General features: G+C 43.3%; 4 protein-coding genes, 1 long non-coding RNA gene and 1 pseudogene across 9 annotated transcripts; 2 read left to right on the forward strand and 4 right to left on the reverse strand.

Moving 5' to 3' along the window:
• Positions 1-31,083: 31,083 nt before the first annotated feature.
• Positions 31,084-39,406, reverse strand: LOC123747277 (folate receptor alpha-like; annotated as a pseudogene).
• Positions 39,407-48,357: 8,951 nt separating this feature from the next.
• On the forward strand, positions 48,358-59,271 carry LOC123747278 (RNA polymerase III subunit I). The gene is made up of 4 exons (XM_045729352.2): positions 48,358-48,805; positions 51,963-52,095; positions 58,499-58,651; positions 59,071-59,271. Exons 1-4 carry the CDS (start codon positions 48,798-48,800, stop codon positions 59,191-59,193), a joined length of 417 nt encoding a protein of 138 aa, XP_045585308.1. The 5' UTR covers positions 48,358-48,797; the 3' UTR covers positions 59,194-59,271.
• A 7,246-nt stretch (positions 59,272-66,517) lies between these two features.
• Positions 66,518-80,254, reverse strand: CSN6 (COP9 signalosome subunit 6). 2 transcript variants are annotated; one of them, XM_045729353.2, is made up of 8 exons: positions 80,118-80,254; positions 77,928-78,111; positions 76,478-76,645; positions 74,180-74,311; positions 72,285-72,436; positions 70,037-70,199; positions 67,683-67,876; positions 66,518-67,268 (listed from the first exon to the last, which is right to left on the reverse strand). In XM_045729353.2, exons 2-8 carry the CDS (start codon positions 78,103-78,105, stop codon positions 67,128-67,130), a joined length of 1,128 nt encoding a protein of 375 aa, XP_045585309.1. In that variant the 5' UTR covers positions 78,106-78,111; positions 80,118-80,254; the 3' UTR covers positions 66,518-67,127. The 2 variants fall into 2 exon arrangements, with proteins under 2 accessions (XP_045585309.1, XP_069176025.1); XM_069319924.1 differs by lacking the exon at positions 80,118-80,254 and adding an exon at positions 79,598-79,663.
• Positions 80,255-87,107: 6,853 nt separating this feature from the next.
• LOC123747280 (TAF5-like RNA polymerase II p300/CBP-associated factor-associated factor 65 kDa subunit 5L) lies at positions 87,108-108,484 on the reverse strand. The gene is made up of 9 exons (XM_045729354.2): positions 108,275-108,484; positions 107,240-107,373; positions 106,890-107,037; positions 104,876-104,985; positions 103,464-103,554; positions 99,502-100,505; positions 95,692-95,922; positions 88,171-94,243; positions 87,108-87,701 (listed from the first exon to the last, which is right to left on the reverse strand). Exons 1-8 carry the CDS (start codon positions 108,341-108,343, stop codon positions 94,081-94,083), a joined length of 1,950 nt encoding a protein of 649 aa, XP_045585310.2. The 5' UTR covers positions 108,344-108,484; the 3' UTR covers positions 87,108-87,701; positions 88,171-94,080.
• Positions 108,485-109,607: 1,123 nt separating this feature from the next.
• On the forward strand, positions 109,608-235,259 carry brun (trafficking protein particle complex subunit brun). 4 transcript variants are annotated; one of them, XM_045729356.2, is made up of 19 exons: positions 109,608-109,783; positions 199,171-199,329; positions 203,320-203,511; positions 203,767-204,521; positions 205,347-205,521; positions 206,827-207,098; positions 208,099-208,239; positions 208,486-208,699; positions 209,919-210,029; positions 210,586-210,748; positions 211,020-211,165; positions 214,283-214,368; positions 221,551-221,790; positions 224,400-224,597; positions 226,161-226,530; positions 227,537-227,850; positions 228,452-228,626; positions 230,014-230,237; positions 233,320-235,259. In XM_045729356.2, exons 2-19 carry the CDS (start codon positions 199,209-199,211, stop codon positions 233,509-233,511), a joined length of 4,089 nt encoding a protein of 1,362 aa, XP_045585312.1. In that variant the 5' UTR covers positions 109,608-109,783; positions 199,171-199,208; the 3' UTR covers positions 233,512-235,259. The 4 variants fall into 4 exon arrangements, with proteins under 4 accessions (XP_045585312.1, XP_045585316.1, XP_045585313.1 ...); XM_045729360.2 differs by having other exon boundaries at positions 208,501-208,699; XM_045729357.2 differs by lacking the exon at positions 109,608-109,783 and adding an exon at positions 124,016-124,436.
• Positions 235,260-249,856: 14,597 nt separating this feature from the next.
• LOC138359897 (uncharacterized) lies at positions 249,857-253,493 on the reverse strand. Its single transcript, XR_011226124.1, has 2 exons — positions 253,233-253,493; positions 249,857-250,090 (listed from the first exon to the last, which is right to left on the reverse strand). It is a non-coding gene; the product is annotated as an uncharacterized lncRNA (long non-coding RNA).
• Positions 253,494-278,761: the final 25,268 nt, after the last annotated feature.

The raw sequence follows: 278,761 nt of genomic DNA on the forward strand, positions 1-278,761 counted from the left end.
TGCGATTTTTGCAGCTGGCGGGCAAAAATAGCGCGATTTTCGCCGCTACCGGCCAAAAATCGCGTGATTTTCGCCGCTAGCGGCCAAAAACCATGCGATTTTCGCAGCTGGCGGGCAAAAATCGCGATTTTCGCCGCTACCGGCCAAAAATAGCGCGATTTTCGCCGATAGCGGCCAAAAACCGTGCGATTTTCGCCGCTAGGGGCCAAAAATCGGGAGATTTTTGCCGCTAGCGGCCAAAAACCATGCGATTTTCGCAACTGGCGGGAAAAAAACGCGATTTTTGCCGCTAGCGGCCAAAAATCGTGCGAATTTCGCCGCTAGCGGCCAAAAATCGTGCGATTTTCGCCGCTAGCGGCCAGAAATTATGCGAATTTTGCAGCTGGTAGGCAAAAATAGCGCGATTTTCGCCGCTACCGGCCAAAATTAGCGCGATTTTCGCCGCTAGCGGCCAAAAACCGTGCTATTTTCGCCGCTAGCGGCCAAAAATTATGCAAATTTCGCCGTTAGCGGCCAAAAACCGCGCGAATTTCGCCGCTACCTGCCAAAAATCGCCCGATTTTCGCCGCTACCGGCCAAAAACCGCGCGATTTTCGCCGCTAGCAGCCAAAAACCATGCGATTTTCGCCGCTGGCGGGCAAAAATCGCGATTTTCACCGCTACCGGCCAAAAATAGCGCGATTTTCGCCGCTAGCGGCCAAAAACCGTGCGATTTTCGCCGCTAGCGGCCAAAAATCGTGCAAATTTTGCCGCTAGCGGCCAAAAATCGTGCGAATTTCGACGCTAGCGGTCAAAAACCGTGCGATTTTCGCCGCTAGCGGCCAAAAATCGTGCAAATTTTGCCGCTAGCGGCCAAAAATCGTGCAAATTTCGCCGCTAGCGGCCAAAAATCGTGCGATTTTCGACGCTAGCGGCCAGAAACTATGCGATTTTTGCCGCTAGGGGGCAAAAATAGCGAGATTTTCGCCGCTACCGGCCAAAAACCGTGCGATTTTTGCCGCTAACGGCCGAAAACCGCGCTATTTTCGACGCTAGCGGCCAGAAACCATGCGATTTTTGCAGCTGGCGGCCAAAAACCGCGCGAATTTCGCCGCTACCTGCCAAAAATCGACCGATTTTCGCCGCTAACGGCCAAAAACCGTGCGATTTTCGCCGCTAGCGGCCAAAAACCCTGCGATTTTCGTAGCTGGCGGGCAAAAATCGCGATTTTCGCCGCTACCGGCCAAAAATAGCGCGATTTTCGCCGCTAGCGGCCAAAAATCGTGCAAATTTCGCCGCTAGCGGCCAAAAATCGTGCGAATTTCGTCGCTAGCGGCCAAAAATAGTGCGATTTTCGCCGCTAGCGGCCAGAAACTATGCGATTTTTTGTAGCTGGCGGGCAAAAATAGCGCGATTTTCGCCGCTACCGGCCAAAAACCGCGCGATTTTCGCCGCTAGCGGCCAAAAACCATGCGATTTTCGCAGCTGGCGGGCAAAAATTGCGATTTTTGCCGCTACCGGCCAAAAATAGCGGGATTTTCGCCGCTACCGACCAAAAACCGTGCGATTTTCGCCGCTAGCGGCCAAAAATCAGGCGATTTTTACCGTTAACTGCCGAAAAACACGCTATTTTCGACGCAAGCGGCCAGAAACCATGCGATTTTTGCAGCTGGCGGCCAAAAACCGCGCGAATTTCGCCGCTACCTGCCAAAAATCGACCGATTTTTGCCGCTACCGGCCAAAAACCGCGCGATTTTCGCCGCTAGCGGCCAAAAACCATGCGATTTTCGCCGCTAGCGGCCAAAAACCATGCGATTTTCGCAGCTGGCGGGCAAAAATCGCGATTTTCGCCGCTACCGGCCAAAAATAGCGCGATTTTCGCCGCTAGCGGCCAAAAACCGTGTGATTTTCGCCGCTAGCGGCCAAAAATCGGGCGATTTTTGCCGCTAACGGCCGAAAACCGCGCTATCTTCGACGCTAGCAGCCAGAAACCATGCGATTTTTTCAGCTGGCGGCCAAAAACCGCGCGAATTTCGCCGCTACCTGCCAAAAATCGACCGATTTTCGCCGCTACCGGCCAAAAACCGCGCGATTTTCGCTGCTAGCGGCCAGAAACTATGCGATTTTCGCAGCTGGCGGGCAAAAATCGCGATTTTCGCCGCTAGCGGCTAAAAATAGTGCGATTTTCGCCGCTAGCGGCCAGAAACTATGCGATTTTTGCAGCTGGCGGGCAAAAATAGCGCGATTTTCGCCGCTACCGGCCAAAAATCGCGTGATTTTCGCCGCTAGCGGCCAAAAAACATGCGATTTTCGCAGCTGGCGGGCAAAAATCGCGATTTTCGCCGCTACCGGCCAAAAATAGCGCGATTTTCGCCGATAGCGGCCAAAAACCATGCGATTTTCGCCGCTAGGGGCCAAAAATCGGGAGATTTTTGCCGCTAGCGGCCAAAAACCATGCGATTTTCGCAACTGGCGGGAAAAAAACGCGATTTTTGCCGCTAGCGGCCAAAAATCGTGCGAATTTCGCCGCTAGCGGCCAAAAATCGTGCGATTTTCGCCGCTAGCGGCCAGAAATTATGCGAATTTTGCAGCTGGTAGGCAAAAATAGCGCGATTTTCGCCGCTACCGGCCAAAATTAGCGCGATTTTCGCCGCTAGCGGCCAAAAACCGTGCTATTTTCGCCGCTAGCGGCCAAAAATTATGCAAATTTCGCCGTTAGCGGCCAAAAACCGCGCGAATTTCGCCGCTACCTGCCAAAAATCGACCGATTTTCGCCGCTACCGGCCAAAAACCGCGCGATTTTCGCCGCTAGCAGCCAAAAACCATGCGATTTTCGCCGCTGGCGGGCAAAAATCGCGATTTTCGCCGCTACCGGCCAAAAATAGCGCGATTTTCGCCGCTAGCGGCCAAAAACCGTGCGATTTTCGCCGCTAGCGGCCAAAAATCGTGCAAATTTTGCCGCTAGCGGCCAAAAATCGTGCGAATTTCGCCGCTAGCGGCCAAAAACCGTGCGATTTTCGCCGCTAGCGGCCAAAAATCGTGCAAATTTTGCCGCTAGCGGCCAAAAATCGTGCAAATTTCGCCGCTAGCGGCCAAAAATCGTGCGATTTTCGACGCTAGCGGCCAGAAACTATGCGATTTTTGCCGCTAGGGGGCAAAAATAGCGAGATTTTCGCCGCTACCGGCCAAAAACCGTGCGATTTTTGCCGCTAACGGCCGAAAACCGCGCTATTTTCGACGCTAGCGGCCAGAAACCATGCGATTTTTGCAGCTGGCGGGCAAAAATCGCGCGAATTTCGCCGCTACCTGCCAAAAATCACGATTTTCACCGCTACCGGCCAAAAACCGCGCGATTTTCGCCGCTAGCGGCCAAAAACCATGCGATTTTCGCAGCTGGCGGGCAAAAATCGCGATTTTCGCTGCTACCGGCCAAAAAATGCGCGATTTTCGCCGCTAGCGGCCAAAAACCGTGCGATTTTCGCCGCTAGCGGCCAAAAATCGGGCGATTTTTGCCGCTAACGGCCGAAAACCGCGCTATTTTCGACGCTAGCGGCCAGAAACCATGCGATTTTTGCAGCTGGCGGCCAAAAACCGCGCGAATTTCGCCGCTACCTGCCAAAAATCGACCGATTTTCGCCGCTACCGGCCAAAAACCGTGCGATTTTCGCCGCTAGCGGCTAAAAATCGTGCAAATTTCGCCGATAGCGGCCAAAAATCATGCGCATTTCGCCGCTAGCGGCCAAAAATAGTGCGATTTTCGCCGCTAGCGGCCAGAAACTATGCGATTTTTGCAGCTGGCGGCCAAAAACCGCGCGAATTTCGCCGCTACCTGCCAAAAATCGACCGATTTTCGCCGCTACCGGCCAAAAACCGTGCGATTTTCGCCGCTAGCGGCCAAAAATCGTGCAAATTTCGCCGATAGCGGCCAAAAATCGTGCGCATTTCGCCGCTAGCGGCCAAAAATAGTGCGATTTTCGCCGCTAGCGGCCAGAAACTATGCGATTTTTGCAGCTGGCGGCCAAAAATAGCGCGATTTTTGCCGTTAACTGCCGAAAACCGCGCTATTTTCGACGCTAGCGGCCAGAAACCATGCGATTTTTGCAGCTGGCGGCCAAAAACCGCGCGAATTTCGCCGCTACCTGCCAAAAATCGACCGATTTTCGCCGCTACCGGCCAAAAACCGCGCGATTTTCGCCGCAAGCGGCCAAAAACCATGCGATTTTCGCAGCTGGCGGGCAAAAATCGCGATTTTCGCCGCTACCGGCCAAAAATAGCGCGATTTTCGCCGCTAGCGGCCAAAAACCGTGCGATTTTCGCCGCTAGCGGCCAAAAATCGTGCAAATTTTGCCGCTAGCGGCCAAAAATCGTGCGAATTTCGCCGCTAGCGGCCAAAAACCGTGCGATTTTCGCCGCTAGCGGCCAAAAATCGTGCAAATTTTGCCGCTAGCGGCCAAAAATCGTGCAAATTTCGCCGCTAGCGGCCAAAAATCGTGCGATTTTCGACGCTAGCGGCCAGAAACTATGCGATTTTTGCCGCTAGGGGGCAAAAATAGCGAGATTTTCGCCGCTACCGGCCAAAAACCGTGCGATTTTTGCCGCTAACGGCCGAAAACCGCGCTATTTTCGACGCTAGCGGCCAGAAACCATGCGATTTTTGCAGCTGGCGGCCAAAAACCGCGCGAATTTCGCCGCTACCTGCCAAAAATCGACCGATTTTCGCCGCTAACGGCCAAAAACCGTGCGATTTTCGCCGCTAGCGGCCAAAAACCCTGCGATTTTCGTAGCTGGCGGGCAAAAATCGCGATTTTCGCCGCTACCGGCCAAAAATAGCGCGATTTTCGCCGCTAGCGGCCAAAAATCGTGCAAATTTCGCCGCTAGCGGCCAAAAATCGTGCGAATTTCGTCGCTAGCGGCCAAAAATAGTGCGATTTTCGCCGCTAGCGGCCAGAAACTATGCGATTTTTTGTAGCTGGCGGGCAAAAATAGCGCGATTTTCGCCGCTACCGGCCAAAAACCGCGCGATTTTCGCCGCTAGCGGCCAAAAACCGTGCGATTTTCGCAGCTGGCGGGCAAAAATTGCGATTTTTGCCGCTACCGGCCAAAAATAGCGGGATTTTCGCCGCTACCGACCAAAAACCGTGCGATTTTCGCCGCTAGCGGCCAAAAATCAGGCGATTTTTACCGTTAACTGCCGAAAAACACGCTATTTTCGACGCAAGCGGCCAGAAACCATGCGATTTTTGCAGCTGGCGGCCAAAAACCGCGCGAATTTCGCCGCTACCTGCCAAAAATCGACCGATTTTTGCCGCTACCGGCCAAAAACCGCGCGATTTTCGCCGCTAGCGGCCAAAAACCATGCGATTTTCGCCGCTAGCGGCCAAAAACCATGCGATTTTCGCAGCTGGCGGGCAAAAATCGCGATTTTCGCCGCTACCGGCCAAAAATAGCGCGATTTTCGCCGCTAGCGGCCAAAAACCGTGTGATTTTCGCCGCTAGCGGCCAAAAATCGGGCGATTTTTGCCGCTAACGGCCGAAAACCGCGCTATCTTCGACGCTAGCAGCCAGAAACCATGCGATTTTTTCAGCTGGCGGCCAAAAACCGCGCGAATTTCGCCGCTACCTGCCAAAAATCGACCGATTTTCGCCGCTACCGGCCAAAAACCGCGCGATTTTCGCCGCTAGCGGCCAAAAACCGTGCGATTTTCGCCGCTAGCGGCCAAAAATCGTGAGAATTTCGCCGCTAGCGAAATTTTGGGCTAAAAGTAGCGAAAGTAGCCCAATTTTTTCTAAAAAGTACGAAAGTAGCGAAATTTTGGGCTAAAAAGTAGCGAAAGTAGCGAAATTTTGGGCTAAAAAGTAGCGAAAGTAGCGAAATTTTGGGCTAAAAAGTAGCGAAAGTAGCGAAATTTTGGGCTAAAAAGTGGCGAAAAAAGCCCAATTTTGGGCTACAAAGTAGCGAAAGTAGCCCAATTTTGGGCTAAAAGTAGCGAAAGTAGCGAAATTTTGGGCTAAAAAGTAGCGAAAGTAGCGAAATTTTGGGCTGAAAGTAGCCCAATTTTGGGCTACAAAGTAGCGAAATATTGGGCTAAAAAGTAGGGAAAGTAGCGAAATTTTGGGCTAAAAGTAGCGAAAGTAGCCCAATTTTGGGCTAAAAAGTAGCGAAATTTAGGGCTAAAAAGTAGCGAAATTTTGGGCTAAAAGTAGCGAAAGTAGCCCAATTTTGGGCTCAAAAGTAGCGAAATTTTGGGCTAAAAAGTAGCGAAATTTTGGGCTAAAAAGTAGCGAAAGTAGCGAAATTTTGGGCTAAAAGTAGCGATAGTAGCCCAATTTTGACCTAAAAAGTAGCGAAAGTAGCGAAATTTTGGGCAAAAAAGTAGCGAAAGTAGCGAAATTTTGGGCTAAAAGTAGCGAAATTTTGGGCAAAAAGAAGCCCAATTTTTGGCTAAAAAGTAGCAAAAGTAGCGAAATTTTGGGCTAAAAGTAGTGAAAGTAGCAAAATTTTGGGCTAAAAATTAGAAAAAGTAGCGAAATTTTGGGCTAAAAGTAGCGAAAGTAGCTCAATTTTGGGCTAAAAAGTAGCGAAATTTTAGGAAAAAAAGTAGTGAAAGTAGCCCAATTTTGGGCTAAAAAGTAGCGAAAGTAGCCCAATTTTGGGCTAAAAGTAGCGAAAGTAGCCCAATTTTGGGCTAAAAAGTAGCGAAATTTTGGGCAAAAAAGTAGCGGAAGTAGCGAAATTTTGGGCTAAAAGTAGCGAAATTTTGGGCTAAAAAGTAGCGAAATTTTGGGCAAAAAGTAGCCCAATTTTGGGCTAAAAAGTAGCGAAAGTAGCAAAACTTTGGGCTAAAAAGTAGCGAAATTTTGGGCTAAAAGTAGCGAAAGTAGCGAGATTTTGGGCTAAAAGTAGCTAAAGTAGCGAAATTTTGGGCTAAAAAGTAGCGAAATTTTGGGCAAAAAGTAGCCCAATTTTGGGCTAAAAAGTAGCGAAAGTAGCGAAATTTTGGGATAAAAGTAGCGAAAGTAGCCCAATTTTGGGCTAAAAAGTAGCGAAAGTAGCAAAATTTTGGGCTAAAAAATAGCGAAAGTAGCGAAATTTTGGGCTAAAAAGTAGCGAAAGTAGCGAAATTTTGGGCTAAAAGTAGCGAAAGTAGCCCAATTTTGACCTAAAAAGTAGCGAAAGTAGCGAAATTTTGGGCAAAAAAGTAGCGAAAATAGCGAAATTTTGGGCTAAAAGTAGCGAAATTTTGGGCAAAAAGTAGCCCAATTTTTGGCTAAAAAGTAGCAAAAGTAGCGAAATTTTGGGCTAAAAGTAGCGAAAGTAGCCCAATTTTGGGCTAAAAAGTAGTGAAAGTAGCAAAATTTTGGGCTAAAAAGTAGCGAAAGTAGCGAAATTTTGGGCTAAAAGTAGCGAAAGTAGCCCAATTTTGGGCTAAAAAGTAGCGAAAGTAGCGAAATTTTGGGCTAAAAAGTAGCGAAAGTAGCGAAATTTTGGGCTAAAAGTAGCGAAAGTAGCCCAATTTTGGCCTAAAAAGTAGCGAAAGTAGCGAAATTTTGGGCAAAAAAGTAGCGAAAGTAGCGAAATTTTGGGCTAAAAGTATCGAAATTTTGGGCTAAAAGTATCGAAATTTTGGGCTAAAAGTATCGAAATTTTGGGCTAAAAGTAGCGAAAGTAGCCCAATTTTGGGCTAAAAAGTAGCGAAAGTAGCAAAATTTTGGGCTAAAAAGTAGCGAAAGTAGCGAAATTTTGGGCTAAAAGTAGCGAAAGTAGCGAAATTTTGGGCTAAAAAGTAGCGAAAATAGCGAAATTTTGGGCTAAAAAGTAGCGAAAGTAGCGAAATTTTGGGCTAAAAGTAGCGAAAGTAGCCCAATTTTGGGCTTAAAAAGTAGCTAAAGTAACCCAATTTTGGGCAAAAAGTAGCGAAAGTAGCCCAATTTTGGGCTAAAAAGTAGCGAAATTTTGGGCTAAAAAGTAGCGAAATTTTGGGCAAAAAGTAGCGAAAGTAGCCCAATTTTGGGCTAAAAAGTAGCGAAATTTTGGAAAAAAGTAGCGAAGGTAGCCCAATTTTGGCCTAAAAAGTAGCGAATTTTTGGGCTAAAAAGTAGCGAAATTTGTGCTAAAAAGTAGCGAAATTTTGGGGAAAAGTAGCGAAAGTAGCCCATTTTTGGGCCAAAAAGTAGCGAAAGTAGCGAAATTTTTGGGAAAAGTAGCGAAAGTAGCCCAATTTTGGACTAAAAAGTAGCGAAAGTAGCGAAATTTTGGTCTAAAAGTAGCGAAAGTAGCGAAATTTTGGGCTAAAAAGTAGCAAAAGTAGCGAAATTTTGGGCAAAAAGTAGCCCCATTTTGGTCTAAGTAGCGAAAGTAGCGAAATTTTGGGCTAAAAAGTAGCGAAATTTTGGGCTAAAAGTAGCGAAAGTAGCCCAATTTTGGGCTAAAAAGTAGCGAAATTTTGGGCAAAAAAGTAGCGAGATTTTGGGCTAAAAGTAGCTAAAGTAGCGAAATTTTGGGCTAAAAAGTAGCGAAATTTTGGGCAAAAAGTAGCCCAATTTTGGGCTAAAAAGTAGCGAAAGTAGCGAAATTTTGGGATAAAAGTAGCGAAAGTAGCCCAATTTTGGGCTAAAAAGTAGCGAAAGTAGCAAAATTTTGGGCTAAAAAATAGCGAAAGTAGCGAAATTTTGGGCTAAAAAGTAGCGAAAGTAGCGAAATTTTGGGCTAAAAGTAGCGAAAGTAGCCCAATTTTGACCTAAAAAGTAGCGAAAGTAGCGAAATTTTGGGCAAAAAAGTAGCGAAAGTAGCGAAATTATGGGCTAAAAGTAGCGAAATTTTGGGCAAAAAATAGCCCAATTTTTGGCTAAAAAGTAGCAAAAGTAGCGAAATTTTGGGCTAAAAGTAGCGAAAGTAGCCCAATTTTGGGCTAAAAAGTAGTGAAAGTAGCAAAATTTTGGGCTAAAAAGTAGCGAAAGTAGCGAAATTTTGGGCTAAAAGTAGCGAAAGTAGCCTAATTTTGGGCTAAAAAGTAGCGAAAGTAGCGAAATTTTGGGCTAAAAAGTAGCGAAAGTAGCGAAATTTTGGGCTAAAAGTAGCGAAAGTAGCCCAATTTTGGGCTAAAAAGTAGCGAAAGTAGCGAAATTTTGGGCTAAAAAGTAGCGAAAGTAGCGAAATTTTGGGCTAAAAGTAGCGAAAGTAGCCCAATTTTGGCCTAAAAAGTAGCGAAAGTAGCGAAATTTTGGGCAAAAAAGTAGCGAAAGTAGCGAAATTTTGGGCTAAAAGTATCGAAATTTTGGGCTAAAAGTAGCGAAAGTAGCCCAATTTTGGGCTAAAAAGTAGCGAAAGTAGCAAAATTTTGGGCTAAAAAGTAGTGAAAGTAGCGAAATTTTGGGCTAAAAGTAGCGAAAGTAGCGAAATTTTGGGCTAAAAAGTAGCGAAAGTAGCGAAATTTTCGGCTAAAAAGTAGCGAAAGTAGCGAAATTTTGGGCTAAAAGTAGCGAAAGTAGCCCAGTTTTGGGCTAAAAAGTAGCTAAAGTAACCCAATTTTGGGCAAAAAGTAGCGAAAGTAGCCCAATTTTGGGCTAAAAAGTAGCGAAATTTTGGGCTAAAAAGTAGCGAAATTTTGGGCAAAAAGTAGCGAAAGTAGCCCAATTTTGGGCTAAAAAGTAGCGAAATTTTGGGCAAAAGTAGCGAAAGTAGCCCAATTTTGGGCTAAAAAGTAGCGAAAGTAGCGAAATTTTTGGCAAAAAGTAGCGAAAGTAGCCCAATTTTGGGCTAAAAAGTAGCAAAAGTAGCGAAATTTTGGGCAAAAAGTAGCGAAAAAAGCCCAATTTTGGGCTAAAAAGTAGCTAAATTTTGGGCTAAAAAGTAGCGAAAGTAGCGAAATTTTGGGCAAAAAGTAGCAGAAGTAGCCCAATTTTGGGCTAAAAAGTAGCGAAATTTTGGAAAAAAGTAGCGAAGGTAGCCCAATTTTGGCCTAAAAAGTAGCGAAAGTAGCGAATTTTTGGGCTAAAAAGTAGCGAAATTTTGGGCTAAAAAGTAGCGAAAGTAGCGAAATTTTGGGCTAAAAGTAGCGAAAGTAGCCCAATTTTGGGCTAAAAAGTAGCTAAAGTAACCCAATTTTGGGCAAAAAGTAGCGAAAGTAGCCCAATTTTGGGCTAAAAAGTAGCGAAAGTAGCGAAATTTTGGGCTAAAAGTAGCGAAAGTAGCCCAATTTTGGCCTAAAAAGTAGCGAAAGTAGCGAAATTTTGGGCAAAAAAGTAGCGAAAGTAGCGAAATTTTGGGCTAAAAGTATCGAAATTTTGGGCTAAAAGTAGCGAAAGTAGCCCAATTTTGGGCTAAAAAGTAGCGAAAGTAGCAAAATTTTGGGCTAAAAAGTAGTGAAAGTAGCGAAATTTTGGGCTAAAAGTAGCGAAAGTAGCGAAATTTTGGGCTAAAAAGTAGCGAAAGTAGCGAAATTTTCGGCTAAAAAGTAGCGAAAGTAGCGAAATTTTGGGCTAAAAGTAGCGAAAGTAGCCCAGTTTTGGGCTAAAAAGTAGCTAAAGTAACCCAATTTTGGGCAAAAAGTAGCGAAAGTAGCCCAATTTTGGGCTAAAAAGTAGCGAAATTTTGGGCTAAAAAGTAGCGAAATTTTGGGCAAAAAGTAGCGAAAGTAGCCCAATTTTGGGCTAAAAAGTAGCGAAATTTTGGGCAAAAGTAGCGAAAGTAGCCCAATTTTGGGCTAAAAAGTAGCGAAAGTAGCGAAATTTTTGGCAAAAAGTAGCGAAAGTAGCCCAATTTTGGGCTAAAAAGTAGCAAAAGTAGCGAAATTTTGGGCAAAAAGTAGCGAAAAAAGCCCAATTTTGGGCTAAAAAGTAGCTAAATTTTGGGCTAAAAAGTAGCGAAAGTAGCGAAATTTTGGGCAAAAAGTAGCAGAAGTAGCCCAATTTTGGGCTAAAAAGTAGCAAAAGTAGCGAAATTTTGGGCTAAAAAGTAGCGAAATTTTGGGCAAAAAGTAGCCCAATTTTGGGCTAAAAAGTAGCGAAAGTAGCAAAATTTTGGGATAAAAGTAGCGAAAGTAGCCCAATTTTGGGCTAAAAAGTAGCGAAAGTAGCAAAATTTTGGGCTAAAAAATAGCGAAAGTAGCGAAATTTTGGGCTAAAAAGTAGCGAAAGTAGCGAAATTTTGGGCTAAAAGTAGCGAAAGTAGCCCAATTTTGACCTAAAAAGTAGCGAAAGTAGCGAAATTTTGGGCTAAAAAGTAGCGAAAGTAGCGAAATTATGGGCTAAAAGTAGCGAAATTTTGGGCAAAAAATAGCCCAATTTTTGGCTAAAAAGTAGCAAAAGTAGCGAAATTTTGGGCTAAAAGTAGCGAAAGTAGCCCAATTTTGGGCTAAAAAGTAGTGAAAGTAGCAAAATTTTGGGCTAAAAAGTAGCGAAAGTAGCGAAATTTTGGGCTAAAAGTAGCGAAAGTAGCCTAATTTTGGGCTAAAAATTAGCGAAAGTAGCGAAATTTTGGGCTAAAAAGTAGCGAAAGTAGCGAAATTTTGGGCTAAAAGTAGCGAAAGTAGCCCAATTTTGGGCTAAAAAGTAGCGAAAGTAGCGAAATTTTGGGCTAAAAAGTAGCGAAAGTAGCGAAATTTTGGGCTAAAAGTAGCGAAAGTAGCCCAATTTTGGCCTAAAAAGTAGCGAAAGTAGCGAAATTTTGGGCAAAAAAGTAGCGAAAGTAGCGAAATTTTGGGCTAAAAGTATCGAAATTTTGGGCTAAAAGTAGCGAAAGTAGCCCAATTTTGGGCTAAAAAGTAGCGAAAGTAGCAAAATTTTGGGCTAAAAAGTAGTGAAAGTAGCGAAATTTTGGGCTAAAAGTAGCGAAAGTAGCGAAATTTTGGGCTAAAAAGTAGCGAAAGTAGCGAAATTTTCGGCTAAAAAGTAGCGAAAGTAGCGAAATTTTGGGCTAAAAGTAGCGAAAGTAGCCCAGTTTTGGGCTAAAAAGTAGCTAAAGTAACCCAATTTTGGGCAAAAAGTAGCGAAAGTAGCCCAATTTTGGGCTAAAAAGTAGCGAAATTTTGGGCTAAAAAGTAGCGAAATTTTGGGCAAAAAGTAGCGAAAGTAGCCCAATTTTGGGCTAAAAAGTAGCGAAATTTTGGGCAAAAGTAGCGAAAGTAGCCCAATTTTGGGCTAAAAAGTAGCGAAAGTAGCGAAATTTTTGGCAAAAAGTAGCGAAAGTAGCCCAATTTTGGGCTAAAAAGTAGCAAAAGTAGCGAAATTTTGGGCAAAAAGTAGCGAAAAAAGCCCAATTTTGGGCTAAAAAGTAGCTAAATTTTGGGCTAAAAAGTAGCGAAAGTAGCGAAATTTTGGGCAAAAAGTAGCAGAAGTAGCCCAATTTTGGGCTAAAAAGTAGCAAAAGTAGCGAAATTTTGGGCTAAAAAGTAGCGAAATTTTGGGCAAAAAGTAGCCCAATTTTGGGCTAAAAAGTAGCGAAAGTAGCAAAATTTTGGGATAAAAGTAGCGAAAGTAGCCCAATTTTGGGCTAAAAAGTAGCGAAAGTAGCAAAATTTTGGGCTAAAAAATAGCGAAAGTAGCGAAATTTTGGGCTAAAAAGTAGCGAAAGTAGCGAAATTTTGGGCTAAAAGTAGCGAAAGTAGCCCAATTTTGACCTAAAAAGTAGCGAAAGTAGCGAAATTTTGGGCAAAAAAGTAGCGAAAGTAGCGAAATTATGGGCTAAAAGTAGCGAAATTTTGGGCAAAAAATAGCCCAATTTTTGGCTAAAAAGTAGCAAAAGTAGCGAAATTTTGGGCTAAAAGTAGCGAAAGTAGCCCAATTTTGGGCTAAAAAGTAGTGAAAGTAGCAAAATTTTGGGCTAAAAAGTAGCGAAAGTAGCGAAATTTTGGGCTAAAAGTAGCGAAAGTAGCCTAATTTTGGGCTAAAAAGTAGCGAAAGTAGCGAAATTTTGGGCTAAAAAGTAGCGAAAGTAGCGAAATTTTGGGCTAAAAGTAGCGAAAGTAGCCCAATTTTGGGCTAAAAAGTAGCGAAAGTAGCGAAATTTTGGGCTAAAAAGTAGCGAAAGTAGCGAAATTTTGGGCTAAAAGTAGCGAAAGTAGCCCAATTTTGGCCTAAAAAGTAGCGAAAGTAGCGAAATTTTGGGCAAAAAAGTAGCGAAAGTAGCGAAATTTTGGGCTAAAAGTATCGAAATTTTGGGCTAAAAGTAGCGAAAGTAGCCCAATTTTGGGCTAAAAAGTAGCGAAAGTAGCAAAATTTTGGGCTAAAAAGTAGTGAAAGTAGCGAAATTTTGGGCTAAAAGTAGCGAAAGTAGCGAAATTTTGGGCTAAAAAGTAGCGAAAGTAGCGAAATTTTCGGCTAAAAAGTAGCGAAAGTAGCGAAATTTTGGGCTAAAAGTAGCGAAAGTAGCCCAGTTTTGGGCTAAAAAGTAGCTAAAGTAACCCAATTTTGGGCAAAAAGTAGCGAAAGTAGCCCAATTTTGGGCTAAAAAGTAGCGAAATTTTGGGCTAAAAAGTAGCGAAATTTTGGGCAAAAAGTAGCGAAAGTAGCCCAATTTTGGGCTAAAAAGTAGCGAAATTTTGGGCAAAAGTAGCGAAAGTAGCCCAATTTTGGGCTAAAAAGTAGCGAAAGTAGCGAAATTTTTGGCAAAAAGTAGCGAAAGTAGCCCAATTTTGGGCTAAAAAGTAGCAAAAGTAGCGAAATTTTGGGCAAAAAGTAGCGAAAAAAGCCCAATTTTGGGCTAAAAAGTAGCTAAATTTTGGGCTAAAAAGTAGCGAAAGTAGCGAAATTTTGGGCAAAAAGTAGCAGAAGTAGCCCAATTTTGGGCTAAAAAGTAGCAAAATTTTGGGCTAAAAAGTAGCGAAATTTTGGGCAAAAAGTAGCCCAATTTTGGGCTAAAAAGTAGCGAAAGTAGCAAAATTTTGGGATAAAAGTAGCGAAAGTAGCCCAATTTTGGGCTAAAAAGTAGCGAAAGTAGCAAAATTTTGGGCTAAAAAATAGCGAAAGTAGCGAAATTTTGGGCTAAAAAGTAGCGAAAGTAGCGAAATTTTGGGCTAAAAGTAGCGAAAGTAGCCCAATTTTGACCTAAAAAGTAGCGAAAGTAGCGAAATTTTGGGCAAAAAAGTAGCGAAAGTAGCGAAATTATGGGCTAAAAGTAGCGAAATTTTGGGCAAAAAATAGCCCAATTTTTGGCTAAAAAGTAGCAAAAGTAGCGAAATTTTGGGCTAAAAGTAGCGAAAGTAGCCCAATTTTGGGCTAAAAAGTAGTGAAAGTAGCAAAATTTTGGGCTAAAAAGTAGCGAAAGTAGCGAAATTTTGGGCTAAAAGTAGCGAAAGTAGCCTAATTTTGGGCTAAAAATTAGCGAAAGTAGCGAAATTTTGGGCTAAAAAGTAGCGAAAGTAGCGAAATTTTGGGCTAAAAGTAGCGAAAGTAGCCCAATTTTGGGCTAAAAAGTAGCGAAAGTAGCGAAATTTTGGGCTAAAAAGTAGCGAAAGTAGCGAAATTTTGGGCTAAAAGTAGCGAAAGTAGCCCAATTTTGGCCTAAAAAGTAGCGAAAGTAGCGAAATTTTGGGCAAAAAAGTAGCGAAAGTAGCGAAATTTTGGGCTAAAAGTATCGAAATTTTGGGCTAAAAGTAGCGAAAGTAGCCCAATTTTGGGCTAAAAAGTAGCGAAAGTAGCAAAATTTTGGGCTAAAAAGTAGTGAAAGTAGCGAAATTTTGGGCTAAAAGTAGCGAAAGTAGCGAAATTTTGGGCTAAAAAGTAGCGAAAGTAGCGAAATTTTCGGCTAAAAAGTAGCGAAAGTAGCGAAATTTTGGGCTAAAAGTAGCGAAAGTAGCCCAGTTTTGGGCTAAAAAGTAGCTAAAGTAACCCAATTTTGGGCAAAAAGTAGCGAAAGTAGCCCAATTTTGGGCTAAAAAGTAGCGAAATTTTGGGCTAAAAAGTAGCGAAATTTTGGGCAAAAAGTAGCGAAAGTAGCCCAATTTTGGGCTAAAAAGTAGCGAAATTTTGGGCAAAAGTAGCGAAAGTAGCCCAATTTTGGGCTAAAAAGTAGCGAAAGTAGCGAAATTTTTGGCAAAAAGTAGCGAAAGTAGCCCAATTTTGGGCTAAAAAGTAGCAAAAGTAGCGAAATTTTGGGCAAAAAGTAGCGAAAAAAGCCCAATTTTGGGCTAAAAAGTAGCTAAATTTTGGGCTAAAAAGTAGCGAAAGTAGCGAAATTTTGGGCAAAAAGTAGCAGAAGTAGCCCAATTTTGGGCTAAAAAGTAGCGAAATTTTGGAAAAAAGTAGCGAAGGTAGCCCAATTTTGGCCTAAAAAGTAGCGAAAGTAGCGAATTTTTGGGCTAAAAAGTAGCGAAATTTTGGGCTAAAAAGTAGCGAAAGTAGCGAAATTTTGGGCTAAAAGTAGCGAAAGTAGCCCAATTTTGGGCTAAAAAGTAGCTAAAGTAACCCAATTTTGGGCAAAAAGTAGCGAAAGTAGCCCAATTTTGGGCTAAAAAGTAGCGAAAGTAGCGAAATTTTGGGCTAAAAAGTAGCGAAAGTAGCGAAATTTTGGGCTAAAAGTATCGAAATTTTGGGCTAAAAGTAGCGAAAGTAGCCCAATTTTGGGCTAAAAAGTAGCGAAAGTAGCGAAATTTTGGGCTAAAAAGTAGCGAAAGTAGCGAAATTTTGGGCTAAAAGTAGCGAAAGTAGCGAAATTTTGGGCTAAAAAGTAGCGAAAGTAGCGAAATTTTGGGCTAAAAGTAGCAAAAGTAGCCCAATTTTGGGCTAAAAAGTAGCTAAAGTAACCCAATTTTGGGCAAAAAGTAGCGAAAGTAGCCCAATTTTGGGCTAAAAAGTAGCGAAATTTTGGGCTAAAAAGTAGCGAAATTTTGGGCAAAAAGTAGCGAAAGTAGCCCAATTTTGGGCTAAAAAGTAGCGAAATTTTGGGCAAAAGTAGCGAAAGTAGCCCAATTTTGGGCTAAAAAGTAGCGAAAGTAGCGAAATTTTGGGCAAAAAGTAGCGAAAGTAGCCCAATTTTGGGCTAAAAAGTAGCAAAAGTAGCGAAATTTTGGGCAAAAAGTAGCGAAAAAAAAACAATTTTGGGCTAAAAAGTAGCTAAATTTTGGGCTAAAAAGGAGCGAAAGTAGCGAAATTTTGGGCAAAAAGTAGCAGAAGTAGCCCAATTTTGGGCTAAAAAGTAGCGAAATTTTGGAAAAAAGTAGCGAAGGTAGCCCAATTTTGGCCTAAAAAGTAGCGAAAGTAGCGAATTTTTGGGCTAAAAAGTAGCGAAATTTTGGGCTAAAAAGTAGCGAAAGTAGCGAAATTTTGGGCTAAAAGTAGCGAAAGTAGCCCAATTTTGGGCTAAAAAGTAGCTAAAGTAACCCAATTTTGGGCAAAAAGTAGCGAAAGTAGCCCAATTTTGGGCTAAAAAGTAGCGAAAGTAGCGAAATTTTGGGCTAAAAAGTAGCGAAATTTTGGGCAAAAAGTAGCGAAAGTAGCCCAATTTTGGGCTAAAAAGTAGCAAAAGTAGCGAAATTTTGGGCAAAAGTAGCGAAAGTAGCGAAATTTTGGGCTAAAAAGTAGCGAAAGTAGCGAAATTTTGGGCAAAAAGTAGCGAAAGTAGCCCAATTTTGGGCTAAAAAGTAGCAAAAGTAGCGAAATTTTGGGCAAAAGGTAGCGAAAAAAGCCCAATTTTGGGCTAAAAAGTAGCGAAATTTTGGGCTAAAAAGTAGCGAAATTTTGGGCAAAAAGTAGCAGAAGTAGCCCAAATTTGGGCTAAAAAGTAGCGAAATTTTGGAAAAAAGTAGCGAAGGTAGCCCAATTTTGGCCTAAAAAGTAGCGAAAGTAGCGAATTTTTGGGCTAAAAAGTAGCGAAATTTTGGGCTAAAAAGTAGCGAAAGTAGCGAAATTTTGGGAAAAAGTAGCGAAAGTAGCCCATTTTTGGGCCAAAAAGTAGCGAAAGTAGCGAAATTTTTGGGAAAAGTAGCGAAAGTAGCCCAATTTTGGGCTAAAAAGTAGCGAAAGTAGCGAAATTTTGGGCAAAAAGTAGCGAAAGTAGCCCAATTTTGGGCTAAAAACTAGGGAAAGTTAGGTTAGGTTAGGTTAGGTTTTGCCGCTGGAGGGCAAAAATCGCGATTTTCGCTGCTAGCGGTCAAAAATCGGGCGATTTTTGCAGATGGCGGGCAAAAATCGCGCGAATTTCGCCGCTACCTGCAAAAAATCGACCGCATTTCGCCGCTAGCGGCCAAAAATGGGGCGATTTTCGCCGCTAGCGGCCAAAAATCGTGCAAATTTCGCCGCTAGCGGGCAAAAATTTTGCGAATTTCGCCGCTAGCGGCCAAAAATAGCGCGATTATCGCCGCTAGCGGCCAAAAACCATGCGATTTTCGCAGCTGGCGGGCAAAAATCACGCGAATTTCGCCGCTACCTGCCAAAAACCGCGCGATTTTCGCCGCTAGCGGCCAAAAACCATGCGATTTTCGCAGCTGGCGGGCAAAAATCGCGATTTTCGCCGCTACCGGCCAAAAATAGCGCGATTTTCGCCGCTAGCGGCCAAAAACCGTGCGATTTTTGCCGCTACCGCCCAAAAACCGCGTGATTTTCGCCGCTAGCGGCCAAAAACCGTGCGATTTTCAAAGCTGGCGGGCAAAAATCGCGCGCTTTAGGCCGCTACCGGCCAAAAATCTCGCGATTTTCGCCGCTAGCGGCCAAAAAAGGGGCTATTTTCGCCGCTAGCGGCCAAAAATGGGGCGATTTTCAAAGCTGGCAGGCAAAAATCGCGCGCTTTAGGCCGCTACCAGCCAAAAATCGCGCGATTTTCGCCGCTAGCGGCCAAAAAAGGGGCTATTTTCGCCGCTAGCGGCCAAAAACCGTGCGATTTTCAAAGCTGGCGGGCAAAAATCGCGCGCTTTAGGCCGCTACCGGTCAAAAATCGCGCAATTTTCGCCGCTAGCGGCCAAAAATGGGGCGATTTTCGCCGCTAGCGGCCAAAAATCGTGCGAATTTCGCCGCTAGCGGCCAAAAATCGCGCGATTTTCGTCGCTACCGGCCAGTAACTATGCGATTTTTGCAGCTGGCGGGCAAAAATAGCGCGATTTTCGCCGCTACCGGCCAAAACCATGCGATTTTCACCGCTAGCGGCCAGAAACTATGCGATTTTTGCAGCTGGCGGGCAAAAATAGCGCGATTTTCGCCGCTACCGGCCAAAAACCGCGCGATTTTCGCCGCTAGCGGCCAAAAACCACGCGATTTTCGCAGCTGGCGGGCAAAAATCGCGATTTCGCCGCTACCGGCCAAAAATAGCGCGATTTTCGCCGCTAGCGGCCAAAAACCGTGCAATTTTCGCCGCTAGCGGCCAGAAAATATGCGATTTTTGAAGCTGGCGGGCAAAAATCTCGCGAACTTCTCCGCTACCTGCAAAAAATCGACCGATTTTCGCCGCTACCGGCCAAAAACCGCGCGATTTTCGCCGCTAGCGGCCAAAAACCATGCGATTTTCGCAGCTGGCGGGCAAAAATCGCGATTTTCGCCACTACCGGCCAAAAATAACGCGATTTTCGCCGCTAGCGGCCAAAAACCGTGCGATTTTCGCCGCTAGCGGCCAAAAATCGGGCGATTTTTGCCGCTAACTGCCGAAAACCGCGCTACTTTCGACGCTAGCGGCCAGAAACTATGCGATTTTTGCAGCTGGTGGGCAAAAATCGCGCGAATTTCGCCGCTACCTGCCAAAAACCGCGCGATTTTCGTCGCTAGCGGCCAAAAACCATGCGATTTTCGCAGCTGGCGGGCAAAAATAGCGCGATTTTTGCCGCTACCGGCCAAAAACCGCGCGACTTTTGCCGCTAGCGGCCAGAAACTATGCGATTTTTGCAGCTGGCGGGCAAAAATTGCGCGAATTTCGCCGCTACCTGCCAAAAACCGCGCGATTTTCGCCGCTAGCGGCCAAAAACCATGCGATTTTCGCAGCTGGCGGGCAAAAATAGCGCGATTTTTGCCGCTACCGGCCAAAAACCGCGCGACTTTTGCCGCTAGCGGCCAAAAACCATGCGATTTTCGCAGCTGGCGGGTAAAAATCGCGATTTTCGCCACTATCGGCCAAAAATAGCGCGATTTTCGCCGCTAGTGGCCAAAAACCGTGCGATTTTCGCCGCTAGCGGCCAAAAATCGGGCGATTTTTGCAGCTAACTGCCGAAAACCGCGCTATTTTCGACGCTAGCGGCCAGAAACTATGCGATTTTTGCAGCTGGCGGGCAAAGATCGCGCGAATTTCGCCCCTACCTGCCAAAAACCGCGCGATTTTCGCCGCTAGCGGCCAAAAACCATGCGATTTTCGCAGCTGGCGGGCAAAAATAGCGCTATTTTCGCCGCTATTGGCCAAAAACCGCGCGATTTTCGCCGCAAGCGGCCAAAAACCATGCGATTTTCGCAGCTGGCGGGCAAAAATCGCGATTTTCGCCGCTACCGGCCAAAAATAGCGTTATTTTCGCTGCTAGCGGTCAAAAACCGTGCGATTTTCGCCGCTAGCGGCGAAATTCACAAGATTTTTGACCGCTAGCGGCGAAATTTGCACGATTTTTGCAGCTAGCGGGCAAAAATAGCGGGATTTTTGCCGCTACGGGCCAGAAACCGCGCGATTTGTGCCGCTAGCGGCCAAAAACCATGCGATTTTCGCAGCTGGCGGGCAAAAATCGCGATTTTCGCCACTCCCGGCCAAAAATAACGCGATTTTCGCCGCTAGCGGCCAAAAACCGTGCGATTTTCGCCGCTAGCGGCCAAAAATCGGGCGATTTTTGCCGCTAACTGCCGAAAACCGCGCTACTTTCGACTCTAGCGGCCAGAAACTATGCGATTTTTGCAGCTGGTGGGCAAAAATCGCGCGAATTTCGCCGCTACCTGCTAAAAACCGCGCGATTTTCGCCGCTAGCGGCCAAAAACCATGCGATTTTCGCAGCTGGCGGGCAAAAATCGCGATTTTCGCCACTACCGGCCAAAAATAGCGCGATTTTCGCCACTAGCGGCCAAAAACCGTGCGATTTTCGCCGCTAGCGGCCAAAAATCGGGCGATTTTTGCCGTTAACTGCCGAAAACCGCGCTATTTTCGACGCTAGCGGCCAGAAACTATGCGATTTTTGCAGCTGGCGGGCAAAAATAGCGCGATTTTCGCCGCTACCGGCCAAAACCGTGCGATTTTCACCGCTAGCGGCCAGAAACTATGCGATTTTTGCAGCTGGCGGGCAAAAATAGCGCGATTTTCGCCGCTACCGGCCATAAACCGCGCGATTTTCGCCGCTAGCGGCCAAAAACCACGCGATTTTCGCAGCTGGCGGGCAAAAATCGCGATTTCGCCGCTACCGGCCAAAAATAGCGCGATTTTCGCCGCTAGCGGCCAAAAACCGTGCAATTTTCGCCGCTAGCGGCCAGAAAATATGCGATTTTTGAAGCTGGCGGGCAAAAATCTCGCGAATTTCTCCGCTACCTGCAAAAAATCGACCGATTTTCGCCGCTACCGGCCAAAAACCGCGCGATTTTCGCCGCTAGCGGCCAAAAACCATGCGATTTTCGCAGCTGGCGGGCAAAAATCGCGATTTTCGCCACTACCGGCCAAAAATAACGCGATTTTCGCCGCTAGCGGCCAAAAACCGTGCGATTTTCGCCGCTAGCGGCCAAAAATCGGGCGATTTTTGCCGCTAACTGCCGAAAACCGCGCTACTTTCGACGCTAGCGGCCAGAAACTATGCGATTTTTGCAGCTGGTGGGCAAAAATCGCGCGAATTTCGCCGCTACCTGCCAAAAACCGCGCGATTTTCGTCGCTAGCGGCCAAAAACCATGCGATTTTCGCAGCTGGCGGGCAAAAATAGCGCGATTTTTGCCGCTACCGGCCAAAAACCGCGCGACTTTTGCCGCTAGCGGCCAAAAACCATGCGATTTTTGCAGCTGGCGGGCAAAAATAGCGCTATTTTCGCCGCTACCTGCTAAAAACCGCGCGATTTTCGCCGCTAGCGGCCAAAAACCATGCGATTTTCGCAGCTGGCGGGCAAAAATCGCGATTTTCGCCGCTACCGGCCAAAAATAGCGCAATTTTCGCCGGTAGCGGCCAAAAACCGTACGATTTTCGCCGTTAGCGGCTAAAAATCGGGCGATTTTTGCCAATAACGGCCGAAAACCGCGCTATTTTCGACGCTAGCGGCCAGAAACCACGCGATTTTTGCAGCTGGCGGGCAAAAATCGCGCGAATTTTGCCGCTACCTGCCAAAAACCGCGCGATTTTCGCCGCTAGCGGCCAAAAACCATGCGATTTTCGCAGCTGGCGGGCAAAAATAGCGCGATTTTTGCCGCTACCGGCCAAAAACCGCGCGACTTTTGCCGCTAGCGGCCCAAAACCATGCGATTTTTGCAGCTGGCGGGCAAAAATGGCGCTATTTTCGCCGCTATTGGCCAAAAACCGCGCGATTTTCGCCGCTAGCGGCCAAAAACCATGCAATTTTCGCAGCTGGCGGGCAAAAATAGCGCTATTTTCGCCGCTATTGGCCAAAAACCGCGCGATTTTCGCCGCTAGCGGCCAAAAACCATGCGATTTTCGCAGCTGGCGGGTAAAAATCGCGATTTTCGCCACTACCGGCCAAAAATAGCGCGATTTTCGCCGCTAGCGGCCAAAAACCGTACGATTTTCCCCGTTAGCGGCTAAAAATCGGGCGATTTTTGCCAATAACGGCCGAAAACCGCGCTATTTTCGACGCTAGCGGCCAGAAACCACGCGATTTTTGCAGCTGGCGGGCAAAAATCGCGCGAATTTTGCCGCTACCTGCCAAAAATCGACCGATTTTCGCCGTTAGCGGCTAAAAAGGGGCTATTTTCGCCGCTAGCGGCCAAAAATGGGGCAATTTTCGCCGCTAGCGGCCAAAAATCGTGCAAATTTCGCCGCTAGCGGCCAAAAATCGCGCGATTTTTGCCGCTAGCGGCCAGAAACTAAACGATTTTTACAGCTGGCGGGCAAAAATAGCGCTATTCTCGCCGCTACCGGCCAAAAACAACGCGATTTTTGCCGCTACCGGCCAAAAATCGTGCGATTTTCGCCGCTAGCGGCTAAAAATCGGGCGATCTTTGCCGCAAACGGCCGAAAACCGCGCTATTTTCGACGCTAGCGGCCAGAAACCATGCGATTTTTGAAGCTGGCGGGCAAAAATCGCGCGAATTTCGCCGCTACCTGCTAAAAATCGACCGATTTTCGCCGCTAGCGGCCAAAAATTGGCCGATTTTCGCCGCTAGCGGCCAAAAACCGTGCAATTTTCGCCGCTAGGGGCCAAAAATCGGGCGATTTTCGCCGCTAGCGGCCAGAAACTATGCGATTTTTGCAGCTGGCGGGCAAAAATAGCGCTATTTTTGCCGCTACTGGCCAAAAACCGCGCGATTTTAGCCGCTAGCGGCCAAAAACCATGCGATTTTCGCAGCTGGCGGCCAAAAATCGCGATTTTCGCCGCTACCGGCCAAAAATAGCGCGATTTTCGCCGTTACCGGCCAAAAACCGCGCGATTTTCGCCGCTAGCGGCCAAAAACAACGCAATTTTCAAAGCTGGCGGGCAAAAATCGCGATTTTCGCCGCTACCGGCCAAAAATAGCGCGATTTTCGCCGCTAGCGGCCAAAAACCGTGCGATTTTCGCCGCTAACGGCCGAAAACCGCGCTATTTTCGACGCTAGCGGCCAGAAACCATGCGATTTTTGCAGCTGGCGGGCAAAAATCGCGCGAATTTCGCCGCTACCTGCCAAAAATCGACCGATTTTCGCCGCTAGCGGCTAAAAAAAGAGGCTATTTTCGCCGCTAGCGGACAAAAATGGGGCGATTTTCGCCGCTAGCGGCCAAAAATCGTGCAAATTTCGCCGCTAGCGGCCAAAAATCGTGCAAATTTCGCCGCAAGCGGCCAAAAATCGCGCGATTTTCGCAGCTAGCGGCCAGAAACTATGCGATTTTTGCAGCTGGCGGGCAAAAATAGCGCTATTTTCGCCGCTACCGGCCAAAAACCGCGCGATTTTTGCCGCTAGCGGCCAAAAACCATGCGATTTTGCAGCTGGCGGGCAAAAATCGCGATTTTCGCCGCTACCGGCCAAAAATAGTGCGATTTTCGCCGCTAGCGGCCAAAAACCGTGCGATTTTCGCCGTTAGCGGCTAAAGATCGGGCGATGTTTGCCGCTAACGGCCAAAAACCGCGCTATTTTCGACGATTGCGGCCAGAAACCATGCGATTTTTGCAGCTGGCGGGCAAAAATCGCGCGAATTTCGCCGCTACCTGCCAAAAATCAACCGATTTTCGCCGCTAGCGGCTAAAAAAGTGGCTATTTTCGCCGCTAGCGGCCAAAAATAGGGCGATTTTCGCCGCTAGCGGCCAAAAATCGTGCAAATTTCGCCGATAGCGGCCAAAAATCGTGCAAATTTCGCCGCTAGCGGCCAAAAATCGTGCGAATTTCGCCGCTAGCGGCCAAAAATCGTGCGATTTTCGCCGCTAGCGGCCAAAAAACCATGCGATTTTCGCAGCTGGCGGGCAAAAATCGCGATTTTCGCCGCTACCGGCCAAAAATAGTGCGATTTTCGCCGCTAGCGGCCAAAAACCGTGCGATTTTCGCCGTTAGCGGCTAAAAATCGGGCGATTTTTGCCGCTAACGGCCGAAAACCGCGCTATTTTCGACGCTAGTGGCCAGAAACCATGCGATTTTTGCAGCTGGCGGGCAAAAATCGCGCGAATTTCGCCGCTACCTGCCAAAAATCGACCAATTTTCGCCGCTACCGGCCAAAAATTGGGCGATTTTCGCCGCTAGCGGCCAAAAATCGTGCAAATTTCGCCGCTAGCGGTCAAAAATCGTGCGAATTTCGCCCCTAGCGGCCAAAAACCGTGCAATTTTCGCCGCTAGCGGCCAAAAATAGCGCGATTTTTGCCGCTAGCAGCCAGAAACTATGCGATTTTTGCAGCTGGCGGGCAAAAATAGCGCTATTTTCGCCGCTACTGGCCAAAAACCGCGCGATTTTCGCCGCTAGCGGCCAAAAACCATACGATTTTCGCAGCTGGCGGGCAAAAATCGCGATTTTCGCCGCTACCGGCCAAAAATATCGCGATTTTCGCCGCTAGCGGCCAAAAACCGTGCGATTTTCGCCGCTAGCAGCCAAAAATTGGGCGATTTTTGCCGCTAACGGCAGAAAACCGCGCTATTTTCAACGCTAGCGGCCAGAAACCATGCGATTTTTGCAGCTGGCGGGCAAAAATTGCGCGAATTTTGCCGCTACCTGCCAAAAATCGACCGATTTTCGCCGCTAGCGGCCAATAAAGGGGCTATTTTCGCCGCTAGCGTCCAAAAATGGGGCGATTTTCGCCGCTAGCGGCCAAAAATCGTGCAAATTTCGCCGCTAGCGGCCAAAAAGCGTGCAAATTTCGCCGCTAGCGGCCAAAAATTGCGCTATTTTCGACGCTAGCGGCCAGAAACCATGCGAATTTTGCAGCTAGCGGGCAAAAATCGCGCAAATTTCGCCGCTACCGGCCAAAATCCGCGATTTTCGCCGCTAGCGGCCAAAAACCATGCGATTTTCGCAGCTGGCGGGCAAAAATCGCGATTTTCGCCGCTAGCGGCCAAAAACCGTGCAATTTTCGCCGCTAGCGGCCAAAAACCGCGCGATTTTCGCCGCTGGCGGCCAGAAACCGTGCGATTTTCGCCGCTAGCGGCCAAAAATCGGGCGATTTTTGCCGCTAACGGCCGAAAACCGCGCTATTTTAGACGCTAGCGGCCAGAAACCATGCGATTTTTGCTGCTGGCGGGCAAAAATCGCGCGAATTTTGCCGTTACCTGCCAAAAATCGACCGATTTTCGCCGCTAGCGGCCAAAAATTGGGCGATTTTCGCCGCTAGCGGCCAAAAACCGTGCAATTTTCGCCGCTAGCGGCCAAAAATCGCGCGATTTTCGCCGCTGGCGGCCAGAAACTATGCGATTTTTGCAGCTGGCGGGCAAAAATAGCGCTATTTTCGCCGCTACCGGCCAAAAACCGCGCGATTTTTGCCGCTAGCGGCCAAAAACCATGCGATTTTGCAGCTGGCGGGCAAAAATCGCGATTTTCGCCGCTACCGGCCAAAAATAGTGCGATTTTCGCCGCTAGCGGCCAAAAACCGTGCGATTTTCGCCGTTAGCGGCTAAAAATCGGGCGATGTTTGCCGCTAACGGCCAAAAACCGCGCTATTTTCGACGATTGCGGCCAGAAACCATGCGATTTTTGCAGCTGGCGGGCAAAAATCGCGCGAATTTCGCCGCTACCTGCCAAAAATCAACCGATTTTCGCCGCTAGCGGCTAAAAAAGTGGCTATTTTCGCCGCTAGCGGCCAAAAATAGGGCGATTTTCGCCGCTAGCGGCCAAAAATCGTGCAAATTTCGCCGATAGCGGCCAAAAATCGTGCAAATTTCGCCGCTAGCGGCCAAAAATCGTGCGAATTTCGCCGCTAGCGGCCAAAAATCGTGCGATTTTCGCCGCTAGCGGCCAAAAACCATGCGATTTTCGCAGCTGGCGGGCAAAAATCGCGATTTTCGCCGCTACCGGCCAAAAATAGTGCGATTTTCGCCGCTAGCGGCCAAAAACCGTGCGATTTTCGCCGTTAGCGGCTAAAAATCGGGCGATTTTTGCCGCTAACGGCCGAAAACCGCGCTATTTTCGACGCTAGTGGCCAGAAACCATGCGATTTTTGCAGCTGGCGGGCAAAAATCGCGCGAATTTCGCCGCTACCTGCCAAAAATCGACCAATTTTCGCCGCTACCGGCCAAAAATTGGGCGATTTTCGCCGCTAGCGGCCAAAAATCGTGCAAATTTCGCCGCTAGCGGTCAAAAATCGTGCGAATTTCGCCCCTAGCGGCCAAAAACCGTGCAATTTTCGCCGCTAGCGGCCAAAAATAGCGCGATTTTTGCCGCTAGCAGCCAGAAACTATGCGATTTTTGCAGCTGGCGGGCAAAAATAGCGCTATTTTCGCCGCTACTGGCCAAAAACCGCGCGATTTTCGCCGCTAGCGGCCAAAAACCATACGATTTTCGCAGCTGGCGGGCAAAAATCGCGATTTTCGCCGCTACCGGCCAAAAATATCGCGATTTTCGCCGCTAGCGGCCAAAAACCGTGCGATTTTCGCCGCTAGCAGCCAAAAATTGGGCGATTTTTGCCGCTAACGGCAGAAAACCGCGCTATTTTCAACGCTAGCGGCCAGAAACCATGCGATTTTTGCAGCTGGCGGGCAAAAATTGCGCGAATTTTGCCGCTACCTGCCAAAAATCGACCGATTTTCGCCGCTAGCGGCCAATAAAGGGGCTATTTTCGCCGCTAGCGTCCAAAAATGGGGCGATTTTCGCCGCTAGCGGCCAAAAATCGTGCAAATTTCGCCGCTAGCGGCCAAAAAGCGTGCAAATTTCGCCGCTAGCGGCCAAAAATTGCGCTATTTTCGACGCTAGCGGCCAGAAACCATGCGAATTTTGCAGCTAGCGGGCAAAAATCGCGCAAATTTCGCCGCTACCGGCCAAAAACCGCGATTTTCGCCGCTAGCGGCCAAAAACCATGCGATTTTCGCAGCTGGCGGGCAAAAATCGCGATTTTCGCCGCTAGCGGCCAAAAACCGTGCAATTTTCGCCGCTAGCGGCCAAAAACCGCGCGATTTTCGCCGCTGGCGGCCAGAAACCGTGCGATTTTCGCCGCTAGCGGCCAAAAATCGGGCGATTTTTGCCGCTAACGGCCGAAAACCGCGCTATTTTAGACGCTAGCGGCCAGAAACCATGCGATTTTTGCTGCTGGCGGGCAAAAATCGCGCGAATTTTGCCGTTACCTGCCAAAAATCGACCGATTTTCGCCGCTAGCGGCCAAAAATTGGGCGATTTTCGCCGCTAGCGGCCAAAAACCGTGCAATTTTCGCCGCTAGCGGCCAAAAATCGCGCGATTTTCGCCGCTGGCGGCCAGAAACTATGCGATTTTTGCAGCTGGCGGGCAAAAATAGCGCTATTTTCGCCGCTACCGGCCAAAAACCGCGCGATTTTTGCCGCTAGCGGCCAAAAAACCATGCGATTTTGCAGCTGGCGGGCAAAAATCGCGATTTTCGCCGCTACCGGCCAAAAATAGTGCGATTTTCGCCGCTAGCGGCCAAAAACCGTGCGATTTTCGCCGTTAGCGGCTAAAAATCGGGCGATGTTTGCCGCTAACGGCCAAAAACCGCGCTATTTTCGACGATTGCGGCCAGAAACCATGCGATTTTTGCAGCTGGCGGGCAAAAATCGCGCGAATTTCGCCGCTACCTGCCAAAAATCAACCGATTTTCGCCGCTAGCGGCTAAAAAAGTGGCTATTTTCGCCGCTAGCGGCCAAAAATAGGGCGATTTTCGCCGCTAGCGGCCAAAAATCGTGCAAATTTCGCCGATAGCGGCCAAAAATCGTGCAAATTTCGCCGCTAGCGGCCAAAAATCGTGCGAATTTCGCCGCTAGCGGCCAAAAATCGTGCGATTTTCGCCGCTAGCGGCCAAAAACCATGCGATTTTCGCAGCTGGCGGGCAAAAATCGCGATTTTCGCCGCTACCGGCCAAAAATAGTGCGATTTTCGCCGCTAGCGGCCAAAAACCGTGCGATTTTCGCCGTTAGCGGCTAAAAATCGGGCGATTTTTGCCGCTAACGGCCGAAAACCGCGCTATTTTCGACGCTAGTGGCCAGAAACCATGCGATTTTTGCAGCTGGCGGGCAAAAATCGCGCGAATTTCGCCGCTACCTGCCAAAAATCGACCAATTTTCGCCGCTACCGGCCAAAAATTGGGCGATTTTCGCCGCTAGCGGCCAAAAATCGTGCAAATTTCGCCGCTAGCGGTCAAAAATCGTGCGAATTTCGCCCCTAGCGGCCAAAAACCGTGCAATTTTCGCCGCTAGCGGCCAAAAATAGCGCGATTTTTGCCGCTAGCAGCCAGAAACTATGCGATTTTTGCAGCTGGCGGGCAAAAATAGCGCTATTTTCGCCGCTACTGGCCAAAAACCGCGCGATTTTCGCCGCTAGCGGCCAAAAACCATACGATTTTCGCAGCTGGCGGGCAAAAATCGCGATTTTCGCCGCTACCGGCCAAAAATATCGCGATTTTCGCCGCTAGCGGCCAAAAACCGTGCGATTTTCGCCGCTAGCAGCCAAAAATTGGGCGATTTTTGCCGCTAACGGCAGAAAACCGCGCTATTTTCAACGCTAGCGGCCAGAAACCATGCGATTTTTGCAGCTGGCGGGCAAAAATTGCGCGAATTTTGCCGCTACCTGCCAAAAATCGACCGATTTTCGCCGCTAGCGGCCAATAAAGGGGCTATTTTCGCCGCTAGCGTCCAAAAATGGGGCGATTTTCGCCGCTAGCGGCCAAAAATCGTGCAAATTTCGCCGCTAGCGGCCAAAAAGCGTGCAAATTTCGCCGCTAGCGGCCAAAAATTGCGCTATTTTCGACGCTAGCGGCCAGAAACCATGCGAATTTTGCAGCTAGCGGGCAAAAATCGCGCAAATTTCGCCGCTACCGGCCAAAAACCGCGATTTTCGCCGCTAGCGGCCAAAAACCATGCGATTTTCGCAGCTGGCGGGCAAAAATCGCGATTTTCGCCGCTAGCGGCCAAAAACCGTGCAATTTTCGCCGCTAGCGGCCAAAAACCGCGCGATTTTCGCCGCTGGCGGCCAGAAACCGTGCGATTTTCGCCGCTAGCGGCCAAAAATCGGGCGATTTTTGCCGCTAACGGCCGAAAACCGCGCTATTTTAGACGCTAGCGGCCAGAAACCATGCGATTTTTGCTGCTGGCGGGCAAAAATCGCGCGAATTTTGCCGTTACCTGCCAAAAATCGACCGATTTTCGCCGCTAGCGGCCAAAAATTGGGCGATTTTCGCCGCTAGCGGCCAAAAACCGTGCAATTTTCGCCGCTAGCGGCCAAAAATCGCGCGATTTTCGCCGCTGGCGGCCAGAAACTATGCGATTTTTGCTGCTGGCGGGCAAAAATAGCGCTATTTTCGCCGCTACTGGCCAAAAACCGCGCGATTTTCGCCGCTAGCGGCCAAAAACTATGCGATTTTCGCAGCTGGCGGGCAAAAATTGCGATTTTCGCCGCTACCGGCCAAAAATAGCGCGATTTTCGCCGCTAGCGGCCAAAAATAGCGCGATTTTCGCCGCTAGCGGCCAAAAACCGTGCGATTTTCTTTTTTTTTTTTTTTTTTTTTTTTTTTAAGATATATACAAGAGTTGTTACATTCTTGTACAGCCACTAGTACGCGTAGCGTTTCGGGCAGGTCCCTGGAATACGATCCCCTGCCGCGAAGAATCGTTTTTTCATCCAAGTACACATTTTACTGTTGAGTTAAACAGAGGCTACAGTTAAGGAATTGCGCCCAGTAAATCCTCCCCGGCCAGGATACGAACCCATGACATAGCGCTCGCGGAACGCCAGGCGAGTGTCTTACCACTAAACCACGGAGACTGTTTTCGCCGCTAGCGGCCAAAAATCGGGCTATTTTTGCTGCTGCTGCCCCCCCCCCCCCCCAACACTCATACCAAAGACTATTTCACTAATATGTTCCCAGCTGTGGTTTGAATTAGTGATTGCGATTGATTGTGAATGATTGCGATTGAAATGATTGAATTACGAATGTCTGTCGGGCTGACTGGCAAGACGAGTAGTGATAGGATAGCTGCTGATGCGACTGACATCTGTCTGGGTCTTTAGTAATTTTCTGGCAAGGTCGACACCAATTTACAGAAAGCAGATATTGAATTCGGTTGCAAGTGTGTAACCATCTTTGGAGATTTTTATCCATTTGTAATAATTATTATCCAGGTATCCAAGGATAGATCACCTTCAGTGTTCACCTGACCCAATACAAGATTTCAGACTTGGGCAAAAATTGTCGAATTCAGTCAAAATCTACACGTGTGCTGGGACTTCCAGGCTATGCACTAGGAGTAAGCACAGTCAGAACCTAAAGAAAAGCATTCTCTGCCACATGTGGGATAGTACGAGATGGAGCGAAGAATGGCATTGAGCAGGGCAAGTTTATAGCAGTAAAAGGACAAATTTAACATGAAAGCAAGAGAGACAAAGGTAGTAGGAAGTTTCCAGTAAGGTCTTAAAATGAAACTTGCCCCATTTTTTTCCCGATAAGGCAATTCTTGAAGTTTTAGAGGTAAAGGTCACCCTTTCCCCACCAACCCAGGTATATTAAAGTGCAGAAAGATCACCTTTTAGTATGGCAAGTGAATGCAAGTCAGTCTACCAGAATTTAACAAAAAATTGTGCACTTTGTGGATGCATTTGGTCCAAGGAGAATATGGAGGAGGAATTTACAAGGACATGCCAGAAGAGTATTCTTCTGGCCTATATGCAAGGAGAATTTGCCAATTCTGGGTGGATGATTGATGTACACTTTAAATTCTGTATCCACTCTACAATTGTTAAATATTGGGCAGCAAGGAGAAGGGTGTACAGCAGCTGTGGCCACAAAATTACCAAGATGTAGATGGCAGAATTTAAGAAAGAAAAAATTGCCTAGAGGGTCGTCCTAGTTTGGTAAGGGGGGAGAGATGGTGGCAGGGACAGGACAATGCATGGGACATGTAATGAGGAAGCGAGAGATTTTTAGTCCAGAGAAAGAATCTCTCCAATCTGTGGCAGTCATCAAAAGGTAGCACCAAGCTGGGAAGACTAGCACCATCTGTCCATTATCTTGAATAATCTAAATATTAAAGACTATACTAAAGAATAGAAGAAGAATAAAGAAGAATACTAAAATACTAAAGAATAAAGAAGACTATATTAAAGAATATTAAAGACTATACAAGAAAAAAGAGATGGTGTGCAGTTTGTTAGTTTTAACAAAGCCCACGACCTTGCCAACATTCACAGAACATGACTGGGCAGATTTCCAAACTAACTTTTTTTTTTAAGGGGGAGAGGGGACGTGTGAAACAGAACAAGTAAAACGGCCTTGGCTGCAAGTTTGACAACTCCAATGTGGTTGAGAATCTACCAAAATTTCATTGGGCGATGTCTGATAGAAATAAAGAAGCATTTTATTTCTGGCACATTTCAGATAATTTAATAGAGGTAGACAAGGCACAAGGGCAGAACCAGAATACAGCACACTATTACTCATGTGATCAGGATATTACACAGAATTTTTTTTTCTTTGTAAACATTTTAATAGAATCGTTTCCCCCTCAGCAAGGGCAAGTTTATAGTCAAAAGTAAAGAGTTAATTAATGAACTATGGCAACAAGAAAAGTCTAGGATGCAACTGTCAATATTCAATATTGATAAATGCCCAAACAGCAAGTTGTATACTAAACCACATTAGGTTGCAGCTGTGCATCTGGGAACCAGCTATAATCTGTGCATAATGTAGAGCAACAGCATCATTTGGATTGATGGCAGATTGGTTGAACTGTAGGTGCGTATATGGTGTTGTCGGTTCAGCATATTTCCAAGCATTGTCCCACACCTAGAATGAAGAGTCAACTTTGTATAAAAATGCAGGTATTAAAGTACAGGTATATTTTAAACTTCACTAAAGGGAATGGTTTATGCAAGACTTTAGGAACTTTTATTAACTCATTTCTTGATTGAGAAAAAATGCACTTGTACAGTGGTAATTTTGAAGCACACCATTTAACCTTACCAGGTACTGGGTGTGTCAGTGTTTAAGGAGAAGGCTGGAAAAAAAGTGGCATAGTTAAGCGTAAACAACTTTAGTAATAATTAAGCCAGTCTGGCAAGTCGTATGGAAGGGATACCACCTTTACTGGGTATCAATAGACATGTACACAGGAGGCAGAGTCTTATAGCAGGTACTATTAAGAAAATAGCATCAAAATATTTTAACAATTAAAGTTGCCAAACTGAAATTTGGAAACAATCAAGCCACATCAATCTGATATTTGTAGATGTTCAGTAACCCCATTCCCATCTTGGTAGGAAAAATATTAAGAGGGCAATCTACTCTAGGCCTATGAATTTAAACCAACATTGAATAGCCAATTTTAGGGCATTTGGAAAATATAAAATTGGCAAGTCACATGGACAATACACTGAACTTTGAATCAATAAAGGTGGGGAGGGAAGAAAAAAAAAAATTGTGTTCAACATACCTTTTCACAGAAGTTCCGGGCTGTCCTATAGATAGATTTCTTTAAATGTTTGACAGGTAGAATTTACGGGGCAGTAATTCGTCAAGCAGCTTCCTTTTGTTGGGCAATCACCCGTCATATTCAACCACCTGAAATTGTTGGTCCAATTGTCTGTGCAAGTGACATCGTTGGCACACGCAGTAAACCAAAGCCCACAATCAATGGCACACAGAGGGACTCCCAGTATCTTTCCCGCTGCCACGAGCGATTTTCCTGCAGGGAAAATTTATTTAACGTTGCAAAAGGAACTAGCGAGCCAAATCTCTTACATGTCTAGACATTTATTTTTTGGTTAAAAAAAAAAAAAAAAAAAAAAAAAAAAAAAAAAAACCCAAGCCACTATGCCATTTAAATGCTTAGGGGAAGTCACTTTCAGAATACCAAAATAAAAACTTTATAAAATAGCCTTTTAAGTTTTGCACAATGTTAAATTTTTAAATGATTAAAAATAATTGTTTAAACATGTTTAAGTTATTAAAACAATGCAGAAACCCTAGTTAAATGAAAGTCCTTTAAAATATAGAATTTAGACGTTCTGCAATACTTACCGACACGACCCATGGGCCAACATTGGGTGAACATTCGTAAAAGCAGTGATCTAGCATGAAATGCCGTTTACATTCCGAGGACATGGACTCTACTCGAGAACAGTGGTCATAATTGAAGTTGTAAGGACTAGACTCTTGAATAAGTAGTAGTGGTACAGCAGGACCTATTCTTCCATTGATGACACAAAAAAAAATCAAATATAAAAAGAGGTACTTTCTGTTAAGCAATTTATCATTTAGGTAGAAAGGATATCAAGTTTGACTACTGTCAAAAGCTCTTTACAGCTAAAAGCATATTTTTGAAGGCTTCAGATTTTTTTTTTTTTTAATCTACTGTAGTGACAATATTGTACATTAAAAAGCAAGACGTTAAAAGAAATTATCCATACCGTAGTAAACAGACTGCCTTCTGGTCCTGGTGCACTTTAGTGATGTTTAGAATCTATACAAGTGTTTATTAGAGTATCCACATCTCTCCTCCTGAGCCATGGTCATGGTCACGACCAACGTTAAGCAGAACATTCTAGGACAAAGATAAAAAACTAGGTAAAAGTCATCTATTGAAGTTTCTGGACTAGCTTGTCAAGGACAAACTAGTATGTCTATAGACCTTACACAGTATACAAAATCAACCAAAATAAACTTTAGTATAGCAAATGACTAAGTACAGTACATGTCTCGCACTCTCCGGAGCACATTATTAAGGTTCGAGCACATGCCAAGGACTTTACTTTCAAGTAGACGACATACCAGATTTAAGTAAATTCAAGTTGTCCTAACTAGTGTATATTCAAGACCTTTGTTTACACACTAAGTGCAAAAGTTCAATTAGTTTTAAGTTTTTTTTAACCTAGTAATAGTTATGGACTTCTAGGTAGTATAGCAAACTTTTACAATTTCAGGTTATAAAAAGGTAATTTTGCTTTCAAATTAAAGTAAATGTTATTTTCAACAGCAACAATCTAGGGTTTATACTTTACCATAGGACCATTTGTAAGTCAAAGTTACGAAATTCACATCAATTTTGAGACATTAAAGATTTTTTGGTAGAGAAATAGTTTAATCAATAGTTCATAGCATCAATATTTTGCTAGCATTCTCTGGGGAGGAATAAGACAACTTAATAAATAATGGCCAGTTGAGGTCTAGACCATAGATGCACAGATTCAAGAAGTGGATTAAAAGGTAGTCAACGATTAGGAACATCACGATTTAATTAACAATAGAACGCTTCACTCAATTTCTCATTGTACTTTATTTGAAGTCTGAAAATTATATGGGAAAGCTGTGGCAGTGTGAGGTGCAAAGTTTGATGGCAATACTTTGGCCATGTTTGAGAACAGATTTTCAAAGTCTGGAGAAAAAGAGTAACTCCAGACAAGCCGCCGGCTTCTGGGCCATGTCGAGATTACTAGAGATGGTGGCTCCCTTAGGGAAGTCCTTTCTACACCAATACCACAAAGTTTCCCCCAAACGAATATAAAACCCAATTGTATCGCCAAGACACCGCGGACACCATACAACGAATCTCAAAGACATCAAGCAGTTTGAAACCACACCTCCCCGCCGCCTTTCATTACCTGACGAAGGTCAAGGGAGTGTGACGGAAAGCTGCCATCATTAACACCGGTAGTGTAGAAGGGACACCGGTGGTGTAGAGGAGGAGGGGAGAGTGATGGTGTGATCGTGGTGGGGAGCCCCTCGTCACCTCGCTGTCTCGCTCACTCGAGCTTCGAACACACTATGGTCGGCCTCGAGGGGAACTGGTCAAGTCGTCTGAATTTTGTAACTAGCTCATCAAGATTGTAACTTGCTTAGCTAAATGAATTGTGGGGTTTAGTCCCTGAGTCCATTATGTGCCTCTGTAACCCTTTTCACTACCGCCCACAAGATGGGTATGGGGTGCATAATAAATGAACTAAACTAAACAAGTCGTCTACTGTAATTTCGGATACCGAGCTAGAAACAACTTCGTTCACTGAGAAATTTGTACTTCCAAACCAATTTGTTCGTATATGCGCTGGTTTGTGTTCGCTGCTGTTCTCGTCTGAATAAATACATAACACTTCATCATATAATTATTAGCGCTTCCATTAACAATGCTTAGCGCACTGTTTGTATTACTTTGTTAACAAAGCGCTCTCGTATCAGAGAAGGGAAGGGAAGAGAACTCTCAGGGGGGAAAGCGCTGTAACGTACGGTTATGTTACGTTGTTGGGTACATTAGATACAGTGTTTAGTTAGTTTCATATTTATTTAGTAGTCCTAGATACAGCAGTGTCGTAGACGTTGAGACGGGGCTTGGAGCAGAGCAGAGAGCTGAGTGTGGCCGGAGTCGCGGAGCTCTATGTGGGAGAGCGTTGTAGCTCGATGAGGTCGTAGTCTGCTGTCTGCTTTGTGTCGAGGCTGTAGCATCTTGGGTCGATTAGAACTGTACACGTCGAGTGCTACATTGTTGACTTGAAATTGTACTGCTTTGCTATTCGATTGATTGATTGATGATAAAGATTAAGCCACCCAAGAAGTGGCACGAGTATGAATAGCCTGTAAGTGGTGGCCCTTTTGAGCCATTACCAGTATTAAGAGCTGATACTGGAGATCTGTGGAGGTGCGACTGCACCCTGCGTGACGGGAGATGTCTCCCGAGGTTTGCTATTCTCAAATCGCTTGCTTATATACGGTGACTACACCTCACAATAAGATAGGAGGGCAGAAACCGTTACCTGTAAATAGGGATAGGATTATAGCTTGTGTAGTTAGTGCTAATTAGTTATGCCATTAAGATGATGAGATAATGGAGCAAGTATAAGGCTTACTCGCTACAGTGGTGAAGCCTCACTTTGATTATTGACTCCAAGCATTGAAACCTCATTATCATAAGATACCCCCTCGGTACCCCTACTCAAATCTCTGAATATGTTAGACATTAAGTCACTGCACATTCTCTCATGTGTATTATACATATATAAAACGCTAAACTATAATGCCAATCCTGATCTCAAAAGCTTCATAGAAGGATGTAACAGAACCCATGAGCACCACACCAGAAATAAATACAGTTTTGATATTCCTAGAGTACGACTTAATCAAACTAGAAATGCTCTACAAATCAAGGGGCCCAGAATGTGGAATGACCTTCCCAACCATGTTAAAGACTGTACCTCTCTCAACCAGTTTAAGTTAAAAACGAAGCTATACCTAATAAATTCCCTGTAACCTACCTTACCCTTCTATTGTCAACCAATGTCTGTTTTTTTTTAAAGAGCGCTGTTTGTCGACATAATTGTATTTGTGCGGCTTTTTCATCTATGTTTTCATTTCTTGTTTTCATTCTACTCATTATGCTCAATTAGTATTAAGCTTGTCATTTAAGTTTATCATGCCCGAAACGCTTTGCGTAATAGTGGCTTAGGCATTGCATGTACTAGCTCTACCTATAAGTCAACCAATCTTTGTAAAAATTTATTGTATGTATGTACCTTACCTAAATAAACATTTTATTTTATTTTATTTTTTTATTTTTTATTTTAAGATATAGTTTCACCGAAGAAAGTTCAACACCGGCCGATATAAATATCCCAGAACTAAGTCAACTCTCATACCAAGAATGGTTAAGGGCCACAGAGCTAACCTAATTTACTTATTTATTTATATACAAGATGGTATAACCACACTGCAAACCACGCATGACAGAGCGGATTTCACCGAAACGTTTAAAACACTGAATAATTTGGAGAATGTTGAACCAGACAACTTCTTCAAGATGTCAGATGCAACACAAACAAGGAACAACGGTTTCAAGCTTAACAAACCTCAATGTAGGTCTGAAAACAGGAGCTGCTTTTTAACCCACAGGGATATAAACCCATGGAACTACCTACCCGCCGAAGCCGTAAATGTCAAAACACTGTTGAATTTTAAGATCTAGCGTGAAAAAAATCATCAAAATAAATGGGGGGACCTTTGACAGGCCGCCGGCTTCTAACAAGAAGCGGCTTCCTGTCTTCGTCGAGGCCACTAGTGTTAGTGAATCATAAGAACATAAGAACAAGGTAACTGCAGAAGACCTATTGGCCCATACGAGGCAGCTCCTATCTATAACCACCCAATCCCACTCATATACATGTCCAACCCGCGCTTGAAACAATCGAGGGACCCCACCTCCACCACGTTACGCGGTAATTGGTTCCACAAATCAACAACCCTGTTACCGAACCAGTATTTACCCAAGTCTTTCCTAAATCTAAACTTATCCAATTTATACCCATTGTTTCGTGTTCTGTCTTGTGTTGATACTTTTTTAGTTAGTTAGTTTAGTTCATTTATTATGCACCCCATACCCATCTTGTGGGTGGTAGTGGAAAGGGCATGTAATGGCTGTTATCCCCCTTGTTATGTCCATTCATCCACTTGTAAACCTCTATCATGTCACCCCTAACTCTTCGCCTTTCCAGTGAATGCAACTTAAGCTTTGTTAATCTTTCTTCATATGAAAGATTTCTAATTTGGGGAATTAACTTAGTCATCCTACGCTGGACACGTTCAAGTGAATTTATATCCATTCTATAATACGGCGACCAAAACTGAACTGCATAATCTAAATGGGACCTAACCAGAGCAAGATATAACTGAAGAACCACACCAGGTGTCTTGTTACTAACGCTTCGATTAATAAATCCCAGTGTCCTATTTGCCTTATTACGAACATTCAGGCATTGATCATTTTGTTTTAAATTCTTACTAATCATATCTCCCAGATCCCTTTCGCAATCCGACTTCGCAATCTCAACACCATCAAGCTCGTATCTTGTAACTCTATCATCATTACCTAGCCTCAGAACTTTACATTTATCAGCATTAAACTGCAGACTCGGGTAAATTCAGGTAAAATATAAAAGTATATCTAACTCGTTTTCTTTGAAACGGTCTGAATAATTAGATTTCTGCAAATGAAATTTATCTGAGGGGTCACTGACATATATTGGTCTCGACGAAAGAAAGGATTAGTAGAAATTCTAAGAGAGAATCAAATAGTTTCCGACTTTCATATTATTTCACCTGTCAGCTAATGATATTAGGTGAACATGCTTGTGCTTTAATTTTATTTAGTAGCCCCTCATATATAATATGGTATTAGTAGTAGAAGTAGTACATTGTACTACCTAAGCTTTTAATCAAAACAAAATGCATAAATTGCATAAAATGCATTGCATAAAATATGCATAAAATTATTTAAAAATTTAAATTATTTATTATTATTATAAATTATAAATTATAAATTATTATTATATTATTATTATAAATTATTATAAATATATTAAATTATTTATTATTATTATAAATTATTTATTATTATAAATTATATAAAAATTTAAATTAAAATAAAATTTTATGCATTGCATAAAATTGCATAAAATAAAAAATGCATAAAAATGCAAAATGCATAAACTCTATCTATAAAGCCAACAAACTTTGTAAAATCTCTTTATGTATGTACCTTTACCTAAATAAAAATTATTATTATTATTATTAAATTCACTACACAATTGAGGTTCTTATTTGCGTCTTATTTCATTGTAAAAGGAGTTAATTTCCAAACAGGGTTGTATAAATAAATCTTATCTTATCTTTGCATTCAATTTTGTACGGTAATTTTTCAAACTTAAAATGTAAATAGCTATATATATATACCCCCTCTAAATGAAAAATGGCCTAATTTAACATATGTGCTAACAATATTAACATAAATAATTCGTTTGTTAGATAACAAGATATTCATAGCAATAAGGTTTCTTGGAATGGCCTATAATGCACGCAAATACTAGTTTACGCACTTTTCGGGTAGTACACCTGGAATTTCAAAATGGCGTTCAAACGGCGGTTGGTCGTTGAAGGGTCAGTTCGTCAGTAACGTCGCTGCCGCCAAGGCGACAACATGTACCGCTGATTCCCGACATGAGCAACATTGTTCCAGGTAAGAGTGATAATTCTTTTTGACATATTTATATCTTATATATACACAGTATATAGAATTATATAATATAATGGGGTTTTGCGTATGGAGTTTGCTTCGAACAATGCCTATCAATGTTAGTTTAGTTCGTTTATTATGCACCTCATACCCATCTTGTGGGCTACCTTTATGGTGCTTCCGGGGTTTAGTGTCCCCGCGGCCCGGTCGTCGACCAGGCCTCCTGGTTGCTGGACTGATCAACCAGGCTGTTGGACGCGGCTGCTCGCAGCCTGACGTATGCGTCACAGCCTGGTTGATCAGGTGCTTATCCAGTTCTCTCTTGAACACTGTGAGGGGTTTGCCAGTTATGCCCCTTATGTGTAGTGGAAGCGTGTTGAACAGTCTCGGGCCTCTGATGTTGATAGTTCTCTCTGAGTACCTGTTGTACCTCTGCTGGGCGGAGGTACAACATTTATGTTTGTCCTTGCACACCGCCCCCCATCCAGTGGGCAGCGGTGGATAGGTTACAATCACTCGGTTACTACCTACAGTTAGCAGACTGGGGATATTTGGCTAAAATTTCTGGTAGCAGATCAGGTCCCCCATTTGTTCCGATTTTTTTTCAAATTGGATTTTACAATTCAAGTGTTATGTTATTTACTGCTTTAGCAGATAGGCGGTTCCATGGGTTTATAACCCTGTGGGTGAAAATATAGCTTATGTTTTCAGTCCTACACTGCGGCTTGTTGGACTTGAAACCGTTGTTCCTTGTTTGTGTTCCATCTGACCTTTTGAAGTTGTTCTCTGGATCCATATCTTCGAAACTGTTCAATATTTTAATAGGCAGGCGATGAGTCACAATAACGTGGCTGAAGTATGTTGACCAGACCACACACTAGAAGTTGAAGGGACGACGAGTTTCGGTCCGTCCTGGACCATTCTCAAGTCGATTCAAGTCGATATTTTAATAGTTTCGGTGAGATCCATCCTGGCATGCCTAGTTTGCAGTGTTGTTAGCCCTGTGACCCTCAACCGTTCATGGTATGAAACTAGACCTCATTCTGCAATTATTTTTGTCGCCTGGTGTTCAATTTTCTCCATGAAAGGTTGGGCGCGGGGTAGGTTCTCTGTCGGCCTCCAAGTGGGTTCTCTGTCGGGCTCCAAGTGGGTTCTCTGTCGGGCTCCAAGTGGGTTCTCTGTCGGGCTCCAAGTGGGTTCTCTGTCGGGCTCCAAGTGGGTTCTCTGTCGGGCTCCAAGTGGGTTCTCTGTCGGGCTCCAAGTGGGTTCTCTGTCGGGCTCCAAGTGGGTTCTCTGTCGGGCTCCAAGTGGGTTCTCTGTCGGGCTCCAAGTGGGTTCTCTGTCGGGCTCCAAGTGGGTTCTCTGTCGGGCTCCAAGTGGGTTCTCTGTCGGGCTCCAAGTGGGTTCTCTGTCGGGCTCCAAGTGGGTTCTCTGTCGGGCTCCAAGTGGGTTCTCTGTCGGGCTCCAAGTGGGTTCTCTGTCGGGCCCCAAGTGGGTTCTCTGTCGGCCCCCAAGTGGGTTCTCTGTCGGGCCCCAAGTGGGTTCTCTGTCGGGCCCCAAGTGGGTTCTCTGTCGGGCCCCAAGTGGGTTCTCTGTCGGGCCCCCGGGGTGGGTTGTCGGTCGGGCCCCCGGGGTGGGTTGTCGGTCGGGGCCCCGGGGTGGGTTGTCGGTCGGGCCCCCGGGGTGGGTTGTCGGTCGGGCCCCCGGGGTGGGTTGTCGGTCGGGCCCCCGGGGTGGGTTGTCGGTCGGGCCCCCGGGGTGGGTTGTCGGTCGGGCCCCCGGGGTGGGTTGTCGGTCGGGCCCCCGGGGTGGGTTGTCGGTCGGGCCCCCGGGGTGGGTTGTCGGTCGGGCCCCCGGGGTGGGTTGTCGGTCGGGCCCCCGGGGTGGGTTGTCGGTCGGGCCCCCGGGGTGGGTTGTCGGTCGGGCCCCCGGGGTGGGTTGTCGGTCGGGCCCCCGGGGTGGGTTGTCGGTCGGGCCCCCGGGGTGGGTTGTCGGTCGGGCCCCCGGGGTGGGTTGTCGGTCGGGCCCCCGGGGTGGGTTGTCGGTCGGGCCCCCGGGGTGGGTTGTCGGTCGGGCCCCCGGGGTGGGTTGTCGGTCGGGCCCCCGGGGTGGGTTGTCGGTCGGGCCCCCGGGGTGGGTTGTCGGTCGGGCCCCCGGGCAGGCTTTAGGTACTCAACTGGCGGGCTCTGGGTGGGTGACTGTTCGGGCTCCAGGTGGGTGTCTGTCCGGCTTCGGGTGGGTTCTTGGTAGGGCTTGGGGGGTGTGGGTTCTTGGTAGGGCTTGGGGGGGTGTGGATACTTGGTAGGGCTTGGGGGGGTGTGGGTACTTGGTAGGGCTTGGGGGGGTGTGGGTACTTGGTAGGGCTTGGGGGGTGTGGGTTCTTGGTAGGGCTTGGGGGGGGTGTGGGTACTTGGTAGGGCTTGGGGGGTGTGGGTTCTTGGTAGGGCTTGGGGGGGTGTGGGTTCTTGGTAGGGCTTGGGGGGGTGTGGGTTCTTGGTAGGGCTTGGGGGGTGTGGGTACTTGGTAGGGCTCGGGGGGGTGTGGGTTCTTGGTAGGGCTCGGGGGGGTGTGGGTTCTTGGTAGGGCTCGGGGGGGTGTGGGTTCTTGGTAGGGCTCGGGGGTGTGTGGGTTCTTGGTAGGGCTCGGGGGGTGTGGGTTCTTGGTAGGGCTCGGGGGGGTGTGGGTTCTTGGTAGGGCTCGGGGGGGGTGTGGGTTCTTGGTAGGGCTCGGGGGGGTGTGGGTTCTTGGTAGGGCTCGGGGGGTGTGGGTTCTTGGTAGGGCTCGGGGGGGTGTGGGTTCTTGGTAGGGCTCGGGGGGGTTGGGTTCTCTGTAGGGCTCGGGGTGGGTTCTTGGTAGTGCTCGGGGGGGTTGGGTTCTCTGTAGGGCTCGGGGTGGGTTCTTGGTAGGGCTCGGGGTGGGTTCTCGGTAGGGCTCGGGGCGGGCTCCAGGTACTCAACTGACGGGTTCCAGTTCACTCAACTGGCGGGCTCCGGTTCACTCAACTGGCGGGCTCCGGTTTATTAAACTGGCGGGCTCCGGGTGTTTGACTGGTCGGGCTCCGGGTGGGTGACTGTCCGGCTTCGGGTATGTTTTTGGTAGGGCTTCGGGGTGGGTTCTTGGTAGGACTTAGGGTTGGCTCCCGGTCAGGCTCAGGGTGGGCTCTTTCGGGTTCGGGATGGGCTCTCGGGCTTGGGGTACCTCTGTAGGGCTCGGGGTAGGTTCTTGGTCGGGCCCAGGGTGGGTTCTCTGTAGGGCTCAGGGTGTTTTCATGGTAGGACTAGGGGTGGGTTCTCTGTAAGGATCAGGGTGGGTTCTCGGTAGGGCTCTGGGTGGGTTCTCGGTCGGGCTCGGGGCGGGCTCCAGGTACTCAACTGACGGGTTCCAGTTCACACAACTGGCGGGCTCCGGTTCACTCAACTGGCGGGCTCCGGTTTACTAAACTGGCGGGCTCCGGGTGTTTGACTGGTCGGGCTCCGGGTGGGTGACTGTTCGGGCTCCAGGTGGGTGTCTGTCCGGCTTCGGGTGGGTTCTCGGTAGGGCTTGGGGTGGGTTCTTGGTAGGGCTTGGGGTGGGTTCTCGGTAGGGCTTGGGGTGGGTTCTCTATAGGGCTTGGGGGTGGGTTCTCGGTAGGGCTTGGGGGTGGGTTCTCGGTAGGGCTTGGGGCTGAGTTCTCGGTAGGGCTTGGGGCTGAGTTCTCGGTAGGGCTTGGGGCTGGGTTCTCGGTAGGGCTTGGGGAGTGGGTTCTCGGTAGGGCTTGGGGGATGGGTTCTCGGTAGGGCTTGGGGGGTGGGCTCTTGGTAGGGCTTGGGGGGTGGGTTCTCGGTAGGGCTTGGGGTGGGTTCTTGGTAGGGCTTGGGGTGGGTTCTCGGTAGGGCTTGGGGTGGGTTCTCGGTAGGGCTTGGGGGTGGGTTCTCGGTAGGGCTTGGGGGTGGGTTCTCGGTAGGGCTTGGGGCTGAGTTCTCGGTAGGGCTTGGGGCTGAGTTCTCGGTAGGGCTTGGGGCTGGGTTCTCGGTAGGGCTTGGGTTCTCGGTAGGGCTTGGGGGGTGGGTTCTCGGTAGGGCTTGGGGGGTGGGTTCTCGGTAGGGCTTGGGGGGTGGGCTCTTGGTAGGGCTTGGGGGATGGGTTCTCGGTAGGGCTCGGGGTGGGCTCTTTCGGGATCGGGATAGGCTCTCGGGCTTGGGGAACCTCTGTAGGGCTCGGGGTAGGTTCTTGGTCGGGCTCAGGGTGGGTTCTCGGTAGGGCTCGGGGCGGGCTCCAGGTACTCAACTGACGGGTTCCAGTTCACACAACTGGCGGGCTCCGGTTCACTCAACTGGCGGGCTCCGGTTTACTAAACTGGCGGGCTCCGGGTGTTTGACTGGTCGGGCTCCGGGTGGGTGACTGTTCGGGCTCCAGGTGGGTGTCTGTCCGGCTTCGGGTGGGTTCTCGGTAGGGCTTGGGGTGGGTTTTCGGTAAGGCTTGGGGTGGGATCTTGGTAGGGCTTGGGGTGGGTTCTCGGTAGGGCTTGGGGTGGGTTCTCGGTAGGGCTTGGGGTGGGTTCTCGGTAGGGCTTGGGGGTGGGTTCTCGGTAGGGCTTGGGGCTGAGTTCTCGGTAGGGCTTGGGGCTGGGTTCTCGGTAGGGCTTGGGGCTGGGTTCTCGGTAGGGCTTGGGTTCTCGGTAGGGCTTGGGGGGTGGGTTCTCGGTAGGGCTTGGGGGGTGGGTTCTCGGTAGGGCTTGGGGGGTGGGCTCTTGGTAGGGCTTGGGGGGTGGGTTCTCGGTAGGGCTCGGGGTGAGCTCTTTCGGGATCGGGATAGGCTCTCGGGCTTGGGGAACCTCTGTAGGGCTCGGGGTAGGTTCTTGGTCGGGCTCAGGGTGGGTTCTCGGTAGGGCTCGGGGCGGGCTCCAGGTACTCAACTGACGGGTTCCAGTTCACTCAACTGGCGGGCTCCGGTTCACTCAACTGGCGGGCTCCGGTTTACTAAACTGGCGGGCTCCGGGTGTTTGACTGGTCGGGCTCCGGGTGGGTGACTGTTCGGGCTCCAGGTGGGTGTCTGTCCAGCTTCGGGTGGGTTCTTGGTAGGGCTTGGGGTGGGTTCTTGGTAGGTATTAGGGCTGGGTTCTTGGTAGGGCTTGGGGGTGGGTTTTGGTAGGGCTTGGGGAGTGGGTTCTCAATAGGGCTTGGGGGGTGGGTTCTCGGTAGGGCCTGGGGGGTAGGTTCTCGGTAGGGCTCGGGGTGGGCTCTTTCGGGATCAGGATAATCTCTCGGGCTTGGGGAACCTCTGTAGGGCTCGGGGTAGGTTCTTGGTCGGGCTCAGGGTGGGTTCTCGGTAGGGCTCGGGGCGGGCTCCAGGTACTCAACTGACGGGTTCCAGTTCACTCAACTGGCGGGCTCCGGTTCACTCAACTGGCGGGCTCCGGTTTATTAAACTGGCGGGCTCCGGGTGTTTGACTGGTCGGGCTCCGGGTGGGTGACTGTTCGGGCTCCAGGTGGGTGTCTGTCCGGCTTCGGGTATGTTCTTGGTAGGGCTTCGGGGTGGGTTCTTGGTAGGACTTAGGGTTGGCTCCCGGTCAGGCTCAGGGTGGGCTCTTTCGGGTTCGGGATGGGCTCTCGGGCTTGGGGTACCTCTGTAGGGCTCGGGGTAGGTTCTTGGTCGGGCCCAGGGTGGGTTCTCTGTAGGGCTCAGGGTGTTTTCATGGTAGGACTAGGGTGGTTCTCTATAGGGATCAGGGTGGGTTCTCGGTAGGGCTCTGGGTGGGTTCTCGGTCGGGCTCGGGGCGGGCTCCAGGTACTCAACTGACGGGTTCCAGTTCACACAACTGGCGGGCTCCGGTTCACTCAACTGGCGGGCTCCGGTTTACTAAACTGGCGGGCTCCGGGTGTTTGACTGGTCGGGCTCCGGGTGGGTGACTGTTCGGGCTCCAGGTGGGTGTCTGTCCGGCTTCGGGTGGGTTCTCGGTAGGGCTTGGGGGTGGGTTCTCGGTAGGGCTTGGGGGTGGGTTCTCGGTAGGGCTTGGGGTGGGTTCTCGGTAGGGCTTGGGGGTGGGTTCTCGGTAGGGCTTGGGGCTGAGTTCTCGGTAGGGCTTGGGGCTGGGTTCTCGGTAGGGCTTGGGGCTGGGTTCTCGGTAGGGCTTGGGGGTGGGTTCTCGGTAGGGCTTGGGGGGTGGGTTCTCGGTAGGGCTTGGGGGGTGGGTTCTTGGTAGGGCTTGGGGGGTGGGTTCTCGGTAGGACTCGGGGTGGGCTCTTTCGGGATCGGGATAGGCTCTCGGGCTTGGGGAACCTCTGTAGGGCTCGGGGTAGGTTCTTGGTCGGGCTCAGGGTGGGTTTTCGGTAGGGCTCGGGGCGGGCTCCAGGTACTCAACTGACGGGTTCCAGTTCACTCAACTGGCGGGCTCCGGTTCACTCAACTGGCGGGCTCCGGTTTACTAAACTGGCGGGCTCCGGGTGTTTGACTGGTCGGGCTCCGGGTGGGTGACTGTTCGGGCTCCAGGTGGGTGTCTGTCCGGCTTCGGGTGGGTCCTTGGTAGGGCTTGGGGTGGGTTCTTGGTAGGTATTAGGGCAGGGTTCTTGGTAGGGCTTGGGGGTGGGTTCTTGGTAGGGCTTGGGGGTGGGTTCTTGGTAGGGCTTGGGGGTGGGTTCTTGGTAGGGTTTGGGGTTGGCTCCCGGTCAGGCTCGGGGTGGGCTCTTTCGGGATAGGCTCTCGGGCTTGGGGAACCTCTGTAGGGCTCGGGGTAGGTTCTTGGTCGGGCTCAGGGTGGGTTCTCGGTAGGGCTCGGGGCAGGCTCCAGGTACTCAACTGACGGGTTCCAGTTCACTCAACTGGCGGGCTCCGGTTCACTCAACTGGCGGGCTCCGGTTTACTAAACTGGCGGGCTCCGGGTGTTTGACTGGTCGGGCTCCGGGTGGGTGACTGTTCGGGCTCCGGGTGGGTGTCTGTCCGGCTTCGGGTGGGTTCTCGGTAGGGCTTGGGGGTGGGTTTCCGGTAGGGCTTGGGGTGGGTTCTCGGTAGGGCTTGGGGGTGGGTTCTCGGTAGGGCTTGGGGCTGGGTTCTCGGTAGGGCTTGGGGCTGGGTTCTCGGTAGGGCTTGGGGCTGAGTTCTCGGTAGGGCTTGGGGCTGGGTTCTCGGTAGGGCTTGGGGCTGGGTTCTCGGTAGGGCTTGGGGCTGGGTTCTCGGTAGGGCTTGGGGGGTGGGTTCTCGGTAGGGCTTGGGGGTGGGTTCTTGGTAGGGCTTGGGGGGTGGGTTCTCGGTAGGGCTCGGGGTGGGCTCTTTCGGGATCGGGATAGGCTCTCGGGCTTGGGGAACCTCTGTAGGGCTCGGGGTAGGTTCTTGGTCGGGCTCAGGGTGGGTTCTCGGTAGGGCTCGGGGCGGGCTCCAGGTACTCAACTGACGGGTTCCAGTTCACTCAACTGGCGGGCTCCGGTTCACTCAACTGGCGGGCTCCGGTTTACTAAACTGGCGGGCTCCGGGTGTTTGACTGGTCGGGCTCCGGGTGGGTGACTGTTCGGGCTCCAGGTGGGTGTCTGTCCGGCTTCGGGTGGGTCCTTGGTAGGGCTTTGGGTGGGTTCTTGGTAGGTATTAGGGCAGGGTTCTTGGTAGGGCTTGGGGGTGGGTTCTTGGTAGGGCTTGGGGGTGGGTTCTTGGTAGGGCTTGGGGGTGGGTTCTTGGTAGGGTTTGGGGTTGGCTCCCGGTCAGGCTCGGGGTGGGCTCTTTCGGGATAGGCTCTCGGGCTTGGGGAACCTCTGTAGGGCTCGGGGTAGGTTCTTGGTCGGGCTCAGGGTGGGTTCTCGGTAGGGCTCGGGGCAGGCTCCAGGTACTCAACTGATGGGTTCCAGTTCACTCAACTGGCGGGCTCCGGGTGTTTGACTGGTCGGGCTCCGGGTGGGTGACTGTTCGGGCTCCAGGTGGGTGTCTGTCCGGCTTCGGGTGGGTTCTCGGTAGGGCTTGGGGGTGGGTTCTCGGTAGGGCTTGGGGGTGGGTTCTCGGTAGGGCTTGGGGTGGGTTCTCGGTAGGGCTTGGGGGTGGGTTCTCGGTAGGGCTTGGGGCTGGGTTCTCGGTTGGGCTTGGGGCTGGGTTCTCGGTAGGGCTTGGGGCTGGGTTCTCGGTAGGGCTTGGGGCTGGGTTCTCGATAGGGCTTGGGGCTGGGTTCTCGGTAGGGCTTGGGGCTGGGTTCTCGGTAGGGCTTGGGGGGTGGGTTCTCGGTAGGGCTTGGGGGTGGGTTCTCGGGGTGGGCTCTTTCGGGATCGGGATAGGCTCTCGGGCTTGGGGAACCTCTGTAGGGCTCGGGGTAGGTTCTTGGTCGGGCTCAGGGTGGGTTCTCGGTAGGGCTCGGGGCGGGCTCCAGGTACTCAACTGACGGGTTCCAGTTCACTCAACTGGCGGGCTCCGGTTCACTCAACTGGCGGGCTCCGGTTTACTAAACTGGCGGGCTCCGGGTGTTTGACTGGTCGGGCTCCGGGTGGGTGACTGTTCGGGCTCCAGGTGGGTGTCTGTCCGGCTTCGGGTGGGTCCTTGGTAGGGCTTGGGGTGGGTTCTTGGTAGGTATTAGGGCAGGGTTCTTGGTAGGGCTTGGGGGTGGGTTCTTGGTAGGGCTTGAGGGTGGGTTCTTGGTAGGGTTTGGGGTTGGCTCCCGGTCAGGCTCGGGGTGGGCTCTTTCGGGATAGGCTCTCGGGCTTGGGGAACCTCTGTAGGGCTCGGGGTAGGTTCTTGGTCGGGCTCAGGGTGGGTTCTCGGTAGGGCTCGGGGCAGGCTCCAGGTACTCAACTGACGGGTTCCAGTTCACTCAACTGGCGGGCTCCGGTTCACTCAACTGGCGGGCTCCGGTTTACTAAACTGGCGGGCTCCGGGTGTTTGACTGGTCGGGCTCCGGGTGGGTGACTGTTCGGGCTCCAGGTGGGTGTCTGTCCGGCTTCGGGTGGGTTCTCGGTATAGGCTTGGGGGTGGGTTCTCGGTAGGGCTTGAGGTGGGTTCTCGGTAGGGCTTGGGGGTGGGTTCTCGGTAGGGCTTGGGGCTGGGTTCTCGGTAGGGCTTGGGGCTGGGTTCTCGGTAGGGCTTGGGGCTGGGTTCTCGGTAGGGCTTGGGGCTGGGTTCTCGGTAGGGCTTGGGGCTGGGTTCTCGGTAGGGCTTGGGGGTGGGTTCTCGGTAGGGCTTGGGGGGTGGGTTCTCGGTAGGGCTTGGGGGGTTGGGTTCTCGGTAGGGCTCGGGGTGGGCTCTTTCGGGATCGGGATAGGCTCTCGGGCTTGGGGAACCTCTGTAGGGCTCGGGGTAGGTTCCTGGTCGGGCTCAGGGTGGGTTCTCGGTAGGGCTCGGGGCGGGCTCCAGGTACTCAACTGGCGGGCTCGGGTTCACTCAACTGGCGGGCTCCGGTTTACTAAACTGGCGGGCTCCGGGTGTTTGACTGGTCGGGCTCCGGGTGGGTGACTGTTCGGGCTCCAGGTGGGTGTCTGTCCGGCTTCGGATGGGTCCTTGGTAGGGCTTGGGGTGGGTTCTTGGTAGGTATTAGGGCAGGGTTCTTGGTAGGGCTTGGGGGTGGGTTCTTGGTAGGGCTTGGGGGGTGGGTTCTTGGTAGGGTTTGGGGTTGGCTCCCGGTCACTCTCGGGGTGGGCTCTTTCGGGATAGGCTCTCGGGCTTGGGGAACCTCTGTAGGGCTCAGGGTGGGTTCTCGGTAGGGCTCGGGGCAGGCTCCAGGTACTCAACTGGCGGGCTCCGGTTCACTCAACTGGCGGGCCCCGGTTTACTAAACTGGCGGGCTCCGGGAGGGCGCCTCACAGTTCCCGTTCTCCTTGACGGGGCAGGTGCAAGAGACGAAGACGTCCGTCATGATATCCTTCGCCATACCTTCCGCTTCATCCGTCATGTCCGCGGCCTGAAGAGACTGTAAAATTTGTCGCCTGAGGAGATTGTAGGGTCTATGGCCTGAAGAGACTATAGGGACCCCATCCCTTAGCTATTTCCCGGTATCGGGCAGCCGGGGCGCATCCGATCCCACGATCGTCGTCGCCCCTAAATCAACACAACAACAACAACATATTAGGATTAAGGACCTGCTAGGAACGCCCTGCGTGCTGGTGGTGGCTTTACACACGTGTAACAAACTCTTGTGTATATAAATAACAAAATGCTGCAACAAGTGTGAATGGAGGAGGCAGTAGTGGTGTAGGGAAGGTATAGTGTAGGAGAGATCGGCGAGGCGTGTGTAGTGGACCATCACCATGGAAGTGTGAGTATGGTCACTATTTTTTATCTTATTATTATTAACAAGCTTATTTTTTTATCTTTTATTGTTATTAACAAGCTTAGGTATACACAGCAATGTGCTGCAATCCTGTTCTCTGTGAAAGATTACAAAGAGTAGATCCAAAACAAGCTATAAGTTTATATCTATATAGCTTTATGTAGCCATATCACGGCCTTATGTTATTGGCATTTAATGTTAGTGCAAACTGTCATATTCCCCATAAATTAGCATTTTTATAGTCGGCCTTTCAGGTATGTTTTGTCTTAATTATTTGTACATAGATATGAAGCTGTGACGAGGTCAACCTTGTGTGGAGGAAATTGAAGAGTCGTGATTGTTAACAACTGAAGCATTGTGGATGTAATGGGCTGTTAGGCACTGTTGTCTGGCCATATTCAATTTCTTTCTTTATTATGCACCCCATACCCATCCCGTGGGCGGTGATGTAAAGGATTACAGAGGCACATAATCGGTTCAGGAACTGAACCCTCTAGTTCGTTTAGCTAAGCAAATAACAATTTTTTGACGCTAGTTACAAAATTATTAATGTTATATATACATGTACACATTCTCATACATACATGTACATATATATACGTATACACATATACATTCACATACATATAGGAAGTAGTAATATAACACTCCTGTGTGTACAGTGGCAAGTGTCTTCTGGGTTTATAATGTATGGAAATAGTTTCTAAGTGGTAAAGGGGCATGTCACAGTATATGATATACTTGTATGTATATTCTATCCATTTGATTATCCATTCTATCCATAATACAGTACTGTACGTCAAATTGTACCCATGTTCGTTCACCAGCATATGCAAAAGCCTACCTGACCCGACCTAGCCTAACCCCACATTAACCAGCCCCATCTAATTGAACTTTACCTATTTCAGCCTTACTTGACCAAATCAACCCTAACGATATACAGTTTTGACAATTCATAAATGAGCTTTGTCGAAATAACAAAACATTTTATCAACGATAGACAATCTGCATATGTATGTATGTTAGGCTTATATTGATTCCCCCCCCCCAGGTTAAACTGGTGACCTTCCCTAGGATGCAGCCCTACAACAAATTTTTAACTTCCAGGTACCTATTTACTGCTTAGTGAATCCCAGGATTCCCGATTGTGATTCGAAAATGAACCCAGCTGTTCTACCGAGACCTTGTGTATGATTTACTTGTACTCTGACCAGTAATTATATGTGTGGCTGCACAGGCAGCCTTGCCCTGGCTATAGGGGAAATGTTAGTGATGTTAACAGGCTCCTGTACCAGTATAGCCACAGTATAGCCAAAGACCTTGCCTAACCTTTAGGTTTGGTAAAGGTGCGGCACATTGGATGATGTGCGTATTATTAGCTAAGCAGGTTAAAGCCCCATTGGGCCTGGTGAGTAACATTATAAATGACTGCACAGATAGCCATGGTTTGGGGACTTCGATAAATCTGTCGATAAGACATCCTCATAGTTTCCTACCTAGTGCCTTAAACTCACACTGTATCATGTGTTACCCACTCCCCCAATATATGCACCTAAGCCATTCAACTTCACCATTGTAATCATTACTATCATCTATGATAACAGTGATCATGGTTGTTATATTGAACACATATTTTACTACATTATACATGCACTCCCTTGAACATTATATTGTAGAATGCCTCATATTACTGTATGAATACTGGAACACTTGATGATATATTTGATTTGTACCCAAGATTGACCATGTAATATATCAACTATACAATGTATGTATGTGATGTAACTATATAACCTGAGCTTGTAAAAGCACCTTAATCACCTTCAGTGGTTAAGTGCTTAATAACACACTAGTTTATCATCTGTCTTACCCTCTCAGAGTAGGAGGGCCATAAATGTATGTATATGTGTGTACAGTATGTATAAATATATATATGTATATATATGACAGTGTCAGACCACGGAGGAAAATTGAAACAGGAATTTCCTTAAGTACTTTCGTATATTAATACATCTTCAGAAGGAGTGATTTTACAGGTCGAGTACTGGACATAAATAGGCAGGAGAGAATGGTGGAGTGAGGTGAGGTACAATACGTGGACACTGCAGAGGGCCTATTGGCCCATCTGACATCTGATGCAGCAACCACACACAGGCCCACACATGGATAACCATAGCATAAAATAGTAAATATTTACAATGAATTAGTGAGACAAATGTGTTCCAATGATCCTACTTAAATCGCCCTTTAATGGGCGATTTAATTAGGATCATTGAAACACATTTAAACACGTAAAAAACTATTAAAATTCTGGAAAACTTTGCTTATTATGTAAATCGGGCCTTGCATAGTATGCCAAGAACTGCGTTCTGGCTACTAGGTACAACACACACACATACTTTATATATATATAATATATACATATATATATATAATATATGCATGCATGTGTATTAAGTATATGTGGAAGCTGATCAGAATTTCATTTCACCATTGTAAATGCACATTAATGATACTATATAAAGAACACATCGACTTCTTTATGTAGGGCAGACGTAACTCTGTGTATCTATGTAATGTATTTATGTCTGTAAATTAGATTAGCCATTTAAAAGCACTACAATTTTATTTATTTTATTTATATATCTGTATACAAGAGTTGTTACATTCTTGTACAGCCACTAGAACACGTAGCGTTTCGGGCAAGTCCTTAAACCTTAAACTGCTCCAATTGCTTGAGGACGATTTGTAAAGCCCCACCCATTCCAGGGTGACATTTGACACTAGAGACTTGTGGTTGGTAGAGCGACTGCCTCACTTCTTGCAGGTCGGCATTTGATCCCCAGTGGTCCAAGTGGTTGGGCACTGTTCCTTCCCTTCATCCTATCCCAGATCCTTGTCATCGTACCCCCTTCCAAGTGCTTTATAGTCATGCTGGCGTAGTGCTTTCCTTCTCATAATTACATTACCTTAGGTTGAGCTGGGCTTGCTACTGCCCACATGATTGGTATGGGGGTGTATAATATATGAACTAAACTAAACTGTTTTAAGTCCTGCATCTCTTTTTCAAGTAAGAAACATTTTCAACTTTGATAACCACTTTGTTTTTAGTTTAATGCTGATTTTTATTTGTATTTTGCAGAGTGAATAGCAAGGGGGCAGTATTGAGCAACTGTGAAGTATATTCACTCCTGCAAGATTTGTGCCAGCAAGGAAACAAAGGAAGACGTAATCTTACCAAAACTCAGACTCACCTTGCCAACATTGCCTATGATGTACGTTGAATCCAGATTTTTTACTATTGTAATACTGTATAATTTTTGGGATAGTAATACATCATGTACACAAAGGGCATGTACAGTATGGTACATGGTATACCAATACTGTACTACTTCTAGTCTCGGATTGGCAAACCCACTCCTAGAGAAACTAATGACATTGAATGGTCTTTATTGATTTTGATGGATGAACAACAACAAATGTATCAATGTCAGTGATATTGGGCAGTTTCTGGGAGGGCTTCTAATGGTGGCTCCTCAGTTCTTGGTTTCTGACAAAGTTCTACCCAATTCAGTCCATGCCAGTCCCTTGCAGGTCATGTGTAAGCCAACTGGGGGACCAAAGGCCAAAACCTTGCCCCTCGAAAGAGATGCAAGGAGCAGGGGATTGTAACTTGCCCTCTCCAAGAAAAGGCCACCATAAAGGTGGGCAAAGCAAAACATACAAATAGCAATGCAAACTTATAGAAAATAGGCTTCATGACCAACCTGGTCATGAAGCAGTAGTTCCACCTGTGCACCATCAGGGACTGTACATCACCTTCCCTGATCTGCCAACCTTTAACCTCATTCATATTACCAGGTGCTTACCTGTACTGTGTCATGTTCACTGTTATGCTTCTCTTCCTGGGTTTTCAGATAAATGCTGGCATCCTGGTCTTTGCTTTTGTTCTGCAGGGGGCCATTTGCTTTTATGTTTGTTGTGTATATTAGAGTTTATTTCACATTGCATATAGTATAGTATATCAACCCATCCTCAGACCAAATCCATTCTATCCAGCAGTCGACCCCAAAGATGCATTTATCAATTTCAACATTGTTCATTCAAAACTGGAATTATAAGAACCAAACTATATAGTTCTTTTTTTATTTCCAGGTCCAGAGGTTTTCAGTCGAAAAATATGGGCCCTTTTTTCTTTGGAAATAAGAGTTTGAGGCTTGGAAAATATTCTAGGTGGCATTAAATCTCTTTATAGACAGGTTATTTTTGTTGTTGCTTTTCATATGACACGATATGACACGTTGAAATTAAAACTTCTCAATGAAATCAGGCCACAGAGTGTGAGAAATATTAGGGTATGAATGGTAACACTCTTAATATGGCTTCAGTCATATTTTTGAAGATTTTTGTAGATGAATTCAATTCCCCCTTCCCCACAAGCAATAGCCTGCTGGACCAAGCTCTCACAAATGAATCCTGGTCCAAGGCTGGGCTTCTTGAGGAGTAGAACTTTTAGAACCTAATCTAGGTAGATCACAAGAAAGAGTTGTAGCCTTGGGAAAGCTATTAAAGATATTTAAATCATATTCTATGGTTAGTTTTAATTTTGAGTTTGCAAGTTTTTTGCTCACTTGGGTATGGCCCTGCTAGCTTTTGAAAGTGGAGCTGGGGATGTGAGAAATAAGCTAAATGTAGTTATTGTTCTTGGTCCGTCTTGTATTGCTTTGGGCCATGTTTCCCGGCCTGGATACCTTAAGTGCAACTCCACAATCATTTGTGGAGTTGTTTGGCAATTTTGAGGCTCTTTTTCTGAGAATCCTCTAGATGTCTGTAAAGCTTTGCTGACTTTCTGCATGCATTCCTGGTGAGGTGGTGAATTGTCACTCGCTCCCTACTCCTCTGAGGGAAGACAGGTTTCTGGCTCAGGTCCCTGGTAGGCCAAACAGAACTTTTGTAACTGATGTAGCATAGAGCAATCTCAGTAAAATAACTTCAGGGAGTCACCAGTACTCTACCAGAAAGAGGCATTTTATTGCATTCAATGCTGGGTGTTTGCTCAGACCATTTTTTTCATTACACTGTAGTCTGTTTCAGTGGTCCTCTCCTTTTTGTCCTGGTTACAGTATTTGTTGATTGGCTTATGCCAAATATTGTTACCACATCCACCAAATATTGTCACCACATCCTTGGCAGAACCACTTTTGATGGCTTTCAGTGCTAATACTTCCTCTGTGCATTTTCGTGAGTTGTCTCGTGTTTTCTTCTCCACCTCTTGAGCCGTCTTGGTCACTGGCTAGGGTGTTGGTTTTTCTTTTATCTCCTTGGTCTGTGATTGATTTTTTCAAGGCTTTGTTTTTGTTCTTTCAGCTCTGGCAAGCATTTTTTTTTTATCTGCAGCCTTCGTCTTTTCTGGGGAAGAATGAGATAGTTGACTTCCAGTGGGGTTCCTTTAGTTTTTGTTTCTTGGTTTGTTCAGCTGGGGGGTGCATCATTCTTGAGTCGAGTTGTTTGTTGATCTGATGTTTTTGGTCCCATTCCAAGGCTCATTTGTCTGTTCATGAGTCAAAATCTGGCCAGCCTGTGGTCTACCCCTTGGGTACATGATGTTCAGAAATTTTGAGCTTTGACCACTGTATTTTCTGTCGTGACACAAGGTTTTTGGAGGTCTCCCTGGGTCCTGGCAGCCAGTATCTGGTCAGTTTCCCCTGGTCCTAGTTGAGCTTGTGTTGCCCTGGGTAGGGTTTCCCATCCTGGTTTCTACTTTGGGGGTTTGATCTTTGTTCTCCTCGGTTGAGTCCCAATTTTCCTTTTCTACAGTTAGGTGCATTAGTTGGTTTTCTTAGGCTCTGAACTGATGATTGTTGACACAGGGAGCTGGCAGCTTCTGTAGTGGTCCATCTGGTTGTACTCAGCTGTACTCGCCTAGTTGTGCTTGCGGGCGTTGAGCTTTGTCTCTTTGGTCCCGCCTCTCAACCGTCAATCAACTGGTGTACAGATTCCTGAGCCTACTGGGCTCTATCATACCTATATTTGAAACTGTGTATGGAGTCAGCATCCACCACATCACTTCCTGGTGCATTCCATTTATTAACTACTCTGACACTGAAAAAATTCTTTCTAATGTCTCTATGGCTCATTTGGGTACTAAGTTTTCACCTGTGTCCCCTTGTTCGTGTTCCACCCGTGCTGAAGAGTTTGTCTTTGTGCACCCTGTCAATTCCCCTGAGAATTTTGTAGGTGGTTATCATGTCTCCCTTTACTCTTCTGTTTTCCAGGGACGTGAGGTTCAGCTCCTTTAGCCTTTCCTCGTAGCTCATTCCTCTCAGTTCCAGGATGAGCCTGGTGGCATACCGCTGAAGCTTCTCTAACTTTGTCCTGTGTTTAACTAGGTATGGACTACAGGCTGGAGCTGCATATTCCAGGATTGGTCTGACATACAGGGTCCTGAATGCTTCCTTTCACAAGTTTCTAAAGGCAGTTCTTATGTTGGCCAACCTAGCATATGCCGCTGATGATATCCTTTTGATGTGGGCCTCTGGGGACAGGTTCAGTATATCAACCCCCAGATCTTTCTCTCTATTTGACTGTGTATCTGGTGTACTGTATATCTGGTGTTAATCTGGTGTATCCCAGATTAAGCCCTCCCCGTCCCCCCATCTGCCAGCTGTACCTGGTTTAGGGAAAGTGGGGCAGGGATCATTTGCAGAGTTGTTTGTTTACTTTCTGTGAGCCTTGCAGTTGTCTGTTTTACTTCCCTTCCATTCTAGGGGGTTTGTTTCTTCAGTGAAGATGATCCTGAATTCTCTGCTCACTGCTTCTTTGTAAGAGGGCCAGGTTTGAGCCTTTGGTCTCTGGTAAGCTATTAAGGACTTCTAGTACTGGTGTGATAAATATGTACTCATCTAGTGCTTGCGTGGGTTGAGCTTCGGCTCTTTGGTCCCACCTCTCAACTGTCAATGTCCCACTGTCAATGAACTATGTCAAAATGCAACGTTTTATTAGGAGGACAGGCTGCTCACTGTCAGACTCGCTGTTAACACCGAGTCATTACTGCTTCTCTATGTGGCAATATCAGAGTATACACGATTCTAACTGAAACGTCCTAATAAGCAGTTTCCTCTACTCTCTCATCTGAAGCTACACGTGACTTTACTCTAGCGATCTTAACACTTTCGCGATCGGGGGGCGAGCGAGCGCCAGACCACCCCAAGGGGCTCCGGGCATTCCACGGGAGTGCCTGGTAATACTGAAAAGTGTATACTCTTTTAAACTTTGTCATCTCCATTCTCGTCCTAGGTTTTTCAATTTGGTATCAATGTGTTCACAATAGAATTCTCTACAGGACTAAATGCATATAAAGCCCAAAAGCCCGGCATACACACACACCAAACAGAGAAAGTGAGAGTACATTACCCGGGATGGCGGAACAGCAATAAAATGAGCGTACCCTTTTCACTTTGGTCACCTCAATTCTCGTCCTAGGTCTTTCATTTTGGTATCAATGTGTTCACAATAAAATTCCCTAGAGGAGTATATGCATATAATATTAAAAGATGAAAGACAAGGCTGTGCGTTACCTGCGAGCAAGCGCCCATTCGCCCTCACAAATGTTTAGTATTTTTTCTGGTTGATAACATCAATTTTCATGTTAAAGTGCTCATTTTGGTATCAAAATATTCCTAATAGAATGCTTTAAAGGGATATATGCATATAAGGGCAAATTGATGAACAACATTATCAATACAATAAGATAAATTATAAACCATAATATAAAATGTATAAAAATCAAAACATTTTTGTACTTACATTCCAAAAAATGCTTGTGGATCATGACATGGGTTGAGCATTAGTTTTATCCACTCCACATGCTCCAGGAAAACATTTCCTGAAGATTTTCAACCTATGTTTTGATGAGGTGAAGTGATACAAATAGTGGCCGCCTCACACCGGTCATGTGGTGGAGGCTGACTCCATACACAGTTTCAAATGTAGATATGATAGAGCCCAGTAGGCTCAGGAATCTGTACACCAGTTGATTGACAGTTGAGAGGCGGGACCAAAGAGCCAGAACTCAACCCCTGCAAACACAACTAGGCGAGTACACCTGATGGTCCAGGTGTTGCAACATGTCGCCAGTAGATGTGCTGTCATTGTCATGTACATCAGTAGCATGTGTGATGTTATCATTTTGCAGAGGTGAATTATTAGGCTGAAAGCGCAGTAGTGACAAAAGGACTACTTCGTGGAATGTAGTAATGTGAGTTTCTTTGTATCTGTTGTGTAGTAATTGTACAACGCAAAATCATTATGAATAGCCATTTGCAGAAAGTTGAATGTCATTTTCTTCGTCCACTTGTGACTTTTCCATGTGAAATTATAATATTTGACCATTTGGTCGAAATGATCAACACACTTTGGCATTACGTTTAAAACCAGTCCCCCCAAAATTGGATAAAAACCTGAATTTTAGCAAATAAATTACTTTTTAATGCGTGGATACGTCATTCCCGCACATTCATCTACAATTTTTTTTATGCAATACTGCATCATGCCCATGTGAAAGTGTTAACACTGCTTAGTCCATCAGGTGACACACGTGGTCTCTCACGTCTCCAAATTCGTCATAGTGTCGATAGTTTCTTCTTGCTGATGGAGCTTTCACCCTTAGACCAGCCGCAATTATCCAGTGATCCAGTAGCTGGTGCTGGTGGCTTGGTTATAATAATACAGTACTTGGGAACAACAGGACAAAGAGCTGGATCTCGGATCTCACGAGATCGACCACTTCACCCTGTAGTGTTCCTTCCCAAATAGTGTCACACACCTCCTCGGGTGGCCACATGGGTGATGTGATGTCATTCCATCTCGGTCAATGAAAACCATAGACCTCACCCACCAAACCTAGGCCATGTTGCCATTGGTTGCGGCACGATATCTCGTCGATGAAGTCGAGCCTAGCATTCTCACTTCTCAGATAATGCCTCGTTGATCCAGGTGGGGGTTGGGGGATTTTGGTGACCACAGAGCCAACTACTTTGAGAGGGGACTGCTGTTTCCCCCCCCCCCCCACTACTAATCTACAGCCAAAATTATCCCACTGATTGGGTAGTAGTAGTACTAGTAGCCCCTAGTACCAGAGCCTTGCATTCTTGATTGTAGCTGACCCCGGTGACCCAGGTCATAACCACTGACTTCGTTGTACTCTTCTCGATGTACCGAGTCCCGTGATATCCAATTTCATAAACTTTGGATGCCAAATAACAGAGTTGCATCTTGCAAGCACCACCACCTTAACATCAAGCAATGAATTAGGGCTCTGGGAGAGCACTCTCTCACACTGGGCAGGCATCTGTAGGTATTTTACAGATGTGTGTGCATTTCTGTAGGTTACAGTTGCCAGTTATTCTGGGTGCTGCTATAAGGATCTGTGCTATTCGATTGGTGTGCTGTTATATGATAATTTTTTTTATTTTAAGAACTCATTGTTCATGTAATGTATTGTATTACATTCTTAATAGCTTTGTTTTTATATTTTTAATGCATGTACAGTATTTGCATGAAGTGTTTGAATAGAGTAATTATTATTCATGGACAGTGAATATTTTTAATGTGTTAAGAAACATTGTACTGGATTTCAGAAGGGCTGAACTCAAAAAAAGTCATTTTGTTATTTTTCAGACACTTAAATACTTGGAGAAAACTCCTTGTAGGAACCAAAATCCAGAGATAATTCAAAGTTTTCTTCAGTCTGTGAAGAATTTCAAGCTTACTAAAGCCGAGAAGCTGCAGTTGATTAACCTGCGGCCAACAACACCTGTGGAAATGCAGTTGGTAATGTTTGCAAAAGTTTTCTCCATTTGTGAAATTATTAATGCCTAGAGTTGTAATGTCAATGAGAGTAGACAGTTGGTGCAGCATCTGTATTAAAGGTACATAATTGTGCTAAGAAACTGCTTTAATATAGAGGTAGGAGGAGTATGCCATACCCTCCCCATGGCTGTTAAGTGTAAAATCAGTTAACTTGCGACAGCCTGGATACACCTACAGTGTTTGGCCTAGTTCTGTAGCTTGGAGCCCATCAGAAAATGACATTTTATTGCATTTAATGCTTGATATTGTTAAAGTTTTGGAATATAGATGTAACTTGAAGGGCTTCGTGAAAAGTCAGTTACTGCCACTGTAGTCTAAATGTTTGACATTGCTGCTTGAAAGAATATGGTTGGTACCTGAAAGATATTTGTATCTTTCAGATAATTGAAGAAAGTGAAGACAGGCTTACAGAGGAACAAGTGGAGGAACTTATTGGACTGGTGGAGCTCCACCTTCCAGAAAACAGTGACCCACAACTGGTTAATGGTGCTCCTGGACAATAACCACTGGTCTAAAACGAACATACATCATTATGCACGTTGAAAAATGTTTTGTATTTTGAAAAATATTATTTGATTACATCAGTAGTTTAATTTGCCTGTTATATTTTTATTACCAATACTTTCTTTATATTAAAATGAGGAATAAATGTGATTAACTTTTACACACCCATACAGTATTAATATATAATATATATAGACACGTGTTTATATACACAAGTGTACATATGTGTACATACGTGTACTCAACTGGGTACTGGGTTCGATCCCAGGTGCCGGCGAGAAACAATGGGCAGAGTTTTTTTCATCCTATGCCTCTGTTACCTAGCAGTAAAATAGGTACCTGGGTGTTAGTCAGCTGTCACGGGCTGCTTCCTGGGGGTGGAGGCCTGGTCGAGGACCGGGTTGCGGGGACACTAAAAAGCCCCCGAAATCGTCTCAAGATAACCTCAAGATCATCTTGCATGGTATGCAAATACACTGGCCTGTAGTTCAGTGCCTCCTGCCTATCCCTCCTTGTATATTGGGACTACATTGGCCGTCTTCCAAATTTTTGGCAGTTCACCTGTTACCAGTGATTTGTTGTACACCATGGAGAGTAGTAGGCACAGAGCTTCTGCTCCTTCCTTTAGAATCCATGGTGAGATTCCATCTGGGCCTATAGCCTTTGTCACATCCAAATCTAGCAGATGCTCCCTCACCTCCCCACTGGTAATCACAAACTCCTCTAGTGGTGTCTGGTTTGATGGGACCTCTCTTATCTTTGGGATGTCTTCTTGCTCTGAGGTGAAGACCTGGAATTTCTTATTGAGTACCTCACACACTTCCTTGTCGTTTGTAGTGAATTTTTCTGCCCCTATCCTCAGTTTCATTACCTGTTCCTTCACTGGTGTTTTCCTCATGATGTGGCTATGCAGCAGTTTGGGTTGAGTCTTTGCTCTGCTCGCTATGTCATTTTCACATTCTCTCTCTACCTCTCTGCTCACCCTGACGTATTCATTCCTGGTGCTCTGGTATCTTTCTCTGCTCTCTAGTGTTCTGTTGTTTCTATAGTTTCTCCATGCCCATTTACTCAGTTGCTTTGCTAGCTTACATCTCTGATTAAACCATGGGTTTCTCATCTACATTTCCTTTTGAACTAGGACAAACTTGTCTGCTGCCTCCTTATATGCCTGCCTGCCTTCCTTCCTTCCCTGTGTGATGTAGTCCATCATGTCTTGAGCTGTCTCCCAAGCTATATCAGTTAGGAATTTTCTTATCTCCTTATAGTTTCCCTTCCAGAATACCGGCCTCTTGCTTTCTGGTCCCTTCCTTGAGTACATTAACCCTTCTTCGACCAGATACTCAAACAGCACACTGTGATCACTCATACCCATGGGGTCTTCGAAATCGATTTCCCTTATGTCTGAATCGTTCAGAGTGAATACTAGGTCGAGTCTTGCTGGTTCATCGTTGCATTTCATTCTCATGGGACCCTTGACATGCTGACTTAAAAAGTTTCTAGTCGCCGCCACCAACAGTTTCGCTCCATGTTTCCTTGTTTTCCCAGTCTATCCTTCTGTGATTATGATGCTCATCATCACCCCATGATGAGCAGATGCGATCGATTTCTACAGGCAGCAGCAGCTGCTCTCTCAATTATAGTGTTAACTGCCATGTTGTTTGTCATACTCTTGCCTGGGTCTTCTTTCCTTTGGTGGTGGGTTATATATCACTGATACTACTACTCTTGGTCCTCCCATCGTCATGTTGCCGGTTATGAAGTTTCTGAACCCTTCGCAGCCCGGAATAACCATCTCCTTGAAACTCCATTCCTTTCTCATCAGTAGAGCCACTCCACCACCTCCCCTTCCTTCCCTCTCTTTCCTTACTGCAGTGTAGTCTTGGGGAAACACCGCATTCATTATGATTCCCCGAGTTGTTTCTGTGAGTCCAATTACATCTGGGTTTACTTATTGTGCTCTTTCCCTAAGTCCACTTGCCTTGTTTGTAATCCCATCTATGTTTGAGTACAATACCTTGAAGCTGACTTTCTTCTGTACATTCTCTGCTTGTTGATTCCACTGGAGTTGGGAGGCAAGGGGTGTCGGATGGGAGGACCTGGGGGATCTGGGGTGTGAGGGGGGCTAGGAGGGTCTGAGGTGGTATGGCTGAGAGGGTCTGGGGTTGGGGGTTAGGACATGGGATAGGGGAGCAGGAGGGGCATGTGGTGGGAGGTCACAGGTTGGGGGTATGCAGGGGAGACGGGTGGGTTGGCAGGGAGGCCAGGGGTTGGGGAGGAAAGAGGAGCCAGGGGAGCAGTGGGGCCAGGAGGGAGGGGGTGGGGTGGGGGAACTGGAAAGGGCATGGGCTGGAGGAACGGGGATGGGCATTGGAACAAGGACCGTCAGGGTTGGGGAAGAAGGGCATGGGGGCATGGTCTGAAGAGGGCTTTTACTGCCTGAGGAGGTGCAGGTGATTGGTGAGAAATGGCTGTGGGATTGGATGGTGGGAGGCTTTTGTTACAATCCTCCCTGAGAGTACTGGTTTGCTGGTGGGGGGATTCCCACTCTCCTCTGAGGTTCCTGGCGACACTGAGCCGAGTTCTGTGGCTCCTATATCCCAAACCCTTTCTTTACGTCTCCTTGCTTCTGCAGCCTTTCTTCCCTCGTCATGTCCTTTTGCAGTAAGACGTACTCGTACCCCCCTGACCTCACATGTCTGCTCTTCCTGGATAGGCTTTTCTCTTTTGTTGCCTCATTCATGAGCGTTACAGTACTACCTTTATCAGTAGTTTCCTTCTTGTAGACGTCCAGCCTGAAAACCGAATATATATGTGTGTTTGTGTGTATGTGCACGCACACAAACATTGTGTATATATACACATTGTGTGTGTATATATACACATTGTGTGTGTATATATACATTGTGTGTATACACACAGTGTGTGAATACTCACTGTGTGTATATACGCACATGATGTATGTATTTACACACACTATTCACACAATGCGTGTGTATATATATACATGCAATGTGTATATATATATACACACAATTGTGTGTATATATACACACACACACTGTGTATACACACATTGTAATTACCTAAGTGTAATTACCTAAGTGTAGTTACAGGATGAGAGCTACGCTCGTGGTGTCCCGTCTTCCCAGCACTCTGTCATATAACGCTTTGAAACTACTGACGGTCTTGGCCTCCACCACCTTCTCACTTAACTTGTTCCAACCGTCTACCACTCTATTTGCGAAGGTGAATTTTCTTATATTTCTTCGGCATCTGTGTTTAGCTAGTTTAAATCTATGACCTCTTGTTCTTGAAATTCCAGGTCTCAGGAAGTCTTCCCTGTCGATTTTATCAATTCCTGTAACTATTTTGTATGTAGTGATCATATCACCTCTTTTTCTTCTGTCTTCTAGTTTTGGCATATTTAATGCTTCTAACCTCTCCTCGTAGCTCTTGCCCTTCAGTTCTGGGAGCCACTTAGTAGCATGTCTTTGCACCTTTTCCAGTTTGTTGATGTGCTTCTTAAGATATGGGCACCACACAACAGCTGCATATTCTAGCTTTGGCCTAACAAAAGTCATGAACAATTTCTTTAGTATATCGCCATCCATGTAATTAAATGCAATTCTGAAGTTAGAAAGCATAGCATAGGCTCCTTGCACAATATTCTTTATGTGGTCCTCAGGTGATAGTTTTCTATCTAGAACCACTCCTAGATCTCTTTCTTTATCAGAATTCTTTAAAGATTTCTCACATAATATATAGGTTGTGTGGGGTCTATGTTCTCCTATTCCACATTCCATAACATGACATTTATTAACATTAAATTCCATTTGCCAAGTGGTGCTCCATATACTTATTTTGTCCAGGTCTTCTTGAAGGGCATGACAGTCATCTAAATTTCTTATCCTTCCTATTATCTTAGCATCATCAGCAAACATGTTCATATAATTCTGTATACCAACTGGTAGATCATTTATGTACACAATAAACATCACTGCTGCAAGAACTGAACCCTGTGGTACTCCACTTGTGACATTTCTCCATTCTGATACATTGCCTCTGATTACTGCCCTCATTTTACTATCAGTCAGAAAATATTTCATCCATGATAGAAGCTTACCTGTCACCCCTCCAATATTTTCCAGTTTCCAGAACAACCTCTTATGTGGAACTCTGTCGAAAGCCTTTTTTAGGTCCAGATAGATGCAGTCAACCCAACCATCTCTTTCCTGTAATATCTCTGTGGCTCGATCATAGAAACTGAGTAAATTCGATACACAGGATCTTCCAGATCGAAAACCATACTGTCTGTCTGATATTATATCATTTCTCTCTAGGTGTTCTACCCATTTAGTTTTGATTAGTTTTTCCAATACTTTCACTATTACACTTGTCAATGATACAGGTCTATAATTGAGGGGGTCTTCCCTGCTGCCACTTTTGTAGATTGGAACTATGTTAGCCTGTTTCCACCCGTCTGCTACGATTCCTGTACACAGGGATGCCTGAAAGATCAGGTGAAGTGGAATGCTGAGCTCAGATGCACATTCTCTCAGAACCCATGGTGAAACGCCATCTGGGCCTGCTGCTTTGTTCTTACCGAGCTCCTTGAGCATTTTTTCCACTTCGTCTCTAGACACCTCTATGTGTTCTATGTTGTTCTCTGGAATTCTTATTGTATCTGGTTCCCTAAAGATTTCATTTTGTACAAACACACTTTGGAACTTTTCGTTTAGTGTTTCACACATTTCCTTTTCATCTTCCGTGAATCTATTTCCCATTTTCAACCTCTGAATATTATCCTTTACCTGCAATTTGTTGTTTATGAATTTATAGAATAGACCTGGTTCTGTTTTACATTTGTCCGCAATCCCTTTTTCAAAATTTCTTTCTGCCTCTCTCCTCACTGCCGTGTAGTTGTTTCTCGCATCTTTGTATCGCTGGTATGTTTGGGGGTTCGACCTCTTCCTGTATTGATTCCATTTTTGTGTCTTTCGGTCTCTAGCCCTCTCGCAATTTCTATTGAACCAATCCTGTTTCCTAGTTCTGCATCTCTGTTTTGGTATAAATTTTTTTGTGCCTTTATCATATATTTCACAAAACTTGCCATACATCTCATTCACTTTCTTGCCTAGCATCAAGTCTGTCCAATTATACTCACTAAAAAAATTTCTAAGGTCACCATAATGTCCTCTCCTGAAGTCTGGTTTTTCAACTGCTTCAACCTCCTTATTTTCTTCCAGCTTATAACGCATTGCATACTTTATTCCCAAAAAGACATGGTCACTTTTACCCAAGGGAGGAAGGTACTGAATGTCAAATATCTCTTCCTCCTTCCTGGTAAATATCAAATCTAGCATGGAGGGAACGTCCCCTTCCCTCATCCTCGTAGCTTGTTTAACATGTTGATACAAGAATGTTTCCAGGATGAGGTCTACAAATTTACAGGTCCAAAAATCTTCTGTTTTAGCTTCATATGCTTCCCAGTCTATGGATTTCAAGTTGAAGTCACCGACTATCAACAGTCGTGATCTATCGTTATCCGCTCTCGCTATAATCTCTCTCATTATTGTTATAAGACCTTCACGTTTACTATCTAGCTCCTCCTTTGACCATGTGCTGCTTGGCGGTGGACTATATGCATTTATCATCATTAGTTTATCATCCTCATAGCAGATCTCTAGTGCTATTATGTCAACTTCTTGTGGATTGGCAGTCATTATTTCCTTCACCTTTAGGTGTTCTTTTACCAGCACAGCAACGCCACCGCCTTTCCTAATTTTTCTGTCCCGTCTCCAAATTGAGTAGCCCCTTGGGAATATGACCTCATTTAAAATTACATCTTCAAGTTTTGTCTCCGTGAGTGCAACAATGTCTGGTGTCTGCAGCTGTATTACATCACTTAACTCCAGTATCTTCGATCTCACTCCATCTATGTTGGTGTATGCAATCTTCAGGAACTTGTTCCCCCTCTCCTTATTCTTCACTCCCCCTCTCTCTATTGATTTTGTTGGTTTGCCTACCCCTATCACTTTGTAGAAAAAAGAATTTATTTCTTCTTCATTCCTGCTCTCATTTAAATGTTTTGCCTCGGCGAGGTTCAGTTTCAGCTTCTCTCTATCTTCTTTTGAAAGATCTCGTCTTAACGACCACCCTTTCCCATCCTCATCCCTTTGCAATTTTCTAGCATTCCTTAGTACTTCTTCCATCTGTTTGGCACCGTTTAGGGTGATCCTCAAAGGTCGATCTTTCCCTTTTACGTACCTGCCTATTCTCCTGTAGTCGCACACATTTTCTCTGTTTGTAAGACCTTCCACGAGGCCAACAATTTTATCTACTACTTTAGCTTCTTCTACAGCTCTTTCTGACCTAGATGTTATCGCCTTTTCTTTGCAGCCAAAAATGATCAGGGACTTACTCCGATCAACTGTGTTTTGCACCAACTTCGGGTTAGATGCCAATTCTTTCCTCACTTCTAGCCTAATGTTTGTTTTATCTTGGTTGCTGCAGTGTTTGACTTCCTTTACTGCTTCTTCTATTTTTTCCTTCTCCTTGGCCACTTGTGCATAAGTGAGTTGCATATCTTTCTTGCACTGTTCTATTCCCTGTGTAACTTCCTCCATCTGTGCTGACAAAAGCTGTTTCTCCTGTTGAATTTCCTTGCCTAACCTATTGTAGTCATTTATGTTTAAATTTACTTTAACTTCTTCCAAAGCTATTTTTAAGAGTTTATTTTCTTCTTCCATGGCTTTGCAATTTGTTTCCAATTGATTCTTATCCTTGCGCAAGTCTTTCACTAAACCCTCAAGACATAAAACTTTGCTATTCAAATGGTCATTACTTTCTTTCAATTTACTAATTATTTCTACATGAGAGTTCACTATAGTATCTAAATTTACCAACTTGTTATGTAGACTACTAATATCAATGCTTTCTTCATTGAATCCCTCAAAATCAAGCTCTGTTTTGTTTTTCCCCTTGCCAGTGGCCATCTTGAATGTTCTTCTCTGCACTGTAAACACTAGGGCAACTTTTTCTCATCCGATTTTTCACTTCCCTTAGCACTTTCCTGTTATCTCACCTATTTTTCAAGAGCACTATACCTTTATGTTCTCTGGGACACCACTCACTACCATCAACCTGTACTACAATACTTAGGATTGTTGAAATATGCTGGAGCTCCTCTGCTGCAAGTGTTGACCCTAGGGGTGTCACCTTTTGAATTTTGTGTGTATATACACATGTTTGTGTGTATACACCTGTGTATAAACACAATGTGTGTATACACACACATGGGGGGGGGGTAATTATAAACACAACTCAATTGGTGTAAATTTATTATTGACACTTAACATTTTTAACCTATTGGTATTTTTATTTATAAGCTCAATTTTACTCTGGTGGAAAAGGTTATACGTACAAGGATAATGAGTCCCATCTCTTGTCTGAGAAAGGAAGCTCCAAGTTCATTTATTAATAATTTCCTGAAATACACTTCAACTTCAAAATGTTGCCAATAATTTTCTGTTGATATTTATCTCTGTGACAATATAATTGTAAAATGCATTAAGAGTTACCTTTAAGCATGGCTTTGTATTAAATCAAATACTGTACTGCACTCTATGCTGATATCAAACAAAATATAAGTTTAAATGATTAAGACCTTCAAGCTCTATAAAATATCAAATCGAGATATGTACAAACATATGAAAGATTAATATAGCCAGCACACAACTTAATAAATCATTAAATTTAAAGACTCTGTGATCATTAGATCTAACTATACATACACAAAATTTGCAGAATGATATGACACCAGTCTCAATATGGCAATTAATATTTTTGGGGGGGTTCAGAGTAATTTGATTAAATAATAGCCAAGTAATCCGCAGTTGTTAACATTACATATCATTCTTTTAGGACATACACCTTAAAAGAAAAGTCCTCGCATCCGGCGACCCATCGCTAATCTCTCGTGTAAAAGGTTGAATCGGTTGATAAATCTGTTCATAGTATTGCAGCACTTAGTTATTGTTCCAAGGTAAGACATCAGTGCTACATCATTACATTGCTGTAAGGAAAAGATAAGAATTATTATTTGGTCTTCACTAGAGTTGAAATAAAAGCAACATAAAATTTAACCCTAGATTATCAAGTATATTATTTACATAATACTGTACAGTGAAGCATGTTGCTCCTTCATGGTAAGGAACCAACACACACAAATCACTTGCCCTTCTGCTTTCATGTAGTATCCCAATGTACATAAGATATTAGTGGGGTAGTTCTAGACCATAACACTTGTGACAATCTTGCATAGTTCACCACCACTAGTTTCTGCCACTACCTTCCCTATACTGTACAGTACAGCTAAACATTTTCATGCCTTATTTTTCCTCTCTTTACTCTGCTAAATGAGCTGATAAAAATTTACAACTGACTGGTAATCTATTGTAATAAATTTGAACTTGGGAAAATCACTCACATTATAAAATTCTCCTCGAAACTTATCGCTATTTAAGACTGGAAGTCGGTGGGCCAAAGCATTGACCTGCCGAAGGATCTCGTGATTGAACTCCACCTCACCACGTTGGCTGGCACGAACGTATTCTGCAATCAAGCGCACTCGACTAGCCAGCATCTTTATTGCACTATACTGTGCTTGAAGATTTTCTGCAACTGTAACGAAATAAGTGTTGAAACGGGGAGGTAATGGTTAGGAATAGAGAGATTCACTGTTATATTGTACCTCCTTCAAGTGCCACGGATTAATAGTTAAATGTGTTTTAAATCGTAGCTTTCTTGTAGTACTGTACTTACATATTAATCACCTATAGAAAGAATTTCTAAAAAGCTTACATGTAGCCTGTTTTTAAATGTCAGAAATAAATAAACCTTGTTTCTGGCAAAACTTTTTGGATCAGTACAACCTCAGTAAACAAATATGTAGGACAGTTCTGTAATTAGTGTACTATACTGTGTGGCTACTAAGGTGGTTCAAAAGTTTACAACTCTTTCTGATCAAATCTTATTATTGATGGTTAAGCTGTTGGTGCTTATAGCTCAGTCCAAATGTGTCACACTGTATACGTGTATAGTATTTAATCTCACATAACGAGTGAAATTGAGAATGACTTCCTATTGTTGATAAGGCAAGTATAAGGTTTTGATGTTAATATCTGAGTGGAGTGGAAGGGAGGTCTTGGAGGATGATCATGGGGCAGTGTAAGACAGCGTTCATATGCATGGATCTAGTGTCCAACTCGTGAATGTCCATATGGGGGGGACAATGTAAGTAGGAACAAAGGGGCCATTATGGTTTGAGGTTGCACTGTACTTTCCTCTATTTGTCAATATAATTTTATTTTTTATTTATCTTCTACCACAAGAAACTACTTTCATCACTGTACTGTGCAACTTATGATATCAAGAGTAAAGGGTGTGTGCTGCCATACAGTATATATCTTAAGATTCAAAACTCCTGCGGGTACATAGTGCTGTTATCCTTTTCCTCAGGACTACCACAGCATCTAAGACTGACACATGCAGCCGAAGTTCAAAGCACCACGTAATAATGATGAATAAAAAACCTGTGATGATAGTGTTGGATAATTCTGACTGTGATGAACACCGTGTGCAACATTCAGATATTAGTGAATACAATACTAGTCATTATGTTCACAATGTGAAGTAGAGACAACACCCAGCCCGTTTCCTGTGTTATGAAATACCTCATGCTCCTTTACAATATAACCTGGTGGAAATGCACTCACATGCAGGATTTAGTGACAAATGTGATAATTATAGCAGTTCACTGGCTAGTCAGCAATATGTGTAGTATACTGGAATAATTTTCTTATATCTGATGATTCCCGATGTCTGCTCATATTGTGTGGCACCTTGATGTGTTTTTATTTCATCACCACACCCAACAGAATTGTTTATTGGTGCTTAAAAATGTTGACATATATATATATGGTGTGTGTGTAGACAGTGTAATGACAACACAAACACTTTTATTGTTCAAAGAACATACAGTAATACAAGCTTGGCCTCGGGCTGGGCTTGGGAAGTAGAAGAACTCTCAGAACCCCATCAACCAGGTATACATTGTCACTATTTACTGTACAAGATCATATTTTTGAGCATAGTAATATTTCACACATTTAACTATATAAATTCCTCAAACTACATACTATTGATTAATATTACTAAAAATTTTTTTATAAAAAACCATTCAGACATTGAAATATTTATGTAAAAATGTATTTGCTACAAACCGGCCACACGCCAGGGCTGAAGAATACCCAAGCTAGCGACCGCACTCTCAGTGCCTCAATACTGTATTGCCTGACTTCCTCGCTCCATCACGGGGCAAAGTGTATCACATACAACTTTGTTTTTTTATTTTCTTACGACCAGGGAATGCATTTTAACTATTAGAAAGTAAAAAAAAATTGGGAATGATTTATTTTCTACTCGCTGGCAACATGTCATATCAAACTATAGCACAGCAAGTTGATAAATGGACCCAATGGTATGTTGTGTATTCTTTGGATTTTATTTCAAACTTTGGTTATTTAATGCCATCCCCAAGTCTCCAGGATATGTAAAGTAGCATGTAAGAGTAATATGTGTGTGTGTACACATGTGTATGTGTGTATACACATGGCAATAAAGCCAGAAAGTTTCAGTGTAGCAAAATATTGTAAGTATAAATACACACAGGAAACTGAAATTTCTAAAAAGATTCTACACCACTAAAGTTCAAGAAGTTACGCAATTAAATGAAGGCCAACTACATTAACCTATAATAAACGAAATCTTCACAACATTTACCAAGGGAACTCTCCTGGGTGTCGTGTGATGACATCCGGGCAACATGGTCCACACCAATGCGTTCAGCTTCCTCAGTAGCTAATGTATATTGCAGTTCTACCAACAACATAGTAGGAGCTCCATTCACTAAGTCCAGGACACTTTCATATATGCTTACTGGAAGCTATTGTGAAGAAAAATAGAATAATTTGTAAATAATGGCTTTCTATTCTATCAATTTTCAAGAAACCCAAAGTTACATTATAGTAAGTACATGGCTGACTAAAGCTATGCTGATGCACTGTATGTCCAAAAATAATAAATTTACTTAACATTTCCATATACTGTAGTTTAGTTCTCACTTTCTTTGACAAGACTTACAAAATAGATTCTTAAAAAATTGGAAGTTTCTGAATGTCACCCATAACAATATGATTCGGGCCACTTAAGAGTACATTTATAAAAATAAAAATAATTAAAAAAAATTACTAAAAGACTGAATGATAGCAGTAAAACTTGTTTAATTTAAAAAACAAAAAATATTTAACAAATGTAATTTGATATTCAAATTCAATGTAATTGAAATTACTAGTTTGTAAGCAATGGTAAGGTAATTTTCATGAAAGCACTAAGTCATTACAACTACTGTATGGATGAAGATAAGGATTTGAGTGACAGAGGAATGGAATAGTGCCTAATCACTTTGCCAATCCGGGACCGAGGTAATTACACACACACAGATCAGGAAGATCTTGTGTATCGAATTTACTCATTTTCTACGATCGAGCCACAGAGATTTTACAGGAAAGAGATGGTTGGGGTGACTGCATCTATCTGGACCCAAAAAGAGGCTTTCGACAGAGTTCCACATTAGAGGTTGTTCTGGAAACTGGAAAATATTGGAGGGGTGACAGGTAAGCTTCTAACATGGATTAAAAATTTTCTGACTGATAGAAAAATGAGGGCAGTAATCAGAGGCAATGTATCGGACTGAAGAAATGTCACAAGTGGAGTACCACAGGGTTCAGTTCTTGCACCAGTGATGTTCATTGTCTACATAAATGATCTTCCAGATGGAATACAGAATTATATAAACATGTTTGCTGATGATGCTAAGATAATAGGAAGGATAAGAAACTTAGATGATTGTCATGCCCTTCAAGAAGACTTGGACAAAATAAGTATATGGTGCACCACTTGGCAAATGGAATTTAATGTGAATAAATGCCATGTGGAATGTGAAATAGGAGAACAAAGACCTCACACAACCTATAAATTATGTGAGAAATCTTTAAAGAATTCTGATAGAGATCTAGGGGTGGTTCTAGATAGAAAACTGTCACCTGAGAACCACATAAAGAACGTTGTGCAAGGAGCCTATGCTACGCTTTCTAACTTCAGAATTGCTTTTAGATACATGGATGGTGAAATACTAAAGAAATTGTTCATGACTTTTGTTAGGCCAAAGCTAGAATATGCAGCGGTTGTGTGGTGCCCATATCTGAAGGGCAAGAGCTACGAGGAGAGGTTAGAGGCATTAAATATGCCAAAACTAGAAGACAGAAGAAAAAGAGGCGATATGATCACTACGTACAAAATAGTAACAGGAATCGATAAAATTAATAGGGAAGAATTCCCGAGACCCGGAACTTCAAAAACAAGAGGTCATAGATTTAAACTAACTAAACAAAGATGCAGAAGAAATATCAGAAAATTCACTTTTGCAAACAGAGTGGCAGATGGTTGGAGCAAGTTAGGTGAGAAGGTGGTGGAGGCCAAGACCATCAGTAGTTTCAAAGCATTATATGACAAAGAGTGCTGGGAAGATGGGACATCACGAGCGTAGCTCTCATCCTGTAACTACACTTAGGTAATTACACACACACAGTATACTGCACCCTTCCTATAACGGATTTCTCCAAATCAAATTTAACCAAAATGGTATCTCCTTTCCTTCCATCTTCCAAAACTTCCAAGCTGCACCCGTGTGGAATCTTGATATACCCTAAATGTGCCAGATCCTAATCAGAGGTCAGTAGGATTTTTAGCTAAGGTAGCAGTAAGGTAAGGAAAGAGTGTAATGCTCACAAAAGCGCATTCCATATGCAATGAAAGCTTTATTTTAACCTTGAAAAATCGCTGAAATGTATTTATGTGAATATTATTTCCACGTACGGTATTAAAATTTAACTTATTTTAAAAATATGTTAGGTTATGAGATTACAAGTTATACACTATATTATTACAGGTTATACACTATTGTACTCACATCAGTGTGACGTGCCATAGGGTTCAGCTTAAGGAATACAGGGCTATCCAATAGATCACAGATTTGCTTGTGAACCAAGAGGTCAGGAGGCCCAGGAGTGTCACCAGTAGTATACCATCCAAGCAAATCCATATCACTAAATACTTGTTTGTCTATGAGCAAAGAAAACAAGAAATGACAGCTTGTAATAGAAAAGTTCATGTTAAATATTTTTTCAACACAACATTAATGTATATTGCATTATATAGTTCAATTTTGGTTGCTATACTAAAGAATGGACATGAATTCACTTAAATGAGTTCAGAAAAGGATGACAAAGTTAATCCCAGAGATGAAAAAAACCAGCATTGAATGTAATGAAACGCCATTTTTCTGGGCGAGCCCCGGAGGCTCCCTGCAGCTATTGTACACTTCCAACTGTACAACCAAATAATGTGTGATATATTAGACCGGGGCATTAGTCTAAGGAGTTCAACCTACCAGGGACCATATGACAGAACCTGGCCCCCCTTAGAGGGGGTTGCAGGAAGCAATAACCCCCCGTGGTTGGGGGTTTTCCTTATCTGCTGTCGACTGGGGTTAGGCACCCAGAAAGGTAGGCATAACAAAAACAACCAAATGGCACAAAAATTACAATTAAAAACCGAAAAGAGAGGTAGAACTCCCTCCAATCACCAACTTTTCCATATTCTTGTAAAACTCAAAATGAAAATGAACCATAGATTTTTGTTTTAAATATACTCAATGGCTTTCCCAAGATTCCAACTATTTCTCCTAGTGCTGCATTTATCTACAATTCTTAAAAGGATATACAGTACTGTATATATTCATTTTTGTTTACCATAACTTGCCACTAAAGTGATCTGATGGGCCCATACACACAGCATAGTGTTAACATACTAATCAGCTGATGCGACACTGCCCGACTCGTCGTCATCCAACCCAACATAAGGCCTACAATATGACATGCTTCTTGCTACTTTAAGTACAATGTTGCTATTATCATCAGCATTGTGGTCAGTAAATCCAGAATATGAGCCATTTTGCATAGTTTATTTTCTAAACGAGAACGAGGTCATATTCATGATGTACCAAACAATGGCAGTGGTTGATTGCATCATCCAATGATTATCATCAACAGAATTGTGTTCAAGAAAATTCGTAGGAGCTGTGATAAGGGTTTGAACCTATGTGGTGGATGTTCCCCTGCACACGCCCTAGTCAACTAGGCCACAACATGGTGTGGCTTCAGTGGAAGCCTCAGGAAACCCTTGTGAGCTCAGTAGAACTACCAGGTTCCAATCGTTTTGATCATGTCATGGCCTAGTTGACTAGTGCATGTGTATGGGAACACCCACTGAATAGGTTCGAACCCTCACCACGGTTCCTATGGATTTTCTCATTGACTAATCAAATTAGTGTGATTACTCTGTGTATTGTGTTCACTGATATATGAACACTGTACATAGTCTTTGTTACAGTCAAGATGTTCTATAATACCATCATCACAAAATAATAGCAGTTACTGGTACTTATATATATCAATAATTTTTAAGTGATGCTGTGGATACAAGCTGAACACCAATGCTGTTAGCTCAGGTTGCATGTGGCACCCTTGGTTGTTCACTCAGTTCTGACACCTTCACATCCAGGAACAGTTTCCAGGATTTTTTCTTCAAAATGACATTTGTTTATGGGAGGTCTGAGGAAGCCAATATGAGTCCCATGTATCCATGGGAGTTTTAAAATCTTATCATGTACTCTAATACTTCACCTGATGTGCATTATCCTGCCTAATATAAAATGGAATTTAATTTTATGATCATATTAAATGTTATGATTATAAGAGCTGTAAACTTAAAAGTCAATATGATGAGGTGCAAAAATATACTTACACTGCTCTTCCTTAAGTGTATAATATTCACGACTAATGATGATATGTCCACCCAGTTCATCGTAACTCAATTCAAAAGAATTCATAATCTCTATGTGACGACCAGTCTGCTTTCCAATCAGAGCTCCAAGCACTGTAAATAAATATGAATACAAATTTAATCCTTGCACTAACAATTAAAACAATTATTAAGTTCTCATTGCCCAGTAACTCTGTAGGCCTTGGTAATCTGAATTTTGGCAACCCAAACTTTTGAGTACAGTAACCCAATTGAATTTATGTTCAAATAACCGGGTAAATGACAGGAATAACTAGGCTTGAAACACACAATTGTAAAATACATAGTGTAAATTGCCCTCATAGGAGAGAATCTGGAGAATGGCCTACACTTATACTGAACAACGAAAACCGAAACCTGCCAAAGCCGGCGACTCGGAGGTCTGCATTTGCAGATATCAGTAACAGAACTGAAGCAAAAAACTGGTACAGAGGCCAGGAGCTCCTAGTATATATTGTTACCTGTTGGTGGCCAGTCATAACTAGAGATGGGGGAGGGGGGGGAGTGACCTAGTCTGTGTGAATCATTTGTAGAGTTGTTTGGTTGTTTCAGTACTGTACTTTTTGTGAACCTTACAGTTGTCTGCATTGCTTTGCCTATTTTCTGGATGTATTCTCAGTGAGGGTGATCGTAACAGTCCCCCTGCTCCTCTGTGCCTCTGTGAGAGGCCCAGGTTCTGGCTTCGGTTTTCACTAGGCCATACACGACTCCTAAGGCTGATGTGACTCAGTAGGGGAAAAGAGAACTAGCTTTTGGGATAATCCAGAATAGTACTGTATATAATAACTATAAAAAGATGCACAATGTTAAAAAATAGATGACTGGAAGACATTTTGGACTGAACAACACATTAATACATCTGTGGAACAATCAAGTAAAATTAGGTGCATTAGCACATCATTGGAACACAAAATATTCAAAGGTTCTCAATTTCTTCAATTTTTTTTATTTAATGGTAAATAAGAAATAGGTAGAATGGACTGTTGCAATGGAAATTTCTCTCTACTCAGTAAATATAACTACTGTACCTGTATAAATACAATGTAGCTGGTGTACACTGAAGGGGGACCAGTAGCCATGTGTATCTGTCAACTTGTTGAATTATCTGTATTTTATGTTTAATAGTCAACACTAAAAGTACATGCTTCCTCTTATTTTGGGAAAACATTAACACTATTGTTTGCTGACATACTGAAGGAATGTTTTGTCATTTTCTTAATTAACCTTTCGACATGAGGGGGTGCTTGAGTGACAGCTATTACCCAAACACCTCTGGTGGTTAAATGTAGTTATCTTAAATACTGTACTGATTACTTGGTCTCTACAACCACCCTTATCCATGCCACAACTGAGATGGAAATCCAGGCCTTATAGACACCTGGAGCACAGTTGTAACATACTGTAGTTAAAAACACAATACAGTACCACAAATAAATATAAATGTAAATAGTTCTTAAAACTACCATCAAGGGGCTATAATGTTCTCTAGCAATGTATCAATGCAAGATCACAAACCATATGTACAACAGCCCCCACATCAATCTGAATGATCCTAGGTGAAGATTTGTCAATACTGTACAATATGTTGATAAAAAATGAACTTTTGATAACTAATAATATAATAAATTACCAAAAATGTGTGTACCAAAACTGAAACATGTATCATAAATTAAGAAAAATAATAAGATAGTAATGATTCAATTACAATGCAATACTGTAATGTACACTACAGTATACTGTACTGTACCACAACTGACACACAAAAGCTTTGGCTTAGACCAAACTACAGAAGGTAAACTCGCAGACTCATTAATATATCAAATATTGCAGCACTGAGGATGTCCACAACATTAGTCTGGATCAGTAAACATAAATGATCAAATGGTAAGGTGCATGGCTAGATGGACTGTATGCCTGGCCACCAAAAATTACAAGATCATAATAAAGTACACTGTATCAACTTATTTAATTTATATATTGAATAAAATATGGTGTTTGTTTATATTCATTAGTGTAAACAAAAGACGAAATGCAAATGAGAATAGACAAGACATAATTATTCCACATGCAGCAGGAGGGAAATGTGTGATTTTCAGCTGAGAACCCAGGTACAGTATGTCATTTTAAGTACAGTACTGTACTGTGCTATATTTCCAGCAGTACAAATAAATCAAACAAATCAACAAATAACAAATCAATTTAATACACTTCCACAACAACTCAATAAAACATGAAGCTTACCTTGCACTGGCTTGCCTTCCTGAGCTCTCTGACGTGTCCAATGCTCAGAGATATTAAGTATGACCAAGGGATGGAGTGACACAGAAACACTGCCCACTGTGCCTGCTGATGCCATCACAGTATCTCCATCTCCACTAACAACTTCACTGTTACTGCCTCCTGCAACAACTACACCCATAACAAGGCATTACAATCAGAGTTTATAGCCTACTGTACTGTATATTCTACATATTTGCACAATGTCTTCCCAAATTGTGGTAAACAGTAATTTTCTCATCGATCTTCTTCATAGCACATTTAATGCTACCCATTCATATGCTGATAACTCTGCACTCTTCATCATAATTTAATTATACTCCGCCTTTTTGCTGCCCAGTCCTCATATATTTTATCTAGATTTAAAATTTAGTCAAATTAAATATTTAATTCCAATAAAGTACAGTTTTGGTTAATTACATCAAAGCAAGATTCAGCAAATTACTAGTTCTATTTTACAAACTCTTATATCAAATCTCAGTCATTTTTTAATTTTCTAAGCATGTCATGTCTGATTTATCCTGAAAACCTGACATCTAAGTGATTACCAAGAGTGCTTCCTAAAAGTTGAACTAAATCACTGTCTTCCTTGACCCCCTTGATTTCAAATCATTCAAGAACCATCTGAGGAGTTTTATTTTGAGCTCTGACGGATTTTTTCATATCTCAAGGTTAGGCACTGTTGAACGAGTTATTCTGCACTTGCAATAACCTATTCAACAAAAATTCAGTGTTGAATGTAATGAAATACCTCTTTCTAGTGGGCCATTCAATAACTTCTCGACAATACAATCTGGAAATGACCAAGCCTTGGGTAATACACTAGGCTTCTGAAGACCAATGAGAGGGTTTCTCGTAAAAGATCTCGTAAAAACTTGCAAAACACTGAACATGAAAACTTAAAACTGGTTCATTACTTCACATGTCTATTGCTACACTGACTAGTGACCACAATTTCAAGCTTGTCAAGAGGAATTACTTATTTTTCTAGACATGAAAGGAACCAACGAACAATTTAAACTTGGATTAAAGTGAGAAAATTAAGAGAATTAAGGCGAGAAAACTGAAACGAGGATACACTTTTCAGTGTCGCCGCACGCTAGCCCGCACCGAATGGCGCATGACGTCATTTCTGCGGCATGCACGAACGGCGTGCGATAGTGTTAACCTCTATTTTCCCCATACATTCCTAATCTTAGACTAAAGCACACACCAGAAAATGAGGAGATAACGACATTTTGGTTCATCCTGGACTCCTCATTTTCTGGTGTTTAGTCTTCATACCTTAACGCCACGTTATTGTGACTCATCGTCTGCATTCTAATCTTGGCTTTGATATATGAAATTTTTATAATAACAGTCAGAATAATGTAATATAATACTGTATATTAAAATAGTATTTGACTATACCAACCAGATGTTGACTGAGATGGTGGTGGAGGTGGTGGAAGGGGCGAGGTGGGAGCAGCAACACTTATGATGCCACTAGCAGCTTGGCTAGAGCTCTCCACAGCCAGTGACTGAGATGAGGAAGTGGCTTCAGCAGCCACATCTTCGTCCACTTCCATACTTGCCATATCTTTATTGGACATTAAGCTCTGAGGAAATATGGTTATTATAAATAAGTTATCCCAATCACTAAGGATTACTACTGTGAGTTTAGCATAACGATATATCCTAACGGAATTATTCACAGCTCAGTATCACTGAAATCAGCTTATAATTACTAAACAGTATATCAAAGTCTGAAATAATATTTTCAATGTGAACTATACCAATTTTTTTTAATTCATTTACAAAATATCACGATAAAGAAATAGGTGTACAGGTATTGTACCTTAAATGCTTTCTAGAAGGTTGGAAGGTTGTAACAGAACCCATGGGCATCACACCAGGAACAAAAACCTATTTGATATTCCAAGAGCGCGCCTTAACCAAACTGGAAACGCTTTACAAATCAAGGGACCAAGAATGTGGAATGACCTTCCCAATCATGTCAAAGGCTGTACCTCTCTCAACCAGTTTAAGTGAAAAACTAAGTACTACCTAATAAACTCCATGTAACTTACCTTACCCCCTAAATGTCAATCCATGTCTGGCTATTTTCAAACAATACTGTTTGTTGACCAACTTGTATAGTTGCTGATTTCTGCCATGTTCCCCTCCTTCTATTTTTTCCTTTTTTTTTAACACAATTTATACTTTAATCTCAATTAGTATTAAGTTTTAATCCAAGTGTTTTTTTCTCCACACTGTTCAAAACGCAGTGCGTATTAGTGGCTTTAGGTATTGTATGTACATACTCCATCTATAAATCCAACATTAAGTTTGCAACTCATCTATGTATGTACTTTTACTTGAATAAACATTTGATTTGATTTGTGTGAACGTGGGTGATTAAGGAAGGAATTCCTGGCATTTTCCGAGTTACCATATAGGTGATGTTTTCTTTTCTCATTGCCTATTAGTGAGAGAAGAAAACATATACTGTGTGTTGGTGTTTTATTTATGAACATATATGCTCTCTGTTGGTCAGAGAAATCATATACAGTACTGTGTGAAGTAGATGGATATTGGTCATTTAATAAAAGTTTGCCTACAGATCGTAAAAACTAATTTAACATATAGTAATTCATAATTACGGGGATAAATTTATTTTATAGTTAAAATATTATATTATTATTATAGTTAAAGATAAAATTATTTTGTAGATAAAGTTTTGCCAAATATGGTGAGATATGGTAAATTCATGCACAGCTATTTTCCAGCATGTAAGTCATATCGTAATAAGCTTAAACCCATTTTAAAACCTACCTAATCCAATCCAAACCAAACCTACTTAACAGCCAAACCTAACAATTTATATGGAGTTTACAATTAGAAAACGAGCTTTTATTGAAACACCTGTACAGTATTTGACTGTACCCTGTTAGGCTGGAGTAAGCTATGTTAGCGTAGGCTAGGCTAGGCTTGATTAGGCTAGGCTAGTATAGTGTGCTTGGATAGAAAGCTAATCCTGACACATTAGTCAGGATTAATCACATAAAAACAAAACGCCCCAGAATAAACTTTGATGTCACATACCTCACACACAAAATACATAAAACACCATAGTGCATTGTGTATTATTTTCATAATGGAAGGTTATGTGTTTTTAAGAAGCCGTGATAACAGATGATCAAAACTTTTAGCAGTTCTTAAGACCACATTCATCAAGATAGATTTAGGTAGGTTTTAAAACAAAATATAAACGCCTAAGCAAACAGGCGAATGTACAAAGTGGCTGTGTTAAAAGTCCTTGCAGGTCAAAATATTTACAAAGTCATCTCTCAAATTCAGCGTTATCAGCACACTGTTATCTTCAACTAAATCATATTTTAAGAATGTGCAAGGTATATAGTTTAGTGTGAGTGTACAAACGTTACCAACTACAGTAGATAAAATTATAAATATTTATTAAGTTTATGGAATGCATAGAAACTACCAATAAGGAATAAAGTGCTAAATTGTGGCATTTTTTTACCACTTTTGTGCATCAATAAATAAACGAATGGATTTCTAAGGTTATCTAATGCGTAAGTAGTTTAAAAATAGTGGTAAATACCTGGATTTGTTAGGGAATTACTAGAACATTACCAGCTCGTAAACACACACAGCTCGCCACCACATTTCAACAGAAAACGAGAATCAAAACAAAGCTGAATTCGAGGCTTCAGGGGCTCCGAGACCCCGAACTCTGGGTCTCGAGTCGCAGTGAAGCCTCGGGCCGCCGCTCACACTGCTCGAGGTCTCGAACCCCGAGTCTCGAATGTTTTAGAAAACAGACGTGGCGCGGATGAATATTGGATGACAGCTACACGTGTCTCCAACAACACCTTCAAAACCTACTTTGGACGAGTTTTCTTCCTCATATTAATGTTACAAAAATTAAAAGATAGACTTCCTGTTATAACCATAGGAACCTTTTCCTCGCGTCCTATTTTGACTTTATCAGAATTTGTAGTAGAATTGCATCTAGCACTACCATTTATTTTCCAATGAAGGACAAAATACGATATTTGTTGTGGTTATTATAATATTTTTGATGTTGTAAATTGATCTAGAGTTTAAATTTAGGCAGGAAGTTTGGTTTAGAAGGGTGGTATGGAAGGGGAGAGGGACTAGTTTACTATGCGGTGTGGGAGGACGGGGGCGAGGGAGGGCTGCGGACTACCCTGGCAAGTGTCACTCGTGTCGCACCTTCTCTCTTCTCCCTCTACTTCATCTCCCACACCTCCACCCACACACAATGGCTCCCAAGCAGAGAATGAGGATTGCTAACGATAAGGCCGCCAAAAACGTCACCCAGAGAGGGAATGTGCCCAAAACTACGGTAAGATTTAGGCTGTTTACAATTTGTGTGGCTCTTGTGTTTTCGTTAAGTTGACATATTGTGGCTCGTCCTCGCCATAAGACGGTATTTTTGCTAAGGTTATCTAATAGCTACGGTAGCTTACAGTTTATACAACTCCTAAGTTTTGATTTTATTGAAGATAAATGTATAATATTTGTTTGGGGGTGATGTTTATTGTACCTTTAGGGTCTAGGCCACGAGAACAAGTTTTTCATTTTGCTCGCCAGCTGTTCTAGAGGTGTTCCCTCTATAGGTAGCTCTAGGGGTAGCTTGTATACATGTGGGCTATGTATATTTTGTATACTAGTAATATACAGGAGACTGCGTATTGTAATCTCGGTTATCAATAAATTGGTCGTTTAGTCGTGCCAAGCCACAGTTTAACTCTTGGGTTCTGTCGTTCTATGAATTCGGATGCTTTTTTATTGGACCAGATGCAATCATTTTAAATTGACACAATTTAAATTTTAAACATTTATAAAGTCTAACACATTAAACATGATAAACAGGAGTAATCTTTTTAACAATTCATCACATTTCATTGAAATGTAGTTCTGGGACACCCTGTATTATGCTAAGGAAAAAAAATATAGCTGGACACGATATATAAGCCAGCAGATTGTATATTCTTGTATTGTATCTAGATCCAAATTGTATCCAGTTCTTCATAGCATAATGACTAAAATTTCTTGACTTGGTGAAAATATAAAGTACAGTACTTTGTCGTATGTGGATACTGTACATAATAGTAGTAGTAGGCATCCATCAGTCTCGGGAGACTATGGAGTTGCGCTCTGATGTCGGCCTTGTCTCTTACTGTACGTAATAGCTGGTGAAAATGATAAAACATACTAAAAGTGATGCAGGGGAATCCATAGATGCAGTGATGTCATTTTGGCTTTAGTTTTGCCTTGTCTATACTTTCATGCTTTAGTTTTTTCTGTAATTTTTGCTTTCTAGTTGTTGTAAAGGGTGCTTGTTTATTTCCAAATGCTTCATTTTGTTTATATGAAAGTTAGCTGAACGTGCACATATGGACGTTCATTTCATGCAAAACAATCTAACATTGTTTTGTTTTTACAGAAAGCTGACGATGAGAACTATCCTGTTGGTCCATGGCTTCTTGGCCTCTTCATCTTTGTTGTATGTGGATCAGGTAAGATAGTTTCCTAACTTAAAGTATTTAGTGTCTAAGTATCTTCAATGTATTCCATTAAATGATCCATTTATTAAAGAGAAACAAGTAATTGTGTAACAGGTTGTAGGAAACTAAATATAATTGTATATTTTCTTGTCATAGTTTTGGTACCTTTTTTAAGGTTAATGGCTGTAAAGTGTCTTGAGAAGGTTGGATGTCTCATAACTCAGATTGGTAACTAAAGTTCCCAGCTCAATTTAAAATGTTTTTTTTTGATAGTTTGACAATAGGCTGTTTCTTGAGCTAGTGTAATTATATATCCTAAGTATATTTTTTAGGCAATATCTTTAATTTTAACTAAATATCTGTTAATATATGAAAACAAAAGCAAAATTTGCACTGAAAACGGCCCAATTTTAAGCTATGTACTGTACAGTAATGTCCAACATCTGTACAGTACTGTATTGTCATTTTGCGGTGAAAATGACTCTGGGTTTCTGGATGTTTTGCTATTTCCAACATACAGTATATGGGAATTTTCTTGTAGCAAATGATACACAGCTTGATTCAAATTTAAACATATTTTATATGAATATATGAACAAATTTGTAAATATAAACATTTTAATTTGATTTGTAGGCTTAAAAGGAAAAATATAATTATATATATATAATTATATTTTTCCTTTTAAGCCTACAAATCAAATTAAAAAGTTTATATTTACAAATTTGTTCATATTCATATAAAATGTTTAAATTTGAATCTAGCTGTGTATCATTTGCTACAAGAAAATTCCCATATATGTTGGAAATAGCAAAACATCCAGAAACTGTCATTTTCACCGCACTAATTTTTGTTTGGCCATATGTAAACTTTTTGCCCAAATTTGAAATTTGTGCATACAACCATTCAATTATATCAGCAGGTTACTGGCTACCTGGATAATCCACTATACCTCCAAAAACTATATTACAGTATATCAACGAGTATTCTTAATAGATTATACATAATACATATAAGAGTACTCGTTGATATAATAGTTTTTGGAGGTATAGTGGATTATCCAGGTAGCCAGTAACCCGCTGATATAATTGAATAGTTGTATGCACAAATTTGAAGTTTGGGCATTAAGTTTACATATGGCCAAACAAAAATTAGTGCTAAGCCAGTATGACTAGAGTATTATCTGTGGTATAGAATATTAAAGTCTTAAGACATTTACCTCTTGCATTAGCATCCTGAATAGTGGGAAATGTCAAGTGAATTAGATTTAGAATATCTTGGACATTTGGTGTATAGGAACAGCAGGAAAGCAAAATTTTTAATCCTAAATAGTGGGACTTTACGGCTTTATAAATGTGACTGTAAGTGGAACAATGCACCTCTGACAATAAGATACAGGCAGTGGTAATAGCATTTTATGGTATGCAACTTGATACTCGCTCTAGCAGCCAAGTTTCCTCTCATTGGATGCTTATTTAAATGTGACAAATTCTGTGACTGGAAAGAATGAGTACAGTACAGTATATCTGTGTAATTAGATTTATCTTGAAACTTAGTTTCATGTTTATGAACTTCACAAATTAATATTGTAAATATTTTAAGATGTACATGCTAAACTAAGGGTAATTAGTCCTAATATAACTTAAATTATCATTGCTTGGATATTACATAGCATATTTTGTGCACAAAGCTAAATTTGAATACTGCCAAGTTAATTTTCAACCTTGTGGGGGTCTTGCAGTTTTAAAATCATGTTACTCTTAATGTTCACAATTTTAGTTTCACAATGCTGGCGTATATTGTGTAGTTCATATGCACATTCGGTATACAGTTACATGCAAACGATATTTTGCATGTACTGAAATATGATTAATAAGGAAGTTATTCCTTGAATCTTAAATATAATGGAAAAATATTTAGTTTACATTTTTTTTTTTTCAGCTGTGTTTCAGATCATACAGTCCATCAGAATGGGCTGATTGACAGCAGTTGTGGCAGCTGAGTAAGAGGCCTTGATCCCCTTTGAATTTTGCCTTCACTTATCGACTCCTGAAGTGATATTTGGACACGTGGAAATTAATAAATGTATCAGTACACGGACCAGATAATGGATAGCTCTCTCACGGACACTTGACAGTGAAGTTAAATGCGCACATTCATCCTTTCCATTTAGAATTAAGAAGATACTTGGGTTAAAGTGTTACTTCATTTATTTTAAGGGATATATAGTACTGTAATTGGTTTTCATTTACTTTTGGAAAGTTTGCATTATTCCTTTGATGGTTTCCACTATGTATATTTGTATATAAGGAATATATATTTATATTGAAATGAAATAACCCCTAAAGCAGAGTTGCAGTGGATTCCATATATATGTTAGCAAGTTTTACATGTTACAATAATAAAGTAATACAGGGGAGCAATGTTTTATTTTACCCCTTGTATAAAGTTGAAGCTAGTTGGGTGGGACAGCATTTTAAATGCCATTTTCACTTAACTGATTGATCATTGAACTCTAGATTTAGTAATGTATTGGACTATAATGTTGTAACAAGAGAGCAGTACATAGTACAACAAGAACATCATAACAGCATGAACAAGCCACGTGGAGGATGAACAAACCACAGGCGGCGGCAGACAATGTAAAAGTTACACCTCTGTACAAGTTAGCCATAGTCAGGTCAACGGTCATCGAATCACGAAGAGGTCAGAGTTGATGCCGTCATGATAATCTTCAGGGATTAACCCCTAAACATCAAATGCAAAACCCTCATGTTCAGCTGCCCCCCTCTCTTCCTCGCTCTACCTCCTGGGGCATGCAGAAATGCATTCCCTGGTGGAATGAGGACTGTGCTCGGGTTGTCTACTTGAAGAAACCCCCGGCGCCGCAGACTGCCGATTCATTTATTTTGTTTCGGAAGGCGAGTGCGGTGGCCCATAGGACCATCCATATGGCTAAATGTGAGTGTTGGAAGTCTTATGTTTCCACCATTACATCCGAAACTCCTCTGCCGCAAATTTGGAAGAAAATCTGCTAGATAGCGGGTAAGTTTTTTCCAGATGTCTCGCCAGTCCTTCACCTCCGTGGTACTCTTGTGGCGGATCCAGTGACAGTCGCGACCAAACTGGGTTCCCACTTTTCGACTGTTGACTCTGGTTCTCATCTTCAATCCTTCCTTCCTTCCTTCATAAGCACGTTCTTGAATTTCATCCCTTAGATTTCCGCACTCATCTGACTTCCCTGTAACGATCCCCCCTCTCTCTGAACTTCAGTCTGCTCTGGCTCTGTGGTTCTATGGCAGCGGGCTCAGATGACATTCATTATGAGATGCTTCACCATCTCCCTCCATGCGCGTCTCAGTACCTGTATTTACTGAATCTGTATAACAGAGTCTGGAAGTTGTGGTCAGTCCCTGAGGACCGGCTCGATGCCGTTGTACTCCCTATTCGGAAACCGGGGTCTCTAGGGACATCCCCTAAGGCCTTCTACCCTATAGCCTTCACGAGTTGTCTGCAAACTCTTTGAACATATGGTCAATGTTCATCTGATGTGATTCTTGGAACACTATCACCACTTCTCAATTTGGTTTTTGGAAGTGCTGCAGAACTGATGTCTTGGAGGTCTATATTCGTACTGCTTTTCCTGCAAAGACCTCCATTATTGCTGTCCTTTTTGAACTGGAAAGGGCGTACGACACCACCTTGAAATACTGTACCATATTCTGACCCAACTTCGTTCTTTGGCCTTCGTGGTAAACTCCCTCTCTCCCTCCAAAGCTTCCTCTCTCGTCGTTCCTTTAGAGTGAGGATTGGTACTTCTTTTCAGCAATACGAAGGTATTGGATATACCTCCAAGGTAGTGTTCTAAGCACTTTTTTTTTTTTTTTTTTTTGGTTGCCCTCTATGTTATTTCTCTTTCTTCTGGCATCTTCTCCACTCTCTTATGTTGACAATCTTACCCTTTGCTGTAGAGGTGGTGATTCGCCTCTCCTTCAAAGGCGACTTCAACTTGCGATTGATGCCTTGTCTTGGGCCACCAATTTTTTTATATATATACACACAATTGTTACATTCTTGTACAGCCACTAGTACGCGTAGCGTTTCGGGCAGGTCCCTGGAATCCCGTGCCGCGACGAATCGTTTTTTCATCCAAGTACACATTTTACTGTTGCGTTAAACAGAGGCTACAGTTAAGGAATTGCGCCCAGTAAATCCTCCCCGGCCAGGATTCATGGCTTCAAGTTCTCTGCAACTAAGACTTATACCTGGAAGAGGCAGTAAAACAAGAGTATCCACACTTGCATTCACCTGGACATTTTTGGCAACCTTTAGAACCTTGGAGATGATGAAAGGCAGTTGGCCTGTTCCTGAAGTTAGATCTTAACAATGCCTGTGATAGATTATTAAGAATGGAAAATATACAAGATGAGAAATTTCACTTGCACCCCACCTAACACAAAGCTTAACTAGGGAAATTATAAGCATTTGAGTGACCCACAGTAAAATAGGGAAGTATATGCAGGTAACAGGCCTAAATGGCAGCACAGGGAATCTATTGCAAATGCCAAACCCTCAGTTGATCCAAGTAGAGCTAGGTTTACTAGTCGATTCATTGTCAGGCTTCACTAAACATATCACTTTTACCCCGTTCCTCCAACAGGGAAGCATGTTCCCCCTCTCCTCCCAATTCCCCAGAAATTACAGCCATTGATTAAGCTCGACTTCTTGATAAAAAAAAAAAAAAAAAAAAAATTGATATACATGGCCCACACAAATGGCAAAGGCACAGGCAGCATTGATCATGCTTCTTCCCTAGTAGGCCCAAAAGGAACCTGCCAACAGATCCTGCTGCACTCAAATGAAGAACCACCCAACCTCCCACTGCAACAAACGTAGGTTTCATGAGGGATTCTTATTGCATAGTGAAAGATGATATTCGCCATATCTCGTCTCTTCCCAACATACCCCTCAGTTTGAAATTATAAATTAAATTATCTAGTATACCAATTACTACAAGTTCTAGCCACAAGAGAAATTGTATTAAGGAAAATCAAACTATCTTATTAGCTGTAGGAAAATACACAGTATTTATTGAACCAATAATATTTGTACAACTCTGATTGCTACATTACTGCTGTGGGTTTTGCTAAACCTTAATAAAATACTTTATTTTAACTAAACAAATTGTGAGGAATGATGGAATTAAACGAAAATGTACAGGCTGATAAGGGAATAGCAATAATTGAGCAGTGTTGGGAAATCTAATGAGAAGACTAATGAAAAACTAAGGTTAATGACCTATTGATTACTCGAGTAATTAGTAAGTAATTAATTGTCAAAAGAAGGCACCAAACCGGGAAGGCTATGTAGCACCATCAAAAGCGCAAAATAATCAGAGGGCGGTAAATATCACCAAGGATGCCAATACGAGAACAAGTAAGTAAGTAATTATCAAAAGAAGGCACCAAACCGGGAAGGCTATGTAGCACCATCAAATACGCAAAATAATCAGAGGGCGGTAAATATCACCAAGGATGTCAATACGAGAACAAAAACGCATAAGGCGAACGATATCAAAAGTATCCGAGTCACCAAGAATTCTATCGAGGGACAGGTGACCGCGAGGGGCGGTCGGAAAGCAAGACACGCTCGTCCTGGAAGTCGGGACATTCAAGAAGGACATGCACGACCGTAAGAGGGACAATGCAACTAGGACAATAAGGAGCAGGGCGGCGCTCCATCAAGTGACCATGAGTTAAGCGAGTATGGCCAATACGCAACCTCGCCAGAGCTGTTTCCCACCGCCGGTTACGGTGGAAGGAGGACGGCCACGAGGAAGTAAGTAATTATCAAAAGAAGGCACCAAACCGGGAAGGCTATGTAGCACCAAGTACGCAAAATAATCAGAGGGCGCTAAATATCACCAAGGATGCCAATACGAGAACAAAAACGCATAAGGCGAACGATATCAAAAGTATCCGAGTCACCAAGAATGCTATCGAGGGACAGGTGACCGCGAGGGGCGGTCGGAAAGCAAGACACACGCTCGTCCTGGAAGTCAGGACATTCAAGGAGGACATGCACGACTGTAAGAGGGACAATGCAACTAGGACAATAAGGAGCAGGGCGGCGCTCCATCAAGTGACCATGGGTTAAGCGAGTATGGCCAATACGCAACCTCGCCAGAGCTGTTTCCCACCGCCGGTTACGGTGGAAGGAGGACGGCCACGAGGAAACACAACATTTAAGAGTACGTAGCTTGTTACCAGTAACAGACAACCAAGAAGCCTGCCAACGGGTAAGGACTGAGGAATGGATAACCGGGTAAAAGTCGGAATACGGAATGCCTTTACGAGAGATGGGACAAGAGCGGACAGCTTCCTTGGCGGCAGCATCCGCACGCTCATTTAAAGACACACCAATATGGCTGGGAACCCAACAAAACTCAACCGACTTAAATTTACTGTGAACGAGAAACAGCCAATGCTGGATCTCAACTACTGGATGAACCGGATTAAAGGACCCGAGAGCCATGAGGGCACTACGAGAGTCAACAACAACTACAAAGGAAGACTGACAACGAGAAAGCAGGAGACGAAGAGCATAGAGAATAGCATAAAGTTCCGCTGTAAAGATGCTAGTCTCCGAAGGTAAGTAAGTACAGTAATTATCAAAAGAAGGCACCAAACCGGGAAGGCTATGTAGCACCATCAAATACGCAAAATAATCAGAGGGCGCTAAATATCACCAAGGATGCCAATACGAGAACAAAAACGCATAAGGCGAACGATATCAAAAGTATCCGAGTCACCAAGAATTCTATCGAGGGACAGGTGACCGCGAGAGGCGGTCGGAAAGCAAGACACACGCTCGTCCTGGAAGTCAGGACATTCAAGAAGGACATGCACGACCGTAAGAGGGACAATGCAACTAGGACAATAAGGAGCAGGGTGGCGCTCCATCAAGTGACCAGGGGTTAAGCGAGTATGGCCAATACGCAACCTCGCCAGAGCTGTTTCCCACCGCCGGTTACGGTGGAAGGAGGACGGCCACGAGGAAACACAACATTTAAGAGTACGTAGCTTGTTACCAGTAACAGACAACCAAGAAGCCTGCCAACGGGTAAGGACTGAGGAATGGATAACCGGGTAAAAGTCGGAATACGGAATGCCTTTACGAGAGATGGGACAAGAGCGTACAGCTTCCTTGGCAGCAGCATCCGCACGCTCATTTAAAGACACACCAATATGGCTGGGAACCCAACAAAACTCAACCGACTTAAATTTACTGTGAACGAGAAACAGCCAATGCTGGATCTCGACAACTACTGGATGAACCGGATTAAAGGACCCGAGAGCCATGAGGGCACTACGAGAGTCAACAACAACTACAAAGGAAGACTGACAACGAGAAAGCAGGAGACGAAGAGCATAGAGAATAGCATAAAGTTCCGCTGTAAAGATGCTAGTCTCTGGAGGCAAGCGACACATATAAGTGCAATCAGGAAAAACAACAGAGTAGCCAACACCGTCCGCTGACTTAGACCCATCGGTGAAGACAGAAATGGAGCGGGAGTGAGAAGAAAAGTGCTCGAGGAAAAGGCGTTTTAGAACCGTAGGAGGGGTAAAAGCTTTAGTGATACGGGTCAAGGATGTACAAAACCGCGGAAGAGGGACCCTCCACGGGGGCAAAGAAGGAACAACACGAGGAGAAACATCAGAAATACGAACGGAAAGAGAATCCTGTAGGCGAGATAACCGGACAGAAAGAGGGAGGTGGTGAAGAGGAACAGGAACCGCAGGAGGGGTAAAAGTTAAAGCACGACAGAGGCGAGAGGAAGGATGTTGCAAGGACCGCGCAAGATAGCGAAGACAGTAGCAATCACGGCAGTCCTGGAGAGACAGGAAGCCAGTGTCAACATACAAGCTAAGGATGGGAGTCGAACGAAAGGCACCAGAACTGAGGCGCAACCCAGTATGGTGCAAAGCATCAAGACGGCGAAGAGTAGAAGGAGAAGCAGACGAGTAAGCAGAGCAACCATAATCGAGCTTAGACAGGACAAGAGAGGAATGTAAAGCAAGGGGAGTGCGCCTATCTGCCCCCCAAGAAGTATTAGACAAGACCCGAAGGAGGGTAAGGGCCTTAGAGCACTCAACACGGAGGTAAGAGATATGGGGAGACCAAGACAAACGAGTGTCAAGGAATAACCCCAAAAGCTTCGCGGAATCTTTGTATTCAAGGGGATGACCATAAAGTGACAAAGAGGGACGAAGAACAACCCATTTCCGCGCAAAAGTCATGGCACAAGTCTTAGAAGTAGAGAACTTGAAGCCATGATCGGTGGCCCAAGACGACACAGCATCAATTGCAAGTTGAAGCCGGCGCTGAAGGAGAGGCGAATCATCACCCTGACAGCAAAGGGTAAGAGCATCGACATAGAGAGCGGAGAAGACACCAGAAGGAAGAGAGGAAAGAAGACCATTGAGGGCAACCAGAAAAAGAGTAGTGCTCAGAACACTACCCTGGGGCACACCTTCGTATTGCTGAAAAGAGGCAGAGAGCGCGGTACCAAGGCGCACCCGAAAGGAACGACGGGAGAGGAAGCTGCGGAGAAAGAGAGGGAGATGACCACGAAGGCCAAAAGAATGAAGTTGCGATAGAATATGATATCGCCAAGTGGTGTCGTAAGCCCTTTTCCAGGTCAAAAAGGACGGCAACAACGGAGGTCTTCGCAGCAAAAGCAGTACGAATATAGACCTCCAAGTTCACCAGGACATCTGTCGTGCTGCGGCACTTGCGGAAACCAAATTGAGAAGGGGAGAGGAGGTGATGGTGTTCCAGGAACCACATCAGACGAACGTTAACCATACGTTCAAAGAGTTTGCAGACACAACTTGTGAGAGCAATAGGGCGAAAGTCCTTAGGGGAAGTACCCAGAGACCCCGGTTTGCGAACAGGGTGAACAACGGCATCGAGCCAGTCCTCAGGGACTGATGACAACTCCCAGATCCGATTGTACAGACTCAGTAAATACTGAGACGTGCACGGAGGGAGATGGCGAAGCATCTCATAATGAATACCATCGGAGCCCGCCGCCGTAGAACCGCAGAGGGCCAGGGCAGAACGAAGTTCAGAGAAAGAGAAGGGATCATTATAGGGAAGTCGAAGACGAGTGCAGAAATCTAAAGGACGAGACTCAAGGACAGGTTTACGAAGAAGAAAAGATTGGTGAAGATGAAGACCAGAGCTAACAGAAGAAAAGTGGGAACCCAGTACGGAAGCGACCTGCAACGGGTCCGCCACAAGAGTATCATGGAGGTGAAGGACCGGTGAAACATCGGGAACGAATTTACCCGCTATCTTGCGGATACGCTTCCAGATCTGGGCCAGAGGAGTTTCGGACGTAATTGTTGAGACATAAGATGCCCAACATTCACGCTTAGCGGTACAGATCGCCCTACGGGCCACCGCACTCGCTTTCCGAAAGAAAAGAAAAGAATCAGTCGTCTACCTACGGCAGTGCCTCTTCCAGGCTGCACGCTTACAGCGGACAGCCCGAGCACAGTCCGCATTCCACCAGGGAATGCACTTCCGTGGACCCCGAGAGGAAGAGCGAGGGATAGAGTGGAGGGCAGCGTTGAAAACAGTGTCATGAAAAAGGAGGAGAGCGCGAGAGAGAGGTAGAAGGGAGAGGTCAGAGAGAGTAGCACTGAGGGTAAATAGGGTCCAGTCCGCCTTAGCAAACTGCCACCTAGGGAAAGAGAGGGAAGGGCGAAAAGAGAAAAAGGAAACAAGGATGGGGAAATGATCACTTCCATGGAGGTCATCAAGAACCTGCCATGTGAAATATAAGTAAAGAGAAGAAGAGCAGAGAGAAAGATCAAGACAAGAAAAGGTGCGAGTCCGAGAGTCCAAATGAGTGGGCTCACCAGAATTCAGAAGAGACAGGGAAGAAGAGAGGAGAAACGGCTCAAGAAGGCGACCCCGGGTATTCGTCAGAACGTCACCCCAAAGAGAATGACGACAATTAAAGTCACCTAGCAGGAGCACAGGCTCCGGCAAGGAGTCTAGGTGGTGTTTCAAATCAGGAAGAGAAAGCGGGACACTCGGGGGGAGATAAATGGAACAAACTGTGTACCATTTCCCCACAAAGATACGAGCAGCAGAACAATGGAGAGGCGAAGGAAAAAGTAAAGGAACAAAGGGAACATCAGCACGAATCAAAAGAGCAGAAGAATTAGAAGCCCCAGCAACGGCTGGGGGGGGGGGAGAGAAAGGAATAGCCACGAAAACGACCAGGACGAGCACCAAGCATCGGCTCCTGGAGACAGACACAAAGGGGCGAAAACCGCGAAATCAGAAGCTGGAGTTCGAGGAAATTGGCATAATAACCTCGAACGTTCCATTGAAGAATGGACAACGACGAGAAGAGAAAGGACAGAGAACAGAGAACAAGGAAGAAACAAAGGCGAAAGAGCAACAGAGCACGTTAAATAATATCAGGGTCGGGATCAGGGTCAGCAAAGTCAGGGTTAGGGGGCATGGGTAAACTGAGCAAAGACGGAGGGAAGGAAACGGGAGAACAGAGGTGGGCGGAACGGGGTCCGGAGGACGAGGAGGAGGAGGAAGAGGAGGAGACAACGGAGAGGAGCAGTCAAGGACAGCAGCAGGAAGAGGAGGGGTAGAAAGAGGGGAGCGTACCTCAGCAAGGGCAGCAACCGAGAGGGAAGCGGGGGCTAAAGAAACCTCCATAGCAGGAACAGGGGGCGCAACCACCGAAATGGGAGGGGAAGGAGCGAGGCGCTCCCTCTCGATGGAGGGAGAAATCGTCAGGAGGCGCAGAATCAAGAGGGAGGAGATCAAAATATTTGGCCCACGAAGCAGGACCAAACAAGGCTTGATAAGTAGCAGAACTGGAAGGAATCGAGCGAGGGCGGCCGTGACGAGGACGGGGGTGAGAACCCCCAGAGAGAGAGGGGTTAAAAGGCGCAGTAGTTACAACTAGAGAAGGAGCCGTGCCAGGGGACGAGGTAGTCACTACTGGGGACTTGGGGCTCAACCCAACCACAGAGGAGGGAGGGGAGCCAGGGGAAGGAGTCAGAGAGGCCAAAGGAGGAGCAAGGTCGGGGCCCAATGCAGCGGAGGCTACAGAGCCCGGTCTTCCAACACAGACTGACTCGGGGGCTTGGTCGCCCACCCCACGAGCCTGAGAAGGTAAACCAGAAACAGCTGAAACAGGGGTCATCATCATTACGAAAAGAAAAATTCATTCACGAATGTGCCCCCACACCCACCATGGAGCCACAATTAGAGGCAGGACACCCAACAAGAAGCTATCGCCGATCTTGCCGGGGCCTCCTAGGGGTACGTCGTGAGTATACGCCCCACAAACGCCACCTTAAGAAACCGACAGTCCGTCGAAATCGGGTTCAGTGACGAAAGGGGGATTGACAATAAAAGGTTCCCCTCGCTCTCGACGTCGGGTACTACAGTTCTACAGGTGCAGTTCTACAGGTGCCTCCTCAAGCACCCGGGCGTCAAAATAGAAGAAGTCCAAGGGAAGAACCAGAACAAGCAAAAGGTCGGCAGGAAACGGCAAGCAGATAGAAGAAGAGGGGGGAGAAAAACGAAACAGAAGGAAAAGGAAAAGGTGCCCAGCAGAATTGGAGAGGACGGCAGCAGGAGCACAAGGCTAGAAAGGGACAGAGGACTGTCCCAGGGAGCATCACACTCCGGCAGCCGCCCACTAAGCCCCCACACGGCAACGAGCTGAGCGGGGAGGGGGTACTCGAGTAATTAATAAAAATTCCTACTAAAAATATTCACTGGTGGACCTACCTGGAGAATCTACTTCAATAATTACCAATGATAAATTAATGTTTTAGAGACCAGGAATACTAATGCACAAATAAATTTGATATCAAAAGAAGACTTCATTTTTTATAATGACTTTGCAGAACTTAAAAATTTGATTCTTTACAGCCGCTGAAGTAGAAACCCTCAGCAATGATGTAAGTTATATCAGATCAGATTTTATCTCTCGACATCAAGAGCAGTGACAGCAGTGAGGTAGTTATGACATGTAAGGGAGGTATGAAGTAGTTGTCCACCTCCATTACTACCCATTCCTCCATTTGTACTTCCACCACACTGAACTTGACACACCTCATCCAGCTCCCATGTAGCTCCTCCATCACTGTCAATACAAATCATAAGCAGTTATTATGTATAACCTTTCAGATAAGCATGAGAGAAAAACATAGAGCAATTAACATTTTGCATTTCATCATAAATTAGTTACGTATATCGCACAAAATTCTCTTATCAACACAAAAGGTGAAATTGGTACCAGCTATGAGCAGATGACAAACTGTAAAGTAATGAAGTAAAAAAAATGTATTCATTATAGGAGTCTGAAATAAAATGGCACAGTTGTTAGCTTAGACGAAATGATTGTAAATAATAAAGTTTGCACATGTTGCATCCAAGTAAAGAGATGCTAGTGTATCGTTCCATTATTCTGTAGTCCTGTATTTGCTTCAGGTGTGTGTTTTCTGTCTGGTTTTGTTGAGTGGACTTGGCTTTTTGTGCTCTGAACTGCATGCTCCCAGTAGTTACTTTCCTGGGTATTCGTGATCACTGCCCATGCACTGACAGAGTTCATTCTCTGGTGTGTTTGGAATTTGTCCTTTCAAGGCCAGGCCACCGGGGTAGAGTTGATTGAAACAAAGCCTAAGCCACCCAATGTCCACCCACAGATGATAATCATCATATGACAATAACCACATTCACCTATTAAGTAACTACAGTAATGAGTAACATGATTTACTAGTAACTAATGAGAGCAGCATTTGAGTGCCTTACTATGGGAATTTCAGGGGTCTTCTGACCTCTTTGTTTAGGTCCTTGGTCAGAGGTGATCATTTGGTTGTGTGGGGTGCACTCATGATTGATTGATTGATGAAGATTAAGCCACCCAAAAGGTGGCACGGGCATGAATAGCCCGTAAGTGGTGGCCCTTTTGAGCCATCACCAGTATCAATAGATGATACTGAGATCTGTGGAGGTGCGACTACACCCTGCGTGACGGGAGATGTGTCCCGTATGCACTCATGGCATGCGCTCTTTATTTATATGGCACACTGTGGGGTACCATTTTCCAGCACAGAGAAGGGCTGCTGATGGTTCCCATTTTCTTTGGCGAGCATCTCCAGTGCCTGGGAGTACCTGTCTGGTTTATTACCAGCGGGCCCTGGTATTTCCCAACGGGTCTTTTGCAAGGTCAATTATGCATAAAGGATGGCCTGATAAACCTGCTCTCCCCAACTACGATTTTGAAGGCTGTTCGCCACCTTTGCTACAAGGCGACAATCATTCTTTCTGCCTCTACCATGCTGTAGGCTGGGTTGTTGACTCTTACAACCCCAATCCTGCCACTGAAGTCGAGGCATTTCAGGCAGCTGCCATATTATGGGCCCCTGCACAGTATTGAGAGCCATTTCTAATTCATCATACAAGTAAACAACACCTACCCTCCTTTCATCGTCAACCCACTGACCTAACCCCATGAACAGAGTAAACATGATCTGGTCTTGTTCAACTCATGTGAGTTTGTGGGTAAAGCATGTACAGTATCATAATTACCTAGATGGTGCCTGCTCAAGATAACTGGTGCGCACACAGCCATCACTGGAGGCAGAGATTAAGAGAGACGAGTCGGAGGACCAGCAGAGGCCAACCATGGACTCTAGGTGTGGTGAGACTTCTGTGCTTCCATTGCTACCCTGGCATCCACTACTTAGCTCAGTAAGCACCCGCCCACCAGCCAGATCCCACACCACAACTGCTCCATCATCACTTCCTGAAGCTAGATATCTGTCAGATTATAGAAATCACAAGTTAATATCATAACTTTTATATAAACAATTTGCATTGCTTACACATTTATCTCCTGCATTATATATACCATAGAGATATATATATCATGAATATGCAAACTTAGAATGTATGATAATGGATAAATATGACTTCAGAAACTTCAGAGTTTCTGAGGGTGTTTTGAATATGAAAGTGCTAGAGCCATTTCCAGTTTCCATTTTCTTCATGGATATCTGATCACATTTTATCTGATTTTGTGATTTGAACACTAAATTAATATCTGACTATAATTAATTGGATGCTTCTACATCCCAAGTGAAACTACACTATCAAAACACTCAACAATACAGTATGCCTCTTTTCAACATTTTCACAGTTGGACCCCCTCACAACACACCTGTCAGTGAACAGTTTGGCCCTCTTCATGCCCTGTTCGCTATTGCGTAAAATACTCATATTTTTAGCATTATTATACAAAATTAAAAACATGATAGATCTATACACAACTATAAAAGCATCACCTTAATACTTTCTCCTCAGACGATTTGCAAAGTGACAAGAAAATACACGCATCTTGAGTAATGGGGTGGTTGTTCCAGGGGATCTCTGGTTGGTCCCCTGTTAAACTGTCCAGACTGTGCTCATGTATTTTAAGTGTTTCATAATGAAGACACAAACAATGGATTAGGAAGTAATTTTCAGAAAAATCTCTAGTGGGCTCTAGCAGCACATGAGCAGGATGGAGGTGAAAGAATGTGCAAGAAAGCCTACAAATTACTACCGAGGACAGAGGTACATGAAACCCCCACCTAGACCAGTCCAGCCGAAAGGCATCCACAGCGATGCACTCCGGGGCCTGAAGAAGTGTAACCAAGTAGGACACCTAGGCATTAGGGATACTTTTTTTCATTCTCTGGAAGGAATGACATCAAACACAGCCTACAGAATAAATACTGCTACAAAAGCCTCAAGCGAGTGCTGTACTAAGAAGCGCATGACCCTAGTCTGCCCCACATGAAAACAAATCAAACACCCCAACTGTAGAACCCCCAGAGCCCAATGATATATGCAAGGTTCTCCACCCCAGTGGCCTGGCTTCTCAGGGGGTGAACTCCTGAACACACCAGAGAGGTCTGTGTCAGTGCAGTGACAACACTGAACATGCACATAGGAAAAGGCTGTCGTAAACACATGCAGCTTATAGCAAATACTGGACCAAGTTCATGCAAGAAGTAGGGCTTGTAAACATATGCACGTGAAGCAAATACTAAAGGCAAGGAACAATAAACAAGTAAATGGCCCCACAGGCCAGAATAAAAAGGATGGCCTTTGAATTATTTACTTATCTTGGAAAAGAAATGGGACTCGCTGTGGCTTGGTGACTCAGGACGGTCTAATTGAGCTATATGGAAAGACTTGAGACATGATGATTTTTTTTAACCATGACTAGTGTACTGTATTCCACTAGTACTAACCAACAAATGTGCTCAAATTAAGAGAACCCACCAGAAATTATTACAAAAATCACGAGTGACTAAAAATCCAGGAATCACCATACAGAACCAGAAACAATGCTGTTAAAATACTGTACACATAAAGTGTCAAGTAAGCAATTCTATTAGCCTCTATGGACAAAAATGGAAGACCAGTGGTGCCATAGCCACCACAGTATACCAGCAACCTGCAGTGCCATAAGTTAACTCTGCCATAACACCAATGACATCTCCATGACTCGGGGATAATGCACTAACCAACTAACCAATCACACCATATAAAAAAGTATCATCTACATATACAAACCTATAGTGGACAGGACTATGTCCTGTCTACTATGGGACAGGACCTCTCTTGTTAACCTCTTAATAAAAAAAAAAGACTTCTCTTACTAAGAGAGAGAGAGAAAGGTCTTAACCTCTCTCCTTCCAATGTTCTGCTACTTATCCTGTCTTCTCTCCCCTTACCAAACCCTGTAGTCATAAAACAAAAACAAAACTGTTCACAATGGTCATCCCTCTCTCCTTTCCTGAGGCGGCAGCAAACCATAAGACCTCATATTCATTTACGATGTTCAGAATAAAATGCTCAAGGAGCCAAATATGAATAAAGCAGTTGGCCTAGATGGAGTCTCGGAGAGATGGATACCAAGATAACCTCTATCATAAAAACTAAGTAGATTTGTAACACAGGATCTTCCTGTGTAACAGCGACGAAGAGAAACCAAGCCGATGTGGGGACCCGATGTGATTTTGTTGACCCAAGTTAAGTCTGCAGTGTCTGAGTATAGTATGGGGGACTAACTGGGTGTGAAGTGTTGTTGTGACAATTCGGAGTTAAGGATATAGGCTGAGGATATGAGTTGTAGATGGTGACCAGTTAGGTCCAGTGTGTTTATTGGTAAGGCTAGCCAAATTAGTAACATTTGATTTGCTATAATGTTATTATTGTCAGTTTAGTTTATATAATTAAATTATAAAACCCGATTGCCTTTAATCACCTTCCATATGTTCTCTAATGTGAGTTCCAATACAAACCCAAGAGAGTGTGGTAATATATATTATTTTTTAAGAGGAACATCTCATGATCATAAATGTGATATACTAGTAATTTGATATTGTTGCAAGTACTGTACAAATAATCTGGTATTAGTGCTCACGACACTTCCGGAACTGAAAGACAAGAGCTACAAGGAGATATGATCACTATGTACAAAATAGTTATAGGAATCAACAATACTGATAAAGAAGAATTCTTGAGACCTGGAACTTCAATAAAACTACAGGCTCACCATAGCCTGTGCTGCTTGGAACTTTTTGTTCCAAGCAGCACAATCTTGAACAACAACATTCAATAAAAAGAGGTCACAGATTTAAGTTAACGAAATAAAGTTGCCGTAAAAAAATATTAACAAATTCTATTTCGCAACCAGAATGGTAGACAGGTTGGAACAAGTTAAGTGAAAGGGTGATGGAGGCCAAAATCATCGGTAGTCTCAAAGCATATGACAGTAGGGATATGCCGTGGTATCCCGTCTGAGAAGACGGGGTACCACGAGCACAGCTCTCATCCTGTAACTACACTTAACACTTGGATAATTACATATATATAATTATTGAGTAAATGAGACTTACGTCCACAAGACTACTCAAAATTTGAAGACAGGAGACATTTAAGGAATAGAATTATGGCACAACAAAAAGTTAGTCATAGTCAAATTTTAAGTCACAAAAATTTTGTTAAAACACTAGGAATGTTTTTTCACAAATATTGTAGTAGATAGCTGGAATAAGCACCAGGCAAAGAAAGTTGTTAAAACCGAGTATTTTAAAACTAGGCATACTGTATTTATGATCAGACATATAAAGACAGGACATCACAGGCACAGGTCTCTTACCATGACTTTAAATGGATAACAAGAACTGGAACTTGCTCCCCACAGACATATTTATATAAGCTCATACATTTACATTCATAAAGATTACAGCTATAGATTAGTGTGTCTGCTAATATATAATGCATATCATAAGAAAATAATAATGCTGTGAATTATCATAAAATACAAGAACTTATGTAACTTACTTTCCATTTGGAGAAAATTCTACAGCATTGATGGCAGCCTTATGATGGAGCAGGATCCTCGCTGCATCCCCATCTGTTACTTGCCATAGCCTAACTGTTCGGTCACAAGATCCAGTGGCTACATATGTGCCATTGGGGTGAAAAGCTACACAATCTACTGATTGAGTGTGACCTGCCATAGTGCGTAAGGGATATGTGCAGTCCGTGGTCCACAATCTAGCAGTGCTATCGTAGGAACCAGTTACTACATACATAGTGAGTGGTGCAATTCCCACACACCACACAGGATAGTTGTGGCCTCTGTAAAGAGCAACTGCCTGACCACTTTCCAAATCCCACAGACGCATAGTCGTGTCTTCGCTGACAGACAGTAGGTAAGTTGAATCGTGTGTAAATGCAGTATCAAGAATAGGTCCACTGTGTCCTCTTAGGGCAAAGAGCTCTCCTCCACGGTTTCTTCTTCTGCCACCATTCCTTGCCTCTGCCATCATTTCTTCCTCTTCTCTTTCTTCCTCTTCTCTGACATCACCATCATCCTCAATACGTGAATTATCACATGCTAACAGGGTATGTGATATTCCACCTCTGGGTCCTAATACGGTGCTAACCTTTCTAAACCCTACATTATGTACTGGAGGAGTTAGCTTCCACATTTTAATGACACTGTCTTCAAATCCACAAGCCAGCAATCTGCCTTCTGTATTAACACTGGCACAACTTAAGCCATTATAGGCATTAGAAACAGTATATACGCACAATGATGGTGGGGCAGGATGAGCTAATTTAATACGGGCCATCACATCTTTCATTTTTTGTAACTCCTCTTGACTGCAGTCCAGTCCATCTGCTGAGGTTATTGCTGAATCAGATGACATAGACTCTGGTGTGTGACCATTTACTAAAGCATTTGATGAATTGCAGTTTAGCTCTGGGCTACGGAAAACTGCTCCTGAACTACCAGCACTGGAGTCATCCACTTCCACCTCTATATATGTATTAAAGATCTGAAAAAGTAACATAATATTTTGAGACTGTTATATATACAGTATCTAATTGGATGTGTATATTTTTTCAGTTTCACAAAAGCAATTCAAGCCAAACTAACCTACTAGTAATACAAAAACCGATTAAAAGGAGTGAAACTAAGCATGAAAAGCCCATGAAAAATCCTCTTTATCATTCAGGGATCCAGCCAACACTTTGACTATAAACATTCAAAACTCCCTAGAAATAATAACCCTCTGACCACAATCTCCAAAAGTCACTGAACTCCACAGCTCCCCATAAATTAATGTTAATACAGTATTACTACAAATATTCCAGGGACCCAAACCAATGTTGGCATTTACCTTACTGGCATTATTCTAGTTTGTTATAACTAACACCAGTCAGTCCCACAGACATCCCCACAATAAACACATTCAAAGACCAAGTTGAAAAATTTATTGAAATGCCAACCATGATAAACAAAAAACCAGCGTTGAATGTAATGAAATGCCATTTTCTGGATGAGCCCCGGTGGCTCCCTGGAGCTATCGAAATGAAATATGCTATGTTAGTCTGGGGCTTCGGTCACATGGAGTTCTGTGTACCGGGAACCACAAGCCAGAACTTGGCTCCCTCAGAGAGGCACAGGGAGTAATAGCCTATGAAACTCCACTCTTTGAGAGTATATTCATGTCTGCCATCAACTGGGGTAGGGCACCCAGAAAAATAGGCGTCCCAAAACAAACTCCAATTGGCAGAATATTGCAACCCAAAGCCAAACAGAGCCTAAGAACTCCCCCCCCCCAAAGAAAACAATATAACATGTAAAACATCATCAAACTGATGCACCGACTGTTCGCCCTTGAGAAAACTAAAACAAAAACTGTCAACTGAAGGGATGGAGGGTGCCAGGGAGCCAATGAACAAAAACATCGTTCAATGTTTTCTGCTTACCCCGACTCTGAAAGCCTCAGATGTTTGGGAGCCGGCAGTTGGGTGGGGTGGGTGGGAGGGGAGACACCAACGGGGGAAAGGACTCGAGGGCGCAGACTGAACCAAGGTCGAAGCGACCAACGCCCCCCCAAGTCTGGGTTGCTAAACCCAAAACGAGGCAGCCCTGGGGCATCGGAGCGGGTGACCAATCTGGCGCATTGCAACAACAAAAACTTACCATGAAATGCGACAGCCACTTGACCCCTAAGAGCTGAAGAACAATGGGTAAATTGAAGAACGAGTAGGGAACAAGTCTCACACGACTCCAGGTCAAAGGTGTCGCCGACCTAACAAGCAGCACGACGGAGATAAAACAGATGATCATCACCCTGAGACAGGGGCAACGAACAATCCTCAAACACACAGAAGACGAGAGGGGACTCTGGAGGCACATCCATAGTAACCCAAGCCCTGATGGGGGATTCTAGGGCCCACAGGGGGATGTGTTCCTATGGAAAGCCCAGGCATTGGTGCTGCAAAGCAGGTTGAATCCCATCAATAACTTGGCAAATTGACCCCCTTTGAAGGGAGCAACCATGGGAGCCCTAGAGGAGGACCACCTAAAGAAACCTAGGCATATCTAATCGGGAGCTAGGTAGCCCTCCACCAGGCAGAAAAGAACTGGAAAACAAATGAAAAAAAAGAAAAAGTGTACTACAACAACAGGAGGCCAGAGAGAGACAGGAGGTGCTAGGTATGCGAGCTCGCAGCACCGTGCACCCTAACCAGCAACAAACAGTCCCTACCCAGGGCCAAACGATAGCACCAAGACTCCTGCTGACCCCAAGGACAAGGTCATAGCAAAGCAACACCAACCCCACAGGAATGAGAACCCGAAAGCCCCAGGGAAGAGAACCCCTGAGACCCACGGAAAGTACAGTACTTACAGGGCGCCTAGTGAAGAGACCCCCTAAGTACATGCAACCTGAAATACAGCTTTCTCCTGACCACCACTCCACCCACACAGCAGGTACAACCGCAAGGGCAAAAGCCTGACAGGATATCGAGGGCCAGAGGTAATGTCAGCCCCAGTCGACTTCAGTCTACAAGCTGGTAGGTGAGCAGGCCCCCTCCGGGGGGAAGAGTGGGGGGAACACACGCACCGGTTTGATTGTTTTGCTTGTTGCATTGCTTTTCTTGGGGGTGGGGGGGGAGTTCTTGGGCTATGTTCGGCTTTGGGTTGCAATATTCTATCAGTTGGGGTTTGTTTTGGGATGCCTACCTTTCTGAGTGCCTTAACCCAGTTGACAGCAGACATGAGTATACAGTACTCTCAAAGAGTGGAGTTTTCATAGGCCATTGCTCCCTGCGCTTCTCTGAGGGAGCCAGGTTCTGGCTTGTGATTCCTGGTAGGCATTACTCCATGTGACTGAAGCCCCAGACGAATATCACATATATTGTATCAGTCTGATAGCTCCAGGGAGCCGATGGAGGGCTCTCCACAGAAAACAAAAAATAGCTGCTCTGGTGCTTTTGTCAGCCAATGATCATATCTTTAATAAATTTCAAACCTTCCCAGAAAGTTAGATGGTTGGGTTAGTGAAGTTAGATTACTTCCCAGAAAGTAATGTACACAAACAGCTATCTCAATGATATAAATAACCTAACCTCTGTGAAAACTATCAATATTATACAAGACAGCTGAAAAGACTAGACAGTTTAATTGTATCAGCTGCTCGATTATGGTATCCAAGGTACCCATGCCAGGCATATTCCACAACAACAACAACAAAACTTTGCCTCTAATATCCTATACAATAGTACCTTTGAGTGATAATGATGCCACCTATCAAATTTCTCAATAAATTTATCCAGAACTCTTTACACTGACAAGACTTTGGTAAACATGCATACACAAAGTTTGCTGGAGTAGCAACAACTTTAATCATATTTGATTGATAGTATAAATTCTATACATATAGCTGACATGAGGACTAACTTCAAATGAACCCACAAAACTTTAAGCAATCACAAAAACTTACCTGTAGTAAAATTGGGTTTTCTGTGGCTTTGAGGTATCGTAAGAAGTAATTCAAAGTTAGCTCACTCAGACGTATCAGGTATTTACCACTTCTGTAATAGAAATATTGCTCAACAGAAACATATTAACATAATGAAACTTAGGGCAAAAAACCAGCATTTCAAGTAATGAAATGCCATTTTCTGGGTGAGACCCGGAGGCTCCGCAGAGTTATACGGACCGATATGAATGTATTAGACCCTGGCATCAGTCAAAGCAAATGGAGTTCTGCCCACTGGGGACCACGAGCCAGAACCTGGCCTCCTCAGAGAGACACGAGGAGCAATGACCTATAAAAACCCCCCCTGTGTAGTTGGAAGCATTCTATGTCATCGACCGGGTCAGTCACCCAGAAAGGTAGGCACCTCAAAACAAGCCCTATCTGGTTAAAAAATTGATACTGAAAACTGAACTGTTGAACAGAACTTCCCCAACTAAAAACGAGCATGGCGTCACACCTGTCACCGCTCCACTATCTGCACAGCTCCCCTCTTTCCAGGAGGAAGAAGGGGAGCTCCATACCCCTGTGACAGCTATCCATCCCCAGTTCAGAGGCTGGATGTCAAAAACTGCAAAACTGCGGACCAGAGGGAGGGTGGGTTGCCGGGGAGCCTCTGGGTCTCACCCAGAAAAATGGCATTTCATTACATTCAATGCTGGTGTTTTTTGGTTCCTTTGTTCTCTAGAGCTACTTGACCAAAGATAAAAACAAGAGAGACTTACTCGGGAGGTGGTCGTTCCTCAACTCGAAGTCGAGACAACTGGCTGCAACCACCAACCCAATGCGACACATGCCCGACTAGGGCCAGGAACACTGATTAGGTAGCGAGCGACCAGGACCCTGTTCGACCTCCAAAAACCCTGTGCCAAAATGTCAGCCCCAAGACATATTATCAAAGACGGCAGCGAAAACGGAAACTTACAAACGTCATAGGCACGAGGATAGACCGCAGGCTGGCTCGAATAACCCTGCAGATGACCTGGGAGACCCGAACCTTTAACAGGGCAGAATGGAAACCGGATCAACCAAAAACTCGTCCAAGGCCACCGAGGCCGTGGCACGCAGGTAACGGCGAAGAGATGCAACCGAACACAATTTATCTTCAATAAAGTCTTTTCTTGACTTGGTGTTTCTCTACAACATTGACATTATTTTGTTTTCTTGCCCATCCATAATCTAAGTAGCAAAGACATTGCAACAAGAAAATTAATACAATTATTGAACCAATTCTTATAAAAAATAATGATTAAACAGTAATATTTTCTACAAGGCAATTTAAAGGCAGCCAAGTAAACTACTGTTTACAAGCTTTAAAACTGTACAAAATTTTGTACTAAATATTAACAAAATACTGTGTAAAGTACAGCACTTACTTGAGATTCTGAATAATAGGAGACGAGTTCATATCTCCCGATGCATTTATGTTAGCTGCATTCAGCACCTGTGATAGTGTGTTTTCATAGTCACGATTAACTAAGAATACCTGTGAACAAAAACACAACAGGGATATCAAATGCAAACATTTATTATGAATTACAATATTAGTATTATTGTGGTATTATAGTTATTTTTGTCTAATGACTTCTCCCACCCAGAACCTCCCAATGCACACAAAATTTAAAAGAATTACGGTAGACATTTGTGTTATTTTTGCGTCTCATAGGCCACTTTGTTTCCTCTACCCAAACTAAGATGAATTAAGATGACTATCTGAAACTGTACTATTAGATGCATATAACCTGTTCAAAAGATAATATAAATAACATGAAATTATTCATTAATGAATTCAAAATACAGTAACCTGTTAGATAATGCTGAAAGGTAGGAGAAGTTGATCAATAAAATATAAGCTGAAACTCGGGTACTGTACAGGGTAGCAAAGTATTACGTGATACTGAAGTTGGAAAACAGCTGATAGTAGTGACCAAGTATTAGAAGAGGAACAACTGTCTACTAATGGAGTGCTAATGGAGTGGTGAAGGATCCATGAACCACGACACATCAGAGAAATGACCTGAAATTCAAACTTCATACAGCTAGGTAACACTTTCTATACATAAAATCAAGTTTAGTTTGAGGCCGATATCATACATAGTTACAGTGCAAATACGTATACAAATAAAATAACTAAGTATCTATATTCAGTCTGTAGATTGGTCATTGCCCCCCATTCTTCACCCACCTCTTAGGGAAGACCTAGTATCCAGCTGATCAGTATAAACAAAATTTTTGGAGAAGGGAGACCCTCTCAGTTGGAAGGCTCAAGGGATTAACTATAGTCCCCGTGGTGCAGTGGTAAAAACACTCACCCAGCGCTTAGCGAGTGATTTGGCCTGGGTTCATATCCTGGTCAGGGAGGATTGACTAGGCGCCAAGTCTTAACTGTAGCCTCTGTTTACCCAGCAGTGAATGGGTACCTAGTTGTTAAATAATTTAGCACGTTGTATTCCAGGGAAAATTAAGATTAAGGACCTGCCAAAAACAATACGTGTGCTAGTGACTTCACAAGAATAATAAAAATAACAAAGTAATAAGAACTTGTAATAATATAATAAAGAAGCAATACAAATATATGTATTAATCTCGCAAGATAATAAAGATATTAAATTAACGGTTATAGCAAGGGGTATGGCAAATGCAGGGTGTGTGAAGAAAAAATCACTCAGAATGAAGTCAATTGACTACATGGTATGCCAAAAGGGCTACTATGTGACTGTTTAAAAATTTAAGATGAATTAATCTCTAATTACAACCTCACACATGTGGGGTCCACAATTCAAGTCTCCTAGAACGCAGGTGAACGGAATGTTTATTTCCACTGAAGTGTGGATGACAATTTATATGACATGGGTGTGGATCACTAATGCCTCTGAGCTTCAGTAGTAGTCAAGGAAAGTAAAAAAATCCATTTTGGCAGAAGGATGATGCTTCTGGAAACATTTTTTTATTAAGATTACTCAATAGCTCGGTCGATACAGCTTCGGCCTCACACTCATTTGTGTCCGAGGTTCGATGTCCTAGAGCCCAAGTGAATGGAATAAAAACTTTTTTTATTTCTTTACATTTTGAATGCAAATATATAATTTTATGTTTTTTTTTTTTTTTTTTTTTTTTTTTGCACACAGGCACAGTGACACATTTTATGATAGCCACACTAAGAGTTAAGCAAGAACCTACAACAATTCACATTTACAGTAAATGAAAATATAAATACCTTGAAAAAAAATTATTGTACTGTCCTGTGATGAAGATTACAGATACATGATCTACGATATTAATACTGCTGTGTATTTACAAAATGGAAAACAAATGAGCAAGACATTAAGAACTCATGACAATAAATGCATCCATTCTTATTTATTGAACTACAGATATAAGTTATCTAACCTGATAGTGCTTTACAAAAAACTTCTTGGCTGCTTGCCGTCCTGTGCCAGCCACCAGCTCCAAGTAAAGATGAATAAACAGAGGAAACAACACCTGTGACAACTCTGATCGACATGGTTCACTTGCCTCCATCATCCATGACTTGAGCCTGAACAAAGAACAGTGGAGACATATTAGTTTTGGCTAACAGAGAAAATGGAAAATAATAAAAACAAATGTGTAATATTCAAACCATAGATCTTGCATGGCTAATTACTGTATACAGTACAACAAATTTATCAGACAATGATTAGTCCTAAAAATTATTTAGAACTTTAAAAGGAAGAAACCTCTTTTGGAAAAGAACAGACCTGACATACTGATGATCAATGTGTGAATGGTGAGTTGAGGTGGTGGAGAAGGTGAAGCTATTGGGTGTAGAGGGAGACACCAGGCCTAATACTCCAGCTTGCTGCTCTGTTACTGTTCCCCCTGATGTCTGATTCTGCCAAATAAAGATAACTTGAAGAATAACCTTCATGTTAGAAGAAAAAGAGAGAGTACAAATAAATTTAATACTTAATTTTTTGAGTCATTTAATGCTGTATCTAAATGCAGTATTGTAGGGTTTGCAAGTCTTCAGTTGTCAGCTGCAGTACACTACTAACAAAAATATTACATTGTTCGAAAATACAACTTTGATATTTTTTTTTTTGCAGGGATATTCCTGTGCGGGCCCTAAGCCTCTGGCTGGCCCACTAAGTGTTGCTTGTTTCTGTTTTACTTGGGTGGAGTATAAGTATTTATGACTCGTATGGTCGCTTCAGTAAGATTTTGCCTTTGATATGAATTGAGAGAAATGATTTTTATAATGACCATAATCTAGTTTGTAGCTGAAATTTGTATGGAGATACATTCATTTACAAAAATACACTGTTGAACGAAATTGTGTCATATACTAGGCATCCAGCCATCTTTGTGCTAATATCTTGCAAAGAAACTATCACTCATTTGTAAAATAATTTCACAAGTATAAATATGTATAACATGATTATAATTTAAATTAATAGCATTAACAGGAATTTAGTAGAAAATCATTAAACTTCTTAATATTCATTTACACTGTAATCCTACTGGTAGACCACTGTGGTAGTCCTACTGGTAGACCACTGTGGTAATCCTACTGGTAGATCACTGTGGTAATCCTACTGGTAGATCACTGTGGTAATCCTACTGGTAGATCACTGTGGTAATCCTACTGGTAGACCACTGTGGTAATCCTACTGGTAGACCACTGTGGTAATCCTACTGGTAGACCACTGTGGTAATCCTACTGGTAGACCACTGTGGTACTGGTAAACTACGTACTGGTATCCCACTGTGACCTTTCAGACCACATACAGTACCTCCAAATTTCTCCTCTTCAGATACTCGTTCACATTAGCCATTATTTTTTCTGTCCTAAATTTCTTCATGTTCTAGTGGGTGAAGGCGGTCATGATCCAGTGGGTGAAGGTCTCCTATACGCTGGGTGGAGGGTGAAGCCCTCTCCTCCCGTTGAGGTCGTGTGAAGACCTCTCCTCCCGTTGAGGTCGTGTGAAGACCTCTCCTCCCGTTGAGGTCGTGTGAAGACCTCTCCTCCCGTTGAGGTCGTGTGAAGACCTCTCCTCCCGTTGAGGTCGTGTGAAGACCTCTCCTCCCGTTGAGGTCGTGTGAAGACCTCTCCTCCCGTTGAGGTCGTGTGAAGACCTCTCCTCCCGTTGAGGTCGTGTGAAGACCACTCCTCCCGTTGAGGTCGTGTGAAGACCACTGCACCTCACCCTCCAATGAATGGTCTCTATGTTGGGTGAGTGGTGGTGGTGGTGTGTGAAGAGCTCCTCTTCTCCCTGAGATTCCAGAGGGAGGTGTGGTCTCCTCTACGAGTGTTAAGGTGTACCGAGTTCTCCTCCCTCTGAGAATCTCCTCTAAGCTTCAAGAGTCACCAGCTGACGGCCAGACATGTTTACCTCAGCCATGTTAGCCAACCCTATCGACATTTGTGCTATTCTCTGCTCCTGCAATATATATATATTTTTCATAGTGATATACATTTTTGAGTAGATTATGTCAGGTTTAGTTAAGAAATTTAGCTGATTGTTACTCACATGTATCTGGGGTACCTTTATAAAGTAAAACAATTCAATAACAAATGAGCTGTGTTGTTCATGTTGTGGATCAGCAGGAACTTGTCACTTGTCACTCTAGTATAGATCATTTCAATTGGTGTTTGTAAAGCAAGTACAGAAATATACATTTTTTCGTGTTGTATCATTCTTATAATAATTTTAACATCAATTGAAAATCAAAAATATTTTGACATCGAAAACAAATAAAATGTCGCATAACAAACATATACAAATATGAATATATTTGTGTATACACAAATATGCATAAAAAGAATAGTTTTAACATTATTTCCTAAATACAAGTCTGTTGGAGTGTTGGTAATATATTTGTCTGTGAAATTATGTACCATTTTAATTTTATACAAAATATTTCCTTGTATTCCTGACAACTGCAGCTAAACCTTGTTCAGTAATTATATAGGCCTATTATGCATATATCACCTCAATATTGCTAAGTTGCATGTGTGTTGTTATTATTGAAATGTTTGAAGTGAATTATAGCAAATTACTCTTAAATATTTAACGATATAACCCAGCATGTAATTAATAATATTAAAGCCACATAGTATCCAGCAGTGGTGTGATGACGGGCGATGCAGGAGGGTTGGCACGCGTGCGACAAAGGAAGGCCCCACTGCCTGGCGTCGCTTAACACCCCCTTTGATTTATCACTATTTCTTGCCTCTACTGTTGAAGGCGCTATATCGCTCGTGATCACCATTACAAGAGCCCGAGCGCCTGGCAATCATGGTAAGTTTCCTCGTACCCAGTGATGACAAGCGACAGTAAGGCCAAATAATCATCTCGGAGCCTACCATTATCCGCCCCCCTAAGCTTGCTGTCAAGTGAGACCGTATTTACAACCTTTCCTCTCTCCAAGATTTGTAATGCGTTATTTCTCAAACTGTTGTATCGTTATTGTCTAATGAATATTGAATCATTGGTATAGCATTCGTGTTGTTGTGAAGAGAGATAAGCAGCTCTGACCTAGTGACTGGCCAGGCTCTAGACGTGAAAGCTGCAGTGCTCTTCTGTACTAAAGTCAATATAAACACTTGTTCATTTACATACGAGTTGTTTCGTCAGTAAAGACAAAAGTTCAGAAATGGTCAGGAAGCTTCTAGCTAGAAGCAATACATCTCTGTATTTTATCATGTTTGGTGTCTAAAGAAAAAATATATATTTATATTTTCTATACTATAATTTCTGAGACACTATGTGGGAATATAAATTACCATCTACTCTTCCGTTGAAATAAACATCCCATTCACCTGGACTGTATGAGTCTCGAACTGCGGACCCCACTTAAAGGGTCCGCTATAGGAACTATTTGGGAAATAACGTAATTTTTCAAATGTTTTATTTTGAATTGGAAGTATTGAATTTTTTAGATGGTTGATGTTTCCTGCTCCAAACAATGACTCAAATATTGTGACAAGAAACACTGGTAGTTTCTGATAATATACCTATTGTTGGAACAGGAAGCTTGTTAGTTATAAATGTCCCCTAGCCTAAGATAAGGATACTGTGCGAGTTTCCATCCAATTATTGGCCAGATCCAGATATGGGCTGCTTCCTGGGGTGTGTGTGTGTGTGTGTGTGTGGAAAAAATAATTAGTAGTTAGCAACAGTTGATTGATTGACAGTTGAGAGGTGGGCCGAAAGAGCAGAGCTCAACCCCCACAAGCTCAACTAGGTGAATACAACTAGGTAAATACAGCTAGGTAAATACAGCACCTTAAATTAAATAAAATACCTTGCAACACAATCCTAATGCTATACAGAAAATGTGAAAGAGAAACATATTAAATAACATGATAAACTTTTATGACTTTCCAATGAACTTCAATTTCCCAAACACTGGACTCTGATAAGACAAGTATTCGTGAAAGCCACACACTTGGCCCCAAATGCACGCTGGCAGCAAAGAAGAGGAATTGCAGTGCCAGCATGATAGCACTAGAAACCTCAGGATCAGAAGATGGCTGTACACATTAAATAATTAAAGCCACCATCACAGTAAAATAACCCTTCAGCTGTGCATGTCAAACAGGGGCAATTGTGCCATATCTGGCCACGTTGCACGAGTCAAAGGGATGATATTGAGTACCATGTAAGATTTCCCGTGCATACACAGGGCTCATATTTGCTTCATAGGCCTCCAGTTAACAGATGGCATGTTGGAGAAAAGTTTTGAGCAGGCCTCCTGAGAGTGAGGGCTTATTATTGAGAAGAGAACCACGTGTAGTGCATGCTGCAGCAGCTCACAGCAACGCAATGCAGCTTGTGCCCATAGTATCAATTAATATGGATGAAATAAATAATTAACTGTGATCATTTTGCATTGATAGTGCCATAAATGATTGATAAAGACTATGTACTAGTACAAGGTTCTGATATCATTGAACACTATGCTGGTTATGATGTTGACAGCAGAGGCAGATATTCACAGCCACAGTTTTGTGCATCTATGCAGCATGAAACATGACCTTGTGTTCCTCTAGAAAATAAATTTGTGGAAAGTTATTCATATTCATGATTTAGTGACATGATTGATACTACACAATTATCAGAATTAGGTTTTGTCACTATGAGGACAAAGTTTTGACAAACATACAGCCCCCACTGTCCTCTTGAATCATCATCTAACAGGGAGGGAAAGAGGATTTCACCTCCTCACCCTCTGCCTTATGCACAGGATGTTAGGCCAAAGCAGTCATCAGACAGGAAGCTGTCAGAGAAAAGTACACAGGTGTGAAACCAAAACTGTCACTCATCCTGCACTAAACTAAACACTGCAATCAAGGAGTCTCACACTTAGCTGGCAAGGTGGCAACTGAAACAAAGTTAGTCTCAAACAGAAATACTGTACGTGAAAACAACTCCATGACAATGAAAGATAGCAAAAAAAACAAAAAACACTCTTGGAACTACAAAATGTCTCGGACCCCAGTCCAAAACTGAGCCAGAAGAGAGAGATTCAACTTCCAAATCTCATCTAGGAAGCCATGTGAGGAAGCATTGGAAGACTTGAATCCTTACTCCAAAGATGCACACAAAAACTGTGGACTCCAAGACACTTCTATGACAAGAGGTAGCAGCACATGAAACACCTATGATGCCTCCCCCCCCCCCCACCTAAAAAAAAACTGCCATAACTTTGTAAATGGAAAATGGCAAGTTAAAATTAACTTGCACAGAGTAAACTGCAAAACCCTAACCCAATCAAATGAACCAAAACATTTGGAAATGTAGCTGAAGAAGACCCAAGGAGGCATAAACTGACAAGAGTAAACAAAAAAATTCTCCCTCTTCTGTTAAAAATAAATATAAATACAGTACTGTACATACTGTAAGTGTAGTTTTTTTTCCTATATTATTATGTCTGAGAAGACCTTAACATTACTTATTATGCAGTATTTTATTGCACTTTCAATTTTTTCTTAAATTAGGCTACTGTATCTCTGTAATGTGTTACCTATATTGGGCTATCTTCGTACTGTATATCTACAAAGATAGCTAGATCGTAAATATTCAGTTTTCACTTTTTAAGGTAATATTTAGACAAAAAAAAGTAACATTCAAAATGCTATTGATATGTGGTACTATACAGCATATCCATTATTATATGGTTTTTATTTTGTTCGTTGTTGTTTCAGGTAAGTCTTCCTGCATGGGCAGTGCTTCAACAGGTAAGACGTATCAGTAAGCCTGTGTTATTGCTTGTTCATAATTGTTAATCTCCTCCATTTATAGTCAAGGCCCCAGCCCTCATGAGAATGTATTCACAGTAAATTTAGTTATTAATAACTTATTTGTCCAGAGAATGTTGGACTATCCAGAAAGAATGACACTCCAAAATAACAGAACAAGTGAATACTTTAATAATCTAATGATATTTCACCCCACTATACCAAATTAATCACCAGTTCCAATGTACATAATAGTCTGGGGTGAAATGATATTGTAGCAGGGAGCCGAGCGGACAGCACGCTGGAATTGTGATCCTGTGGTCCTGGGTTCGATCCCAGGCGCCGGCGAGAAACAATGGGCAGAGTTTCTTTCACCCTATGCCCCTGTTACCTAGCAGTAAAATAGGTACCTGGGTGTTAGTCAGCTGTCACGGGCTGCTTCCTGGGGGTGGAGGCCTGGTCGAGGACCGGGCCGCGGGGACACTAAAAGCCCCGAAATCATCTCAAGATAACCTCAAGATAGCATATGATGGTATTTCAACTACTACTCCACAGAGAAACACACTAAGATACTGTACTTTAAGCCTGGGGTAATGCTGTGGACATGTGCCTATCTAAAATAGGTATAAAATACTTAATTCTGTCAACAAACTTCTACTACGAATTAACAGAATTCACTTCGGTAACTATCTATAACAGGGTAGACTATGCTAGGCAAAAATAAGTGTACTTAAAGGTGTAATAGGCAGCTTAACCAACAACTGCTGCTCATCCCAGTGTAAACAAGGAACTGAACTGAAGGTCCTTTGATCAGCCCGTACTCTAAAGCAAAGGCCCAAAGTCCATTCCATTCACCCACCATACCCCCTGTTTTCCTGTTTATGAATGAAAGACGGTTTACATACGACTAGCAACTGATGACGTCCGAAGACTTCCGGAACAAGTGCTTCATTGACAACTTTTGTTCGAACTACAATGCTGTAAATGCTTCACCCACATATTAAAAGTACAAATATTCGCCAACAGAACCTAAACACCTAACCTAACCAGTGCCTAAATATGCACAATATACTAATATATAATAATATTAATTTATAGTTGAGAAAAGTTCTGCTTTGAATGAACAGAATGTTAAAATTGACGAATGGGTCTTTGGGGTCGATCGCTGGATAGAATGGAATTGGTCTGAGGACGGTTGCCTCGATACATCGGTAGATTTCCTGAGAAGCTCTGCCCACATTGTGCTTGTGCCATTTAAGGGTTTCAGTGGCAACACACACTCGCCCCACATTTTGCGACCAATTTGGCCTAGGTTCCTGTCCTGGCCGGGGAGGATTAACTAGGCACCAATCCTTAACTGTATGCCTCTGTTCATCAAGCAGTGATTGGGTACCTGGTTCTTAAATAATTGGTGGGTCATATTCCAGGTAAACTAGTGGGTAAGGCTCACCAGGAGCTATGTGATGGGAAAGCTCTCAGCCTGCCAACAGGAGTCGGCAGTTTTCTTTTCGTATACCCACCTGTATAAATTTTAAGTGAAAATAGAATGATTAAGTAAGTGATTATTGGAAATTCCAACATAGGATGACTCGTTTTTAGCCTCATCGAAATGCTATAATGTAGTGAAGGACCCAGATAAAGAGTTGGCTTTATTTAATAGTTTGTTTGCTTAATCAAACATAATATTCAAAGCTTGGACAGAGGTTATCATAAACACTTTGCTTCCTCCATTGTTAAATTATTTTCCACAAGAACAATATAAATTTGAAAGTCATGATTGTGTTGAAAAGGAAAGTTCACGATTCTTGTGGTGCAGTGTTCAGTGCAGCCTGGTCACAGCTGAAATGTCTTGAGTTTATTTCCTGTGACAGTGGAAGGCAGTGGTCCCCTTTCACCTCGGGCCTCTGTTCACTTGTCAGTAAAGTGTTCCTGGTAGTTAGACAACTGTTGCAGGTTACATCCTGGGGATGGTCAGTAGTTGGCCTGGAGATCTCTCCAAGTCTAACAGGCTTCATGTGCCCAATTATGGGAAACAAACCATTGTGCAGGGCACTGAGCTTAGTGTATATAGTCAACCAGAGAAAGTATATGATCCCAAGTTCTACCTTGCATGCTTGCCATTTGGTCATATGTGCAAGAGATATTTCCAATTTTCCCATCTTATAACTGTTTGTATTCAGTCATATTAAATGCTGTTGACTTTATCTTGGGAAGATTTGCTACTTAAACTTTAATTGATCACTAAACAACAATTGTGGAATATTGTAGTCAACTTCAGTCAATGATTGGTACAGTGTTGGGCATAGGGGAAAAATGACTGGTTGGTGGAGGGTCACTGGTTGGTGGAGGGTCACTGGTTGGTGGAGGGTCACTGGTTGGTGGAGGGTCACTGGTTGGTGGAGGGTCACTGGTTGGTGGAGGGTCACTGGTTGGTGGAGGGTCACTGGTTGGTGGAGGGTCACTGGAGGGTGGAGGGTCACTGGTTGGTGGAGGGTCACTGGTTGGTGGAAATAAAAATAACGGAAATGCTTCGGCAGACACAACTATCACAAGCAAGGAAAACAAGCATAAGCAGGAAGATCTAAGAAATAGAACAAACGTTGAAGCGATCATATGAGTGAGGAAATGGAATTGGAACAGAAAGCTATACAAGAGATAAGGAAAAATACGAAATATTTTTTCACACACTCAAAATCCAAATCCAAAACCTCGACCAGTATTGGACCGTTAATTACAAATGAAGGTACGTACACAGAGGACAACAAAGAGATTAGTGAAATTCTAAGAAGCCACTATGAGGCTATGTTTAGCACACCAATAAACAACATGAAAGTTGATGACCCAGACAGCTTCTTTATGAATGACATTCAAGCTGCAGATAATATAACGGATATTACCACAAACTCGGAAGACTTTAAAAGAGAAATTGACAATATGCCTATGCACTCAGCTCCTGGGCCTGACTCGTGGAATTCAATATTCATAAAGAAATGTAAAGTACTAGTAGCGAGAGCACTCAGCGTAATATGGAGAAAGAGCCTGGATACAGGGGAGATACCAGCAGCACTTAAATCTACAGATATAGCTCCGTTGCACAAGGGGGGGGGGAGTAAAGCCTTGGCAAAAAATTATAGGCCAGTTGTAGTAACATCACACATAATAAAAGTGTTTGAAAGAGTGATTAGGAATCAAATTTCTAGTTTTATGGAAAACAATGAATTGCACAATCCAGGACAACATGGATTTAGAGCGGGAAGATCCTGTCTGTCACAGTAACTCAACCACTATGACAAAATCACAGAAGCCCTAGAAGAAAAGCAAAATGCAGATGTTGTATACACAGACTTTACAAAGGCGTTCGACAAATGTGACCATGGGGTGATAGCTCACAAAATGAGGTCAATGGGAATAACTGGAAAAGTAGGACGCTGGATACTCAATTTCCTGTCGAACAGAACACAAAGAGTAACAGTCAATCAGATAAAATCGAGTCCAAGCTATGTTAAAAGCTCTGTACCTCAAGGTACAGTCCTTGCTCCGCTACTGTTCCTAATTCTCATATCTGATATAGACAAAAATATACGGCACAGCTTCGTGTCGTCCTTTGCAGATGACACAAAAATCAGCATGAAAATTACCTCTGCTGAAGACATTGAAAAACTACAAGCAGATGTCAACAAAGTTTTCGATTGGGAAGCAGAAAATAACCTGTTTAACAGTGATAAATTTCAGGTACTCGGGTACGGCAAAAATGAGGATCTGAAACATAATACAGGATACAAAACACAATCGAATCTGCCCATAGTAGAAAAACAGCATGTCAAGGATTTGGGAATAATGATGTCCGACGATCTAACGTTTAGGGAGCATAACCAAGCAAATATCGCGTCAGCCAGAAAAATGATCGGATGGATTGCGAGAACTTTCAAGTCCAGGGATCCCATCACAATGGTTGTACTCTTCAAGTCACTTGTGTTGTCCCGTCTCGAGTACTGCTCAGTACTCACTTCCCCCTTCAGAGCAGGAGAGATTGCTGAAATAGAGGGAATACAGAGAACATACACGGCACGCATAGACGAGATAAAACACCTAAATTATTGGGATCGTCTCAAAGCTCTCCAAATGTACTCTCTAGAAAGGAGACGAGAGAGAGATACCAAATAATATACACATGGGAAATACTGGAGGGTCAGGTCCCACATCTACACAGTAAAATAACAACGTACTGGAGTGAACGATATGGAATAAAATGCAAGATTGAACCAGTGAAGAGCTGAGGTGCCATGGGCACAATCAGAGAGCACTGTATAAACATCATAGGTCCGCGGCTGTTCAACGTCCTCCCGGCGACTATAAGAAATATTGTCGGAACAACCGTGGACATCTTCAAGAGGAAACTGGACGGTTTTCTAAGAGAAGTTCCGGATCAGCCGGGCTGTGGTGGGTACGTGGCCCTGCGGGCCGCTCCAAGCAACAGCTTGGTGGACCAAACTCTCACAAGTCGAGCCTGGCCTCGGGCCGGGCTTGGGGAGTAGAAGAACTCCCAGAACCCCATCAACCAGGTATCAACCAGGTGGAGGGTCACTGGTTGGTGGAGGGTCACTGGTTGGTGGAGGGTCACTGGTTGGTGGAGGGTCACTGGTTAGTGTTGTTGTGGAGAGTGTGTGGCTGGTGGTGGTGTTGGGGAAGGTAGGTAGCTGGCAGTGTGAGTGTGGGGTAGGGTCAGTGGTTTATATGTGGAAGGGTGAATGGATTGGCTCCAGGGAGAGGTCGAGAGAGAAAAAAGTGGAATTATTTGACTGGTATCGACTGTTGGGATTGAGTGGAGGTGTATCCGGGTTGTGGTGTTTGGGAGGCCAGGAATGGTCATTCATGAGGTCTTGGCTTGTCAACATGACGCCGTCTCCACACATGTGTGTGTGAAAGTAGCAAATTTCATTAACTCATAGTTTTAAATAACACTGGCTGGTGAGCGATGTTGACTGGAGTGAGACTTTGTGTTTATTCTTTGGTATGCGCTTAAGAGCACCGCGGCGTAGGGACGAGAATAGCATACGTTGATGAGGTCGTGTTGTGAAGGCTGCATGCCTCTCCCGAATACAGCTTCCTCTTATTCCTATTTTGGTGCGTTTAATAATTTTACAATAATTTATTGTATTTGCATATAATGATTACCATAATACAAGTTTACACTTCATTTCACGGTGGCTAGCTGCACCACAAACTGGGTGTACATGAAGGTATGCGGCAAGGTGGCAACTCGTGCTGGTGAGTTCGGGGTGTGTCTCCAGTGTGTTTGTCAGTATCTCTCTACTTCTTGTGGTGGTAGGGCGCCATATTCCCTCCTGTTATTTCCTCAGCCGCTGCGTTATATGTAAAGTTAACTCAAAATCTAGTGACACGCTCAGGGATGGGTTTGTCCAGAGGGGAATATGTGACTGGCCGTTCCTAAAATGGATGCCAAGTAACCTGAGCTTACGCAGGCTGATGCTGAGAGTGTTAAGTGTGACCAGGACAGCACACTACTGTTACTTGCTGGTGCAAAGTGTCTGGACATGGAGTGTTTTGGCGTATGTGGTGAAGGTCATAACATCCTTTCCCTCCACTCCTAAGTCAGGAACTTGATACAGTGAGACGGTGGCTCTTGTAATTAGCAAGTGATAATGACAAGTGTGTTGGGAGCGCGGCTGTAGCCTAGAGATTTTGGCGTGTGTAATGTCTGGTTTCTTGCGCAGGGGGAAGAATTTGAGAGAGAAGTTGCGGTAATGTAGTGATTTCAACGCAGGTGGTAGCTGTGATCCCAGTGAACTGCCACACACAGCTAGGTGCGGCTCGCCAGCTTTCTCCCGTCTATCTTGTCCTCTTCCTAGCCATGTAGACATTTGTTAGGCACAGTGCGCGCACTTTATCGTGTTGATATCGTATGGAGGTTCCGCTGACCGATATCCTTTTGGTGAAACGGGTGAAACCGTTTTGTCAAACTGTTTCAGACGAATTCATTTCCATCAGAAAATATGAAGCGTAAGACATTTATAATGTATACACCAGTGACGTTGGCCACACCCTCTTGTCAAGTCCGTTTTACAGCACTTGGCTCTGGCCTAAATTCCACATCAATCAGTGCTCTCAGTCATCTAGAAACAGTGATTAATTCATAGTTTTCACTGGTCACACTACCTTGCTAAAGTGAATAAGCAACTTGTAGAGGTCATTGTGTGCTTTATTTGGGGAAACACGGGTAAACTAAACCCAATTTCTCTGCTTAAATTATGTTTTCCTCCTTGAGTTATATAAACTATAATGAATAACTTTGATTCACGGAATTTGTCATAGTCTTCAGAAATGTGTTGACACACCCCCAACAGGAGTGTGTAATATTAAATTAATTCTATCTTGCAAATTCTTCAGTCAACTGAAGAACATATATTATTATTATGTATATATTGGGTACTGTACTTGTCAACAAGGCAGAAATCGAGAAACCCGATATATTAATTAATATATCGAGAAACCCGATATATTAATTAATATATCGAGAAACCCGATATATTAATTAATATATCGAGAAACCCGATATATTAATTAATATATCGAGAAACCCGATATATTAATTAATATATCGAGAAACCCGATATATTAATTAATATATCGAGAAACCCGATATATTAATTAATATATCGATTAATATATCGAGAAACCCGATATAATATCATTCTTTGGAGAATACTTTAAAAGTGTCTGTCACTGACAAGCGTTTCAATATATAGCTGAAATGTGTGTGTTAGGATTGGTTAAAATAGTTGTTTGTGGAGGAGCACTGGTTGTGCTGTACGGTAGTTGTGGTAAGGTTGGTTGTGTGGTTGGAGGGTGATGGTAAGGTTGGTTGTGTGGTTGGAGGGTGATGGTAAGGTTGGTTGTGTGGTTGGAGGGTGATGGTAAGGTTGGTTGTGTGGTTGTAGGGGGGTGGTAAGGTTGGTTGTGTGGTTGGAGGGTGGTGGTGGTAAGGTTGGTTGTGTGGTTGGAGGGTGGTGGTGGTAAGGTTGGTTGTGTGGTTGGAGGGTGGTGGTGGTAAGGTTGGTTGTGTGGTTGGAGGGTGGTGGTGGTAAGGTTGGTTGTGTGGTTGGAGGGTGGTGGTGGTAAGGTTGGTTGTGTGGTTGGAGGGTGGTGGTGGTAAGGTTGGTTGTGTGGTTGGAGGGTGGTGGTGGTAAGGTTGGTTGTGTGGTTGGAGGGTGGTGGTGGTAAGGTTGGTTGTGTGGTTGGAGGGTGGTGGTGGTAAGGTTGGTTGTGTGGTTGGAGGGTGGTGGTGGTAAGGTTGGTTGTGTGGTTGGAGGGTGGTGGTGGTGAGGTTGGTTGTGTGGTTGGAGGGTGGTGGTGGTGAGGTTGGTTGTGTGGTTGTAGGGTGGTGGTGGTGAGGTTGGTTGTGTGGTTGTAGGGTGGTGGTGAGGTTGGTTGTGTGGTTGTAGGGTGGTGGTGAGGTTGGTTGTGTGGTTGGAGGGTGGTGGTGAGGTTGGTTGTGTGGTTGGAGGGTGGTGGTGAGGTTGGTTGTGTGGTTGGAGGGTGGTGGTGGTGAGGTTGGTTGTGTTGTTGTAGGGTGGTGGTAAGGTTGGTTGTGTGGTTGGAGGGTGGTGGTGAGGTTGGTTGTGTGGTTGGAGGGTGGTGGTGGTAAGGTTGGTTGTAGGGTGGTGGTAAGGTTGGTTGTGTGGTTGGAGGGTGGTGGTGAGGTTGGTTGTGTGGTTGGAGGGTGGTGGTGGTGAGGTTGGTTGTGTGGTTGGAGGGTGGTGATGGTGAGGTTGGTTGTGTGGTTGGAGGGTGGTGGTGGTGAGGTTGGTTGTGTGGTTGTAGGGTGGTGGTGAGGTTGGTTGTGTGGTTGGAGGGTGGTGGTGGTGAGGTTGGTTGTGTGGTTGTAGGGTGGTGGTGAGGTTGGTTGTGTGGTTGGAGGGTGGTGGTGAGGTTGGTTGTGTGGTTGGAGGGTGGTGATGGTGAGGTTGGTTGTGTGGTTGGAGGGTGGTGATGGTGAGGTTGGTTGTGTGGTTGGAGGGTGGTGATGGTGAGGTTGGTTGTGTGGTTGGAGGGTGGTGGTGGTGAGGTTGGTTGTGTGGTTGGAGGGTGGTGGTGGTAAGGTTGGTTGTGTGGTTGGAGGGTGGTGGTGGTGAGGTTGGTTGTGTGGTTGTAGGGTGGTGGTAAGGTTGGTTGTGTGGTTGTAGGGTGGTGGTGGTGAGGTTGGTTGTGTGGTTGAAGGGTGGTGGTGAGGTAGGTTGTGTGGTTGTAGGGGGGGGGTGGTAAGGTTGGTTGTGTGGTTGTAGGGGGGGGTGGTGAGGTAGGTTGTGTGGTTGGAGGGTGATGGTAAGGTTGGTTGTGTGGTTGTAGGGTGGTGGTAAGGTTGGTTGTGTGGTTGGAGGGTGGTGGTGAGGTAGGTTGTGTGGTTGTAGGGTGGTGGTGAGGTTGGTTGTGTGGTTGTAGGGTGGTGGTGGTGAGGTTGGTTGTGTGGTTGTAGGGTGGTGGTGAGGTTGGTTGTGTGGTTGTAGGGTGGTGGTAAGGTTGGTTGTGTGGTTGTAGGGTGGTGGTGAGGTTGGTTGTGTGGTTGTAGGGTGGTGGTAAGGTTGGTTGTGTGGTTGGAGGGTGGTGGTGAGGTAGGTTGTGTGGTTGGAGGGTGGTGGTAAGGTTGGTTGTGTGGTTGTAGGGTGGTGGTAAGGTGTGTAGAGACAGGCCTCGGGCTACCTAGACCCTACTGCTCTCATAGGTACGTTGGTCCTGTTCTCCGCTCTGCTTTCCTTTGAAAATATCTAGCGTCACATTTTTATTAATTTTTTTAATTTTGATAGTTTTGTGTTTTTGTTTCTTCTTCGTATTCATTATCACTTGAACTGAATTCCTCTCTGAAATCAAGTTCCAATAAGTTTATTGTGGTATAAATACACACAAAGGGTTGAGGTTTCTCAAGCTAAAGATATGTATGATGGTCAGGGTAAGTAGCTTTGAAATAAAGATATATTAGTATCTATTACTTCAAGCTTAGCCTAGCCTATCTTGAACTTAAAAATAAGCAAAACAAACTCACTCACTCTCTCTGTCTCTGTCTTTTTTTTACCTGCCTGTACTGCAGCAGACCAGGCGGGAGACATTTACTGAGTGGTTGTTGTTGTTTAAGATTCGCTCCTTGGAACAAAAAACTCCAAGTAGCACGGGCTATGGTGAGCCCGTAGTGGACTTTTTTTTTCCATGAGTGGTGTTGGTACACACGGGCAGAGATGTTACCCTTGTGCCCTCTTAGTTTAATGCTCACCATTGACAACAAAGGTCAGCCATGTTGGTTGAGAGGAGTACCACATTCTTTTCAAAGACGCCTTCCCAAAATATGCCCATATTTTATCTATCGTTTTCATGTGTTTATTCCTTTAAAAACTACTCAAGTTGATTTAAACAAACATTTGGTATATTTGAGTTGTCCTGCAAGAGTGATTAGAATGAGAAATGAACAAATCCACAAGGGCCGTGACGAGGATTCGAACCTGCGTCAGAGAGCATACCAGACGCTGTCTTAATCGACTGAGCTACAACATGGAAAAAGAATTATAACCAGAAATTCTATTGAATTGGATCCTGCAGCCTCTCCGAGACACAAACCAGGATTTTACACAATTCCCCCCATGCACTCGAGCTATGTCAATAGGCCGTTCTACCTCTTCGCCCTTCATTACACATTTGATACATCACGCTGTTGTGATTTGCGTATGCCGAGTGAGAAACTTTATTCTTAGCAACTTGTATGAGTCACTACAATAATGGCTGCACTAAACAAGTATACAACAATTTAAGGCAAACTTACATTTTTGGCATAAAGTGAGAAGCATTTAGATTATAATATGAAGGGTGATGTGTATTGGAGAAACAAAGTGTAGCGTTCTATTATAGCAGGAAGACAGATATTGGCGGCGTCTGGGATGCTCTCGGGCGCAGGTTCGAATCCTCGTCACGGCTCTAGTGGATTTCTTCTATTGACATAATTTATAGGCGAGACTGAGGTTTGCTTCGTGCTCCCGACGGGTCCATGGAGAGACAGGAGCCGTGCAGGAACACCTGTCTCTTGTCAGACAACAACCCGTGTTGCCAGCGTCAAGAAACTGCCGGACTTAAAGTGCCCTTACTCTAACCTATCACAGGACCTAAACCAGCAAATGGGACTGTGTCAATTTCGCGAGCCGCTACCGTTTTCTAGTACGGCCATTTTAGGCCTCGGGTAAAGTATGTGTCAAAATGCTTGGCTGTATTAGGAGGACAGATTGTAGAGAGGCACACCCGATCCTCCTGCTTCTTGCCATATAGAATCTTGAAACTATTTAATTGTTTGTGTTAGCCTTCTTCGTCTTTCTTTGTGTCTTTTCATCTTTTCAGTTATCTTAGCCTATTCCATTTATCCATCATTATTTTTGATATACCTGTTGTCAAGAAATTAGAGTTGGTTCGTTAAGGAGGGCTTGCTGAAGTCATATTGCTGTTATCTTCTTGATGTTATCTTGAGATGATTTTGGGGCTTAGCGTCCCCGCGGCCCGGTCCTCGACCAGGCCTCCTTTTTGTTACACATCCCCAGGATATGTGCCCGTAGCAGCTGTCTATCTCCCAGGTACCTATTCACTGCTAGCTGAACAGGGCATCAGGGTGAAAAAAACTCTGCCCATTTGTTTCCGCCTCCACCGGGGATCGAACCCGGAACCTCAGGAATACGAATCCGAATTGCTGTCCACTCAGCTGTCAGACCCGTAGGTTGGAGACTTGACGAATCACTGACTTCGTCGTGTATTTGGGGGGGGGGGATTGATTGATAAAGATTAAGCCACCCAAGAGGTGGCACGGGCATGAATAGCCCGTAACCCGGGGGGGGGGGCTTGTTACCTGAGCGGTGCAGGAATAGACATTGTTAGGCACTGCCTCCCCGTTATAAGTGCTGTTGATTGTTGCAAGCTGGCCAGTGGTTAGCAGCAAGGGGAGGGTGTGGTTGTGCTCGTTGTTGATGCTTGAACCTCTGCCACCACCACCACCACACCCAAGGCTGCTGTCGGTCGGTTATAGAGATTTGATGGATATTGTGTGCAGGGGTTGAGTCAAGGCGGTGTTTGTTAACTTGCAAGTGACTGCTCCTCCTCACTGCTGGCGTAACGGTCGCTAGTTCCTCAAACTGGTGTCTGGCTGTCACGTGATGCCCCCCCCACTCTCTCGTGGAGGCCAGTTGTTGGATGGGCTGGTGACATGGTTGACCTCACCAGCTGTGTCACCAGGGCCAAGATTTATGTGGTATGACCCATTCCGTTTCAGGAACGACACCTTGTATTGCGCCAGTGATAACCGACTCTGACTGCCTTGTTGCAATACCATTGACGGTCTTGTAATTATTGCAATATAAAAACATCGGATGGTGACCAATGCAAGCTCGCTGAGGGCACTAGCCAGCCGCGTGTGTGACCAGAAGGATTAATATTGAGTCATCCGTGATCAGAAGCGTGTGATCGTGTCTAGTGTTAGCTAGTAAGTGCTAAAGTGTGTGAGTGCGTGTGTTGAGGGATCAAGTAAGGAAGTGATCGCGTGCAGGCGAGGGCTCCTGCAGTTGTGTGCAACATCATTGCCTGTGGCAGGGATCACCACAACCACCGCGCGCACCACTCACAGACCTGCAGCGCCAGCACCACCACCTCCACCACCTGCATGTATTAGTGATGTGAGTATTGACTTGGGTTTATGCAGGATAATTAAAACAGCAGAAGGCCTATTGGCCCATACTAGGCAGCTCTTATTTATATTCCTCCAAACTCATTAATATATAATTATATATGTGTGTATATCACGAAAATAAACACGTGATTAAGAATGTGACAATGTCAGACCACGGAGGAAAAATGAAACAGGAAATTTCCTTAAGTACTTTCGTATATTAAATACATCTTCAGAAGGTCAAGATGTATTTAATGTATCTTGAAGGTATCAAGATGTATTTGGACCTTCTGAAGATGTATTTAATATACGAAAGTACTTAAGGAAATTTCCTGTTTCATTTTTCCTCCGTGGTCTGACATTGTCATAATTATATATGAATGAAACACTCCATGGATCTTATGTCTGATTTGTTGCACAGTAATTTGTTCCATAAATCAACAGCCCTATTTCCAAATAGTGTTTATCCAGGGCTTTCCTAAATTTAAATATATCAATTTTTCGAAAATCGGGACCAGGATTCACGAAGCAGTTACGCAACTTCTTACGCTCAAGATAACCTCAAGAACGTGTACAACTTTCCTCAATCTTTGACGGCTTTGGTTACATTTATTAAACAGTTTACAAGCATGAAAACTTACCAATCAACAGTTCTTATTGTTATAAACAGCCTCCTGGTGCTTCGGGCTCATAAACTGTTTAGTAATTGTAAACAAAGCCTTCAAAGATTGAGAAAAGATGGACAGGATCGTAAGTGCTTGCGTAACTGTTTCGTGAATCTAGCCCCCCCCCCTGGTACCTAATAGTTTGTACTTGTACAGTACAACTATTCCATGCTACATTAAATCTGATTTCCTTGTGATCACTTTCCTTCTCTTGCTTCCCATTTGTTACTTGTCTCCCTGATAAATAACATGTCTAAAATTCAATTTTCCTGTGTTCTTTATTATGTCTTCTAAGGAAGCAATCAACAAATTGTAAAAGAAAATCTTCAGCATGCCTTCCTTTATTATTCAAAATGTCTTCTTCTGGTCACCTATAACACATTGGTAGACCTATAGGCCCCTAGTTATTTCTTTCCATGAATGTTTAGCTTCCGTTTTGTTGGCGTTTGGTGGCCTATATATAACTCCTATTATTATTTTCATTAAATTATGTATATGCATATATGTGGATATATGTAGACGACGGGTCGCAATAACGTGGCTGAAGTTAACACAAGCGACTGGATAATGGGTCCAGGATGGACTGGAACGTCGTCGTCTCCTGTTCTGGTGTGTGGTGTGGTCAATAATATAACACATTTATACATATATACATACATGCATGCATGTGTAAAACTTGAGTGGTCCCCAAGTCAATATGCATCCCAAAACTCTTGACCTCTGAAGGAATCGAATCCGTCGGCCAGGATTTCCATGTCCCCGGCAGTCCAATGCATTCAGCCCGTCCTCCTAATGTTTCCCATTGTCAAGAAAACTGTCAAATTAAAGTGTCCTCTCCTAACCTATCAGAGGACCCAAAACAGAAAACGGGACAGTACGTCACTTTTCGCGAGTAGTTTCCATTTTCTACTATGACTAAATTTTGGCCTTTTGTAACGCATACGATCGAAATGCGACGTTCTTTGAAGGACGACAGGTTGGGCTTGAGACCTGCATGCACCCAACACCCGGCAGCACTCGTGGCATTATTGAGCCACAAATGTCATCAAATCACTTGAATGGCTTGGGGACCACTCAAGCTTTACGCGCACTTGATACTCATGCTGAAGTGATTTGATGAAATATGTCCTATACTGCCATGAGGGTTGTCGGGTGTTGGGACAACCCGTTCTCGCACTTTCGTATAGTCAATATTGACTTATTAAATACGTGCATATGTGACATACTAAGCATACTACTTTACCTTGAAAAGCTTCATAGAAAACACCGACCTTACCTAACCTTCTTAGTATGTTAAAATAAGCATCTTATTGCTTCGTAATTACAATTATTACTTAACCTATTATAGGTATAGGTTAAGTAATAATTATAATATATATAATTATATATATTATAGGTATAGGTTAAGTAATAATTGTAATTACGAAGCAATAAGATGCTTATCTTAACATACTAAGAAGGTTAGGTAAGGTCGGTGTTTTCTATGAAGCTTTTCAAGGTAAACATAACATACTAAACATACTAGTCACATAGGCACGTATTTAATAAGTCAATATTGACTGTAAGAAAGTGCGAGAACGGGTTGGTTGGGGGCATTTAGGCCTCTGTGAGACTTCTCAACACGTCTCTCTATCTCTCTCTCTTCATTGTTTATTTTTCTTGATTTTTTATTATTTCTAAGTACAGTTATTGGTGTTTTTTTCTAGCCTGATTAATGTATTCACTCCATAATTTGCTGCCATCATACAATTTATTGGATAATATTTTACGAGGTCCCAACCCCTCTGCAATTTCCTGTCCCAAACAAGGACGACAGCTGGGTGTTCATTCTAGCCCTACTGGCTCAGAGATGTACCATGACTAGTCCAGAGTACACTACAAACTGAACAAAGAACGACAAACCAACATCGGTTATCCAGCAAAGATATTGTACCAGATTGACCTCAAAGGGTATGCAGTCAAATTTCGAGTTAATTTAGCGTACTGTTAACTCCTTTTCTGAGGGTTTGGGAAGCATTTAATGCGAGCAAATGGCATGTTAGCAATATTTAATAGTTATCCACGTTGAAAGCATTAGTTAAGGTAACTATCATTGTTACCTTAACTAACGGCCTTGTTCGGTCGTTCACACAGACGGTGTGGCGTGCATTGCCGGCCGGTGGTGGTGGCGGCACGATGCTCTTAAGGTGATCAGTATATACTGATAGTGTGAAACTGCTAACGGTTTACGGGCTATTCATGCCCATGCCACCTCTTTGGTGGCTTAATCTTTATCGATTAATATGCTGACGGTGTTGTCGGACGGGGGAGACATCTCCCGTCACGCAGGGTGCAGTCGCACCTCCGCAGATCTCCAGTATCAGCTCTTGATACTGGTAATGGCTCCAAAGGGCCACCACTTACGGGCTATTCATGCCCGTGCCACCTTTTGGGTGGCTTAATCTTCATCAATCAATATGCTGACGGTGCTGTCAGAAGTGAGGTTGCTCTAGGTGTAAAATAAGTGTCTCCTAGTGTGTCTCAAGATAACCTCAAGATAACCTTAAGATAGTGCCTAAGTTCAGTAGTGTTGCAATGTGTTGTGTGGTGCCTCTTCTTTTGGTGGTTTTTGGCCGCTGTGCTGCTATGTGCCTCCCACCGGACGTTCCTTTAGCCTGGAGCTGTGTAACGCAACAAATTTCATTATACATTAAAATGGGTAAACATTGGTTTGGCAGTAGTCGTTGACGAACGGATCAGAAGATTGTTAAATGGCCTCATTGATCCAAATAGTTTAGTAAGCTTTATACGTTATTAACATACATTGGCTGATTAAAAATAGTTGTAGAAATGATTTGCCTTGCAGAGCTTGTAGTTCCGAGCCATGTTGTGATGTAGTAGTTAGAGTATGCGCGAATTGTCTGCTTGCTGCTCCCACACAGGCTGGCCACACTAGCCTAGGACCTCGTGTCTGCTTGCTCCTCCCACACAGGCTGGCCACACTAGCCTAGGACCTCGTCTCTGCTTGCTGCTCCCACACAGGCTGGCCACACTAGCCTAGGACCTCGTCTCTGCTTGCTGCTCCCACACAGGCTGGCCACACTAGCCTAGGACCTCGTGTCTGCTTGCTGCTCCCACACAGGCTGGCCACACTAGCCTAGGACCTCGTGTCTGCTTGCTGCTCCCACACAGGCTGGCCACACTAGCCTAGGACCTCGTGTCTGCTTGCTGCTCCCACACAGGCTGGCCACACTAGCCTAGGACCTCGTGTCTGCTTGCTCCTCCCACACAGGCTGGCCACACTAGCCTAGGACCTCGTGTCTGCTTGCTGCTCCCACACAGGCTGGCCACACTAGCCTAGGACCTCGTGTCTGCTTGCTCCTCCCACACAGGCTGGCCACACTAGCCTAGGACCTCGTGTCTGCTTGCTGCTCCCACACAGGCTGGCCTAGGACCTCGTCTGACTCACCCCTCGTGTTTTCGTGTTGATATTGGTCAACGCCCGCGTGAGTCACTTACCAGTCCTGCCTCGGGAGATGTGTTATTGTTGATGCTTCCTGAAATTAAACTAAATTCCTTATTAAAGAAAATTATTTTACGATCTATTCTTAAGTTATTCCAGTGACCTATACCTCTTAACTAACAATGTTTTTGGAGTTGTCTTTATTAGGTTTGCAGTTGATTATAATAAATTATCTGAAAGAAGTTGAATTCTAATTCGTAAGACTGTTCCAACATAATACTTAGTGTTTAGCTGATGTTTGCAAAACTTTCCTTGGAGCCTGGAGGCTCTTGCCTAAATATAGCTTCAGAAGAACACTTGGGCCCTTTTGTATAATGCGACACTACCAAATATATGCTAATATCCTATATAACGGTGGATTGTTTCCCCATAAAAAGCACATCTGAACTACGCAGTTCCTTTAATAAAGGAACTAAACTGGAGCTGAAGGTTAATTTCAATTAAGATGTCGTGAGCTGAGGGTTAATTTCAATTAAGATGTCGTGAGCTGAGGGTTAATTTAAATTAATGTGTCGTGATATAGACTTAAGAAGAAAGGAATAGTGCTGCAGACTTGGTCTGTGCGAGCCAGGTCCTAGTTATTAGTCCCAAATTCTCGACACTCCTTTTATCGATGCAACTTTATCATGATGGTTTGGTAGTTTGAACCACTTGTCAGCAACTGTTACCAACTTGTGTTGATGTATATTCTTTCTTAATCAAAATTTGGCCAGTTTGAAACTATTATTGCTATTTGTTTTATAATAATAAATTTGGTAATTCGCAAGTGTGTTACTCCACACATGTTCTTAATGTTCGGGCATGTTCTTAATTCTAATTTTCGCCGGAATACGACTAGCCACGTCGTTTAACTACTAGGTACCCATTGACTGCTGGGTGAACAGAAGCATACAGTTAAAGATTGGTGCCTAGTCAATCGTATCCGGGCAGAATAAGAACCCAGGGTAAAAAGCTTGCGAAGCACGGGACGAGTGCCGTACCACTGCGCCATGGGGACTGCTTATCTTATCTAGTGTTCACCTGTTGTTATAGATTCGGCTACTCAGAACAAGTTCCAAGTAGCACGGGCTATGGTGAGCCCGTAGTGGACTTACCTGGCACAGGAGCGAGGCTGTGTGTGTAGTGTTCACCCTTTCCATGGATGTTATAGATGATTTCCATCATACTAGACGGACGCACTAGTGTTTGATTCTAGTGTTAATGTGATGGAAACTGTGTAGTTTGTAATAAGTATGGAGGTGCGGTAGCGTCTCCCTGCTTATACTTTATATGTACTGTGCATGCGTTCGTGCATCATAATCTGTGTAGGAAATGCCTGCTGAGAATATATATATTTAACCATCACAAAGACTGGTCGCGGTAACCGCTTTCTTGCAAATAAATGGTTGGTACCGTAACCTTGACGATGGGGCTACATCCTAGGGAGGTAGTACTGGTGTTATCGGGCCGGACCGCAAGGGGGCGGGTTACATGTGAATTACAACCCGCCCCCTTTTTCACAGGAATACGCCTCGCATTTCCTTACAACAGTCCACCAAAATAGCCCATTTTGTGTGGCCTATTTCAACTGAACGGTTCAGTTATAAGTTTAGGAAGACGTGAGCGTGTGTGTCATCTTCGTGGATGCTCTCCAATGCATTACCACCATTTTGTGTTAACTAGCTTATTTATTGACACTCTGAGAGCAAGTCAAGCTGATTTGGCATCTCCTCCGCCTCCATTCCGCCTGGAGGGACTGACGTCAGTAGGGAGCCAAGAGGCGGTCATTGTCCGACTGAGAGTGACCGAGAAGTGAAGAAAGCGATAATTATGGCTGGCTGAGAATATTGTCAGTAGGTGAAGAGGTGGTGGTCATGGCGGTCAGCTGGGAGGAGTGTTTGTGTTGTGTATACGTCGGCTGGATGTGGGTCGCCGTCAGTGAACTCACGGCGCACTGATGGTAATCTTGAGCATGGTATTTTATCAAATCGCCTCATTTTGAGGCGATTTGATGTGAGCAACATAAACGTGAACAAGCCTGAATGGTCCCCAGGTGTATATGCAACTGAAAACTCCACACTCTCAGTTGCATATCCCCAGTTGAGTTTTCAGTTGCATATACGCCTGGGGACAATTCAGGCTTGTTCGCATTTATGTTGCTCACGTGGCCCCAAAAAATGAGGTGATTTGACAAAATACCATACCCAAGATTACCATCAGTGCGCCGGCGGGATGATGGGGAAATAGCCTCGGCTACCATCATCTTTTGTCCGGTCGTGTGATGGTCGAGCGGTTAAGATCTCTTGTACACCAGTTGCATAGTGCTCCTGGCAGTATGGGTTCGAGTCACTTCTGGGATGTAGAGTTTTCAGTTGCATATAAAGGTATGTATATATATTCCTGTATTTCCTTGATAATGTGTTCAAACACGAAAACGTTCGGAATTTTCGGTTCATTTTCCTAGTGGATACTTACGCATCCATTGTTGAGTAGGAAATGACGGGGGGACAAAACTAGTCTCTCAAATAGTAAAAGACAATGACTTGCAAGTCGACATAACCCTGAACCATGCATTGAAGACACGCACACGCTCTTACTATATATAATATAGGCAACACATTCAAAACTGGCGAACGCATGAATAACAAATAACAGACACCTGAAGATATAAGTGACGACTTGATAAGGTCCTTCCTGGCCGGACAGAAGCAGTCTCTGAAATTGTCAGGCGTGGGGCTGGGTTGTTTGTGTTCCTTATCTACGTCATTGTGGATTAATCTCTTCATAAGAGTAACATTTCGAAATGTAAGACAGGGAGGCTTTGAGACCCCTTGCACCACATGTGCGAGGCTTGGACATGACGAGAGTGGGCGCTACTCGAGTGGCAGAATAAGGGAATCATTATATACAAAATTCCCAGGCGAGTTGTTCGTTAATGGAGGGAAATGTTTATTATAAGACAAGGGGTCTCGATGGAAACTTTAGGCACTAATGACTTGTAGATGGTAGATCAAGGGAAATGTGAACTAGAGGGATCGTAATAGCTAGTACGATAAATAGTTTAAACAGACGATTCAAGAAACACAGTGGAGAGAAGCGACTACATTAAGCAATTGATGTTTAGTAAGGCTGGGTTCAGGCGATAAATAGCATTCGACCCTTGTAAGTACACTCACGCTAGTACACCCCAAGTTTCCCCCTTAGCCGCACAAACTACCACAATCTTCCCTCCTCCTCTTCCAAATCTCTCCAAGCACCTACCTCATTACAGATGATTCACTCCGCGTAACGGTGGCAGTTGGTGTGGGGGGAGGGAGCTAGGGAGGGTGGAGGGTCAGTGTAAGTGGAGATTGATTGATTGATTGATATGTTAGTGGAGAATGTGTGTGTGTGTGTGTGTGTGTGTGTGTGTGTGTGTGTGTGTGTGTGTGTGTGTGTGTGTGTGTGTGTGTGTGTGTGTGTGTGTGTGTGTGTGCAGGGGGGGGGGCGGGGGATTAGAAGATTGGAGAGAGAGAAGCTTGAGTGAGGAGGAGGAGGACGTGGGGAAGGCGGGTCGCCAGGGAGACGTCGTCATACAGAATTCCACTGGTCATGGCCTGGCCTGGAAGATCACTTCAGGTCTCATTAAGGCTGGACGCGCTGGTAACATCATTTGCGGGTTTGTTTGATCTTCACGAGATTACTAGGAGGAGCCAGGTAGGGGTGGGGGAGCTTGGTGGTGAATGTCGATAGGGTACTGCAGTGTCCGTCGACCTGTTTCTTCACACCACCTGCTGCAGCCTCTCAGCATCAGCTGGGCAGCTTTGTGAACATATAGTAACCACTGGTTTTGTAAAATAGTAGGTTAAGCCCAGTATAACAAATTAGGTAGTGGTGTTGAAGCAAATATGTTAGTTTTTAGAATGGGATAGATTGGGTACGTCAGTGAAAACGGTTGGGTGTAAACACGACTTGTTCTGCCTGGTATAGACCTACTGCAGTGTACTCCCCTGATTGTGCTTGCGGGGGTTGAGCTCTGGCTCTTTGGTCCCGCCTCTCAACTGTCAATGAACAGGTGTACAGATTCCTGAGCCTACTGGGCTCTATTGTGTGTGTGTGTGTGTGTGTGTGTGTGTGTGTGTGTGTGTGTGTGTGTGTGTGTGTGTGTGTGTGTGTGTGTGTGTGTCTTCTATCCTGTTCAGTAGTATAAGTTGTGATGGTTTAAGCGGTAATGTGAGCACTGCTAGTACCAGTTAAAGCTCAAATGTGGCTGTCCAGTTGGGTGTGTAACAGCTGAGGTAACCAGAGCTCATATGGGATTCTCTCTACGAGTAGCAAGTGTGTGTGTGTCCGACATACACGCAGGTCGGCGCTGTAGAATGGAACCCGTTGGACTGTACCCCACATGCAGTAGCTGGCCAGTAGTGATAGGTAGACAGGTGCGATAATGGGTCATTGCCCACACTCACCACCTCCAGTGGTTGCAGGTGTCTTCTACCACCACCACCATCTACTTCCACACACACATTCAACCCTCGCCCACTCCCCCCACAGTCCCTCGCCCACTCCCCCCACAATCCCTCGCCCACTCCCCCCACAATCCCTCGCCCACTCCCCCCTACACCCTCACCCACACACCCTCGCCCACTCCCCCCACACACCCTCGCCCACTCCCCCCACACACCCTCGCCCACTCCCCCCACACACCCTCGCCCACTCCCCCCACACCCTCGCCCACTCCCCCCACACCCTCGCCCACACCTCACCTCTCCTCCACCTCACCTCTCCTCCACCTCACCTCTCCTCCACCTCACCTCTCCTCCACATCCTCTACAACCCGCCCCTCCCAGACGATTTCTCTCCTTGTTATTCCTCCATTGCCCACCCCCCACCCCCCCTCCTTTTCCCAGTCACATTGTTACATTCAGTACACCGTTAATTTTCTTGTTAGTGATGACGGCTGAGGCGAGGAAGAGGGCGACTCGTAGTCTTGGTCTGGTGCTCTTGGGTGATGGGCCTAGCTCTAATGTTTTGGTGGTTGGTGAAGGGGGAGAGGGGGAGTTGCTTGTAGTTTTTGTACTCGCCTAGTTGTGCTTGCGGGGGTTGAGCTCTGGTTCTTTGGTCCCACTCTCACTGTGCACGTTGGTGGTTGGCGGTGTAATTGTATCATGTTGGTTTTGTTGGCGATTGTGGGCAGAGGAACGTGGGGTGTTTGTGGTTGTGGGCAGAGGAACGTGGGGTGTTTGTGGTTGTGGGCAGAGGAACGTGGGGTGTTTGTGGTTGTGGGCAGAGGAACGTGGGGTGTTTGTGGTTGTGGGCAGAACAACATGGGGTGTTACCTGCTGAATGGGGTTCTGGTAGTTCTACTACTCCCCAAGCCCGGTCCGTGGCTAGGCTTGACCTGTGAGAGCTTGGTCCAACAGGCTCTTGGGCCAAGCGGCCCGGAGGCCCACGTATCTACCACAACCCGGTTGGTTCGGCACTTCTTGAAGAAAATATCCAGTTTTCTCTTGAAGCTGTCCACGGTTGTTCCGGCAATATTTCTTATTCTTGCTGGGAGGGTGTTGAACAACCGTGGACCGCTGATGTTTATACAGTGTTCTCTAATTGTGCCTATGGAATCCCCTGCTCGTCACTGGTTATTGTCTGCATTTTCTTCCATATCGTTCGCTCTAGTATGATGTTACTTTACTGGTGTAAATTTCAGACCTGGCCCTCCAAAATACCTGGAAAATACTGGCTCTTCAGTATTTTCCATGTATATATTATTTGATACCCCTTCTTCTCCATTCTATAGAGTGCATTTTGAGAGCTTCGAGATAATCCCAGTAGTTTGTGCTTTATCGTGTCTGTGCGTTCCCTGTATGTTCTGTGTTCCTTCTGTTTCAGCAAGCTCTCCTGTCCTGAAGGGGGGAAGTGAGTATCGAGTACTCAAGGCGGGACAGCACAAGTGATTGAATAGCACGATGGGACCCTTGATTTGAATGTTCTCCAATCCCGAAAATCGAAATTATTATTTTCTAGCGGACTCTCTGTATTTGCTTAGTTATGGACCCTAAACGTTAGGTCGTTAGAAATCAGTATTCCCAGATCCTTTACATGTTGCTGTACTATTATGGGCAGCTTTGAGTGTCTTGTACTCTATATTTTGTTTAGGGTCTTCATTTTTACCATACCTAAGTACCTGGCATTGATCATTGTTAAACATCATGTTATTTTCTGCTGCCTAGTCAAGAACTTAATAATATCAACTTGTAGTGTTTCAGTGTGTTCTACATAAGTAATTTTCATATTGATTTTTGCGTCATATGCAAATTGACACAAAGCTTTAACTTGTATTTAACACAGGACAGAACACGAAACAATGGATATAAATTGGATAAGTTTAGATTTAGGAAAGACTTGGGTAAATACTGGTTCAGTAACAGGGTTGTTGATTTGTGGAACCAATTGCCGCGTAACATTGTGGAGGTGGGGTCCCTCGATTGTTTCAAGCACGGGTTGGACAAGTATATGAGTGGGATTGGGTGGTTATAGAATAGGAGCTGCCTCGTATGGGCCAATAGGCCTTCTGCAGTTACCTTTGTTCTTATGTTCTTATGTATTTTTGAGGAGAAGGATATGAGAACAAGTAAAAGCAGTGGTGCAAGGGCTGCTCCGAGGTACAGAGCTTACACTGTGCTTGGACTCGATTTTACTTGACTTATTCTTTACGTTCTGTTTGACAGAAAATTGAATAGCCATCGCCCTACTTTGCCTATTATTCCTATTGACCATATTTGTTGGGCTATCACTCAGTAGTCACATTTATCAAGTGTCTTTACAAAGTCCGTAAAGTGTGCAAGTATACCACAGCTTCATCTGGTTTTCTTCTAATGCATCGGTCATTTTGGCATAGTGCCCGAGTAGCTGCGAAAGGCATGAACTTCCCTCTCTAAATCCGTGTTGGCCTGGGGTAGTGGAGGAGGTCATTGGTCTCCATAAACCAGGAGATTGGATTCCGGATCACTCTAGCAAACAAAAACTTGTGTGGGAGTGTAATTGTTAGCAAATACTTTTGCTTCCTCCATTTTATAGGGGTGCTACATCTGGTGAAGTAAGCGCTTCTGGCGTCTCCCGTGTGTGTGTGTGTGTGTGTATATATATATATATATATATACACACACTCGATGCCAACACAGAAGACAATGTCCAACATAACAGGCCAATTACACTGGATTAATCTTTGTGTTTAGATAGGAGATGCCTCGTATGGGCCAATAAGCCTTCTGCAGCCCCTATGTTTATCCCTTATGTATCCCCCCATGTTTTTCACCTTCATATATATATATATATATATATATATATATATATATATATATATATATATATATATATATATATATATATATATATATATATATATATATATATAATATATTATTAAATATGACCGAAAAAGTAAGATTAATAATTCTAACACGAATTTTCTCAATCTTTCGTACATTACGCTTCACTGTTGGAGGTAAATCAAAAATCACTTCTCCAAAATTCATTTTTATTTCTAGTCTGACGCGACACGGGCGCGTTTCGTAAAACTTATTACATTTTCAAAGACACATTTATTACATTTTTTATATATATAATAATATACACACAATTTTTCCCCTTTAAAATCTTTGATGACGTGTATCATCTTAATGTTTTCTGTCAAGTCGTTAATCTGAAAATGTATGATAGGCGAGAGAAATTGATTAAGATTTAGCCAACCAGGAGGTGGCACGGGCATGAATAGCCCGTAAGTGGTAGTTTTTTATTTTTAGTGAATGGGGGAGAAACTGATTGATTGATAAAGATTAAGCCACCCAAAAGGTGGCACGGGCATGAATAGCCCGTAAGGGAGAAACTGGTGTGGCGAGCGATATATACAATGATGGGTTGGTGTGGTGCTGTGTGGACTGTTGGTGTGGGACTGTGTGGACTGTCGGTGTGGTGCTCTAGACTGTTTGTGTGGGGTGACTGGGCCAGAAGAGAGAGAGAGGAAAGGTGTGCTGTGTGTTGTGGTCAAGTTGCCTACTTCTGCGTGACGTATAACAACATTTTCTTACAATTGTTTGATGTTTCAACATTAGGTGTGTGTATTACTTGCAGTAAATAGCATAAATGTAGTCATCTTGTCTTTATGATGTCTCAGTTAAACTTGTTCCACTCGCATTCTCTTAGTGTTTGTTGTCTTGTTTGTCCCAAAGTTGATTTAGAAAAGCTTTAAATAGTTTTGATAATTTAGATGCGTGTGAATCGTAGTTCAAATTACTAAATTGTGTATAGGAATGGTAACGTTTTGTCACTAGTTACATTTGTTGTTACTCTTGTTAGAGATCATTTTCTCACGATTGGTGTGTTTACACATGGTCCGTGAGAAGGCGGGCATTAGTGTGTACAAACCCTTGACAAAAAGAGCATGAGCACGCTTATATAAACATGGCGTGACGGTGAGCAGGCGGCGTGTAAGCCAGTGCGCGCCTGTTGGCAGGTTCAAGAGTCAAACTCTGCTTCATAACCATATATATATATTACTGAAGTAGAGGGAATGCGGAGTACAAATGCGGAACGCATAAACATTATTCGCTAAACGCCATTTGTCAACGCCATTGATTCGTCTCTCTCTCTCTCAGTTGTTCTTAGTGTTAATGGTGTTATGTCAGCCCATGTTCCTTTATTTAGTGTTGTGGTTGTTCCTCAGTCTTTTCTCGTAGCTCAGTCCCAGTTGAGGAACGAGTCTTGTTGCTTATCTATGGACTGTTACTGTGTGTGTGTGTGTGTGCGTGTGTGTGTGTGCGTGTGTGTGTGTGCGTGTGTGTGTGTGTGTGTGTGTGTGTGTGTGTTTTTCAGGTTGGGTTTCATGCCGGCACTTTATGTATGATGGTGACTCAGGTAGGCTGTATAGAGCATTCATACAACTTTGTCCTAGCTCGTGAAGGCTGGCTTCATATTTCCCATTTTGGTATATGTTATTGTGCCAAGTAGGCATTTGGTTTCAGGTTTATGGTTATACATAATAGGTTAACTTTTAACAATTTGTCTTCATTGAACTAACTACATTAGGCTCAAGGGGGCTCTCAAAGTGCAGGCTTCGGCAGGCACTCGCCCTAGGCCCAGTGGCATCAGTCTTAATTGATTCTACTGCCTCGGGTGGAGTGCCCACAGCTGACTGAAGGCACTGCGTGTCGTCTCATGTTTGTACTTCTGCTTGGGTGGTGCCAGCTGTTAAACCATGGTACCTGCTGACACCACCACCAGTAAGGGCAGCTTGTGCACGGACCATGAGTAATGCCAGTCCCTCCCGGCTGAATGGGACTATAGAAGTCTTGCTTAGACAGTCTTCCTAAGCTTGGAATTGTTGTCTTGTGGTGGTTTACACAGACCTCCAACATTATCAAGGTCCCAACTTTCCATTAAGAAGACTTTCCACTCCACGTTACACTAACAAACAAACAAAATGGTGAATCTGTCTTGCTTTGGAAAGACTTGTGAGGAGCCCTCATAATGGGTCTTCGTAATAAAGAGGTTCTCATTGATACTACTTGGAACAATCGTGAACTGCGTCTTAATTGGGACAAACTCGAGCTGTTCCAAGATTTGTTTATTGTGTGCGTGTGACGTAGACTTTGTGGGGTAAGAATGTGTATTCACCTCCAGGAGGATACTCAGTCTCGTGACCTGGCTGTGGAACATCAGATGTCATCATCTACTACTGATGCCCCCTTCTCTTGTTAACTGTTCATGTCATCTACACATGATGGCTATTTAGCACCTCTTGAGCGAGTACACTTATGTGTCCATCTGCAAGTATTTTCATTTCTTGTGTACCCTTGAAGGACTTTTTCACTAGTTCCCCCGTTTAATTGATCTGAATGGAGGCAAACTCTAGGTGGGAAGAGCCATGTTCCACCCGTGGGGGAGACCTCGGTACGTAGGTAGAGGATTGATTGATTGATGAAGATTAAGCCACCCAAGAGGTGGCACGGGCATGAATAGCCCGTAAGTGGTGGCCCTTTTGAGCCATTACCAGTATCAAGAGCTGATACTGGAGATCTGTGGAGGCGCGACTGCACCCTGCGTGACGGGAGATGTCTCCCGGACCAAGTGGTGAGGTAGAGGAGTTGAACGTTTGCATATATACTGGTAGACCGACACGCACCAGTGCTCCCAACGGGGTCTTCACAGTAACCCAGCTTGGCGTGTGCTTCCCTAATGATATAGGCTTGCTGGAGTTGACTTTGTAAATAATTAATGACCGAGGTTGTGCACTTCCAAAGTTAATTCATGTAATGAGAAGGTCTGCCTGTAGTACCCCCATGGGTTGGGTGGCGCCTGTATACGGCTGACATGCCTTGCGCTTTTACACGTTGAGAAGGTTCCCGTTGGAAGTCACTCTTTTTACAGCAGTAGACGGAGATGTGGAGTTCTTTTACCATCTATACTCTTTACCAGCCGGGATGCTATCAATACTCCAGACTGCAGGTTGATGCAACACACTTCTACTCCCTCGGTTGAACTAAACTGAACAGCAACTTGTAGAACACAAAGGACAGCCACCACTCGGCATCATCCACATCACAATAGAGCGAGCCTGAAAATATTTTTTTTATTTACCATGCTTGCTGTGCATTTTATTTTATTTTTTCCTCGCGTAATTGACTGAACCATGAGACGTCCTTATCGTGGAAGAACATATGACAAGTATATATGTTGTCCTATCCCCGTGCTGAGGCTAATATGGTGATAGTGTCTGCGTCTGGTGGTGTTGCTACTGAAGGCAACAAGGCCACTAGGGCCGTGACGAGGATTCGAACCTGCGTCCAAGAGCATCCCAGACGCTGCCTTAATCGACTGAGATACGACATAGTAAGAGTTGAAACCGAAGTTCTACTGAACTTACTGGATCCTGCAGTCTCTCCGAGACACAAACCAGGGTTCGTGTGGTGCATCACGTTATTGTGATTACTGTGTGTAGTGTTGCTACTGCTTTAACTGAACACTTTACTGCTCTCTAGGAGAGACTCCCGTTCACCCAAAGGACATAAACCACACCAACAGAAGACTCGTGAGCTGAATTTTAGGTCTCGCGGAGGAGAATTTTAGGTCTCGCAATGTCCACACCACAATGTCCGTGGTTCGCCGCTTATCTGAGGAGTGGCTGACCTATCTTCTAGGCATAGATTACAGAACATGGCAGGAGGGAGTATTCCCAACGGCAGTGGAGATTAGGTTGTCGTACTTCCTATCAGTACACCAGGAAATTGTTATGATTTGCTTGTCCATTTTAAAGAATGAAGAACAATTTTTATTTATATTCTAAGCTGCATCACTTATGAACCCATCCCTGCCCGTGTGTGGCAGTGCACAATAGAAAGTTGTTTTCACGTATCCATACATTAAAACATTGATTGTAACCATGATATATATGTGCTTCAGCCTACAGTTTAGACCTATTGTCTTGTGTATGACTCTTCTGTCCTGTGTGACAGTGAATACCACCATTATCCTCACTTTAATAAGACTATCAAAATCCTCAGATTAGGCAAAATTGTAATTAATTTTGTCAATAAAGATGTTAATAATACACCAGGAAGAAACCATAGCCTACATTTAACTTACGCTTCGTTCCTGTGCAAGCTGTACTACAATTTATATAATGTTCATGTACTATCGAGAACAAGGCGAGTTTAGGATTTATAGTTTTAGGACTATTTTATAACAAACCAGAGATGTGTTGCATCTCTTGTTTGTTGTGGTTTGGGGGGGGGGGGGGGGGCTGGAGAGAGCTTGTTCTGTACTGTTCAGAACTAACTTTCTCACTCCTGTTGCTGTCCTCATGACTTTGTATTTGTTAATGTGTGCCCCCTACTAGCTCCGCTTGCTGAGCTGCAACCCTTGGGTCCCGCCTCGTGACCTTTAGTTGACTGATGTACAAACTCTCAAACGTTTATTGGGTTGTCATATCATAGTTGAATATCAGTCTATCGCCACTGCTCCACTCCGCAATGTTTTTGTTTTTGTTTCACACTTTAGTAGATACAGGAGAAGACGTCTTCTGATGCTGCAGGTTAAGAATTCTCACTCTCACAGGCTTTGTCTTGCTTTATAACCCAGAATTCGATCCACCGATTGTTTGATTGCTGATTCCCATTTGCAGCTGGTGGGTGCACAGGGACAAACGTTAAAGGAACCTTGCCCAGTCGTTCCTCTCTGCCCAGAATTCGTACTCTGGTGTTACTGCATGCGAGCGAATTCTGGCATGCACGTGGGTCATGTGTCCAGCTGTCCACCTGGTGTGTGATGTTGGGGTCACAGCAACACTGGCGGGGGATGTGCGTGTATAACCAGCGGTCTATGCTTCTGGACCACTTGGAGTACATAGGGGTCATGCCTTACCGTGAGAGAGCGTGCTTGTGCGTGCATGTGTACAGCTGGTGAGCACGTGTTAAGGTTGTGTTTGTGTTACGTGACGGAACGGGGGCGTGTGTGTGTGTGTGTGTGTGTGTGTGTGTGTGTGTGTGTGTGTGTGTGTGTGTGTGTGTGTGTGTGTGTGTGTGTGTGTGTGTGTGTTACTCTTCCGGCACGCTTGGTCTACCCTACACTGATGTAAACCTGTGCACAGGTGTGCAGCCATGCTGCTCAGGTGTACGGTTTTGGACAGGTGTGCCTGGGTGTTCCGGCAACAAAGACGAGTTATGTGGCTTAACCTCCACGGATAAAACTGGACTCGTGCACGAGTTTAAAAACCTTGTAAACCTCTTAAACAGATTAGGTCACAACTTTTGAGTGCGCCTCAGAGAACAGTGTGATGACGGAGCATGAGTAATTTTAACTTATCAGCCATGGAAACAGCTATTTAAATTTAAAGTAAATATTAAACCATACTATAAAAAAAACAGATAATAGACGGAATATTACTGCAACAGCTGTATTTTTTGTAGTGAAATGAAATAATTATGAAATATGCAGTGAGGATTCACCGTCTGCACCAACGCCTGAGTTACTACGATAGTATTAAAAAAAAACTTTGGCCAGATTCACGAAAGCACTTACGCAAGTACTTAGAATGTGTACATCTTTCCGCAATCTTTGACGGCTTTGGTTACATTTATTAAACAGTTTACAAGCATGAAAACTTCCCATTCAACTGTTGTTATTGTTATAAACAGCCTCCTGGTGCTTCGGAGCTCATTAACTGTTTAATAATTGTAAACAAAGCCGCCAAAGATTGAGAAAAGATGTACGGGCGTCTGCTTGCGTAAGTGCTTTCGTGAATCTGGCCCCTTATGTGGAGTGCAGACGATAAAGATATATAATACAGAACACGTCTGGAATTTGTTCAGAATATCCAGACTGAAATAATTTCCCACAAGACTGGAGGAGCAGCAGCAAGCATAGGCCATAAGTCTGTTGAATAGTGTTAAATACAATTACTGTACAGCCTCTCTCTGCTGTTGTACAGTTTGCAGTGGACAAGAATAAGAGCAACGTGGCCACAAGAGTTCTGCGTCTTGTAATAATTTATCAAGTACAAATTGGTGGCTATAAGACGGTGATTTGAGAGAGTGGGTGGTGATTGGGGGAAGAGAGTGACGGGCGGTAACATCTCTGAGGGGCAGTGATAGCGGCGGTGTTGACGGCCACTTCCGTCTTAGTCACCTTCCCTCCCGCATGAGCACCTTAAACTACCACACCACCGTCTCCTGAGTCACTACTATCTGGATACCGTATTCTGGTGGTGTAACAGCTCGCTGCCGGGGGACGGGAACATTGGCTGCTGTTACTGCCGCTGTTGTTGGCATAAGACCAAGTAACACTAGGGTGAGGCACCCCTACTGTCCCCTGCCCCACTCTTCCCTCTACCCTCCCGCCTACCTGGCAGGGCAAGAGTGTGGGGGAAGAGGTGTAGGGGCTGCATTAACAGGGGCTCCTGTTAAACCTGCGCTCGGTTCCAACTCCCAACCTCCGGTCGGCTTACAACCAGGTTTCGAATTAAACATGGGTGCCCAATTTTTATCTCTTGTCCAGGGGCCAGATTCACGAAAGCACTTACGCAAGCACTTACGAACCTGTACGTCTTTTCTCAATCTTTGGCGGCTTTGTTTCCAATTATTAAACAGTTAATGGGCCCCGAAGCACCAGGAGGCTGTTTATAACAATAACAACAGTTGAATGGGAAGTTTTCATGCTTGTAAACAGTTTAATATATATGTAACCAAAGCCGTCAAAGATTGCGGAAAGATGTGCACGTTCGTAAGTGCTTGCGTAACTGCTTCGTGAATCTGGCCCCAGGACTGGAATCTGGTGAAACTTGCTCCCGAGGCGTGACGTGGCGACTCAAAGCGTTGTGTATTTATACATATCTTTCAATTTTCTGTTATATTTGTCGTTCCAGTCACTGTCGGTTGATAATGTGTGTCGTTGTTTGATATATGCAGTTGCTGGTTCCATGTATTATCAGTGATCCGACAGTGTAACGAGTGGATGGATAGGCTTGGCTTGTGAGAGCTGGGTCCAACAGGCTCTTGCTGGGAGCGGCCCGCGCACACACATTCTCAGCACACAAGTTCGTTTGGCACTACCAGGTAGTCTTGAGGCACTCTCCCGATGTGTGTGTGGATGGTTGGATTGTTATGGTAGTAAGTGGCTAGGTGAAGTGTGAGGCAAGGATGTTGATAGACTTGTTGAAGGATAAGCGGTGTGTGGTGTTGGAGGAGGAGTGTGACGGAGGAGTGTGACGGAGGAGTGTGACGGAGGAGTGTGACGGAGGAGTGTGACGGAGGAGTGGGATGGTAAACAAGTGACTGGTGGGTTGAGTATGGCTGTAGTAAGGAAGAGTGTTGGAGGTGATGAGTATTGGTGGAGGGTTATAATGTTAGTGGAGCGTGTCGGTGGGGGAGACGCTGCAGGCTCGTGTTATCTTCTTGAGGTTATCTTGAGATGATTTCGGGGCTTTAGTGTCCCCGCGGCGCGGTCCTCGACCAGGCCTCCACCCCCAGGAAGCAGCCCGTGACAGCTGACTAACACCCAGGTACCTATTTTACTGCTAGGTAACAGGGACATAGGGTGAAAGAAACTCTGGCCATTGTTTCTCACAGGCACCCGGGATTGAACCCGGGACCACAGGATCACAAGTCCAGGTCGTGTTAGTGGACCAACGTGACAGGTGGTTGTGGGGTGAAATACCGGGAGTTATTAAGTGTTAGTTATGACATGGATGGTGTTGGTGGATGCGTGCAGCACCCGTCCGTATATACTAGTGGGGTAGGAGGCAGGAGGCAGGAACATGAGTGTAACTCTCCCGGGGCGGTGGTGGCGGGTCGTGGTGTTGGTGCACTGCCAGGTCTGGCCTTGCACAGGTGCCAGCATAACCACACGGACTACCTAGCTGTGTCCCCTCTTGCCTCCTCCTCCTCCTGCTCCTTCCGTCTTCTTCCCCCCCCCCAACCCCCTCTTCCTTCCCCTCGTTATTTTGTCTGTGTGTAGTTAACAAATCACTGTGTATTATTCCATGAACTCCTTGAGGGCAATATGTGTGTAAAATTATAACTCGTCAACGGATTATTCTGTTTAGTACATGACAATGCAATTGGGAGGACTTGTTTTAAAATTTGGTCAGAAATTGCTTCTGACTTGGACGTTGAAGACTTTCAATAAACGTCCACATTTTCAGAAGCCATATGTATGTATGTATATATGTAACTGAAAACACTCACGCATGCGCATAAACTAGGTGCGCATATACATACATACACGCATGTATGTATGTAGGCATGTATGACAATGCAATTGGGAGGACTTGTTTTAAAATTTGGTCAGAAATTGCTTCTGACTTGGACGTTGAAGACTTTCAATAAACGTCCACATTTTCAGAAGCCATATGTATGTATGTATATATGCAACTGAAAACACTCACGCATGCGCATAAACTAGGTGCGCATATACATACATACACGCATGTATGTATGTAGGGAACCGGTCGGCCGAGCGGACAGCACGCTGGACTTGTGGTCCTGGGTTCAATCCCAGGCGCCGGCGAGAAACATTGGGCAGAGTTTCTTTCACCCTATGCCCCTGTTACCTAGCAGTAAAATAGGTACCTGGGTGTTAGTCAGCTGTCACGGGCTGCTTCCTGGGGGTGGAGGCCTGGTCGAGGACCGGGCCGCGGGGACACTTAAAAAAGCCCCGAAATCATCTCAAGATAACCTCAAGATGTATATATGTATGCATGCATGCGTGTATGTATGTATGTATTCACCTAGTTGTGCATACGGGGGTTGTGCTCTGCTCTTTCGGCCCGCCTCTCGCCAATCAATCAACTGTTACTAGCTACTATTTTTTTTCCACACATCCAGGAAGCCGCCCGTAACAGCTGTCTTAACTCCCAGATATCTATTTACTGCTAGGTAACAGAGGCATCAGGGTGAAAGAAACTTTGCCCATCGTGTCTCGTATGGCGCCGGGAATCGAACGCCGGACCACGGGATTACGTGCCCAGCGTGCTGTCCACTCAGCCACAGGCGCCCTATTGTGTCCTTTCTTTGTGTGTGTGTGTGTGTGTGTGTGTGTGTGTGTGTGTGTGTGTGTGTGTGTGTGTGTGTGTGTGTGTGTGTGTGTGTGTGTGTGTGTGTGATCTAGAAGCGATAGTAATATGATTACTGATGACCAGACTACACATCAGATGATGAGACGACGACGACGTTCCGGTCCATCCTGGACCATGTCGACTTGATAATGGCACAGGATCGACTTGATAATGACACAGGATCGACTTGATAATGACACAGGATCGACTTGATAATGACACAGGATCGACTTGATAATGACACAGGATCGACTTGATAATGACACAGGATCGACTTGATAATGTCACAGGATCGACTTGATAATGACACAGGATCGACTTGATAATGACACAGGATCGACTTGATAATGAGACAGGATCGACTTGATAATGACACATGATGGACCAAAACGTCGTCGTCTCATCTTCTGACGTGTGGTGTGGTCATCATATCTTCAGCCCCGTTATTGTGACCCATCGTCTTCATAATATGATTACTATTATGCTACAATTCTACATTTCTCTGAGACATTCTTACATGATGCTGTATAGATTTGATCAGCATTCAGCATAAACATTTTAAGTAACCCATGTGGAAGGTATTGGATTACCACTACTCCACACGTAGTGGTGATGCCATAGGTACAATAAGGGACCCCCTACAGGTACTCGGTACCTTCCCAGCAAGCATAAGAAATATTGCCGAGACAAAGGTGGATTTTTCAAGAAACAGGTAAGTTCCAGCAAGAGGTTAAATACCATTGATCAACTTTGAATGGTAAATACTACTCTCTTAGGAAATTGAGAATAGTATTGAACGAGATTTCCGGAAAGAAAGTTGAGTCCCAAGAATTTATGTTGAGTAACCGCATAACAAAGTTCAAATTCTCTCTTCTCCCTCCAACCACTTGGGCTGGACAGTAGAACGACGGTCTCGCTTCATGCCGGTCGGCGTTCAATCCCCGACCGTCCAAGTGATTGGGCACCATTCCTTTCCCCCCCGTCCCATCCCAAATCCTTATTCTGATACCTTCCCAGTGTTGTGTAGTCTTAATGGCTTGGCACCTTCCCCTGATAATTCCCTCCCTCTCTCCTTCACACACTCACACTACAAACAAAAGAGCAAAACAAAAGACAATATAGCTAAAAAAAAAAAGCACCCAAAGAAAACCACAGAGACCGACTGGGTGGGTGAGTGCGATAATTTGTATTGTGTAGCGGTTGTCATGTGTGTGTAATGTGTAGCGGAGTGTAGTGGTGGTGGCTGCTTGACGCTCTGGTAACCCACACGCGCGCCCATGGTCAGGTCACTCCTCTGGGAGTGAACAATTCAATTATTATTATTAACATCTTTATTGACAAAATTCAATAATATCATTGTGGTGATAACACTAATTCGTGCAGGGTTGCATGTTACTCATTCAGAGACCTACTTGAATGACTACCTAAGTTTTATATATATATATATATATATATATATATATATATATATATATATATATATATATATATATATATATATTATATATATATATATATATATATATATATATATTATATATATATATATATATATATATATATTATAATTTCTAGACAAGAGATTGTGTCTGCATGTTGGTCCTAGGTTGGAAGCCAGACGCCCGAGGGGGGATGCAACTTTGTAGGGGGAATGGTCTGGGGTAGGGGATGGATGTAGGCACGTTGTGGGGTCGTCAGAATTCAAGAGGGAACGACGTTCTATGGTCACATACTGACCCCCTTATGACTGATATTGGCACTGCCCGCCAGTTATGCCTGGTTAAATATTTGAAAAATATAAATTTCAATTATTTTTTTCATTTAGTGATATGAAAAAATTATGTATTGTTCGCAGAGAAATTAACTTTCATATTTTGCCCGTAGTAATGTGTATAACCTATGATCCTAACACAGCTTCGACGGCGTTCTCAAGTCCCGACCCTTTATCAAAGCTAAAGGAAAACAATTATATAAGACAGATAATCGGCTATGTAACACAAAGAATGAGAAAGAGACAGAGAGGACTGCAGAGAGACCAGCCAGTCGGCCAGAGCAGACACAGGAACACACCACACCACACCACACCACACCACACCACACCACACCACACCACACCACACCACACACACACACACACACACACACACACACACACACACACACACACACACACACACACACACACACACACACACACACACAGGCTGACTCCATGCACAGTTTCAAGTGTAGATATGATAGATCCCAATAGGCTCGGGAGCTTGTTCACCACTACGTCAATAGTTTCAAAGCATTATATGACAGAGTACTGGGTAGACAGGACACAATGAGTGTAGCTCTCATCCTGTAACTACACACACACACACACACACACACACACACACACACACACACACACACACACACACACACACACACACACACACACACACACACACACAGTGATAGAGAGAGAGAGGGAAGGAGAATGGGGATATTTGAAGAGAGAGCGGGAAGAGTTGAGAGAAGGGAGATTGGGCGATGAGGGTGAGTGGGGAAGGTGGGGGGAGAGACCCGGACACAGGTGAAAGACGGGAGAGGTGAGAGGGGGGAGAAAAGTGGGAGAGGGGGGAAGATTATGAGGGGAAGGAGGGGAGAGACCTGGGGACCTGGTTCCCGGGTCTCTGTTAAAGAACGTGAGAATGAAGGTAACTGCAGAGACATCTTGGCCCATACGAGGCAGCTCTTATTTATATCCACTCAATCTCATTCATGTATTTTACGGGCTATTCATGCCCGTGCCACCTTTTGGGTGGCTTAATCTTCATCAGTCATGTATATGTCTAACCTATGCTTGAAACAATCAAGGGACCGGGATGGGCCGGTCGTGGAGTGAGACGGGAACCCAGCGATAGGTGAGGCAAAAAGGGATCTCGATGCGGATTCAAAACACAACTTATTCAAAAAATATCCTAAGCAAAGCACAGGAACTCTGTACACTATACAAATTGAATAGCTCGAACAACAAACGATCTGAAGAACCTCACAGGTAGAGAGAGAGGGAACCCGGCACAAAAGGATCAAGACTGGGAAAGTCATTCTAGAACAAGAACTCGTCCAACTGGTTAGAAATGTAAAAAAAGAGATATAACGAGGGCAAAAAGAAACTGCGAAGCTCGCATAGCAGGGCACGCAAAGACAAATCCCAAAGGGTTCCCTCAGCTATATCGAACAAAGATTAGGGCATGGATAGGTTCATTAAAAATTGAGACAGGTCAGACAACTGATAATGATGGAGATGTGTAGTATCTTCAATAAATATTCTATCTCTGCATTTAGTAAAGAGGAACACAACATTATTCCTTCAGCCGAACACGTCCACGTTGGTGAGTAAGAGGACAGGTTGACCAGTCTAGCTGCCACCAGGGAGGATGTTGTTAGGCAAATAGTGAAACTCAAGCCGAACAAATCCCCAGGGCCGGACGAAGTGTTAGTCAGGGTGCTTAAAGACTGCCAAGGGAAGCTTTGTGAGCCATTGTCTACTATATTTAATAAATTATTAGTCAGAGTGCCATAGTCGTGGAAGGTTGCTTATGTGGTTCCAATTTTGAAGAAAGGAGATAGCTCACTTCCGTCAACCTATCGGCCAATTAGCTTAACGTCTATTGTGGGGAAAGTTATTTGTATCAATAATTGCAAATACCATTCGTCTTCATCTTGATAAACATAAATTAATAAATGATTTACAACACGGTTTTACTAACGGCAGTTCATGTTTAACAAATTTCCTATCAGTTAATTCCAGTATGGTTGAGGCAGTTGATATTGGTAAGGTTTGTAACGCTGTGTACCTTGACTGATTGTACATGTTGTGTACCTACAAAAGCAAAGCTTTTGATACAGATTAAGATTGGAAGATTGAGATTCCCACATGGAAGATTGATTAAAGAGACAGAGGCTCGCAGTATTTGGGGTTATCTTGAGGTTATCTTAAGATGATTCTTGAGGTTATCTTGATGATTTCCGGGCTAAGCCTCCCCGCGGCCCGGTCCTCGACCAGGCCTCCTTTTTGTTATACATCCCCCAGGATGTATAACAAAACGCGTAACAAATACAGCGCTTAGCAGCTGTTTGACTCCCAGGTACCTATTTACTGCTAGGTAACAGGGGCATCAGGGTGAAAGAACCATTTTGCCCATTTGTCTCCGCCTCCACCGGGGATCGAACCCGAAACCTCAGGACTACAAATCCGAAGCGCTGGCCACCCAGCTGTCAGGCGCCCGGGGGTGCTATATTAAGTTGGATTAGGGCATATCTATACCAAAGGCATCATAATTAGTATAAATGGTGTTAAGTCAGAGTGGGGAAGTGTTGTAAGTGGAGTACCTTAAGGCTCTGTCCTGGGACCTTTGCTATTCTTAATATTTATATATGATTTAGAGTAAAATGTTAAAGTAAAGACACACTGAGTGTGGGGGAGAGGGGGAACAAATCCACAAGGGCCGTGACGAGGATTCGAACCCGAGTCCGAGACCGTCCCAGACGCTGCCATCATTTGATGCATCACGCAATTGTGATTTCTGTGTGTAATGAAGTAGGGGAGAGGGGGGTTGTGTTGGGCTTTAGTTTGTAGTGTATGTCTGGAGTGAATGATGAGCATACTAATGTACTCACCTAGTTGTTTTTGTGGGGGTTGAGCTTCGGCTTTGGTCCCGCCTCTCAACTGTCAATCAACTGGTGTACAGGTTCCCGAGCCTACTGGGTTCTATTATATCTACGCTTGAAACTGTATTTGGTGTCTGCTTCCACCACATCACTGTCTAATGCATTCCACCTGTTAACTTGTCAACTGTCTGGGAATGTTGAGGGGCGGGAGAGCCTTCTTCCCCCCCCTCCCTCAGATCTAATTACCACACTTTAATTACCATAGTGATCAATATTTCTCTGCTTCACAGCCCACTACAGCAGAACATTACCACCTTCCCTCTCTGCCCACCTTCACCCCCTCTGCCCACCTTCACCCCCTCTGCCCACCTTCACCCCCTCTGCCCACCTTCACCCCCTCTGCCCACCTTCACCCCCTCTGCCCACCTTCACCCCCTCTGCCCACCTTCACCCCCTCTGCCCACCTTCACCCCCTCTGCCCACCTTCTGTCACTTCCGTATACCTCCGTCTCTCTTCATCCTCTTGCCACATAATGACATTTTTGCTTTTTATTGCACTTGGTATGAAACTTTTGGTTGTTGCCTGAAATTGATCATGATTGTTATGTTCATGCTAAATGATGCACATACATTTTTGTAGCCTAGTGTCACGAGACGAAAGGCGGGTGTTTAGAAATGTTTGTTGGGATCCCATGGCTCGAAACGTGTTCCTAGTTTGACTATAGAAATGTGGGTACACGCTTACTTGTACTTGGGGAAGTTAAGCTCTTAACATACCATGATACCTTGATCTTACCTCTCGCCTTTCACTCTACTGGTGCGCCTTTTTCAAAACCTACAGGGACTACCATATCTACATTTTGAAGTTGTGTATGAAAACTACCACCACCACAAAGGGAGCCGGTCGGCCGAGCGGACAGCACACTGGACTTATGGTCCTGGGTTCGATCCCAGGCGCCGGCGAGAAACAATGGGCATAGTTTCATCCTATGCCCCTGTTACCTAGCAGTAAAATAGGTACCTGGGAGTTTGTCATTGTCACGGGCTGCTTCCTGGGGGGTGGAGGCCTGGTCGAGGACCGGGCCGCGGGGACACTAAAAGCCCCGAAATCATCTCAAGATAACCTCAAGATAACCATTACTTCACTTCGTAGCGTGTTTCACGTGTTGAGGCAAATGGAATGTGTAAGAGGCATTCGGCCGTGAACCAGGAAAGCCTGACCGCTGTTTGTAGGTCAGTGCTTCTTGCCGCCTCTCTCTCCCCCTCCTCCCTCTATCCCCAGCCTCTGTGGTCCCCACCCCTCCCCTCCCTCCATTGTGGCCTCCAGTAGTCTGGGCTGGTGTGTGACCGGCCGCTGGTACTCACCTAATTGTACTCGCCTAATTGTGGTTGCGGGGGTTGAGCTGTGGCTCTTTGGTCCCTCTCAACTGGTCCTCTCAACTGTCAATCAACAGGTGTACAGGTTCCTGAGCCTACTGGGCTCTATCATATCTACATTTGAAACTGTATGGAGTCAGCCTCCACCACATCACTGCCTTGTACACCTGGTCGCCACCACAAGGCCTCGCTAGTATACAAGCTGTCTACGTAACGCTTCCATCATACACTGTTCATGCTTTAAGTATACCGATAAAGATAATGCTGTATCACACAAATCATTTAAGGGTTAAGATCCTCGCAAAATCATATATTTAGGTCTTAAAGAACTTGATATATAACTCCATGGAAGTGGTGAAGATGGCAGGTTGACCGAAGACTCTCCCAAAGGGTCCTTAAATATTGTCAAGTCTTATTTTCCATATATACCAAATTATTAGTCGGGCAGAGCACCAGAGTTGTGGATGGTTGCGAATTTTATACCGATTTTTAGGAAAGAGATAGGTCACTTCTTAAAAAAAAAATCAACATATTAAAGGAAACTGCATAAAGCCTATAGGTTTTGTATAGTAGAAACTATGTATAGCTACTTAAACTCGATATATATATATATATATATATATATATATATATATATATATATATATATATATATATATATATATATATATATATATATATATATATATATAATATAGGTCTTCTCTCTGAGTACTCTTTATTTTCTTCTCCGAGGCTATGGGTCCCTACACTTGCACCAGTGGTGGTGGTATTTCTATTTTCTTGCTTTATACATGCAATGTTTAACGGAAGAAATGTATACGGTTTTCACTGGGTTATAACCGAGTGCTCACAACGCTCGGCGCCTCATGCTACCTCAACACGGGGTCTTGCGTTGCCTGTGTTGCAATATTGCTCTCTCATCTCTGGACATTATGCAGTTGAACATGCACACACCTACAGTTTTATACAATTTTCATAAGTGTAGCATACAGGTCCCAAATCTACACAGTAAAATAACAATATACTGGAGTGAACGATATGGAAGGAAATGCAGAATAGAACCAGTGAAAAGCAGAGGTGCCATAGGCACAGCCAGTGAACACTGTATAAACAAACTAAAAATCACCTCAGAGTCTCCTGGAGCCGAGGTGAGTAGACTGTATAAACATGAGGTCCTCGATATTGTCGGAACAAACGTGGACATCTTCAAGAGAACTAGATAGTTTCCTTCAGGAAGTGCTGGACCAACCCGGCTACGGTGAATGAGTGAGCCTGCGAGCCGCTCCAAGCAACAGCCTGTTGGACCAAACTCTCACACATCAAGCCTGGGCCCCGGGCCGGGCTTGGGAGCAGAACCACCACCAGAACCCCATCCAGCTATATATAAAGCTGCATTTAGCGTTTCAGTTACACAGATTAAGGAACAAATGAAGAAAATACTCCCAACTATCAAAAGTCGCCACAGAACCAAAGTAGCGGAAGGAAGATCCACTGCGATATGGTACGAACAAGCCACTGGGTACTACTCTTCATGCCTGACAAAAAGATATCCAGAGACATTGCAGTAGCCATACACAGACTTGGTTACAAGTGCTGCTGGGAGGTAATAAACCCAATAGTTAAAAGTGTGTCATATCTGTGGAACAGAAGCAGAGGCGCCACTATTGCACTACTTACTGGAATGTGAAGCTACTGAAGCCCTGCGCATCAAACTAAACATTAATCCAACAGCAGCAGCTGCATTAGATTCACATTCCACAGCCACTACAATGATTAGAAAAGCCGTTAAAGAATGGGACTCACTAGTGAACATTCTGTACCTACATCCGCCACAAAGATAATGCTATTAAAACACGACCAAAACAGAAATGAAAAACAAAACTGGGAAAAAGGCGGAAACCCCACCCCCATTTAAAAACTTTGACCCAAATATCAGAGTAACAAGGTTATCGCGAATAACCGAACTCAATTACGGGCTCACCATAGCCCGTGCTACGTGGACATTACGTTCTGAGTAGCTTGTGTGTGTTCCAGTTCATGAGGCAGGTGGTGGACCGTTACTAACCCGTCCTCATTATGGACGAACACTGATTGCTAATGAACAAATCGATAATTGATAATGAACAAATCGATGTATTGATTGATAACATTCCCTCACCGCTCCTCCCACTACACGCTGGCCAGTACTGACGCCTCTGATACAACTCTCAACACAAAAATAAACTTTTAAAAATAACATTTTCATTAACAAGACAAAAAAAAAAGAATTAACCCCACTCCCCCCCCCCAAAAAAAAAAAAATCTCAGCAACATGGTAACCGTAAGGAAATAATCAGGAGAAAGCACTAAGCCATAACTAGGAAGATATACGAGGATAAGAAGATAACCGGACATCAGAAAGTGAAGAAACGACGACGTTTCGAGCCGTCTTGGCCCACTGTCGAATCGTGTGACCTTGTCCAGCCAAGGTCATCGGGAAGAAATTGGGTGGTAATGATTTTGGAGAAGATGTCTGGAGCAGGACAGCGGCACGTAAGTGCTGCTCACCCCCCCCCCCCCCCCCCCACGAGTGTGTCTTCCTTGTGTACCACTTTCTCGCCCCCATGAACGTGGTGGATGTTGGCCTTACTGGGTCACGCTGTGGTGGGTGAGGGGGACAACCGTCAAGGTCACGCAATTGTGGGGAGAAAGCCCGTCAAGGTCACGCAATTGTGGGGAGAAAACCTGTCAAGGTCACGCACAAGTGGAGGGTCAACCTCCAAGGTCACACGCACGCAAGTGGAGGGTCAACCTCCAAGGTCACACGCACGCAAGTGGAGGGTCAACCTCCAAGGTCACACACACACAAGTGGAGGGTCAACCTCCAAGGTCACACACACGCAAGTGGAGGGTCAACCTCCAAGGTCACACACACGCAAGTGGAGGGTCAACCTCCAAGGTCACACACACACAAGTGGAGGGTCAACCTCCAAGGTCACACAAACACAAGTGGAGGGTCAACCTCCAAGGTCACACAAACACAAGTGGAGGGTCAACCTCCAAGGTCACACAAACACAAGTGGAGGGTCAACCTCCAAGGTCACACACAAGTGGAGGGTCAACCTCCAAGGTCACACACACACAAGTGGAGGGTCCACACACAAATGTAGGTACAGAATGTTCACTAGTGAGTCCCATTCCTCAACAGCTTTTCTAATCATTGTAGTGGCTGTGGAATGTGAATCTAATGCAGTTTGCTGTCGTTGGATTAATGTTTAGTTTGATGTGCAGGGCTTCAGTAGCTTCACATTCCAGTAAGTAGTGCAATAGTGGCGCCTCTGCTTCTGTTCCACAGATATGACACACTATTGGGTTTATTACCTCCCAGCAGCACTTGTAACCAAGTCTGTGTATGGCTACTACAATGTCTCTGGACATCTTTTTGTCAGGCATGAAATAGTAGTACCCAGTGGCATGTTCGTACCATATCGCAGTGGATCTTCCTTCCGCTACTTTGGCTCTGTGGCGACTTTTGATAGTTGGGAGTATTTTCTTCTTGATTTGCTCCTTAATCTGTGAAACTGAAACGCTAAATGCAGCTTTATATATACCTGGATGGGGTTCTGGTGGTGGTTCTGACGTGAGAGAGTTTGGTCCAACAGGCTGTTGCTTGGAGCGACTCGAAGGCTCACTCATTCACCGTAGCCGGGTTGGTCCAGCACTTCCTGAAGGAAACTATCTAGTTCTCTTGAAGATGTCCACGTTTGTTCCGACAATATCGAGGACCTCATGTTTATACAGTCTACTCACCTCGGCTCCAGGAGAGACTGAGGTGATTTTTAGTTTGTGTTTATACAGTGTTCTCTGGTTGTGCCTATGGCACCTCTGCTCTTCTGCAAAATAGCTATGGATATGTTTAATGTTTGCTTATCAGTGTTCACTGCTGGAGAGGCCATTTAATGAAGTTTTATTTAGTGGAATAGTTGTGCTGGGGGGGTTGTTATAATTGTGAGTAATTTTCTCTTGTTAATGTCATTACAACCTCTAATGTCATGAACAAATATTATTTAAGTTCTGTTGTCTAAAGATATATTTATTATCTGTATCGGAGTATCAGACATTTTGTAGTGTAGGATCAGCCTTATCTGGATGAAAGCTTCTCTCCCCCTCCCCCCATGGGCTGGACGGTCTCGCTTCATGCAGGTCGGCGTTTAATTGCCCACCGTCCAAGTGGTTGGGCACCAATCCTACCCCATTGCCCCCCGTCCCATCCCAAATCCTTGTGCCAAGATCTCCTTCCAAGTGCTACATAGTCATGATGGCTTAGCGCTTCTCCTGATAGTTCCCCCCCCCCTCCCCCCCTTCTACCGGCATTCATACCGCTGGTGGGAAGTTCCTGTGAAAGTGTTGTGTGTGCTTGTGTAATACCAGCGACCTTTTGCTGATGTAGTTACTATTACAATACAGTGCTGTTCCTCCGCTCTTAGTGCAAGCCAAGTTAGTAGTTCTTCTTCTCAAGAAGAAGACGAAGCCTGTCTTACACCCCCTCTGTCCCCCGTAGCTTGATGGCTGTAGGGTCGGAGCTCCCATTATTATTATGTGCTGGGGAGTAGAAAAACTCTCAGAACCCTAACCAGGTACATTCCAGGTAGCTGAAGTCGGAGCGTTATTGTGGAGGTCGTCACTGGGAGGCGACCTTCACTTGGGAGAGGGTAAAAGGGGGGAGGTGGGGGGGGGGGGCGCTGGGAGTAAGCAGGAAACCATTTATAATCCTAGGCGTTGACTTAACCCCTAGACTTAACCCCGCTTGTATCCTAGAAGCTTACATACAGTCTACGCTAATTATTTTGAGTATCGTATGGGGTGGTAGTTTATTCCACAAGATGGTTGTATATGGGGAAAATTAAGAACGCAATAGTTATATTCTTGATTGACAAGAACCTGTGTACTACCACCACCATCACCAAGATGAGTGATTGTTGACTTTAGTTGGGGTTACTTGGTCATAATATTGGTGGCGTGTGTAGGCGTGAACACGTTAGTGTGGTTACCATTGTGAGAACCCGGCTGTCAGAACATTGGCCTGTAGGCGTCTGATGCAATGTCTAGCCTCATACACCTTCCATCCGACCTCTGGCACTCACCTCTCTCTCTCTGTGTCTTGATACTAGCCTAAGAAGCCAGACTAGCGGGGGCAACTTGCTCATGATTGGGTACACAGCTAAATTATGATATATATACGACCTTCACAAACGGTATATATTCTTTTGTTAAGAATAACCCTGACCTCGGGACACGCAGTGGCTCAAGATATTCATCCTCCCTCCTTGTCTCCCTCTCTCATCCCACTCCCATCCCTCTCCATCTATCTCTCATCCCTCTCCATCTCTCGCCTTCACCCTCCTCCCTTTTCTCCAGCTACCACATGTAAGCCACTTTGTCATTACTTACACTCCGCAACACCCGTTGTTGAACACATTAGTTGTTCAACACATTAGTTGTTCAACCCTTTATACAACGTGTTAAAGATAAACTGTTCAACACTGGTGGGACGCGAACAAGGGGACACAGGTGGAAACTGAGTACCCACATGAGCCACAGAGACGTTAGAAAGAACGTTTTCAGTGTCAGAGTAGTTAACAGATGGAATGCATTAGGCAGTGATGTGGTGGAGGCTGACTCCATACACAGTTTCAAATGTAGATATGATAGAGCCCAGTAGGCTCAGGAATCTGTACACCAGTTGATTGACAGTTGAGAGGCGGGACCAAAGAGCCAGAGCTCAACCCCCGCAAGCACAGTTAGGTGCCCTTGTTTTGGGGAGGTGTGTATTTTGGCACTGTAACACATACTAGTACACACCAATCACCGTAACCAATCACCGCTAGTACACACCAATCACCGTAACCAATCACCGTGTTCTCGTGGAAATAAACAACCATGGCTCTTTTGTCCTCTGCCCACAATGGAGGACGTCGTGTTCGATTCTTGGGCGGGACACACACCGTTGGGCACGTTTTATTTCACACCTGATCCTCTGTTTACCTAGCAGTAAATAGGTACCTGGAGTGAGGCCACTGTTGTCGATTGTATCCTGGGATATGGTCAGTAATTGAGCGTGGCACCTCTCTTACCCCTAAGTACACGCTTCCCGTCTCCGACAGCGGGAATTTAATTCGGTACTGCGGCTCGATCTCGGATGTTTCGTGCTAAAAGCTTCGTTCACGGGCTCACCATAGCCCGTGCTACTTGGAGCTTTTTGTTCCGAGTAGTGAATCTTTAACAACAACAGCAGCAGCAGCAGCAGCAGCAGCTTCGTTCTAAATTATTTTGACAGAAATTTGCAGCCAGTACTCTAAACAAAGGCCCAAAGTCTATTCCATGCACCCGCCAAACCCCCTGTTTATGAATGAAAGCAGTTTACACAAGACTCATTACTAATGACGCCCGAACACTTCCGGAACAAGTGCTTCGCTGACAACTTTTGTTCAAACCACAACGCTGTAAATGCTTCACCCACGTATTACAAATACAAATAATCGCCGACAGATCCTAAACACCGAACCTAACCAATGCCTAAATATGCACAATGTGCTAATATATAATAATTTATATATGAGAAAATTATTATTTTTATTGAATAGCAAGTTAAAATTGATGAATGCGTCTGTGGGGTCGCCCGCTGGATGGAATGGACTTGGTCTGCGGACGGGTTGGAAATTTGTGATGCGTGCTCTGCACCTTGATATCAATAACAATGGAGGTCAACTCGGCAACCTTAATTCGCTCTTCCTGCTGTGTAAGCAATGTTTAAAAAAAACTTGAACCAAGTTACAATATTCGCATTTATAATTGACATTAGCTGTAGCCACCTTCAGTTTATAGAAATATGGGAATATTTATACTTAAAGCCAGATGTGAGCGGACTGATCCACCTCTGTGGCCTCCAGCTGCTGCACCTCCCTGACACACTTGTATCGATTACAGAGCCAGTTGTGTACACACAACTGGCTCGGTAATCTCTCGTTCATTAAGAAAATCCAAGTTGAGAGAAAGTGGTGGAGATGGGCTGGGATAGAGAGGAGTCGTGCAGCGCGTGTCTCCACGCCTCACAGAATGATAGATAAAGATTAAGCCACCCAAGAGGTGGCACGGGCATGAATAGCCCGTAACACGCCACACACACACACACACACTATTCCCACACCTTATAGCCTGGTCACCATACCACCCGCTTCATCTTACCATATGCCTCAACATTTATGATTTTGTGGTTGTTGTTTTAAGATTCAGCTACTGGGAACAAACAGTTGCAAGTAGCACGGGCTATGGTGAACCCGTAGTGGACTTACAGCCCCGCTCCTGAGGCAGGTAACAAGTAGCACGGGCTATGGTGAACCCGTAGTGGACTTACAGCCCCGCTCCTGAGGCAGGTAACAAGTAGCACGGGCTATGGTGAACCCGTAGTGGACTTACAGCCCCGCTCCTGAGGCAGGTAACAAGTAGCACGGGCTATGGTGAACCCGTAGTGGACTTACAGCCCCGCTCCTGAGGCAGGTAACAAGTAGCACGGGCTATGGTGAACCCGTAGTGGACTTACAGCCCCGCTCCTGAGGCAGGTAACAAGTAGCACGGGCTATGGTGAACCCGTAGTGGACTTACCCGGCACAGGAGCAGGGCTGTAACAAGTAGCACGGGCTATGGTGAGCCCGTAGTGGACTTACCTGCCTCAGGAGCGGGGCTGTAACTGTGTTTTATGACATTCAAGCCAAGCCTCGGGCAGTAGTGTGTCACAGTAGTGGCATAATGTTTAAACGTGACAGATGCTCGGAATGTTGCTCTTACACAAACATTACATTTTTACTATATCATTTAATTCATACATCTAAATGTGTATAGTAATTATGTTGATTAATTGTACAGTTATTGAATATATAATTCTGCTCTATTTTTAATTAAAGTAATGTATTTAATTTTATTTGATATCAAGGTAGTTTTATTGTAAGCATTGCGTGGTGTGACCATTGCGTGGGGTGACCATTGCGTGGGGTGCATCATGCAGGTGTATCGCGTCATGCAGCTGTATCTGCATGAACTCTTGTCATGCCATAGTGAATATCACGCTGCTTGCTGTCAAGCCTTGTCAGGCACGTCTGGCTAATTTGTCTTCGTGCCCCTGTGTGGTGGTAATAATGGTGGTAGTACCATTACATTAGTAATGGTGGTAGTACCACCATTAATAATGGTGGTAGTACCATTAGTATAATAATAATAGTATAATATAATAGAATAATGGTGGTAGTACCATTAGTATCATTACTAAAACCATTATTACCTCCTCCACCACTACCACTTGGAATAACACTAGTGGACGGTCTATACAATTACCAAAAGCCTCCTTAAATTACGTAACTATAAAAAAAGGAATTATAACATTTGCTTACTATAATGTTGGAGGTTAATGTAAAACATGGACAAGTCTTACTATTGGTTGTAGGGATTTGCAATCCCCCCAACCAAACCTGCCTAAAGGTAATGGAGAAGCAGCCATGGTGGTAAGAGAAGCGAGGGGATAAGATTCCAATTCCTGGGAATTTGAATCACAGGGGAAATATTGAATGAATATAGATAGGCCCTCCACGAGGACAAAGAGCAAACGTGTGGTAGACACGGCAAACACCCACTTCTAGAAGTTACATATTATAGAACTAATGCGAGAGAGAGAGAGACCTGACTGACCTGAGAGAGACCTGACTGACCTGACAGATTTGATCACTTGACCCGATGTTGACACAAAAATGAGTAAGATGGCGTTCCGAGATGAAAGTAAGGTCCCACTAAATGGTCAGTTTACTTCCGTTCCTAATTGATATGAATGACCTCCACGAAGAAGCGAACTCATGGAGGCCATTGGCTTTGCGCCGTCTGTAAGCAATGGTGATTGTAAACTCCGAGGATGAATGCAGAAAGTTACAGGGGAGAACCTTGGCCAACTTCAGGAGTGTGTGTAAACAAATGGTTGCTAGAATTCAGTCTGAATATGTGTAAGGTAATTAAAATGGGATCAGGAGAAAGGAGACTAGCAGCTCCTGCGCTACGGAAAAAAACGAAAATGTAAAAGGTAGACCAGATATTAAACGGTCAAATCATATTATAGAACCAAAAAGGAATGTAAAGGATCTGCGAGTAATAATGTCGGAAAATCTTACCTTCAAAGAATACAATAACGTAGCCGTCATAACTGTAAGAAAAATGACAGCTTGGATAACAAGAACTTTTCAACCAAACGATGACAATAACACTTTTTCAAGACAATATTGCTCTCTAGAGTGGACTAGTGTTGCACGATAACAGCCCCTTTCAAAGCTGGATAAATTTCTGACCTGTAGAGCGTGCAGAGATCCCTTACTCCTGGAATGCACACAATAACACATTTAAATTATTGGGACCGAATAAAATGTTTCAATCTGTATTCTCTTGACTGGAGGCGCGAGAGATAATAATTTATATTTGAAAAATATAAGAGGGACTGGTTCCAATTCTGCACACGGAAATAACACCACATGAGACCAGGAGTCATGGCAGGATGTGCAGAATAGCAGAACTGCAATAAGTATTTTCAGAGAACTGTTATCAACATTAAAGGCCCGATACTATTCAACACGTTTCCACTACACATAAGGGGCTTAACTGGTCAACCCCTCAGTGTTCAGAGAACTTGATACACACCTCCAAAGGAATATCTCTGATCAACCAGGCTGTGATTAATACGTCAGCCTGCGAGCCTGCCGAATGAATCACAGTGAGATGCCTGCCATTTATACCCTTTAAGTGTATAGGAAGTGTTAACAAAATTGTGCGCCTTTGATCTTCAAAATTCAAATTCAAATGTTTATTCAGGTAAAGTACATACATACAAGGTGAGATACAAACATTGATAGATTTATAGATAGAGCTAGTACATACAATGTCTAAAGCCACTATTACGCAAAGCTTTTCGGACAGGAATGCCCGAAACGTTGTTGTTCTCTTTGCTTACCTTTTGGACCTCTGCTTTTCAATGGGGTTATTCTGCACATCCTGCCATGCCTTCTGGTCTCGTGTAATGTTATTTCCGGTAGAGAAAAGTCAGTATAAGGTAAGACTAGAAGGTGGAAGGTTGAAGTGTATCATAAGAGTTAAAAGGAATAAAGAGAACTACTGAAGGCCTAATAGCGAAGAGAAACAGGTGAACGAGACAAAAGAAAATGCTTAGAGGCGCTAAAGCTAAGTCAGATCACGTTTGTTTAGAAGGTTATAGCATTAAACTATGTATTGAGAAGGGCAAGAGTCGGCAGCAGCCAGGACTAAGGGTCATGTTTAACATGTTTAAAGTTTAATTAGACAATCGTGCACTGTAAGTGGTAGTGTGGTGTACTCTCAGTGGAAAGGTCACTCCTAAAGAGGTTTCCTGCGGTGTGAGTAACTCTGGCTAGAGTGTGTGTGTGTGTGTGTGTGTGTGTGTGTGTGTGTGTGTGTGTGTGTGTGTGTGTGTGTGTGTGTGTGTGTGTGTGTGTGTGTAGCGTAGGGAGGACCCTCGGACATGAATCACAGCAACATTACCTTGCCCCCAAGGTACATTACTAATATAACTGCTTTTCGTAATACATCATTTGACATTTATAATTTTTTCTAAAGCTGAATATTTGTCTTTACAGGTGAGTACTGAGGCGATGGACCAACAGGTAGTTGGATATGAGGTAGGTGACGGTGGCGCTTCTGGCCGCCCGCGTGTGTGTGTGGGGGGGGGGGGTGTTTATGGCTCCCCCCCCCCCACCCCCTCTACTCCTGCTAGATATGAACCTGGTTGGAAATTTGAACGCAGGCGTAAGTCTGTAATTTCTTATCTCTAGAATATTTGATTGTTGTGTATTGCCGAGAGACTTGGCCCCCTTCACTGACAATGATCGTGGTCAAGTATAAACTCGTAGCGGTTGGGTCATAACCCTGTTAAATTCCCCTCTCTATCTTGCAATCCATCATTTGCTCATTCACTTCCACTTACTTTTATCGCACTTATGTTTGCATATATTACTGGTACAATACTATGGTCATTGAGTTGCCCGCGCAGGAACATGCCTGCCCCCTCCCTCAAAAGAAAAAAAAACCTCATACCATACAGCCCTCGACGGGCTCACCATAGCCCGTGCTACTTGGAACTTTTTGTTCCAGGTAGCGAATCTTAAACAACAACAACAACTCTCCCTCCCTCTCTCTGTCCTCCTTGTCACCGTTTCTCGTACCACCACCCTTCTGAAAGATGTGAACCCTTAACCCCTAAATAATACATTTTCTCTTTCTTCGCCTTTCTTACCAAGACTTGGGTGCGTTAAGGTTGTCGCGTGAAATACCTAGTGAAGCTGCAAACAAGAGCTGTTATCCTACCTCAAGTCATCTGATGTCTGTTCCTTAAGACTCATTTATTTCATGAGATAGTTTGTTTTTAAACTGTTACATAGTAACTTATCATATAAGGAACCTGGTAATACTGTAAGCAAGAGTTGTAATCCTGCCTCAGCTTAGTTGACACCTGCTCCTAGAGACCCATTCAAGCAGCCGTGATACTGAAGTAGAATTTTAGGAATTTTTAGTAGGAGAAAATTGTCATGGCATCAAGCTAAACATGATAGATTTACCTCCCGTTGGTGATAGATGTTAGGCTAGTTGAGGTCGGATGGTTGGTTGAGGTGGTGATTGATGGATGGTTGAGGTGTGGCCTGCATGGTGGGAGGTGGTTAGGTGTGGTGTAGGGTTGCAGGCAGGCACACCGGACCTGCGGAAACCCAGTCTTGTTGCGGCTATCAGTCTTCATCTGCTGCGGCTTCCCTCTCACACCTGCCCCACACAATGTTGGGAGAGGAACGTCAAGGTAAACTGCCTGCCCAACCACTCGGCAAGGTAAACTGGCACGTCTCGTGGGTACCTCCATCATCACTGCCTCTTGTTTCCCATCACCAGATTATCTTAACCCCACCCCCCTCCCCTTCCCAGCTTCTCCCCCCCCCCTTTCACCTTCTCCTAGGCTCGTCCCCCGCGGCTTCTATTCTCCCCCATCCCCCCCCCTAGCCCTACGTCTCTCCCTGAGCCTACCTCTAAGCTGAAGGAAATGTGTGTGTTTATCTCTCAGAATGTTTGGTAATACGTTTATTGCTTGTGATGTGTGTGTATGTATGTATTAACACGATGTACTGAACGGGGTGAGAATAGCTTGAGCTACCTCATCCCTTTGTGTGTATTTTACCTCAATAAACTTATTTCAATTTCAACCTCTAAGCTAGAACTATCCGACAACCGTATGACTGGGGAGCGCTACATAACCATCCATGTCATCATTTACTGACCTGCCTTACTCTTGATATATGCTCCGTATGCAAGTTATCAATTCCCCCGATAACATTTTGCGTAGCTGGGTGGCGTCTTGACTGGTATATAATACGTCTTGTTTAATAATATGTTCACTGCCTTGGCCGGCCCCAGCTGGGGCAAAATTAAGAAGATACTCACCTAATTGTGCTTGCGGGGGGTTGAGCTGTGGCTCTCTGGCTCTCAAGGTGTCTCCTTGATTGTGTCTTCGTGTGAGGTTCGGCTCCCTTGGCCTCTTCCCCCGAGGTGTCATGCTCACTGCACTGGTAAGTGCTTGTTGCATGCCTCTCAACTTTCAACTCTGGCAGTTTCTTTGTCATGCTCCATAATGGTCCTCACGTAGGCTGTGTGAAGTGGAATCTGAAGGTCTCCTTTCCTGGCTTCCTAAATACTATTATTTGTCAGTTTTGCATATGTTGCTGATCTTGTACGAGACTAGTACCAGGCTAGTGGCTATTTTAAACTCCCCAGGTCCTTGTCTCTGTTGTTTTAGAGAGACATCTCCCGTTCATTCATATTTTTCCCCCGTCTCCTTCCTCCCTTGCCAGTTATCATAACCTTGAATATATCTGGGTTGAATCCAAGTAGCCTTTTCTCCGACCATTCCTAAAGCTTATCCACGTTGTTCTCCATCTTTTTGCAATCGTTGTGTTCCGGCTGTTTATATTTTGCATCATCTGCTAACATTGACATTGTTGATCCCGCCAAACACACACCGAAACTACGACGTTGGTTCAACGTTCGAACAAGTTTTAACACCTAACCAGTTATAACAACCAATATAGCAAGTTGTAACAACGTTCTAATACGTCATAAACACGTTAAGCCAAGATGTAACAAGGACGGTTTCGGTCCTGGACAGACCGAAACGTCGTCCCTTCACCTGTTAGTGTGTGATCTGGTCAACATACTTTAGCCACGGTATTGTGACTCATCGCCTGCACTGAGGATGTAACAACTTTATTACAAGTTGTAACAAGCGGAAAATAGAGACAGTTACGGTTTGTGTTTCCAGAGATATACTGCGATTTGCGGGTCTGTACCAGCAAGATGCTATCGCAGCCGCAGTGGTTGGACTAGGTATGCAGTGTTGTTAAATCCACGCCTTTTCTATCTTGTCTTATACTTTATCCTGTGAAATGAATAATACCGGTCAATTGGCGAGGGCCAGTTGACAGGGATTATTCTTAACTACTTGCCAGTCCTGCGGTCAACTTGAGATGAGACTAGAGAGGCTGTGGGGTTGGGCATCAGTAATGATGGGTGGCTAGTGGGATATGGTAAAGGAGCGAGAGAGAGAATACTTGTATACATACAAAATCAAATTGTTGCTTCACACACATTTGGTGTTGCGTTAAAATTAGTTTCTTTGCATTAAGTCTACAAACACCAAAACAAAAGTTTATTTTAAACCAGCGGTAATGACATACATATTTGAATAATAGTAATAATCAATTTTGTCGGGGACAGGCAACCTGTGTGTATATATATATATATATATACACACGTGTTAGGCTAATATCGAGGTGTTCCCCCAAGGTTGAAATACTGACCTTCCCCAGGATACAACCCCACAACTACTAAATTTTAAATTTATAAAACTAAATTGGAGAAGGTTCAGAGGTTTGCCACCAGACTAGTGCCCGAACTGAGGGGCATGAACTATGAGGAGAGAATAAGGGAATTAGTTACGTCGCTGGAAGACAGGCGAGTTAGAGGGTGGGGACGTGATCACCACATAAAAGATTCTCAGAGGAATTGATAGGCTAGACAGAGACAGTTTATTTAACACAAGGGGCACACACACTATGGTAAACGGAAGGAAATGAGTGCCCAAATGAGCCATAAAGACATTAGAAAGAATTTGTTTAGTGTCAGAGTGGTTGACAAATGGAATGCATTAGGAAGTGATGTGGTGGAGGCTGACTCCAAACACAGTTTCAATTGTATATATGATAGATCCCAATAGGCTCAGGAACCTGTACACCTGTTGATTGACGGTTGAGAGACGGGACCAAAGAGCCGAAGCTCAACCCCCGCAAGCATAACTTAGACGAGTACAATAGTTGACCGACTCCCAGGTATATATTTATTGCTAGGCGAACAGAGTAAGTCTTCGATCACCCTAGACAGGTGTCTGGTAATGGTGACTTTTTCTGAAAACACATTACATGCACAGATTAGAAAATGAAAAACGACGACCATTCCGTCCGTTCTGGACCATTATCAAGACGACTTGATAATGGTCCAAGAAGGACCGAAACGTCGTCCTTTCTTCATTTTCTGATGTGTGGTTTGGTCGTCATATTTTGAGTCATGGTGTACATAGAGATACATGCCAGCAAGACTTGATATCAAAGCCGGTGTGTAAATGTGTGTGCTCTGCGCAGCGTCTTATCATATCACTGCCTAATCGACCTTCAGATAAACATGGACAATAGACCCACGCAGCCAATCTCAATTCCAACAGGAGAATTCTACATATTTAATTTTAATTATAACTTAACAATACATAACTGGGAAGAAATAAATTAACTGGGAAGTAGTAAATTAACGGGAGTAATAAATCAAGACCTCGTAGATTATTGGTGTGTACTTGTGTAGGTGATTAAATATGTATGTGTATGTATACATGTATACGTATATATATATATATGTACATGTACGTATCAGAATGTGTACATGTATATATAACATGAATAATTTTGTAACTACCGTCAAAAGATTGTTATTTGCTTAGCTAAACGAACTAGAGGGTTCAGTTCCTGAACCGATTATGTGCCTCTGTAATCCTTTACATCACCGCCCATGGGATGTGTATGGGGTGCATAATAAAGAAAGAAATTGAATTGAGACATAAACTAGGAATAACAGCTAAACAATGGAAGCCTACATTAGTGTCTCGAGAGACTAGGTACAGTAGCACCATATAAATTTTTGGGACCAATCAAAATGCCTACATTTGTATTCTCTAGAGCGCAGGCGGGAGAGATGCATAATAATTTACACGTGGAAAATATTAGGAGCTGGCTCCAAAATCTTCACACACACAAATGAGACCACATGAGACCAGAAGGCATGGCAGGATGTGCAGAATTTCCTCCGTTGAAAAGCGGAGGTGAAATAAGTTCTCCGTGCTAAAGAGTTTGTCTACCCTGTTAATTCCCCTGAGAATTTTGTAATTCTCGGTAATTCTTTAATGGGTGGGTGGGGAGAGGGGTTAGAGGGGAGTTGCACATGAACTTTTACACTATAAAACACTTACCTAGACTGATTCAGGATTATTCTAGCACCCTCAGAGAACAATGTTTATACATTTCATCTGAAAATTCGATGGTTGTAATTCGTAGTAGTATTGAATAAGTGTTTAAATTCTAAATATGGTGTGGCAGGGCGTAGTTAACATTGCTCTTAGATGTGAACTTGAGTAGATGTGAACAATAAAACCAGTATAGCATGGTCGGGGACGCATGAAGGGTGAGGCGTACAGCTGGACTGGTGGTGACTGCCGCTCAGGTAAACAAACACTTCGTGCAGGTCCATTCTTGGGGGGCGGGGGCGTTTCCGCTGTGGGATTGGTTGTGCGCGACTGGTGTGTGTGTGTGTGTGTGTGTGTGTGTGTGTGTGTGTGTGTGTGTGTGTGTGTGTGTGTGTGTGGGTGTGTGGGTGGGTGTGTGTGTGTGTGTGTGTGTGTGTGTGTGGGTGGGTGGGTGGGTGGGTGGGTGGGTGTGTGTGTGTGTGTGTGTGTGGGTGTGTGTGTGGGGGGGGGGGATGCTCATCGTATGGAGTGAGCCAGGTGCATGTTTGGGAGGGTTGTGGTGGTTGATTTATTTGCAGTTTTGCATTGAGAGTTGCTGTTCTTTCATCATTATTCATCATTCTTGCCGGTATTTGAATAGTATCTGTGGAACTCGTGCCTTCACGGTGATGGGAATTGCATGATGGTAACTCTTATTTTTTCACTATTTGCCTTCTTGCTTTGTTGTCTTTAAGGAAGTGTCGGGTAATATTAAAGCTGCGGAAACTCAAGACGCAGTAGTAACCAGAGTAAAAAAAGACCACTAAAACACTAACCCAATTTGAGATAAACGGACAATTGCAGCAGGTGCGGCTTGTTAGTGGTCAAGGGCAGGCACAAACGGTCTCACACACGTGTTGCTGGCTAGACTAACACACGTTGTCACGTTGACCACACCACACACAGGGGTCCTGGTAGCCTGGTGGATAGCGCGCAGGACTCGTAATTCTGTGGCGCGGGTTCGATTCCCGCACCAGGCAGAAACAAATGGGCAAAGTTTCTTCCACCCTGAATGCCCCCTGTTACCTAGCAGTAAATAGGTACCGTGGAGTCAGTCAGCTGTCACGGGCTGCTTCCTGGGGGGTGTGTGTGTGTGTGGTGTGGAGGGGAAAAAATAGTTAGTAAACAGTTGATTGACAGTTGAGAGGCGGGCCGAAAGAGCAAAGTTCAACCCCCGCAAAAACACAACTAGGTGAACACACTAGAAAGTGAAGGGACGACGACGACGTTTCGGTCCGTCCTGGACCATTCTCAAGACATTCGACTTGAGAATGGTCCAGGACGGACCGAAACGTTGTCGTCCCTTCAATTTCTAGTGTGTGGTTTGGTCAACATACTTCAGCCACGTTATTGTGACTCATCGCCTTCAGACGTTGTCACACCTCGAATACAACTTGGCTAAAAGTGTGTCTGGCACTTCAACTATTATTGGGATCTAGATGAAGTAAAGTGTGTGGACAAAGCCAGGGACACACATTACAGCATTACAATTTAGACTGTGACTAAATTTAGTCATGTAGAGAAATCTAAACTCATGCTGCATAAAATGGCAAACCATCTTATTACAAATAATAAAATATCCGGAATGCTTGCAGTGTGTTAGTTTCGCTTCTAGTATACTTGGATACCAGAAGGCTTGTCTAGGATAAATGACATACAAGGCTAATAAATAAGTTGTGTAGTTTGAAGACTAGTACTAATAAGCAGCAGCTCTTCTATAAGCCTGTAAGTCTATCCCATATCTAAATATTTTATGTATTACCAGAAGACCTATCATCATCAATGTATACACACATAATACATGTACTTTTTTCATGGCAATATCTATTACAATTGCAAGGTGTTCAGATTAGATGAAATTGTTATTGTAGTAATCTCCGTTGGGGTCTGATAAAGACCTCTTATGCCCTCTGTAATCTTTTTTGCGCTGCCGCTCACAGGACGAATATGGGAGGCACAATAAACTAGCAACCTCCGGCGGCAACATTCAACCAACAAATGTATAAACTCTGGCACCATCTCCCTTGGATACCAGGTACCTCCCTGCTGTCCGAGGGAGGTATACAGACAGACAACTTGAGGTTAAGCTTGGAGTGTACACATAGTAGATCAGAAGGGAGAGGGTGGAGGGCGATGGTGTGGGTGCAGAACTACACGTATGACATCATACACATGTAATGTAAACACAAGTCCGCTAAATGTGGCGGGTGACTCCTCTGGTGTTGAGAGGACGGCTTGTGCTCTTCCAAATAGTGTGGCGCTCCTGGCCTTCAGCTGCTGGCCAGTGTATGGTGGGGGTGTGGTGGAGGCAGACGTGCTTGTCAGGGTGTGGGAGTGGGTGCGGTTGTGTGTGTGGGAACACAAACCATGTTGGTCGACACGAATATAACATTTAGAAGGAAAATATTCGCTAAGGTATCTTCACCAGAACTTAAGACATCTGAGTTATAAATAAATGCCAGAACAGATGAAACTACAACCACTGGAAGAAAAGAACCAGAAAGAGAGATGATTACGACATACAAGATACTAAGGGGCATTGACATGGTAAGCAAAAATTATACTCTAGGTAAAGATAGACCACACGAGAGACCACAGGTTGAAACTGAAGACACACGAGCTGCAGGGATATAAGAAAGATACTCTGAACGTAGTAGACATGTGAGGCTGGACGAAGAGATGGTGTAGGATCAGTAGGCAATTACAGTTTACAATTTAAGCACCAGATATGATGACATCATGCTGGGGATAAGTCACAATAACGTGGCTAAAGTATGTTGACCAGACCACACACTAGAAGGTGAAGGGACGACGACGTTTCGATCCGTCCTGGACCATTCTCAAGTCGATTGTGACAATCTACTTGAGAATGATCCTGGATGGACCGAAACGTCGTCGTCCCTTCTTCTAGTGCGTGGTTTGGTCATCAAATGGTTACACTACCGCCAGTTAGGGAATACACATTGTAGTGACTCCAAAAGTGCGATTCAAGCAATTATATACTATACCAAAACGTGCAAAGAGCTTATTCACCCATACCTTCAACTGCTCCATTAAAATGGAACAGTTAACTGCCCCATTACAACCATTACAAAGTTGTAGTGGATATGTAGGCGTGTGAGCCCAAACAACAGCCTGTTGGACCAAGTTACCACAACTGGAGCCTGGCCCCGGGTTGGGCTTGGAGTAGAAAAAGTTCCAAAACCCTCTCCAGATACAACCCGTTCTCGCACTTTCTTACAGTCAATATTGACTTATTTAATAAGTGCATATGTGACATACTAATTTATTGTGAATATTTTAGTTTACCTTGAAAAGCTTCATAGAAAACACCGACCTTACCTAACCTAACTTTAGTATGTTAAGATAAACATCTTATTGCTTCGTAATTACAATTATTACTTAACCTATACCTATAATAGGTTAAGTAATAATTGTAATTACGAAGGAATAAGATGCTTATCTTAACATATTAAGAAGGTTAGGTAAGGTCGGTGTTTTCTATGAAGCTTTTCAAGGTAAACTAAAATATTCACAATAAATCAGTATGTCTCACATGCACGTATTTAATAAGTCAATATTGACTATACGAAAGTGCGAGAACGGGTTGCCAGATAAGCAGCACCAGCTGGGCCTCCAGTGTGTACTGGCCGGGCACACACACACCACCAGCTGCTCCTCCACCCACCAGCTGCTCCTCCAGACACCAGCTGCTCCTCCACACAGTGTTTACATACACCGGTGAACGTGCTCTTCTCCTCAACTATTCGCCAGACCCGATATTTTTTAATGGCAATAAAATTAAATACCAAAAAGTGCACATAGTTATGATTTTGTTCTCTCTCATTGCATTATGGGATATAATATTAGTGTTTGTGGGGAGTATTTGAGGCCGACGTGTAAAGCTACCCTGTGGTGAAGGTCTGCTGCTTTAGTGGGTATGTGGGCCTGCGGGCCGCTCCAAGCAACAGCCTAGTGGACCATACTTTCACAAGTCGAGTCTGGCCTCGGGCCGGGCTTGGGGAGTAGAGGAACTCCCAGAACCCCATCAACCAGGTATCAACCAGGTATCAACATTATACTGTGTAAGACATTGAGGGCATTGGTCACATTTATGTTGGTAGTATTCAGAGGTATTTTTTATTTGTTAATAAATGTATAAATATAAGATTGACAATGCAAATGTTGTTAAGACACGTGATGGCTTCCTTGAGTGTACTCAGTAGCGTGTTATAATTTTTAATGCTGGTAGTAAGGGTAATGGGTTAATAATACTGGTACTAATAGTAATGGAGTTATATAAGATAACGGAGTTACTATTACCGTTAGTACCAGTACTATTGTGTGTGTGTGTGTGTGTGTGAGGGGGGGGGGGGGGTAATTACAGGTGGTGGTAATGTGACGTAGGAGGCAGCTGAGATATAAGAGTTGCAGGACAATGTTAACCTTAGTGTGTAACGCTCTCATTATGAAAGTATTTGTGGTTACCATGCCCCATCACAACTGTGGCTGATTATAAATACTCAGCAGCAGCAGCAGCAGCAGCATGTTGTTGTTTTTAGTCAGCTACTGGGAACAAAACGTTCAAAGTAGCACGGGCTATGGTGAGCCCGTAGTGGACTTACCTGCCACAGGAGCGGGGCTGTAATTGTGAGCAGCAATAGTAGTTTGATACAAATGTTAATGGTTGTTGTTAATTCATCCAGGTGTAATATTGTGATATTAACAAGCAAGCAATCCTACCTGCTGTAATATTACATTCCTGAGTAGAGGAGTGTGGGTGTTGGGTGAGGGCTGACCTTGGCCCACATTGTTGAACTTGGCCGAGGTGACCAGGTTGGTGGCCTGGTTGATACCTGGTTGATACCTGGTTGATACCTGGTTGATACCTGGTTGATACCTGGTTGATACCTGTTTGATACCTGGTTGATACCTGGTTGATACCTGGTTGATACCTGGTTGATACCTGGTTGATACCTGGTTGATACCTGGTTGATACCTGGTTGATACTTGGTTGATACCTGGTTGATACCTGGTTGATACTTGGTTGATGGGGTTCTGGGAGTTCTTCTACTCCCCAAGCCCGGCCCGAGGCCAGGCTCGACTTGTGAGAGTTTGGTCCACCAGGCTGTTGCTTGGAGCGGCCCGCAGGCCCACATACCCACCACATACCCACCAGGTTGGTGGCCTGGTATTATCCCGTGCACACCTTGCACGCCCGGGACACCTGTACGGCCCACCGTCCCACTCCTCCCGTACTCACCTACTGCTGTTGGTGGGGTATGAGCTGCGGCTCTTGGTTCCTGCCTCGTAACCCTATATATTGGTGTATAGATGGCAGAGATAGTCACCCCATCCTCATAGAATACACGTGCAGTACTGTTCTTGTGGTAACCATGTGGTCGAAGGTACAAATATGTCGTGATGGACAACCAGAAAGTAGAATGTAATAGTATTGAAGTTGGACAAATGCTGAAGTTTTTTTTTTTTTGTATTTATGAACAAATCCACAAGGGCCGTGACGGGGATTCGAACCTGCGTCCGAGAGCATCCCAGACGCTGCCTTAATACACGTGCAGTACTGTACGTTCATTTGATGCATCACGCAAATGTGATTTCTGTGTGTGTTTGTATTTGTTACTAAATATGACCTAACCATCCTAGGCCTCCTATACAGTAGTATGTGTGTGTGTGTGTGCTATTCTAGACCTAGGAATATTTAAATTAGTTTTATAGCTTTATTTTTTCAGGACTATTAACATGTAGTATATATAAAAAGTGGCTTATTGGGGCTCCATTACTACCTATTGGTACGATCGACCACATAGTTACAAGAGGTACTATCAAAACAGGAGGATGGGGTTATCTTGACGATTTCGGGTCTTTTTAGTGTCCCCGCGACCCGGTCCTCGACCAGGCCTCCACCCCCAGGAAGCAGCCCGTGACAGCTGACTAACACCCAGGTACCTATTTTACTGCTAGGTAACAGGGGCATAGGGTAAAAGAAACTCTGCCCATTGTTTCTCGCCGGCGCCTGGGATCGAACCCAGGACCACAGTGTAACACTGGGAGGGTGTTCTCGAACACCCTCCCCGTTTTACAACAGGATCACAAGTCCAGCGTGCTGTCCGCTCGGCCGACCGGTGTGCCTAAGCTCAGGAACACCACCTCACCTCATTGTGAAGTTGTTGTTTAAGATTCAGCTACTGGGAACAAAAAGTTCCAAGTAGCACGGGCTATGGTGAGCCCGTAGTGGACTTACCTGGCACAGGAGCGGGCCTGTAACTCCATTGTGAAGACCTCGAACCTGTTGAGTTCTTCACGCACTGCTCTCATTCTCGGTGAAGAAATCCTCTTCTATCCTAATTATTATTACTTTTTTCCCTAACTTGTTTTCCGTGTGATGTGACTATGAAGCAACTTTGCTTTGGCGGCAATGTCATTTTCAAATTATTTCTGCTTCCGTTTTCTGAGGTCCTCATTCCTGGCTCTGTGGTAACACCCCCTCTCTGCTCTTCGTTTGTTCTTGTAGGTGTGTGTATGCCTTCGGGCTTATGCGCCCTGCTTTCTTATATTTATGGTTAAACTATGGAGTCATCTTATGCCTTCGGCTTTAGAGGAACAGCTTTGGCAGCTGCCTCTAACATTCCTCGTTGAAGTCCATCATTTCCTGTGGTGTGTCCCTCTTATTGTATCTCCCTTTGTGTGTCTTACAGGTGGTGTCTCATGCCTCTTGCCTTCCCCTACTATGTGGTGTGGTTCCTCGAGTGTGTCGTGGACACCCAGACTCCACTGACGTGGGTACACTCGACAGTGCATGCTTGACAATAGGAGTTATATTAAGGAGAGTTAGCAGGATGGAAGGAGAAGTGTAGGATGAAGGCTCAAAGATAATTGTCCCGTTCACTGTGCTGTGCTGAAAAGTAGTTCCCCTTTTTGACGGGACGGGACAGTTTTTATCATCATAATCATCATGTTTGTGTGGCTATCAAGATAAGGTATCTTGGTTCATGGATTCTCACATATTTCGCGCGTTTATCGGTATTGTGATCGTGTTTTAAGGGTGTGTTGACATGTTTTCAGATAACACTAATGGATGGAAAGCATGTGTGTGGTATTATCAGTATAAGAATCTTATTTGTCTTTAGGAACTGCCCAAAACTGGTACAAAGGCTACATGGTTTCATATTTATTTTTTTAATTTAATAGAATGTTTTTAGCTGTGTGTTGACCTGGTTGATGGGGTTCTGGGAGTTCTACTCCCCAAGCCCGGCCCGAGACAAGGCTTGATTTGTGAGAGTTTGCTCCACCAGGCTGTTGCTTGGAGCGGCCTACAGGCCCACATACCCACCACAGCCCGGTTGGTCCGGAACTACTTTTAGAAAAGTCTAGTTTTCTCTTGAAGATGTCCACAGTTGTTCCGGCAATATTTCTTGTACGCGCTGGGAGGATGTTGAACAAGCGTGGACCTCTGATGTTTATACAGTGTTCTCTGATTGTGCCTATGGCACCCCTGCTCATCACTGGTTCTATTCTGCATTTACTTCCATATCGTTCACTCCAGTATGTTATTTTACTGTGTAGATTTGGGACCTGACCTTCCAGTATTTTCCATGTGTATATTATTTGGTATCTCTCTCGTCTCCTTTCTAGAGAGTACATTTGGAGAGCTTTGAGACGATCCCAATAATTTGTGCTTTATCGCGTCTATGTATGGCATTTATGTTCTCATTATTCCCTCTATTTCAGCACTCTCTTGCTCTGAAGGGAAGAGTGAGTACTGAGCAGTACTCAAGACGGGACAACACAAGTGATTTGTATAGTACAACCATTGTGATGGGATCCCTGGATTTAAAAGCTCTCGCAATTCATCCTATCATTTTTCTGGCTGATGGAATATTTGCTTGGCTATGGTGTGATTGTCTTTACTAGTTGGTGATCCTTCAAGCATCCTCAGGTCTAGTGACTTCCAGGTCCTCGGCTCTGGAAGTATGATGACGAACTGGCAACTTATAATTTCCTGACGTCTGTTTTGACGATGACAGCGTCGTGATGGGCTTGACTGCATGATGCTACGAGTTAAGGGGGCGATTATATTGTTATTCTTATCTATCAGCTAATGTTATTTCTTTTTCGTTCCTGCCTCCCGAGGATGCCGTCTCGCTGATGGCTCTTCTTGTCTTTGTTCTCTCATTGGCTTATCTTTGCTCTTTCCCATACCTCGTAAATAAGATCTGCGCTGAGGGGTATGTACACCGCCCTCCCTCTTGACAGGTTAGAGGTAACTTCCCCTCTGAGGTTACCTCTGGGTGGCGCGTCTGCCTCCTCTGCAGGAACCCATGTAGAGCGCCTCCTTAGAACTCACCTGAAATAACTGTCGCATTGAAACTTTTTTGAAACTGCGAAATGAGAAAGGAAATATGGAACAGATAAATCTTGGGCAACATGAAAGTTTATTGTCAAGGAGAATTAAATAATGACCTTCGATAGGGAGAACGCGAAGAATTTAAGGAACGAGATAAGGTAATTTAGGAGAAATTGCTAAGCCATTATGACTATATAGCACTTGGAAGGGATACGAGGATAAGGATTTAGGATGGGACGAGTCTGTGCATTAATTGACCAGGAGGTAGAGTTCGGGGGCTGATGTTCGACCGTGCTAGCGGATCTCGCCGATTACAATTGAGTTAAGAGAGCACAGGTGGCGGTATGATGGCGTCCTGGTGCATTGTGAGCTGGCGGATGGGTGCAGCTAGGGGCGGGGTGGTGGAGGCATGGTATCAACCTGGCTAACCTGCGTACACGGCATGATATCAAGGTCACTCCCCACCCCACCTACATGGTTCCCTGCCTCCTTTATGTACCTCCCTACCGGCCCCCTGACCTTCCCTGGCCCAGTCTGCCGGCCCCCTGACCCTCCCTGGCCCCGTCTGCCGGCCCCCTGACCTTCCCTGGCCCCGTCTGCCGGCCCCCCTGACCTTCCCTGGCCCCGTCTGCCGGCCCCCTGACCTTCCCTGACCCCGTCTGCCGGCCCCCCTGACCCCGTCTGCCGGCCCCCTGACCTAACCTGACCTTCCCTAGCCCCGTCTGCCGGCCCCCTGACCTAACTTGACCTTCCCTAGCCCCGTCTGCCGGCCCCCTGACCTGCCCTGGCCCCGTCTGCCGGCCCCCTGACCCCGTCTGCCGGCCCCCCCCTGACCTAACCTGACCTTCACTGGCCCCGTCTGCCGACCCCCTGACCTTCCCTGGCCCCGTCTGCCGGCCCCTCTGACCCCGTCTGCCGGCCCCCCCCCGACCTTCCCTGGCCCCCCCTGACCTTCCCTGGCCCCCCCCTGACCTTCCCTGGCCCCCCTGACCTTCCCTGCCCCCCTGACCTTCCCTGACCCCGTCTGCTGGCCCCCGACCTTCCCTGACCCCGTCTGCTGGCCCCCCCCCCCCTGACCTTCCCTGGCCCCGTCTGCCGGCCCCCTACCAACTTCCGTCCGTACCTAATTAATTGCGTACTGACCCTGCCCTGGTGGCCCCTCCGTGCGTGTCCACAGTCACCTCAGAGAGCAGGGACCCCGTTTTATCTAGGGCTGAGCTCTGTATAAATAATGACATGTATGCATGTACATTGTCGATGGTGTGCTGTTACTAGGCTTTTATTCCAGTAAATGGAAGGAATATTCCCAGAACAAATGTTTTCGAAAGAAAATTGTACAGGTTCATACAGGAAGTGCCGGATCATCCTGGCTGTGATGACTTGTGGAACCTACCTTGTGGACATGTCGCCTCCAACATCTGCAATATAAGAAAAGATCTTATTTGATATTGTCCTGGGTAACGGATTACCCGTTACGGGCTATTCATGCCCGTGCCTCCTCTTGGGTGGCTTTATCTTCTTCAGTCATCAATCGGATTACCCGTGGCGTCCGCGTTTAGTATGTGGGGTTACCTGGTTGATACCTGGTTGATGGGGTTCTGGGAGTTCTTCTACTCCCCAAGCCCGGCCCGAGGCCAGGCTCGACTTGTGAGAGTTTGGTCCACCAGGCTGTTGCTTGGAGCGGCCCGCATACCCACCACAGCCCGGTTGGTCCGGCACTCCTTGGAGTGCCGGACTGTAACGGGGGGTGGGGGAAATGGCTCTATCTTGTCCATTATTCCACCCCCCAGTTAACTAACGAGGCCGGGGGAAACAGCTCTCTCTAGTCCATTATCCCGTCCCCAGTTAGCTAACTATTCTAGAGCACCTCCAGAGTTCCTAAGGCAACCTCTCTCGTTCAACACCTTGTAACCTAGGTATTTGACTACCTAGATGCTAAGACTACAAGGCGTCGTCACTTGATCAGCTACCCGAAACTCTAGAGAGAACTCTAGAATACAGAATCATAGCCACAAACGTATAAGAGAAAACGAAAGGAAAGAAAAGAATAGTGAAGTAATTGGTGAGGGTTTGGGGTGAGAGAGGTAGAGGTGGGAGGGGCGAGGAGGGTCATTAGTTGAAAGTGAGAGTTTAGAGAGTGGTGGAGGGAGAGGTGTAGATAGGTAGAAGTAGAAGAGTAGATAGTAGAAGAGTAAATAGTAGAAGACGAAATGCTGCCACCATCCATTCATGATCATTACATACAAGACAAGGAATGGAACTTGCCTGTATCACAAAATTCTCAAAGGATGTTATCATGAGTTCATTATTAGTATGTTCCCTCTGTACCATGTATCAACTCCAAACATGTACTCATTTATATCATGAACCCAGTAACCACAGAGGCTTTCTCAAATCCTCAACTCAAGGCTCTAGGGAACAAAGTTAAACACAATTTAAATAATAAATTCATAATTATATTTCACATGAAGTATCATAATTTAGCAATTCAATTAAAATGTTCCAGTTTAATATGCAAAGTGAGTCATCATCCAAGAATTCGAGAACCCTACAACTTGACTGCCCCTGATCATCACACAACATATGTAAACACGACCAAGTCACCTTACTGCTCAACTCACCGAGGACTGAGTCTAAGTTGAATAGAGAGGGGGGGGGGGTCTGCAATTTTCAGGCAGCGTCACCCCCCGTCTGGTGACGGCCTATCTCGACGGCTGGCCTCTGCTCTGCTCCGCTGGCCGGTCTCCTATTGCTTCATGCTCGATAGCTCTCCGAGTTTATATTGGGGAACCTAGTAGCTAACTCCGCCCACAAGTAGATAGCCTCCGGCACTACCAAGCCACTCCTTAAACGTCGGCATGTTTGAAGGCTACCCGGCTCCAATTATACGCTTAGCGGAAGCAAGGTGAAATTCTCATGATCTGACCTCAGGTCACTTGGGGTCGTTAACGGTTAGAGGTGTGAGATCTCAGGCAGACAACTGGCGCCTCTCCGATCCTTGTCTGTGACTCATGTACTCTATGTATGTATTAACCTAAACCAAACACTTTTACAGTGTTACAGGACCAACCATGGGGTGTTCTCCATGCTTGAATGTTGGTATGTGGGAGATTGGAAGAAGGTCAACTCCGTACATGATGATGTTGGTGTTGGTGTATTATTTTAACACATAAGTACGTGTGTGTTTGTGCAGCTGCCCTAGATTATATGAAGGAGAGCACAGTGTGTCAAGAACTAGCTTCGTGATGCTAACTTATGTTGGACGGTAGAGTGACGGTCTCGCTTTCTGCAGATTGACATTCAATCCCCGATCGTCCAAGAGGTTAAGGGACCATTCCTTTCCTCCCCCGTCTCATCCCAAATTCTTATCCCTTCCCAGTGCTATATAATCGTAATGGCTTGTCGCTTTCCCCATAATAGTTCCCTTCCCTTCCAGATGGGTAGATAATACAAAATCACCACGACCACCCAGGATGGCTAGTCTTAGAGACATGTGATCAGTAGTCTGCACCAGCAGACTCTGGGTGCTGTCACGTCTGCCATGTTTATGAGGCCGCATAGACTCGTAGAGCCATGAACACCTGCGAGAGTTTTAACTGTGATACCTTGTGTGGTTAGATTGGTGTGACAGGTTGTGTCAAAGGTATTATTGGTCTCTGAGCCCAATGTTGCAGTGTTCTGTTCTCGTGAAGGCGCTGCTGATGAGCTGGTAAGATCAGGGCAATGGTGGCTCTCGCAGAGGGCTCTGACTCTTTATTTTTGGCCTCCTGGTTGATGGGGTTCTGGGAGTTGTTCTACTCCCCAAGCCCGGCCCGAGGCCAGGCTCCAAGCAACAGCCTGGTGGACCAAACTCTCACAAGTCAAGTCTGGCCCCGGACCGAGCTTAGGGAGTAGAAGAACTCCCAGAACCCCATCAACCAGGTAACCAGGCTTGACTTGTGAGAGTTTGGTCCACCAGGCTGTTGCTTGGAGCGGCCCGCAGGTCCACATACCCACCACAGCCCGGTTGGTCCGGGCTATCTAAGTACTCCTCTTCCATATACTACACCACTGGGTGATTTATTATTTTTCCTGATACCAGTACTTGACCTAGTACCTGGAGCGGGAAAATGGTTCTGTAATGCAGGCGATGAGTCACAATAACGTGGCTGAAGTATGTTGACCAGACCACACACTAGAAGTTGAAGGGACGACGACTTTTCAGTCCGTCCTGGACCATTCTCAAGTCGATTGTGACAATCGACTTGAGAATGGTCCAGGACGGACCGAAACGTCGTCGTCCCTTCAACTTCTAGTGTGTGGTCTGGTCAACATGGTTGTGTAATCTGTCGTGTATATTTGGTTTTACCTGGACTCTTGGTTAATCTGGTAGTGACCTTTGTAAAGTATGCGGAGAATAGTTGGGAGGCCAGAGCTGCCGTCACCGTGTATACTGGTAGCTTTGTCAGTACCAGTGTGTTTATTTTGCTATGCCTGGTGGTGTCTTCTTCTTCAAGTCTCGCAGTGTTCTTTGGATCTCTTCGATGGTTAAGTTGCTCACAAGGTGGCCCTCGTTCCGGTAGTTGTTAAGCTCTATTGTTTGCGAAGATAGTCAGGTCACAGCTGTTATTTACTTGTAATGTCTCTAAGACAAAAGTTTAAATTGTTTTTCACTTCACACCGTATTTGTTCTCAAGTTTGTTGTATTTACAAGAAGTAATATAGCCGGGATTTTTACACGAGCCCAAATCACCTGCCGGTAAATGACTCCTCTGTTGTAAGAAATCTCTCAACACAGTAGGATTGCTCGTCCTCCCGTCTTTTTTTTTTTTTTTTTGCAGGTTTGTACTTGCAAGTTTTTTTTAGTCTTCATGCAAGAAGTGCCGGATCCACCAGGCTGTAGTGGATATGCATGCAAGCAGGCTGCTCCAAGCAACACAGCCTGTTTGGACCAAGTTATGACAAGTCGTGCCGGGCTCAGGGAGTATAAGCACTCTCAGAACACTCTCAAAGTATGCTCCAGGTATACTTGTTCTTCCTTGGTACAATTGTTGTCCTGAGGCGCCCTTAATGCAAGATATGTCTTGGCTGAGGTTTTCTGAACTTTTTTTCTTTCAATTTTCCTGGCATTGCAGGATCTTTTTGGATTGACCTTATCAAATCCTTCCCAGAATGTGTATACTGGAATGTGTATAGTGGGAGCCGGTCGGCCGAGCGGACAGCACACTGGACTTGTGATCCTGTGGTCCCGGGTTCGATCCCGGGCGCCGGCGAGAAACAATGGGTAGAGTTTCTTTCACCCTATGCCCCTGTTACCTAGCAGTAAAATAGGTACCTGGGTGTTAGTCAGCTGTCACGGGCTGCTTCCTGGGGGTGGAGGCCTGGTCGAGGACCGGGCCGCGGGGACACTAAAGCCTCGAAATCTCAAATAACCTCAACATCTCAAGATAACCCTTCTGATGAAGGTACCTTGGGGGGAAAGAGGGAGAGGAGGAGGAGGGGGGGGGGGACGAGCAACTCCTACTTTGCTGAGAGATTTCTTACATAGCTGAGTCATTTACCCGCAGGTGACTAGGGCTGGGTGTGAAAATCCCAGATATATTACTTCCCCTCACGTCCTACTCATTAAGCTCTCGCCTTCCCCTCATCTCAAATTCACCTCACAACAAGCTCAAATGAAAGTCATGCTGGCTCAATTGAACCGCCCCCTACCTCCCTCCCCCCCCCCCATCTCTCCCTCAACCCCCCCATCTCTCCCTCAACCCCCCCATCTCTCCCTCAACCCCCCCATCTCTCCCTCAACCCTCCCATCTCTCCCTCAACCTCCCCATCTCTCCCTCAACCTCCCCCATCTCTCCCCCGACCCCCCCATCTCTACCCCAACCCCCATCTCTACCCCCCCTCTCTCCACGCCCCACTAATAAGATTTTATCGACTGCCGTGACACTGGACAGGTGCGAATAGACAAAGTGGAGGTGCCAAAGGCATGGCAGGAACAAAGGTTGTGCTGGTATTCAAGAGAGGAGACAGGCTAGAGCTCTGCCAGTGTCACTCAATGGTTTCCTTTTGTAGACCAACTTAATTAAGGCATACATGTATTAAATACGGTAGTCTCAGACCACGAAGGAAGGATTGAAGCAGGAATTTCCTTGTGTACTTTCGTATTTAATAATACATCTTCAGAAGGATATTTCATCGTGTTAATTGTCGTGATTTACATGTATTAAATACACAAGTATAAAAAAACACAAAACATGTACCTCTCAGAAAGATAAGAATGTCGTACGTGAAAACCTAGAATGATTATACGGAAGGAAAAATTGAGATAAATACCGAAGTGGCTGCCAGTGTCTCAACAAAGGAGAAATAAACCTTGAGAGGCGAGATCACAGAGTACAGACTGACACTTGTACCAGACGAGGAAGTATCACAGCCTGGTACATGGCCGCATCATTTCTGGTATACGTAAATTACCTAAATGGGGGAAGCTGGTACATTGGTATCGGTGTTTGTAAACAATGCAGACTTTATGGAGAGTGCATGACGTCCTGGATACATTTTCAGGATGGGAAGGGAATTATCAGGGGGAAAGCACCAAGCCATTACGACAATGTGGCACTTGCAAGGGGTCAGGATAAGGATTTGGGATGGGACGGAGGGGAGGAATGGTGACCAGAGAAACTATTTATAGGCTAATTGATATATTTTGGGTTTGGAAAAATGGCTACTAGATTTCAATTCAGATAAATGCACGGTAATGCGAATTGTGATGAAAGCAAGATGATCCATTGAACGGAAAAAAATGCATAATCCCTAGCTTACCTTGTGTAGCTTCCGGGGACCAACAGCCCCGCTGCCCGGTCTCCGACCAAGCCTCCTGGTTGGCCCGCTGCTCAACCAGGCCTAGCACCAGGGACTCACCTAAATCTGATAACAGCAACATAAGTGAAACTAGCAAATATAACAGCATTTAGGAAGGTGTAGGCGGCGGTGAGAATGGTGTACAAGGCATGACAAGAGCGCCCTCGGGCACGTGCCGCTTGGTGTAGAAGGCCATCCCAAGGAACACAATAAATATCCAGAAGAATGCAATTCGCCGTGCTTAGAAGAGGCAGGATCGATTAAATATAAAATACCGTATATAATCATCACGGGAATTTAATACATTTTATGGGCGGAACAAACCTCTACACACGAGTTACAGGGGGGTGTAAGGGTTAGTTTATTATTATTATTATTACATATAGTTTGAAGAACTATATGTAATAATATAGTAACCTGCATAGCTATGCAGGTTACATATAGTTTTTCCTGCCATGTACCCCAAACCCATCCGTTAGGCGGCGATGGAAAATATTGAAAGTTTTTTTTGCCTACGGGTAGTATGCTATTGGCGTGGACTAGAGGAAGAGCTGGTAGAAGATAAGACATTAGCTGGGTGAGACGACTGGCACTGCTGAGGTGAGGTAGAGGAGCTTCATCCTGCAGCACCTGTTGATACGGGCTCACCATAGCCCGTGCTACTTGGAACTTGTTCCGTGTAGCTGAATCTATAACATGACATCTACTTGGACACTACTGGAGAGGCCGGGCTGGGTCGTGTGGGGGTGTTGGTGTGTGTGGTGTTGCGGCACAGCTGGCCTCGGCAGGTGGTGGTGGTGGTGGTGCCTGGCCGGCAGGAAGGGCCTCAATCACACCAAGTGGAGGGCGATGGACCTCTTCCCTTGTTGCGCCGCCTGGTCTGGCATGTTCTTGTGCCAGTGATCCAACAAGTGCTATGGGTTCCCTGTATCGGTGCCGTGACGGCTGGTGTTGAAGTACCATCTGGAGGATGAGGTACACACGTCAGGCTCACCCAGGAGCTGAGCCACAATCCTGTCCTCCACCCAGGTCTCCTCCTCCACCCAGGTCTCCTCCTCCACCCAGGTCTCCTCCTCCACCCAGGTCTCCTCCTCCACCCAGCTCTCGTAACTCCTGTTAGGTTTAAACTGGTAGCGACGAGTTTAAGAACTGGATAAGCACCTCCAAAGGATACCTGATGAGCCAGGCTGTGATTCATACGTCAGGCGGCGAGCAGCCGCGTCAAACAGCCTCGTTGACCAGTCCAGCAACGAGGAGGCCTGGTTGACGACCGGGCCGCGAGGACGCTAAAGCCCCGGAAACATTCCCAGGTAACTCCAAGATGACGTGTAGGGCTTGAGGTAGTTCAGGAGCCATGAGTCAGTGTGATAGCTAAGGGTTCTTGGATAACAGTGACAGATGTGTAGTGTGGCAAGTCGGTTCAACCTGTCCTCTCGGATAGTACATCGCATTACAACGTTCGAATCCCAACCATCAAAATATGACGATGCATAATATAAATCGGCGGCTCGCAAAATTGACGGGTTGTGAGTCCTCTGTTAGGATAGATTCGGACAATTTAGTACGTATTTTTGTGACGTTGTTAGAGAGGTCACGACCTCTCCGTAGAGTGCAGTCGCACCTCCACAGATCTCCAGTATCAGCTAATGATACTGGTAATGGCTCAAAAGGGCCACCACTTACGGGCTATTCATCCCCGTGCCACCTTTTGGGTGGCTTAATCTTCATCAATCAATCAATCGACGGGCATAAATAGCCCGTAAGTGGTAGAATTTTTTAGATTGAATGTGATCTTTGGTCGTGAAAGGATATATAGTGCGTACTGTGCTCGCATTTAAACTGTCAGTGGCTACTGTGTGACTGCTATCGCGGGGGAGGATACTGCTCTTAGGGGGAGTGATACCAGCACCCTTATAAGACACAGGCAACCCTAGTGAGCGTGCATGGCAAGGTGCGGGTGGGCAGAGCTGTTCACGACATGCACTCACACACTGCCAGCAACAAAAAACTCACTCGCTGGCCGGCCACGGTGATAGGCCCAGGGCCACCAGGCACTTGGGTGGGTGGGTGTGTGGGTGTGTGTGGGTGTGTGTGGGTGTGTGTGGGTGTGTGTGGGTGTGTGTGGGTGTGTGTGGGTGTGTGTGGGTGTGTGTGGGTGTGTGTGGGTGTGTGTGGGTGTGTGTGGGTGTGTGTGGGTGTGTGTGGGTGTGTGTGGGTGTGTGTGGGTGTGTGTGGGTGTGTGTGGGTGTGTGTGGGTGTGTGTGGGTGTGTGTGGGTGTGTGTGGGGGTGTGGGTGTGGGTGTGGGTGTGGGTGTGGGTGTGGGTGTGTGGGTGTGTGTGTGTGTGTGTGTGTGTGAGTGAGTGAGTGTGAGTGTGAGACCAGTATCTGGGGGGGGGGGCGTAGAGTGCGTGGCTCACCAGCGTGACCGTCGGTGGTGATGCAGGCATATTTGGCGCCACTCACGTCTCGCATAACGGGCCCCGGCGTGGACACACACTCTGCCTCTTGCATCCAACACGTTACATGCAGTAAAAAAAACGTTGCAACTTAAACAACGGTTCTAAACTATGTATACCTATTTTAGTTACCCCTTTAATGTGACACAAATATTACAATTTCTGTGCCAGTCTGTGAAAATTATTTTGTTGAAAACTCTTGTCATTCTCAGTTTCTTAAAAAAGAGAAATTGCTAGAGGCGTGCATGTGTGGGGGGAGGTGTTACCCGTCATGCTGGCGGCCTCCGACACGACTGAGAGAAGCCAGGCTGTGGAAACCCTCCTAAGTTATATAAGAATATAGTTGGTCAACTAGCCATGGATAAAGGTGTTTGGACCAGCTACTCTTGTATGGTCGCAGTTGTCCAGTGTGAATATGGTGGAGGCCCCGGCCAGCATGGTGGAGGCCCCGGCCAGCATGGTGGAGGCCCCGGCCAGCATGGTGGAGGCCCCGGCCAGCATGGTGGAGGCCCCGGCCAGCATGGTGGAGGCCCCGGCCAGCATGGTGGAGGCCCCGGCCAGCATGGTGGAGGCCCCGGCCAGCATGGTGGAGGCCCCGGCCAGCATGGTGGAGGCCCCGGCCAGCACGGTGTAGGGCCCGGCCAGCACGTGTATCTATGTATTTACGTATGTAGGTTAGCTTAGCATTTTAAAAGCACCGAATCACCTTCTGTGGTTGTGTTCAATAAACCCTTGAACTATATGTTAAACACTTCTCTAACCCTGTCCATGGAGGACAGAAGAAAATGTATATATGCTGGTTAGCATTGTAAATGTGTGGCCACGTCTGTGGTAGGAAAAAAAAAAAAAAAAGCACGGACAAGGGCTCGACCAGCACGGTGTAGGGCCCGGCCAGCACTGACATGTGCCACTGCTCACAGTTGACCTGAGAGGGGCAGGTGTCCAGGGTGCCTACATCTGTGTCTAACACTCGCGTCATTATTTTCTTCTTGGGCAGCACAAAGGTCACGGAGAATACTTCATCCTTCTCTTTTACGCGCTCGGCTAATTGGCCGTGATCACTGGCATGGTGGCAGCTGTTAACATGTCGTGGGCATTACTCTCCACAAGTGCGACTACACGTAATGAGAAGAGCTCACCAGGTGGGTGGCCTTGGCCCAGGCTCGCTTCACGTTACTATCATCTCTTGAGACTGCATCTGGGATGCTCTTGGACGCAGGTTCGAATCCTCGTCACGGCCCTTGTGAATGTGTTCTCTTGACTGGAATGGCGGTCAGCAGAGTGGTTAACGACGGGCGATGAGTAAAGCGAGGCAACAGCTGCAGGTGTGGACGATCTCGTGGACTGGCAGGTGTGAATGAGGCGCGACTAATGACTCCACTACTGGAGTCCGGAGTCTGTTTATGACAACATGGTGGAGAGAGACGTCCTCCACACTCGTACAAATTGGGTAACTTTACATTAAATTGTCATTTTTTAAGTACTCGAGTCACGATAACAGCAGACCATAATGTACTGTATAATTTAGATTAGACATTTTATTTGTAGGGGCCCACCACCGTCTGTGGCACTGGTGCGTGTAGGGGCCCACCACCGTCTGTAACACTGGTGTGTGTAGGGGCCCACCACCGGCTGTAACACTGGTGGGTGTAGGGGCCCACCACCGTCTGTGGCACTGGTGCGTGTAGGGGCCCACCACCGTCTGTAACACTGGTGGGTGTAGGGGCCCACCACCGGCTGTAACACTGGTGGGTGTAGGGGCCCACCACCGTCTGTAACACTGGTGGGTGTAGGGGCCCACCACCGTCTGTAACACTGGTGGGTGTAGGGGCCCACCACCGTCTGTAACACTGGTGGGTGTAGGGGCCCACCACCGTCTGTAACACTGGTGGGTGTAGGGGCCCACCACCGTCTGTAACACTGGTGGGTGTAGGGGCCCACCACCGTCTGTGGCACTGGTGCGTGTAGGGGCCCACCACCGTCTGTAACACTGGTGGGTGTAGGGGCCCACCACCGGCTGTAACACTGGTGGGTGTAGGGGCCCACCACCGTCTGTAACACTGGTGGGTGTAGGGGCCCACCACCGGCTGTAACACTGGTGGGTGTAGGGGCCCGCCACCGTCTGTAACACTGGTGGGTGTAGGGGCCCACCACCGGCTGTAACACTGGTGGGTGTAGGGGCCCACCACCGTCTGTAACACTGGTGGGTGTAGGGGCCCACCACCGGCTGTAACACTGGTGGGTGTAGGGGCCCACCACCGTCTGTAACACTGGTGGGTGTAGGGGCCCACCACCGGCTGTAACACTGGTGGGTGTAGGGGCCCACCACCGGCTGTAACGCTGGTGGCTGTAGGGGCCCACCACCGGCTGTAACACTGGTGGCTGTAGGGGCCCACCACCTATGTAGTTAGTGTAACTTTCACCCGTGTCCGTAGGCTAACTTTTCAGATTGGCAACAAAGTGAAAGCCAGATACCCAAACTAACCAATGAGTAGCGCTGACCTTCTCTCTCTTGAACACGGGTTCGTGGCTTAGTAGTAGTTAATTTTTTGCATGGTCGTGGCGCAGCGGTGAAGTGATGGTGAGAGGTGATTGTTAAAGTGGGGGGGGGGGCCATGGGGGGGGGGGGGGGTGACGAGACGCTGGTGGGGGTGATAGTTATGGTGGTGGTGCACCCAATACCCATTCTGTCAGTGGGTAAAAGTTAAGAGGCACATAATGGGTTCAGGAACTGAACACCCTCTCTCTCTCTCCCCCCTCTCCCATTTTTTTTAAGCTGAGCAAGTTAGAGTATTAATAATCTAGTTACAGGATTTAACATATAGCAACAGGTATTCCCAGTTTAACAAGAGGGTCAAGACCAGAGTTTAGTATAGTTATTTAATGAACCCCCCCCATATACTCGTCCTGTGTGTGAATGGTAGAAAGCTGTACCTCGAGGTTACCTTGTATGGGACATTAAGTATGGGACAGTATGGGTTAAAGTATTAGACCTGATGATCTTTAAGCTAAACAGGTTAGACATTTGTAGTGAGGTGGGTGTATATAAATTTCATTTGCCTATCGCGCACCTCATGCCCATACATTGGCTGTGGATGGAAAGTTACTCACCCGCGTGCAATACCCTGCACGGTAGGCAAACTTGGCATATCTACACACGCACGCACGCCGTGTATGTATATATCATCCCGGACGTAGGTTCGAACCCTCATCACGGCCCCTTGTGGATTTGTTCATTGGCATATGTCATAAGATTTCTGACAGTAGTAAGATTTCTTGGTCCTGTTGGACCAAGTTCTCACAAGTGAATCCTGACCTCGGGTCGGGCTTAGGGAGTAGAACTACTCCCAGAACCCCATCAAGCAATACAAATTTATGAAATACCTAAATAATATTGTAATTTGTGATGTATATCTAAATTCTGAATAAAATATTCACATTCTATCTCAGAGTTGCAGTGTGTGTGCGCGCAAAGTTTTGCTGACACAGTTTACATATGGTCAGGTCTACATAAACAGGTGCAGGCGACGAGTCACAATAACGTGGCTGAAGTATGTTGACCAGACTACACACTACAAAGTGAAGGGACGGCGACGTTTCGGTCCGTCCTGGACCATTCTCTAGTAGATTGCGATTTGAGAATGGTCCAGGACGGACCGAAACGTCGTCGTCCCTTCACTTTCTAGTGTGTGGTCAGGTCTACATAAACAGGTAATGCAAAACTCGAAGAGATTCGTAAACCGTGTCTAAGCCGAGCCGTAGTGACGTGTGGGAGTCTGGCCATTATTAGCTGGTCCATAGATGTGTGGGTGCTCATGCATAAAACATATGATGATAGAGGGAATAGCTAGTGTAGACTTCACTGTATGGCATCTACAGGGTGGTGTCGGAGGGTGTTACTGTTCTCGGGCTGCGTATAGGCAATCTAGGGACCATATTCACGAAGCAGTTACGCAAGCACTTACGAACCTGTACATCTTTTCTCAATCTTTGGCGGCTTTGTTGACAAGTATTAAACGGTTAATGAGCTCCGAAGCACCAGGACGTTGTTTATAACAACAGTTGATTGGGAAGTTTTCATCCTTGTAAACTGTTTAATAAATGTAACCAAATTCGTCAAAGATTGAGGAAAGATGTACAGGTTCGTAAGTACTTGCGTAACTGCTTCGTGAATCTGGCCCCAGGTTATCTAGACATGAAGTATTACACTTGGGACGAGTGTGTGGGGTACTTCAGGGAAGTCCTTTACAATCTGTGGCTTATCGTTGTAGTGCGTGGCCGGACCTTCGGTGCAGGACGGCCGCACTCACCCGGCTACATGGACACTTCACCAGCACTCATCCGGCCCCAAGCTTCCTCTGGGTATAATTGCCTGATTATGCCTTAACCGAACGTGGGGCATGTAATGTAATGGTACCCTACCCACAGCATACCTTCATCTAGGTCCCGCATAGCATTATCGTTAACTGCCTCTCCACTTGTTTCATTTTCTTGCTACTACGAGTTAAGATGTTTTCATGCATTTCTATGGTCATCTGCATGAAATTTCCTTCTGTGGTGTCTCGTTCTGCCGTTGCATCTAGTTTTTTTCGTCCTTATCTACCGATGATCTTGTATACAAAGGTCATGTCTGTTTCGTCTCTTAAGTGATGAAGGAAGATCCGCCTTCCTTATCGTATTCGAAACCTTACATTTCTGGAACCAGTCTTGTGGCATTCCCAGAACCTTCTCGAACTTTGCCTTAGTGTTTTTTCTGCGTGTCGTGTCTTTCATTTTCCACATAAGGTATGTGGATTCTGTCCAGCTTGTCTATTCTTATCATAATCTTGTACATTGTACTCGTGTCTCAATTGATCCTTCTAGTGTCTTATTGTTTCCTTCAGCTTGTCGATTCTTGTATTATGGCACCACTAGCCTCTGGGGCTCTTAGTCTTCGTGTCACAATGTGCGAACTTTGATATCCTCATTAAAGTTGTATAAAGCGCCCGAATGTTTCCCAGTTTCGTGTGCGTTATGTGGATACAGACAGAAGACTGGAAAATGAAAAGTTCCCGTGCATGTCATCTGAGCTAAGGGCCGTTGACCTGTAGCCGTGACGCCGCGAAAGATACAAATCGTGCCCGCTCATTGAGCAGTATAGAATTAGGTGTTCATCGAACACAGTAAGTGACCTGAGAGGTCTAGCGTCACGGAGACCGTCCAGGATTTGATTTCAGTTGTCACTGCGTGCGTGTAGCCGGGAGCGGCCTACCATTGACACGTACAGCGGTCTGAAGGCAGACCCCTGTTGATTGTCCCGTCGTCTGATCGAGCCCATGGATTTAACAATTGCCACCTGGAGACAAGGTGGAGCATGTAATCAGTAACGAATTGTCTAGATTCACGCCCAGGTTCCGGCTGAATGCGAGTGCCGGTAAATTTACGATGTAGGGAAAGACGTATTTAGCGTCAGTGGTCACGACAGCTACACTGTATCATAGATCACCGTCCATAGAAGGAGACTTGATTCAGTGGAACAGGACACTTCATTTCTTGCCGAAGAGGAGCCTTCCAGTTGGCCAGTCGCCCCTGTGCCCGATGCCTCTAGCCATCTATAACACACAACTTGTTTCGAGAGTTCAACGCCCGGCCTTTAGTCGTCTGGTGGTGTCGCGGTAATGCAAGACGTTTGCTGACCACCATAACCCATTTGATCCGGCACTTCCAGTTGAAACCCTTTTTAATACCTTTTTGGGCATAACATTAGAATAGAAGAGGCTACAGAAGATCTATTGGTCCATGCGAGGCCGCTCTTTATAATCTGCCTCACATGAGTATAAATCTTGGGTCTGCCACACATCCAGCGACCCAAGATTCCTACTAATCATGACTCAGATATTTCTTGCATTTATATTTGACAATTTTAGTGTTCAGCTGTTAACTTAATTTTGTATCGTGAGAAAGTTACTTTTCTCAGCATTAAACTGCGTCTGTCACAGTGTTTAGTCCATCAAATTCATCCTGTAGCGATTTTGCATTTGAATTTATTTCTCTTTCAATTTTAGTATCATGGGCAAACTTGACCAGTCCTGTATAATGGGGAGTCCTGTGACTTAACGTAGTTTATAGTCAACAACAGAGGTCAGACCCCCAGACACTTGACCGATTACGTTTATGTTAATCCTCTGTTTACTTTGAGATAACCATGCCCTATGTCATATGTAAGATATCCCTTCTATGTCATATGTAAGATATCCCTTCTATGTCATATGTAAGATATCCCTTCTATGTCATGTGTAAGATATCCCTTCTATGTCATGTGTAAGATATCCCTTCTATGTCATGTGTAAGATATCCCTTCTATGTCATGTGTAAGATATCCCTTCTATGTCATGTGTAAGATATCCCTTCTATGTCATATGTAAGATATCCCTTCTATGTCATATGTAAGATATCCCTTCTATGTCATATGTAAGATATCCCTTCTATGTCATACTCCTCTACCTTCCTAAACAAACTCGTGATGAATGACATACCTGCCCTATACAAGTTAATTGGGCGATGCGTAGCGACCAATGGGGCGCTACGCTCTTTGGTTACAATGTAACAACGTATTAAATCGTAAAATAGTGCAAAAGTTGGTCTGCTGGTAGTGACGTCACAGATGACGCAAAATTGTGCTGGCGCCAGGTTTTTTTGAGCCTACTGGTCCGTGTTGAGGCGGCGCGGTATGTGGGGAAGTGGCGGGGGTGTGGGGGGTTGTGGTGGTTAGTGGGACAACCTTGTAATCATTAGGGGTGTGTGTTGTGGGTGAGTACAGCGGCGCGTGTTGGGGTCTGGGAGTCGTGTTGAACTTCTCACTGCCAGTCTTATCGACGTGACGGAGCCCGAATGTGTTCTTAGTTTTCTACCACTCTCCCTCTTCTCTCACATGTAATATCTCTCACCTGATCTCTCTGGTGCTTCTTCTCTCCTCCTTCATCTCATTCAGTTCTCCAATGCCACAAGTACCCCTCTGGGTCATCTTAGTGGATCCCCTGAGCTAAGTACTAAATCCCCCCCCCTCCCTATCCTTGTACTGTAACATATAACCTGTAGCCTAGACAGTCTTTAGCAGGCACTGCTCCTGTGTCAGGTAAGTTCACTACGGGCTCACCATAGCCCGTGCTACTTGGAACTTATTTCGAGTAGCTGAATCTATAACAACAACAACAGTCTTTAGGTGGGGCCTCCAGACGTCTTGTGGATTCATTAGAATTGATGATTGATAAAGATTAAGCCGCCCATGCCCATGGCACGGGCATGAATAGCCCGTAAATTAGAATCTCAGGTTCTGTAATTTATACAATGTCGTGGTCCAAAGGTAAGGTGCGTGGCTTGGGCAACCCGTGCTCACTCTAGGCTGTTTAAAGCAGCGGCCGTCCTCCCACACGCATTCATCGATTTTAACATTGTGTATTAAAAATAGTTTTTTTCTCTTATATACTTTAGTATACATAACAATTCTAAGTATAGTTAGGTGCTTAGGTTCTGATGACGATTATTTGTATTTGAAGTACGTGGGGTGAAGTATTTATTGAATTGTGGTTCGAACAGTGGATGTGAGCGAAGCACTTGTTCCGGAAGTGTTCGGACGTCATCAGTTAAGTCGTGTACATCCCGTCCTCCGAATAAAGACCCAAGTGATTCCATGCACCCGCCACAACCCGCTGTTTATGAATGAAAAACGGCTTACATGCGACTCACAACTGATTACGTTCGAACACTTCCGGAACAAGTGCTTCACTGACGAATTTTGTTCGAACCACAACGCTGTAAATGCTTCACCCACGTACTGCACAGCCCGTCCTCCAAACAAAGATCCAAAAGTGATTCCATGCACCCGCCAAACCCCCTGTTTATGAATGAAAAGCGGTTTACACACGACTCACAACTGCTGACGTTCGAACACTTCGGGAACAAGTGCTTCACTGACGAGTTTTGTTCGAACCACAACGCTGTAAATGCTTCACCCACGTACTACAAATACAAATAATCGCCAATATAACCTAAACACCTAACCTAACCTAACCTATGCCTATATATGCACAATATGCTAATATATTATGATATTAATTTATATTTGAGAAAATTTCTATTTTGAATTAACAGCATGTAAAAATTTATGAATGCGCCTGTGGGGTTGACCGCTGGATGGAATGAGCTTGAGTCGAGGACGGGTTGGAGGCCGAAGCTCTGTCGACCGAGCTATTGAGTAGTCTTAATAAGGAATGGAATATTTATTTCCACGGAAGTGTGAATGACAATTTAACGAGCCTGGTTCTTTGTATGGGAGGACGAGCTGGCTTGGGAGTACCCAGATCAAGGGTTCGAATCCACATATTTCTCCAAGTTATTTTCTCATTGATATTCAACGTTAGTTTACCAGACCACACACTAGAAGGTGAAGGGATGACGACGTTTCGGTCCGTCCTGGACCATTCTCAAGTCGATTGTGTCGACTTGAGGATGGTCCAGGACGGACCGAAACGTCGTCGTCCCTTCACCGTCTAGTGTGTGTGGTCTGGTCAACATACTTTAGCCACGTTATTGTGACTCGTCGCCTGCATTCCACGTTAGTGTCATTTCCTTGTGTACTTTTATACCCTGATTTTAACCCAGCTTTGTGTGCGGTTTACTCGTATCTTCACCCCACCACAGTCTCACCTGTAGGTAGAATATTGCCCATCATCCAACCTTTACCCAACATTCACTCACATTTTCCTCCAGTTTTAACCAACTTTTCTTCTCCTTTTTCCACATTTACCAGAATTTAACCCTCATCCTCCCGCCCCCCCTTTGTACATCTTTCCTCAGTTTTGGCAGGTTTCTTTACATTTATTAAACATGATCCCCTAAGTACTTCGCGGTAGTTTGTAGTAATAATAAGTGCCTGGTCGGTTATGGGCATTTGATGTGGTAATGAAATTGTTAATGAAACAATGATACTTTATTGAAGGATTGCGCGCGCGCGCGCGTGTGTGTGTGTGTGTGTGTGTGTGTGTGTGTGTGTGTGTGTGTGTGTGTGTGTGTGTGTGTGTGTGTGTGTGTGTGTGTGTGTGTGTGTGTGTGTTGGCGGGTGTATAGCGGGGCCGCCACGCTCCACGCCACCGTCAACCTCTATTGATTATCCTGTTTTATAGTGACTGAGATTCCCATGTCTATAGCTATCTCGGGGCCTCCCTCTCACTGTCCGTCCGTGCCTCTCTCCACCCACCCTCTGCCCGTCCGTGTCCCTCTCCCCCATCTTCCCTCTGTCCGTGCCGTGTCCCTCTCCCCCATCTTCCCTCTGTCCGTCCGTGTCCCTCTCCCCCATCTTCCCTCTGTCCGTCCGTGTCCCTCTCCCCCATCTTCCCTCTGTCCGTCCGTGTCCCTCTCCCCCATCTTCCCTCTGTCCGTGCCGTGTCCCTCTCCCCCATCTTCCCTCTGTCCGTCCGTGTCCCTCTCCCCGATCTTCCCTCTGTCCGTGCCGTGTCCCTCTCCCCCATCTTCCCTCTGTCCGTCCGTGTCCCTCTCCCCCATCTTCCCTCTGTCCGTGCCGTGTCCCTCTCCCCCATCTTCCCTCTGTCCGTCCGTGTCCCTCTCCCCGATCTTCCCTCTGTCCGTGCCGTGTCCCTCTCCCCCATCTTCCCTCTGTCCGTGCCGTGTCCCTCTCCCCCTTTCTTCCCTCTGTCCGTCCGTGTCCCTCTCCCCCATCTTCCCTCTGTCCGTCCGTGTCCCTCTCCCCGATCTTCCCTCTGTCCGTGCCGTGTCCCTCCCCCATTCTCCCTCCGTCCGTGTTCTATGGTGCCTTCTTGTGTACCGTGTGAACTGTCGCCTTTAAACTTCGGGAGTCTGGCTGGATGCCTCGGTAAATGTCCCGGAAACCTTAATGCTACAAGTGGGAGGCGCGGTCAAAGGTCAAGGTCAGAGGTGCCGCAGCTGCCCGCCACCTGAAGGTCAAGGTCAGAGGATGCCACAGCTGTGCACCGCCACGTTGTTAAAAAGAAACTGGCGGTCCGGGATTCGGTGAAATAACACGATCCCCCTTTCTAATGCAACCTGTCTTTACTCTTCATGCAATGCAATATTGACAGTTTACAGCGTCACAATTCCAGCGCTCTAGTACCATTAATAACACCGGTATTACTGTTTCCTCGGACAATTGAGCATCGGGCTTGATAGGTTTGGAGGGTTGCCAAACCTCTTGTCACGCTTCTGGTGTGGCAAAACCCACATCAGATTTGACTTCAGATCGTGAGAGCGGAGTGAAGATACCCAATGTTTAGGCTGATGGCCGGCCACCCTCGGCAACGTCGCCACCAAGTGAGGTTGGTGTTGGAGAGTGTGAGCTTTGGTGGGTGGGAAGGGAACTGTCAGGGGGAAAGCGCCAAGTCATTACGACTATATAGCCCTGGGAAGGGGATCAGGATAAGGATTTGGGATGGGACGGGGGGGAAAGGAATGGTGCCCCAACCACTTGGACGGTCGGGGATTGAACGCCGACCTGCATGAAGCGAGACCGTCGCTCTACCGTCCAACCCAAGTGTGTGGGTGGTGGGTGAACAGTGTGTTGCTTATGTCAGGATTGTTGCTGCTGCTCTCAGTGTTAAGGTTATTATGTCTTGACTGTGTTAGAACAACATGTGTTGCTGCTGCTACTGATGTTCCTACTATAAGGTTCCTACTGATGTTGCTACTGCTGATACTCTTGCTGCTAATACAGCTGCTGTTGATGCTGCTGCTGCTGTTGAATGAATAAAATAATCGTTTAAAGATGATCTAGATAAACTTTTGAAATGAACAATATATTGGAATATCATAAATGTTAGAAAATATAGGCCTTTGAGCTTTTGGCAATAATAATAATATTGTCCAGCTGTTATCTGGTAATGTTTAAATTGTGAGGTGTGAATGCGAGAAAGATCTGGGAGACATCATTAGTGGGGGACCATGAACTAAAAACTAAAATCCATAACTACACAGAATAAGTAGGATACTGGGCTTTATTTCTACAAGTGCTAGCTAGTAATAGGACATAATATTTTTCAGCTTCTGAAGGATGACAACTCATCCCAGGAATATAAATATTCCTTAGGGAGAGAGATTAAAAAGCTTAACTAAAGTCTCTTTAGAAGGGCGAAGAGTAAAGAGTGGCAGGATTGAAGTATAAAATTAATAAAACCACACAACAGAAGGAATATTAATAAGGATTTAAATGCATGAACCAAATTTAACGCGAAACAATGGATATAAATTAGGTAAGTTTAGATTTTGTAAAGATTTGGGTTAATACTGATTTGGAAACAAGGTTGTACACTTATGGAACCGATTACCAGACTGTATAATAGACGTAGGATTGTTTCAAGCTTAGGTTACTTATATATTGAGTCTGGGTATAAATAGCTGCCTCGCATGGGTCAATAGACCTTCTGAAGTTGTTTTTATTCTGATGAAATTATTCTTACCGCTATTGCTTCTGGTGATGTTGGTATCGGTATTCATTAATTACGCTAGTGTTAAAACTCTCACATAACCCATCAACACGCCGCCACCACAAGTCCACTACGGGCTTACCATAGCCTCTGCTGCTTCAAACTTTTGTTCTCAGTAGTTGAATCTTAAACTACAACAGCAGCCACCGCCACCCTACTCGCATCACCCACCACCGCCACCCTACTCGCATCACCCACCACCGCCACCCTACTCGCGTCACCCACCACCGCCCACCCTACTCGCATCACCCACCACCGCCCACCCTACTCGCATCACCCACCACCGCCCACCCTACTCGCATCACCCACCACCGCCACCCTACTCGCATCACCCACCACCACCACCCTACTCGCATCACCCACCACCGCCACCCTACTCGCATCACCCACCACCGCCACCCTACTCGCATCACCCACCACCGCCACCCTACTCGCATCACCCACCACCGCCACCCTACTCGCATCACCCACCACCGCCCACCACACTCGCATCACCCACCACCGCCCACCACACTCGCATCACCCACCACCGCCACCCTTCTCGCATCACCCACCACCGCTCACCACACTCGCATCACCCACCACCGCCACCCTACTCGCATCACCCACCACCGCCCACCACACTCGCATCACCCACCACCGCCCACCACACTCGCATCGCCCACCACCGCCCACCCCGCTCGCATCGCCCACCACCGCCCACCCCGCTCGCATCGCCCACCACCGCCCACCCCGCTCGCATCGCCCACCACCGCCCACCCCGCTCGCATCGCCCACCACCGCCCACCCCGCTCGCATCGCCCACCACCGCCCACCCCGCTCGCATCGCCCACCACCGCCCACCCCGCTCGCATCGCCCACCACCACTCGCCACCACCATGAAATATGTGTAGTAGATATAATAGAGGAAAAATAGATTGGTTAGAATGGCGTGCTCCCAGAGCTTATAGCTTGTTTCTGCAGACACAGATAGTAAAAAAAAAACAGAAAATAGTAAATACACACCAAGGCCACCCCCCCTCTGAAAATCCTGTGCTCAATTCCTACAGTAGGACAAACTGTTGGCATGTTTCTTTTCACCTTATGCCTCTGTTCTCCTAGCAATAAATAGGCTCCCAGAAAGAAGGTAATTGTTGGGGGTTGCATCCTGGGGAAGGTCTGTAGTTGGCCTTAAGGGGGACCTCCATAATCCTGAGTACAGTACTGTTACAGGCTTCCTGTTCCGGACAATGAGGAAAATGTGATCACAAGTAGATTTAGTACAGTCTATTATATTACTGTAAAAGATAATCAAATATTTACAAAATTGTCATTACTGTATAAGATGTTCAAATTCAGATGGACACATACTGTACCTGGTTTGAGATGTGGATCCAGATTCATCACACACAACCATTTTCTTGATTTAGATTTTTTATTAATTTTAACCCCAAGAAACATAATTGACAAGCAGCTAGTTAAACTTATTACTGGTGTGAGATCTCAATAGTACTGTAGTTTGAGCTTCACTGTAGAATGCAAGTGAACTTTCTACAACTGCCGGGAGATTATTGGTGGCTCTTGTTCAGCAGTTAAGGATATATATATATATACACATTTGTACTGGATATCTATTAGTAATTCACAAAGGTTCACATACTTGGAGATGGGCATTGCACTGTGTTAATTTCTCCTTTCTGAAAAATGTTCAGTGTTTTCCTGCATTTATTCAAAACTTTTCATGGAAAGTACAATTCAGAATTAATATAAGCATATGTAAAATTGTAAGACTAACTCGGTATGTGCTAATTATGGTACTTTAGTTCCATTTTAATTTTCTCTCGACGGTGAGCCAAGAACTGAACATGCCGTAAGTTGATATAAACATTTTGATACTTACCTATCTTGTGGCTACCTTGTGGCGGTTCCGAGGATCAACGTTCCTGCAGCTCAGTCTCTGAACAGACGTCCTGGTTGGTCGTCTCCTCAACCAGGGAGTTGAATACTGCTGCTTGCAGCTTGATGTATGAATCACAGCCTGGATGGAGGTATTTATCGAGTTCTCTCTTGATCACTGTGAGAGGCCAGCTAGTTCTGCCCCTTGTGTGTAGCAGGAGTGTTGAAAAGTCTTGGGGCTTTGATGTTAGAGTTCTCCCTCTTTCCTCACATCTAGATTAGTCAACAGAGTATCTGAAAGTCACTCTTTGTGATATATAATACCTTAGATATTGTACTGCAGGTGCTTTGCTGGTTCTAAGGGCCACACACACAATTTTTAATCTTATTCCTAGAAAATACTTCCCTCCATAAGGAATGTGTTCCTGTGCACATTTTAGTAGTTAAGCAAATAGACATGGAGGTCAAATAGTTCTTGGCAATGAACAAGTTATTGAGTTGATTAAGCATGTCTTGATCAACTTGGACCTTTCAAGGCATTCTCTCTCTCTGATTTGGGGATTTCCTTCCAGGGTACTGTATTTGGACAGTTAAGGGAAATAAAAAGTTGTGTATTTCCCTGATCTTTTCCTCAGATACCATGCTGGTGAGAGATTGTGCTTGCTTGTTTACACATAGGTCACACTTACAAAACACACACATACCTGCTCACTGGAGACCCTGCACTCAGCTGTGGCAGTTATGGTGTTCCCTTTAGAGTGCAGCACTTTCAATATGGTCTCCCACTCTGGGATATTATTAGGCACAAATATCTCTTGTGATTATTGAGTATGTTGGGAATACTGTACTGTACACGTACAGTATAGTATATACTTCCACAACATGAGTGATGTTACTTCTCCCGGTTAGAGACTATATTTTATTGAAGAGGCTGGGCTGTTTCTATAAATTTTGCTTTGTTTTAACTTCATTTAATATTTGCTTTAAAATGCATGTTTTACTTTCAAGAGTGCAGTAATATCTTGACTTATTTTTTCATTATTTAGTTTTAATGTTTGATCATATGTTTAAATTATATTCTAATGTATTTTGTATTTGTACAGTATTTGGCATTTGGCAAAATTATTTCTTCATTAACCACATTAAACATCATCACATGGAATCCCTTTCATACTCCTAGAAAACTGCTTCATTAGACTAAATGTAAAGGGATTTGATTAGAGTAATAAAAACTAATGCTGTATGAGTTTTTATTATCTCTGTACTGATTATTTGCAGGGTGTGTCAAGGGTTGAGGGCTCCGGGCGGGGAGGGACATGAGGTCATCGGTGAGCGTTATCCTCTCCAACCCTCCGCCCGACACCACCATGAGTTACCCAGACTACGGCACCAGTCCCCACCACCATCAGACCCTCCTGGTGCTTGTCAGACAAGTGGGTAAGTCTTCATTAAATTTTTTTCGTGTAATTTTCTTTGTATTATGTAAAATCACAGGACTTTAAGGCTAGAGGCTGTTTTACTAAATATTTCTCTTAACAAAAATTAAGGCTCAATGCTGTATTCATAAATATTAAATTCTGGTGTTTCTCTTAAATTTACATTCAGAAGGTTATTGACATGACATTCACACTCTTCAGAGAAGTCCTGCCGAATACATTGAGTATAGGGAACACATAATTTTCTCCGCCTCTGATATGGCTACAACTCAAAATAGATTGCTGTACCAACAAATGCTGTGCAAATTAATATTAAAGGTGCTGCATATAGGAAAAATAAGATATATTGACCTCCAAACGTTCCCTTTTTAACACACTACTGAATAAAGTATTATTTTAGGAATTAATATTTAATGCTCCCACCACCTTCCATCTACAAATAGTGCTGTACATATTGAAGCCAAGAATGATTGGGTTGGACTGGCTATGCACATTGTTTTCCATTAAATAATACTGTTTAATTGAAAAGTTTGCTACATAAAAAAAGAATGCTGCATATGTTGGGAGCCCAACACACTGCTGAGAAAACTGTTCGTGATAGCATCCACTAATCCATGTCACGTGATGCTAAACCCCACTTACCATTGAAATTAACTCATGCATTTTGTGATTACATATAAAAGTGCTTACCTGCATTCTGCCAAAGCCACAATCTTTAATGCAGTGTAAATTGAAGGCTGCCTTTGTTTTCTATGGACCACTGGGAAACATGGTTTATACCAGTTTGGAGGTTTGCTCTTACTCTCTGTGGATGCTATTCTAATAGTGTCATCTGCAAAGGATGATGAAGTATGGGTTTGTCCTTGTCTGTCAGAGTTTGTGTTCCATTTCACTGTGGTCACCATTGTCAAAACAATCACAATTTGTGTATGCATTGTACCATGTTGGGTGAAAATTAGGTTAGTGTCACATCTTCTATCACTGGTGCATTTCTTTGGTCACCTTGTAGCTGGACATTCATTCAAAATGGTGTTTCTGATCAACCCTTCAGTAGCTTTCCATAACTTCAGCATTATGCACTTCTGGTCAGACTAGCCAATCCCTAGATACATTTCACCTACCTGGAATAAGGGACCTAAAATATGATCTCTTGCCTACTAAGAGAACCTGTCTGTAAAGAGATTCAACTCCATCTAGCATATTTTCCATTCCTTAGCCTTGAAACCTCATTTTCAAAGGAAAAAGGTCCCATATTAGTGAACGAAAACCTGGGAATCTCAAAATTAAATTGAACCATAGAATTTGGTTTTAAATACGTATTCTCAATGGCTTTTCCAAGGCCCCTTGTAATGTTGCACCCATGTACAAAAATAATTGGAAACATAATTAGAACCATATTAAAGGTTTATATTTGTAAAAAAAAAAAAAAAAAAAAAGAAGAAAAAAAAATACTAAAAAATGCCCTTAAATTTTTTAAATGCCCAAGAAAAAAGAAACATCCAATATACCTTCCCCCCAAAATGCCAGACAAAAATTATTAAAAATATGATTGGAGCTATATTAAGAGTTTCAATTTATATTTAATAGTTACCCCACACTATGGGCTGATTTCATTGAACCAAATTATAATTTCAACCCATCATGTGAAGGGCAACAACCAAGAGAACCTCTCTGTAAAGAGATTTAACAAAACCCCTGCAATTGGAAATAAAAAAAGAATCATAGAATTTAGTTTTAAATATTCTGTGGCTTTCCCAAGATCCCAACTATTTTTTGTAATGTTGCCTCCATCAGTGAACTCTGTCACAACCACCTAAGCAAATCAACACGTTCCCTGCTTCAGTTAACTTTAACTGCTTCAGCTTATTGAATTGGGTGAATAAATCTGGCATGGAAAGTGCATTCCAACCTGAGATTCTGCAAATCGAGGTTTGTTGAATTGAGGTTCTACCATGTATAAGGGCTCGACAAGCTGGTAGAGGGAGAGCCAGCTTTTGGGTAAGCTTATACAGTAGATAGGTTGACAACTTGTTGAGAAGTCAACTTGTAAATGTTTGCTCACCTGATTTATGGATCTTGTCTATGTAGCCTACACACATCCAGCTCACCAACTCTCAAAGAATTTCCCTCTACTGTATTACAATCTTGTGATTCAAATCACTTGTACTGTCCTGTCTTGAGTACTGCTCAGTACTCACTTTTCCCTTCAAAGCAGGAGAGATTGCTAAAATAGAGGAAATACAGAGAACATAGACACAATAAAGCACCAAAATTATTGGGATCGTCTCAAAGCTCTCCAAATGTACTTGCTATAAAGGAGATGAGAGAGAGATAAAATAATATACAGGTGGAAAATACTGGAGGGCCAGGTCCCAAATCTACACAGTAAAATAACAACATACTGGAGTGAACGATATGGAAGAAAATGGAGCCAGTAAAGAGCAGGGGTGCCATAGGCACAATCAGAGAACTCTGTATAAACATCAGCAGCCCATGGTTGTTAAACATCCTCCCAGCGAGTGTAAGAAATATTGCCGGAACAACCGTGGACATCTTCAAGAGAAAACTAGATCATTTTCTTAAAGAAGTGCCAGACCAACCGGGATGTGGTGGGTATATGGGCCTGCGGGCTGCTCCAAGAGACAGCCTAGTGGACCACGCTCTCACAAGTTGAGCCTGGCCCAAGGCCAGGCTTGGGGAATAGATCAACTCCCAGAACTGTATCAAGCAGGTATCAAGCAGGTAATCTGTATGCAAGCTTGTGCAGAGAGGCGATAGTGAGAAACGTGTCCCATTACAAGAGTCCCGCCCAGGTCAATCTGCTGACCCCTAGGTGTTAATGCCAGTCCCGGAGAATGGGGGAGAAAGCAAGGGGCAAAGAAAGGGAGAAAGAAAAGGAAGAGAAGAGAAGGGGAAAGGAGTTGAAGGAATAGTGAAAAGAGCTAGCAAGAAAATGGGTTTGTTTGCAACTTGCTCTTGCTCCTTTTGATCACAGTGTACTGGGTGATCACATTATCACTCGAACCTTATACTTGTAATAGTAAGTTCCAGGAGAGTGTCTGGCAAGGATGGAAATTGTATACTTACTCATCGAGAAGGTGCTAACAAAAAGCATTCAATTGGAAAATGTTTACACATTGTGGCACCTTGGCATTGCGACGCCATCCTGGGCTGACCCTGGTGACCCTCAGGCCACAGAAAAAGGGGAGGGAGAGAGGGACGAACAGAGAAGGGGAGGGAGAAACAGATGGGGAGAGAGGGATTTTATTTATTTTATTTATTTATTTTATTTATTTATTTATATTTTTATTTTATTTACTTATTTATTTATACAAAGCTCTTACATTCTTGTACAGCCACTAGCATGCATAGAGTTTTGGACAAGTTCTCAATTCTAATTTTCCCCAGAATACGACTCGCCAGATTGTTAAACAACAATTTACCCAGTCACTGCTGGGTGAACAGAGGCTACAGTTAAGGATTTGTGCCAAGTACAATAAATCCTCTCCTGCTAGGATACAAACCCATGCCAAAGCGCTTGCGAAACACCAGGCGAGTGTGTTTCCACTTCCCCACGGGGACTGTGGTGAAGTGTGGCGGGGATGAACAGAGAAAGGGAGAAAGAGAATAGAGAATGGAGATTTGAGGGAGGAGAAAGATAATTCCTTGAAAGAATATTATAAAATTATTTCACAGCAGAATTTCTCTCTGGCTGTCCCTTCTTGTCCCACTATAGTTGAAGTACAATTTTGAAACCAGCTGCTGACTCTGGAGTGTAGTTTGTCTGAGGGCTGCTTCTAGGTTCATATGTTGTCCTCAAGCTTCATTTACTGTAATATGTAAGTTTAATAAAGAAGTACAGTAGGGCAGATAATATTACATGATAATTGCAGGTACTCGTGTATCATGTAGTATGAATCAAAATGTAAATTTTGAACCTTTATATATTTCATTGAATTAGTTGTTTTATTGATTATCATATAATTTTCAGGGTCCCTATTAAAGAGTCGTTCATTCCACAAACTCTACGATCGTATTAGTCGTGTCGGTCACGTTAAGGTAAGTGATTCTAACGGGTCCCAACGCCCCGTGTGGGTCTCCTATCGACGAGAATACCCTGTGGAGAACAATGACTGGGGAGACTTCCAAACACACCGACGAGTTCTTGGCATAATAACAATAGGTAAAGCTCCTTATTAGTTTTTTTTAATAAGATGGTTTAACATTCTGCCTAACCACAGTCTGTATATAGTTATATATATATATATATACTAAGGTTTTCTAGGCATTCTTTCCTCTTGCTTGAATGGGAATCATCTTAGTTTTTCTACAAAAAAAAAAATGTGCCTTGTAAATTGAAATACAGTACAGTACAGTATATTTGTCAAGTATTTTCCCTCTGATTTTTTTGTAATGTTCTGTTTGTTTCTTTTATCAGGTCAAGTGGGTAGTCAGAGCGACCTTAATGACATTTGTAAACAGCATGAAAGTCTCAAAGTTAAATACTCATCTACGTTGTATGACTCTCGATGTATTATTTTGGGTCTCAACCCTGATGGCACTATGTATGAAGCAGACTCCCGTGGGCCTTCTCGGGGAACCTCTCCAGAACCTAATGGGGTCCTGGAATCTGGTACCCACCCTGTGGCTATTAATGGACATACCCACCCAGCACATGTTAAGAAGATTTCTGCAGGCAGTACTGATAGAGACAGTGGTGTATATGAGACAGTTAACAGTGAGGATAAGCCTACAGATTCTGACAGCCACTCTGATAGTCCACAGGGCCTCTCGGAAGGCTTAACGGATATGAAAATTGATTCAAATCATGTTAATGGGTCAGACTCGGGAAGCGAAAGTACAAGTGAAGTTGGGTGTTGTGATAAAATAGATTCTCCACGGGATTTAACTGCAGATTCTGCCCCCGATTCGGTTCATGATTCGGCTCACGACACCAGCCAGTCCTCCATCAGTACCTCGGCATCCCATTCATCAAGGGTGTCCCTCCAGCCTCCTTCTAATTTTAAAACCCGAGCTCTCTTCTATCCAACTAGTGATCATGCTGTGAATATTGAAAGTCAGCTACAAGAGTTTGTTAGTTCTTTATTTTGGGTACTTGAGTCAAAGCGCCTTGATAAAAGTCAAGAAAAATTGGAACGACCTCCACTTCTCTGTGCTCCTTTTGAACGCAAGGTTAGTGCAAACTTGTCAAACTAAACAATTAGTATTGCCATAATATCTTAATATTTTCATACAGGATGTATGCTTTTGGGAATTCTCTTCATACTTAAAGCAAGGTGATAAATACAGTGGCACCTCCAAAATTCAGAGGTTCCAGATATGATTTAGATTTGAATGAAATAAAAAAAATTTTTAACCTTGCTCTCTCTCTGGCTATCTCATAATTTACAGTGTTTTCTTGTTCCAAGTGATACATACCAGGTACATGTTTCTGTACACAGTATTTAGACAATATACAAACAATGATTTTATATACATATAAATAATAAAGCTGCTCTTAAAACCTTAAATTCTTAACGCTCTTAAATCTCTTTAAAACTCTTAAAAATGTTACTGTAACAATTTAACATGGTTACATTTTGCAGCACAGGCAGTTACAGTATGGTACTGAAAAGTGTAGGTCTCCATAGTCAGTAAGACTACTTACACTGTTTGTAACTGCAGGTGGAATTTCATTGACAGCTGAAAGGAGACTGTCTTTGCTCTCAATGTTGATTAAATGAGAAAAATTAAATACAAAAATGACTCAAAAATTGATTTGCATACAATTAGAATTAGCCTATTTATGACACACTTGTAGAATCCCTATGTACCTGGGAGTTCCGCTGAGCCAAAGTTGAGAAATGTTGGTCTAAATTTAAATTGGTTCATATATACTGTATATAAAAATAAATTTTCATTAATACTGTTCATTATTTATTACTGGTTATTTACATTGGGCTATAATACTTGCTAATACTGTACTTCATGATGGAACTTTACTTGAATATCTTTTAGGATTTTATTGGTTTGGACATGGATTCACGCACCAATAAGAAGCGGTGTGTAGGCCGGTTAAGAAAACAGCTAGCTGACCTGACACTACAAGCAAGTTTACCTACAGAGGCTATCATGCATTACGGTTTTGCTGCGGACACTCTCCGAAACTGTAATGATTGGCTTTGGCTTGCTGGTGAGTTTGTACACAACACTGCAACAAAGTAAATAATCAAGTTTGTGAAATGTGTGATGAAAGCATATTGATGAGAGAGAAGAACATAAATTTAAAGACAATGTATGGGACAGTACTGTATAAATAAAAATATATAAATTGGACCAAGGGCAAATTTCTATAATTGGGTCAGTTATGTAGACACATGGGAATGCACAGCATATAGTGAATATTTTAAAATAAAATTAATGGTGCATTATCACAAGACTCCAATGTGCCATACATTGAGCCCCGACAAGGTATATCCCACTTCAAGGTAAATTTGTCTGACAACATTGCATGGTCAGTCATAACAAGAAAAAGCACTTCATTATATTTCCTTAAATTGGAGTGTAATTTAGGGGTGGGTAATGGTTAAAAGGGATGACTTGAGTGGTGTGTCAACAGTAAATGATTAATGTTTACAGTTAATATTGTCAATGTTGGTTTAAAGTTAATATGCTGTTATTTTCCACTGACATGGCTTGCCAATATTTGAGGATATCCTCCAAGACAAGACTATCCTTCAGCTTGAGACATTGTACTCAGTTTTGTGTTAAATATTTAATATGCTATAAAAGAATAAAACAAAATTTAGTGTTAGGCGATGTTCACTTGAGACAAAACAATTGGGATTTTTATTTGTATATTGGTGGTGTTTATTATTTATAAATCAAAGAAGAAACTAGCATAAGAGTGTGAATTTACAAATTGTCCTGTGCTATTGAAAATCTAAAGAAATAAGTCACCTTAGTTGTTAAAGTAAGAAATGGATGTACTCCACTCTCATATAGACTTTGTTTTACTCTTTAGTTAAAGAACTTGCACATGTAATGTCTTAATATTATGTTGTGCTTTATGTATAGTTTTAACACTCATACTGAGAACCAGGGGCCAGATTCATGAAGCAGTTACACAAGCACTTATGAACCTGTACATCTTTTCTCAATGTTTGGCGGCTTTGTTTACAATCATTAAACAATTAATGAACTCCAAAGCACCAGGAGGCTATTTATAACAATAACAACAGTTGATTGGGAAGTTTTCATGCTTGTAAAGTGTTTTATAAATGTAACCAAAGCCGTCAAAGATTGAGGAAAGATGTACATGCTCGTAAGTACAGTACATGCATAACTGCTTCATGAATCTGGCCCCTGGAATTTTACAAGTTTGTGTATGTTACTATTGTATTGATAATAGTAAAATATATTATTAATACTGTAGTCAGACACCCAACATTAATTTGTTAGATTTGCTAAATAGTAATCCAGGAATGCATTTCCACAGCTTGTTTTGAGGGCCTTTGTGCAGCTTCAGTTGTGATGCTTTACCCCAACTTACGTCGCAGCTCTGGCCTTCAACGATTCTCCAGCCTTGGAGTTGGGGGCAGTCAAGGGGGCTCGGGCGGCATCGGCAGTAGAAGTCGCAATGGCTCTGTAAACACAAATTCCTTACCAACGGGACTTGATCCCACTGTAGTAAAACAGACCAGTAAACATTGCCTTTCTCCAGATGAGATTGTTGATAAATATCGGGAAGCTATTGTCCATTATAGTAAGGTGAGAAAACTAGATTTATGTTTTAAGTATTTGTGTAAGTCAAAATAATTAAAGAACTAAAGAATTAATTTTCCTGCTTCCTTTAATTTGTCAGTATGTACATGAAATTTTTTTCTTATATCTTAAGATAATGCTCATACTGTATTTTAAAATCCTTGATTTGCAATATCCACTGGCCAGTGTCTAAATTTTTCATATTGCCAGACAGAAAGGGTGCAGAAATGGTTACAGTGGATAATACACAGTCTCTCTAAATTTCAGTAGATTTTAGATTTCAGTAGATTTCTTATGGCAACACATAATAACAGGAAACAACATGTAATTACCCAAGTGTAGTTACAGGATGAGAGCTATGCTCATGATGTCTTCTGGCAAACACTCCATATTTGCATCACCTCCATTTTCTCTACCACATTCAGTTATGTCTGCATATACCTCATCAACCTTTGCAGCTTTTCACATTATAGCACTCTTCATTGATGTACTTACCTCGTACATAAACATACCAACTTGCATACTATCTGGCACTCTCCTCAAGCATAAAATTTAGTGACATTCAAATTAGCACAGGTTTCATTACTTGTGCTCATTTGATTAAGTACTGTATTTTCTTCCCGAGTTCTAATCTCTCTACCATTTAACAGTCTCATGGAGTTTTAACATTATTTTCCCCTTCACCTGACTCCCTGCTAATCTTCTCTCTCCTTTCCAAAAGACCATCTTGTTTTCTGGGATTTTTTCTCCCCTCTAATTGGCTCTGTTTTTGCTCACATGATTTTTGGTCATCATTCACCTATTTTTTTCTCTTGCTCTCTGTCTCTCTCTGTCTCTCTCTGTCTCTCACACTCATTCTTATTCTCATTTAGAAAAACCATTTAAAAAAACAAAGCTGAGATTTCCTGCTTAATCCATTGGTGATTTTAAAATATTTAACCCTAATATTAAATCAGATCTTTCAATTTGAATATTCAGTACAGTGTTATAATTATCCGATTAACAGTATCGGAATGCCGGGGTGGTGGAGACGGAGGCTAGTATCAAAGCCGTACATGTACTGATTGAACAGAGACGTTACCTCATGGCTGCAGAATTTCTTTCAAATGTGGTCTTCATTAACCTCCAGCTCTCAGATGAAGAGAAAGTAAGAATTCCTTTTTACACTTTATTGTAATAGGCAGCAATTTAAACAATATTTTTAATGATTTGTTGGTTAATAAACCATTCATCTTATAAAAAGTGAGATAAAATTAATAATCATTTCTTGATTACCTATGTTTAATTTTAAACATTAATTTTAGTACCTCTTGGTACTAAAATTTTCTATAGTAGTACTGTCTTGTTTAATTGAAGATCAGTTATTAGAAATGGTTCCCTCTCTTATCTTCAGTGTATCAACTTGCAGATTCTACGTTTCAATGCTCTGGCAGATCTCTATCACCAAATAGGATTTCATCGAAAAGCTTCATTCTTTCGACGTGTTGCTGCAATGAGGTGTGTGGCACCTCAGAATCAACAACCAGACTGGGGTCAGTGTTATCGACTCTTGCTACAGACACTGGAGGGATACAAAGTTTGCCTTGATCCTTTAGAATTCAGAAAAGGTAAGTGGAGATTGTTACATTACAAGCATTCACTTAAATTGGCATCTTTAATACAATTAACTCCCGAACACACACTGCAGTAGGACCTCCTTGTAACACATGTTTAGATAATTCCACACCACCCCACACATTCCCACATTCTACTAAAAAATACTGTACTGCTCGTTATTGTATCGGCTAACCTACCCACTTTTTTAAAGTTCTTATTCATAACATTTGTGGTTTTACCATTCTTTAGTGCCTCAAATGTATTTTCCCACAAATAGCATTGACCTGCTAGTGTACAGAGTACAATATTACTGTATTTATAGTGAAGTATTTTTAATTTTATTGTACTGTGTCCACAAATGTTTATTGTTACAAAAATTATGTACAGAAATCCAATTTTTACCTTGGATTTAACATGAGTCCCATTGATAATACATGGGGCATCCCCTCGTGTAACTTGAATCGAATACATGTTGTTCACTCAATCTATCATAGCTATTTACAATCGGCTGCCCCATAGGTAAGATCTTCAGTGTTTTCTGGACAAATATTGTGACCATCTGACATGGGATGGCACCTTGTGGTGCCTCTGCATTGGCACCACAAGAAACTTTTCTACCCTCAGAGCCATAAAAATTACTAGGTGTTCCTGTAGTTTACCACGATGCAATCGAGCATGACCAACAAAAGGCACATTACATGAAAACTCAAAGCCATGAAGAGCTTCCTTGGAAAAACGTTTTGGCTAGACAGCCAAATGAGCTCTGTCCCCAATTGCCTGCCCAGAAACATTATTTTTAACCACCAACAGATGACAGCACCTTATCCATAACATGGTTGTTATGGTCCCTTATGGTCCCCTAAGGAACCCCATATGGTCCCATAGCCCCAAAGATATTATTTTCTTCTAGACTGTTGTGACATGTTTAACAGGGTGGAACCAAAACTAAGTAGACTAGATCAATCCCTTAACATCAATTCTGGACACAATTTTACAATTGTGACCCTGCAAGGTCATTTATAAAGGGTTCAATGCGACACCAATGTAAGATGTCTCGCCTGCTAGATTGTCTCAGCCGTTGCCCAGAGGATGCAAATATTTGCATTTAACATCTGCTCAAAACTGCATGTTTTATTAATTTTGTTTATTGACTTCTAATAATAAAAGTTGAACCATTACCATTTGCACCAACCAGTAGTTACGTTTGTAAATGTAATTATTTTTTTTCAGATGGTAGCCAGGGTTGGCCTTCATTACAAATTCAAATTCTGCAGGAGCTAGTGGGTACATCACGAAGAATGGGTCACAATGCCCTCTGTACACGTCACCAAGCATTCTTGGGTAACTCATTTAATTATTGTAGTGGCACGTGTGTGTGTGTACTGAATTTTATACATAATTGTTTTATTTACATATTTGTGCACCAAATATCACATATATCTTAAAATCTATTCAGTGTTCCTTTCATAAAGAATTTAAATCAGGAAGTCTTCTATTGTGGACTACTATGACTTTTTAATTTTTTAAATGCAAAATTCCAGGATATTTTTTAACCCTGCAAGTGAGAATTGTGCTAATACACAAATAGATTTTATGTTGAGAATACAGTAATAAGTTGCAGAAGTGAGAATGGTGCTAATAAACAAATAGATTTTATGTTGAGAATACAGTAATAAGATGCAGAAGTGAGAATGGTGCTAATAAACAAATAGATTTTATGTTGAGAATACAGTAATAAGTTGCAGATAACTGTTAAACTGCAAAATCAGCAAGTTACTAGCTCCAGAATTAACTTGGTTAACTTCATCTAGTGAGATTTACAATTTAATTATATTGCATAAAAATAAGCTGAAAATGTATTTTCTTAGTATAATTTATAAATGTTTTTATTTTTCAGTTTGTGCAATGATGCCACACTTAAGTGACGTAGAGCGACAAGAAACGTCAAATATGTTAGAGAGTCTCGGTGCAAGAAGTGGGAGTGGCCCTGCACCTCTTGTGGTGCAGGAGACTGGTATTATCATACCACCAGTCAATTTCCTCAACATACCTATCTGCAGGTAGTGTTCACTGAATTTTATTGTTTTCCAAAAATGTTGTCATTGTGGTTTCTGGAACATTTATGTACCAAAATCACTGAAAAGGTTTATTCTGCTTTCCTTTCCTGATCTCGCTCAAATAAGTTGAGAAAATTAGTCTTTTCAAGTATTTTCCATGTATAAGTTATGAATGAGGGAATTTTGCCCTCATTCCAGAAATTGAGAAAATATTTTCTCATTTTCTGTGAAGAGTTTATGAAAATGTACATAATCCCTTGCTTTATCCTTCCAGAAAACTACGTGCAACTGCTCCTGTAACGGGTAGAAGAGCAGAGAAAAAACTCTCCCTAACTGGCGATGAAGATTCGGGGCCATTTATCTTTTCCCCCTTTACCTCCCTTACTAGCAGTAATGACCGTCGTGCTCATGGCAAAATGGGCAAGTATAAGAGTATTAATTCTGTAGTGTATATATCTCTGGAATATTAAACTTTTCCATAGCCTGCCCTTGGGTAGGTAGGTGTGTGTATTAATGCTTTCTACTTGCAGGCACTAATGAGGTTGGAATAGCAGTACTATTCACAATTTCATATGGCTCTGTCATTCTGTATCTTTTGTAGTTGGGGATTTTACCCTTTCCCAGGTGTCCAGCATCAGTTTTGCATCAAATTTGTTAACCTTCAGACTCCTGGCCTTACATAGGCTGTTTATAAAAAAATATCATGTTCTCGGGTTGAGCTTGTACCCTGTTTCATTCTCCTTTAACATTCTGCAGTTCTTTTTTGTCCTGATGCCTCTCTTCAGCTTAGTGTCATTCATAGTTTGAAACATAAATGAATCACCTCTCTCACATAGTGTTATCACAGTTCATTCACAATTGTCACATCCATAGTAGCAAATCATGAACAAATTACTTAAACTACTTAACAAATCATGATTTAAGTAGATTCAGTGCCTCTGTATCTGTCATTAATAATTAAGGTATTTAATGGGTTGCATTAATATAGTTCAATCTTGATTAACAGAGGTCAGTTTTTCAATGGTTTTATTAACATGTTTATATGGTAATCATAATAAATAACACCGTGCTTGTCACTCGATTTGAGAAATATTCGCTTTATTCCTCAGTTTGCTCACAAGATCTTCTGCTATTGTTTTCCCCATATATGGCAATACAACATATTTGGTTGGTCGTTTGCTTTTTCCACTGTCAGTTTGTCGTTGGTGACATTTTGGCGGTAATAGGGTGAGGAAGTATGCCGAAATTGTGGTGTTAACAGAGCAATTGTCGGAGGCGGTCAGCTCCAGGAGGGACCTGTCAGGAGGGAGTTGCCACAAAGATATTACCTAATTATTTCAATGTATCTGATTGATTTTCCTTAATTTTTTTTTTTTCAGTAATATTATTCAGTAGTGTGTAGTGTGATATATTTATAAAATAAAATGTGTGAATCATCCCTATACCCAAAATTATGGTGTGCATATTAGTGATTCAATTATTATGTTAATACAACAATAAACAAATAGACAAATCCACAAGGGCAGTGATGAGGGTTCGAACCTACGTCCGAGAGGAAAATCCCTTGTGGATTTGTTCATTTGATGCATCACACTGTTGTGACTTGTGTGTGTAGTAAACAAATAGTTTTGCTGTTATTATACTATATACACAGGTTATATATAAGTATCCGCATGTTTTGTTAACCATAACGAACCACTAAGTTGATATGGTGTCAAAACAAGAGTGGCCGCCACACACCAGCCAACCAATGCCGCCACCTTCCCTCCTTCAACAACAGCTCACTCGCAAACATTCCTCCTCCTAGCATACTGTTTTTGCCTTTGTTCACTATATACAGACATTATGTATGAGTATTTGCATGTTTTGTTCACCATAACGAACCACTAAGTTGGTATGGTAAGTCATAACGACGAATGGCTGCCTCTCACCAGCCAGCAAATACCGCCACCTTCCCTCCCTCACCTCACCTCACTTGCCAACACTCTTTCTCTCACCATACTGTTTTTACTTTTATTCACTATATACAGATGTTTTATATAAGTATCTACATGTTTTGTTCACCATAACTGTACAACTAAGCTGGTGTGGTGAGTTCAGACGACAACACAGGTTACCACACACAGGCAGCTGATGCTGCCTCCCTCCCGCACTAAGATTCCCATATTGTTTGTGCTGTTATTACACTATATACTCACATTATATATAAGTATCTACATTTGTGTTCATCATAGCGAACCACTAAGCTGATATGGTAATTCTAGACAATAACAGGTGGCCACACACAGTCACCAGACGAAGCTCCCTCCCTCAGCATTGCTGTTCCCAACATACTACGCACAGCGCTAATTATCACAACAATCCTGCTATTATCAGAATCTTGGTCATTTTTTTCACAGGGGTCTTCTGTAATACTATCATCGCTAAATAATGCCAGTTACGTATTTATTTTTACATAATTTAGGTGATGCTGTGGTCACAGGCTGAACAACAGTGCTCTTAGCTCATGCTGTGTGCACCAGCCTTGGTTGCTCAGTACGGAGGCTCTCGCACCTGGGAATGTTGCCCACAATTTTTTTTTTAATGGCATCTGTTTACAAGAGCCCTGAGGAAGCTGATGTGAATCCCATGTAGCTGAAAGACGTTAGTTTTGTGCGGTACTCCAACACATCAATAGCTGTGGTGCGCAATTCTTTGACAGTTACTCGCCACAGCTATTGATGTGTTGCGCAGTTTAAGGGTTGAACTTTCATATCTATTTATTAAGCTTTTCTGTACTGATAGTGTTCCATCCCTATTAAAAACATCTGTTTTCTAGGTGAGTGACCTCAACTAAAATTTTCCCAGACGTTCCTAATTATTTGCAAGTGTTAGACACTTAAAGAAGCACTTAAAATAGTTGTTAAATATTAGTTGTTAAATTTTTGCACTTGAGTCTTTGGCTATCAAAGAGTTCATTTATCACCATATGCTTATAGTAAAACACAAGTATAATGTATTTGAAAAGTCTGAATATTGTTTAATCTCACATGCATATAGGAGAGCAAAATTGAGATAATAGGGAAGATAATAGGCACAAGTAAGTAGGACAAATAAATGTTGACCAGACCACACACTATAAGGTGAAGGGACGACGATGTTTCGGTCCGTCCTGGACCATTCTCAAGTCGAAGCGACTTGAGAATGGTCCAGGACGGACCGAAACATCGTCGTCCCTTCACCTTCTAGTGTGTGGTCTGGTCAACATACTTTAACCATGTTATTGTGACTCATCGCCTGCATAAGGACAAATAAAACTGCACTGATTCAGATAACAGTCCTACCCTTGAGAATTAGGTTTGGCAGAGAACATGTTGCAGATTACTGCATTAAGATTTGTGGAGGGAGTTAGGTCTTATATATTTCCAGCACAATAGTGCTTCCATGACCAACTTCAGTCAACCACTATTGCTATTGAGACAATAACTCTAAGCGCCTACTATAATTTTTTTACAGCATGAATTTGACAGAGTAGTAATGGTGATTACTACTTTGCAGACTTTGAGTGGGTGGAAGGAGATGTGTGTGAGATCTGCTTGGACCTGGAGAATCCAATGCCCTTTGAACTGAAGGTTACTAACATGGTGAGTTATTACTAGAAAATAAACTCAAGGTGTGTAATGATTTATTAGATACCATTTTGTATTTGAGTACAGTTTTGTTGTAAACCTTTGATAAATATATGGCCATAGGGCATAGTTATTCACTGATAAAGGGGAAATAATGCTTGGTATAAGGTTAGCAGCAAACCTTTTTAGAGAAAATAAAGAAAAATGAGTTAAGTGCTTTGTACTGTATACTGTGCAAAACATAATATAATTTAATCCATCATTTACAAAAATACTGGGTTTGCAACAAATTTGTTGCATATGTTGCATACAATATTTATTTTATTATAGTTAATAGCTAAATTGTAACAAATTTGAATAAAGAAATTAGGTATATTCTCCAAGGACACGTAAGAAGCATATCACACAGAATTGACAGCTCTTACACATCATTGTGTCCTGCTAGGTAATTTGACAACCTGCTTTTCACCCATCCAGCCAACTAATGTATCTTCTTATCCATCCATATGTCCCATCTACACTAAAGAATTGGAACAACTCCTGCCTCGCCCAATTTCACTCCAACCTCTGCTTCCGCCCACTCTCACCTGCAGCCACTCCTGGCCACATCTCTTCCTGCCCCCAACCACTCTCAACACCACAAAACACCATCCCAACCTATCTCGTGCTCACCTGCTTGACACACAACTAATTATACTTGTCATTCATCCCACCTCTCAACTTATGTTTTAAGTAGGTTATCTTAAATGTCTGAACAATTTGCACATTACAGTATAATCAGTGTCAACTGGTTATATTAGCTATTGACTTGACAATTGGTTATGCTTTACTGTATTCCCAAGGACTTGACTTGAATAATGTGTGTACATTTTGTGACTAAAGAGTTTGGTAAGGGAGTATGAAGTCTTGATGGCATGGAAGGTTGTCGATGGTAGGTTGTTGGGGCTGAAGGATGCTGTTGATATGTCATTGAGAGCTGATATTGGGTATGCTATGATCAGTGGAAAAAAGGCTGGTGGGGGATGGCCTTTTCCTGTGGGTTCTGTTGGATATTAAAGCTTCAGTATTGCTGTACTTGGTAAATTTACTTTTATTTTAATGAGCATATCAGGTAATCTAGATTATTCATGAATCCCAGATCAGGTCTGGAATGATAGGCCAGATTTTAAAGATTGCAGGATACTGTACTGTGTATTAAATCTCTCGGAAGTTCCCAGAATGCAGTATTGAGGTGAAGGAAATAAAGACAACTAACTAAAGTTGCAGTGCAAATGTGTCACAGAAATAACTATGAGCAAAGAAAGTGGTGCATCCTTTTTCTTCACCTATGCTAGGATGCACATGCAGGCATTCCATGGATAATGAAGACCAACTGCTCCAATAACTATATTAATAATTTAAATGTATACTTTTATTGGCAGAATTAATGTTAAAACAGTAATTAGGACCTCTGCAATTTGAAGTAGTGAATAAAATAATTGAAACTAAATTAGTAAAAATTGTATGGAAACTATTGTAAGATTAAAAACAAACTTTAGTTTAATCAAGGGCTCCTGGTATGATATTTTAATAGGATGTAATAAGATGGCTAATTAGTGCACATAATCATGTTGAATGTGCTTTGCAGTAGATTTAGGCATTTATTGTATAAAAGAAGAAAGTTTAAAAAAATGTAGAGGAAAATAGGTTTATTAACCCTCAAAATGCAGTTCGTCACCATATATTGATAATGTAATTCAGGAGTCTCCAAACTACAGCCCACATTCAGCCCACAATATTTTATCCATCCAGCAGCAACTTGAAATATACATAAATAATATAATTATTTCCCTTCATTTTTTCTCAACCACATGGGTGGGTAGTTAACAGGTTCAGTTCCTGTCTGCTACTCTCCTTTTCCTGTAACACCAAGCCAGAATCTAAAATTAGTATCAATGCATAGTATACACATCACAGATGATAGGGAAGCTTTCCTGAGACCTGGAACTTCAAGAACAAGAGGTCATAGATTTAAACTAACTAAACAAATATGCCAAAGAAATATAAGAAAATTCACTTTTGCAAACAGTGGTAGACGGTTGGAACAAGTTAGGTGAGAAGGTGGTGGAGGCCAAAACTTCAGTAGTTTCAAAGCGTTATATGACAGAGTGCTGGGAAGATGGGACACCAAGATCGTAGCTCTCATCCTGTAACTACACTTAGGTAATTAGAGTAACATCTTCAAAAAATAGCAAAAAACTGTCAGAATATATTTTGAGGTGGAATTAAACTTCAGTGTGTGACAATAGGAGAGAACATGTCTGGATTAAGAACATCATAATAAAGGTAACTGCAGAATGCCTATTGGCCCATACGAGACAGCTCCTATTTATAACCACCCAATCTCACTCGTATACATGTCCAATCCACGTTTTGAAACAATCAAGGGACCCCCCCACCTCCACCACATTACGCGGTTATCTTGAGATGATTTCGGGGCTTTAGTGTCCCCGCGACCCGGTCCTCGACCAGGCCTCCACCCCCAGGAATAGCCTGTGACAGCTGACTAACACCCAGGTACCTATTTTACTGCTAGGTAACAGGGGCATAGGGTGAAAGAAACTCTGCCCATTGTTTCTCGCCGGCGCCCGGGATCGAACCCGGGACCACAGGATCACAAGTCCAGCGTGCTGTTCGCTCGGCCGACCGGCTCGGCGGTACTGTAATTGGTTCCACAAAAACTGGATTTGTCCAACCATGGTTCTACAACCACAGTTGGACAAATCACAAAAGCTTGTGAGGTTGGTGGATTCTCAAAGCCCATGTTTCTCCATTGTCTTATCCATCAACAAGCATTGTTTGGAAAATATGTGGATATGTCTTGTGTTCTCAAACCTGCCGTTTCTACGGTGATTTTCATTCGATCTCATGGGCTTAATCATCGGCAGTTTTGTGATTTTCTGAAACAAATTCCAAGCTCATTGACATTCCTTATTATGTAGCAATTCAATGGCTTAGTTGTAGAAAGGTTCTCTCACGGTTCTTTCAGTTCTTTGGAAGATACTCTGATGCTTATTATGGACTTTGCAGAAAGGTGGATTGATTTGATTTTTATTTGACTTGTGTTGATGGTTACAAGCTTCTTTTGAATTTTTGATTTGTTTAACTGAATTTCTTTCTTTAGGTGTTTTATTTTGCTACAAAATTGGGTCAATTCTCTTTTTCAGGTACACATTTGTAAAATTTTAGTAACTTCAGTAAAGTTAATAAAAAATGAATCGCCTGAATTTCATCTGCAGTTAAATAAAGGATTCTTTCATCAGTTCAATTGCTAAGGTTTTACATTTTTTACTTGTTACACAGTACAGTATATCATTCCCAGTGTAAGCATGGCATTTTCTTTGTAATTGTTACATTTCTCTCTTGGTTTTAATCATATCATGTTGATTATCTAGAAAAGATCCAAAAAAAGTTTGGAGACCCATGACCTGATGCAAGCAATGATCATCAAATGAAGGCTTATGTTTTGGTTCAATGTTTGAATGCAATGCTGCCGACATGGTTCCAATATAATTTTTTTTTTGGGGGGGGGGGGAGGGGGGCTAAGCATCTGGTGGGCCTGCTAAGTGTTACTCCTTTGAGTCTTCTGCGGCAGTTGATGATTCTTTATGGGTTGTATGTTAGATTCAGCAAGATTGTGTCCAATGTGTTAACAATATCTATGCTATTAAGGTAGAGCGAAGGAGCCCCACACCCATATGCCAGGAAAACCCAGCGTCCTTCCCATAGCAGCAACCCTCGAACACCCCCAGCAAATATGGGGCACGGACTGGAAAGACGAGAGAATCAAGAGAGGTGAAGCACCTGAGAAAACGATGTGGAACACCAGCACTTGTGTACTCCGTCCACACCAAAAACTCCCACGGCGCATGCGTAGGACACATGAGGCCCAAACCACACAACCACGCCCTGCGGGAAGGGCACCAACAAGTAGTATTGCAAAATATTTGCAGTGCCTAAACAGAGCACGGAGAGAAGAAATAGTGCCAAAAGAACGAGACCGTATAAAAAAACAAGAAGCACAGAAGAGGCCCAATGAGTCCAAAAAGGACTGGAGGTTAGCCTCACCGGAAGACGACAGATGTTCCAATAATGCGGGAAGAATCTAAGACCTTCCCGAGACCTCACAGAAGCAAACAATATCACGAAGGCTCAGAAAGACACTGTCACACCCGAGACCAAAAGTCATACAGAAATCCTGATAACAGGGGAACATGACCCCTCCATGACGGAGAAGTCCCACCCCAGAGAAAAGGGGGTAGAAACGAAGAAAAGTCCCCCACTGATAGGACGGAACCGAACGGACCCGAAGGGACAAGGATCCAAACCCAGGGATGGGCCGACGCCCAACAACTCGTACACAGAGGGGGGGGGGGAAGAAAAAACCCCACTCCCCGCAACCGGAAGCCCTTCACTGAGGGTAGAAAGCCCCGGTGGGGTCCAACGGGGCCCGAGGCCCCCCCAAGTCAACCCCCCCCCCCTCCCCAACCCTGGGAACCTCCATGGCAGGCCCCGGGGCCAAGCCGTCCCCCCAAAGCCCCAGCCTCAAGAGAAAAGGTCGGGGCAGCCAGAAATTTATTAAGGAAGAGAGCCCACTGGCAGGCTCATACAACTTTGCTTTAGAAACTTTCTCGAATGCCTCCGTCGCTACCCGGAAAGGGGAAACCCCGGAGACCGTCAGAGTCTGAAGATCATCGAATTCCCGCCCCGACCCCGAACCCACAGATGGAAAGGATCCGGATGCAGGGAAGAAGGGATAGGGGGGGGACCAGACTAAACCATATCACAGGAAAGACAAGGGGACGAGGAAGGAACAAAACCGAAGCAATCAACACCCCCAAGCCCCGTCACAACAACCAAAAACGGGGCAGCCTTGGGGCTTCTGGGAAGCAAACCCCCTAGCGCGTTGCCACCACTTGAACTCAACGTGTAATGCCCGTGCTGCCTGCACCCACATAGTCAGCATAAGACCAGGTAACCGAGTCGCAAACAAGAAATGAAACTCGCAGGACTCCGGGTCGAAAGTGCCACCGACCCCCACAGGCAGCAGATGGAGGCAAAACAAAGAGTCACCCTGAGAAAAGGGACAGAGCAATCCTCGAACTCACACAAAGCGAGGCGGGGGGGACTCGGGTCACATCCATCGAACCCACGCGCCCCCATGGGGATTCCCAGGGTCCTGAGACAGAACTCACGCTCAGGGAATAACGCCTGGCTCTCGCACCTCTGGAAACTGCCACCACACTCTAAGCACAGTGTTGAAAATCACTGGAGCCAGAGCATACGACCTTTGCCTCTAACATCAGCCTTAGAACTGAAGGGTGGATAGCCGGCGCGAGGGTCTGGGGCTCCCCCTTCCCCCTCCCAGGGAGGGAGGAGTTGCGCAGACAGCAGCGCGGTGACGTGTGATGTCACTCTCCTTTGCTCGTTTCTTTTTGGGGAGTTCTATCCACTTGTCCAGCTTTTGGTAGCAATTTTCACCAGAATAGGGGTTTGTTTTGGGACGCTTACCTTTCTGGGTGCCTGACCCGGTCGATGGCAGACATAGAATGCTTCCAACCACACGGGGTTTCTATAGGCCATTGCTCCCCATGCCTCTCTGAGGGGGCCAGGTTCTGGCTCGTGATCCCTGGTAGGCCCATAGAACTCCATACACATGACTGATGCCAAAGTCTGACATTAGCATATCAGCCTGGATAAGCTCTGGGGAGCCTCTGGGTCTTACCCAGAAAACGGCGTTTCATTATATTCAATGCTGGTGTTTTTTTGCAAACGGATACCTTGCTTTTGAACATATTTTATATGAAAAACTAAATATTTTATTTGGTCTTAGCTCCCATCACAGTGTAATGCTGACTAATGCTAGAAGGAATGTTGACCACGACCCAGACTAAAGTAGGGGAGTTGTACGAGTTTTTTGTTATTACAGTATTATGCTGTTCAATACAGGTACAGTATATTACTAAACACAAACAATTAAAATAATTTGTTTACAGTCATGGTGACAATTTTAATGATTGCCACATTTTAAGGTTAAAGAGCTTTAATGTGAAAGTGAAATGTTAACTTTTGAGGTTGGGGGGGGAGGGGGGAACTAAGGATAGTCTGACATTTACTTGTCAGTAATTACAGGAAGATAGACCTGGCTTGTACCCCACATTCTATTAGTATTGAATAAATTTATATTACCTGTTGCTCATGTTGCTATTATACTTGTTTTTAAAACTGCTTCCAATATTATACTAGTTTACTGGCTGCAATTCATGCAAGTACTAGTACCGTCTTATAGCTCACTCATTTGTGCTCCCATCTTTCACCTGTCCTCCTCCCCTCATCAGGAAAATGATTGTCCTTTTCCATTCCTCTCGATATTTTTCATTTTGCAATTATATCTTGCTTCTTTTCTCCTGTGTGATTGTATGTTTGAGTTCCCTTAGTCAGATTTCTTTTCTCGGTTTCGTTATTTCTGGCACGAAGTTTGTCGCAAATCATTAGCCTTGATCAATCTTGTACAGTATTTGACAAGATAGAGGTTTTTGCATATTCTAGAATTTGTCTGGCAGTGGTTATGCATGTTGTTTTGAAAAAGTTCCTACTTAAATTTTTAAAAGTGATCCATATATTTGCCAGTTTAATGTACACAGCTGATGATCTATTGATGTGATGATAACAAGAAGGATAAGAGTTAGAAATGTGTATTTGAAGTTTCTATATGAACATCTAAATTGATGTTTTAACCATATTGTATGTAGGTTCTGCAGTGTAGTTTGATATGACTTATTAAATATTGAACCATTGCTTTGAAATAGGTGTGGCAAGTGTGTTTGGTAGTTGGGAACACACAGGATAAATGGAAGTATGCTGAGAATATGGCAAGTGAATGAAGCAGTCTATCTTATTATATGAAAGGAAAGATTAAAAGACATGTGATGGCCCAGGTAATGTATGGGCAACACTGCATCGATATTATTTTGGTGTCTTATTTGCATATTTCATACCACTTCAAATGAAGAGTAATAAAAAGGACTTTATTATCATTATGAACAAATATACAAGCTTCTAAGTACAGCATTTTGTTACTTAAATTTATATAAAATAAAAGCAAATACAAAATAGGTTTTATATATGTTCTAATGATTATATGCTCTTTCATTATAGATGCTGATTACTGAAGGAGTTCAGTTTGAGTCTTGGGCTTCAACAATTGTATTAAAAGCAGAGAAAAATATTCAGACAGTGACCCTGCGAGGAAGACCACAGAGTCCTGGGGAATTGAAAGTTACAGGTTACTCCTCTACAGTTATGGGAGTTACCAGTAATTGTCGCTTTAAGTTCATGCCCCATTTCAAGATACCACAGTACACAATTATTATTGTACCTGCACTACCATTAATACAGGTTAGTTAAATTTTTCTTCCTGCATCTTGATTATATACAACAGTTATACTCATACTCAGTTAGTCCTTCCTGAGTATAGGAAGTATATCTCCTTCACTCCCTGTTCTTTTTTACAACTTTTGGAGTTGATACATGGGGAACCTTCCCAAGACAATTAGGCTATGCATTTTGTGTGATTTTTAACTAAACATAGGGCCAAAAGGCACTATATTTCCAATTAAGACTTGGTAAGTTAATTGGCTAAATATATAAATATTACTGACAAATCAACACAAGACATTTGCAAATAAAGAACTGGAGTACTCATCATTTGTAAATATTAATTAGGAAGCTTAATTTGAATAGAAACGCTACGCGTACTAGTGGCTGTACAAGAATGTAACAACTCTTGTATATATCTCAAAAAAAAAAAAAAAAAAAAAAAAAAAAAATAGATATCCAGTGATTGTTGGGAAAACGATCATTGTTTAATTAAATTTGTATGTAATGATCTATTTATCTAGGTAAGGAACCCAGTGCATTCCAGGGTATGAGAAACACTTTCTCTTAATGTGATTACAGTACAACCTCGATTCAACGTACCCCGATTCAACGAATCTCTGGCTAGTTCGCACACTTTTCAGGCCGGATTTACTCACCCGGTTCGATGGTTCAGCGAAGCGGGGGATGTTCGGATTTGCTTACGATGTCAAGACAGAGTTCACAGACTGATGGAAGATTTTCCCATTCTCTCACAGATTACAATTAATAATTCCCTCATGACAAGTTCGACCACACAAGTTCGACCACACAAGTGAACCACACAAGTGGACCACAAGCTTCCGATGTTGGGACAGAGTTCACAGAGTGGTGGAAAACTTTCCCATTCTATCACAGATTACATTAATAATTCCTTCATAAGACAAGTTGGATCACACAAGTGGACCACACAACAAGTGAAGCATATTAACCAAACATCAGCCAGAGTGGTCCACACAAGTGAACAACTGAGTTTCCATGATTTTCGTTCTCTGATTTGTGGCACACGTATCTTTTGTAAATTAATATAAAGGCTGAAGCGTGATAAGCTAGCTACTTGTGGTAAAATCTTATAGACATTTTCTGTGATGAAACAAGATGAGTGAGGGTGGACAGATAATGGAATACTGTACTGTAAACCTCACTTAGTTTTCCTTTGTGTCATAGTTCAGTAACCCATGACTTTGAAAGTTTCAGATTAATAAATCATTTCTATAACCAGTGTTTTAATAGCTTTTTATTATCCTAATTAAACTTAACTAAACTAAATAAAACTGATGAAAATATACTGTAATATGATAGCATCTGCTATTTGAGAAATTATTTGTTATTGAAACTACTACTCCAGCACGAGGGGATGGGTCTAATCCTTGTTCACACGGTACCATGCGTATTTCGTTCGATTTTGTCGCCACAGTTCAGTGACCTACGGCCTCGAAATAATAAAATTAATAAATCGGTTCTAAAATAAGTTTTTTATATCTTATTATCCTAACAATGTTATTAACTAAATATATAACCCAAAAATATATAATTTGATGTAAATCCAATATTTGAGAAAAATTTGTTACTGGATCTGGCTTAAACACCAGCCTACTTCAGGGCGTATAGACCTAGTCTGCGTTCATACAGTAGGCACCCAGTGCCGTTAGCTTTGTCTGCGAGCGACGTGTTTGTCCACTGGTGGTAGAATAATTGTAATAACCCACCAGCTTTTATCAATACCTAAGGATGAGGAAAGATATTTGTCTCAAGGACATGACATAAGGAAGGAAACAAACAAAAATGAGTCAATATTTTTTACGAACTAGTAGCAGAAAATCGACCAGCACAGCCGTATGCAGCACGAGCACCGCCGTACCCAGCATGAGCACCGCCGTACCCAGCACGAGCACTGCCGTACCCAGCACGAGCACCGCCATACCCAGCACCGCCGTACCCAGCACCGCCGTACCCAGCACCAGTAAAACAGCAGCCTGCACCAGCTCAGCAGCAGCTGAAGCCAACACAGCAGCAGCGAGCACCAGCAAAGCTGATGGAAACATCTAAAAACATTGTGTGTGGAGTGAACAGTTAGAACAAGTGTTAAATTTAAGTGTGTGTACGTAGTGTTAAAATTAAAGTTGCAGTAATTTTAGTGTACAATAGTTTTCGTAAACTGTATTGTAGTACTTAACCTACAGCAGAACTACTTAATCAATAAAGTGCTAATGACATAATACACTACAGTACGTATTTACAGTACAGCATTCACAACTTCACGAGACTTAAAGATGGACATACAGTAACTCCAACAATAAGGTAAATAACAAATGTAACACAGTATTTTTAGTAGAGTTGTAATATATAGGTACAGTATATAATATGATAATGCATTTTTATTGTGTACAAGAAAAAAAGACTGACACAAACGCCTCTTGAAGGTCACCTCTTGCAACGAATCCAACGCTCCAACGCACTTGGGTTGGTCCCATATACTGTAGTGTGTTGAATCGAGGTGGTACTGTAATTGATTTCATTTTAATTCAAACTTCAGTTCAATATCTCTTCTTAGAGTAAGAATACACGCTTATTATGAGTACTCTCTGCAGATACTGAGCAGCAACAGTAGCCCAGGAAGCTTAGGTGCTGAGAGGCCACTTGGTGAAGAGTGTGGAAACTTACACTTGTCGTTGTCTGCTGGAGAAACACACGAGTGTTCTGTGATGCTCCACAATGTGTCCTCCCAGCCAGTGGAAGAACTTACTATTACTCTCGAGTCAAAAATGGACAAGGAACTGTTGAGCCAGGTAAGGAGATTACTTAAAGCTGCATACATTTTATGTTAATCTTTGATGTTAAAGACTTTATTCTCTAGTCCTTTATATGTTTCAATTTATTTATATATACATATATATATTTATTTATATATTTTTTTATTTATTTATTTATTTATTTATTTATTTTAACTGGTTAGCGCACATTATTGCGTTTCTGTAAGGCAAGATTTGACCAACTCTTAGTAAAGATCTAGCAGAGTGAGGATAGGGGCAACATTTACACTGTCAATGCAGAAAGGTTTTCAAACTGTTCATGCCATATCATAGTGATGCTTGGGAAACATTGGAGAATACTCAATCCAGCCCATAATGTAGACAATGTGTGTATTCACATAAAACTTCCAGCCTTTCCAGGCACATCTTTATCAAAGAATAACAATAGGCAGCCCTCCTAACTCCTGTGTACTCATTTCAATGCAGAGCTCACTCTTTTGTTCATGCCTTTCTTGTTCATTTCACCTCTTCCTTGAATTGCCCATTTTACCAGAATTTACTTAATCTTTTCTCATCCACTTCTTTTCTGATTGGAATTAACTGCTCCAAGGCATCTGTTTATTTCCAGGCTTCAAGTTTATTTAGCACATTTCTCTGCATTCATGAAGGGATGAATTGGGCCCAGTACACAATGCAGTAGTTGATATGAGCAAGGTTGTACTCTAGTGGAAGATAACCAGGGCTTAAACTTGTGCAAGTAGTAAGTTTTGTATTGACATTGAAACAGGAAACTTTAAAGTTGAGTGGGTTAATTAAGACAGCAGGTTTAAATGGCTAGGAGGTGGGGCATAAAGGGTTAGATCTCGCTTCCCTGTAGTCACTGATAGGTGAGCAACAGAAATGTAAATTCAATGTTGTACAAATTAAATAAAATATCATTATAATTGGGTCAGAGTTTATGGAACTTGAGATTGGCAGATGAGGAGTTGGAATGTGGTGCAAGAGAAGATTGAATCATAGGAGGTAATACTGAGAAAGGTCTCCAAAGTGCTGGGAAGACTGGAAAATGTTGGAAAATATTGTGGAATGCATAAATAGTAGGTGTTGAAAAATTATACTGTTTGATAGCAGAGTGAAAATAGGCATAACTATAAAAGGGAAGAAAATGTTATCAGGCAAGCAGACCCAATTTTATTTATGCTAATTTGCTGGACTCACGAAAGTGCTGATAAACAGATTTTCCATGTAGAAACACATTAAAAGTGCAGTATTATTGAATCAGTTATATAAATGAATTGAAAAGTAATATTTATTACATGGGAATTTGAGTTTTTATGACATTAAACAAATTCTGCACATGCCATAGTTTATCTTTGCCTGTTAATAACGTTAAATATTTTTATGCTTCTCATTAATTTGTCTACTCACTAATATTCATTGACAGATTTTTATAAATTATAATTTTCTTGATACAGTATAACAATAACTGTGAACATGTACATATCATGTGTAATTGAGAGAACTGTGATTTGTATTAGCTTTTTACCTTTTAATTTTTGTTTGGTAAAAAGCTACAGTTCTCTATATTTTTTTTTGCAGGTTTTTCAGTATAGTGAGGAAAACATTCATGCCCAACTTCCCATCCCTCCGGGTGGTAAGGCCTCCTTGACGCTTTATGTCTATGCTGTGTCTGACTTCCTGTGCCCTGGTCGCCTGGATGAATCCCTGGAAACTACTAGCTTGATATCTGGCAGTGAACCACCATCACTTATATCAGGTGGACCTTCCTCCCTACCTTCCAGACAGTCTGTGGCTACCTCAAGTACCCGTGGGGCACGCACACGCCGGACAGACTCATCTGCATCATTATTATCGTCTCGCTCGGGATCAAGTGCAAAATCTGGCTCATCATCATCAACCCAAGCTCCCTCGTCGAGTGTTAGAACTCGAGCTACACTCGATACCCCTGGTAGGTTACATGTGGAAAAAACTATTTTTTTGCTATATAAATCCTTCTGTGCTAAGAACACTTAGGTCAGAGATTATCATATTTACAGTTAGAATCCCAGTGGATTATCCAATTTATCCCAATATCTTAATACTCTTGAAATCACCATCACCAGTCCTTGTTGTGCATCAAAACATAGATTCAACTCAATCCATATAGATACCTTTGATAGTTAATTTTAATCTAACAGCAACGTTTTATTTTTAATTGTTCAGAGATTCTCATACTGCCTATTAAGAAGCCCTGCCTTAGATGCTTTCCATGTCAGGTCATTTTGTGTACACACAACTCGTATCACCTGCTAGACTCATCCATGTTATCCACAATCATGACAAATATATTTTGCTAATTGTCTCGTCATGTACTTAGAGAAAGGAGTCAATGGTAAACCTATCTCAAGCCTCAAATGAACAACCAGGTCTGTTTACAAAGCAAGATATCAGTGCCTTCAATTCCACCTGCAAGTAATCATTAGAAGTACTGTACTACTACTCTACTAATACCATAGTAGTAGTGGTGGTAGTAATGTACTGTACTACTTAGTAACATATGGGTCTGTCAACAGGCTCATTCTACGTACATCCCAGATAAGCTTCTACAGGGTGCTAACCTAACCAGTTCACACCTTCTGTGCATATTAGCATCTCAAAATACTTGTTTTATACTCATTTCCTCTGTTTTTTTTTTGTTTTTGTTTTTTTGTATCCTGACTGCCCATGAAGTGAGAGGCAGTGTCACACTTCATGGGCACAGCACACAGTATCTACTTTATGCTCAGTTCTTGAACATGTGTGAATGATTCTTGAACAAATCATAAATCTCATGTGCCTGTATTTTATACCTAGTATTAAAGTCAAATTTTTATCAGTACAGTGTGCTGTGTAGGGTATATTTAATGTACTATTGGAGTTTTGCCCTTCTGATTTGTATTTTTTTTTTGCTCCTGTTTGATATATTTTATTTGCAGGTTGTACAGGAAGAACCCTAGATGCGACCTTGATGGTAAAATATTCTGGTGGGTCAGGAATGAGTGCCGAGTACTGCCGTAGTACTCAGTTGGTGATTAATGTTGAGGTGACGCCTTCACTGCTTGTGACTAGATGGGATGTTCTTCCTGCTGAATTACCTCACCAGTGCTATGTAGTGCTGGACCTCCTCAATTGTGCCTCTAATGAGATGGACCTGCACTATACACCGACCAAACATATTCTCATAGAAGCTGGTGATTCTTGTAGGGTTCCTGTTCCTGTTGACCGATGTCCCCTTGCTACGCTCACACAGGTAAAGTTAACTTCAATGTCAAAAATATTTGTAGAACATTAATTGCTATACAGAATATTTGTATATACAATGCAACTCCACATCATCTGTATTAACTGGTACTGATGGGTGTCCAGAAAACTGGCTGAGAGTCTATTACTTGCTATGGGATAAACTGAAGATTTGGTGGTAAATAGCCCATAAAAGGGCAAATTTTGGAAAATCTAGATTTCCAGAACATCAAGATTGAGCCTGGAACAATATAAATCCAGATTTTTGAGGTTCACCTACATTATAAATCATAAACCAACTAATATATTTAAAGCCTATATCCAAAACTAGTACACAGTATGGTATACAACATTTACATTTGAAGTTAAATTAGCAGTGTACAATTTGTTTTAAATTTCATGCTTGTAAAATCACCATTAATTTTTCAAGACAAAAGGCACCATTTAAAATAATGCATTGAGTACCGCGCATGTTGGCATAAAATAGTTCTAAATAAGACAAACTTAAAGGCAACAGTTAGAAATGTACGTGAAAGGCTTGAGGCTTTTTCCCTCCTCGGCAAGATAAATAAACAAGTCGGCTTGATAATTTATTGTTCAATGTTCCACAGGATGCCAGTGAGAGTGGCTGGGGTTGGTCAAGAGTCCTTGGTGGTCATGTTGCCTCTCTGGTCGAGCTGCAGTGGACATTAGGCCCCCATGACACTCCTGGTCGAGCATCCCTTGCTGGCATCACCTTCCCGCCATCCACTCACGACCTCATTACCATGGCTCCCATACATTGGGGTATGTGCTCCTCACTGCCTTTGGTTTACATTATTAATAGTCTGCCTTTGGTTTATATTATTAATGTAATATATTAACTACTAAGTGTTACTTGTTTCCGTTTTATTTAAGCGGGGTATGAGTATTTGACTCATATGGTCGCTTCAGTAAGATTTTGTCCGATGTGTTTAACAACTTCTGCTCTGTTGAATCAAAGTTGAAATCTTAATGGGTTTGTAACTGTGCACTGTGTTAGGTAATGTTCTAGTGGTCTGTCGGGCATTTCTCCACAGTGCTGACATTTCCTTTCATCTTCTGGAACCTGTAAGCCTATTTCCCATGCACACGGGTATCCAAGCCTGATGCGATGTAAGTGTACTTCTGTTGTTCTACTGCTCCCTTTCATCAAAATAAGTGGTTCGTAGTTGGTTGAATTCACGTACCAACCGACAGATCCTGATGTTGCAACTGCTGTGTTGTGGTCACTGTACATCTTTTGCATTGCTCTATTTCTAATTACTTTCATAATCTGTGATAAACTCTGTGGTATGTAAATGTCTACATTTCTTCTCTAGTCTGTAGCTGAAAGAATGACATGAAATCATAGTCATTGAGAACCTCAAAGTTAATTCAGGGTGACTACACAAGGTAAACATGAACCACAACATTAGTGGAGGTATTCTGGCATGAAACAGTGCATTTGTGATATCTGTGGCAGTGTTCAGGATAAAGCATGATGTGATTGCCAAGTATAAATATAATTATTTCCAGGTATAAACAGTAATGCAAATCAAATTGGTTTAGTTTGGAGAGATTTAAGATCAGAAATCCTTTCGGCAAGTAGAATAAAGAAAACCATTCGAGATAAATAAAAAGCTTCTGCTATGATGTGCACAAATACAGAGGGCACATGTACGCTGATGATAAGAGGGAAGTGGACAAAGTGGATTAGGAAAAAACTCTTTAAATTGAGACATACAAATGGACATAGGTGGACTGGAAATTCAAACGAGACTTAAGGAAGGGCTAATATCTGTACTGAGTACGAGTCTTTCCTTACAAGAATAAGTCACTCGGTTATATATTCAGCTGCTTCAGGCAAATTTTATTCAATTCTGCTGTGCCCTTGAAAATGTTGATAGGATCAACAAAATGCATCTGAGCATAGACATAATAAAACTGTAAATTGAACTTTGGAGAGTTAATTTTTTAACTACAGTACTCATTTGTGGATGAACTTAATAGAGATGATTCATACTAGAATCATTAATCTCACCCTTTGTTATACAGTATTCAGTAATATATATAATATGTTATACTGTATATAGAGTATAATGCAATATAATATGTATAATACAGTACAATTTAAAATGTGTGTGCATTATTATAGTAATTTCTTGTTTTACAGATGTTCAAGTAGATGGGCAAGACGTACTTGGCGGAACAGAAAACAGTGGAGTGGTTGGTCGCACACTAGAATTAAGAGTTGGAATAACCAATACTAGCGGGGCTCCACTTCCCCCACTCAGCCTTCGCCTTACTGCCTTTCAGGACCATCAAAATGGTCACCTAAATTATCGTCTTGAAGCCAAGATGACCACCACAGGTGCTGCAAAGTTGACAACACCTCAGGTAATACAGTACATTGGAATCTTTGATATATTGGACTACAGTAATTGGGACCAAACTAATTCCGACCTTCATAGTATCCATTTAATCAAGTTAAATCATTTTATTAAGACGCTATATGCACTTTAAAATTTGTTTCCACTCAGTGCGCATAAAACTTCTTGTAGATGAGTATATTAGAATCACAAACACAGTTAAAACTTCTTGTAGTGTGGTTTAGTTTTAGTGGAGTATAGATGTTGGTCACTTTTGACCAACAGTCAAAAAGGTTGGCAGTATTGTCAGTGACAAATAATTGGGTTGTGTGGCACACAGCAATGTCCTTGTCTTGATTTTCTCATCTTGATTGTTTTATTTTCTGACGTCAATTGATGTCAGGATATCACTAGAGGAAATGGTTGTTCAATTGCATAAAACATGCCCGAAACGCTTTGCGTAATAGTGGCTTTAGGCATTGTAGGTACTAGCTCTACCTATAAGTCAAACAATCCTTGTAAATATTTATTGTATGTATGTACCTTACCTAAATAAAATTGTTGTTGTATTGTATACAGTATGTCCAGATGTATCATACATGTATCACTATACAGTGGTACCTCCAAAATTTTGAACCCATTCGGGATTTAAAAAAAATTGCCCTTTGGCTATCTCAACATTTTCAGCATTTTACATATAGCAAGTGATACAATACATGTTTACACATACATAGACAAAATTAGTTTGTTCAGTTTCCTTTTTGTAGCATAGGTTAGTCGTGATAACACAGGCAGCGTAATGCAGTTTTAGTACAATGTTGTAGTTTTGTAGTTTGTTATTCTGCAGCCACCCTGAGCTGGTTGTGAGGTTCTCGATACTCTTGGCTACAGACTTTAATTTGTGATGTGTGGTAATTAATCTGTACCTAAATGGACTGTATGAATTATTGGGTTACTTTATGCTACCATACAATCCTTCATTATTTTTTATTTTTTTATTAGTTCTTTTATTTTCATTTAGATTGAATTTAAACACTTCAGTGGATATGGTGAATCTTCATTTAAATTTGCTTCCAAATTTCTAATTCTTGTTATTCTGGTCTTTGCTCAAGTGATCAACCAAATGGCTGATCATGCTCCCTGCACGATCAAATATGGTACGTGGGATAAACAATTAAGTTAGACCTCGGCAACACTGCCAAATGACCTCAGACCAGAATTTTACTTCGAAATCAAACCTAACTTAAATTATCAACAACCATTGGACAGTATAAGTTCAATAGTTATACAAATCATATAGTGTTAGTAATAACTGGGCTATTTAAAGGACATAATACTTAGCTGGCTAGAAATTTGGTCACGCTTCAATCACATGCAGATCTCAATATAGCTGCTTTAACACGTCAGTTTCTAGTGGATGAAACGTTTGTCTCCAGAACCATTCCTGCTGACAAGGAATGTTATATTCACTTGTGAGGAAAACGTGTAGTTATATAACACTTGTTGGCAAGGTATGCTTAAAGGTCTACATGATGCTTATGGCTTGCATTCCCATAACCGCACTCAACCACCCTCTAACTACTACTTGTGTACACGTATATTTGGCCAAACTACTGCACAACAAGGTACAGTAGTATGATGTCACTTAATGTTACAGATAGTGTAAGGCGGAGAAATTTACTTGTCTTGAATATCTTAACAGCGCCATAATAATGGATTGATTGAGGAATAAAGTCTGCCTTCACGCATGCTGGCTCCTTCAATTACTCTGTCTCTTTCAAGAGAGTCCATATTAATTAATATTTGTTTGGGATGCCAAGGCTTGATTATTTATGAATTCGTCACAAATATTATAAGCAACTAGTTCATACAGAACTAACCGGGTTTCTTTCAATAGATACTTTCAATCACGTGTTAAAGGTGAAGTTAGCGGCTCATTTGACTGCGATGGAGCATAGCCCAAGGGTGACATGGCACCGCCCATGTTCGTCAATTCTACATGGTTATTCTCAGTAATCTTATTTATGTATTATTCGTAATGCTTGCTAAATTCAAAGAAAATATTAACCACAATACAATTTAATATATATTCATAATCACATTTGTTTATTTGTAAACAGAGAGATGTTTCTTGTAAGAGATTTCAATTATAATTTTTTTTTTTTAGAAATTATCAATCGCCCATAACTGTAGGGAATGTTTTCCTCACATGACCGCCAACAGCCAGCCCCAGGTCACAAAGCATCACAATGACAGTTTCCTCAGTCTTGTAGCATCAAATGTACTCCAGTTGGCAACTCGAAGCCCAACAATATGGGGCGACGTCGTCGTCGTCGTGGTCGTCGTTGTCGTCGTCGTGGTGGTGGTCGTCGTCGTGGTGGTGGTCGTCGTCGTGGTGGTGGTCGTCGTCGTCATGGTGGTGGTCGTGGTCGTCGTCGTCGTGGTCGTAGTCGTAGTCGTGGTAGTGGTCGTGGTCGTGGTCGCCGCCGTAGTCATATTTGATCACAAGGAAGTTTTGTTGGTCTGTTGGTTTTGAATTTTTATGGAGTGCATCTGTCAGTCATTCTGGTCTGAACTGATATCTCTGGTGGTGCCCCTATCAACTTCATTGACACTGAAGGGATGGCTTGAAAAAGTCCTTATGGTGTCAAGACTGTCACTTGTCTGGCTACCACGATTGTTGTCTAGAGGATACAGCAGATCATCTTGTAGGTGATAATTGAAAGCATTTACCCAGAAATAAGTATTATTCAAAGGTGGGAAAATATGTTGTAGGTATTTGTAACTATAGGGCATATATTTGTTTAAAGTAGCATGCTAAGCACTGTCAGTGGTGTGAATAAAGCAAGAAGACCTCATATGCTGGATATATTTTATACTATTCTGGATTTTGTTTTTGCTTAGCATCCCTGACATAAGTAATCTTTACATAATTATACCATCTAACCTAACATTGCTTTCTGATGACATTGTTGTGTTGATGCCATCTCGCTATTCAATTGACTTATGCACTGTATTTGTATTTATCATTATATTTATTTGCTTTATTTTATTTATTCATGATTAAGTTGTTACATATATTTTTATCTATTTTTAACACGGTAATGCAGTTAGCCGAGGGTGAAGAGTTCCGGCACTGTTGTGGGCTTGTGTTCTTCACGGCAGGAGTGTACAAAGTGGAAGTGACTTGCTCTCCGGCAGCAGCAGTTGCCCAAACATCCTTTTATGAGAACGTCACCCCAGCACACCAGCATGCTTGGAAGTTTGCTCCTCCATTAGAGATAACAGTGACTGATGTATGATTATGGTGCTATGTTTCAGAGAAACTTTGTTTAATAAATATTTATGAAGAAATATATTGGCCAAAATTTTGGATTAATTCCTTTTAATCGAGAGTGATTTAAAGAAATGGGTCATAAGTATGGTGTTAATTAAGAAAAGAGAATTACCCGAGTTAATAATGAGTACAATGCACATTAACACGCAACATCGCGATCTATGATACACAAAAATCATTCACTTCTGTATATTAAGTGCTTGCATTCTGACTTGAAATGTGTACTGCTATTCAGATGACCACATACTTTTTGGATGCTTCTGGCCTGAGAAACAGCCAAGAAACATGTCCAAAAGAATAGTTCATCATGTGAAAATCTAAGGCAATTTTATTATTATTACCAAACATAGAAATTAGTTGTAAGTACAGTATGCTCAATGAATTTCCCATGGCACAAAGTATGTTATAATTTTGCTTTCCCCTGAAAATCTGTAATAACTTGTTCAAAGCAATTCTAAAGACTATGCCTTCATAACTTTTGTTCCACCCCCTCCCTCACCCCCCACATTTTCCCAATTTTCCTCATTGAGCAAAATATTTAATTTCAACCAGTCAATGGTGTATGAGTGTTTCTTAATTTTGCTGATTATATTCTGGAATAAAATACTGTATGATGAAAATGAACACTCAATTGCCTCATTAAAAATACAAACATATCTAGGTCGAGGAGCTGTGATGGTCATGCAGACACGAGGCATTGGTGTAGCACCTAGGTGGCCACTAGGAAAACTATGCCTCTTCCTCCTGGCCATGCCTCCCTGCCCCTCACTCTCACAAACGTGTAGCAATATTTCACTCGGATCAGTTGCTCTAATACTTATCGGTAACTATTTGAACTACCCATAACAATGAGAAAGCGATATTTCAGGACAAGTTGTGTCCAGAAAGCATGTGGTTGTCCGTAGGTACAAAACTTTGCAACTTATCATACAGGGTGCTAGACTTACTGCAGGTCATATGGTAATGTTTATCTAATTTAAGCATTCCTGTTGTACAATATCAGTATTATGACTGTGGTCTTCCTTTTGGAGCATCACGTGCGTGGTATTCTTAATTTTTGTTTTCTTTACTGAAATTAATTTTGTGTTAAATCTTCAAAAATTGTGAAATTGTGTAATTTTCCACATTATAAAATGATATTCAGATTACTACTGGAAGTAAACATGTAATGTTAACACACCTCTGATTGTTATCGTGCTCTTATTTATTATTCAGAATGTGCCAACAAGTGCACTCTCATTGAAAGCTAGACAGTTTAGCTCATGTAGAGTATGAGTGTAATTGAAGTCAACGAGTAACTTTGTTCTCTCCACATTTTCCCTCTAAACATTTAGCTACCTAATCAACCAGTATAATGGGGACTGAAATAATTTATGAAGTGTGTGGCTATGTGCAGTGTGTGATGGTTATTTAGGCTGTACATAAAGTTTGTTAAGTGCTTACTTTAGAGAGAATTATCTTGACCGGAGTGTCAGGTGTGTACAGGGATTGCTGTTGAAAATAGTAATTTTTATACAAAGTATATAAACTGCATTATTACAACCAAAGTACCATAGTGATATGTATATTAGACATATAATATACTGTATAGCAGTGTTGATGTATCATAACTTTACTGATTTAATATGTACAACAGCACAACATTTGTGCATTTCGAACTTTGTGATATGTAAAATATTGTGTATATGATAATGTAAAAAACAATTTCATAATCTTGAGTCTTTTAGTTGTTGCTTATTTTCTCTTCTCTTCATTGCAATAATTGATATGCATCAGGCTATACAATTCTGAAGTTTTCCAAACTTGCTTATTCAGATGTCATGTTTTCCTCTTAATCATTGATGGACTGTTCTAATTTGACCCTCTTTAGTCTTGTAAATCACCCTTGATGCTATAAAACATACCAGACACTTCTCCGTGTCTATTCTCATGGAAGAACCTTTACCAACAGATATACAGTATTGAGTAATTTACAAATGGTTAAAAAGAAATAGTACCATTTAGGTACCTAACTATGATGGTGTTTTGAAAGTCAAGCTGATGCATTTTGAGAGAGTTTACACAATTTTATTATAGCTTTAGAATGTATAAAATCTTGGTTAGATGATAAATGATCTAATCTAAAAATGATCTGTGATGATAAAATCTTGGTTAGAGCTATAAATTAGTATGTGAAAACCATTTTTAATATCTGGGATTTTCTTGTAACTTTTAGGGTCATTTCATAAACCTCCCTGTAGCGTTTCTTTGTTTTGTTTGAGAGTATGAATGCCTGTATCTGCTTGTGTTTGTAATTACATAAGTATAATTTCAGGAGAGTGTTATGGTCTTAGTGCCCCATTTACTCTCTAATTTTTCTCATATTCTTTGAATCTGCTGATAATTACTTGGTCTCCACCTTCTCACTTAAATTGTTCCAATTATTCACCACTCTGCACAAAAAGTGTATTTGCATATTTTTTGTTTGGGGGGGGGGGCACCTTAGTTTCCTTAGCTTGAATTTATGGCCTTTTGTTTTAGAAAGTGGCAGGTTTCATAACTTCCTCCTTGTCGACTCTGTTAATTCATGTCATTATTTTGTATGTGGTAGCGGTAACTGTCTCCTTTTTTTGTCCTGTTATCAAGCTTTGTGTGTTCATGGACAATTAGGTATGCATGTACATGATGAGCAAGATCTGGCTGTTGGGCTCTGCCTGTCAACTATTATTCCTGGTGTTTGATACTTCCCAATTTTGTAATGCTTCGTAATCCCTTTTTCTTAAAACTGTGAATCAAGGCAGCTTCCACAAGCTTCAGCATGTTGAATTTTTTACCACCCTTTCAGAATTTCTCTATGCCCTTGTTTATGCATTGTGATGTCACCTCTGGCCCTTCTATTTTCTAATGTGGATGTGTAGAGTTCTCTTAACCACTGTGCTGCACCAACTGAGAAAACTCAGTCGCTGGGAACTGCACCAATCGAGAAAAAACCTTTTTGAACATTTCGTACCCATTCAAAATGCGTGCGGTAGATTGTGTACGAAATGGACTCTTGGGCCCTTCAGTAAGAGGCAGCCGTCTTGGAAAAAATTCCCAGAATGCCTTAGGGTTGCTGGCTGGGTTAGTACCGAGTGAGCAACCATGGGTGGCGCACGCGCCTCTGGCTCCCAAACACCTGTCCGACGCGGTGTTGAAAGATTGCTCTCTGTTGGTGAAATTCAGACTTTATTGTTTGAAAAACATAAGGGTCATGATATTGATAAAGCTAGGCGCATTAAGGACCTAACACAAAGGTCGGATGCATGTGATACAGCTAAGATGAGGACAATACAGCGAGCGTATCCAGTTGTAGCTCTGAGCGCCACCCTTGCCATCTCCAATTTTTATAGATGATACATAGATGAATACGCCTTTTCCTTGAGCACTTTTCTTCACACTCCCACTCCGTCTCCATCTTCACCGATGGGTCTAAGTCTGCTAACGGTGTGAGCTACTCTGTTGCTTTTCCTGACCACACTTATGTGTCGCCTTCCTCCGGAGGCTAGCATCTTCACAGCAGAACTTTATGCTATTCTCTCTCCTCTTCATCTCCTGCTTTCTCGTTGTCAATCCTCCTTTGTGGTGGTAGTTGATTCTCGTAGTGCTCTCATGGATTTGGGGTCCTTTAATCCGATCCACCCGGTGGTCATCGAGATTCAACATTGGCTGTTTCTTATCTCCAGTAAATTTAAGTCAGTAGAGTTTTGCTGGATTCTCAGCCATATTGGTGTGTCTTTAAATGAGCATGCGGATGCTGCCACTAAGGAAGCTATCCACAGTTGTCCCATCTCCCATAAAGGTATTCCTTATTCCGACTTTTACCCAGTTATTCATTCCTCCATCCTTGCCCGTTGGCAGAGTTATTGGTCTTCTGTTACTGATAACAAACTGCATACTATTAAGTCGTGTGTCCTTGTGGCCTTCCTCCTACCACCGTAACCGGCGGTGGGAAACGACTCTGGCTAGGTTACACATTGGCCAAATTCCAGTTAAATTCTTTCATTATTTTGTATATACAGTACATTCATATACTGTGGAGGATTGTATTTTTATTTGAGTTAAATGAGGTAAGAGTGCTTGTACTGGTTCTGTTTAATTAATTAAGGAGGCTTTTGGGGATTTACCTTTCTTTCCCTGAAGCTAAGTACCAGGTCCAGCTACTTTCCTCTTGTTCTGGCGTGACTTATGCTCCTGCTTTACATTGTGCTCTTATGCCCCACCCCATCCCTTTTTCCTCCTCAGGTCTGCAGATGTTTTCATGCTTTGGGCCCCAACACACTCGCAAGCTTCCCCTCTTTTTTCACGTTCCTGCAATCTGAATTCTTATGCATTTCTACAGTTCCACTAACTAACGTTTCTGTCCCGTCATCCTAGTTTTTCCCTGCCTGTCATTTTTCTGTCACTATTCTACCTCTTCCGTCTTCTTTGCCCACTGTAGGAACTGACTGATCCAAGAAATGGTAGAGGAGTAGGAATGACAGTATTAGTTGCCTGGTGGGTATTTTAAAACTGATCATAACCTCTTAAGATGTCAAGGTTGACACCATTGAGAATGCTGCATTAGAAACTTGATGATGTCACCTGACTCCTGTCCTGTGGTTCTAAGCCATAAATTGTTCTGTTCAGTGTGGTCATTCTACATACTGTGTTTGTGTAATATACTCTCAATGTATCAATCATCCATGCATACATGAAGGCAAGCAGAGGAAGAGGATTCAATATAATAGACAAATGAGTGAATGAAGAAGGAAGAGGCAAGATTAAGTAATAATCCTGGGGGAGACGAAACATGGGCTACAACATTTTTTCCTGGATGTGTATGCAGGCAAACTGAAACATAACAAAACCAAACAAAGCTCTGGAGCCTATGCAATAGCAAGTAAGATTATAGTAAGTAGGTCTTGTAATGCAAGGAATAGTTGTATGGTGTAGGTAGTCTTGGAGCTATTGGACGTTAGGGAATCAGAGTTGAAATTTTATATTAAGCTATTGGAAGTTAGGGAATCAGAGTTGAAATTATATATGGAGTACATGAGGACATTGATGGAGATGGAAACAGTTTGAAAGGTAGAGAGATTACACAAGACTGGCACTAGTGAAGAAACAATAACTTGATGCTATTTAGAGAAGAGTATTTGCCAAAATGAATGAAAAAATGGTTCTGATGAAATAATGAACTTAAGTGATAAAGTAGGAACATGGTAGAAAGCAAGAGTATCTGCTGAAGGAGAGGAGCATAAGAGTAGATATAATTAGTATCTTGCACTGTAAAATTTATTTCTTTGTCCTCTTGTCCTATTAACTTAATTGAAATGATAGACAAAACATGAAAAATAGAAGTGGTACTAATCATGCCTCCTCCCAAAATATTAATCATATAAAAAGGGGAATTATGATTTAATGGTTCAGGATGGATTAAAGAGACTTCAATTGTTTGTTTCAGATTTGTGTGTTGGTGTGTTTGAAAGAGCAACTGAATGCATAATGGGAGATGATGGCAAGGCTGTTGGCTCGGCTGCGAGCCATAAGCAGGGTGCAGCAATAGTTTATTTGAACAGGTCTAAAAAAGCAGACCACTAATTAGTAGTAAAATTTTTCAATGCTATGGGCAAACAATTTTAATGGACTACCAATCAGATATGACTTCATCTTCACCTGGGATGGACAGAAGTTAACAAAAGGAAATTACATTAGGAGCCATTGAATCCAATATTGGTCTTTGAGAGATTTGAGTTTAGATTTCATCATTGAAGGTCTTTTGAGTTTAGATAAAAATAAAAGCAAGAGGGCAGAGGAAGGTACAAGATCAGCATATAGAAAAGTGTAGTGTTAAAATATAGGGACCTTTTGAAGAGTACTGTGGAAGACAAATTTGTGAAAGTTGCCAATAGATTCATTCCAACACCATGGGATGTGAGAGTACAACACACTATCAGTCCATGGTGTAACGGCCAGCGTCATGGGGCAAGAAAGAAATGCTGAAGAATTTTGAAGAGGTACATGAACTGGAATGCATGTGAGAATTGGAAGAGAAGCAATGCAAAAATGACATATCCAGAGCTAAAGAACAACCAAAACATCATATACAGCTAAATCAGGAGGAAAATGTAAATGAATAAAGTTAACTACACTAACAATCATTAGCATAAGAAATATTGTCATGGAAAATATCAAAAGTTTATATGGGTGAAATTTGTGAATTTGTACGACTTTACATCCTCGGCTGACAATCGAGGGACCTGGGTTCAAACCTTTGGCAAGACAAATGGTTGGGTACTCACCTGATGCTTTTGTTCACCTGGCGGTAGAATAGTTACCAAATAATGTCAATTATGGGTTGCATCCTGGGGGAGGTCAGGTCTGTTGGTGGCCTATGGGGAACCTGGATATGCCTAAATACAGGCTGCCTGTCCCTGACAACAGGAATTATGTGCCAATGATTATTTGTTATTGTAATTGACTCATATAGTGCTCTCATGACCTGGAAGTCTTAAAACCTTCTCATCCTCTGATGGTGGAAATTCATGTTTTCTTATTTTAGCAGATACAAGACAACTGGGTATTGCTGGGGTCCCAGCCGTATTGTTTCCTAAAGTGACCTAATAGATGTGACTGCTAGATAGGCATTTGTGCTTGTTATTTCTCCTAGTAGCAAATTCTTTACTTGAATTGCTATCCTGTCACTCGTAGCTCAATCTACAACCATTTGAGATGGATGGTTATCTTCAGGCAGCCTGCACTGTATAGGGGTATTGCATTATGCAGGCAAAATGTACTTTATCTGTGGCTGCACAAACATGTTATATATGGGTCTCTTGCAAGCCATAGGAAGTCCTCTTAACAATGAGCAGAATGCAATACAGTACACACACCATGCTTGTTTCCAGAGGTGCAAACAAGCTTTTTCAAATACCATCAGAACTTTGTGATTCCATATATATTTCTTGCTTTTTATAATTGTATTTAGCTTACCTTCTTGCATCCTGGCACCTACCAAAAGTCCACATCTGCTGCTGCATTGAACAGTGATGAAACAAAAAATAAAAAATGCTGTTGACATTACAAATGCAACTTTAAATATTAAATAGTGTATTATGCAATCAGAACAGCAAGTCTGTTGTGATTGAGTGAATGGAGAAATTGCTGGCAGCTTGGGTAAAAGTGGATAGCCTTCAACTTCTCAAGGCCAGCAAGGGATGATTTTATAACTTCGTGGGGTTGAACCAAATGCCGACACAGCAGCCATGGCCAAGTTCCTGGAGGAGTTGAAGGCTATCACTGATAAAACCGGCTACATGGTACAGCAAGTATTTAATACGGAGTTGGAGGTGCATTCCCTAAAGAACATATTTATTTTTAAATAAGAGAATAAGAATCGAGGCTACAAAGCACCAAAAGGTAAGGTAACTATTCTACTCTATGGGAATGCTGAAAGGAATTAAGTGTTTTACCATTCTTATTCCTAGAGCCTTGAAAGGTCTTCAGCAGAATCTCCCAGTGCAGTGAATAGCAAACAAGAAATCCTGCTTAACAAAAAGTGCTTTTAGATGGCTGGTTTATCCATATATTATGTAATGAGGGGAAAAACTACCGTCACAAGAAGAACCATGCTTTTAAGGCATCACTCATTTTTTTTATTTTTTATAATGCCCCACGAACCGACAGCTAAGTGGACAGCCCTTCGTTGTCCTGAGGTTCCGGGTTCGATTCCCGGTGGAGGCGGAAACAAAAATGGGCAGAGTTTCTTTCACCCTGATGCCCCTGTTATCTAGCAGTAAATAGGTACCTGGGAGTTAGATAAATGCTACGAGCTGCTTCCTGGGGGAGTGTAACAAAAAGGAGGCCTGGTCGAGGACTGGGCCGCGGGGACGCTAAGCCCCGAAAGCATCTCAAGATAATCTCAAGAGGATATGAGATGCACCTGCTAAGCATTGACCCTAATGCTATGTTTATACGACCCAACAACAACACATTTCCTCAGCCCATGTCCTGATTAGGCATCGTATCAATCTTTAAATTTCATCACACCAGAATGCAACCCGTTCTCGCAAATTCGTAAAGTCAGTATTGACTTATTAACTACGTGCATAGGTGATATACTAAACATAATAGATACCCTTAAAAAGATTTCACCAAATCACCTCATTCTTTGGGGCACACGTGAGGAACACAAATGCGAACAAGCCTGAATGGTCCCCAGGACTATATGCGAATGAAAACTCACACCCCAGATTACCATCCGAGTTGCCGTCGGGGAAGTGGCTCAAATAGCCTCGGCTATCACTTCCTTTTGACGGCCGTGATGGTCAAGCGGATTAAGGCGCCCTGTAGTTACCAGTTGCGTTGCTTCTGGGAGTATGGGTTCGAGTCACTTCTGGGGTGTGAGTTTTCATTCGCATATAGTCCTGGGGACCATTCAGGCTTGTTCGCATTTGTGTTCCTCACGTGTGCCCCAAAGAATGAGGTGATTTGGTGAAATGCTATGCCCAAGATTACCATCCGAGTTGCCGTCGGGGAAGTGGCTCAAATAGCCTCGGCTATCACTTCCTTTTGACGGCCGTGATGGTCAAGCGGATTAAGGCGCCCTGTAGTTACCAGTTGCGTTGCTTCTGGGAGTATGGGTTCGAGTCACTTCTGGGGTGTGAGTTTTCATTCGCATATAGTCCTGGGGACCATTCAGGCTTGTTCGCATTTGTGTTCCTCACGTGTGCCCCAAAGAATGAGGTGATTTGGTGAAATGCTATGCCCAAGATTACCATCCGAGTTGCCGTCGGGGAAGTGGCTCAAATAGCCTCGGCTATCACTTCCTTTTGACGGCCGTGATGGTCAAGCGGATTAAGGCGCCCTGTAGTTACCAGTTGCGTTGCTTCTGGGAGTATGGGTTCGAGTCACTTCTGGGGTGTGAGTTTTCATTCGCATATAGTCCTGGGGACCATTCAGGCTTGTTCGCATATATATATATATACAGTATATGTTTTTCCCATATATCCAGTACCTTATAGATTGAGTTGCACTGGGTTTAATTAACAATGTTTTCAGGAATGTAATCTCTGTGTAGCTCAAGGGGTCACTTGTACCCTGAATAACAAATTACATACTATAAAGTGTGACCTGTTTCTGCCGCTGAAATAGAAAGTGAAAAGCATCTTTTGTTAGATTACATATGGTACAGGCATTGGGGTTTTTCTTGTTCTGTTTTCCCAAGATCAGCGTACATATCGTTTCTCAGAAATTTATAATTTGTATATGCTCTTAAAAATTATACAGTATTATTAAAATGAACATCATTTGTTGTAGAATGCAAGTGCCTTACTGCCTATCAAATCTTCTTAACTCTAATTCTTTGGTTACGAAAATCCAGTATTGATTTGTACTAGTATCTAATTATAATAAAAGACACAAGTGGAGTTATGCTGGGTACCTAGTCGTATTGGTATAGATAAAAGTGAACTGGCTTATGAAACAAAAGAACTCTGCCATTCGGAGGTGAGCCCTGCTCCCAAAACTTGTTCCTTTCCCAGATTACTACCTAATCATACACACAGCCTTATTTAGATAAGTGGGCTAGCTTACCTAATAATAAAATCTATGCTGTCAAACCTTTGGCCTTTTTCATATGAGAACTGTAAATTGGAAACTTCCTTAGCTTTCTTGTATATTGGCCATACTAAGTGGAGTCCTGCATATTTAATGGAAAGGAATCTGGCCCCCATGTTGTCCCGACAGTTTTGTCCCACTTAAGGGTTTTGCATTTCTTGGCTAAATGTCATTCTTTTCTTGATAGGAAATTATTCTTCCTAACTATTTCATTACTAGCTTTGTTGCTTAACTCTGCTCGGTGATTCACACTCCTTTCACGTTGATAACCTTATGTCTTTCTTGCTCTCATATTAACATTTTTGAATAATTAAATCCTTAGTCTGAATTGTACATTAAAATGCTATAGTCATACTAGCTTAGTGATTTAATTTGATAAGTACTACAGTACTTGGGCACACAAGATTAGCTCATAGCTCATGGGCACTTAATGGAACAAACACCTTACTGTCAGAACTGCATTTTTTCCTAACAGTCACCAGAATGTCCTAATTTTCAGGATGATTGGAAATTACTGTTTCCCCACTGTTCATCTGTCATATGTCCCTCAATAATATCCCAAGTGAATCTCATCTCATATTGGCATTGTGAATAATATCATGGCACTCTTCAATATTTAATACAGACAATGTTATATACCTATTCTATACCTGGCTTAACACTCTCCTTGATAATTATTTAATCAGAGAGGTCCTTTCAGAGAATGTCTTCTAACATTTTCACCCCAAATCACACACTTAGTCAATTTACATATAAACCATCTTCAAAATGGGTTCACAAAAGGAAAGTTGTTTTAGACAAACTGTGCTCACTAAATCTTCCTGGATTGCCAGAAAGCCTTTGACACTTCCACACAAGAGACTTCTTCATAAACTTGAAACATAAGTTGAAGTAACTGAAAGCATGCTGAATTGGGCAAGGGGATACCTATCCCATAGGATACAAATAGTAGTACTGTAGTGAGATTAGATAGATCAAAATAAAAACAATTCTCCTTGTCAGTGTTTGCCAATGAGACAAAACCGGCAAGACAAATCTTAAGGGGAGAATGGTGGACTGCTCCTGGTGGACCTTGACCAACTAGAAAGATGGTACTGTGTAAGGGACAGCCGTTGAACTTTAATCCCTGCAAATATATGGTGGCAAAATTTGGAATAGTGTTGACAAGGCAACATGGGCAGTACAAAATGATGATAAGACGCTTGAGTTGAGAAGATCAAACATAAACCCATAGGTAAACATAACCCCAAGCCTATCACTGGAGGTGCATATTAGTCCTTTCAGTGTATTGCTATACAATATATTGAGAACACATATGTCCTCATATAAAGTTTACTTGCACCATTTTCATATATATTTATGGTAAATTTTTGAAATAAAAATTCTATTAAATAGAATTTTTTATGGTTTATATAACAAATTACTATATTAGAAATTTAATACAAAAAAAAAACTTTGGTGATTATGGTTATTGATTGTATTTGATATACTATGTGTGGGGACCACATTTAGCCTTGTACTGAGTATCTTGCGCCATGTTTTCTGATTTATAATACTGTAATCTCAAAATTATATTTTTTTATTTTCAGAAATAATATCCTCACTGTGCAGACATTGTCATGGGTTGATCATCTAGTACTGTACAATTCAGACATCTTTAAAGTATTATGTTTTGTGTCTTAGTTCTGGGACTAGTCACATGAACATGAACACTGCCTAAATCGTATCTCCCAGGAGTTATGGGAGACCACCAAATAATTTGGCCTTAAATGTCCTTCAGCTCCTGGTCTCCTTCCCCCCACCTTGTCAGATGATTGTTGGACTTGCTTAACCAGCATTAGGATCTTAACTTTATATTTATTTTGGTATTCGTTTTATGTTTGCTTAAAGATTTGTTATTTTTACATTCTCAGCCATTATGTTGACAATAATATATATTCTGCTGTCATGGAGATGACTTCCCTTACCTCCAACACTAGTTCCATCTTGTGATTGATGCTGTGTTGTCCTGGGCTACCAATCATGGTTCTACATCTAAGATTTGTGCTATGACTTGTACTTGGAAGCAGGTAATTCCTCATCCCTCATTGTCACTATGGGAGTCCCCTTCTTTATAAAGATTCTGCTAAAGTTCTGTGGTTGATCTTTGACACTTGTTTGTCTTGGTTACCTTATGTCTCTTACATCGGAGTCAAATGCTTTAAGACCCTTACATTATTTCAATTTTTGTCTCATACTTCTTGGAGAGTTGGTAGATGCACATTTCTTTATTTGGACTCCTCTCTCGTGCTGTCTAAACTGGATTATGGCTGCCGAGCCTACTCTCTGCCTCTCCTTTGACTCTTCATTGTCTTGATGCTCTTCACCATGCTTGGGTGCACCTCAGCTCTGGTGCCTTTCATATGTCATGTATGTTGAAACTGGTGTCTTGTTGCTGCAGGTTCGTCAGGATTATTACTGCCTTCACTTCCTTGCGTGGTCTCTGCAACATCTTCATTCTTGCTTTTGCAAGTTTTGGCTGTTGCCCCTGGTAGGCCCTGTTCCCGTTCACCACCTTCCTTTTTCTGTAAGGATGTCTCACTTACAAGTCTCCCTTTCAGTTTGTGTTTGCAACATCTCTCTTTGTGTCGTTCCATTCTTGACCTCATGGAGGATCCCACTTGCAAAAACTTTGCAAGACATTGATCCACATGGTAAAGACTTTTATCCCTCCTATTGTTATGAAATGTCTTTTCCTTGAAAAAAAAAAATTGCATTCACATTTCATTGCTCAGTTCGCAGATGAGTCTGAGTCTGCCGACAGTGTTGGCTACTCTGTAGTCTCTTCGAACCAAACCTATATGTGCTACCTACCCATGGAAGCTAGCATCTTTACAGCCGAGTTGTATACAATTTTGTATCCTTTTCATCCATACAAGTTAATGGACGCACCACTCTTGGATATTTTTACTTTTCGTCCATGGGCACTTAATGGAACGCTGACTTACTCCTTATTGTCTGAACTGCACTGTCCCTCTTACAGTTGTATGCCACTAGACTAGTCCCAGAACTAAGAAGCATGAGTTACAAGGAAAGGCTGCGTGAATTGCACCTCATGTTGCTGGAAGACAGAATAGTTCGGAGAAACATGATAACCACATACAAAATTCTCAGGGGAATTGACAGGGTAGATAAGGACAGATTATTTAATATGGGTGGTACTTACACAAGGGGACACAGGTAGAAACTGAGTACCCAAATGAGCAACAGAGACATTAGAAAGAACTTTTTCAGTGTCATGGTTATTAAATGGAATGCACTAGGAAGCGATGTGGTGGAGGCTGACTCCATACACAGTTTCAAATGTAGATATTATAGAGCTCAATAAGCTCAAGAACCTGTACACCAGTAGATTGACAGTTAAGAGGCAAGACCAAAGAGCCAAAGCTCAAACCCAGTAAATACAACAAGGCGAGTACAATTAGGCAAGTCATGCAGCTCTATGTAGAATGTCCGATTTTCAGGACCTTCATGTGTCTTGCTTCCCAAATGTTCCTTATGGTCATTTGTCCCACAATAGAGGCCTTAGTGAATCCGATACCTTCAATATCACTCGCCTTGTGTGCTTTTGTTCTCATATTGGCATCCTCAATGATGTTTAGTGCCTTTTGAATATCCATCTACACTTATTGTGTGACATAGTTGCCTCAGCTTGGTGCCTAATTTTGATAATTGGGGTACTTATTTTTATATACAGTATTTTATATGAAAAATAATAAAAATAATTTTTGTTTGGTCCTGGCTCCTATTACAATATAAGGCTGACAAATGCCAATAGACATGTTGACCACTGCCCAAGCCAAAAGAAGGGTGGATATACAGGTATATATATACAGTACTGTATATATATTTATAATTTTTGTGTATTTGCTATTGTATATAAATCTAATATTTCATAAGAAAACAAGTAAATGATTTTATCTTTCACACAATCAGGGTAATAGCTGCACTATTCTTGGATATTTTTACTTTTGAACTTTTTGTTAATTACAGTAATACAGTACTGTATATTCAGTGATCCAAATTATATGAGGCCTAAACCCAATCTAGTTAGTTCAATTTTTACTGGAAAATGCAAAACTAAAAAATCAAATTTGTCTATTTTATTCTCCAGAAATCTCTGTAACCCAAATTTGTATTAAAGATGAGCAGTCAAAAAAAAAAATTGAATTTATTCGGATAGCCCCAAGATTCAGGTTTCCAGAATTTGTATTATTACTAAATTAATTTTTGAATTGGCTCTTACAGTATTATTATTGCTAGACTGAATAACACTATTATTTATGTTAATACTGTAACATAAATTACAAAACAAAATTATTATTTGCCAGAATAGTTTTTCCTTGAGGTGCAAAACATAGATCCCAGAAGGGTTCTGCAGCAAAATTATTAACAAAATAATATTAGTTCTGTATGTAAAGCTGGTGAAAATTCATGTGACACTGAGGTACCTGGACCAGTACCAGAGTATGTAGCAACAGTGTGGGAATCCCTACCTGAAGAAGCACAAACATTTATTACATGACCACTTTGTGAATGTAGCTGACAGAGCTACAAAGAAAGGCTTGGAGAACTAGACATTACCTTGCTGGAAAAAAGAAAAGTACTGACTAAGCTCGCTTATCACAAACATTTATTACATGACCACTTTGTGAATGTAGCTGACAGAGCTACAAAGAAAGGCTTGGAGAATTAGACATTATCTTACTGGAAAAAAAGAAAAAGTACTGACTAAGCTCGCTTATCACAAACATTTATTACATGACCACTTTGTGAACGTAGCTGACAGAGCTACAAAGAAAGGCTTGGAGAACTAGACATTACCTTGCTGGAAAAAGGAAAAAGTACTGACTAAGCTCGCTTATCTGTACTATATGGGAAAGACCCCTCACAGGATAAGCCAGACATCTAGATAAGCAGAATTCTTACCGGATAAGTAAACAAATGACCATATTTACAATTTTTTGTACCACGACCAACATAATTCAAATTTCCACACACACTCGAAATAAAAATATGTAGTTTAAAACAAACTTCAGCTTACCTTGTAGTTCATCTTCTTGTTTGATACTGTAGATCTTGAAATGTGTAGTTCTTGAAAATTTACGTAACCTAATCTTTGGTTATCTGGATTTCCGTCTGGATATAGCGAAGTTTTGCTAGAAAGTTATCTGGATGTAATTTTGGCTAGATAACCCAAATATTGTATTCGGTTCAGCAGGCTGCAGACAACTGAGCTCATACAGTACTTAAGGTGACAAGATCAAAGTTTTTAACACTTTCGCGCTCTCGGCGCCCAAAAAAAAACAATACCCCAGATGCTTTCGGCACTTCGCGCACCTACGCGGTAAGACCGAAAAGTGTACACTCTTTTGACTGTCCTGACAATAATTGAAGGCGCACGTATTTAAATTTGGTATCACTGTGTTCGCAATGAAATTGTCTATAAGAGCATACCTATAAAATGCCGCCCAAGCATAAGGAGTATCAACACCAAATAAAAAACTATGCAGATCACTCGCCGAGAGCGCAAGGGGAACAGAGTGCCAGAGGTCACATTCAGACCCCCCCCCCTCCCACAACATTTTTGGCACTGCCTGCTGGCTAAACCACTTACATGTACTTACATACCTATCTGATTCATTGGTGTCTATTATAAAGAGCTTAATGATTTTTTGCTTTTTGGAATGCTTGAAGTCCCACCTAAGGGCCTTTGTTGCTATTAGTATTCTTTTATACTTCCACAATTGTGTTTTTCAATCATATTTTGTCTCCAGTGCTCTTGACTAATGTTCCCTTTCCCTAGTGTCAGTTTGCAGCTCCCATATTCAACTACAGTAGAGTAGTTACCTTCCCTGAAGGTTTGGGTTCTTCCTGTGGTACATTCTCCTTTACAGTTTACCATGTCCTAGGTAATGCTTGGGACTAGATTAATTATTTATTTTAGCTTGACTCTTCTCCTGGTGTTAGTGTTCCACACCTTGTTGTTAAGTGTGCATCAAAAATGTATGAAATAGCATCATAAAATATGAATTTTGGATTTTAATGATTAGTACCTGATATCCAGTATACTGATAGTAAGTAAAATACTCATAAGTGTACCCAGTTGAGTCAGTCTTGCAGGCAGTCCATATTGTAGGTTAGGATAACTAATTGATTTAGAATTAATTGGTTAAACATAGCCAGTTCCTTTGTATATATACTATATCAGATTCTGCACAAACCACCCTGCATAAGGTTTGAATAAGCTAAATTCTTATATAGCATGTTTTAAATAAATTGTCATTTTAAAGTTGTATATTTGCCCTAAACTATTTAATATATCGTAAGATTGTATTTTAAATATATTAATTGTTAATGTTATCCTCCATTGTAATAAAAAAACCTTTTCAACACTAAATTAATGGAAGTTTTTCTCTTTAAAATATTGTGGGCAGATCATCTATATAAATTAAAATGTCAGTCTGTCTGCCTGCATGTCTGTTTGAAATTTGAGGCCAGATACTGGGGGCTAGCCTTACCAAACTTTGCACCCTGATTCCTGTGGGGTACATGGACAACATGGTCATGTCGGAATTGGCCTAAGTGAAATACATGCCACTTGACATGATACCAATTGGAACCCTGTGCTGATTCTTGGAAATTCATAACAGCACTCGTAATTAATTTTTATTCTTAGTATATAAAACATGAGAAATATGCAATCATGTTTGCATTTTTTTATATCATATTTTGCCTGTTATTATGGTAGCTGTAGTATTGGACTGCCGGCTCTTGAAGGCAGGGAAAGGTGAGATGTCGCAAACAACAGACTAATCCACCCACAACAGTTGGGGAAGACAGGTGCCTTCCACACCACACAGCCTGACCCAACCACCATGGTTGTAGACCTGCCCACACAAACAGAGTCAGTCAGTCAGACACGGAGACAGGCAGACAGAGACTTGGGGACTGCTGGGTACCCCTTCTAATAAATTTAAGAATTAAACTAGTGGTATGAACATATTAGTAATTAACAGGATGGTCCTGTAATATTTTTTAGCAGTAATATTTGTTTTATTTCAGGTATACGTATACATGAAGACCAACAGACATGTCATTTATACACTTACATGCAAAATCTATACTATAACAAAGAATGGCTGTCTATCTGTCTCTGTCCAAAGTTAGAGGCCACACAGTTGGAGCCTTACCCAAATTGGCAGCGGGAATGGTCTGTAATATGGGATGAATATAGGCTGGTTGAGGTCGCCAGAATTCCAAAGGGAACAGAGTGCCAAAAGCCACATTCAGACCCCTCCCCCCCCCCCCCCTCCCACAACATTTTTGGCACTGCCTGCCAGCTACACAGCTAAGTATTTTCAAAACAAACTTTTCAAAACAAATTTTTTCTTGTAGTAATATGCACTATTATTCACTGGTCTCAGGAAAATTAACAAATTTACCCCATAGGGTATTCACATAAAACAGACAATTCTTCCAGAGCTTTAAAGGTTTCTCAAGTCAGGGCCCTTTATCAGAGTAAGGCATAACTATTCTTTTTTTTTCTCCAGCATTTCACACCGTTAAGCTCCTCTCACTAGCGACTGCCCACACATTACACACACCATGACATAGAGAGTGAGGGGGACAGAGAAAGACAGACACAGTAGGTGGATGGATAGATCAATAGATGGATAGAAGTACAGATAGAGATATGAGCAGATGGATGGTTGTATAGATGGATGGATGGATGGATAAATGGATAGAGGGATAAGTAATGGATAGATATATGATTGGATGGCTAGATTAATATAGATGGATATATGGATGGATACATGGGTAGATGGATGGATAAGTGAATGCTGTAGATGGATAAATGGATAGATAGGATAAATGGATAGATAGATGAATACATAGATGGACAGTTATGTGGATACATAAATGTATGGATAGATAAATACAGATTGGTGGATAGATAGATGGACAGATGGGAGGTAGACAGACAGACCCGGGCATTACCAGATATCAGATGGACAATGTTGAAATTTCAAAATCTGAATGCAAAAAAAAAAAAAATCTAGGAATCATGATTAGTAGGGATCTTAAGCCAAAAATTCAATGCATAAATGAACAGAATAAAGTAAATAGAATACTACAGTATACAGATTTATTTTTAGAAGCAATAGCCGTAAGACGTCTAATGTTCTTCAGCCTTATCTTGCCCTTGATTAGTGGAAACATGTGGTGCTCTGAGGACAGAAGTGGACTTGCTGTGTGAGAAACTTAGGCAGATGAAACATCATGTCTGCCCACTAGATAAAGCAGAGGAGGAGAGCAGCCTTAGGAAGTCCTTGTCATGAAGTCTGACAAAGGACATGGGACTTGGGGAAACTTTGACAAGGCCTTCTGCAGCTTTTGTGAAGATCTCCAATTCACTCACCGCTTTGGAGGATGATTGCTGTTGGGAGGCTGCAATTTGCCTAAAAGTTAAGATGACGAAAGGAGTGCCAGTAAAAGAAGCACGTAAGTGAATTTTGGTTGTGGGTGATTTCTAGGTGAGGTATTTAAATGTAACTTGTGCCAAAGATAGGGAAAACATGTTGAGGGTTTGCTATCTGTGAGCAGGAATAAAGGATATTGTTAACACCACAAGTGATATTATGGTGGAAATGGGAACAGACATGTTACTCGTATCAATGCTGGAGGAAATGAAGTAGGAAGAGTTAGGAGTGAAATTAACTGTGTAAACTGTGTAAATTAAGTCTTTGAAAATGCAATGCAGTTATTAGTCTCCTTGATATAATTTACTCAGCCCTTGACAAAAATGAGTTTCTGATTGGACTCTTCATTGACCTGAGAAAGGCCTTTGATACTGTTAATCACAATTACCTCTTTTGTAAACTCCATCATTATGGAATCCGAGGCCATACACTGGACTATATCCAATCCTATCTTAGTGATAGACAACAATGTGTAGCCATCAATAATATAACCTCTCCCACTCTACCAATAACTGTTGGAGTGCCACAGGGCAGCATTTTGGGACCTCTCCTATTTCTTATATACATCAATGATCTGCCTAATGTCTCTAACATTCTGAAACCTATTTTGTTTGCTGATGATACTACCCTCATCTACTCTAACCCCAACCCACAAACACTAAATAATGTTGTTAATAATGAACTAAAAAAAGTCCACTTATGGATGTCAACCAACAAACTAACACTTAACGTAGAAAAGACCTACTACATCTTATTTGGAAGCAAATCTACAAATGCAATTCAGTTTCAGATAGACAATGTAAACATTAGCAATAAAAATGATGGAAAGTTTCTTGGCCTATTCCTAGACAAGAGACTCAACTTCAGTACCCACATACAACACACAACTAAGAAAGTCTCTAAAACAGTTGGTATACTCTCCAAAATCAGATATTATGTACCTAACTCTGCTCTCATATCTCTATATTATGCACTAATCTATCCCTATCTTAATTATGGTATCTGTGCATGGGGTTCAACCACTGCAAACCCGTCCATAGAATTACCCAAATCGACCCAAATCAGCCCAAAACTACCCAAATCGTCCTAGCATTACGTAATGAAGAAATATGGTATATTTACTTACTATAATGTTGGTGCTACACATAGAACATGATCAAACCTATTTTTACTCTGAAATAATCTAATTTCATAACGAAATGAGACGTAAATATGTGAGAGGTGACGCCATAGGAAGTCGACGGTCCAAGCGACAATTGTGTGGAGCGACTTATCCAAGAAATATGGTCGCCAGGAGAGAGTTTGCTGCCATATCAGCCTCCTGTACACAGTGATCCAGTCCTTTTCGTTCATTGAACACCGAACCCTACACGCCCTCTGATATATTGCTTAATTAACAAATATTCACAAATAAAGATTATATTTGTATATGTTATCAGAAAGGCAGATATAAAATAGTTTTTGTGAATCCATCACAGAGATTATACCTTATTAGAGAGGAAAAATATTCATACTTTAAACAAGGCTTCATGGCCGACGCTCTCCTTACCGATATGGGAACTATGACCTTCCGAAGATCAATGTTAATTTAATCTAGATATTTGTCAGCGCCATCCACACTGCCACCCCGCACCTAAACTATTGTTCCTTATATCAATCAGGTCAACCCATGTGTTGCGTTTCCAAAAGGGTCGCCCATGTTAGAATCGGTGAACGCCCTAGTAATATTGTTGAAAACATCTTAATAACTTATTAAACCAAAGGTCTTTTTATGTCAGAAGAACGGCAGAAACTGGATCTATATATGAAAACTTTCTGGACAAAATTTAAAGTAAATCTAAAGATATTTGTAGTTGTATAAAAGTTGCATTTTTCATCGGTCGTAGAGCCGGAAATCCGCAAAAATCTTGGTCATGGCTTCCTCTTGGTCAAGGCTTCCTCTTGGTCAAGGGTTCCGCTTGGTCAAGGCTTTCTCTAGGTCAAGGCTTCCTCTTGGTCAAGGGTTCCGCTTGGTCAAGGCTTCCTCTTGGTCATGGCTTCCTCTTGGTCAAGGCTTCCTCTTGGTCAAGGGTTCCGCTTGGTCAAGGCTTCCTCTTGGTCAAGGCTTCCTCTTGGTCAAGGGTTCCGCTTGGTCAAGGCTTTCTCTAGGTCAAGGCTTCCTCTAGGTCAAGGCTTCCTCTTGGTTATGGCTTCCTCTTGGTCATGGCTTCCTCTTGGCCAAGGCTTCCTCTAGGTCAAGGCTTCCTCTTGGTCATGGCTTCCTCTTGGTCATGGCTTCCTCTTGGTCAAGGCTTCCTCTAGGTCAAGGCTTCCTCTTGGTCAAGGTTTCCTCTAGGTCAAGGACGTTGTTACCCATGACAGACCTTAAAGTATATTTTACATCCACCAGAGACCTTGAAGTATGTGTTACATCCACCAGCGACCATGAAGTATATGTTATATCACTGATAGATCTTGAGGTAAAGTACCTGAGCAAACACGTAGCTCCAACTTATTGATAAAATGTCATCCCCTTCAACAGAGAGAATATTGAATAATGTCTTGTATAATACATCTTAATAGACCTGTCAAGGGAGACACATTATATTGCACACAACTGAGGCAATAAATAGAACAGATACACACATTCTCCATTTCCTGTGCTTCTCTCCCCATTCCGCGTGCCTTCTTCCCCATTTCTCATGTCACCTCACTCCCCTGCCTTCCTCACCACTCCCCTGATTCCCTCCCCACTCCCCTGCTTCCCTCCCCACTCCCCTGCTTCCCTCCCCACTCCCCTGCTTCCCTCCCCACTCCCCTGCTTCCCTCCCCACTCCCCTGCTTCCCTCCCCACTCCCCTGCTTCCCTCCCCACTCCCCGTGCTGTCGTCAGCGTCTGGTCATTAGCAAGTCAAATGGTCGTAAGGTAGTAGGTGTCGGGACTGGGTTGTGGGGGAGGGGGGAGTGATGGCGCTCTGTTTATGAGCCCCAGGGCCCCCCACCTCTTCCCTCTTGGGCCCCCAGCTCTCTTCTTTTGCCCCCTTCCTCTCTCTCTCTCTCTCTCTCTCTCTCTCTCTCTCTCTCTCTCTCTCTCTCTCTCTCTCTCTCTCTCTCTCTCTCTCTCTCTCTCTCGGACCCAAAGTTATTCGCTCTCGGGGCCCCGAGCTCTTCCCTCTCAATCTCCATCGGGACTCCAGCTCTCCACTCTTGGGCTCACTAGGGGCCCCCATCTCTCCAATCTAAGGCTCCCAATTCCTCCAAATGGGGCCCCTAAAATCTTTAATCCGTATTATCGGGTTCCTGGGTTTTCAAAATGGGTTCTCTCCCATTCACCCCCTCAACCCACCCAACCAATTCTCACAATTATACCCCAAACACTATCAAATTGTTCTCCCGATCTCGTAGCCCGTGCATTGATACATCGATCCTTCACTGCTGGGACCTCCAACACTGCCCTGGTGGGTCTCCAGGTCATTGATGCATCGGTCCTTCACTGCTGGGACCCCCAACACTGCCCTGGTGGGTCTCCAGGTCATTGATGCATCGGTCCCTCACTGCTGGGACCCGCAACACTGCCCTGGTGGGTCTCCAGGTCATTGATGCATCGGTCCCTCACTACTGGGACCTCCAACACTGCCCTGGTGGGTCTCCAGGTCATTGATGCATCGGTCCCTCACTGCTGGGACCCCCAACACTGCCCTGGTGGGTCTCCAGGTCATTGATGCATCGGTCCCTCACTGCTGGGACCCCCAACACTGCCCTGGTGGGTCTCCTGGTCTTATCTCTATTTTAACCTGTAAGTTAACTAACCTGAGAATTATATCTCCTCTATGCCACCCACCCCTCACTCGACCCCTTTTCCATCGACCCCCATTAACTTCCAATAGCCTCTCAGCCTTGCAATTAACCCCCCTTCACCCCCCCCCCACACACCTTCAAAGTTTCCCCCATCCCCCCATTCCCTGGAAAGTAGGGAAATTCCAAAAATCTTTCTCTGCCACTGAGGTCAACTATTCCCTCCTCTCTACACATCCCTAATGCAGCTGGGGTGACCACCCCTCAATGACTCGTGTTTTTTTGTGTTTTTTTATGCTGAAGGGTGGGGGTAGGTAGGGAAATGTGCTCCAGTTTCTCCCTAGAAAGTAGAGAAATTCCCTCCTCGACTCTTCATTTTTTCCCCTGCGAACAAGGGTGACAACATATATATATGCTTCTGGCACAGACGTCACTGTGAGGGGGGAAATTTTTCGGTTTCTCCTATTTTCCCTCTCAATATTGCTATTCAGCACGCGAAGTTTGCCCACATTACAGCACATGTTTACATTCAGCTGCATTCAGTTCCATGTGGAATAAAAAGTAACTTTCTCTCCTCTGTTTTGTGTGTGGATTGAACACAAAAAATATATATATAAACAACTATGTTATGCATTATTGATTTTATATTCGTTTTACTATTTATTAAATATTTTGGGATAATTTGTTGTGTTAATTACGTGTTTATCTATGATTTTAATTTGATTTGTTTTCAGGGAGGACAACGTATTAAATACTGTACGATTAAAGGGAAGAAAATAGTAGTTATCATATAGTATTGTTACTAGGAGAGGTACCCAGCGGTGCCCGGGGTGCTCTGTCTCACACCCTTCCCCTCTCTCCTCTTTCAGCCTCTTCTCCCCTTTTCCCTTTTCTCGGAAAATTTATTATGATCTCTGAAAACTCCATGGATGTCACACCAAATTTTTCACACTTGATTCCATGAAAATCTCACGGGGGTGGGAGGGAGGGATGTCTATAATTGCAATTTTTTCTTAATGCATTTAACTTAGACCTACCTCGACCAGCCTATGTCCGTCCCATACCCCAGACCATTTCCCCTGCAAATTTGGGTAAGTGGGTAAACCACACACCCCACTTCCCCATCAACAACAGTGGGCACCAGCACACACAACTTCCCCACTTACAACAGTGGGCAGACAACACAAGCAATTGAATCTTGTTGGATGAGTGGTCTGAAAACCACATGGGCCCCATATAGCGTTGAAACACTTAAAGCGTGCAAGTCTGCGAAGAGGAATGTGTGTACCTGGTGGGCCAAGGGAGTTTGTGGAGGCAAGAGGCCTCCTTTACGACGACTTCCCAGCACAGCAAGACCCCCGATAATAAGTTATACGGGCAGAGTGTCTCTCACGAAGGCGCTGAATCGCCCTCGTCCGACCGCCTGCCTGGGCGAGAAGCACTGCCCTGAGACGCTCGTCAAAGCTCGAGAACTGGAGCCCAAGAGCTGGACAATCTAAGGAAATAAGTGCTTATCAAAACGAAAGCGCTCAGCTAATTGCCCGTATGGCTATATAATACTTAATTATGTAAAATGAATTATAATATGTCACAGGTGAGGCTCCAAGTCACTGTACGTGTCACAGATGAGGCTCCATGTCACTGTACGTGTCACAGATGAGGCTCCATGTCACTGTACGTGTCACAGATGAGGCTCCATGTCACTGTACGTGTCACAGATGAGGCTCCATGTCACTGTACGTGTCACAGATGAGGCTCCATGTCACTGTACGTGTCACAGATGAGGCTCCATATCTAACCTGTGAGTCTTAGTGGAAAAGGTCACAGAGGCACATAATGAGCTCAGGAACTGAACTCCAACAAATTCGTTTAGCTAAGCAAAGCACAGCAGTAATGAGTTAGTTACGTAGTTTGTTAATATTCACATCAAAAGCCTAATCAAAGGTTGTCCCACTTGTATCATCATGACCTCTAAGAGTGAGAGTTTTGTGTTAGTTTAATTAGTTTATTATAAACCACCAAACCCATGCTATGGGTGAGTGGTAAAAAGGTTTCAGTGTCACATAATGGGTTCAGGTACTGGACCCCCAATGTTATTTCAGCTAACCAATTTACATTTATGGTAGGCTGGTTACACATAATTTAATTTGCATTTCATGCATCCACGCCCATCCACTGGGCGGCGAAGCAAAGTTTACAATTAATTACTCGCATGCACTACCTACAGTAATCAAATTTGGGGGATATTCGGCTCAGATTTATGGTAATACATATTCTTTAATTAGCTTCTTACGCATGTATTGTACAATAAATTCTTAAAGTTTTTCACATTCCATCACATAGTGATGCAGAGTATGCGAATATTCCTGAACATGATGCCAATACGAGACAGATTTAAGGTGCTCGATCTATGTCACAGAGGCCAGATCCATGCCCTCGAGGGCATAAGTGGTGTCAGGGGCCCATAAGGCAAGGCTTGAGACTCGTAATGTTGACGTGATGTGGTGTTGAATGCAACATAAAAGGGATCAACCGACGGCGGAAATATCCTGCTTTTCCTTCCAAAGCAGTGCTTAGCCTCAGGCCTAAATTCAATTAAATCAGCCTGCCTACCTTCCTATCCTGGCTAGTAGCCTTACTTTCCCATATGAGAAAGCAGCCTATCCTCTCGAGCCCTCACAACTTCATTAAACTGATGTACTAATTGCCCGAAACCTGATGTACTAATTGCCCAAAACCGAGGACCAACTAATAGACATAGGGACATCATGTTAATTTTGCGATCCGTTGTGGTTTTCAGTACATCAGTTTTTGGGCTTAGGGGATTTATACCTTAAAATGCGACGTACTATTAGGGGATTTGTTCGTCAAAACGCGACGTACTATTAGGGGATTTGTTCGTCAAAATGCGACGTACTATTCGAAATATCGCGGCGGAGGTGGGTGATAAAGATCTGTGCCTCCATTTACGAAATTTAGGTGAAACAAAGCACCAATATAAATTTAGCTTATTTTTTTCATCTTAGGATATCCATTGTGGTTTATCTTATCGGTTTACCTCTTTAGATCATCCTTACTACACAGCTTGAATGATATTTGATAACATCACGATAAGTATTTCAGTTAATCTTAACATTGTGTTTTAGCAATTTAGGTTGGCAGGGATCGCCAGCCGGCGAGCCCCGGCAACCTCGGCGTTTCCCGCGGACGTTCTTTACCGGAGTCATTATCAAGGCCATAAAGTGCCTCGCCACTGCCAAATCATTCCAAAACTTCAAATCCAGATTCAGATTCAGATTCAGATTCAGATGTTTATTCAGGTAAGGTATATACATACAAGTGATGTTACATTAATGGATTGATATATAGATAGAGCTAGTACATACAATGCCTAAAGCCACTATTACGCAATGCGTTTCGGGCAAGAAAAACATTAATATCTAGAACTTAATACTAATTGAGCATAAAGAATAAAAGATGTTGAGAACAAATACAAATAAAGATAAAAAAAAAAGGGGGAACATGACTGAAAAAGCAGCACAAATACAATAGGTTGACAAACAGTGTTGATTACAAAAAAGAAAAAAAAAAGAAAATAACAGACATGGGTTGACAATAGAGGAGTGAGGTAGATTACAGGGAATTTATTAGGTAGTGTTTAGTTTTTATCTTAAACTGGTTGAGAGAGGGACAGTCTTTAACATGGTTGGGAAGGTCATTCCACATTCTGGGCCCCTTGATTTGCAGAGCATTTCTAGTTTGATTAAGACGTACTCTAGGAATATCAAAACTGTATTTATTTCTGGTGTGGTGCTCATGGGTTCTGTTACAACCTTCTATGAAGCTTTTAAGATCAGGATTGGCATTATAGTTTAGCGTTTTATATATGTATAATACACATGAGAGAATGTGCAGTGACTTAATATCTAACATATTAAGAGATTTGAGTAGGGGTACCGAGTGATGTCTGGGGCCAGAGTTGGATATTGTTCTAATAGCGGCTTTGTGTTGGGTAATTAGAGGACGTAAGTGATTTTGGGTAGTAGAACCCCAAGCACAAATACCATAGTTGAGATAAGGATAGATAAGGGAGTAATAGAGAGTCACCAGAGCAGGGCGTGGTACATAATATCTGATCTTAGAAAGAATGCCCACAGTTTTTGAAACTTTTTTTGATATATTTAGAATGTGTCCCTGGAAATTCAGCTTGTTGTCAATGAGAATGCCAAGGAATTTGCCATCTAATTTGTTACAAATTTGGGTATTGTTTATTTTGAGATTTATAAGACTAGAGGATTTATTGCCAAACAGAATATAGAAGGTTTTGTCAATGTTAAGGGTGAGTTTGGCTCAGACTCCTTATAAATTTCGCCAATTTTTATTTTGCATCGAGTGTTTACGGAATTCCCCAGGAGAAGCGCTGGAGAGCTGTTGATATAATAATAGTCCTTCATTATCGATGCCAGCTGTGGCTAGAGGACTGTATTAGGCTTTTCTCTTTTTTTTTTTTAATGGAGGGTGGTGGAGGCTTTTCTGTTTTATTAAGGCTCTATTTTATGGCGTCTGTCTCTGATGTATGCCGGTGTGGTTAAATGGTCGTATGTATTGTTTTTTTCTCATTGTTAGCTCATTAGTTTGGCATTAATTATTATATTCTGCTATTTCGATTATACGTGCGAGTTTGAAGGTACAAATGTTAATACAAAAAGTGCATTCTTTCAGGAAAAAGTTTTCTTTCTCTCTTTCAAAGAACCGGCGTTGATTATTTTGTAAGTATGCATATACTGGGTATAATATTCTTCTGAGGAGTATTTTGGCTTTGAAATATTCTTATAGGGCCCTACAGCTCACAAGGGTTGGCACACACAAAAAATTTAAATTAGTTAGTAACAGTTGATTGATTGACAGTTGAGAGGCGGGCCGAAAGAGCAGAGCTCAACCCCCGCAAGCACAACTAGGTGAATATAGTGTCTGGTAGCTCACAGGACAGCCCCCCCCCCCCTTTTCCTCCTAATGTTTCCCAACGTCAAGAAAGCGGTCAATTTAAAGTGTCTTTATAACCTACCAGAGGTCTCATAACAGAAAACGGGACAGTACGTTACTTTCGCCAACCGCTTTCATTTTCTAGTACATCAATTTTTGGTCGTATGTAACGCTTACGAGCGAAAAGCGACGTTCTTTGTAGGAGAACAGGTTGTGCAAGGGTGGGAACAGAGGGCGACGCAGAGGAGACGAAAATATTTCGCCCCTTTAATTTGTTCTCACACTGTACGGAGCGTGTTTAACAGATTGGTCCATTCCATAAAAGACCGGAGAGCTGGTGACCGCTTTTCTTTTATGTTTGATGATTTTTTTGTAGAATTTATGAACTTTTTCATACAGTTGTGTGCTTGGTTGTGCTTTTCACAGCACTAATGTTGGGAATTATGAGGTGTACTCTCTGAGAGATTGTTTCGTGATAGTATTAGGCTTCGAATTTTGCCTTAGAGAGAGGAGAGAAAGAGAGAGAGAAATAATGGTCTTACACACAAGAAAAAAGGGACACTTAAGAGGTCCCCGAAGAGCATCTTAATTTCTCTCCAAAAATACTACGCCAGACGGTGCAGGAGGAGAGAGGAAGGAGATCTTGGAGAGGAAGAAGGAGCAAGTCTCGGAAGGAGGTAGGTATAGGTCGTAGGGCAGGAAGGATGATGTCGTTGACTAAGAGATTGTGAAAACTACTTCAACCTATTTATGCTTGAAGGGAAGAAGAGACACCGAACGAATAGGTAAAAAAAATCAAATATAAATTTGAGAAAGAGGAAGAGGAAAGTGTTGGAAGAGGTGGGAAGAGAATGAGGAGGAGGAGAAAGAGGAAAATAAGGAAGAGGCAGAGAAAGAAGAGGCATTGTGTGTATATGTTAATAGGAGGGTTCATCTCAGTGATAGATACAGGCCCTATTCATTCCTAAAGTACACACGCCAAACTCCTGCGAAAGCGTTCTAATGAAATTCATTAATGGCTAAAACAACTAAAGCCTTTTATCGCAGCGCTGGATCTGCTTCTATCCTCTCTCCCATGCTCCCTCCATCTCTCTTATGCTCCCACCATCTCTCCATGCTCCCATTTCCCCTCTTCTATGATTGATATGGAGGAGGTAAAGGGGAAACGAGTAAGGAGGGGAAACGAGGAAGGGTAAAACTCTCTAACAGTGCTTGGTCCACTTCTCACTCAAGGGCAGGTGTAAACATTAGCTCGTAGTCGCTGGAAATAGTTCCGGGACGCTTTTAGCCTGAGTGTAGCAGATTCGAGACTCTTTTTCAGCTAGAGTGTAGCAGATTCGAGATTCTTTTTCAACTAGAGTGTAGTGGATTCGGGACTCTTTTTAGCTAGAATGTTGCAAATTCGAAACGCTTTTCAGGTAGAGTGAAGCGAATTTCGAAACAATTTCATGTATAGTGTAGCGGATTCGAGACTTTTTTGTTTTTGTTTTTGGCTAGAGTGTAGCGGATTCGAGACGCTTTCGAGTAAAGTGTAGCGGCCGGTTTGTAAAGTAAAGTTTGCTATGTAAACATGCAATGAGTTACAGTTTAGCGAGTAAGTTATTATCCAGAGGAAACACCAATCCCGACAGGCATCGTCTGTGAAACATATAAAAACCTGGGAGAACATAAGAACATAAGAACAAAGGCAACTGCAGAAGGCCTATTGGCCCCTGCGAGGCAGCTCCTATTTATAACCACCCAATCCCACTCATATACATGTCCAACCCATTAAGGTGGACAGCTTTTGTGGACATCATCCTGAGGATAATTGAGTGCGTGAGAGAGAGTTCGAGTCAGAACTTTAAACGGTTAATGGTTAGAAAGGTGGAACCCAAGCGCTAACAGCTCGATCTTGTAGGCACAAAGAGGTGAATACAACTCTCCCTTCCCTATTCACTGAATGGTGAATATATTGTGCTTTTCGTACGTACAGTTCTCGATCGATTGAGTGATGAAGCCACCCAAGAGGTGGCACGGGCACGGGCATGAATAACCCGCAATTCTAAACTGAGCATATAGTTCTCAGTTCTAAATAGTCTTTATACTAGTTATTTATGCCCTTTGACCAGTCACTGCTCTTCTGGCAGCTATAAACTCTTAGATTAAAATATTGTTATTGTTATAGTGACTGGGATACCTAGGTCCAGTTCAATTTCATGTTTGTTACATGCATCTTTAGCTGCCTTGTGTTTATAGTCATGTTGCATAATACATATGTAGAGACGGTGTCTATACATGGATATTCTGAAAATTGTCCTGTACATCATTTACATTATTAATGATTGTTATTATAATTATTATAATTGAGTTTCTTAATATTAATAGCCCAAAGTAGCCCAACTTGCGTTTAAACTAGCCCAAAAAGTCGCAAGTAGCGAAATTAAAAATTTGGGAGCGTGGGGTTCTCAAAAGTAGCCCAATTCGCTACTTGTAGCCCAACCTGGCAAGCCTGTTCTGACTCTCTGCACCTATTTTCATTTTCAAATTACGACTTTTTACACCGAAAATATGCCAATTACTGAAAACAGCGATGGGTAATATTTTGCCCAAACCCCCCTGCAGTTTTCAAAATATCTGAAATGTCGGAAATTTGACTCCTGAGCGTGATTTTTGAGCCGAATTCTGACTCTCTGCACCTATTTTCATTTTCAAATTACGACTTTTTATACCGAAAATATGCCAATTACTGAAAACAGCGATGGGTCATATTTTGCCCAAATCCCCCTGCAGTTTTCAAAATATTTGAAATGTCCGAAATTTGACTCCTTAGCGTGATTTTTTAGCCGAATTCTGACTCTCTGCACCTATTTTCATTTTCAAATTACGACTTTTTATACCGAAAATATGCCAATTACTGAAAACGGCGATGGGTCATATTTTGCCCAAACCCCCCTGCAGTTTTCCAAATATCTGAAATGTCCAAAATTTGACTCCTGAGCGTGATTTTTGAGCCGAATTCTGACTCTCTGCACCTATTTTCATTTTCAAATTACGACTTTTTATACCGAAAATATGCCAATTACTGAAAACGGCGATGGGTTATATTTTGCCCAAACCCCCTGCAGTTTTCAAAATATCTGAAATGTCCAAAATTTGACTCCTGAGCGTGATTTTTGAGCCGAATTCTGACTCTCTGCACCTATTTTCATTTTCAAATTACGACTTTTTATACCGAAAATATACCAATTACTGAAAACGGCGATGGGTTATATTTTGCCCAAACCCCCTTGCAGTTTTCAAAATATCTGAAATGTCGGAAATTTGACTCCTGAGCGTGATTTTTGAGCCGAATTCTGACTCTCTGCACCTATTTTCATTTTTAAATTACGACTTTTTATACCGAAAATATGCCAATTACTAAAAACGGCGATGGGTCATATTTTGCCCAAACCCCCCTGCAGTTTTCAAAATATCTGAAATGTTGGAAATTTGACTCCTGAGCGTGATTTTTGAGCCGAATTCTGACACTGTATTAGTGACTGTAGTGCAGCTCTGTGCATGTGGAATTAAGTTAGGAATTTAGTTTTATGACAGCTGTACTATGTTCACCTTTTATTTCTGTAGAACGTATACAAGCTGAACAAATCCATAAGGGCCCTGATGAGGGTTCGAACCTACTCATGGGATGTTCCCAGCTGCGCCCTTGTGGATGTGTTCATTTGATATATCACGCTATTGTGATTTCTTTGTAATGTGTCCTGTTGACAGTTACACAGAGCCATCAGTGTAAACATAGTGTTCGCGTAGCGTAATTATCGTGATTATCTCTAAAATAATCATTATCGTCAACTGTTGTTACTTTAAATAATACCTACCCTATAAGTGTCAGTGGAAATGTTACGTAGGGTGAACCCATTATGTGCCTCTGACCTTGAGCAACTGTTTCAAGCTCAACAAACTAAAATGTAAAACTGAAAACAGGAGATGCTTTTTCAACGCAAATGGGTGAACCTTCGACAAGCCACCAGTTTCCGGCTTCCTCTCCTCGTTGAGGTCACTAGTGTTCGGGGCTCTCAGGTGAATTCAGATAAAATAAGGTTATAAACCTATGGAACTACTTACCCGCCGAAGACGTAAATGCCATAACTATGCTTAATATTATAATCCAGATTGAAAAACTCATCAGCACTTGGGGAGACTTTTGACAAGCCACCGGTTTTCTGTCATCGTCAAGGCCATTAGAAAGATATAGTGCCCCTCAGGTCATTATATATAATAATTCGACATACCTATGTCGAACAAAAACTATTTCAATAGTTTGCCCTTATATACGGGTTAAAATCATTTTCTTTCATAGGAGCATAACAGAAAGTTATGTTTTGAAAGGGTAACTAATTTAAAAATATAGTGATTGTGATTTCCTTTATTTCTCTTATTTTCTGATGCACCCGTCACTAATATTAATTTTTAGACTATTGTAATGGTCTTTTACAATATTTTACCTGCTGTTGGCTCTCAGCCGATTGTATTCGGTTTCTATCCTCAGACAGGTTTTTAGTTTAGTTTATTTCAATTAATTTATAATGCACCACATTCCCATCCTGCTATCGTAGGTGGCAAATGTTAGGGACACATAATGAGTTCGGGGACTGAAATCTAAAATTTATTTAACCAAACAAATTACAGCACCGATGGATTAGTTACACTTGTTAACATAAATAAATCAACGCTGTGCGTACTAGTGGCTTTACAAGAATATAAACACATCATGCTATGTACTCTCATAAACCCAATGTAACTTCTTGTGTGTATAAATAAATAAAATAAATAAATAGTATCATTAGTTCATCAAACTAACATCACCGTGACCGCAATAGGCTTTACTTAAAAACACTTTAGTGCGCGCGGCACTCCCTGAAAAAAAAGCGGGTTGTGTGCGCGGCGTTCTGGGCGCTCAAGCGTAAACACAAAAAAGTTTATAATCTTTTCACGCTCCTAACATCAATTCTCAAGCTACGTTTTTCATTTTGGTATCAATGCGTTGGCAATAAAATTCTCTACAAGATCATATGCATAAAATGTCACCCAAGCATTTACTATCCCACCACGAAGTAAATAAACACGAAGATGACTCGCCGTGACACCCAAACAGGAAGTAAATGTTCATACTCTTTCGTTTGTTGCCAGCTTCACAGTCATCCTACAGCGCTTATTTTGATATCACTGAACTCGCAATAAAATTCCCCACCCAGACATATGCCTATCAATGTCTAATTATGTTCCGCACGAGTGTGGGAACTGGGCGAAGCGTTAGCCATGATTTCAGCAGCGACGACACTGTTGTGATGCATCGCTTTGAAAGTTTATACTTATTTCACTGTCATGACATTATTTCTCAAGCTACGTATTTCATTTTTATAGCAATGTGTTCGCAATAGAAAGTTCTATAAGAACATGGGTAGAATTGGCCAACAGAGCGTCAAATAAATTTGCGGCGAATAAAATCTTACGCGAATCTTACGCGTGTTTGTACCCGTGAGCGTAAAAAGTTTTTACTTTGCTCATGTTTTTTCAAGTTTATACTTGATTCACTCCGTTTTTTTTTTGTATAGTGTTCGGAATAAAATTCTCTACACAGACATATGCATATAAATGTAGAATCATGATCACGGCCAACACAAGAGAGTGTGGAGTGCGCGATTACCCTCGTTGTGTCACCAATTCAATAGTCTCTCCTCTAAATTACAATACATTGCCGTTTTCTCAAATAGGCACAGTGCCTATTAGAGAAAACAAAAATTTAATGGCAAACATATTCATACAAACCCCAAGTCGATCGAGTAGTAAATACCCAATATAACACGGTCCGTAAATTTACGTCGTGATCAGACAAGCGGTTAAGCAAACCGCCCGTAAGTCCAAGTCGAAAATCCAGGAAAGTGATAATTATTAACACTTTCCTGGATTAACACAAAGCATGAGTTTATTCGTGGAGCCAGTTACATCCAATGTTAACTAGCCTATCATTGTACCCCCGCATCTATCCAGTGAACGGTTAAAGAAAGGTACAATCACCTGCATGCATTACCTATAGTCAGGAAACTTAATTACATATACCCAATGCCAGCTGTGAACACAACAACCAAATTAATAGCATTAAATTGCAGCAGATTGATAAAGAAAAGGACCTTGAGCTAGATTCGCGAAGCAGTTACGCAAGTACTTACGAATGTGAACATTTTTCCTCAATCTTTGACGGCTATGTTTACAATTATTAAACAGTTAATAGGCTCCGAAGCACCAGGAGGCTGTTCATAACAATAACAACATTTGATTGGGAAGTTGTCATGCTTGTAAACTGTTTAATAAATGTAACCAAAGCCGTCAAAGATTGAGGAAAGATGCACACGTTCGTAAGTACTTGCGTAACTGCTTCGTGGCCCCTTGGAATCAAAATTCACCATTCACTGAAAGTTGAACAACAGGTAGGAGCAGCAGTAAAAAAAAAGTTTACCTAATCCTAGGAATAATCAGGCGTACCTTTGACTTCAAGGTAGTGATTCAATTATATAAATCACTGGCGCGTCCCCCATTTGGATTACTGTATCCAAGCATGGAGACCTCATCTTCAGTAGGATATAGCTGCTCTGGAGAAAGTTCAATAATGCGCAAGAAAATCATTCCAGAGCTAAGTCATCTCTCGTATCAAAAAGGGCCGAGGGCCACATCAGGGCTAACAACACCGCAAACCAGGCATGACGACGGATGTCATTGAAACTTAAAAATACTGAACAATATGGACGTTGATCCAGACAATTTCTTCAAAAGACCAGATGTAACACAAACAAGGAGCACCAGTTTCAAGTTCAAGAAGCCACAATGTAGGAATGAGAACAGGAGATATTTTTTCACCCACAGAGTTATAAACCTATGGAACCGCCTACCCGCCGATGGCGTAAATGTCAAAACTCCGTTAAATTTTAAAATACAACTAGAAAAAATCGTCAGAACAAATGGGGGGCCCTTTGACAAGCCGTCAGCGTCCTGTCCTCGTTGAGGCTACTAGTGATAGTGACCCTCAGGTAAATGCCTGCGGTATGCCTTTTCCTGCCATGAAATTTCTTAAACGCGTCATGGCATACATTTCTCTTGATGCTTCCTTTTCATGCTGTGGCATCCCTTCTACGTGCTGCACCATGCTTAACCCGTAACATGGCTTGCTTCCCACTTGATGTGGTAAAATCATTACAAAAATATAAGGGCAAGATTTGGCTCAGTTATATTGTAAAAAATAGATGTAACCTGCGCCTATTCAGAAAAAAAGGTAGCAACTAAGTCATGATAGCAAGGCTATGGGTGTTAGGCTTTGCAAGAATGTGAGGATATCAGTCTTATGTACTCTCAAAAACCTAATGTACATTCTTGTATATAAATTTATAAATAAAATAAAATAAAAATAAATAAATGGTATTTCTTTGTCATAGTAATAAACAACGCCCGTAAAATGAAGTAGTCATGAAAATTGTGACGGCAACATTGTTGAGCATTATTGCACCTGGCTTAGCTAAACAAATATTTCAGTATCTGAACCTTTTTTCCTTTGCTACAAAATTCATTTTCTAGTTATCTATTCAGGCAACTGAGTTTTTTTTGTAGATAATTGTTTATAAAGATATATGAGGGGAAGATAATGTGTGTGTGTGTCAGGACACTGCCGCGGGCGGGAAAATGGGCGGGAAGTATAAAAGACGGTGCGGGGGCGCCCGGCGGCAGTCCACGTGAATCTTCCGAAGGGGTAAGTTGTGCTGCCGGCACCTCTGAACATTTTGTCATTCTTTATTTAAAACTTACGTGTTAATATGTGTTTTTATGAAGTGTAATCATGCCAAGAAGTCTCAGGTAAATTCGGGAGCCGGAAGCAACGGCAGGTTGATCTGATTTAGTAAGATTAGTGCCGTCAGTATGCGCCCACCCCCCTAGGCGCATATTCCTATCCTGTGGGCGGCGCGGAGGCCTATAAGTTTTTAAATATGGTTTATTTCAGGTATATTGTGTCTAATGTTCTGTTCCACTTGCATCACCCCCCCTTTCCCGCCTGCATCACCCCCCCCCCCTTTCCCGCCTGCATCACTCCCTTCCTTTCCCGCCTGCATCACCCCCCCCCCTTTCCCGCCTGCATCACTCCCTTCCTTTCCCGCCTGCATCACCCCCCCCTTTCCCGCCTGCATCACCCCCCCCTTTCCCGCCTGCATCACTCCCCCCTTTCCCGCCTGCATCACTCCCCCCTTTCCCGCCTGCACCAAACCCCCCCTTTTCCCGCCTGCATCACTCCCCCCTTTCCCGCCTGCATCACTCCCCCCCTTTCCCGCCTGCATCACTCCCCCCCTTTCCCGCCTGCACCAAACCCCCCCCCCCACCTTTCCCGCCTGCATCACTCACTTCCTTTCCTGCCTGCATCACCCCCCCCCCCGGTTTCCCGCCTGCATTACCCCCCCCTTTTCCCGCCTGCATCACCCCCCCCCTTTTCCCGCCTGCATCACCCCCCCCTTTCCCGCCTGCATCACCCCCCCCTTTCCCGCCTGCATCACCCCCCCCTTTCCCGCCTGCATCATCCCCCCCTTTCCCGCCTGCATCACTTCCCCCTTTCCCGCCTGCTTCCCCCCCCCGCCTTTCCCGCCTGCTTCCCCCCCCCCGCCTTTCCCGCCTGCTTCCCCCCCCCCCCCGCCTTTCCCGCCTGCATCCCCCCCCTCCTGCCTTTCCCGCCTTCACCCCCCCCCCCCCCGCCTTTCCCGCCTTCACCCCCCCCCCCGCCTTTCCCGCCTTCGCCCCCCCCCGCCTTTCCCGCCTGTGTGTGTGTGTCAGGACACTGCCGCGGGCGGGAAAATGGGCGGGAAGTATAAAAGGCGGTGCGGGGGCGCCCGGCGGCAGTCCACGTGAATCTTCCGAAGGGGTAAGTCGTGCTGCCGGCACCTCTGAACATTTTGTCATTCTTTATTTAAAACTTACGTGTTAATATGTGTTGTTATGAAGTGTAATCATGCCAAGAAGTCTCAGGTAAATTCGGGAGCCGGAAGCAACGGCAGGTTGATCTGATTTAGTAAGATTAGTGCCGTAATTATGCGCCCACCCCCCTAGGCGCATATTGCTATCCTGTGGGTGGTCGCGGAGGCCTATAAGTTTTTAAATATGGTTTATTTCAGGTATATTGTGTCTAATGTTCTGTTCCACTTGCATCACACCCCCCCCCCCTTTCCCGCCTGCATCACCCCCCCCCCTTTCCCGCCTGCATCACCCCCCCCCCTTTCCCGCCTGCATCACCCCCCCCCTTTTCCGCCTGCATCACTCCCCCCTTTCCCGCCTGCATCACCCCCCCCCCCTTTCCCGCCTGCATCACCCCCCCCCTTTCCCGCCTGCATCACCCCCCCCCGTTCCCGCCTGCATCACCCTCCCCCCGCCAGCATCCCCCCCTGCACAACCCCCCCGCCTGCACCCCCCCCCGCCTGCACCCCCCCCCCCCGCCTGCACCCCCCCCCCGCCTTTCCCGCCTTTCCCGCCTTTCCCGCCTTTCCCGCCTTCACTCCCCCCCCCCCCCCGCCTTTCCCGCCTGCTCCACCACCCCCCGCCTTTCCCGCCTGCCCCACCACCACCCCTTTCCCGCCTGCATCACTCCCCCCTTTCCCGCCTGCATCACCCCCCTTTCTCGCCTGCACCCCCCCCTTCCTTTTCCCGCCTGCATCACTCCCCCCTTTCCCGCCTGCATCACCCCCCCCCCCCCCCCCCCGCCTTTCCCGCCTGCCCCCCCCCCCAGCCTTTCCCGCCTGCCCCACCACCCCCCTTTCCCGCCTGCATCACCCCCCCCCTTTCCCGCCTGCATCACCCCCCTTTCTCGCCTGCACCCCCCCCCCATTTTCCCGCCTGCATCACTCCCCCCTTTCCCGCCTGCAGCACTCCCCCCTTTCCCGCCTGCATCACCCCCCTTTCTCGCCTGCATCATCCCCCTTTTTCCCGCCTGCATCACCCCCCTTCTTTCCCGCCTGCATCAACCCCCCATTCTTTTCCCGCCTGCACCACCCCCCACCCTTTTCCCGCCTGCATCACCCCCCACCCTTTTCCCGCCTGCATCACCCTCCTCTTTCCCGCCTGCATCACCCCCCCCCCCTTTCCCGCCTGCATCACCCCCCCTTTCCCGCCTGCATCACCCCCCCCCTTTCCCGCCTGCATCACCCCCCCTTTCCCGCCTGCATCACCCCCCCCCTTTCCCGCCTGCATCACACCCCCCCCTTTCCCGCCTGCATCACACCCCCCTTTCCCGCCTGCATCACCCCCCCCCGGTTTCCCGCCTGCATCAACCCCCCCCCCCCGGTTTCCCGCCTGCATCACCCCCCCCCCCGGTTTCCCGCCTGCATCACCCCCCCCCCCCCGGTTTCCCGCCTGCATCACCCCCCCCCCCCCGGTTTCCCGCCTGCATCACCCCCCCCCCCGGTTTCCTGCCTGCACCCCCCCCCCTTCCGCATCACCCCCTTTCCGTCCCATCCGAACAATTCTTTCCATGCCTTCATCTCCCAATTGCTGACGTGCATTATTTATTTTTTTATTTATATACTGTACACAATTTTAAAAACTCGTATATAATCTTGTATACGATCAGCAACTTGTAGGTCTGAGAGCAATGACATTATGACACGATTTTGGGTAAGATATATATTTTATAAGTATTATCTCCACCCCACTTGCATTTCCCCCCCCCCTCAGCCCTCCCGTTATAACCCCCCCCCCTCAGCCCTCCCGTTATACCCCCCTCAGCCCTCCCGTAATACCCCCCCCCTCCGCCCTCCCGTTATACCCCCCCCCTCAGCCCTCCCGTAATACCCCCCTCAGCCCTCCCGTAACCCCCCCCCCCCTCAGCCCTCCCGTTATACCCCCCCTCAGCCCTCCCGTTATACCCCCCCTCAGCCCTCCCGTAATTACCCCCCCTCCTCAGCCCTCCCGTTATACCCCCCCTCAGCCCTCCCGTAATACCCCCCCTCAGCCCTCCCGTAATACCCCCCCTCAGCCCTCCTGTTATACCCCCCCCCTCCCTCACTCCACTCACATTACCGTTATGCTACTGTTTACCCCTTTACTGTTCACCCAGCAGTAATTGGAGAACTGATGTTGGAGGATAGAGGAATTTGATTAAGATAAAAGATGCTGCTTAAGACTCTTAACCATTTATAGTAGCTGATGCTTTAATTCTATAAGATGGGGTTACCTTGAGGTTACATTGAGGTGCTTCCTGGGCTTAGCGTCCCCGCGGCCTGGACTGATCAACCAGGCTGTTGGACGCGGCTGCTCGCAGCCTGACGTATGAGTCACAGCCTGGTTGATCAGGTATCCTTTGGAGGTGCTTATCCAGTTCTCTCTTGAACACTGTGAGGGGTCGGCCAGTTATGCCCCTTATGTGTAGCGGAAGCGTGTTGAACAGTCTCGGGCCTCTGATGGTGATAGAGTTCTCTCTCAGAGTACCTGGGTAACCCAGCTGTTGGCTTCCACGCCCTTGCTGTAGATAGTTAATGATCTTTAGACTAAGTAGAGGTAAAGTATTGGAAGCTGGAACAACCTTTAAAATGACCGAAAGCCAGGAAGGTGTTAATACCATGTTATCTTCATTGTTAAAGTATTGCCTCTTCTTAAAAATTTATTTGTTTTAGGCAAAAATTTACGTTCAGTATAAAAATTTTAAAATATTTTAATTAAATAAATGCGTATTTGATATTAAATATTTTCAAGAAAATGCATTAAATTTGTCATTACGAAATTTGGTAGCCAAAGTAATATACTGTATTTTGATTCTTCAAATTTTCTTTCCAGACTGACTCGTCCTTGTCAAATCTGCTCAACTTTTGAAGATAATGGAGTACAAATTTAAGAAGATGGAGACCGACAATGGAAGGATTCAAAAAGAGGTATGAGAGAGGTCAATATGAGGCGGGCCCTGGAGCTGGCGCTCAATTCCTGCAAAATAGTTGGTATAGGTGAGTACACGATCAACATCTTGTAGGTCTGAGACCAATGAAATTATGACAAGATTTTGGGTATGATAAATATTTTATATTAAAGTTTTTTGTATTTCAAATCATTTTTTTTTTTAGCTCTTTAGTTTGTTTTTTAGAGTGGGTAGTGGATATACAGTATTAAATAAAGCTGCTTGATTTATTTTATATGTGGAAATCTTTAAAATTCGTTTGGTAGGTTTATAATAATTTGTAACAAATTATTTTTGCTGAAACTCCTAATATATCCTGCATATTTCCTGTTGGCTTCTGAAGAATGCTTTTTCCCAGGGTTAGTCCTATGATCCACCTTTACCGAAATTTGATATGTTATATATTTAACAAAAGTAGTCGTGTAGTAACTGGGGTTTCCTGGTCTTTCTTGTACATTTATTCGCCCTGGGAAGTCCTGGAGGAAGGCCTTTACCTCAGGTAGTTGTCCTGGGGCATGTCTTTCCCCAGGGTAGTCCTGGGGCACACCTATGCCCTTGGTAGTCCTGGGGCACGTCTACGCCCTAGGTAGTCCTGGGGCACGTCTACGCCCTAGGTAGTCCTGGGGCACGTCTACGCCCTAGGTAGTCCTGGGGCCACGTCTATGCCCTAGGTAGTCCTGGGGCCACGTCTATGCCCTAGGTAGTCCTGGGGCCACGTCTATGCCCTAGGTAGTCCTGGGGCCACGTCTATGCCCTAGGTAGTCCTGAGGCCACGTCTATGCCCTAGGTAGTCCTGGGGCCACGTCTATGCCCTAGGTAGTCCTGGGGCCACGTCTATGCCCTAGGTAGTCCTGGGGCACACGTCTATGCCCTAGGTAGTCCTGGGGCACGTCTACGCCCTAGGTAGTCCTGGGGCACGACTACGCCCTAGGTAGTCCTGGGGCACGTCTACGCCCTAGGTAGTCCTGGGGCACGTCTACGCCCTAGGTAGTCCTGGGGCCACGTCTATGCCCTAGGTAGTCCTGGGGCCACGTCTATGCCCTAGGTAGTCCTAAGAGTTTATATTATTTTCTTGTACAGTAATTAATTTTTTTACTTTTATCATTTTATATCAGATTTGTACTAATTGAGTTTTAACATCTAATCATTTTTATATCAGATTTGTACTAAATGGCTTTCCCATTTTTTTACACCCTAATAATTATACTGTGTAAAGTATTTTCCTAGCAGCATAATTTGTTCCTTTTACAGCCTATATATGTTTTTAATATTTCCTTGCATTCCAATGTTTTTCCTTGGTGACTTTATTATTTTAGTGGTATATTGATTTTCCATTATTGACTATACATTGCTTTCTAAATATATTATGTATATAATTATTTAATTTACAACCTAATTCTATAAGTGTTTTCCTTTCAGATTATTTATGTATTTATTTATTTCTGTATATACAAGAAGGTACATTGGGTTTGTGAGAATACATAGCATGGTATTTACAATCCTGTAAAGCCACTAATATGCGCAGCGTTTCGGGCAGATCCTTAATATACTAGATAATTTTAAGTCCTTAGTAATTAATTTTAGTACTGTATTAGTAAGTAAGTAAGTTTTAGTAAGTAATTTTAAGTTTAGTAAGTAATAATTATTACTAAGTAGTAAGTAAGTAATTTAGTAAGTAATAAACACCTTAGTAAGTAATTTTAAGTTTAGTAAGTAATAATTATTACTAAGTAGTAAGTAATTTAGTAAGTAATAAACACCTTAGTAAGTAATTTTAAGTTTAGTAAGTAATAATTACTACTAAGTAGTAAGTAAGTAATTTAGTAAGTACAGTAATAATACCTTAGTAAGTAATTTTAAGTTTAAGTTAATTAATTTTAATTTTAAGATTATTAATATAACTTCTTCAACCCGTTTATATGAATACTTTCTTTACAGATAAATAACTTTTCTTACAACCTATTCAAATAGATTTTCTTGTGTATATATTTAGTGTTTTCCCTTACAGCCAGTTTAAGTGCTTTATTTACAGGTTAATTATATCTTACAGCCTATTTATAAATTTAAATTTATTGACTATACATTGCATTTTAAGTAGATTATGCATATAATTATTTAATTTACAGCATAATTCAATAAGTGTTTTCCTTTGCAGATTATTAATATAACTTCACCCCATTTATATGAATACTTTCCTTACAGATAATTTTTCTTACAACCTATTCAAATAGATTTTCTTGTGTATATATTTAGTGTTTTCCTTACAGCCAGTTTAAGTGCTTTATTTACAGGTTAATTATATCTTACAACCTATTTATCATGTTTTGGCTTAATTACTTAAAAATTATTAATAATTTTTGTGTAATTGCTTTAAAGTTTACAGCCTAATTATGTCATTTTCAGTAACTGTTGATATTTATAATGACTGTACTGTTTTTCTTAAGCAAGAGTATTTTTTTGCTTGCTCAAATTATTTTTGACATTGTTATCTACATCTAAATTTGGGTTTCTAAACAACTAACATATTTTACGTATGATATTTTTCTCTTTACAGCTTAATTGTACAATTACTTACTTTACAGATTTTTTTTTTTTTTTTAGAAAATAAATCTGCTAATCGCATTGAATATTTTTTGCGTATCTTAATTGCTTTTCTGTGTATTTAATTTGTGTATACTCTGTTTATAACAATTTATAATGACTATACTGTACTATTTTTCTTAAACCTGTGTTTTGTTCCTTGCAGTTTAACTAGTTTTATATGGTTTGTTTTTGCAACCAAATATTTTTTCCATATAACTTATCTACCCCAGGTAATAATTATTTATTACAACGTTTCCTGTTTAAATTGTGTGTTACTGTGTGGCTACCTTGTGTAGCTTTCAGGGATCAATGGCCCCATGGCCCGGTCTCTGACCAGGCCTCCCGTTGATCGTCTGGTCAACCAGCTGAAAGTATTTTCATCAATGATCGGTCTTTCTCTCATCAATGATCGGTCTTTCTCAAACAAGTAAGTTTGATAATAGTTCACTATACAGTATAATATTCTAGTACATATGATTTTCTATTTAACTTAATATAGCTCTGGATTTTTTTAATTTTTATGCATTTATTTTTACATTTAAAGCTTACGTGCAGCAAGCTTCTTGTAAATTTTTTAAATTTTATCAACTTTTAGTAATTATCTATTTTTAAATATTAGTCAAATATACATGTTTGCTAAACGTTTATAAAACTACACATAATTTAAGTCAGTTGCATGAAAATGTTTGAACGCATTTCATGTTTGCAGATTTGCTGTAATAACTGGTGGTTGAGGTACCATTGTACCAACGTACCATTGGCAGTTCAGAAAATGGCAGAACCATATAGGTGGCTCTGAAGTAAAAAATAAATGCCAATAATCAGGTGACGAGTGAAAGTGCTATATGTGTGTAATGTGAAATGTGTGTAAAGATACAAAGATCTGATAGTAGAAAAATCATAAGTGTAGAAAATATCGTTAAATATTTGCAAACAAAATTAAGAGTGCAGTAATAAATGAATTCTGGCAGTTATCTTAATAATGGTGTTATAAACACAAACATGATCCTATAGAACAGTAACTTTACCCTTCAGTAACTACACAATTCCTACAAAATCCGGTAAGTTATATAGTTTTCCATGTTCTTTATTGTCACGTTAAATTAGAGTAGTCATACTTAACCTCTGTCATATAAATATGACAAGAGGTTCAAGTCTTTATTGCTTCATCCTCAGCATAACGGTAGGTTTCTTAATGCTGATGGTGGACTTGTGTCCGAATTCCTATTCAGTCAATGAAGTTCACCAACAATAATACGGATTACGGATAATACGGAATAATACGAATTCCTATTTCGAATCCGAATTCCTATTCAGTCAATGAAGTTCACCAACAATAATACGGATTACGGAATAATACGGATTCTGAGATTGCTGTCGAAAGTATTGGTGCTTTCTTGAAGAGGCTGTCCAAATTGTTTACAGAAGAATGGACTCTAATGTATTTCAAGAGTTTCATCTTTCATTCTCAAGAGAATAAGAATACTGTATAGGAATAATGTGGATTCTTTTCATGTTTCCCAAGGATTACCATAACTATCATTGGATTCCTGCATATTTCTCAAGATAACTCGTCTGGCTTTAATATGTGGACTCTCCATATTTTCCAAGGATTTGACGGAAAAACTATCATTATAGTTTTAGAACACTTCACTGGATTCTTTATGTGGACTTATTTCATGTTTTTCAAGGATTGGACAAGGATTATGAAACTCACTGGAATCCTGTATATTTCTTAAGATAACTCATCTGGCTTCAACTTGTGGACTCTGTCCATGTTTTCCAAGGATTAGACTGCAAAATATACATTGAATTCACAGGAGAATTCTTCATTGGATTCCTTATGTGGAATCATTTCATGTTTTTCAAGGATTGGACTATTTTAGGAATTAGAAAGTGATGGTCAAACTATCACTACATTCCTATATATTTCTCAAGATAACTCGTCTGGCTTTAATATGTGGACTCTCCATATTTTCCAAGGATTTGACGGAAAAACTATCATTATAGTTTTAGAACACTTCACTGGATTCTTTATGTGGACTTATTTCATGTTTTTCAAGGATTGGACAAGGATTATGAAACTCACTGGATTCCTGTACAGTATATTTCTCAAGATAACTCATCTGGCTTCAACTTGTGGACTCTGTCCATGTTTCCCAAGGATTAGACTGCAAAATATACATTGAATTCATAGGAGAATTCTTCATTGGATTCCTTATTTGGAATCATTTCATGTTTTTCAAGGATTGGACAAGGATAGCAAAACTATCACTGGATTCCTATATATTTCTCAAGATAACTCTTCTGGCTTTAATATGTGGACTCTCCATATTTTCCAAGGATTTGACGGAAAAACTATCATTATAGTTTTAGAACACTTCACTGGATTCTTTATGTGGACTTATTTCATGTTTTTCAAGGATTGGACAAGGATTATGAAACTCACTGGATTCCTGTATATTTCTCAAGATAACTCGTCTGGCTTCAACTTGTGGACTCTGTCCATGTTTCCCAAGGATTAGACTGCAAAATATACATTGAATTCACAGGAGAATTCTTTATTGGATTCCTTATGTGGAATCATTTCATGTTTTTCAAGGATTGGACTATTTTAGGAATTAGAAAGTGATGGTCAAACTATCACTACATTCCTATATATTTCTCAAGATAACTCGTCTGGCTTTAATATGTGGACTCTCCATATTTTCCAAGGATTTGACGGAAAAACTATCATTATAGTTTTAGAACACTTCACTGGATTCTTTATGTGGACTTATTTCATGTTTTTCAAGGATTGGACAAGGATAGCAAAACTATCACTGGATTCCTATATATTTCTCAAGATAACTCGTCTGGCTTTAATATGTGGACTCTCCATATTTTAAAAGGATTTGACGGAAAAACTATCATTATAGTTTTAGAACACTTCACTGGATTCTTTATGTGGACTTATTTCATGTTTTTCAAGGATTGGACAAGGATTATGAAACTCACTGGATTCCTGTATATTTCTCAAGATAACTCATCTGGCTTCAACTTGTGGACTCTGTCCATGTTTCCCAAGGATTAGACTGCAAAATATACATTGAATTCAAAGGAGAATTCTTCACTGGATTCCTTATTTGGAATCATTTCATGTTTTTCAAGGATTGGACAAGGATAGCAAAACTATCACTGGATTCCTATATATTTCTCAAGATAACTCGTCTGGCTTTAATATGTGGGCTCTCCATATTTTCCAAGGATTTGACGGAAAAACTATCATTATAGTTTTAGAACACTTCACTGGATTCTTTATGTGGACTTATTTCATGTTTTTGAAGGATTGGACAAGGATAGCAAAACTATCACTGGATTACTATATATTTCTCAAGATAACTCGTCTGGCTTTAATATGTGGACTCTCCATATTTTCCAAGGATTTGACGGAAAAACTATCATTATAGTTTTAGAACACTTCACTGGATTCTTTATGTGGACTTATTTCATGTTTTTCAAGGATTGGACAAGGTTTATGAAACTCACTGGATTCCTGTATATTTCTCAAGATAACTCATCTGACTTCAGCTTGTGGACTCTGTCCATGTTTCCCAAGGATTAGACTACCAAACTTTTATTGAGTTTCCAGGCAAACTCTTCATTGGATTCCTTATGTGGACTCCTATATTTTTCAAGGATTGGACAAGAATAGCAAAACTATCACTGGATTCCTGTATATTTCCCAAGACAACTCATTTAACTTCCTGTTGTGGACTCTGTGTTTCCCAAGGATTTAACTCAACCAAACTA

The sequence above is a fragment of the Procambarus clarkii genome, chromosome 94 (assembly GCF_040958095.1).
Source record: "Procambarus clarkii isolate CNS0578487 chromosome 94, FALCON_Pclarkii_2.0, whole genome shotgun sequence".
Lineage (NCBI taxonomy): Eukaryota > Metazoa > Arthropoda > Malacostraca > Decapoda > Cambaridae > Procambarus > Procambarus clarkii.

Coding starts and splice junctions, on each gene's coding strand:
- brun (XM_045729356.2), top strand. CDS start 199,209: ATGAGGTCATCGGTGAGCGTTATCCTCTCCAACCCTCCGCCCGACACC. Junction 214,369..221,550: donor AACTGAAGGTTACTAACATG/GTGAGTTATTAC, acceptor CTTTCATTATAG/ATGCTGATTACTGAAGGAGT. Junction 226,531..227,536: donor AGCTACACTCGATACCCCTG/GTAGGTTACATG, acceptor TTTTATTTGCAG/GTTGTACAGGAAGAACCCTA.
- LOC123747280 (XM_045729354.2), bottom strand. CDS start 108,343: ATGAAGAAATTTAGGACAGAAAAAATAATGGCTAATGTGAACGAGTAT. Junction 107,374..108,274: donor TGAAGAGGAGAAATTTGGAG/GTACTGTATGTG, acceptor TTTATTTGGCAG/AATCAGACATCAGGGGGAAC. Junction 107,038..107,239: donor ATTGATCATCAGTATGTCAG/GTCTGTTCTTTT, acceptor TTCTTTGTTCAG/GCTCAAGTCATGGATGATGG.
- CSN6 (XM_069319924.1), bottom strand. CDS start 79,648: ATGAAAATAATACACAATGCACTATGGTGTTTTATGTATTTTGTGTGT. Junction 72,437..74,179: donor TACACTTAAGGAAGAGCAGT/GTAAGTATATTT, acceptor CTTTGCTCATAG/ACAAACAAGTATTTAGTGAT. Junction 67,877..70,036: donor CACCCAGGAGAGTTCCCTTG/GTAAATGTTGTG, acceptor ATTTCGTTACAG/TTGCAGAAAATCTTCAAGCA.
- LOC123747278 (XM_045729352.2), top strand. Junction 52,096..58,498: donor TTGCCAACATTGCCTATGAT/GTACGTTGAATC, acceptor GTTATTTTTCAG/ACACTTAAATACTTGGAGAA. Junction 58,652..59,070: donor CACCTGTGGAAATGCAGTTG/GTAATGTTTGCA, acceptor TGTATCTTTCAG/ATAATTGAAGAAAGTGAAGA.